The sequence below is a fragment of the Amblyomma maculatum genome, chromosome 10 (assembly GCF_055883805.1).
Source record: "Amblyomma maculatum isolate TAMU_Amacu chromosome 10, ASM5588380v1, whole genome shotgun sequence".
In the NCBI taxonomy this organism is placed as follows: domain Eukaryota; kingdom Metazoa; phylum Arthropoda; class Arachnida; order Ixodida; family Ixodidae; genus Amblyomma; species Amblyomma maculatum.
This window is the reverse complement of record NC_139353.1, coordinates 113,723,758-114,012,115: the sequence shown is the minus strand read 5'-3', so window position 1 is coordinate 114,012,115 and position 288,358 is coordinate 113,723,758. Positions and strand designations below refer to the sequence as shown.

Below are 288,358 nucleotides of genomic sequence, written 5' to 3'. Positions count from 1 at the left end.
CCAACGTTCCTTGTTCTTGGCGTAGGCGTCGCTCGATGCACAACCACACAGCATATGGTTTAAGTCTACACGGTCACTGCACCGTTCACACACATGTTGTCCGTCGTAGTCTGGGTCGATGTGCTTCATGCGCCAGGGGTTGGGGTATGAGTTCGTTTGGAGCAAGCGTAACGTGACTGATTGGCTGCGGGTTAATTTCTTATCCGGGAGGGGAAATGCTCGTCTGCCTAGATAAAAGTGCTTAGTGAGCTCGTTGTACGTGAATAATTGATCTCTGTACTCGATATGTGGAGTAGCAGGGGAAACCGGAGGGACGCGGTCGATGAGTCCTCGCGCCGCCTCGTGTGCGATCTCATTGAGATTCCGCAGGCCGCCCCCTAAGCTGCCCATGTGTGCCTGGAACCATACGATGGAGTGATCGGTGATGTTACTTCCGCCTAAGATCCGTAGCGTCGTCTTGTCTATCCCGCCCTTGGCGAAAGCTCGAGTGGCTGCTCTAGAGTCGCTGTATACAGTTGTGAAGTCCGAGTCTTTTAGAGCTAGCGCTATCGCTGCTTGTTCAGCTACCTCTGGCTTCTTGGTGTAAAGTGTGAGTGAGTTGCGCGTACGCCCGTGTCCGTCGACTACTGCTACCGAGTGGGCATGCTTTCCCGGTATGTACGCTGCATCCACGAAAGCTGTCTGGTCGGGGAACTGTGCCGCGTCCGCAGCAAGGGCTTTGGCGCGGGCGAGCCTTCTTCCTTGATTGTGGATCGGGTGTACGTTTCTTGGGAAGGGGGACACTTTGATTGCTTCTCGCACGACTTTAGGTAACTGCAAGACGTTGTCCTTTTCTAATATTGTGTTCAGGCCGAGCTTAACGAGAATCTCTCTGCCCGCTTTGGTGCTTGATAGGCGTGCAATCTGTGCCGTGTGCTGTGCCTCGATGATTTCGGCAAGGGTATTGTGCACTCCTAGCTGTAAGAGTAGTTCAGTGGAGGCATTATCGGGGAGCCCCAACGCTGTCTTGAAAGCTCGGCGTATGTGTACCTCAAGCCTTCTCTGATGTTCATTTTTCCAGTTGAGCATTGAAGCCACGTATGTGATGTGACAGAGTACAAAAGCATGGACCATTTGAATAGCGTTGTCCTCGCTCAGTCCCCTGTGCCTATTCATGATGCGCCGAAACATCCGGATCGCGTTTGCAATCTTGATCGTGATGCTGTCAAGCATTGCCCAGTTGGACCCGTTGCTTTGGATGATTAGTCCTAGAATTCGTATTTTATCGACCGTGGGTATGCGATTTCCATCCCTGTCGTGTAACTCTATGCATGGTGTGTGGTGTCGGCGCCAGTCGTTGGACGGGCGGCCTGGTCTTGGGGGTGGTAGATGAGTAGCTCGGATTTTTTTAGAAGAGCAGCGAAGTCCCATTGGGGCAAGATGGGCCTCGGTAACCGTGATGGCTTCTTGCATGCGCGCTTCTAATTCGGCATCGCTGCCAACGGTGCTCCAGATGGTAACATCGTCTGCGTAATGGTGTGCTCCACATCAGCAATTTCACCCAATGCGCGAGAAAGCTTTGTCATCGCCAAGTTAAATAAGAATGGTGAAAGCACTGAGCCTTGTGGTGTTCCCTTATCGCCCAGATTAAAGCTCTACGAGACGTGTTCGCCTATCCGGATAGTGGCCGTTCGATCCTGCAGAAACGCCTTGACGTAGTGGTAGAAGCGTGTTCCGAGATTGTGGTCAGATATGGCTTTGAGAATGGCTTGATGTTGGATTTTGTCAAAAGCTTGCTCCACGTCGAGTCCCAGTAGCGCCTTGGTGTCTCGTGTGGGGCGATCCAACAGACTTTTCTTGATGGGTAACATAGCGTCTTGCGTTGAGAGACCTGGCCTGAAGCCAATCATATTGTAAGGGAAGTACTCCTTTTCTTCTACGTATTCCGATTGTCTATTCAGGATGACGTGTTCGGCTAGCTTTCCTAGGCAGGACGTCAGTGAGATCGGCCTTAGGTTGGGTAGGCCCAGCGGCTTACCCGGTTTTGGGATGAGGATCGTATTGGCATGCTTCCAGTCTTCAGGCAGTTGGCCAGTTTTCCAGACTTCATTGATTTGTTGCGTTAGGAACGTGACCGAGTCGTCCTCTAAGTTTCGGAGAGCCCGATTTGTGATACCATCGGGGCCGGCTGCCGAGTTACTGTTGAGTTCGTGAATTGCGAAGCGTACTTCGCTTTCTGTGAAGTCCGTATCTAGCTCTGAGTTTGGCGCACCGTCATAGCTTTTCCTTTGTAAGGTACTGGGTAACCCTGATTTAAGCGGTAAGTATCGTTTGGCAAGGTCATCCAGAAGGCTTCGGCGGTACTGATTTGCTTCTCGCGATGTACTAATTTACTTAGCCTGATCCGTTGCATAGTTTTGGACTTTGTTCCGTGTTCGTCGAGGAGGTGTTTTATGAGTCTCCACCCACTTCATCTGCGTATTTGCCCATTGAGGGAGTTACAGACTTCATCCCATTGTTGTCGGGAGAGAACCATGCAGTATTGTTCAATTGTCTTGTTTAGTTCGGCAAGTTTCCTTCGTAGTCTTCTGTTAAGACGTTGACCCTTCCACCTGGCTAGAATGGAATGTTTGGCTTCGGCAAGATTCGCTAGCCGACTATCCATCCTCTCTACCTTAACGTCCGTGGTAATTGTCCGTTCCGAGGCTGCGATGTCTGCTTTGAGCTGCTCGGTCCAGCTCGTTATCGTGTGCTTTGTGGTTGCTCCTGATGAGTTGGATGGCTGCGCCCGTATTGCACGAAATTTGTCCCAATCGATAAGTTTGTATTCCCTTTGCCTCTTTCCCTGTATCTCTGCATCAATTCGGAGAATATAGTGGTCACTCCCAAGGTCTATTCCTGAGTTGTGCCAGGCACATTTTTCTAGGCCCCGGACAAAAGTAAGGTCCGGTGTAGTGTCTCGACATGTGGAAGTGCCACATCTGGTTGGGGTCTCCGGGTCTGTGATCAGCGTGAAGTCGAGATCGGAGGCTGTCGTGAGAAGACGATTTCCCTTGCTAGAGGGATACGCGTAACCCCAAGCCTGATGTGGGGCGTTAAAATCTCCACCTATAATCAGCGGACTGTCTTTGGCGATGTGCGCAATCTTGGCCAGAATGCCTCTAAACCCTTGCCTCGTATCCTTAGGGCTGCTGTACAGATTGGTGAGGAAGATGCTTTGCTTGTTCCCTACGTGGTCGTTCGGTATGATCTCAATCGTGAGGTGTTCTAGATAGCAGGCTGTGTGGCGGATCTCATGCCGAATGTACGGGATCTTCTTTCCAATCAGTAAAGCGACGCCTCTGCCCTGCTCTTTTCTGTGGGCTTCGGCCGTATATCCCGTAATGGCCAGTTCGGTTGTGAGTGTTTCTTGTAGCATGATGACGTGTGGTTTCTCGGTTTCTGATTTGACCATCTGCAGGAGGACCGCCTTTTTTGAGGCGATCCCCCTGCAGTTCCATTGCCAGACGCGGAGACTGCGTGTCTTATTCGGCACTGTCATGTTGGCCGTTGTAACCTCCTTCGCTTGCAGTGAGACCATCGCGAGGTGGACCTTGCGCACCAATGTGTTGTGAACTCATCCTTGCCATTGCCGCTACTACCGTATTGTGTAGATACATTTCCATTTTCTGTACTCGTGAGCTAAATATGTCCGTTTTCTCGTTCATTTGCACCATGCTCTCGTGCATTAGCCTCATATTCTCGCTCATGGCGTCCATAGCGTCATTCGTGGTTCGCGGTTGCGTTAAAGCGCGCTTCTTAGAAGGCGGGCACTCTTCGATTTGTTCTTCATGTCTCTTCGTCTCAACGAGTTGGGGAATTTCGATAGCGGTTGATGGCTCAGGTGTGAGCGTTTGTTTACGGCTGTTCGCTTTACCCATTGCAGTTAATTCGAGCGTTAGCTTAGTATAAGTGGCTTTTAGCTCTCTTAGTTCCTGTTCTAACATAGCTATTCGTTCTTTATCAGGATTGCGGGACTCACTTTTCTTTGGAGGCGTGATAGCGTCTCTGACCTTGTGCCATCGCCTCCGTTGTCCTTTCCACCGAAGCGCACCTGAGAACTACTTCCGTTTGTCCTCGCATGTGTGCGGCTGTTCGATTGAGAGCGGGAGCGGCTGCGTGTTGGCGTCTTGGACCTAGATCGGCTTCGTGCCGCGTGCTGCTTGTCTTCTTCAACTAGCTGTACTTCCTCTTGTTGCTCCAGTCGCGCTCGTTGTCGTCGTGCGCGTACTACGTATGGAATGAGATAGCGTTTCCTACACACCTTGTCCGCCGTCACGTGCAAGCCCCCGCACAGCTTGTATTTTGGATCGCACACATGGGATGAGGTGAGGTTAGGAAGTCCGCAACCCCTACATTCGGTTGAGTTTGGCTCGGGGCAAACGTCCGCACGATGTCCGAGTTTGCCGCATACGTAGCATATGTCTACTTGTCTGCGATATAGGTAGCAGGGTACCAGTGTGGGTCCTTACCTAACGAATTTTGGGACGCGAAGACCATCGAACACAATGATCACTGATCCTGAGTCCTTGATTCTTTTCGCCGCTAGTGCCAAGGGGTTGCGGTCATTCACAATGTTTCTTTCAATCGTCCTGTGATCGTCGGCACTATCGATGTGTCTGATTGCCCCTTTGCAGGTGTCGCTTGGGGCAGTTTCGTAAGCGCTGACTGCGTACTCTTTTTCTGCTATTCGGATAGCCCTTATTTGCGCATACTTGTCTGCATTTTCTCGAAAGGGCGTGCTCGCCACCATGATGTTCTGCGTAATATTGGGACATATTATGTCCTCCGTGGTCTGCTGTGGATCAAGATTAACTGCTGCCATTATGGCTTTGCTCACTAAGGTAGGTCCGATCTTTTGCAAGTTCAAGCCGCCCTTTGGGCGAAGCACTATCTTGGAGGCGACCACCTTAGGAAATTTCAAACGGGAGAGGTGCAAAGATGCAACGAAAATGAATGATTAGCAGCGGTGAATAAAAAGTTTGGTTGGACGATTCAGGGACCGTTCAGTGTGACTTCAAGCCTCGCAATCGCAAACAATGTTTGCATACTAAGACTAGGCTTGGAAACTGCAGACAAGGTCCACACTACGCTTCAGAATTTCCGGGAACTAGACGCCATCGGCATAAAAGATTCCCCAGAGACACACGACGAAAGAGCACTGAGCAAGGTAAAGTTGGAAAAGAAATGTCTGCGCTATGAAGTTGCCTTGCCATGGAAAGACGCATCCAACGAACTCAAGGACAACAAAAATATGGCAATTCGGCGACTCGCCAACCTGACAAAGCGACTATGCCGCTATCCAGAACTCGGTAAGCAATACGACGACGCCATCAGGAGTTATTTCGAGGCAGGGCATGCGGAGCGGGTGACCGAAGAAGTAGCGTCTGGGAAAGTTTATTACATGCCACATCAGCCAGTCGTACGTAGTGAGGCAACTACAACGAAGCTGCGTATCGTGTTCGACGCATCATCACACGCTCCGAAGAAACGATCACTCCGACCACTTGGAAAAAGGACCTAACCTCTTCAGTGATTTGGTGCAGATCCTCTTGCGGTTCCGCCTACACAAGGTCGCTCTCGTAGCAGACATCGAGAAAGCATTCATGCAGAGAAGCGTGCGGCCTGAGGATAGAGACGCCCTGCGGTTCTTCTGGTACAGTAGCCCGCCGCTTGACCCGTCAGCATTGCCGGATATCGAAGAATGGAGAATGACTCGGGTACCGTTCGGTACGACAGCCAGCCCGTATTTGCTGACCGGTACCCTCCTCCACCACCTTGAATGCACGACAAAGGAAGTTTCGAAAACGGCGAGCCTCATGAAGGACTCCTTTTACGTGGACGATCTGGTGACGGGGGCGGCTACAGTAAACGAGGCGTTGAAAATGGCCACTGAAGCCATCGACATAATGAGCGACGCCGGCATACGCTTAAGGAAATGGTCCTCGAATTCCGATGCAGTCCGCGGGGCGTTTGGGGACGACGAAACTACATCTTCGAACGGTGAACAGAAGATCCTGGGAATGAAATGGAACGCAGCTGACAAGATGACAATATCCCTGGCTAGTGTGATCAGCTCATTAACTAGCGGAGCTGCGTCGAAGCGCGTAGTGCTTGCAGACGTCGAGGCTACGAATAATTCTCGGCCACTAGCCTACGTCTCCTCAGCACCAGAAGAAACATCGGTTCTCACGTCTTCCCATCTGCTCACTGGGAAACGGTTGATTGCCTTGCCCGAAGTGAAAGCAGCCTCCGTTCCTTCGGCCAGTGCAACCGACTTAGGTCGAAGGTGTAAATACCGACAAACGGTCATGGACTCGTTATGGAAGCGATGGCTGAAGGAGTACCTGCTTCAATTACGCTCGGTCCACTCGTCCGCTTCCAGCCCTGCGAGTGCGATCACAGTAGACGACTTGGTTATCGTGCATCAAGAAAAGGCGCCGAAGCATATGTGGCACACTGCTCGCGTGGTAGAGGTCTTTAAGGGACGAGATGGACATGTGCGTTCGCGCACAGTTAAGATGCCATCCGGGGCCATCATAAGACGACCGGTTCAGCTCCTCTATCCCTTGGAGACGCGCATAAAATGAGTTGCACTCATTTTGGGTGGGGGGATGTAAAGAATTTATAAAGAAAGAGAAGAAATACCGAGTTCTTGCTCCCGAAAGAGCAGCCAGCAAAAGTCAACGCGTTCCTAGGTATAGGCATTGTCCACTTTCCCGGAACGACCGGGGAACGCGCGATTGGGAACAAGGGTCGGCGTGGCACCCCGCTGAGGAGAAGGAGGGGCCTGGGCCGGCGACGAGGAGGCTGTGCGCACGTGCGGGGTGCGAGTGCTGCTGGGAACGACTGGCGGAGAGAAGAGGGGACGAGACAGTGTGGAACGCACCCTTCGGCGGAGAAAGACGCGTGTAAACTTTGATGAATATATCCAGTGTTTTTGTTACCGTTAAAGAGTTTTTGTCCGCGTGTGATTTCTTCACTTTTATTCGAATCCCCTAAAATTCATTATTGTAGTAACAAAGTTGAGTTTAATATAAAATCATCAACTATTACAGGGCATTCGTGACGACATTGGAGCGCGAATCAGGATCCGGCCACAATACCTTCAAGGAGAAAAACCATTGAATGTTTCTACAATAAGCCTAAGCTGCATTTCACGCTTGCTATTCCTACGGGAGCACAATGTTTACCACAAAACGAATAATATACGAGAGAACAACAAAGCTTGATATATTTTTCTGTAAGTTTATTTATGTTAGGTGCTTCAATTCTAGCAGCCACAAGGCAATTTTGCTTTGAATGATTTTGCTCACCTAAAACTTCTTAGATGGATGTACTGCTTTTATGTACACCACGTTCAGTACAAGACTCTGCGAAAGACGCGGATCGTGAAGCGTCGTCTATGTGCTTCAAGAAACAGGTCAGCGACGAGTGCGTTCCAAATGGACTATACATGCTTCTGTATGAAGCTAGACATTACCTGCTCACATCGGCTCTTGTCTAAATATTGACTTAAGTAAGGACTAGCAGTTGTGCAGTACATCTTCTGTATAATGGAAGTCAAACGACACCGTGCGCCCACCACAATTTTGAAGGTCAGATTCACATGACAGATGTCGCTGTTCCACTGAAACTTCTTGCGTTTTTTCAATACGGATGAATTTCTTCCCTCATGAATGACATGGAAAACAGGGCATTGGTGGTCAGAGTGTATGCGCACGAACTGTCATTAATAAAAACCACTACCGACACTTGGTTTCGAACTCGCAACGAAACGAAAACACTTCTCTGGCCCAGGCACGAGACCTCAGTACTTCTCGCCATATTTTATTGGTCGAAATATATAATACTTACACAGAAACCGTAATCCTTATTTGACTAAGCTAAGAAGACTTCGAGTTATTTCATTCACTTTGGTGTTTTAATGTGCACAAGCAAGACAGGTGTTGGATTTACAAGTTCTATTGCTTTACAATACTTTACAATCACTTCCTTTAAATATTCTCCTTCTCCTTTACTAAGATATAAGTGACGCCCCGCCATCCTACTAATTTATATAATAATCACCATCTAATGACGGTGGTGCATCCACTATACCAACGCTGCAGCCGGTCACGCCTAACGTAAAACTGCAGCGCGATCTTGCGCTCTGAAGTAAACAAGGCCGCGTTCTACAAATTCCACTTTAACACTCGGCGAGCGCCATGAATATCGGCTCATGACGTTTAATGTGCACCTCTCATTTATCTAGCTTAAACATGCCATCAGCATACGCCATTTGGCTATGTTCGACCGAGGTTCACCGTGCTGTCGGGCGAGTTGACTAGGGGGTGTAACAGAGCTCGCAATACTGCCGCATTACGTCACCAAAACAGACTTAAGTACACCCCAGAATAACAGCCTGTAGGGTGAGTTGCTTCACAATACACAGACCTGCAGCGCAACGTAGACATACATGGAGAGAGGAACAACGCAGTGCGACCTTGTATTTTAGTGGTATATGTATCTGGAGTTTAGTGCAAGCTTCTAAGCCGTAATGATAACAGCGAAATATAATAACTGAAGATGCATCAAGAAACGAACATTCAGCAGCGGTTTACAACTTTATTGAAATATTATTCTATGCTACAACCTCATGAAGTAAAATCTCGAATCAAAATATTTCGTGACAGCCATAAGCCAGCAGATCTGAATGAGGCTTTCAACATGCTACGACATATCAAGGTTTTAAACGCCTTCCTCGTTGACAGTCTGTGGTTAAGACGCTTGACGGACGATTCCTTGGATGTAGGATCAAATTCCGGCTTCAGTGGCTGCTCCTCTTGGAAGGTGAAAGCTAGGCGCCAATGTATTATGGAATGTCACTGCAATGTAGGAAACGCCACCTGGTTGTAATTTCCAGAGTATACAACTGCGGCATCCATTATAGTGGTAGCGCTTTAGGAAGTTAACAGACAAAACAAAAGTTTTAAATTAATGCAATATTAAAACTAAGAAATAAGCTTTTCTTCGTTTGTCAGTGCCGTTCACAGGATCTTTCCGAAGCCAATTCAACGTAGGACAACATTGTTGGCAATGTGCTTTTTAGCGAAAAAATACCGTCCTCCACCGGAAATTAAACGCCTAAGGCTCCGAAAACCATCCGAGCGCGCTGACCAAGTATGCCACACCGCGCACATGAAAAACATATTGTTACTGAGTACATTATGCGGGATAGCGAGTCTTGTTCGTCGGTGCATATGGCCCATCCGCATAGTGGGGGATTGGCCAGAGTTCATTGCAGGTGTAAGAATATAATTCATAATGTCAATTTAGACTATGATATACAAATTACTAATTAGGAATTCATGCCGCTAAAATGATTTGGAGACTTTTGAGGTAATTGGAAAAGAATTCAGTGAAAAAAGAAAAATATATAAAAAAAACAAAGCATAATTCAGACAGGTCAGCGCTAGCACGCAAATCTTCCGGTAGCAATATTGTAGTTATGAATCTACTCACACACCGGCTTCAGGGCATACCATTCGACAGTTGCACCAAATGACATGACGAGAGGAACTGTAAACGGCAGTCCTAGGTGAGCAAGAGGTATTTCTAAATAATGTATTCTCTGAGTAGCATACCTTCAGCAGGAGAGGATGTAATGCTCAATTTTTTCTACCTCATCACATGACGCACAAAGATTCGACGCTGTGAAAAGATCGAGGCAGAGAATGTAACATCGCATGAGCACCCGACCCCGAGCAACACCACCATGACACCGACATTACCGACACCACGTCCAAGGCTCACCAGCTTCCACTGCTTCCTTTTATTTCCACTTCGTCCGCCTCCTATTTGCTTCCGAATCTTAGCGGTAACCCTTCCTCCCTCGCAGAGGAAGCACCCATGGCGAGTTAGACAGGCTGTCTGGGATCAAAAGTTTTGAGCCGTGCGAGATGGACAACATGGGTCTTCCGTGAGCATTGTCCTCTTTGAGTGCGGCCAGATATGAGATAGTTCAAATCACTCAGATGCTGCAATATAAAAAAGGGCCTGTATAGTGACGCAGAAGCTTCTGGGACAACCCACACGTGAGCAGAAGTGCTTGCTGAAGGGCTAGTTGTTCATGCCAACCAATGAAACGGCGCAAGGAGGCGAACATATGAAAATAAGTGGAATAAGTAGGCGCTCTTTCTATACCACTTATTTTTCTGTGTTCGCCTCCTTGCGCCGTTTCATTGGTTAACACTTGAGCAGCGACCTTCATACATCCACAATAAATCTCTTGGTACATAGTAGTCAAACGGCCGTCGATTGTCGTAATGGTCCTTGGAGCGAGCCTGTGTGTCAATAAGGCGGAGAGTAGAAAGGCGGCGAGCTTCTTCAGCTCGATAGATTAGCGGCGATAGAGGGTCGTCGTGGAAGGTGAAATGTAGGAGGTTCTTCAGACAGCTGCGGGGAAGGCAAGCGTAGAGGAGAAGTGGCACGGGCCGAGGCTCTTTATTTTTCTTTCCTTTTATGCCTCAACATAATATATGTAGCGACGATGGGAAGTTCCCCACAGCGAGGATCGACGCGACGAGGAAGGTGCAACCGTTGCTTGGGTGAGCGAGATTTCTTGCATCCGTTGGTTTGCGTGACTCGGGCACTTCGAGCGGGAGGTGCGTGATGTCGACGTGTAGTTAGATTTGTGAACATGAACACTAGAATGTCAGTGTTTTCCGGATGGACCAGTGTGTTTGTAAGAGTCCCCGTAGTTGCACTGAAGCGGGCGGATTACGTAGCAAAGACGAAAAATAAGGACTTAGTAAAGCTTCGAAAGACACCGGCTGAAAAAGAGGGTCACAGGCGAGAATCGAGAAACGAAGAGAAAAAAATAAAAGTAGAAATTAGAAAGATGGAGAAAGCAGCTGAGATAGAAATTAAAAAGATTAGACGCAGAATGGAGAAAGCACGAACTCGATACTCAAAAAGCGTTAGCTGTGGCGGAAATTTAATTATTAGAAATAAAACAAAGGCCTCGTGGGCAGCAAATTGAAACAGATGCTAAACAAAAAAACAAGAATGCGAAAGAGCGAACCCGAGCAGTGCTCTCAAGCTACGTGTCAGGTAACGAAGCAGCCGCGAGCACTGAGCCGGCGGAGACGACCTTCGTCGAGGAGAGCGATTCAGTCGGCGTGCGCGGCGCATTGCCGGCCAGCGAAGTAAACGACGTAAAAACAGCTGCAGAAGCCTCAGCAATAGAAGTGCCCACGCGTGCTCAAATTTTTTAGTGCGTCAGCGTTCCAACAGGTGCATCCGAAGGCGGGCAGAAGCAAGAGACCGAACTGGAGCTCCCTGTAGACGAGGACATCGTAGAGTCTAAACCAGCGACGTGTGAAAAAAAGGTCCTGACGCGTCAAATATACCCAACGCGGCCGTAACAGCGACATTAGGCGCAATCCGAAACGGCGAGCAAGACGCCGTGGCTGGCGGTTTACTGACCGAAACTGCGCAAGCTGATACCACCCTGCGAAACACAAAGTGTTAACTACAAAACATTCTATTGGCAGGACATGTATTTCAGTCACGATAGACAACAGCGAGGACAGCGCCGCGACTGTTGCTATTGTATGCGAACAGGAACTCGAGTCGCTCAGCGAGGCAACGAGCGCCCCAAACTAAGACGAGCGTTATACGTGCTGCATGCGTGCAAACTTACGCGAACCGCCCGATACAACACACCTTCCTACCTCTTGCGATTATATAGACTGAATGATTTCACTATCGTAGCCTAGCCGAGCCGCGTTGCGCCGGCAGGCATGAGCTGTCTCGCTCGCCTGTGCATGAAAGTGCGTGTGCATGTGCGCAGAGACTGACGTACGAAGTACGTCAAGGACACTTTCTGGACGTCTCGTGCTGTGTGCTGTGTGCAACACTCCATCGTTTAGCACCTATCGCGAAAGTTTTTCATGGTTTGCTTTGTGGGGTTTACCGTCCCAAAGCGACCCAGGTTATGAGAGACGCCATAATGGAGGACACCGGAGATTTCGAACACCTGAGGCTCTTTAACGTGCACAACGCACAGGCGCCTTGCTTTTCGCCTCCATCGAAAAGCAGGCCGGGATTCGATTCTGCATTCTTGGGAACAGTAGTTGAGCGCCGTAACCACTGCGCCACCACGGCGGGGGAGTTTTGAATGCAGTGCTGCTAATGGGCACGACAATGTTGTTTGTGAACTTTGGTTGACAAGAACTGTGACCTGCTCCGAATGTCATGCATGCCACGAAGGTACTGCGAGCAGAAATTGTGCATGTAGATTGTGTTCTAACTTGACAGAAAGTCGCGGTGTTTTGTACGTGTTCGGCTTGCCTGGGTAAAAAAGCACAGCAATCACATTATTTTGGGTCGTATAAGGCAGCGTTGGTGCGTTTTCTAATATTTCGGCCCGCCCGCCCAAGGAAGCGACGCAGGTAGAACAATCTAGCGGCTTCTAGACCGAGGCTCTGCCGATTACCCAATCCCGGCCACCGTGCTGCGCCTCCTCGCTCTCGTCGACATGGGCGAAGAGGCACCTGACTCACGCGTGCATCCCTCCGCACGCACCTGGCCCTCCTTCTCACTTTGCGTAATTGAGAAGGCCGCGCGCACAACCCACGGCTTCCACTTATTTCTGGGCTTCTGTGGCGAACCGAAGAGCGGGAGCATAACGTTGGCAGCGCTAAGCTGTTTCCGCTCCTACTCCGTGTCTCGAAAATTCGGTGCGGTTATTTTAGGGCGCGCCGCGCGGCCATCGGCGGTTCGGATTCTGGTCGTCGACGAAGCTAGCGGTAGCAGGCCGGCCCGGAATTAGAAGTCGTAAAAAAGAGCAATGAGCTCGTGTTTCTGTTAGCGTGTCAGATCATGGACCTGCGCGTAGTTTTAATTTAGTCAGCCTCTCTTGTAGTGTAGTCGCCTCTTTTTTGTAAATACGTTTTCGGTACCTTGTGTTTGTATCATAAAGTTAATTTTCGTCTTGTTACGTCAAGGTCGTCGTCCTACGTCTGATTGTGTGTGTCTGAACTACAAGTCGCCTGCCTAATCGACGAGCACCTTGAAGAGGTGCAGAGTAACCGAAAAACACAACGAAGTAGATCTTTACTAATATCTTACCTTTGACCTTTGACGGGTCTGGCCAAAACCCAAGTGTCCAGAAGTGGCCTCGTATTGCTCTGTTTCATGAACAAGAATGTGGAGATTTCCGGCAAAGATGAGCAGAAAGTGCGCACGTCGAAGGGCGAAATCAAGCTTGTTCTTTCATAATTTTTGTTCGTAAAACAAAATTGAAAAAAATTGTTCTTAAGCCATTACGAACGCAAAGACTCGCTTCCGGTAAATTACGAGCAGCTTCGAAGAACGTTTCTAAAGTCATGTTGATGCTCTATTCATTTCGGAAGTGGTGGAGGTCAGGAAACGGGGGTCATACAGGCGTGATGTAGACTTCTAACAGGAACGGACTAGGCGCGATGGCGTAGAGGTAGAATATCCGCCCGCATGCAAGAGGACCGCGGCCCGAATCTGGCGCCGCACAATTCTTCACCCGAATAAAAAAATTCCGCGTGTCGATGGAGTTGCATAAAGAGGTTTGGGGTGTGATCTGACACCGGTGAACATCCTCCGGCAACGCACTCATTCACCAGAACAGGAGTTGGGCACCATGGTGCAGCAATTGGTCGTTTCCTCTGATTAGTCTTATAAAATCCCAGCCACAACAGCTCCGGAGCAACTGATCCTGGCGGCTATCAGACTTGTGAGTGACGCAGCTGGAGGTGCTAAAAATTATTGGCTCCGCTGGACGCGCCGCCATTAGAAACTGACCTTGGCAACCTTTAAGCTAGAACCCTTGCTTGTGAGGCTAGTATAACAGTGCTGTTAGAGGAACTAGAGGGTATGAAACGGAATATTATAAGGCTCAGTGAAGATAGGAGGCCGAATGACACGTATATTGTACTGAAGGATGATCATGTGCGGTATAAAGGTTTACCGGAGAGTCTAGAACTAAGAGGAGGTTTCTTGGTCAATAAGTATATAGCTGGTAATATAGAGGATTTTTAAAACATTAACAAGAGGTGGCAGGCATGGTAATTAAGACTATGAAGCGATATAAACTGAAGGTTTACCTACATGCAGTCATAATGACCGGGCAGTTGAAGGCTTCTACGAATATTTATCAGCAATGCGAAAATGCAAGACAATATACTGTACTAATGGGCGACTTCATTACCAAATAGGGCAAAAGCAGGTAGTGGGTGACTATGTCATTGGCGTCGCGCACATTGTCACTCAGTGAACGAACCTACAGCCAGATAGAGCAGGAAGCTGTAGCCTTAGTCTTCGGAATTAAGAAATTCTATTATTACATGTATGGTCAATTATTTAGCTTGGTAACTGAATATAAGCCTTTAGAGACAATCTTTGGTCCAAAGGCAGGAAAACTAAGTATTGTTGCTACTCGGTTGCAGAGGTGAGCCATTATGCTATCGGCCTACCGTTACGACCTCGTCAGTCCTTCAGGGTCGACCAACGTGGAAGCACAATCCTGTATTAATGAACTGCTTACCAGGCAACCTCGGGAACCAGCCAACCCTGAAACTGAAGTGGAACCCCTCATTTCTGAAGACGTCAGTCGCGACTCCAGGCAACCTCCAAGTGCCAGGGACAACGAACCCGCAACAAAACACCGGTACCCGGTAAGGCAAAGACGTCCCACGGATCTTGATTGTGCCAAAGAACGTTTCGTCAATGTTGCGAAGTTATTAATGCGAAAGCATTACTTTATGTTCGCAGATTTCTGTCCACAGACCGTGTCCGTAGATCCTCTCCGCAGGCCGTGTCCGCAGACCATGTCCGCAAACTCGTGTCCGCAGCAGTTGTGAGTGATTGAGAAGTGGTTTAGGGCAATTAGTGGGGTCAATGAATAGTGGTGTCGTGAAGCTATTGACGAAAACATAGTTAGGCCAATAAGATAATTAGGTAATTAATTAGAATGACTGGCTCACAGCAAAGGAAAGCCGTAGTATCTGCCACATTTCTTCTGTGGACGTGAACCGAGCGTAAGGGAAGGGAGGAAGGTGGGAGTGAAAGCGAAAAGAGAGAAAGGGTTGCCGGTAGTGCATATGACGTCAAGGATGTGACGTCACGCAACCGTACGTAGAGCCGAAAAAAAGGCATAAGGGATTGGCGCAATTTGAAAGGAGTATGATCATGGAACACAGCTGGGCTAGTTGGTGTGTATTCGTTAATGACTCGACATTAAAACTAGCGTGGAAAAACACAGAGGACCTGAGCATGCGCCTAATGCGAGTGTATAAATTTTGTTCAGTTCAGTTTAGTCGTTCAGTCGTGTCCGACTCTTCGTGACCCTATGGACCATGTCACGCCACGCTTTCCGGTATCTCACTATCTTCCTAACATCACATAACTTCATCTGCAGTGCCTCGAGGATGCCATCTAACCAACGCGTTCGCTGCCTACCCCTTCTCCGGCGACCCTCAACCTTTCCCAACATCAAATCTTTCTCCAGCGACTCCTCTCTTCTCATCAGATGACCAAAGTATCTGAGCTTTAACTTTGAAATTTGACCCTCCAATGAGCAGTCAGGGTTTATGGTCGACAATATCGACTGATTTGATCTTCTGGCAGTCCAAGGAACTCTCAAGAGTCTTCGCCAACACCACAATTCAAACGCGTCAATTCTTCGGCGGTCAGCCTTTTTCACAGTCCAACTCTCGCATCCATACATCACAACTGGAAAGACCATAGCACGAGTTATACGGATCTTGGCTGGCAGACTAATGTCTCTGCTCTTTACTAGGCGGTCCAGGCTAACCATTGCTCTGTTTCCCAGAAGCAGGCGTCTCCTAATTTCATGGCTGCAGTCTCCTTCCGAGGTAATCTTGGAGCCCAAGAACAGAAAATCTGTCACAGCTTCCACTTCTTGTCCATTGATGCTCCAGGACTTGATAGGGCAAGACGGCATTATCTTTGTCTTTTTAATGTTCAGTTTAAGCCCCAACTTCTCACTCTCTTCTTGTACGCGGATCAGAAGCCTCTTGAGTTCCACTTCACTTTTTGCCATTAAAGTGGTATCATCCGCATATCTAAGGTTGTTGATACGTTTTCCAGCAATCTTCACTCCAGCTGAAGACTCGTCCCGACCGGCCTTCCTTATGATGCACTCTGCATATGGGTTAAATAGGCAGGGCGACAGTATGCAGCCTTGCCTCACTCCTTTCTCGATCGGAAACCAATCAGTAAGACCATGCCCAGTTCTGAATGTGGCCTCTTGCACTTCATACAGGTTCCTGAGGAGAAAGATGATGTGAATTGGAACTCCCATCTCTTGGAGAGCTTGCCACAATCTGCTGTGATCTACGCAGTCAAACGCTTTCGCATAATCAATAAAGCAGAAGTAGATGGGTCTCTGGAACTCTCTTGCTTTTTCCATGATCCAGCGAAGGTTAGCAATTTGGTCTCTAGTTCCTCTGCCCTTGCGAAACCCAGCCTGCACGTCCGGAAGCTCCCGATCCACATACTGCTGCAGCCTACCTTAGAGGATTTTCAACATCACCTTGCTAGCATGCGAAATAAGCGCGATCGTGCGGTAGTTGGAACAATCTTTGGCACTGCCTTTCTTTGGAATGGGGATATAAACTGACCTCCTCCAATCCTGTGGCCACTGCAGGGTAGTCCAAATCTTCTGAAATAATGTATGCAGAATGTTAACAGCGTCATGGTTGAGGTTTTGAAGCAACTCAGCTGGAATGCCATAAATTCCGCTAGCTTTGTTCTTAGCAAGGCTGGCTAAGGCCCATTCAACTTCACTCTTCAGGATATCCGGCTCGAGGTCAGTAATCACAACCGTCTTATGTTGGGTTTACACATTCGCGTCCTTCTTATACAGTTCTTCTGTGTATTCCTGCCACCTCTTCTTTATCTCTGAGGCTTCAGTGAGGTCCTTGCCTTGTTTGTCCTTTATCACGCCCAGCTTAGCACAGAAGCTTCCTTTGATATCTTTGATTGTCTTATACAGAGCTCCAGCGTTCCTTAATTGGCTGTTGTCCTCAACTGCTTGGCACTGTATGTTCAGGAAGGCATTCTTATCTCTCCTTGCTATTTTCTGAAAATCCGCATTGAGAACCTTGTATCTTTCTCCTTCCCCCATAACTTTTGCCATCCTCCTTTCCTCAGCTATTTGCAAAGCCTCTTCAGATAACCAGTTTGCTTTCTTGCATTTCTTTTGCTTTGGAACTACCTTAGTAGCAACTTCTTGTATTATATTACGAACATCAGTCCACATCTCTTCAGGATCTCTGTCTTCCAGATCTAATTCTTGAAATCGATTCCTCACTTCCACAGCATATTCTAATGGAATTTGATTCAGATCATACCTGAAATTCCTTCTAGTTTTCTGCGTTTTCCTCAATCGAAGCTTAATTTTGGCAACAAGAAGCTGATGATCGGTGCCACAATCGGCCCCAGGCCTTGTTTTTACTGCTTGTATAGCGCTTCTCCATCTCTGCCGGCAAAGAATATAATCGATATGATTCCTGTACAGACCGTCCGGTGAAGTCCATGTGTACAGGCGCCTCTTGGGCTGTTGAAAATGAGTATTCGCTATGGTCAGGTTGTTTTCTTGACAAAACTCTACTAGCCTCTGCCCAGCTTCATTTGGCTCGCCAAGACCGAACTTGCCTATAATTCCGGATATTTCTTCACTCCCGACCTTAGCATTCCAGTCTCCTATGAGAAAAACGACGTCTGATGATGGGGTCCGGTCTAAAAGGCATTGTAGGTCCGCATAAAATCTCTCTACGTCAGCTTCTTCAGCAGCAGTGGTCGGTGCATAGACTTGGATAACTGTTATGTTGAAAGGCTGACATTGGATCCGAAGTGAAATCATTCCATCGTTTTTGGGGTTGTACCCTAGCACTGCTTTGCCCATTCTTCTGCTTACTATGAGAGCGACCCCATTCCTTCTCTTGGATTCGTGCCCACAAAAAGACATAATGGTCGCCGGAGTTAAATTCTCCCATTCCGGTCCACTTGAGCTCGCTGATACCCAAGATATCAATGTTCAATCTGTCCATTTCTCGCTTGACGACATCCAGTTTACCTTGCGTCATAGACCTTACATTCCATGTTGCTATGTGATATACCTCATTGCAACATCGGACTTTCCGGTCGCTTCCCGACACATCCACAACTGAGCGTCCTTTGGCTTTAGCCTAGCCGCTTCATTCGTCCTGGAGCTACTAGGAATCGCCCTTTGTTCATCCCCAGTAACATGTGGGACGCCTTCCAACCTGGGGGGCTCATCTTCCGGCGCCATATCATTAATGGTATTGTGACTGGCCATAGGGTTTTCTTGGCAGGAAATACTGGAGTGGGTTGCCATTACCTTCTCCAGTGAATCACATTTTGTCAGAACTCCCTGCCGTGACCTGTCTATCTTGGATGGCCCTACACAGCAGAGCTCACGACTTCATCGAGGTTCGCAAGCCCCTCCGCCACGACAAGGCAGTGATTCATGAAGGGGATAAATTTTGTTAAGTGTGCATTAAACTTCAGTTGAAGTCTAACGGGCTATCCTGTCGGTACATTTTGTCGCGGTTCTTTCTGTTTTTCCACGCTAGTTGCAATGTCGCAGTCATTGACGAAGCAATTTGAAAGTACCAAAGAATAAAATAGGAAAACAAGAAGTGAATTAAGCAACTAGAAGCAACAAGAAGCAGCCAACAGCAGCATCCTTGATTCCACATTACTCCAATGCATATTCTGCAGTGCTCTTTAATTATTTGACTTCAGATATGTCTGTGTTAAGGCAGAATGTTTTTTTATTGTAGCCATCGTCTAGAGAGGAAGGAATGTAGTGTTTGTTCATTAGGCGAACGGCTAACAAATGTCAACGTGTGAACTTAAGCGCCACACTTTCCCCCTCACTTTGTATCCTAATATAAGCGCGCTGTAATATACATTTCGTGAGCATTTACTGGCCAGGGAAATGCGCAGCCGGGTCGCAATAAACTGGAGTCCCGATAATTGCTCGGCTGCTGTGTCGTTCCTGTTCCAAGCCACTACAGGTCTCTAGTCACTGAAACGATGCAACGAAGAACAGACACTCTTTGCGCAGGGAATTGCAGTATGTTCATCATCAGCGTGGAAAGTTTCGCATGAGTTTTAGACGATACAGTCGGGATGATTACAGCAGACATCGCAGGAACAACAGAATAATCGGCACCAGTGTCGAGTAACGCGGTGATATCTACTCCATCAATCGTTACACACAAATCGGAGGTAGTATGCCGGATGCTGTCGCTACCTGACACAAGTGAAATCTCGTCGGGTCGGCCTGACGATGACGGAGGATCTTCACATTTCCCGACATCAGCGACCCTGCCTCCGAAGGCCACTGGTATTAGTTTTCCCGGCCAGGGCTGGGAGAGCGGCGTCGGGAAGAGTGGGGACTTGTCGAACAGTTGCTCGTCGGGGACGTAGACCGACGCTCTTGGTAACCGGATGTGACGGGGTACTGTCGCGCTGCAAGGTCGCTTGCAATCTCAGTAGGCCGTTCTGCATTCCGAGGGTAGAGGCCTTCCGAGGCGAAACCCCGCATGTTAACGCGGCGGTACGGGCATGCCCGGCAAAGGTGACTGGCTTCACCGCAATGATAGCACAGAGGCCGACGATCCCGGGGCTGCCATACTTGACTTCTACAGGGTGGCTGGTAGATTGGCGGAGGGGAGTAGCGAGGCTGCATGCGGCTCCATGCGGGGTGCTCCATGCGGGGACCCTGCGGCTCCATTGCTGGAGCTGCGGCGTTGATACTATGGTCTGGCGGGGGAGCCTTACTCAGGACGGACGCGTAGGTGGGCCTCGCGTCAAACGTCTGGTGAGGAACGCGCGGCTGGGGAACAACGTCAGCAACTTGCTGAGCTGCCATACGCACCTCGTCCCGGACGACTTCAGCCAATGAAGGAAAAGATGCTGTGTTGCAAGGCATCCGGAGCGCTTGCAGTTCCTCCCGCACGACAGAACGGATGAGATTGCATAGTGGGTCCATGTCACTGCCGACATGTACAGGGGGTGCGTCGGACCTAATGATGTTCACGTCACGGTTGTACTGACGGGCTCGGTGTTGCAGCGTTGTCTCCATGGTCGCTGCCTCGCTGAGAAACTCCGCCACAGTGCGTGGTGGACTGCGCACCAGTCCCGCGAAAAGTTCTTGTTTAACGCCCCGCATCAGGTGACGCAGCTTCTTTTCTTCTGACATTTGTGGGTCTGCACGGTTGAAAAGGCGTGTCATGCCCTCAAAAGAACATACGCACGCTCTCGTTCTGGCGCTGAATGCGCGAGTGTAGCGCAGCTTCTGCTCGCTCCCGGCGGTCGGCGCTAGGAAACGTGGCTTTGAAATCACGACAGAAGGCTGCCCAGGATGGGAAGGAAGCCTCATGGTTTTCAAACCATGTCCGTGCAGACTCTTCAAGAGCGAAGAACGCGTTGTGGAGCTTACGCTCATCAGTCCACCCGTTGTAACGAGCAACTCGCTCGTAGTTCTCAAGCCAGTCCTCGGCGTCCTCGAACACGTCGCCATGAAAAGAGGGGGGTGTTCGCGGCTGATGACACAGGATGTGGGTGGGAAGCCTGCTCTCAGATGTCATTGCAGCAGGTTCTACGGCCGTCTGAGGGTGTGTCGTCCTGGTAGCGGCCGGAAGGGGTCCAAATTCAGGGGGCTCTCCACGTAGGCGGCGGCCGAGGCGTTGATGTACGGGGGTAAGCTCCGTATTGACAGGTTGATTATGCAGGACTGGATCGATACCTGGCTATTCCTCCACCAGATTTGTAACGTAACGTTACAGAGAAGGCGCTCTGCACTCTGGCACCGAAGAACACCAACAGCCAGTCAAGGCAGCACAAAAGCGCAGCACCGTTTCGCTTCGTCGTCTTCTCCGAATCGCCGGTCCAAATCTTCGTCGTCTATGAATAGTATGTGTCAATATGATGTATGAGCGAAAAGGTGTCCAGGCGTTACTTCGTCTCATGAAACATTCTTTAAAGAATCAACGAACTGTGCTAGGAATTCGTTTTTGAATGCGCAACAGCATTCGGCGGGGAAACACGCGCGCCCAAAAAGAGGTTACCATCGACACCACCAGGTCTGACCACCAAATTAATTTCCAAGTACCACGGACCCTACCTAGTGCTCGAACAGACTTCCCCCGTCAATTACCTAGTTGAACCGCTAGCCGCTTCCACTGACCTTCGCCGCCGTGGACGTGAGATTGTTCACGTCGACCGTTTGAAGCCTTACTACGATTCCGCATTTCTTTTGTCTCCTTGAGTCGCCAGGATGGCTCCTCTTTTCACCGGGGGCCAGATTGTTAAGAAGTAGTTCAGATTAGGTGGCATATCGCCGAGAAAGAGGAAGAGGAAGTGATTTTGCGAGCCAGCTGACTGCAAGCTAGGCCACCTCCGCTCCTGTCCTGCTCGCTACCAGTGCCCGCTACCAGTGCCTGGATCCCCGCTTAACAGTACATTTACTATCCCTGCTTCCAGAGAGGTAGTAAATGAGGTCGAAAAAGGTATTGCAGTCAAAAAACGTAGCAACAGCAGGAGGTACTACCATGTTACTACCTAAGAAGGTAGTACAAATGTAGTAACGGTTAAAAACGGTAGTAACGGCAGCCGTTACTACCTTTTTACTATCTTTTTTTTTAAGAGTGTGCGACATTAAAACTAGCGTGGAAAAACACAGAGGACCTGAGCATGCGCCTAACGCGAGTGTATAAATTTTGTTACGTGTGCATTAAACGTCAGTTGAAGTCTAACGGGCTATCCCGTCGGTACAATTTGTCGCGGGTCTTTCTGTTTCTCCACGCTAGTTGCAATGTCGCAGTCATTGACGAAGCAATTTGAAAGTACCAAAGAATAAAATGGGAAAACAAGAAGTGAATTAAGCAACTAGAAGCAACAAGAAGCAGCCAACAGCAGCATCCTTGCTTCCACATTATTCCAATGCATATTCTGCAGTGCTCTTTAATTATTTGACTTCAGATATGTCTGTGTTAAGGCAGAATGTTTTTTTATTGTAGCCATCGTCTAGAGAGGAAGGAATGTAGTGTTTGTTCATTAGGCGAACGGCTAACAAATGTCAACGTGTGAACTTAAGCGCCACACTTTCCCCTCACTTTGTATCCTAATATAAGCGCGCTGTAATATACATTTCGTGAGCATTTACTGGCCAGGGAAATGCGCAGCCGGGTCGCAATAAACTGGAGTCCCGATAATTGCTCGGCTGCTGTGTCGTTCCTGTTCCAAGCCACTACAGGTCTCTAGTCACTGAAACGATGCAACGAAGAACAGACACTCTTTGCGCAGGGAATTGCAGTATGTTCATCATCAGCGTGGAAAGTTTCGCATGAGTTTTAGACGATACAGTCGGGATGATTACAGCAGACATCGCAGGAACAACTGTGGCCTCCGGTATATAAAACACTCCCAAATCACCATTGAGAACTCCACAAGAGCTGATATCAACTTAATAGTTTAGTGAAATTTGTCTAGTTCGGCAGTTTGAAGTTTAAACACTGTTGCAAAGGTATATGCCAATATGCCAAGATATACCTCACATGCAAAACGAGACAACACTGTGGAGTCTTATCGAAACGCTTCACCACCTATAACAATATTTCCACATCACACAAAAGTGACATCAGGATACCCGCAAACACCACGAAATATGGCGGCTTGATATGGTTGCCCCAGTATCCACAAGCGCCATAGTGCGAGTGCCATCAATGAGTACTTAAAGTATGTACTTCAACATAAACACAGGCAGAGGTATTGACAAGTCTGACTCTACGGTGGCCTCAACTCCATCAACCGCGCAGTTTTTTCCCTAAGGTGGAGAACGGGGCTGAGGAGATAGTGAGCATCGCTTTCGTTGGGGTGATGGCGGCATACTGTGGTCAGAAGTAGGCGATGCGCAACGAAACAGTGCTGAGTTGCAGTCATAGCAAGTTGATGAATGCGTTGGGCGATTAATTTCAGTGTCGAGCGAATAAAAAGCGTAGGGCCACGGCCAGTATTTTTGCGGCCACCTGTCCCGCTGACGACATTTACGAAATATATTTCAGATCATTCCACAGCTACACCACACTACTAACTGGGACCACCGGTCAGAGGTAAAATGCGTACTAAATTAATCAGGGTGGGAATAGTAGTCAGGCTCGTGTTGCTGGAGAACGACTCCGCATATGCCAGTGTTCCTTTCTCCCAATCACTGCTGGGAAGAGAGAGTGCCATACTTTCAGTGTCTGTCGAAGTTAGGTGCAGTGCGAGATGGATTACAAGGCGTAGATTGGCCATAGGGTCCTGCTGAAGCGTGCAACCTTTATATTGGTGTTCACTTAGATAGTCCAGTTTTCAAAGCCGTTCTCGGACGATCAGGCGTTTCAAGTCAACAATCGACTCGTGAGCACCAACATCTACAGTTGCCATAGGAGTGACATTGGACTTTATGCCACATTTTGGGACAATACGACGATGCTTAAGAATTTCAAAATTGTGGCCGTGCCTTATCACGTCAGCTGTAGAGTTAAAATGATATTTGCTGATCAGGAACGCATACATGTCTTCAGCGATGCCTTCAGGAAATGTACACCGCTATCTTGTTCAGACATTCGTAGGTTCACCAATTTACAAAGCTTCGAACTTTCCTCAATATACGTGGTACTAGTCTCATCAGGTACTTGAACTCGCTGGGGCGACTTTTACTCTGTGCATTTCTTTGCAGCTCAATCGCCGAAGCACATTATTTTCTCTGTGAAAAAGTCCCAGCTAATCAGTGTGTCTTCATGATTGTCGTACCAGATTAGTGCGGTGGCTGCTAGAAAGAATGCAACATCAGCCAGTTTCATAGCACGGTATATCAATTTTACCAGCTCACCCGCTAGTAATTATGAGCCAGACTACGATATATTCGTCAGATGTTTCAGTGAACATCAGCAGCTGGCGTTGATGCTGCCAGTTGCTCACTGTTAGTGGTGTTCGCAGGACGTTGCCTTCTTGAGCCATTTTCTAGAGCAGCAGTGGTAAGCCAGACAGGCGGCTGCTGCGTCGAAGGTCAAAGATCCATCTATGGCTAACCCGCACGCTCCACCAAACTGTCACATATTTTGTACGTAACAAGGCCTTTATTTTCAGTTGTGGAAACGAAGTCCAAGGCTCACGAGCCTGACCTACTTTTTCCGTTAATCCCTTTCTCCTCGACTTCGCTTCCGAACCTTAGCACTTCACAATATCTCAATTCTCGTTGTCTAGGGTTCCTACTGTCTCAATCGCAACGTAGTTGACGTCATGACGATGACTTCATCCTGTCTTCAGGAGGGAGCGTGCTTGGCCGCAGTCGCGCGTATAGCACCACCGCAAGCCATCTGCGGGTAGCTCTCATTAACCAGTGGCGCTAAGAGAACGGGCTGTAACCGTTGAGTGAAACTACTCTCCAGGGAATGTGCACTGCCGGGGCGGCTCTCCTGCTTTTTTTCATCAGTGAGGTACTGTCAAATAAGCACTACGTTAGAACTGGCCCTTTCGGCTTTCGCCTTAGGGCTCTTGAGGCGTCTTAGGTGCCTCCTAGAAAAGTTTTCAATTCCTAAACACCAAGGAGAGGGTCTGAAGGCTCCCTATAACTCAAAATAGTATTAGCTCCTCCAGCTCTGCGGCACCGCTCCTACTCTTCTTTTCGACCGGGGCTTCTTCTAAGGAGTTCGGAACTTACGGATGGTACCCGTTGCAAGCGCTGGTGTTGGTTTCCACTCGAGACGAGCGCATCAGTCAGTTTTTGGTTTGGTTTGGTAAAACTTTATTTCCCACAGTCAGTTCAATTCAGTCGTTCCGTCGTGTCCGACTCTTCGTGACCCTATGGACCATATCACGCCATGCTTTCCGGTCTCTCAATATCTTCCTAATGTCATATAACTTCATCTGAAGTGCCTCGAGGATGCCATGTAGACATCGCGTTCGCTGCTTACCCCTTCGCCGGTGCCCCTCAACCTTTCCCAACATCAAAACTTTCTCCAGCGATTCCACTCTTCTCATCAAATGACCAATGTAGCTGAGCTTTAATTTTAGAATTTGACCCTCCGATGAGCAGTCAGGGTTTATGGTCGACAATATCGACTGATTTCATCTTCTGGATTTCCAAGGAATTCTCGAGAGTCTCCGCCAGCACCACAATTCAAACACGTCAACTCTTCGGCGGTCAGCCTTCTTCACAGTCCAACTCTCGCATCCATACATCATAACTGGAAAGACCATAGCACAAGTTATACGGATCTTGGTTGACAGACTAATGCCTCTGCTCTTTACTAGCGGTCAAGGCTAGCCATGGCTCGCTTTCCCAGAAGCAGGCGTCTCCTAATTTCATGGCTGCAGTATCCTTCCAGGGTAATCTTGGAGCCCAAGAAGAGAAAATCTGTCACAGCTTCCACTTCTTGTCCCTTGATGCTCCAGGACGTGATAGGGCAAGACGCCATGATCTTTGTCTTTTTAATGATCAGTTTAAGCTCAAACTTCTCACTCTCTTCTTGTACGCGCATCAGAAGTCTCTTGAGTTCCACCTCACTTTCTGCCATTAAAGTAGTAAGATCAGAGCGTATATCTTATAAAAAAGTGTTCACGCTACAGTATGATTGGCTGCTTCTAATCGGGAGGTAAATTACAGAAGGCTTAGAGAAACTCACGGCTTGAACAGATTCGTCATAAACTTTGAAAAACTGTGCCACGCCGCTCGCGATCTTTTTGGTGCCTCATCTACCGGGTTCACCTCAGTGCGTCAGTCGCACGTCGACTGCCAGCGCGGGTGCATAGAAGGCCTTTCACCTTATAAACATATATCCCTGTGAAACGTCCACGATTGCTCTCTACGTCGTCAATTTCTCTTTGAAGTAATGCCATTGTAAGACACTATAATGTGCTATACGACGCGCCTACTCAGAGCCCATAATGGTGTATTCCATAGTTCACCTTTTAAACTATTGCGACCTTTATGGGCGAGCTCGTTACGAGATTGCATGTATAGTTTAGTACATATTATTAAAACTGCAGCAGTCGTCTCCAAAGAATGTGCAGGTTTTTACTGCAGATCATGTCAATACGTTCATCTGTTGGTACTAGAAATCCAGAACTAGTAGAATTTGTGTTCGATGCCTTACCAAATACAAACCACAAGAAAATGACCGGAAAGCGTCCTGATTTAAACTATGACTTTAGACCAGACACGAAATCCTGCTAGTTGGGGTGTTGTTGCTTATCAACCGGAACCGGAGTATCACACCCGCTACGGATTAAAAAAAAAAAAAAGAAACTTCCTAGTAATTGCAGCAGGGTCGATAAGATGTTAATTCATTACTCTGCCTAGTTAAAAAAAGTGTTCAGCAGGGAACCAGTGCATATCGGAGTGCTTACTCGCTCATGCAGCACTACGCCTATTTGTGACGCGCGGGAATCTACAGCTTTTTAAACAGCATGCGAAGATAGGGCATAGTGCATAATACAAGAGTGTCTAATACATGGTATACTGTAACGCGTACTCAGCGTGGTGACACATCCCAAAACTCACAGACGCAGTATTTTTGCATACAAAAGTATCATCCATTTATCCGAACCATTCACAACAGTTAAGGGCGCTGGGAATGCCGCTGCCATTGCTAAATGTGTATGGAACAGTTTTGCCGTGAGTCTCAAATTCAATATCGAAGTTCTGACGAGTAGTCAGCCTCAAAAAGCGAAGTGCTATATACAGCTATGGCCGCCTCGTATGGTAGTAATGAGCTGTTGTTTCGCTACAGCGCATTACGATGGCGATGTTCAATTAATCTCCGTGTTCCGCACTTTAACACCGCCTTCCGAAACTCTAGCTGTTTAGCTGAAATAAATTTTAAATCATAAAGGTTTATGTCAGAGATGTTGTGATGATGCTCGATGCTGTGCGATGCGTCTACCTACCGAGGACAACCCTGGCGTGGCTACCTAGCTTCAGTCTTATAATATTCACCTGGTCACGCATAAAGACTAGACACTCACCGACGCTCAGTGCTAGAGCTAGTACAACGAACAACAGACTACAAGCCAGGGAGACCGCGTCTATATTTGGACGGCGAGATATGATATACATATGATATATGAGCGAAAATGTGTCCAGGCGTTACTTCGCCTCATGAAAGATTCTTTGAAGAATCAACAAACTGTGGTAAGAATTCGTTTTTGAAGGCGCAACAGCATTCGGCGGGGAAACACGCGCGGCCAAAAAGAGGGCTTGTCGCACGTCTTAAGCTGTATCATGTGCGCTAAAGTCCCTTGATTTCAAGAGAAAGATTCGCTGGGCTAGATAAGGGGCGTTTCACATCCGCTCCTGTTTGATCTTCAGCAGAGCTTCATCAGCGCGCCTAGCGGCGCGCGGCCGGATAGCCCCCAGCTTCTTCGCACGTGTGGTAGACGGAGAGGGGAGCATTCCATTATTTTTCTGCTTCGCTTCTCCTAAATCGGACACCTTCTCCTTCTTTACACACCTGGCAAATTTCATTCCTGCCGGTACATATCGCCATCTCCGCGAAGCGCCGCGCGTGACGTCATCACTTAGCTATGCGCCTCACTTCGCATGCGCGGTGCTCTTTAGCTGCTTCTTTAAAGCGGGGGATTAAAGTCGTGAAGCACCCACTCGCTTGCCAAGGCGTATATATATATATATATGTATATCGGCGCCATGCGGCGCAATTCCCAGCGTATATATACGCTTGGAATTGCGTCGATCTGTAGTGCTGACTTGGATGAGGCAACAACCACTCGATATGCTCGCCTACTCGTCGAATCTACTCATTCTGCCGAGATCGGTCGTCGCGGAGAAGCGGTACATAGGAAAAAATGAAGCTGATAGAGCTAAACAAGAAACTCCTGAAGAACAATAAGGGATATTTTCAAAGACGGAGAAGAATGTTCGATAACAACAACGACAAAGAAACGATTTCGTGTCAGCAAGGGTTACTGCTATACGATTGCTTTCAATTTATATATCCTCGCTTAGCTGAGCTGAGCAACTGACCATTTTTTAAATGACTAATTGTTACCTTTACTCTTCCCTGCAAATTTCCAGGAATGATGGCTTTGCTTCTAACGGAGATGTATTTATTTATACAAGCACCTCACAAATTGCAAACAGCGAGCATTGTGTTAGGGGGAGGTGTAACAGTATTTTGGAGGAAGAAACGGTACATATATTAAGAATTCAAACCTGAACTGTAATGTACAATTTCATCTGCAAACAATTATTTAAGCGTTCACGGAAAATAAGCAAATAATTACGGCAACGCATCCGCTTTTTCACAACATTTAATAATCAAAGCAAACCAGGTCTACTACTACAAGCTCGTACAGTACATTAACAACAATAAGTATATAAAGCTTCTGATTCAAACCCAAGTTCACAGTATTCTTTTCGCCGAGTACTCAGAAGGACACCTGCCAGAAGAACAAACTACGGCCGGCAACACACAGACTACCAGATACCGTTTCTGTTAAATCGTGAAGATACGCTCTTAAGCTTTAACAAACCTGTCACCAAAAAGTTTCTTAAAGCCCTATTACTCAAGCATGACATCGCAATTGCATAGTTTAATTTTTTGTTTTGTGTTTTTTGTATCAGAGGTTACATGTGCTTTTCTTTATTATTTTGCAAGTGTTCTATACTGTATCACTAAGTTCAACAAACGGTTTTATTGATATCGTCTACAGCGGTATGTTCCATCTGTTTCATTAATTGCAGTTGGTTTATTACATAGCAATCCGCAATAAAATGCCAATCTTTTGTATTTCTTTTTTCCTATCCACAGTTATTTGGAGTGTCTCAGTTTCATGCAATCAAATTTCTGTATTTGCGCGTTGTGTTTATGATTCGAAGTGCTCTTTTGTATGTTTTGTATACGTTTTTCAAACTGCACGCTGAACGTCATCCGGAGCGGAAGCCTTTGTCAGACTCTGTAGCCTTTAGCTTTCGCTCCGGCTTTCTGTAATAGAAATGAACAAATAAATAAATAAATAAAGAAATAAATAAATAAAAGAAGAAAGAAAGAAAGAAAGAAAGAAATGGCGGCATTGGGCGAAATCATCTTGTACGCAGTCAATGCAATATAAAAAAGATGTGAAGACTGCGAAAAAGAAAGAACTCAATTCATTTTTTATTCTTATAGAGTCAGATAAGGTATAGCGTAAGATAAGATGTATGCGCTCTGGAAAGCCATTCTAACTGTTTATAGCCTGCGGCAAGGCAGAAAAGTTAAATGGACGTGTTCAGCAAAATAGACGTTTAAAACACTCTTCTTCAGGCGGTTGAAATGCAAGCATGTCTTTTAAGTGGTACTGTTGATGCATAATGACTGTAGATTTCTTTGTGCACTTTGGTAATAACCGCGATATTCTTACGTGAGCGTAAACTTGTGAGAGATAAGGACATAATGTTATGCCTCGAACTAAAGTAATCGTTGTCTTCATGCAAATATGTTGCTGCCTACACCTGCTGGCTTTTGGTTTTGTCACATTTCTTGTCACATCCAGAATGATCTATGTTACGGCGCGAAGATTTTTCTCCCTTTCTTTAGGCTTACAGCAATGTTGACGAAACGCGGTATTGTCACTTTAGCCCTAACAGTAGAGAGATTTATCTTGTTTGATTGCACAAAGTGCGACGGTTTGCATATTTTTCCACACTGCTCTAGTTTATTTGCCAAAATAAAATTGAGTTCAGTAATCTAGCGGCGGTTCTTTTCTCCAAAGGTCGCCGACCACATTTTCAGCTATTGCCGCGCTTGTCGTAAATTTTTTTAAAGCGTTAGCTCTTCTGATGTTTGTATGTTCCTTTACCGTCCTAAATTCAAGATGGCTGGCGAGTATGTGATCAATTGCCGTAGCTATGCAGTCTAGTGTTGTGGCATTGCACACCCGTACCCACCCTGATGCAGACTAAGGTTGTTAACAAGATATGTTTAGCGTGGTGGTCAAGATGGCGTGCCATCGTAGCTGTGATGTCATTTACAATTGACCGTCAGGTCAACTGAATGCACTTATGCCGTAGCCCCATATAAACGAAAATAGCAACCACAATGCCTATGGCATTATTCAAATAATGGCCCCATCCTGGCAGACCAACATATGTAGGATGTTATCACATCACTGCACCACCAAACAAAAGAACTAGGTGGCGCACCAACTTAATGCTTAAGGGGATGATGCCATCACAGCTTCCTTTCTCGCGTGCGCACTGCCGCGCGGCCAGCAGTTTCACAAATGCTGTAATTTAGCTAAATGGAGGAGAGTGGAGTAAAACGGGACACAAATTTTTAAACCAGACGTTTTTATTTTTGAGAAGGACTAAAAATAGATATTAAAGCAACATTTTTCACCTTTCTGGCACCCCACACAGCAAATTTGAAAGGCTGAGCTGTGGAGGAAGATTGCAAAATTTTAAGTGTGTAAAATTGAAGATATCGTGTTACGCTTCAAGCTGTGGAGCAAGATGCGACAGGGTGTGCGGCAAAATCGAGACACCAAAATCCGAAAACAATCACTTCTTATTTGCTGTAGGCCTTCACGTTTCTTCAATTTTGTCACGGCGCTGCTCACTACGTCTTTCGGAACGCCAAAATGCTTTGCGGCAACGCAGATAGAAAGAACTAAGGGGCATTTTGTAGCACTACAATTCCATGAGGCGAAAGCGTCTATTGCGCGGTGGTTAAGCCATCCACTATGGCGCCTCTTTCTCTGTTTGCACTCCCACATTTCTCCTTTTTTTTTTAATGGCTCAGTTAAGGGGACGGCAAAGAATCGTGGAAGATACTGCGGCATTTCTTTCCTTTAAACCAGTTTGAAACGCCGCTGATGCCTGCTGTACTGTTTGTTCTTCTGTATGCTGTGTAGTGACGCATTCGAGGAAGTGAGAAATTAATGGTACCGCACGTACCCCTTGATTGGACAGGTGGCGGGGCCAGCTTTGCATATCAATAGGTGGATAAATAACAACTTTTATTGTCCGCCGGAAATAGAGGACCCCTACTCCCCATCCCCGGCACGCCGGCCGAGAGGATGAGGGCGAAGCCTACGCGACTAAAGGCTAACGGAGATTTTGTCTCCTCGCGGCCCCGGACCCTACAGGTGGACAGTTTGTTGCTGCCGAGCGGGGTCTTCGCTACGAAGCAGGGCTTCCCAGCACTCTCTGTGACTGATAATTTCGTCAACTCCAGGGGAGGCGACGCATTTTCATATATCTGGTCTAGGGTACGCCCCTTCCACATGCTTTGCAAATATTATTTACATGTTCCCCTGGTAAGGCGTCTAAGGCCGATATACTGGGTGCACGAAATTTCCGGCTTTCAATCGCAGCCTTGCGGTAGCCTCTCTATTTCTTAGTATCTTACTGGTGGAGACAGCAGTTTTCTGTTTACTCTAAACTCTCAATGATTGCAGTAACGATTTGTGCGCGTTCATCCAGGTTCTGGCAATCCGGCTGTTCTACGGTTACCTGGAAGTGGATAGCTCAGGCAAAGACGTGTGCCGCTTCATTGCGGGAAACCGACGCATGCGCTCGCAGCCGGGACTATTCGCAGCCGCAACATATAGAGACGGCCGAAGAAGTTGTTATAGCGCTCGTAGATGCGTGAATCGCCTGGTGAAGTGAAATTCGGTGATGACATCACGATATGGCGTCACAACTTCTCATTACATCACCAGGTGATGAAAAAATAGTCATCTCTACCGCCATAATTGCCACTATCACTAGGTATCTAAGTGCCACTATAATTATCGGTCACTATCTAACACTAACTAGCTGTGGCGGTCCCCACGGAAACTGCGCTGGAATGACGCTTGACAAAGACTAACGTTTTCCACTTGCCCCGCATGGCTGTCAGCATGACTGACGACGCCGGACGTGAGAATGGCGCATTAAAGACTTGCGCCTTAATATCTGCTCCTTGACACTCTCTAGCGCTGTCCTCATGTAGCGAGAACTATATTATGCGCAAGGCTCGCCATTTCTTGATAGCTTCAGTTTCGCCTTGGCCGCACCATAACCTCGAGCTGTTGTCTAGCAATCGCCACAGCAGGCGGCCGCCACTCGCCATGTCATCTGACATGACGTCATAGCAGGAGCCGATGCCGCAGTATTCCCGTGAAACCCAGTTGTAATAGCTGTACGCATGCTCCGCAGGAGGGAGTGGTGCAGCTGTTATATATATAGAAGGTGGCTCATTGAAGCAGTCGGTAGATATGGATAGTGAGTTCGAGAGACTGAAAGAAGCCACGCTTCGTCGTCGGAATAAAACCAAGAGGAGGCAGCGAGCACAGGAGATGGAAGAAGAAAGAGCCGTACGCCTCGGGAAGCGTCGTAAGGACGATGCGGCCAGGCGAGTGGCAGGTATGGACTCACAGGGTGCTTCGTCGTCTAGTTTGGTGTCTCGGGACGAAACGAACAGAAGAGGCAGCGGCGAGCCGTGGGGGCAGAAGAAGATCGTCCTCAGCGTCTCGAAAAGAGACCGAAGAGCGACATGGCTAGGAAAATCACTTAGCTAATGAAGTCGACTATGTTGAAGTGCATGACGATGGCAAGGCTCACCGTGCAACGGACCGTGTGATCCGCTTGGCGGAAACTTCAAGTGCGAAGCGCTTGTTTCAAACAGACTTTATGAACAACGCGTTCGGCTTTGCGCGTGACGTTTGCGAGACTTTAGTACAAGACGGCCATCCGCTGGTGAGTAGCGCAATTCTCAAAATGCTTTGTTTAGCCGTGCCCGAGTGGGGCGAGGAGGGACGAGCCATGGCGAGAGTTGACGCTACGCGTAAGAACTTTCTACAGAAGCAGAAAATCCAGCTTTACAACGAGCAATGGGATCAACGATCGACCTGGTTTACCACAGACAAACCTCAGCCTCAAAGAACGGCGTCGGAGGCATTGTGACGACTGCCTGCTACTTCACCAACCATCGGGCTGTTTTTGTGGCACTGCAGAAACAACAAGATGAGCAACTACAAGACCAAGAACAGGAAATATTGTAACGAGTAGAAGGCGGCAACCCCTGAACGGATCAGTTTCAAAGTCTCAGCTTCGTCCTCGTTTTCCTCGGTTCCGATAGGCACGCAGCATTACCCCCTCTCTTCGAAAGCGGCGACTCGACGCTGTGAGTGTCTTTAAACTAGACGCACAAGCGAAAAGCAGGGAACACAAAGCTGCACACGCGCGAAAGATCACTCACTCTCATAATACTGTTTCATTCGCACTACGTGAACAGTTTCAGCACTTAGGTGCCGCCGTATTAAGGGTCGTTGACCCCGAGCAACAACTTCGTATGTCACGTTACTAAGACGCCGAATGACCTCGTATGGCCCAAAGTAACGGCAAAGTAGCTTTTCGGATAGTCCTCGACGGTGCACTGGTGTCCACACCCATACAAGATCGCCAGCTTGGTAGTGATTGTCTCAGTGTCAGAGGTTGTATCGATTGGCATCGCGGTGTTGTTGATGTTGAATACGGCCCCTTGCGAGCTGGCGCACTTCTTCGGCCCGCTGCAGAAACATGTCGACGTCTGCATAGGCGTTGGTGACATCGCCGCCGTGACGTATGGGTAGCATATCGTCCAACTTTAGGTGACGGGACGACCGTAGACTAGCTGCAATGGCGCAAGACGCGTCGTCTCATGTTCAGCCGTACTGTATGCAAACGTTGCATACAGTACGGCATACAGGCCTTCGAGATGCTCAATAAGCGGGCGTAAATCGGGGTCAGCCCATTGGCGCTGGGCCATGTCGGTGGCCGTGACTACAGCAAGAAACAGGAAGGCGTGGTCTTCGTTTATCGGGAGGGGCAGCATCAACTGGTGCACGCGACAATCAATCGGCGTCTTGTGTGTACAGCCGCACTTGTATATAACCGTAATGTCGTACTCTTGGAGACGGAGGCTCCACCTTCCAAGCCGTCCAGAGGGATCATTGAAGTTGGCTAGAAAACATAAACAATAGTGGTCGCTCGCAGCCTTAAAAGGGCGTCCGTAAAGGTAGGGTAGGAACTTACCTATTGCTCAAACTACCAAGACACATTCCTTTTCCGTGGTTGAGTAGTTTGCCTCTGCTTTTGAAAGAGAGCGACCGGAGTAAGCGATAACTTTCTCAGTGACAGTTTGCCACTAAATCAGAACGGCACCGAGTCCAAAATTACTGGGATCGGTATGAATATCCGTAGCAGCGTTATCATCGCTGGCGTAACTCGTTCAAGGCATCCTCTTTATCTTCTTGCCACGCAAAATGAACATTGTCTCGGGTAAGAAGCTTAAGAAGCTCGGCAGTTGCTGCAAAATTCTCGACGAAACGCCGGTAATAGGCACAAAGCGCCAGAAACCTTCTGACGTTCTGAAGTTTTCCACAGCAGCAGTCTTGTCGGGATCTGGTTTCACGCCCTCAGCACTAATAACATGGCCAAGAAAGCGGAGCTTCTGGAATCCTAAATGGCATTTCAGCGGTTTTATCATCAGTTGGGTTGAACGCAGCGCCTGTAGTAGCATTCGAAGCCGGTCGAGGTACTTCTGAAAACTAGACGCGAAAATGACGATATCGTCTAGATATGCTAGGCACGCTTGCCACTTCCTTCAGGTTGCTGGCGCAGAAAAGCAACCGAAAGGAAGCACTCTAAATTCATAAAGGCCGTCGGGGGGGACGAACGCTGTTTTCTTTCTGTCCCTTTCGTCCACTTCTGCCAGAAGCCATTGTCGAGTTCAAGCGATGAGAAATATTTGGCAATGCCTAACCGGTCCAATGCGTCGTCGATACGCGGGAGCGGGTGTACGTCCCTTTTCGTTACCTGATTTAACTTACAACAATCGACGCAGAAACGCAAGGTATTGTCTTTGGTCTTCACCAACACTACAGGCGAAGCCCAGTGGCTGGTAGGCGGCTGCGTCACGCCGTCGGTAAGCATTTCATGCACCTGGCTTCGAATAGCCTCACGTTCTGTTGACACGCGGTATGGGCATTGGGAAATCGGCTTGGACTCCGTGTCAACCATAATGCGGTGTTTGGCTACTGGGGTGCGCCCAGCTTTCGAAGACGTTGCAAAACATCCAGCAAAATCCCAAAGGAGCTCTAGGAGTCGCCGCCGCTCAACCACCGACTGATTGTGATTAACGTCCACAGTTGATAGGATGTCGGGTGCATCGCATTCAGCTGGCGACGGCGGCGCCACAGCACAGATGTTCGCTGGCTCAAAAAAGTCGGCAACATACGGGATTGCCCTTCTTTAGGAATGTGCTGAAACTCGGCCCCGAAATTCGTAATCCAGAGCTTCGCACAACCATCCCGCAGGCGAACAAGTCCGCTTGCAGCGCAAACCCCTTTCTGAAGAAGCAGGCCCACGTTCCTGTCTGCCAGTACGTCGCGTTCGTATGGTGAGTTGTTTTCTACCAGGAACATAATGCTGCACCTTGGCGGGACCGTAACGTCAGCAGCTGTAATACGCAAGGCGGTTGATGAACTGCCGACGCTAGATCTCACAATGGCTTGGCTTGGCGAAAACGTCACACGTGAGTCTTGTAGATTAATTATCGCACCGTTAGTCTGTAAGAAGTCCTAGCCAAGTATGACGTCTCGCGAACAGTGGGTAAGAACAACGAAGTCGGAAACATAGATAAATCCGTAAATTGCAACTCTCGCAACGCATCTTCCAGCCGGGGTAATAAGGTATCCCCCTGCAGTGCGGATCTGAGGCCCAGTCCACTCGGTTAAAACTTTCTTCAATTTCCTGGCTAACCCATTGCTCAGAACTGAATAGTCCGCCCCCGTATCAACTAACGTGGTAAATAGAAAATCGTCGATAGAAACTGGTATGTCCGAAGCTGCGCGCTCAGGTTCATCGTTACATGACTCCGTCTGACAGCCGTTATCTTATAACAAACGTGATCAAGGATGTTTGGCAGCTCGCTCGTTAGCGGCATCACCAACGCAGGTTGCTGTTCGTAGTTTTCCCGACGGCTCGGGGAGCGGTGGTTCGGCGAGCGGCCAGTGCGACATGTAGAGGGACGTGGACTTTGGGAACGATAACGGGAAGAGGTAATGACGCAGAACCCGTATTGTGGGACGTCTGGGGGATCCGTATACGCCGACAGGTACTCCTTGGTTTCGGGTGGTCATTCACCATGATGGCAGTGAGCACCATGATGGTGCTTACTGCCCCACTACCTCCGCAACGTTATTAATCGCAAGTCTCTCCATGCTGTCGAAGACAATCAATCCGAACCTCATGCCGCACCAACGTCAAGAATTACTGCAATTGCTCCAAGCCCACCAAGCCATTTTTGATGCCACTTCCCTACCAATGGGACGGACCTTGCACATCACCGCATCCTTACCAAAGGTAACTCAATTGTACGCAGACGACCTTATCGGGTTTCTCTCTCGGAACGAAAAGTAATTGAAGACAATGTCAATGACATGCTCCGTCGCGATATTATTCGTCCATCAACAAGCCCATGGTCCTCCCCAGTATTATTAGTAAAAAACAAGCACGGATCGGTACGATTTTGTGTTGATTATCGCGCACTCAACAAAATTACCCGCAAACACGTCTACCCGATGCCGCGTATTGATGACGCCCTTGACTCTCTCCAAGGTGCCGAATATATCTCGAACTTGGACCTCCGCTCAGGCTATTTGCAAATAATTATGCACGAGGACGACAAAGAAAAAACCGCTTTCGCAACTCCCGACGGACTTTACGAGTTTAATGTTATCGCCTTCGGCCTTTAAAACGCACCCGCTACATTTGAAAGAATGCTCGATACTGTACTTCATGGCCTCAAATGGAGAACCTGTTTATGTTACTTGGATGACATTGTTATCTTTTTGTCAACTTTTACCCACCATCTCGCGCGCCTGAATGAAGTCCTCACGTGTCTTGCTTCAGCGGGCCTTCAGCTCAACAACAAGAAGTGCCACTTTTCAGAGAAGGAAATTAAAATATTGGGACATCTGGTTAGCCATGACGGCAAACGCCCAGACCCTGAAAAAATAATCGCAGTCTTGAACTTTCCTCGTCTGCAACAGACTACATATTTGCACAGTTTCCTCGGCGTGGCGTCCTATTTCCGGCGATATAAAAGACATTTTGCAACTATTGCTGCGCCACTTCATGAACTACTTAACGCGCGCAGCCCTTTCGTGTGGACTGAACAGTGCAACATTGCTTTTAATGACCTAAAACACGCCCTCACATAAGATCCAGTTCTTGGCCACTTCAGCGACAGCGCTCCTACTGATCCTGCACTCTGATGCCAGTGGTCACGGTCTTGGCGCTGTACTTCTGCAGCGAGAAGCAACTTCACGTGAGAAAGTGATTGCCTTCGCCAGTCGGACCATGACTCCAGCTGAGAAAAACTACACCATTACCGAACAGGTATGTCTCGCCGTCGTCTGGGCTGTTCAAAAATTTCGCCCTTACCTATATGGTCGACATTTCACAGTTGTGACCGATCACCATGCTCTTTGCTGGTAATCTTCACTGAAAACTTTGACAGGCAGACATGGCCGTTGGATTTTACGCCTGCAAGAATACCATTTCGACGTCGTTTATATATCGGGCCACCAACACTAAGACGCCGACGCTCTTTCTCGCTGCCCGGTTTCGGAATCAGCCTGCTGTTCTTCTTCACAATGCATTTCCACCTCTGACCACAGCCGATCATCGCTTCCACCGACGCATATCACTGCAGTTTCTTTTGACGGCTCTGAGAACAAGCACGCTCTCCACTCACAGCAATTAGCCGATGCCTACTGTCGGCCAGTCATCGACCGCCTAATCGGCGTTTCGAGCCCACCAACGCTAGACTTCACCGACAGCTTCGCAATTTCAAGCTTGAAGATGGCATAATAGGCCGCTACGTGTATTATCCTGATGGAACTCGCTGGCTCCCAGTCGTACCACGTGTGCTTCGCCCAAGTATACTAGCGGCTTTCCACGATGACGCTACTGCAGGTCACCTTGGTTTTAACAAAACATACGACCACGTGAAAAGACGATTCTTTTGGCCTGGCCTGTCTACCACCGTAGCTAAATATGTTTCTTCCTGCCACCTGTGCCAACGTCGCAAACGGGCGACTTCTTCCCCCGCTGGTCTCCTATAGCCCCTCCCTGTCCCGCCATACCATTCGACGTAGTCGGCATCGACTTATATGGTCCCCTACCTCTCTCCAATGGGGGTAACCATTGGATTATGAAAGCTGTCGACCACCTTACACGCTATGCTGAGACGGCCCACGTACCGACTGGTTCCGCTGAAGAGGTAGCTAATTTCTTTTTGCAGTCAATTGTATTGCGTCATGGCGCTTCTCGGGTGCTTCTAAGTGACCGCGGGACGGCCTTCTTATCGACAGTCGTATCCGAAGTTCTTCGTGCGTCATCCACCCTATATACGACAACCTCAAGCTACCATCACCAGACTAACGGTCTGATTGAGCGATTGCACCGCACCCTATCGGATATGATATCCGTGTACATCACACCGGATCATCGAAATTGGGATACTGTTCTACCATTCGTCGCCTATAATACTGCAGTACAGCGAATTACCGGTTACTCCCCATTTTTCCTCGTTTTCAGCCGTCCTCCCACTAAAACCCTCGACACTTCATTCTTCTCTACGCCCGACTACTCCCCATCATTACCAGCCCAGTTCTTATCCCGTGTGGCCAGATGCCGTCATCTTGCCCGCCTCAACACAGAAGCGTGCCAGCAAAACCGCTAGAGTCGCTACGATTCGAATCATCGCGTGATCTCTTTTCGTCCTGGTGACGAAGTACCGCTCTATACACCACTGCGCACCCCTGGCCTTAGTGATAAATTTCAGCGCCGCTATCTTGGTCCCTTCAAGGTAATCAACCAAACTTCCCCAGTGAACTACCAAGTCACACCTGTTGATCCCCCAGCTTACCGACTCCACCGTGGAACTGAAATTGTTCATGTATCTCGCTTGATGCCGTTTGTGCACCGCGGTACATGGGTTGGATAGGAGCGGCCAGGCTGGCTGCTTCCGACCCCCGGGCAGATTGTGTGAGCCCTCCACGGATCTTCTTTCATTTGTACATACCATGATCTTCTTCCTCTTGTACATACCATCATCCTCGTCCCGCGGCGCCAGCTCCGGGGCGCGCTTGGGTTTTCTCCGTCAGATTAAACGCTGACACGGCATACCTTGCCTTGCCTTCACGACCTTGCCGTCTGGACCTGGCCTTCTTTCACAATATTAATTTTTAAGCCTACCTTTCTGCTTTTCCTGTCTAGGTCATCATTCATTATTTGCAGTTATATCCCCCGATGTACTTAGCAAGGCAACGTCATCAGCAAATCGCAGATTACTGAGGTATTCTCCATCTACCCTTATCATTAACGGCTCTCATTCCAATTATCTGAATACTCCCTCTAAGCAAGCTGTGAATAATACTGGGGAGATCATCCTCCTTGCCTAACACCATTCATTATGGGAATTTTGTTACTTTCTTTATGCAGAACTATGGTTGCTGTGCACCCACTATATATATCTTCCAGCACGTATGGCTCGTCTACCCCTGATTTCGCAATGCCTGCATCACCGCCGTGGTTTCAACTGACTCAAATGCTTTTTCATATTTAATGAACGCTATGTATAAGGGCTGGTTATATTCTGAAAATGTTTCGATCACCTGGTTGATGGTATGGATATGATCGATAGTAGAGTACCGTTTTCAAAAACCTGCTTGATCCTTGGCTTGATTGCAGTCTAAGGTTGTCCTGGTTCTATTAGCGATTGCTTTAGTAAATACCTTATACGTAACAAACAGCACTCTGACTGGTCTGTAATAGTTAAGGTCCTCAGAGTCCCCTTTGTTATGAATGAGGGTAATATTTGAATTCTTCCATAGTTCCAGTACCGCCGATGACCACAGGCAATGCGTGTACAGGGTGGCCAGTTTTTCTAGTATGATATCCCGCCCCTGCTCCGTCCTTTAACACATCTGTAGTTATCTGATCCTCTCCAGCTGACTTCCCCCTATACATAGTTTCTGGTGCTTTCTTGACCTCGTCCTTCGTCACTAGTGGAATCTCTCACTGTTTTCCCCACCGCCAATCTCATTACAGTCCAGATTGCTTTGGCTACTGTAGAGATCTGTATAGAACTCCTCGGCTACTTCGACTATCTTGTCCATATTAGGGATGACGTTGCCTTCTTTGTCCCTAGTCGCATATATCTCGATTTTGCCTACGTCCAATTTCTTCTTTACAACTTTAAGGCCTCCCCAGTTCCTTGCAGCATGCTCAATTTTCTCCATGTTATACTTCTTTATATCGGCTACCTTGAGCTTCTTGAATAGCTTTGATATCTCGGCCAATTCTATCTGGTCTGTTGATTGTAAACGTTCATACTCTGGCGTTTTTTAATCAAATTTTTCGTCTCCTTAGACAGCTTACCGGTATCCTCTATAACCATCCTGCAGCCTACTTCAACAGCGCACTCAGTATTGATATCTCTGAATTTATTGTTCATTGCTTCCAGGGTAATGTCGCCATCCACGGTTAAAACTGAATATCTATTCTGCAGCGAGATCCTGAACTCTTCTTCCCTACTCCTCACCGCTAATTCATGGATTGGTTTCTTACTTACTAATCTGTTGCGTTCCTTCTTCAGATTTAGGCTTATTCGGGACCTCACCATCCCGTTGTCACTGCATCGCACTTTCCCGATTACCTCTACATCTTGCATAATGGCGGGTGATGAACACAGTATGAAGTCAATTTTAATTTTAGTGTCCACGTTAGGACTTCTTCATGTCCATTTCCGGTTCTTACGTTTGCTGAGGAAGGTTTTCATGATTCTTTAGTTATTGCGCTCTGCAAACTTAACTAGTACCCCCCCCCCCCCTCTGCTATTCCCAGAACTAATGCCATAGCCACCTAGTACCTGTTCTCCTGCCTGCCTTTTCCCTACCTCGACAGTGAAGCCGCCCATTAATACTAGGTCTTTATTTTTCGCACTGCCAATTCTACATCTTCATAGGAGCCTTCAACTGCCTGGTGATTATAACTACGTGTGGGTGCATAGGCCTTTGCAATTTTCATTTCTTGTTACCGCTTATTAGGCCTAAATACGATGCCTGCCACCCTTTCATTAGTACTATAGAATTCATCTATATTACACACTTGGGACAGGATTGGGACATGAAACGCTGAACACCACAATGAATGCGAAGATGGGCAGAATGCTTGCACCGGTGCATCCAGTCAAATCTTCACCGTTTGCCGAAAGCTAAGGGTCATGGAGACGCCGAACGGCTTGGGCGGGGGTGCTGTTTTCGCTCGAGTGGTCTAGGTCGCTTCGTCGTGGGGACGGTAGGGTCGGTAGGGTCGGCTTTGGGCTTTTCCTGGTCGTCGTGTCGTCGTGTGTTGTGGTCAGGGCTGGGGACGAAGCTGGGGCCAGCGGCTCGTCGGGTCTGAGCAAAAAGGGCTGGGGCAGAGCTCGGCGGCGATCTCTACGGGCTTTCGGCAGATGGACCCGGCGTACGGTTGGCTTCGACGGTGCAAGACGAGGATGGGGATGAACCGCACCTCCAACCAAATGTTACGTGGTTGCATGACAAGCGATGGAACACTGCGACACAACAGAAACAGAACGATGCGATGACATGAGGATGAAATGTGCTTTTAACGGCCAGCGGGCCTAGCGCGAGCGCTCCGCCCCGCGCTACTGCCCGCTTCGTCATTTTCGTAGCAATATATATACTTTTATACATAAACCCATTTCATGCCCTCTAGTTCCTCTAACAGCAATGCTAAACTAGCTTTACTAGCTAGGGTCCTAGCGTCAAGTGTTGCCAGGGTCAGTTTCCAATGGCAGCCTGTCCAGCGGAGCCTGGAATTCTTAGCACCCCCTGCTGCGTCACAGGTCTGACTGCCGCCGTGGTCAGTTGTTCCGCAGCCGCTGGTGACTGAGGGCCGGAGTTTTATGGATTTAATCATGGTTGCAGCCAATTACTGCACCAGGGTGGCCAACTCCTGTTCTGGTGAGGGTGTGCGTTGCCGGAGGTATTCACCTGCATCAGGTCGCACCCCTAACCAGTTTATGCAATTCCATCGACACGCGGATTTTTGTTTATTCGGTGGAGAATTGCGCGGCACCGGGATTTGAGCCCCGGTCCTCTTGCATGTGAGGAGGATGTTCTACCGCTACGCCCCCGCTGCACCTCTAAACGACAATGTGTACTCAAGTTTAACAGTACTCTCGCTCTGTATATTCTGGCCTAGTTGAGATAAGGCACTGCCGTTTTCATCGCTGACGGTTTCGGTCCATCGTGTATCTAGTCCCTCTCCATAGTCAAGAATCGCCTTGAATAGCCCCGAAGAAGAAGAACGCTCGGTCATCCGAAGCTAATGCTTTCAGTACATATTCAATTCAGCAGCGTAGAAAAATTTGGAGGACGCTTAAGCTTCGCCTTCAAGAGTGGAACGCGATAGCTTTACTGAACCTCGTCGAGAAAACTTACTAAACGCAGGGGTATTGGGGCATCCTCGCACCGGTACCCGCGCGGCCCGAAGGGGAGAAGCGGGTGAGCGAAAATAGTGATCTAAAGAAAGGAAAGACGCTTGATTCTACAACCTGTGAGGGTGCACGGCGAAACGTCAGGGGCGAGTGGCGCGCCACGTGTCGGGGCAGCCCCGCACATTGCGAGGAGGGGTTCTTCTGTTTGCCGCAAGATGGCTCTGCATGTGCGCAGAGCGCAGAAGAAATGTAGCGGAAACGTACTTCGCTACTCGTGTAACTGCGACTTCTGTAAGTAACATGCTCATAATTACCGATATACACTGCAGTATAACGTTCTACGGCATGTTTCTAAGGCAACACCGCATTCACTAGAAGCGCTTTTGTACCGCTTTCAAGCATCGAACTCGTGGCTGAGTGGAAACCCTTCACTATGTTCGCGCGTATTACTCAGAAGCTCAGCAAAATGTTTCAGAATCGCACACTTTATATCTTTAGCATCGTTTGTAATCTGCCCTTCATGTCTTATTTGCCTGATTTCCTTCTGGCAAGCATACATTTTTTCATCTGATAGCGCTCGCTTTGTCGGCGCCTCGCCAGCCCACAGTTTATCGCTTCTTGCACGTATAACCGCGGCTCTGTACTTCTCAGCGTCGATTCTTTCTAAATGAGATTTCACATCTCTTATTTGCTTCGTGAACTTTCCTGGCGCACAGCTTTCCATGCACAACAGGCACTCAAGTTGTCCATGAAGTTCCTTTTCTGTTTCTTTCTGTTTGTACCGAATAACACTGCTCTTTTCTATTGCTTTTATCTTCACCTGCTCTTTAAATATTTCCCATTTATCTGCATGGCTTTCTTCATGCACCTTAAGCAAACATTCCAAATCGTTCGTGATTGCCTTAACAAACTCTTCGTCCTCCAAAATTTTCTCGTTCAGTTTCCATAGATGCCAGTTGAAAACAGATTTCTTAACCTTCATTCGAAAAGTCGCACTAACAAGGCAATGATCACTAAACGAAATAGGTTTTACATTATAGTCGGTACAGATTGGAACGTGATCAATAGATACATACAGCCTGTCTAGTCTCGCATGACTATCGCGTTGAAAGTGCGTGTATTCCGGACGGGTTCCAGCAGAAAAAACATTTCCAATGTCTTCCAAGCAATAGTCATGCACCAATACATTCAACAGTTCAGCGCTCTTGTCTTTCACTGGTCTAATCTTAAAGAGAGAGCATTTGTGAATTGGTTAACGTTGTTGAAAAGTTTTGTGACCAGACTGGATGTCGGGTTAACTGGGAAAAAAGCTCCGGATTTTGGCACGGCTTATGGGATGCTGAACCGGCTTCTTTCTCCCAATTGCAATGGTCTTCCGTGCCAATGCAGTATCTGGGTGTGCCCCTACAATGTTATCGCGATCCTAGCTTACATTGGAAGGAAGAAACAAATAGAGTGCGAGAGAAAGCGGAAGCATGGCAAGGAAGGCAACTGTCAATCTTTTCACGCGCGTTCATCTGCAATGTTTTTTTGATTTCAAAGATATGGTATGTAATGAATGTTCTATGTGCGTCACGAACTGCCATTCAAAAAATTCATCGTGTGTTTGCGGTTTTTCTTTGGACTTCGACCTTTGAAAAGACGAGGCGAACGAATTTATTTTTTCTTTAAAAAGCGGAGGAGTCGTTTTGATTCATTTGTTTCTGCGCCAAGTGGTATCGCGCTTTTTTTTTCTTCGCGACCAAAATGATACCTTTTTAAGAACAGTCATGCAAGTGCGGCTGCAAAGGCTGTTACCCGGATTTGTTGTCTCCTCAAGTGAAAACATGCGTGGTGCTGTCACAGGATGTTTGCGCGAGGTAGTTCTCTTTTACAAGTTGTTAGAAGTGCGTTTTTCCCGTGAATATTTGTACAGTGTTGGCAAGAAAAAGCTGTATAAGGACCTAGTGGAAATAATGCTGCCGGCACCTTTGTATCGAGAGCCCTACCGTGGAGGCCCAGGGCAGGATATTTTAAAACGAGTGAAGAGGATGCCAGTTCGACCGGCTGCCAAAACGTTCTTTTTTAAGTTGCCCTCGAACACTCTACTCGTCAAAACCTTTCTTCACGAAAAAGGAATCTATGTCCCTTGGACGACAAACTGCCTGCTTTGCAAGAAGCCAGAGACAATTGAACACATATTATTAGACTGCTGGGATGCAGTATTTCATTGGGACGTGCTACAAAGAACAATTAAAAAAGTGCTACCACTAAACCCGTATGGCATCCGGTTTTTACCGGTGGAGAACGAAGACGTACCCTATGATTTAATAATGCTTCTGGGCCTCCACAGCTTGTGGAAAACATGGATGCAAGTAAGGCATGAAGATATTAACATTCGCAGTGTACGTGAAAATTTTGTTGAAAGTGCTGTTTATCTACGGGAATGTATCTGCGCGCTCCCCGACCCCCCACAGTGGGCAGAAGTTCTGGATGACCTGGTAAAATTGAAGAAATTTTAACCTCACACGCGTCAGCTCAAGGGCAGCTGAAGTGTTTTATTAAGTGTGACAATTTGTTGTTCATGTATACCTCGGAAATAAAGAAAAAAAACTCGTGGCTGAGTGGTAGCGTCTCCGTCTCACACTCCGGAGACCCTGGTTCGATTCCCATCTTGGAACTTGCTTTTTATTTATGAAGCGCATGTTTATTTATGAAGTGCATGCCAGGATTTATCGCTCACTGGATGCCGACGACACCGGCTTTTCTGCGACACGAGCTCCTTAACGCTACCGCGTTAATAAATAAACAATTTGTTCACAGGAAGGGACACCTTTCTCACTTTTGTTTCTGCCCACCAACTGACAATGCTTCTTTTGAAATGTTCAGTATGCCAAGCCATCGGAGCCGTCAGCGTCACGGAGGTTTTCACCTTCAAGTGAACTTCACAGATACTGCGCCTTTCCTTTTTATAAACCTATTTACAACGAAAGCAGAACTTTTACTACTGTAGGTATTGCAGGTAATCATGTGACACTAAATTTGCCCTTGAAATGACCTTAACCTAATTAAGTGTGGGTGTCCACGATTTCGTGGAATTCATCCAAAAATAATGCGCCTTCCGTTCACCAAACCCTAGCCTAATGCCGAGCCGTGGTGGCGCAGTGGTAAGACGCCCGACTACTGTGCCGGAGTACCCGGGCTCGAACCCGACCTCGGCGGCTACGTTTCGATGGAGACGAAACGAAGAGGCGTCCGTGTGCTGTGCGATGTCAGCGCACGTTAAAGATCCCCAGGTGGTCGAAATTACTCCTAAGCCCTCCACTACGGCTCCTCTTTCTCTCTCTCCACTTGCACGGTCACCTTAATCCCTTCCCTTACGGCGCGGTTGAGGTGTCCACGGAAAACAAGTGAGACAGTTACCGCGCCATTTTCTTCCTATTAATTAATTAATCAATCAAACCCTAGCATAAATGAAGAGGCAGCTCTGGGTTCAGCGGTGTCAGCTTGGACAATGTTGAAGGTCCAATACAGATACTGGCCATTACTTTCTTAAAAAGCAAGGTATTGTAGAGAGGGAGATGAGTTTCGAAGGCATGCGCACCGTGAGCGCGCAGCGCGAGATCGTGTTGTTGAAGAAGCTTGAGACTGATGCTTCAGCGAGATCTCTCTCTCGGATCCCCAGGTTAAGAAGCCTCGTTACAGCTTCGTGGAGTGTGCTGATTCCACCCTTCATCTACGATCCTAGAGCTACGCAGCCGCACCCTTGCACCTACAATGACAACCGATGTGAGCCAGCCCTCTGCTTCTTCGCCAACCCCCGTCGTTTGCCCAGGAGCGCTCCGACAGCGGGACCCGGCCATATTCAGCGGGACTGATGATCACGATGTGGAGGATTGGCTTGCCTCTTACGAGCGGGTAAGTGGCCACAACCGTTGGGAGGAAGCTCTGAAGCTCAGCAACGTCGTATTCTACCTGACGGACATTGCCAGTCTCTGGTACCACACAGACGAAGCAGAGTTCATCACCTGGTCAGCTTTTAAGCGTGCCTTGTCCGATATCTTTGGCCACCCTGCTGTCCCAAATCTACGCGCCGAACAGCGCCTGAAATCAAGACGCTAGCAACAGGGTGAATCCTTCACCAACTATATAGAACATGTGAGTCTAGTCACACGTATCGACCCGTCTATGCCGGAAACTGCTCGTAACGGGCATATTTTAAACGGCATCGAAACAGACGCCTTTCATATGCTTGTCGCTCACAACCCCAACACCGTTGCCGAAGTCTTCACGCTTTGCCAGACATACGATGAGCTCCGCAAGCAGCGCATTCCAGCCCCACAACCATCCGCTCAGCTCGATTAAGTGTCAAGCTTGGCTGTGTCGGCGACCAGCAGCTCGCTGCTCGATCAAATCAAGGACTTTGTGCGCGAGGAGGTCGCCCGTCAATTATCCCTTCTGCAAAGTGTTCAGGAACATCCTCCTAACCTAGCCCCAAGCCTTCAAGCTGTGATTCGGGATCAAGTGGCTGAGGTGCTACCAATCACTCCTCAGCAGGTTCCAGTCGCAGCGGCCGCTACGTACGCCGACATCCTCCTACTCCCCAGCACCACCTAATCGTACATCTTGTTCCGCCCTCCCCCCTCTTGCCCGCCCTCCACCGCTGCCAGCCCCTTTCAATCCTCCTCGGCCGACTTCTGTTCGTTCGAACCCTTGGAGTACTCGGGACAATCTACCAATTTGTTACGCGTGTGGTGCTGCTGGACAAATGCGTTATTGTCGTCGCCGCGTCATCCCGCCTACAGATTGCTCACGACCCTACGGTTACGGGCCTGCTGAATATACGCCACGTCCCTCTTCTGCCGACCTTGATACGGCTGCCGATCGACCACCTGCTCGCCGCCGCTCTCCTTCACCGAGGTGCTCGATTTCACCGATGCGTCGCTACGCCAACGAGCCTCGGAAAAACTAATTAGCGCAGTTCCGGAGGCTAAAACTGCGAGTGCGTCGAACAATATAAGACCTCGTCTCGTCCCTGCGAATGTGATTGACGTTCTTGTGGAGGATGTGACTATCTTAGCACTTCTGGATACTGGCGCTGCTGCGTCTGTGATGAGCCGAAAACTGGGCCGCAGGCTACGCAAAGTGACGACGCCTTTACCTGACCTTTCGCTTCACACCGCTAATGCTCAGCGTGTCTTGCCTTTGGCGGCTTGCACAGCCAGGGTTTTCCTTCAAAGCTTCCTATATACCATAGAATTTGTCATTCTGTCGTCGTGCTCACATGACCTTATTTTAGGGTGGGACTTTCTCCGCTACCATCACGCCATTATCAACTGCGCTCGCGCCGAAATCAAACTTCTCCCTTGCAACACCCCTTCGGATATCGATTTGTTTCCTGCGCCCAGCACCCTGATTGTGAATGCCGACATGGATCGTCCCTCCGCGCTCATCTATTACCATTCCTGTTCCCTGCCTCTCCGCATCTGATGGCGCCGTCAATTTCTCCCCGTCCGAGAGCTTCGCATCTCGCCACGCTCTGCTTCGACTCTACGGTGTGCTCAGTGTCCAAGACGGCTCCAGCCTAATTCAGGTTTCCAACCCTTTGCTCAGCCCCTGCTCTTTCCTCCATGGTGAGTGCCTTGGTATTGTACAGCTCATCGATGGCGTGATCATCCCGGACATTTGCACTGATTCCTCTCTTCCTGTCGTCTCACTTGCTTTTCCTGAGCCTACTTCTTCCGATGCAGCCGAAGTCTTTGGTGGTTCTATCGACGCCAGCCTCGACCCACAACAGCAATCCCAACTTCACTTACTGGAGAAGTATCGCTCTTCGTTCGATATTTCAAAAAGCCACCTCGGCCGCACGGCTACCGTTACCCACGAGATTGATACCGGTACCCGCAAGCCACTGCGTCAGCGCCCATACCATGTCTCGGCAGCTGAACGACAGATTATTGACGACCAAGTCGACGACATGCTTCAGCGGGGTGTCATTCAGGCGCCCAGTAGTCCGCGGGCCTCGCCTGTCGTCCTTTTCAAAAGAAGGATGGCACTATACGGTTTTGCGTCTATTAACGGCGCCTTAACAACATCACATGCCAAGACGTCTATCCGCTGCCTCGAATTGCTGACGCCATAGACTGTATACAAGGAGCTGAATTCTTTTCGTTGTTAGACCTGCGATCAGGATATTAGCAAGTACCTCTTGCGGATGCCGCACGCGCCAAGACTGCTTTTGTAACACCTGATGGCCTATATGAATTGAGCGTCATGCCCTTCGGACTTTGTAATGCACCGGCCACTTTTGAGCGCATGGCGGATTCAATACTCCAGGGCCTAAAGTGGAAAACTTGTCTCTGCTATTTAGGTACATTGTAGTCTTTTCTTCTGATTTCGAGAGCCATCTTCTGCTTTTGGAGTGCGTGGTAAACTGTTTGACCCAAGCTGAGCTCCAACGTAATCTTAAAAAGTGTCACTTTGACACTCTAAAACTCACGATTTTAGGCCAAGTTGTTTCCAACGACGCCGTATTTCCAGGTCCTGCCAAGCTTTGCGCCGTTGCTGAGTTCCCGAAGCCGTCCACTATGAAGGAGCTACGCAGCTTTATCGGCCTATGTTCTTAATTGCGACGTTTTGTCCGACATTTCGCCATTATTTTTCCCCTCTGACGAACCTCCTGCATGGCGACAACGACCTGACTGGTTGGTCAAACGCCTGTGACACCGCTTTCACAACACTGCGCCGTCTCCTCGTTTCACCTGCCATTTTACGGCCCTTTGATCCAACTGCTCCCACTGAAATTCATACCGATGCCAGTGGCGTTGGCCTCGGCGCTGTTCTTGCGCAACGAAAACCCGGTTTTGAAAAATACGTCATTGCCTACGCTAGCCTTTCGTTAACGAAACCGGAATCTTATTACTCCGCCACAGAAAAAGAATGTCTAGCCATCTGTCGGTTGTTTTCCTTGAAAGACCCTACAGGCCGGCTAGCCCAATGGGCCCTCCGTCTCCAAGAGTACGATGTCCGTGCCATCTATCGCTCCGGCTGGAGCCACAATGACGCCGACGCCTTGTCCCGCTCGCCCCTACCACCTCTCAGTGCCTGCTGTTCCCGCGTCGAGTGCTCTTCTTTGACGCATCCCTTGCGCAACATGGCATGTGAGCAACAACAGGATCCTTAGATAGCTCGCCTTATCAGTTTACTCTCGGATCCATCGTCTTCACCAGTACCTCGGGCTATCCGCCACCTGGCTGCTCACTTAGCCATTCGCGACGGCCTCCTGTACCGCCGTAACTACATATCTGACGGTTGGAAGTGGCTACTTGTCATCCCTGCTCACTTGAGATCGGACATTTGCGCACGCTTTCACGATGACCCACAATACGCTCATGCCGGCGCATTTAAAACATACTCACGACTTCTGCTTCGCTATTATTGGCGTGGTATGTTTACTTATGTCCGCAAGTAAGTCCGCTCGTGCGCTCACTGCCAGTGTCACGTCTCGCCCTCATACCTCAGTCGGCCCCATGCAGCCTCTTCCTTGCCGCTCGCGCCCTTTCGACCGTATCAGGATCGACCTTTATGGACCGCTTCCATACACAGCTGCCGGCAACCCCTGGTTTACCGTAGGCGTCGACCACCTGACTCGTCACGATGAAACCGCGGCTCTCCTTGAGGCCAGGGCATCCCATGTTGCATCCTTCATCTTGCACCATTTAATTCTGCGCCATGGTGCTCCCCGCGAAGTCTTTAGTGACAGAGGACGTGTCCTCGTTTCGGCGCTAGTGGAATCCTTATTGCAAGAATGCAACATCACTCACCGAACTACTACAGCATACCATCCACAAACAAATAGTTTGACGGAAAGGTTTAACCGCACCTTGGGCGATATGCTTTCCATGTACGTCGCACCAGACCATTCCGACTGGGACCGGCTCCTACCATTCGTAACTTATGCTTATAACACCGCCACACAGACCACTACTGGCTTCTAACCGTTTTTTCTCCTCTACGGACGTGAACCTTCCTCTCTGTTGGATACGATCCTGCCTTATCGGCAAGAGGAATCCGAACATACCACTGTTTCTGAAGCTTTCAAACCCACTGAAGAAAGCCGTCAGCTCACTCGGTCTTTGACATCGGGAGGGCAGGGACACCAAAAGTCGCGCTTCTATTCTGCTCACACTGCTGACATCTTCCAACCCGGCTCTCTCGTCTGGCTTCGCGTGCCATCTACGACTCTCGGTCTCTCCTACAAATGAGCTCAAATATCATGGACCCTATCTGGAGCCTTGACCGTACTTCACCAGTCTACTATATCGTGGAACTCGTGAAAACCAAACCATCCTCTGGTCTCCGCAGACATAACCGCGAAACTGTCCATGTGGGCCGCCTCCAACCATGCTATGACCCGTTTGTGTTGTCATCGCCATGATCCGCCAGGATGGCTCGTCTTTTCGCCGAGGGGTAATTGTAAAGAGGAAGATAAGTTTCGGAGGCATGCGCACCGCGAGCGCACGGCGTGAGATCGTGTTGTTGAAGAAGCCTCAGATTGATGCTTCAGCGAGATCTCTCTCTCGCAGATCCCCAGGTTAAGATTCCTCGTCACAGTATAATTAATATACAAGAAAATATATGAAAACATGATTTATACATGGTTATTTGCAGCTGCCCGTAATTCCGTAATGCAACATGTCCAGATACAGATCTGCCACTTGGCAGGTACTCTCCTGATGGGGCTGGGACAGGTAGGCCACCGCCGCTTGCGGTCGTCGCTAGCCTATCACCGAATTTTTATCTGTTGTAGGCCGTCATTGCACCCGCCACCGCTTCGGTGGTGGACGACGGCTGTTGTACCGGCGCGCGTCTTTCTCTCCCTCTTTCTTCTCTTCTGTCTGCACGAAGCAGCGGAGGTCGCTCAGCTGCAGAACCATAGCAGGCCCGTGCATTTTCGTTTCCTTCTTCGTACAGCCACAACAACAAATCAGCTTCGGAGAGGGTCAGTGTTGCACCACAGATATCGTTAAAACGTATTTGGTTTGGTTTTGGGTTTAACGTCCTAAAGCGACTCAGGCTATGAGAGATGCCGTAGTGGAGGACTCCGGAAATTTCGACCACCTGGGGTTCTTTAACAGGCACTGACATCGGACAGCACACGGGCGCCTTGCTTTTCGGCTGCACCAAAAAGCGGCCGCCGGGGCCGGGATTCGATCCCGCATCATTGGGAACAGTAGTCGAGCGCCGTAGCATCTGCGCCACCCCGACGGGGTTTTCAGTTCAAAGCCTCCTGACCATAGATGCAGTGCATTATACAAGGCCCCTTTCAGTGCTTTTGACTTCTGCAAGTAACGACAATGTCATGGCGTTGGGAGGCGTTGATGTATATGCAGTATTGTCACCTCGGAAAAAAGGCGTGTAAAGGTCGCATAGCCGGTAACACAAAGTGCCCGGTGTTGGCGAAGTGTAGGAACGGAAGGTACGAGCGCGAGAGGGTAACTTCGTCGCCTTCTGCTTCTCTTCCTTGTCTTCATCACACTGGCATCATTCTCCCTGTGAGGAAGCATCGACCCGATGCTCGAGGTAATTCACGGACTCCAAGGAGGGCGTCCTGCGTGATACGGTTTGAGTCGAATGACATGGACCATTTTTGGGCGTACGGCACGACGTGATCGTGGCGCCTCGTGAGGAAGAACTTCATCGTTGAGAGCACAAACGCGGCACAGAACTCAGTAAGGACCGAGGTAGCGACGCAAGAGCTTTTTGCTAAGTCCGCGTCATTAAGTGTCGAGGTGTCCGGTCTCGGCTGCGGTGCGTCGAAGAGGTGCGGTGTCGTAGAGAAGCAGCCGGGCTACGCAGTTGGTCGGGTTTCGTCTTGTCGTTAACTTGGAAGGCTTGGTAATCGTGGTCGTCTCTGGCTTGTTCGGCGTCGGCGAAATGGTTTGCGTCGTTGGAGGGTCTTGTACATTTTGTTGTCGAGCAGCCAGACCTCCAGAGGCTGCTGCGTCTAGTTTCCCCTACGGGAATTTTTAGACTCGTCTCGCGGCTCGGAGGAATCGTAACGGTGGGACGAAGGTGTTTGGCGGCGCTGGACTGATTCCGGGTTAGAAATGTAGTCGGCAATCTCTCGTGGGCGCTCTCCTGGCTGCAGACAGCGAACACCGAAGGGGAACCCGCGAAGACACATCTCATTGTACGCTCAGCGACGGCAGACATGCCCGGCTTCGCCACAATGGTAGCACAACGGCTGGTAGTCCGCGGTTCGCCATATTTCAATTCGGCGGCGCGTAGGTCCCTGCAGGAAAGTCGACAGGGAAGATGGTATTTTGGGAGCGGCCGGCACAGGCGCTTTGTAACGTGGTGTTGAAGGCGGCAGAGAACAGCTTGCGACGGTGGCCTAACTCATTGTAGGTGGTTGTGGAGGGCTTGCGAGAAGCGGCGCGGCATCCAAGGCTTGTTGCACTTCTTCGCGAACAACATAAGTGACCGATGCAACTTGCGGCAGCGCCGGCGTAGGCTAGCGTTTCGCCAGCTCTTGGCGCTCAATGGCTCGTATGGTCTACGCAGTGAGCTTCCTGATGACACGGTGGATATCTCAGTACATATGGACAGCATCGACACTGTTGTGCGCTCGTATTGCAGTGACCTCATGTCAAGCGCTCTCTCGATGGAAGTAACTTTCGTGACAAAAGCATCTACGGTCCCTGGCGGACTGCGAACGAGGCCGGCAAAGAGCTGTTCTTTCACACCCCTCCTCAATAGTCGCACTTTCAACTGTTTCTATATGTTTGGACCTGCGCGGTGGAGCAGGACCTTCATTTTCTTCGCGTACACCCTCACGCTTTTGTTCGGATGCTGGATGCGATTCTGAAGTAGAATATCGGTCTTTTCTTTACGGAATGTGTTATAAATGCCTACAAAAATTTTTTTTTGAACGCATCCCACGTTTGCAGGTGAGATTCATGATTGACGTACCAGGTTCTTGCCGAGTCCTCCAGGGCAAAGTAGACATGGCGCATCTTTGCGTTCGCATCCAAGGCATTAAAGTGGCCGCCCGGTCAAACTTGTTCCGCCCGTCCTCGGCGTCTTCATGAGGAAGACCATGAAAGAGAGGAGGGTCTAGCTGGTGAACCAGGACATTGGCAGCTATCTATTTAGTGTTCAGAGTCTATGTGCTTGTAGACCGTAGATCAGGAAGCCGACCGAATTCGGGAGCTAGGCCACGCCGTCGCCGGCTGCTCTGGTGAACAGGCGTTTCTACCCTGGGAGTGCGTCCTTGGTTGCAGTCGCGGCTTGAAATGGGCGTCCGTTACATGAAAGATCTGCCAAGCACCTCCACCAGATGTCACATCGGCCAAAAGGCGTGTGAAGGCCGCAGAGCCGGTAACACAAAGAGCCCGGTGTTGGCGAAATCGAGGATTGTACGGTTCGAGCGCGAGAGGGCAACTTCGTCGTTTTCTGCTTCTCTTCCTTGTCTTCATCACACTGGCATCAATATCAAACAAGCAATGTGAGTTGGTACCCGATATTAGTACAGTAACAAAATATTATGAAATAACATGCTTAAAATCCGGAAATAAATCACAGCTGCGATATATAGTGCACCAGATGGAGATATTTATTTGATTTTTTTTACAAGCTTTCTTAGATTTTTTCCTTAAAAACGTTTTTTCTTGCTTACGGCGCTTCTTCCAATCTTAACATTTGGGAAGACGAAATCTATGCAACCGATATTATCATCACGTTACAGGCGTTCGGATTTGTAAATTGAATGACATCACCGAAAAGAATTGCGCTACATCGTCAGCACCCGACGTAATTTTTACATATACTAAAACCATCGTTTAGAGTGCAAGCAGAATACCTTCTTACACAGCTGAACGTTTTCTAATTTTTATGGCATACTCAAATGCTTCACAGCCAAAAGATTACTGATGCCAAAGTAGAGTCATTTACAATCGAAATAATGGTACAAAACTGGTAACAGTCCTTGAAATAAGCAATGCAAATTATGCCCACAATGCAATCATTACATACTTTGCATCCATTAACATAAACATTCTTAATTTAAAACAGTCAAACGTACTAACAAAATAAGAATACCCTGGGTAAACTACGGCCATATGAAGATGCTAAAAGGTAAAAATCGCCTTTAGCATATTTTTTATCACACGCGCTGTGAGGAAACACTGCGACAATTTAAAAACGCAAGGTATTCAAAACTGAGATAAGAAGAGCTAAGGTTTCTTACCATGATCAGCTTTTCGACAACATTACAAAACAGCGTCTTGATACTATCTGAAAAGTTCTCAAGAACGCTTTTGTACGAGGTAGAAATAGCCTGGTTCCGCTGATTGCGGTAAATGGTTGTGAGTTCTCAGGAAAGGAAATGGCAAATCACTTTAGTCATCACTTTGAAACTGTTTTGACTGTTGAAAGTGTGTCCACAGAAACAGAAGCCGCGTAATGAAGTGTTCTTCGCAGTATATTTTGAAGCCAGCAGATGATCAAAATGTCTATGTCACATTTATGTCACTAAGAACAGCAAGTCGTCAGACATAATAATCTCCAAATAAACCCAGTTAAATATGTCTCACCTGTCATATCGTCAATGCTTGCCGCCATTTTTAACCTGTGTTTGCAAAGAGGAGTTTTTCCGACCTTATAAGACAGGCAAATATTTCTGTATTCTATAAAAGCGGTGAAAAAAACATGCCAATAAACTACAGGCCAATATCCGTACTTCAAGTATTTCCCAAAGGACTTGAAAACGTTATTGCATATTGCATAACAAAACTTTTTTGAATAGCAACTATAATAGGTCGCCAGTTCTGTTTCCAAAAAATATATAGACTGAATGCGTTAGAGCATAAAGGAGAATTCTTGGAAAATAATGAAAACTCTGTACTCTGAGGACATTTTCTGTGATTCTAGCTAAGCATTTCATTGGCTTAATCATAACATGCTCCTAAGTAAGCTGCTATCATATCCTATTCGTGGAATACCGTTGGTATTGCTGAAATACTACCTTGCGAATAGGCCACATTGTGTTTGTGTACGTAATCAAACATCATATTTTATCCAATTAAAATGCGGAATACCCCATAGAGGCGTGGTAAGACCCCTCTTGTTTTATACTTATATAAACGATATTGTAAAGAATTGATTTTTGTTTCTTTTAGGTATATATGCAGACGATAGTACACTTCTCTTGTCCGGTTAAATATAAAACAGGTGTTATTGAAATGTAATGAAATACTGCGATCACTGTCATGTTGTTCAAAAATAAACTGCATAAAATAATGCTGCCAAGAAAAAACAATCGTATTTCGAGCCAGGAACAAAGGTGTGCAAATGACTGGTAATCTGAGATTGGAATGCGACCAGATACCAGTGATAAGGAACATAAGATACGTACAGTGGTGTCCTTTCCTTCTCATTTACATTTGGACACTCACATTCATTACTCTTGTAAACCCCTTTATTCAGTTATTGGTGTTTTCTCCGGTGCCGGTTTTTCTATTGAAAAAAGCTTGAATGCAAATTTTTTCTCTGTTGTTATTTCTCAACAGACATAATGCAACCTAGTCTGGGCAATTACCATAAAGCACAACATACAGCAACCTTCTCGTCTTGCAGAAGAAGACGGTATGATATATAGCCAATCTTCAAAGCATGTCAACAACACAGGATGCATTTCTGTCTTACGGTATCATTTGAGCTAGGCGCCTTTGCGAGTTTCTTATAGTCCATAAATTCAATTTTTCATCCCCTGAAATCACTGCAACAACGCAGTAGCAATGTGCAAACCCGAGACACCCATTTGTGGGCAATACCACAGTTTTGCACAAACTAAAAGCAACAGTGTTTAACCCATATTTTCCCTCTACTTTGAAAAAAAAACACATAAAAATACTGTCGGTTGTAATATAAAACTGCGCAATCAATTTGTGAAATTATACCTTTCGCTTGGCCTGCATTTCAACCTGCCGCTTTAGCGATGTTTGCTTTGTATATTTAATATGCATATCCTTTACTCAAAAGTGATTCAGCTATCCGTTTGTATGGTCAGACATATGTGTTCACTATATGTTTGCTATCGCATCATGTCAGCTCTGTTCTACTGTTTTTAGCATATGTTTTGCCAGTTTCCATCTGCTGCCATGACATGGTTCCTGTGCCTTTGTCAAGCCATATGTCTGGATTTTAGCCCAGGAATTCATCCATTGTTACTACTGAAAAATTAAACCTGATTATGCAAACATTTCTTTGAATCTAATAACCAGCAACTCAAAGCTGGTATATCAGTAGAATGTTATTTGCGATGTCAGCAGCTATCGCTGGTCATGTGAACACAGATTTAAACAAAACGGAAAGGCTAGACAGATGTTTCTTTCGGCGCTCCTTATTTTGCGCGCCTCATTCCCTCATAACGTTGACAAAAGATTCAGACTGGATCACTCACTGGACTAAACTAGTTTGTTTTCATAGGCCTTTTGAAGTCATCTCAACCATCGAGTCTAGCAGGCTGGCAGATCGACGATATAGACACTTTTGCTGAGCACGCATAATACCATGGTGTCTGTCTGAAATGAAGCCGCTTTGGAACATAAATGTATATTGCAGATGGAGGACAGCACTTCAACGCAGGACGCAGATCTTCAGATGCAGAGTGATTAGCAGGCTCAGTTCTCGAATTGGCAGCAAGAAACTTTCAATAGGGTAGGGACACCAAGCAAAGTCGGCACGAAAACTCACAGGATAATCACGAATCTATTTTGCAGTTTTTAAAATGATCTACGCCACCACACCAATTTCAGGGTGTACTCTTGGGCAAAAATTTGCCACATGCTTCTATTTCGGCACCTGAGGCAATTGTAAGCAGTTCAGTGAATAGTATGACGGAAGGCTTTCAATGCACGATCAAATGCTCAAGGTCACTTAGTGTTAGCGATGAATAGCGGAACAACAGAGGTAGCGAAACTGCACATAAACATTCAGAAGGACAAACAGCGGATATAAAGAACATGGGCATATAAGTGGAAAATTGAAAATGCTGAACAATGTGGCTGTAGTTGAGCAAGGTCATTTTGCAACTACTGTAGCAAGAGAGCCTTGTTAACATACCTGCACATCACATAGCAATGCAGCAACAAGACTTTCACCCTGATCTCGGCAATAAAAGCTGCAAAAGATGAGACCTGCTCTTCTCTATAGACATTCGGTGCTTATTTTAGATGTACTACCGGGCCATAAAAAGCGTGATCTAGTTTCACTCTTTTAAATGATCCCTTCTCTTTTACGTGCACAACAGCAATGTATTAGCTAATTTCAGATGCAGCAGCACTTCTTAATCATCTTTATGGTAGCGGGCTGCAAGATGAACATCATATACACGTAGTATGAGTGGCTTGATGGCCAACAGATATCTATTTCTTGGTCAAGCCGCACTGTATCTCGATATTTTTCACAACATATGACAGCAGAGCAATACACTTTCTACTACCTTTTTGTTCAGTATTGGCTGACTCGTCAGTGTTAATGAGTGCGCCTCTGAGTACATTGTGGTCACACAGTGGGCAGAGCGAGACATTCTTGTTTAAGCTTTAGCTAGGGCATGGCACTGTGTGCAAGCTGTAAAACATTCCAGCAGGTCAATAAACTTTCCACCACCTTTTTGTTCAGCAATGGCTAACTCGTCAATGTTAACGAGGGCACCTTAGAGCGCATTGTGGTCACAGTGCGCAGAGCAAGACATTCTTGTTCATGCTTTACGAGGGGCATTGGACTGTGTGCAAGCTGTAAAACGTTCCAGCAGGTTCTCTACAAGGATAATGATCTTCCTCCGGGATAATAGTGAGGCACTTGGAGATGCACAACCTCTGCAAACAATGTAAATACATCTTCAAAAATTTCAGAAATAAATACAAAAAAATAGTCACAGTTGCACCTAGAACAAAGATAGGGAATGCTGCTCATTACATCAAGATGATGATAATTGGAATAATTAAGGGTATAAGCTAAGTTTTTCTTAAATGACAACCCCATAAAAATGACTGAAGTGATAGCTCATTGTTGTCATCAGCCAAGAATTTCAAAGGGGATGTCTCAATTGCTTATTGTGATAGCCCATTTGGCTTAGGGTCCAATAGTGCTAAGCACTTTTCCATGAAAAGCAAAGCAGCTAATAAACTTCTTTCAAAAGCTCTGGAAGGCTACAAAACACGATGTGCTAGAACAAAACGTCTCACAGACGTCGGTGGGAAAACGTTTCCTAGAAAACGTCTCTACCACGTCTATATTAAGGCTTTTTTTTAAGGACACCTCAGAGATTTTTTTTCAGAGACCTCCTTTAGGTGGTTTTTTAGAGATCTCTCAGAGATATTTATTCACAAATTCTTCAGAAATGCTAGTCTAGAAGCGGTTTTCAATCTTCTCAAGGTCAACATTAAAGTACTCCTTATTGTTTCATATATTCAGAATGTTAAAGCCCCATAAAGAATGTTCTGCCACGTGATTAATTGCAGCCACAAAATTGAATAGGTACTGCCCATAAATGGTTAGACAGCTTTGCATTACTGCAATGTTGCAAATTGGTCATTTGATAAGGAGGAAGAGAAGGTCAAAGACCGCATTTAACCTCGAACTCTGAAACCGTACTTCGTTCTTGCAGGATCCAAAATCCCGTTAATTACGGTAAAGCTAACCTACCGCTCGTAAGGACGCACTGAAGTTGCACGCGGGGCCTGAAAGACGAGGGGAGACACGTGAATGACAACAACTATTTCATGCTACGAAAGCCTCTTTATTCCACCTAGCCTGGCCAGCCCGAGTAAACCATCGTATTGCCGCTCGTAAGGCCGCTCAGGGGCTATGCATGGGTCTTGAAAGACGCTACGAACGGCTCGTTCAATCCGCTTGCCTGGACAGCACGAGAAAACCACTGTAATACCGGCAAATATTACAGCCAATGTGTAGCAGGTGTATGATTTTACTTTGTACCAGTTGATTGTTGCTTGGAGGCTTGGGCAGGTGAGCCGGTCGCGCACACAAGCATTATTCTGCACGCTGAAGCCTGCTGCTTAGTGGCACCACAATCGATGCCGATGCAATGTACACTTTGTCAACAATCTTTTATTTATTGAGCTTTTTCTAGCTTTTTAAAAATCGCAAGATTTAAATTGACGCAAAAATATAAATTAAACTCAGAATTTTTTATTACTTTTTTAGACAATTAGTGCTCTATCAGCATTTTGGCGCTGCTGTCGCCAGTGACTACTTGCTACCTGCGTGCACCAATCCTTCAAGTTGTAAAGAAGACGAAGAAGAAACAACGCTGCGGCATCGCCATCACCATCGCTGGTCTCCGACGCCCATCTCTCTCGCGCTGCAGCTGTGCCCTGCGGCTGGTATTCCGATCCTGCTGTGCCCGAATTACTGCCAGCGCTAGACGTTCCAATCGACTATTAAATCCACATTTCACTTGGTGGAGGTCAAGATGAGGTTCCCTGTACCCATCTCGCCCTGGAACTTCGCAGCAGAACGTTGACTACCCCAATGACGGAGCCTGCTTCATTGCACCTACATCCGCCAGTCACTTGCACAGGTGCCCTCCGTCAACGAGACCCCGCTACCTTCAGTGAAAGCAGCGATGACGACGTCGACGATTGGCTGTCCACTTACGAACGGGTGAGCCGTCACAATAACTGGGACGACAATCGTAAGCTCAATAATGTCATCTTTTACTTGAGCGACGTCGCTAATCTGTGGTTTCGAAACCACGAGTCGGACTTTACCACCTGGGCGCATTTCAAGACCAAATTTTCTGGTGTCTTTGGCCGCCCCACCGTCCGAAAACTCCGCGCGGAACAGCGTCTTCGATCGCGACTACAGCTGCCCGGTGAAACGTTCACCAGTTACATTAAGGACATTGTTGATTTGTGTCGCCGCGTTGACCCGACCATGACCGAGGCCGTTAAAATACGTCATGTCCTCAAAGGAGTTGATGACGGTGCTTTCAACATGCTCGTCGCCAAAGGCCCCACTACGGTCAAGGAAATATACGACCTTTGTCAAAGGGGAAATGTTTGGGCGTGTTGGTTCATCGTCAATACAGCGAACGCTCAAAATCCCAAAGGACGAGGACTATTGTCCTGTTCCCTCCTCGTCCTTTGTGATTTTCAGCGCTTCGCTGTATTGACGAATGCGCTATTGTCCTGTTTCCTCCTCGTCCTTTGTGATTTTGAGCGCTTCGCTGTATTGACGAAAGCGCTATTGTCCTGTTCCCTCCTCGTCCTTTGTGATTTTGAGCGCTTCGCTGTATTGACTCTGTCAAAGCTACGACGAACTCCGCAAGGAGCGTGTTTTGAGTCGCCAGTCTCAAGCATCACTTGCTGAACTAGCCGCGTAGAGGGAGTCATCTAGCCTATCTGAAGACATCAAGGCTTTTGTACGTCAGGAGGCCGCGCGACAACTGTTTCTGCAGCCATATATTAAGGAGTCGACACCAACTGGCCTTGTTCCGGAGCTTCGCCGCGCAATTCAGCAACATGTATCTGAAGTCGTCCCTAATCCTCCTCCTAAATCAGCTCCAGTCGCACCCTCAATGCCGTTCCTCACGCCCAACAATTTCATCGCCCGTGGTTGCGCCACTGAGCTACGCTCAAGCATTTGCGCCGGCTCCTCCTCAGGTATTGCGTCGCACGTATGCCGAAGTTACTTCAAGTCCACCTCCTGAGCCAGCATATGCCTATGCTTCGCCCCCTATCCGTTCGGCACCAACAGCTTTTTCTCCCTCCTTGCGTCAGACACCATCTACATGGCGCACTTCAGACAACAGGTCTATTTGCTACCACTGCGGCATCCCTGGACACACTACACGCTAATGCCGGTGCCGAATAAATATGGTCTTTGCTCAACAAAATTACTGACGTGATGTGTATCCCCTCCCACGAATCGACGATGCCCTAGACTGCTTGCAAGGCGCAGAATTCTTTTCCTCACTCGATTTGCGCTCTGGATATTGGCAGGTGCCAATAGCAGTCGAGCATCGCGCTAAGACCGCCTTTATTACTCTAGACGGACTATACGAATTTAATGTTATGCCGTTCGGACTTTGTAACGCCCTAGCCACACTTGAAAGAATGATGGACACTGTACTGCGTGGCCTGAAATGGAACTTCTGTTTATGCTACCTCGATGATATCGTCGTATTTTCAACCGACTTCCCGACTCACCTGACTCGACTTCGCCAGGCCTTCACCTGCCTAACCCGCGCCGGTCTTCAACTGAACCTCAAAAAGTGCCGCTTCGGTGCCCGCCAGCTAACAATACTCGGACATGTTGTGTGCAAAGATGGAGTTCTGCCTGATCCTGAGAAGCCCCGCGCCGTTGCTGAATAACGGCCTGTGGGCCGCGTTAGTTCATAGCTTTAAGACACTATGGCGCAAAAAGATATAAAGAATATCACATGACATGCCCATAACTACCAACCGTTTATAGGAAAAGGGGCAAACTAAATGTGTACTACTCGACCACGCATGTGTCCAATGCTTGATCATTCTCAATGCTGCTGGCTACAGTAAGCAGCAAATGATATGGCTAAACACTTATGACGAACGTTACAAAAACAACATAAATTAACCAAACAAATCATAGCAATTGCACAGCCAGTCAGTCGTAGCAAAAGCAGTGTCAAGTATTCCAAGCAATAACGATTAATGCCTAAAATGTGAGAGGAAAACAAAAACATAGTAAAAGACACAACATAGGTAGGTAACTAACAATAAAAGGCACCACGTCAGCACCACCCAGGATATGTCGTCAGGCACTAAAAAGAAACAATGCTCTTAACCCTGGCAAAATGACAACATTAAAGTGGTTAAGCATTAGATCGTATGTTGTCCAGAGGTATTTGCCTCTTTTCTTTGAATAAACAGTTGGTAGAGGTGTGTATATGGTGTTGTATTGTATTCTTTTTGCTGGTTTCATCTTTGCGCCGTAATGTTTCGAAATTAGTGGCCTCAGCTCATTTGAAGGTTTTTTGGGTATGTACAAGGTGAGTGAAAATTTCTTGTTTTAAAAGGGACTGGAAACTGAAATTCTAGAAGTTCATTGTAAGAGTCCCCGCAGCTTAAGAGACCACTGCCTTGACCTCGTTTCGTAGTGCAAGCTATCAGTGACATTTTTTTCATGCATGGCCTACTAGGTGAGTGGTTTCAATTGCGTCCATGGTAGAAAAGTGAATTTTGAACAGATGCTAGCAACATCATTTTATTTCGATATTAATATGTTGGGTATGTGTATTTGGGCCGATTTCAATTTTGTGTTTTTTGAGAAACCTCACAAAATAGTCTTTGAGTTTACAATAAGCCTTGAAGATAGCTTAACTGCCACTGACGCATTTTAATTGCTTTATTAATTTGAGCTTATTTGTGTCTGCAGGTTATTAGAATTTTGTCTGTCTTGAAGACCCCTGGAAAAGGCCAAACCTGCAGATTATGATAAGTCATTGGATTTAGTTCCTCAGCCAATATCTGCAGCATGGATCAGATTGTTCTTAATCTATTCAAGTTGGAAAAAAATTATTTTCATGCAGGACCTGCTCTTATAAAAGTTGTCTGTAGATATCCTATAGACGTTTTGTAGACACTATAGCTAACCTTTAGATCCTGACCTTCTGTCTATAGACTATCCATAGACTATGTATAGACAAAAGTCTATATCTAGGATATTTCCTATTGACTATAGACAATCTATATACTGTCTACAGTGAAAAGGAAAGTATGGTCATTATATACTTCTGGCTATAGAGTGTCTATAGACAATAATATAATAATGTCTAAATCGACATTAATTTCCATTGTATGGAAACTGCCTATAGCCAAAAGTCAATAATGGCTAATTTCCTTCAGGCTATGACTGTCTATAGATTAATGACTAGAGCGCCTTAATTTCCTTTTGTCTATAGACTATCTCTAAACTAAAGTCTATGATGGTCTTCATTTTTTTGTCTATAGACTATATATAGTTTAAAGTCTATAACAGCCCTAATTTTCTATTGGCTACAGACAGTCTGTAGACTATCTATAGAATAATGTTTAAGATAAGTCTCATTTCCTTTTGTCTAGTGACTATCTGTAGACTAAACTCTATGATGCTCCTAATTTTCTTTTAACAAATCTCCATCTATAGAGTGTCAATAGATTGTTGTCTAAAGCATCTAGGAGTCCCTCCTTGAAGCGCGCAAATGTACAAGTTGAGCACAGACCACTGCATGCAGAAAGCAACTCTGCAGCGAGAAACCGTTGCTGCAGCTTGAGGCTTCTCCCTGATTCTGTTGTTCGAAGTTTTATATTTTAGTCCAGCAAAAATTACGAGGGACTTGAGAGACTAAAGAGTGAAAGGCGAAAGCCTGAGTGCCGCATTGTGGTATGCTGCAGCTACTCGTTAATATTTATATTTAGTTAATTAACGAATTAATAAATAAATATGCAAACATATACTTCAGCAAATATACCTTAATTAGGTAAATAATGAATTACTCGATGAGTCATCACTTGGTAAATATTTAATCAGTAATTGATAATTTATTGACTTATGGACATATAAAGCATGTATTCGCGCATGATGTGGCGGTGCTCTGTGATTGATCGAGACCTCTATGACGCTATTCCGCCTCGGCCAATCATAACGCCGAAATAGCCGGACACATTTTGTCGACGACAGCAAGAGCCAATAAAGGCTTTCGTCTTAACAAGGAAACGTCCAATAGTGTAGGAACCTCTTAAAAGCTTTTTGGTTATATCATTGCAGGTGTCGAAAGCACTGAAAGCACAACTAAGCAATATTTATTTACAACACTTATGCGAAGTTAGTCATACCTATAACTAAGGTTCTCACATTCTCCACTGTATGAGACAAATGAGTGTTCTTAGAACAAATCACTGGAACCTTTTTCGTTGATACTTTAGATCGCTAAGACCCACTTTTAAAGACGTTTTTTATCAGCCAATAAACATCATGCCTATATCCCGAAATAAAGTCAAGTATGAGAATTTCGGAAAGTGAATCTATGTGAAGAACACTTAAAAACAATAGGGTGCACACTTACGCTCCGCCGTTAAGGCAAAACGGGGCCGCGTTTCGCACGCAGGGACGGTTTCTTTGCGGTTCATTATTTTAAATCGCTTTAGTTTTTATAGACAGTAGCATCGGCAGACATTGCCTTTTTATTCTGAGTACTTTTAAAACTGTGAATGCATATTTTTCATTTAATTACAACTATCATAATTCATTAAATGATCAATTACGCACTTCAAGTTTTTAATGAACATGATGAAGCATTGGCTGTTCATTCTGGGCAATTTGACATCTTTCAACCCCTTGTTTCCAAGTTTTTCTTTCTTCAATAATTTGAAATATTCCGAATTTTTATAAGGAGCATAATCGACCATTGGCGTTATAGTCTTAACATTTTCATACTTCTTCTTTACTTCTTTAGTACTTCTTTAGTATCGAATTTTAGGCCAATATCACTGACTAGCACTGCGTGTAAATTGTTGGAACATATAATTTCTAAACACCTAACTGAGTTCTTAGAACGCTTTAACTTATTACCACGTCATCAGCATGGGTTTCGCCGCGGCCTATCTACTATTACTCAATTAACGGAAGTTGTTCACGACCTCGCTTCAAATATTGATAACTGCAGCCAAACTGACATTATATTACTCGATTTCGCTAAAGCATTTGACTGCGTGTGTCATTCAAAACTAATCGCAAAGTTGCGAGGCTTCATTGGTGATAGCGAAATATTGGCTTGGATAGAGGACTTTTTGCATCAACGGTCACAATTCGTATTCTACCACCACGTGCAATCCAGATCGGTAGCAGTCACATCCGGAGTTCCTCAAGGCTCTGTTCTGGGACCCCTGTTATTTCTTATCTTAACGATATTACTGCCAATATTAACTGTAAGATCAAACTCTTTGCTGACGACTGCATAATATACAGAGAAATAAGAAGCCACGAAGATCATGTCATTCTCAACAGGTCATTAGAAAAAATCGCTGAATGGTGCAATAACTGGCAGATGTCAATCAACACAAAGAAATCCGTAGCAATGGCAGTAACCAGGAAAAAACAGCCTTCTAATTTCGTGTATAAAATGAGTGACATTCCACTTACCTTTGTTAACAAACACAAATATTTAGGTGTCACACTGACTTCAGACCTTAGATGGAACGAACACATTAGTAACATCACTGCTACAGCATTGCGCAAGTTATTTTTTCTTAGAAGATGTATTCGCCTAGCCCCTGCACAAACTAAACTTTTAGCTTATAAGACTTTTATTAGACCAGTACTAGAATATGCTAACACCGTTTGGTTTCCCCAGTCTCTTACTAACATTTCGAGGCTTGAAAGAATACAGCGTAAAGCACTAAGATTCATTCATAACAAATACAAGCGAACAGATTCACCAACCAAACTAGCTGTAATATCCGGGCTCGAAACGCTGTCAGCAAGAGCAAAGTTGGCGCGATTAAAATTTTTATATCAACTACTACATAACGCCTTTAACATCGACTTATCACAGTATGTTTCATTATCACATAAGCGAGAGTTGAGAAACCATCACGCGTTCACGCTAACCGAATTTTCATGTCACAGTGATGCATTTAAACATTCTTTCTTCCCGTTGGCAACAAGCGAATGGAATTGCCTACACTCATCTGTTACTAACGCTGACTCATTTTCAAGTTTTTGTTCCAAACTACAGGCCACGGTGTGAGCTGACATTATTCGATTACAAATTTCGCTTTCTTTTTTCTTTCGCTTGTTTAACGCATTCGACAGCCTGTTATCCCATTGCTTCGTTTTTGAACTTGTATGTGTTCTTTATTTTGTGAGCTGTTTGTGCGCATTTGATAACACATTTTCAGTTTTTTGTGCTTTAAGAATTGCCTAATACTGTATCTTTGTAGAGCTGCTTTATTTCTTGTCATCATCATTTTTTCGATATTATGAATACAATGCCCACCTGCTATGGTCTCAACTAGAGACTGGCAGTATTGTAAATAAATAAATAAATAAATTTAACCTCATTTTTGTTCTTGTATTTTTTTAATATATTATGGTTTCATTAACGTTGTATCTTTTTGTATTACGGCACTTGTGTTATATAGATTTGTCGCCATACATTCCACTTTTTTCTCTACTGCCTCCTCTGGTCCTGAAGGTATTCAAATAAATTATCACCAATCATCAATAACTAGAACCACAAATTACTATGATAATGTTTTCTCACGCTGCCCCCGATTATTCTGGACACACGTCTACAACACCGAATACAACGGTGAAAGCTTTTTTCATAATATATTTTATTTGCTACACACCTCTACCCTTTTAACTTACCCTTTTTTCGCTCGCGTGCAAGCTATAGCTGCGACTGACTAAAATCGTAACATGAAGATTGTACCCGCAAATATAATGGTACATGGTGGCAAGCGATGACAGCAAGAGAACAGAGGACAGAGAGAAGATGCTCGATGGTCGTGAGATGACGTTTAATGAATCTGTGTGCGGACATAGCGCGCGCGCTCCTGCCTGCGCCACTGTCCTCCTCTTCCTCCTTCGTCCGTAACAATATCATGCTTCTGAGCCAATGACCAATTGTTGCTGTTAATTCCAAAGGCCGAAACACTAATACTGAAAAATGAATCTGACAGCACACCATACCCATCAGTTGGGGAAAGCCAATGGGTATGGGGAAAATGGTCAGGTTTTGGTTTTACTAAAAATAAAACTTTTTTTTGTTAGCTATCCATTTAGGCATTAAAACAAATTTATCGTTGTGTTTTAGATACTTGAATATGTGAAGTGTGTGAATGGTAGAAAAACGTCTTTAAAGTCTCATTTAATTTTCGCGGTTCATCAGTTCAGTTCAGTTCAGGCGTTCAGTCGTGTCCGACTCTTCGTGACCCTATGGACCATGTCACGCCACGCTTTCCGGTCTCTCACTATCTTCTTAACATCACATAGCTTCACCTGCAATGCCTCGAGAATGCCATCTAACCATCGCGTTCGCTGCCTACCCCTTCTCCGGAGACCCTCAACCTTTCCCAACATCAAATCTTTCTCCAGCGACTCCTCTCTTCTCATCAGATGACCAAAGTAGCTGAGCTTTAACTTTAGAATTTAACCCTCCAATGAGCAGTCAGGGTTTATGGTCGACAATATCGACTGATTTGATCTTCTGGCAGTCCAAGGAACTCTTAAGAGTCTTCGCCAGCACCACAATTCAAACGCGTCAATTCTTCGGCGGTCAGCCTTTTTCACAGTCCAACTCTCGCATCCAAACATCACAACTGGAAAGACCATAGCACGGGTTATATGGATCTTGGTTGGCAGACTAATGTCTCTCCTCTTTACTAGGCGGTCAAGGCTAACCATTGCTCTCTTTCCCAGAAGCAGGCGTCTCCTAATTTCATGGCTGCAGTCTCCTTCCGAGGTAATCTTGGCGCCCAAGAACAGAAAATCTGTCACAGCTTCCACTTCTTGTCCATTGATGCTCCAGGACTTGATAGGGCAAGACGCCATGATCTTCGTCTTTTTAATGTTCAGTTTAAGCCCAAACTTCTCACTCTCTTCTTGTACGCGCATCAGAAGTCTCTTGAGTTCCACTTCACTTTCTGCCATTAAAGTGGTATCATCCGCATATCTAAGGTTGTTGATACGTTTTCCAGCAAACTTCACTCCAGCTGAAGACTCGTCCAGACCGGCCTTCCTCATGATGCACTCTGCATATAGGTTAAATAGGCAGGGCGACAGTATGCAGCCTTGCCTCACCCCTTTCTCAATCGGAAACCAATCAGTAAGACCATGCCCAGTTCTGACTGTGGCCTCTTGCCCTTCATCAAGGTTCCTGAGGAGACAGATGAGGTGAATTGGAACTCCCATCTCTTGGAGAGCTTGCCACAATCTGCTGTGATCTACGCAGTCAAACGCTTTCGCATAATCAATAAAGCAGAAGTAAATGGGTTTCTGGAACTCTCTTGCTTTTTCCATGATCCAGCGAAGGTTGGCAATTTGGTCTCTAGTTCCTCTGCCCTTGCGAAACCCAGCTTGCACGTCCGGAAGCTCCCGATCCACATACTGCTGCAGCCTACCTTGCAGGATTTTTAACATCACCTTGCTAGCATGCGAAATAAGCGCGATCGTGCGGTAGTTGGAACAATCTTTGGCACTGCCTTTCTTTGGAATGGGGATGTAAACTGACCTTCTCCAATCCTGTGGCCACTGCAGGGTTGTCCAAATCTTTTGACATAATGTATGCAGTGTGTTAACAGCGTCGTGGTTGAGGTTTTGAAGCAACTGAGCTGGAATACCATCAATTCCGCTAGCTTTGTTCTTAGCAAGGCTGGCTAAGGCCCATTCAACTTCACTCTTCAGGATGCCCGGCTCGAGATCAGTAATCACAACCGCCCTATGTTGTGTTTGCACATCCGGGTCCTTCTTTTACAGTTCTTCTGTGTATTCCTGCCACCTCTTCTTTATCTCTGAGGCTTCAGTGAGGTCCTTGCCTCGTTTGTCTTTTATCACGCCCAGCTTAGCACAGAAGCTTCCTTTGATATTTTTGATTGTCTTATACAGAGCTCTTGTGTTCCTTAATTGGCTGTTGTCCTCAACTGCTTGACACTGTATGTTCAGGAAGGCATTCTTATCTCTCCTTGCTATTTTCTGAAAATCCGCATTGAGAACCTTGTATCTTTCTCTTTCCCCCATACCTTTTGCCATCCTCCTTTCCTCAGCTATTTGCAAAGCCTCTTCAGATAACCAGTTTGCTTTTTTGCATTTCTTTTGCTTTGGAACTACCTTAGTAGCAACTTGTATTATATCACGAACATCAGTCCACATCTCTTCGGGCCCTTTGCCTTCTAGATCTAATTCTTGAAATCGATTGCTCACTTCCACAGCATATTCTAATGGAATCTGATCCAGATCATACCTGAAAGGCCTTCTAGTTTTCTGCGTTTTCCTCAATCGAAGCTTAATTTTGGCAACAAGAAGCTGATGGTCGGTGCCACAATCGGCCCCAGGCCTTGCGGCACCGAGAAAACACATCGACCGAGAAAACACATCGGGAATTTATTCGAGAAGCAGGAAACTATGTAGCAATATCGAGGAGCCGGCCGGCGCATAAGGCATGCAGCGCGTCGGTTACGTCGGTGTATTCTTCGTGCATTATGTTTCAAACGGATTCAAAGTTCAGCGCCCACTCAGTGTAAGTATATATCATGATGTTTTACTGAAATGGCCTCCTAATTCATTTAGTGCAGAGCAGCAGTTTCAATGCGAGCAACTGCTATCACCGTTCGTAAGCGGTATTATAAGCACCCTTCAGTGAGTTTGTTTGATAGATGTGGCGCAACCTATCGGCCGACGGGAACTAACAGTGAGGCGGCCCAGATGCAGACAGGGGCGTCCGGCGTGGATGTCGTAGCGGCTGTGTGCCTTTTGCGTGCGCATTTTTATTCGTGTTGGGCGTAGTTGTAATGGCTTTAATGTCTGCACTGGACTCGTGCGAAGCTTCGTCTTCAACCGATACGAGCAAGAAGAGGAATAAGCGCAGGCACTGCTTACGTGAAAGAATGTCGCAATCGCGAAGGGGACGCCAGCGTTAAGTTGTTCCGCTTCCCGGGGAGACCGTATGAACAAAACAGACGAGCGAAATGACTAGCGGTCGTGCGTCGAGTCAAGTAAGTGATTTTCATTGGCTGGTACCATTGGTGGCGTACAAACTCCAAGGGGCAGGTATAACACTGTTGTTTGTGCGGAGGAAATGCTATGCATTTCTCATTCGGGCCGTCACATATATCCAGTTGGAGCACTTAATCACTTGCAGACAGTGAACGAGCTCCGAGCTTTAAAATTTTGCGTCTAGTGATATGCACTGTGAGGAAGGGCATTGTCTGTCATTTTAAATGATGGAAACCGCGCAGCTGTTGTATTCAGTTTCCGGCCGCAGTTCATGGGAGGTATAATACAGAAATACCAGTGTGCTCTGCGATCCGGACTTCTCCTAAGGAGTCAATTCGGAAAGATAAAACAACATACGGTCAAAACATCGAAATTAGAGCATTGGAATAGTATGATATCGGTAAATATAGTTCTTAGTCCTGTGATGTTTCTATCGGCAAGAACCTTATTCCATATGGATCGAGTGGTAACTGTTTCTTAAGCGTGCGCTGTAAAACATCCCAGTGAAATTTTGGGTCCCAGCAGTCAAGAAAAACATGCTCTATTGTTTCAGGTTTTTTGCATAAAAAACAATTGGAAGTCCAGGGTACGAAGATGCCTTTGCTATGAAGCCATGTCTTAACGGTTAGCGTGTTAGTGTGCAATATAAAGAAAAAAGTTTTGACTGAAGATATTACCGGCATTCTTTTAGCTCTTTTAAGGACGTCTTGTCCGGGGCCTCCACGGCATGGTAAACGGTACAATGGCTGGGGAAGCATGATGTCAGTGAGGTATCTATAGAGTTTCTTCTTGGTGACATTGCACAGATATTCATGAGAGAAACGCACATTTAACAACCTATAAGCAAGCATAACTTCACGCAAATATCCAGTCACGGCACCGCACATATTTTGACATGACGACACCACGAACCCGGAAGGAGTCTGCTGAGCCTGACTTGAATCACTGTCCGGAGAAATGGATTGTTTTGGTCGCGTAGATAAATAAAGCGCGATACAACCTGGCGCATAAATAAATGCACAAGCCCTAGTCCTCCCTTTTTCGCAGGAAGGAAAAGATTGGTTCGACTTGTTCTCTCCCATGTCGAAGCCCAAATGAACACCGCAAAAACAAGATGAATTTTTTGTACACTGATCCTCATGGCACCCAACATATTCATTACATACCAGATCTTAGATACAAGGAAGAGATTGCAGATTGTGGCTCGGGAAAACATCGACAATTGCCTTCCTTGCCACGCGTCAGCCTTTTCTTTCGCAGCCAACGCTTGTAAATACGGGTCATGACATAAAATGCAGAGCCATATTGGACTCGGCAACGCCGAGAAGTGCAACTTTTGGAAACATTTCTGCATTTTATGTCATGACCCGTATTTATAAGATTGGGACTTCATGTTTCGCAGTCTACAGGCCCTCGCTACCGCTCTAACAATTACAACTTCTTGATCATTGGAGCTTGCTGTCTGCTCTCACGACTTGCAACTAACGTTCTGGGTGCCTATGCGCGCTATTTTGTGCACTGGAATCATTTTAACATGTGGAGCTTCACATCGCTGCAAATTTACCAACGCCGGCTCTACGGTGGTGCTTTGCTACCGTGGGCGTAATTTTCGCTGAACACGGAGCTTTAGTAGAAGCCTTCAAGGAAAAACGTGCGACCAAGCTTCATAACCGGCAAGCGCAGTAGCGATGACCCTATATTGCGTGTAACTAAAGCTTATTTGTATGTAAACATTTCGGGAAGCGTTGCGATGACTGAGGGCTCAGCTGCGTCATACGCAGAGTAAGAAGGAGAGCAAAAGCTTCAGAAACATTCCAAATATTATGCATTACAAGCGCTATATGTTGTTGTTTTTTCTCTCATGGGCCCATCGCTCGGTAAACTACTCTCCTCCTCGTTTTAGTTTTTCCTTATGCTGTTGATACTGGGCCCCGGTGCAGCGACGCTCCCCTGCGATTGAGCCCGCATTGACATTTTGGCCTTAATCATTGTGTTAGAGTCCTTAAGATCAGCCGTGAAGTTGGTTATGCATGGTAGCCCACATTATTCGATTCCAGCTTTAGTTTTGCGTTAATCGTCAGTGTGTCATGAGATATAGGCGCGGCGATCGTGGTCTCTCTCGAAACGCTCGAAACGACCTATCGAAACATGAAAACTCTAGAAAAAAGATACTGCCTTTGTTTTCTTACAAATTCGCAACGACTTCGCAGCAAAAAGCGCTTGCTTGAACCATATTTTTCGTATGCGCCCCGATGGTCGATTGCGAGTACGCTGTTGCCCTGTTGGCCCCTGAAGGATGCTACTCCGGCTGATGCCGCATGCCGCACCGGCAATACTGGGGCACTGGGACCAGTGCGGCCCCAGCGCACATACAGCGCTTCTCCCAGTGCATCGCGGATGCCAGCGACACTCCCAGCGTCAAAAGGCTAATCCCAGCGTTTTTCTCCCATCGCACCAGTGCAGCCAGTATCTTCACGTTACTGCTCCAGTGAATATCGCAGACCTCCAGTGTGCCCAGCAGATCCAGTGCAAAACCAGCGCGAAATTCTTACTGGTTTCGCACTGGAGACGCTGGTTTTTTCAATAGGGAGGCCCTGAATAACGGGCCAAAAGTTTTTCCGAGAGGCCAACGTGGCGAGCTGGGGTCTAAAGCAGCACGAGAGAGCCGCAAGAATACTGTGTGTTGCGATAACAGGAATCATAGCGCCGTTTCTGGAGTGCTGGGAGGCTGCGAGTCGGTTGCGAGCAACAACGCGGGCAGCATCAGCTCGGGCTATGGCGTCACGAGCATATGAGCTGACAATGGCGGCCGAAGGGAGCAGGCTGTCAAAAGGAAGCAGAGTATCACGGCCGTAGAGAAGGTAGAAGGGGGAGTAGCCGGTATTGTCCTGAGAATGTCACAAATGGCAGCGTTATGTCCCAGTTGCGGTGGTCATCAGAAACGTATATAAATAGCATGTCAGTTAATGTCCGGTTAAGCAGTTCAGTAAGCTTGTTCGTCTGTCTGTGGATGGTAGGCAGTCGTGAATGAATTACGAACGTTGCACAATCGTAGGATCTCGTTGACTATATGCGCACTAAAGGAACGGCTACGGTCGGTGAGCAGTTGGCGGGGAGCTCCGTGGACGAGTATAACGTCGTTGAGGAGGAAAGCAGCGACATCAGTTGCACAACTGGTTGGTATTGCTCGTGTGACCGCGTAGCCGTAGTGTGTGGTGTTATCAGTGGCCACCACAATCCATTTGTTCCCCGACGCGGACAGTGGAAAAGGCCCTATAAGATCCAGACCAACTCAAACAAATGGGTCTATGGGGACATCGATCGGCTGCAGGAGTCCAGCTGGTACAACTGATGGCTTTTTCCGGCGTTGACAGCGTTGACAGCGGTCATAAGCAGCCATGTAGCGGCGGACTGCGCAGTATAGGCCTGGTCAAAAGAACCGACGGCGCACACTGTCGTATGTGCGAGAGACGCCTAGTTGACGTGCTGTGGGAACGTCGTGACGCTGTTCAACAACGGCTGTGCGTAGTTTCTGAGGGACTACTAGTAGAAGGTCGGGCCATCAGGTCGCATATTGTGCTGGTATAAGGTGCCGTCGTGGAGAACAAACAAACGAAGGGAAGGGTCATGGCGATCGGCGCTGAGGCGATTGATAATTTCGCGAAGCTGAAGGTCCTGGCGTTGCTCCCTACGAATGTTGGAAAAGTCAGAAATAGAGAGCACGCAAGCGGCATTGTCACATTCAAGTTGACTTGGCAGGTCGACTGAATGAGGGGACAGGCAATCGGCGTCTCGACTGCCAGTCGACTGGCCAGACTTATAAACTACTGAAAATTTGTACTCCTGAAGGAGCAAGGCCCAACGTCCAAGGCGGCCAGCAGGGTCTTTGGGTGCGGAAAGCCAACAAAATGCGTGATGGTCAGTGACTACTGTGAATGGCCGCCCATACAAGTAAGGCGGAACTTCGTAATGACACAAACTAGGGCTAAGCACTCAGGTTAATTGATGGAAAAATTCTGTTCAGCAGCAGAGAGGGGTCGGCTGGCATAGGCGTTGACGCGAGGGGAACAGAGCTGGCGTTTGCGAGAACGGCACCAATACCATGGCCACTTGCATCGGTGCGTACTTCTGTGGGCGCTGACGGATTGAAGTGAGCCAACACTAGTGGCCCGGTGAGGTTGGCAATAAGAGCGACGAAGGCGGCCTATTGTTCATGGCCCCAGGAAAAGGAGACCACTTTTTTCAGAAGCTGCGTGAGAGGAGGGGCGATTTCCGCAAAGTTTGGTACAAATCGCCGGAAATATGAGTAAAGTACGAGGAAGCTACGCACGTCGCTGCTAGATTTCGGTATAGGAAAATCACTTACAGCGCGAATTTTGTCGGGGTCCGGCTGGATGCCATGGGTGTTGACCAAGTGTCCTAGGACCTTGAGTTCCCGGCGACCAAAGCTGCACTTCTTGGAGTTCAACTGAAGGCCAGCTCTTAGGAAGACGCCAAGAATAGCCGAAACGTGATGGGGGTGGCCCTCAAAGGTTGTTTAAAATATGATGACGTCATCGAGGTAGCACAAACATGCGGTTATTTTAATCCGCGTAGTAAAGACTCCATCATGCGCTCGAAGGTCGTAGGGGCATTACATAAGCCGAAAGGCATCACCTTGAATTGGTAGAGGCCATGTGGGGTGACAAAAGCCGTCTTTTCACGATCTCTTCCGTCAACAGAGATCTTCCAATATCCAGAACGTAGATTGATGGAGAAGTAGTTGGCACCATGCAGGCATTCAAGGGCGTCATCGATCCTTGGAAAAGGGTACACGTCTTTCTTAGTTATCTAATTGAGGTGTCGATGAACTACACAAAACATCCAGCTGTTGTGTTTCTTTTTAACGAGTACTACCGGAGACGCCCAGAGGCTGCTCGACGACTCAATAATGTTGCTGGCCAGCATTTTCTCCACTTTCTGAATGACCCGGCGTTCGGAAAGAGCAACTCTCTAAGACCGTCTGTGAATAGGGCGGGCATCTCCAGTATCGATTCGATGTGTGACGACGGACGTTTGGCGCAGGGATCCGTGACTGAAATCAAAAATGTCGCTGTATGACCGCAAAAGGGCCGGCAAGGGCGCTTGCATATTCGGGACGCAGGTCAGATGCAACCGTGGCTGAGATGCGGTCCTCCGGATTATGTGACGGGACAGGGTGCGCAGGTACCTGGGCGTGACAGTCGGACCATACTGCAAAAATAGTAAAGCTGCACAAATGTGACAGCTCGGCAGGGAAAATGCCCTCCGGGAGAGCTTGCGAAGATATGCTGAAGTTGAGTACGGGATTATAGGTGAGGTTATTCTCGACGTGTACAGTGTTATAAGGTAGGACGATGTTGCGCTGTAGAGTGACGTCGGTGATGTGGTTAACAACGTAGTCGCCGTCAGGAAGGGAGGGAAAAGGTGACATGGGCACGTATACTGCCGCCTCGGGAGGTAGGCGAGTAAATGTGCGGTAGGCGAGCGGAGGCTAGGCTAGAATTGGTAAGCACTAGGGTCGTGAACACAATGGGGCAGGTTTAGGCGCAGAAGTCCGGAGGCACAATCAATGAGAGCGGAATGGGCTGTTAAAAAGTCTAGGCCTAAAATGATGTCTTGAGGACAAGTAGTAAGGACGGCGAAGAGCACAGGGACGTGATGGCTGGCGATGCTGACGCGCGCAGGTCACGTTCCGATGATGGTAGCAGTGTTTTCATTAGCAACACGAACTGTAGAGGTGTTAGCGGGCGTAACAACTTTTTGAGGCGCTGGTGGAACAACGAACTAAGGACTGAAATATGGGCTCCAGTGTCAATAAGGGCAGAAACGGAGACTCCGTCCACAAGAATGTCAATGAGGTTACGTCTGGGTGTGGTGGTCAATTCCGAGTTGACAGTCCGGGTCGGTAATGCAGCGTCACTCCCGGGCGCTGCACTTGGTAGTTTCCCGAGTAGGTGCCAGCGTATGACCGGGAGGAGCTTCGAGGAGGCACTGGGAAGCGAGATCGACGAGCCAGTGGGGATGGAGATCGGCTGGGGCGACGGGCAGTGGGGACGGTTTCGTTGCTAGGCTGATCTGTTTGAGGAAGATAATGTCCAGGTCCATCATAGGATCTCCTCTGGGTGGGCAGGGGAGCGTCGAGGCCCATTGGAGTATCGACGGTCGGCGTTGTAATAAGAGCGAGGGGCGAATAAGGTACGGCTACGGCAATAACGAGATGTGTGGCCGGCGTGACAGAAAATGAAGCAAATTGGCCTGTCGTCTGAGGTGCGCCACTCTGCAAGATTGCGGCTAAGGTAGCGACGTGGGGAAGCCTGGCTCGCGGTAGCAGCAGCCACTACAGGAACAGGGTGCGTTCGTGACGGTGGCGGCACAGGGCTGGAGGAGATGCCGACGTTGGCGAGTTCTTAGCGAACAACGGCCTGTACCATGGCCATAGTGTCGGGCGGCGGAGACGTGAGTGGTACAGGATTCAAGGCCTCGAGTTCTCTCCGGATGATCCGAGTGATGTTCGCTGGATGAGAAGGCTGTTCCAAAGACAGCAGGCCACCGCATGATGATGTAGGCGCTGTGTTTGGAAGGCAGTCAAAGATATTGTTACGAAGCGGCAAGCCGATGAAGACAGGAGACAGAACATGACCGATGACGATGGTAGATGACTTTAATGAATGTTCGCGGCGGGCCTAGCGCGAGCGCTCCTGCCCGCGCCACTGCTCGCTTCTTCTTCCTTGTTGTCCGTAACATGACCCGGGGCCACCGAGCGATCGTCCCGATCGTGGACGAGGAAGTTTAGTGATGTAATGATTTTATGGCGTGATGATGGGCGTGTCTGGATGCTTGAAGAAGAAGAGGAAGAAGGAAGAATAGAACGGCTTGCCGGTACGATGTCTGATGCGTGGGTGATCGGCCTCCCTTGGAGCTGTCAACCATCCGTCACCAGAGTCCATGGGACCGATGGCTCGGTCACGTCCGCGGGCAGCTTGGGCGGGTGTTGCGTGTTCGTGTCCATCGGTTCCTTCGGGTCATTCGGGTCTTTCGGGTCATCTCGGTTCTGATTGGTCTGTTCTCCTTGTCTTCAGGTCCGGGCTGGGGGCTGGGCGGTGGTAGTTGTTCAGGTCTGGGCTTGAAGGGCTGGGGCGAAGCTGCTCGGCGATGTCCCTGGGCCCTCGGTGATGGTCCCGGCTTGAAGATGGCGTCGATGCTCCAAGGCGAGGATGGGGATGTCGTACCCCGCACCTCCAACCAAATGTTACGAAGCGGCAAGCCGATGAAGACAAGAGACAGAACATGACCGATGACGATGGCAGATGACGTTTAATGACTGTTCGCGGCGGGCCTAGCGCAAGCGCTCCTGCCCGCGCCACTGCCCGCTTCTTCTTCCTTGTCGTCCGTGACAATATGTACGATAGGCTGTTGTTTAGCCTGCTTGAAGTTTAGATAGACTTGAAGTACCGAGTCGACGGTAGCGCAATCCGTACAGAAGAGAATGTTGAATGCATCATCCGCTGTACCCTTGAGGATATGCCCTATCCTGTCACTTTCTGGCATGGAGCGGTTCACCTTGCGTCACAACGAAATGACGTCTTGAATATAGGCAATATAGGACTCCGTGGGGGATTGGGTGCGAGTGGAAAGTTCTGTTTTTGCTGCGCGAGCCCGCCCAATCGGCTTTTCGAACAAGTCCTGTAGCTTTTGTTTACAGATATCCCAGGTCACTAGCCCTTGGTCGTGATTTTGGAACCGCGTCCGAGCCGTTTGCGCCAAATAGAAGATTACGTTCGCCAGCATAATCGTCCCGTACCACTGGTTGTTTCTGCTGCAGCGCTCGTACTCATCTAGCCAGTCTTCAACGTCCGGCTGGTCTTCGCCATTAAAGATGAGAGCGTGGCGGGTCTTTGTGAGTACCACTGGCTGAGCCGATGTTGCTGCGATGGTAGGGGCTGCCTCGGAGGTCATAGTGGTTGTTGCTGACGTCGTTGTGAGCCCAGATAGGTGGTGGCCACTGCGCAAATCCAGCTTTTCTGTGCCATTTTGCTCTTATACTCTGTTCTGAGCGCACGTGCATCTTGAGTCACCTCCACCAAGATAATACGTGGCAGGGTAAGGCCAAGAGATTAGTCCAAGATGGCTCCGCACGCAGCACACAAAAAAACAGCAGCGTTAACCGGGCACAAACCGACACTGCTCGCCCGTCGTCTTCACAAAAACTCACGAGATTCTTCTTCTTCCGTCCCTATGCAGATATCAGTGCATGCACCGCCTAATGTAGCAATATGTTCATTTTCAACCTTACATACTGGCATGATGCTTTCTTTTGCTTGGAAAAAACCATATTCTGTTTATTGCGCAGGTTATAGTAACTCAAGGCAGAATTTGGAGATCTAAACCACTAGGTGTGCTCTACAAAGCGCCACAAAAACTCGGGCGTCAAAGCGATTCGCTTATGATAGTCATTTAAAGGGCACATTAAAAACCGTCTTCAAAATATTGTATTGGTAATTATTACCAAAATCGAGAAATCGAATAATATAATTACGAAACTGGATTGAATACTACCGCACCTCGCAATAAAAAAGAAGGCAGAATAGAGAGAAGAATCAGCATTCACTCGCATTCTGCCGTGAAATGTCCAGAAAAAGCAAATTTATACCATTTTAAGCTATATTCCCCCTTCATTGATCACTGCCTTGTCGTGGCGGAGGGGCTTGCGAAACTCGATGAAGTCGTGAGCTCTGCTGTGTAAGGCCACCCAAGATAGACTGTTCACGGCAGAGAGTTCTGACAAAATGTGATTCACTGGAGAAGGTAATGGCAACCAACTCCAGTATTTCCTGCCAAGAAACCCTATGACCAGTCACAATAGCAATTATGATATGACGCCGGAAGATGAGCCCCCCCAGGTTGGAAGACGTCCCACCTGTTACTGGGGATGAACAAAGGGTGATTCCTAGTAGCTCCAGGACAAATGAAGCGGCTGGGCTAAAGACAAAAGAAGGACACTCAGTTCTGGATGTGTCGGAAAGCGACCGGAAAGTCCGATGTTGCAAGGAGATATATCACATAGCAACATGGAATGTAAGATCTATGACGCAAGGTAAACTGGATGTCATCAAGCGAGATATGGACAGATTGAACATGGGTATCTTTGGTATAAGCGAGATCAAGTGGACCGGAATGGGAGAATTTAATTCCGGCAACCATTATGTCTTTTATTGTGAGCACGAATCCAGGAGCAGGAATGGGGTCACTCTCAGAGTAAACAGAAGAATGGGCAAAGCAGTGCTAGGGTACAGCCCCAAAAACCACCGAATGATTTCGCTTCGGATCCAAGGTCACACTTTCAACATAACAGTTATCCAAATCTATGCACCAACCACTTCTGCTGAAGGAGCTGACGTTGAGAGATTTTATGCTGACCTGCAATGCATTTTAGACCGCACCCCATCATCAGACGTCGTTTTTCTCATAGGAGACTGGAATGCTAAGGTGGAGAGTGAAGAAATATCCGGAATTACAGGCAACCCTTACGGAAATGCCATATCTGGACTAATAAAAAATCCAGATCAGGTATATGAGGAATTGGGCAGATATGGTATATTAGGACAGAGCTAGGCCAGGTAAGGCATATCTGCCCAATTCCTGATTTCGAGTACCATATAAGGCATATCTGGTTGTATATGCCTGATCTGCCCAATTCCTGATTTCGAGTAACAAATAAGGCATATCTGGTCAGATATGCCTTATCACCCCAATTCCTGATTTAAAGATCTAGCCCGCATGGCATGTGGCTTTTGAACTAGAGATCTATATATCTGCATATCAACATAACACTTTATTACAACACACACAAGACAATTTCAGTATTTCAGCTAAACGCACGCTCCATCAAGTTTGCCAAGGGAAACCTGAATTTCCCCTTTTATTTCAAACCTTACAGGAAAATAGCTTTGAAACCACAGGTTTTCTTTTTTACCTGCCTATATGGAATTGCTCAAAGACAAGTCTGAATTACGTGTGTATACCGAGGGTCAAAGATATGCTCATCCGTTAGTAAATATTGAGATTCTACTCATTTAGGCGCAATACTAATACAAACTAATGGGATATCTGAACAGAATAGTGTCTACACGAGAAGCTAAAGTGAAAGACATTAACCTATTAAGTTAGATATTACATTTTTATTCTACTCTTTTACACACAGAGCTTTAATCAGTAAATTTTTTTAGTTTGAGCTGGTTTACTTGCGAAGCTAAATAAAATAAACGGCTAATAATCGAACTAGGCTATTGAAAGGGAATTTAACGGTTTGTCGATACCCGGAAAAGGTACCGCTAAACCGCAGGGCGATAAAACACAAACTGCTGGGACTGCTGATAATACCTAAACCTTAGCAAAGTACATATAGACTGTCAGGAAGTACTGGTGTTACCTTAAGCAGTGACTGCAGTGCAAAACGAGCGAACGCGCCTAACTCGTGGTTGCTTTTGAAATTAAGAGAGAAAACAAAGAAAAAAGCATGTCCGATGGCATTTGTCATGACAGCGACAACTCTGCCCCTAAACCAAATCAAGCATGAAGCTACTTAGGTAGTGCAAATAATAATAAAAATAAACAACGAAGGACCCTATCCACCCACTGAAATTTGTTAAAATTGCTGGAGCGAAAGACAAATTAGCAGCGAAATGTACGGAAAAATATCACATACTGGCAATTACCATCCAATTTACTGATTGAAAAATTTTTCCATCAAAATAATAAAGTGAACAATATCCTGAGGCTGGCAAGTGCTAGTTCCCGACAAGAAGTCTCACGCTCACAGTTTTGGCGATCGGGCGTGAAGATGAGGCGGCACGATGAGGGTGCGATCCGACGCAATGGTGAAGATTTGGCCGGGCCACACAGGGCAGATTTAAGCCTCGAAAAGCTCAATCGACCATCAGGTTCGCTGCCAAGGCTGGGGAGGCAGCTTCCACCTGCAGTTGGACACAGTAATTTCCTCTGTGCCGACAGTCAGACTGAAGCTCTTGTAGGTTTGCTGTCGCATTTTTGTTACATGCACACAGCTAATAGCGAACAGGCGCTGGCACACACACACCAGCATACACAACATGCAGCACGCCCTCCGGCCGCTCCAAACTCCGATGTCTGCCACAGCGAAAGGAACGAGAAAAGTGCTTAGGCGCACGGAGTTGAAAGTGGGAGGGGAAAGAAGCAAGCGCACACAAAACGGAGAGCTCGCGGCCTACGCGGTATAGAGCGTGGCAGCGAGGAGGAGAGATGAAAAGCGAGCCCGCGACGCAGGGGCCGCCTCTGTTTGAGAGGGAAGAGGGGAACGCGGGAGAGGAGGAGTCACTGTCTAGCCAGTGCGGCCCCCCACGTAGCAAACCGCCAGCTGTCTCTGAGGGTGAGTCACCGTCTAGACAGCTCGGAGGGGGTCGTATACTGAACAGCCATCATTTTCTTGATATTTTGAATCCCTCAACTTAACCGACCATGCGTTTGTGCACCGGACTGCCGCCGCATTTTAAATGAAAATGCGAGTTAGTAGACAGAAAGAGGAGCATGTAGCCATAACCCAGCGCCCTCCTGGGTTAAGAAACACATGGTGTAATAATTATACTGCAGCGAAATCTGCAGAATATTTGAAATATTAGCAGTCGTAGCTATTTTCTAAATTGGATACAATTAACACTAAGCATGCAGGCCATGCTGAGTGTAGAATCGACCACATGATGCCAATATTGAATATTTGCAGAAGGTAGACGAACGCCATATATTGCTAATATACAATCACTATGGCGCGTACATAATTAAGGCCCCGATGAGGTTATATAAAGTCCTGTTGGTGCCACGCATATGGCCCTGGTCTGTCTATATAAGGTCATGGCAATGCCATATATGCCCTTTATCAGGCCACATAAGGTCGCGAGGATACCATATATGCCCCTGATCAAGCCATATAAGGTCCCGTCACCAGTTCAGATATGGATTATATGTTGCATGATATGGCCAAATCTTAGCCATATAAGGGCAACATTTTGCGCATATATGACTTTATCTGGCCCAGATAAGGTCTTATTTGCTGCCTTATATATCTGTATCTGGCAGCATATGTTCCATATCTGGAGCAGATATGGGATTTCCGTAAGGGAAGTTTTGTCTTGGTGAGGCAAATGAAGCTGTGCAGAGGCTTGTAGAGTTTTTTCAAGAAAATAACCTGACCATAGCATATACTCTTTTTCAATAGCACAAGAGACGCCTGTGCGCATGGACTTCACCGGACGGTCTGTGCAGGAATCAGATTGATTATATTCTTTGCCGGCAGAGATGGAGAAGCGCTATACAAGCAGTAAAACCAAGGCCTGGCGCCGATTGCGGCACCGATCATCAGCTTCTTGTTGCCAAATTTAAGCTTCGATTCAGGAAAACGCAGAAAACTGGAACGCCTTTCAGTTATGATGTGGATCAAATTCCATCAGAATAAGCTTTTGAAGTGAGGAATCGATTTCAAGAATTAGATCTAGAAGACAGAGCCTGAAGAGATGTGGACTGATGTTCGTGATATAATACAAGTTGCTACTAAGGTAGTTCCAAACGAAATGGAATGCAAGAAAGCAGGCTGTTTATATGAAGAGGCCTTGCAAATAGCTGAGGAAAGGAGAATGGCAAAAGTTATGGGGGAAAGAGAAAGATACAAGGTTCTAAATGCGGATTTTCAGAAAATAGCAAGAAGAGATAAGAATGCCTTCCTGAACACACAGTGCCAAGCAGTTGAGAACAACAGCCAATTCAGGAACACAAGAGCTCTGTATAAGACAATCAAAGATATCAAACGAAGCTTCTGTGCTAAGCTGAGTATGATAAATGACAAACGAGGCAGGGACCTCATGGAAGCCTCAGAGATAAAGAAGAGGGGGCAGGAATACACAGAACTGTACAAGAAGGTCCTAGATGTGCAAACCCAACATAAGACGGTGGTGATTACGGATCTCGAGCCGGGCATCCTGAAAAGTGAAGCTGAATTTGCCTTAGCCAGCCTTGCTAAGAACAAAGCCAGCGGAACTGATGGCCTTTCAGCTGAATTGCTTCAAAACCTCAACCATGACGACGCTGTTAAAGTTCTGTATATATTATGTCAGCAAATTTGGATAACCCTGAAGTAGCCACAAGATTGGAGGAGGTCAGTTTACATCCCCATTCCAAAGAAAGGCAGTGCCAAAGATTGATCCAACTACTGCACGAACGCGCTTATTTCGCATGCTAGCAAGGCGATGTTGAAAATCCTCCAAGGTAGGCTGCAGCAGTATGTGGATCGGGAGCTTCCGGACGTGAAAGCTGGGTTTCGCAAGGGCAGAGTAACTAGAGACCAGATTGCCAACCTTCTCTGGATCATGAAAAAGGCACGAGAGTTCCAGAAACCCACATACTTGAGCTTTATTGATTATGAGAAAGCGTCTAACTGCGTAGATCACAGAAGATTGTGGCAAGCTGTCCAAGAAATGGGAATTCCAATTCACCTCATCTATCACCTCAGGTACCTGTATGAAGGGCAAGAGGCCACAGTCAGAACTGGACATGGTCTTACTGATTGGTTTCCGATTTAGAAAGGAGTGAGACAAGGCTGCATTCTGTCGCCCTGCCTATTTAACCTATATACTGAGCGCATCATAAGGAAGGCTGGTCTGGATGAGTCTTCAGCTGGCGTAAAGAGTGCTGGGAAACGTATCAACAACCTTAGATATGTGGATGATACCACTTTAGCGTCAGATAGTGAAGTGGAAGTCAAGAGACGACTGATGCGCATACATGAAGAGAGTGAGAAGTTTTGGCTTAAACGGAACATTAAAAAGACAAAGATCATGGCGTCTTGCCCCATCAAGTCCTGGAGCATCAATGGACAAGAAGTGGAAGCTGTGACCGATTTTCTCTTCTTTGGCTGCAAGATTACCCCGGAAGGAGACTGCAGCCATGAAGTTAGGAGATGCCTATTTCTGGGAAAGAGAGCCATGGCGAGCCTTGACCACGTAGTAAAGAGCAGATACATTAGTCTGCCAACCAAGATCCGTATAACTCGTGCTGTGCTATGGTCTTTCCAGTTGTGATGTTTGGATGCGAGAGTTGGACTGTGAAAAACGCTGACCGCCGAAGAATTGACGCGTTTGAATTGTGGTGCTGGCGAAGAGTCTTGAGAGTTCCTTGGACTGCCAGAAGATCAAATCAGTCGATATTGTCGACCATAAACCCTGACTGCTCATTGGAGGGTCAAATTTTAAAGTTAAAGCTCAGCTACTTTGGTCATCTGAAGAGAAGAGAGTAGTCGCTATAGAACGATTTGATGTTAGGAAAGGTTGAGGGCCACCGGAGAAGGAGTAAGCAGCGAACGCGATGGTCAGAAGGCATCCTCGAGGCGCTGCAGATGAAGTTATGTGATGTTAGAAAGATAGTGAGAGACCGGAAAGCGTGGCTTGATATGGTCCATAGGGTCACGAAGCGTCGGACACGACTGAACGACTGAACTGAAGCTGTATTCAGCCCTTGCCAACAAGCAGAGAAAGACTGTATAAGAACTGACAAGGCTTTGATAATTACACAAAATAAAATGTAACTAAATGCAGCAAGTACTGAACCGAAGCTTTGATACCTACTCCATAAGGGGAAGCCATAAACACATCTATAAAATAAAATCATGCGTTTTTATATTTATATCGGTACTTTGCATATAGCAATATTTTTAGTGATTGATAAATCTAATGTTCTCGGCATTGTTTCCAGAAACTTCGATAAAGATCGAAATTGTGGTATTTTCTAAATTCAAATCAGCTTCCATTTTGTACTATTTAGAATTTCGGCCGAGTTAAAAAATATCTTAAAAAAACGAATCTTGATTTCCAAACTTCTCAAAGATTCAAGAATAAAACCTAGATAGTTTAGAGAAATAGTTTCAATTCCTACTTTTTATTGAATCGTGCCAGAGTGCAAGGCTGAATTTGGCAATTTTTAGGAGAATTACTCAGTCTTATATTTATAGTTATATTTTTTTAGTCGGTGATATTTCGAGGTACTGGGGATTCTTGAGAGAGAGATGAATAAAAATCGAAGATTTTTTTTATTAGATTCAAAATTGCCCCCCCTTTTCTGTTCTCAAATTTTGATAGATTTTGATACGTTTTGGAGAACGCACGTAGTGGTCTAGAGCTCCAAATGCTGCTTGAAATTAGGAACACAAGACGGGTAAGAAATAGAAAATGTTTTGTGCAAACAATGTAAACGCGGTATGAGAGTATATAAGGATAAAAATGAATATTTTTGTAGCGCGTTGCTCTGGAAACAAAGTTCGCTATTTTCACTAAATTAACTGCAACAACCCAACAATTATTAATAGTTCTTATAACAGTAAACGTTACGTAGAGTTAGCGACTAAGAATATTGGATGACAAAACGCTGTTTCGCTAGCAGCAGGTCTCCGAACTTGCAGTGTTCGAGGAGAAAAAAATGGCAATTTTCACCCCATTTTCACCCCGAGAAAACTACACTAGATAATTTATAACTAAGGATCATTTTTCATCTCGAGAGATTTTCCCCCACATATAAAAATTATATTGGAAACAATATAATGGTCATGGGCAATCGATTGCAATTATTTGGCACACCTTTATATATTAGCGGGTTTGTTTAGTTTATTAGTGCCTAGCTTGACCTAAGCACCATTGATGCTAAAGCCATTGTTCACTTGTTGAAACGGAAAAAGTGCGTGAGAAGGATATCACCGGCAAATACACTAGTGGGCAGTGGTGAATTTCATGTTCTCCATCCATATGCGCATGTTCAATTCAGTGTTATTGAGGAGGAAACGCAAATATAAGCGTAGGACTCCGTTCAGCTACTCATTTGGTCTGATGTGGCGTCCGCATTCAGTGGAGACAAAAAAAAGGCACCCGTCTGCAATGTAAACAACAGTCTCACCCTGAGTCGCTTTGAGGACGTTCAAGCCTGCATATGATGTCGTACACCATTAGGTCTTATCCTTAGCTGTTGCAGTATGCGCCTCGGATTAAAGAATAATTACTATTGACATCTTTCTTTCTGCACGCACATCGAAACGTCGTAGCTGAGCAGTTTGCTTCACGTATACATGATGCTTGCTGCTTTTGTTTCTTTAAGAAAATAACAGTTGGAAGGAATTGCTGCTCTAAACTTCTCTGCCAGAATTTGGCATGACCGGGTCATGAACGTGCTACTAATGTCAATGGCAGAACACGCAGAGCCAGTTTTCCTCGGCTCTCAGGAAATGCGTAGGCTGTGGAACTGCATTGATATTCGTCATATGGCTCATATTATTCAATTTTGCTGCTATACTTTCAGGGAGCACTAATTACGCCCTAACTAAGACCCAGAACGGCCGGACATCGACTTCTTCAAGTGCTACAAGCATATAGTATACTTCGTCACCCGTTGAGTCAGAATAAATATTTTGACAAATTGAAATGGAAGCAAGAGTCATAGATCAGTGCGCATGTTGCCTATACCCATTGCATACTTCCTCAATGCAGTGACGGTGGTATCGTGGCATATTTTGCAGTGGTCTGATGACCTGCTGCTAGGGTCAGCTGTGCGTGACAAAGTCATATCTACAGGATTTATTATATACAATATATATATTTTCATTTGTTATATCATATGGTTGGGATCTGTATTAGTGTACGATATGATTGATCTCTCACACAGATCAGGATATCATATGGATCATATAATATCATTGAATCACATGGATCACATTTGTCGGGTCTCATATAAATCATATAGGATCATAATGATCATTCCGGGTCATATGAACCATAAAGAATTATAGGGATCATATGTGTGTGATGCAATAATCTTGTACAACATGATTTGTGTGAGGTAATACCAAATATCATACACTTTTTTTCAATAGGGCATCTACTGATTTTTCTAACCACTACAGTTTCGTCTTGAAATACACGCTGAAAACGACATGGTCAGAATTTTTAGGGAACGAGGACTTTAATGTTATCACGTTAAAAAAATACTAACCTATGACACGCTGACAGAAATTTGCCTTTTAAACAAAATACGAATTGCACTGCGTACTTCAGGACTGAGCAGAATACTCCGAAAGATGGGCCAGAAATATATTATGCTTAAAAATATTTTAATTTCATAATCTGAGCAGCGAACAACACTTAGCGATGCGCAGCAGGACGCTTTAACTGGTAAGGAAAATAGTTAGATTCATGATGATATTTGTCACCACGCAAGCCCCAAGGTGCCTTAAAAGTGCACATAGGCGAGAACCTGAGATTCAGGCTGACTTCAAGCACTGATATAAGAGTTTAGCGCTCAGTGCGCCTCTTCAGCCAACGGTCGCTTTGTCATTGCTGTCCCCAAGTGCGACGGACGCGAGGTGCTAGGCAAGTGGTATTATTCCCCCTTAGCCGCCGCGAAAAGCAAACATCGCCTAGATAAAAATAGGGATAACTGTTCACCATTTGAATAATAATTGAAGCCACCGCATTGACAATACAAGCCTTGTCAAAGGCTACCTCATCCTCGAGAACGCCCTTCTACATCCATCGACCTAACTTTCGGCCCCTTCCTGCAGTAGCTCATTTTCTGGCTGCACGCACTATAACCTCTCGCGATCGGCTTCCTCTCTTTCCCATTACATGCTCTACCAATGCCCGTTTCTACACATTTCGTTTATAATGTCATTACATCGTGTTTATTTTTTGGTTCTGTCGGATTTCTTGCTCTCTATGTTGCACCTTTTTTGTTTTAGAGGCTGCTGTACTGTCTTTGTTATAGCTCTGCCCATGTCACTCGTGTCTGTTCTTATTTTCTGTCGTCCAGTGGTTTCGCGCTTTTTTATTCTAAATCATGAAATAACAAGCCCAACAATATTCCATTTCACTAGCCTCAGCGTTTGTTCAGCATAAATGAGTACTGATAATGTAGATATGCGATATATTTACTTATGAGCCACATTTAACAAGGGATAATTATAACTTTAGTGTGCATGCTCAATGCATCCCCATAGTATTTATAGGCGACTAATAAATTTACTATACCAGTAAGTCTACAGTCAATATATTGCCACGTGCCTAGCACCACGCGGCCGCCGTACTGGGGGACGACGTCTATGTAGCGGCCTTTGGCTCGTGAGGCGCGCTAGGTTATGAACTCTAATATCAGTACTGGAAGGAGACGTGATTCTCGGATTCTCGCCTACGCATACTTTCACGGCTACTTGGCGCTTGAGTCGTTAGACTAGTGGAGGTGCTATCGACGATCTATTCTTATGCAGACGACCCGATGTGGCCACTCATGATCATCGTGCAAGCCGGCGGCTCCAAGGCTTGCCCCCCGAGGCTTTTCCTCTTGACGTAGAGCCTCCGGCTTCCAGAATAGCTATGGCAATGACACCGCCCGCCCCTTGAATATGACACAGCCCGCCCACAGTAATGACAAGGTAGCAATGGCAATGCCCGCTAGCAACCACGTCCTAATATTTATTCTTTCACACCCAACGTACCCCTAAGCCATTTCACGGTGAGTAGTTCGAAATAGCAAGGATTGGCTAGCAGGCTACGAACGGGTCGCGACGTTCAAATGCTGGGACGAGGCTGAAAAAATGTGAAACGTCTACTTCAGCCTTGAAGGCGTTGCTCAGAGGCAGTTCGAGAACCACGAGGCCACATTGTCCAGATTGCTGGCCTTCCGAAACCAGCTCCTCAGTACGTACGAGAACAGTGACCGCCATTTGAGAGCAGCGTGCCCTAACCTCTCCAGTCCAGCATCGAAACTAGACGGTTGCAATTTACGTTGAAGACGTCGTGCGCCTTTGCCACTGCGTCGATCCGCCCATGAGGTGAAGACAGAAGGTGCGCACCTGATGTGCGGCGTCAAGGACCAGCTTTTTTCCGACCTTGGTCTGTAGCCGCCCACCACTGTCGGGGATTTTCTGGCTGATGCTGTACCTATGAAGAAGCTGGTACAGCAGCGATGCAGCCAGTATGCTCGGCCACTGAATTCCCTACCCGCACCTCCGCCGAGTGACCGCAATGACTACAATCCCGTAGCAGATCTGAACTCCCTTCACCATCTCGATCTACCGCGGTCCGCGAGGAGCTGCAGCAACATCACGGAACATGTGCCCCGGGCGTGGCTTCTCTGGCCAGCATCAACCTTTATATCATATGGTCCAGAAGACTCAGACTATCAATCCGTGAATTTGTTCAAACGCTGCTACCTGGACTCCTCCAGCCGATGACGTGTGCTGATGTCGCTCGCCATCTAGCCTGATTCCGGGCCCTTCGCCTAACACTCCACTTGAGTTCACTGTGCTCGCTGCGCAACCGTTGCCCCTCTGGGCAGATCGGCACCAAGCACCCCGGAAGGCTTATCTCTGGCGCACGCCAGGTCAACGTCGTATCTGCTACCGCTGTAGCGAGGCGGGACACGCCTACCGGCTGTGCCCTTATCGCCAGATGGGTCTGAGAGCATTTTAACCTGACAGCCCTGGTCCACGACCTGCTCAGCGGCCTCAGGAAATTGCCGAGGCAGCGTTGTCCCCCGAATTTTTTTCGTCGTGAGTAGGGCTCGGCTTTGCCCAAGGAGCAGTGAAAGTACGCGTAGGCGAGAACCTGAGAACCCGGTCGGCTTCCAGCTCTGATATCAGTGTGCCCTCGAACCAACAGCCGTTTTGTCGCCATTGTCTCAGAGCGCGGTGGCCGCTTGGCGCAAGAGACGTGGCGATGTATTTGCGGTAGACTGTGACTTGGAGAGTGGATTCATTAGATGGGTGGAAATACTATGACATGCGTTGAACACGTACACTTTAACGATATTGATCTATTTTTCAATGTACCTCTAAATAAATATATTACATCTACTTTACCAGTGCTCCTTTATATTGAAGAAATTTTGAGACTAGCAAAATGTGTAGAGCTATAACGAGGACTGTACAGCAGCCTCTAAAACGAAAATAAAGGTGCAAGATAAAGAGCAAGAAATCGGACATAACTCGAAAATAAACACATTGTAATCACAGTATAAACTAAATGTGAGCAAACGGGCATTGATGGAGCGTGCAATGCGAAAGAGGGGAATCCGATCGTTGAATGTAGCAGTGTGCCTTGCCAGAATACGAGACTGCAGCTAAATGTGGCCGAAAATTAGGTTCATCAATGATAATAGGCTGTTCTCGAGAATGAGGTGGCTTTCAAAGAGGCTTTTATTGTCAGTGGAGGTGTCTATGTTGATGATTGAAATGGCGAACCGCTCCCTCTTCTTAATCGCAAAAAACGTCAATGCCAGTATTTGACACCCTAGATTTAGTTCCAAGACTATGCCGCTACTCTAGCGATTAAGCCTGCCGGAGTGATGCAGAGCTCCCCTACCAGAAGCGCACTGAAGGACCTCAGGTAGACGAGCGAACTCGCATTGTTGGTGGCAATATCCCATTTGGTAAGCGCACCTGCTCAGCCTTTTTTTCTTTGTCCTGCATTCATCTTCCGTTTGCCATGAATTCTTCTGACACCACAAGTAGCTGAAACGCCGAGAAAACTCACAGGGCAGTAATGCTATGTTAATCCGACAGCTGCAGCAGGAAGATGAAAATTATGTTTGAGCACGGCAAGTGGCCGAAACCTAATTGAGAAGGAAACTGGTGATTTTCTAGAATTGTGAACATCATTAAAAGCATTGCGAAGCAGCACAAAGCCGAAACTCAAGCGAGAAGACGACAGCTCGTTGGAGCAGATGTGTCCGCTCACATGTTTGTAGCTTTGGCCATTGTTTTTCTAAATTCGTGGAAACCGAAAATATTTCCGCAGTCCTTGACTTCCTGTTTAAGGACATTATACCAACTATCCCTGTCTACATTAAGGACACAAATCATTTCCTGAGGGTAGTGTCCAACCTCGAAATTCCGACGGAAAGCTTTTTAGTCACAATGGACGTAACATCCCTGTACACGAATATCCCCCATTCAGTCGGCATACGTGCGGCAGTGGATGCATACCTTAATCACAATAACTTAAAATTTGAGGGAAGACACTACCTTCAGGTTAACGGTACGGCGATGGGAACTAAGGTGGCACCGGCCTATGCCAATATATTCATGGCGTCCCTCGAGAAGCAATTCCTGGACACTCAGTCTCTGAAACCCCTCCTCTATAAACGTTTTCTTGACGATATTTTCCTCATTTGGCCTCACGACGAAGCCAGCCTGTTAACATTTATACAAAATTACAATTCATTTCACCCATCCATATCGTTCACGCACAGCTTTTCTAAATCCTTAATTAACTTCTTGGACGTTACAATACAGAGAAAAGGCAACGTTCTTAAGACTACCCTATACCGGAAACCAACCGACCGCCAGCAGTACCTACATTTCAAAAGCAGCCACCCACACCGCTGTAAAACCAGCATACCCTACTCACAGGCATATAGATTCCGACGGATTTGCTCTGAGCTAGAGGACTTTGACCGCCATGCGGAGCAACTAAAAACAAATCTTCTGCAAAAGGAATACCCCCCCTTCATGGTTGATGATGCTATTGGGAAAGCTCGAGGCTTAGACAGAAATGAAATAATCAATTTGGAAAACTCACAGCAGAACGACAGGCCAACAAACCTCGTTCTTACACATTCCTAAAACATGCCCCGGGTTAATAATATCCTCTCGAAACATTTCAATATAATCCAGCAAAGCAGTCACTTGTCTTCCATTTTCAAACAGCCACCGAGAGCAGTGTATCGGCGCTCTAGAAACCTAAAGGACATGTTAGTAAATCTAAAACGACCGCCAATACTAACCCTAACCCCGGATGTAAACCGCGCGGAAAACCACGCTGTAAAGTTTGCAATCATGTGCAGGTGGCAAATATTGTAAAGGGCAACTTCTCTGATTTCACCTTTAAGATCAAAGAATCCTTGAACTGCGACAGTGCCAATGTGGTATACATGCTAAGCTGCGGTTTGTGCGGCATGGAATACGTCGGCCAGACCGAAACACCATTCAGGTTTCGTTTCAAAAACCACAAGGCCCACGTCCACACACTGCCAAATCTCCCTTTTTCAAAGCACCTATGCCTTCCAAACCACACTTTCGAAAACATTCGGGTCATTCTCCTTCAATCAGGCTTCCAAACAAATCGACAAAGAGAAGAAAGAGAATCGTACTTCATACACAAATTTCAGACTCTAACCCATAGAATTAATGAAACATTGGGCAACTTTGCCTTTCTGAAAAGCCTACATAACTAATAGACGAGGCCTTTATCTCCCCCCATTTGCCCGCTCCTAAGAATTTCCTACTTCTCACGCAAACTATACTGTTCGTTATTTACCTCCTTGGCCTCCCCCCTCTGGTCGGTTTTCTATCCCGCAACAAACGTCTTTACTTAGGACACGCTCGCGGGAACCACTTGACGCGAATGCCCGACTGCGGCATTGGGTTTCGGGTTTCGGGAGAGCGCGTCTGGCCGACGGCTCTTTCGTCGCCGCGGCGGCGCGCCGCCCTGGCTCCGATCGCTGGCGTGTCGCGGGGTGGAACAACTCCGTCTAGAACACATAACTCTTATCCCAACGGTTTCTTGAACACCTGCACCGCTGGGGAGCAGGCCGTCCTGGTGTGCATGCTCGCGTTGTCTGTTTTTCACTTTTTATTTTTTTTTTTTATTATTTTTTTTTATTATTATTATTTTTATGTTATTCTGAACCTTTGCTCAATTTCTGGCTTCCTTCGAGGGAGACTTGTCTTGCTTTTAGTGTCGTCTTCGTGGAAGCACGGCGCGTATGTAAGATTCGTCGGCTCTCCACTTTCTCTTTTTGCCCCTTTCTCTCTCTTCCCCCCTCCCCCCCCCCCTTTTTTTTCTTTTTTTTTTCTCTCTCCGTCTTTGTTGCATTACCAGCCAATAATCAACTGGAGCTTTTCGCCCTTTCTATCTATTCAGTAATGTTTGCTTCTCCAAAGATGGACGGCGAGAATTCCTTCTCCCTCTCCTAACAGTGGCGTAATGTGCGGACTTATTCTCCATTCTCAATTCTACCTTGAAGAAGGACGGTCCACCGTCCGAAACTGTTGGAATAAAATAGATAATCGGGAAAGTTGTGTGACATCATGTTTGAATATATATATATATATATATATATATATATATATATATATATATATATATATATATATATATATATATATATATATATATATATATATATATATATGAAGGAAAGAAGCCAACAGTCGACGAGGCCTAGGAAAGCGTTGGGGATGGTACTTTGTCTTTTTTTTTCTTTTTTTTTTTAAATGTTTACTTGGATAATCACAGAAATTAGTAATGTAATCTGTTAGGGGAAATATAATTAAACACAAAGTAGAAGAAAAAACAACGTGCCGATGGTGGGATCCGAACCCACGACCTCCGAATAACGCGTCCGATGCTCTACCAACTGAGCTACATCGGCCGCTGTCCCCCCTGCTACTTGCTTGGGTATTTATGTTGTCTGTATACGAATCTTGAGAGTGTTCACCAGCGCCACCCTCAACCATAGCGGCGGACGTAGAACGTCCTTTGTTACCGCCAGCGTCACGTAGAACGTGATCAAGAGCGAGGGCGAAAGCTGTGCTAGAACCCTCTTACGCTACCCATGGCTTCAAGACTGCCAGAACCGAGACCCCCGTGAGCTACAAGCAGATCAATTAAAGGGAAATGAGGGTGCTCGTTATAATACATGAAGGAAAGAAGCCAACAGTCGGCGAGGCCAAGGAAAGCGTTGGGGATGGTACTTTATGTTTTTTTTTTTTTTTAATGTTTACTTAATCCAAGTAAACATTAAAAAAAAAAACATAAAGTACCATCCCCAACGCTTTCCTTGGCCTCGCCGACTGTTGGCTTCTTTCCTTCATGTATTATAACGAGCACCCTCATTTCCCTTTAAAATATATATATATATATATATATATATATATATATATATATATATATATATATATATATATATATATATATATATATATATATATATATAAGATGAGGTAGGGGCGCACAAACGAAAACAAAGGTTTATTTCCGACGTTTCGGCCGGGGCCCGGCCTTCGTCAAGGAATGCGCAGAGCAGCCTATGCTTTCCGCTTAAATACATGCGCTATCGAAGAACATGTGACAAGCAGTGACAATGTAATGACAATAGAATAAAATGCGCGTAAAACCACAAATAATACATTGTCAAAGAGGTTATATCATTTCATAATGGCGCGCGCAGCGCTCATGCAGTACATTTTCGGCGTGGCATGCAGATACATAACAATTCGACACAAAATGTCCGCTCACATGCGCACAAGGTAATGATTAATGCGTATTGCATCTTTTAAGATATTACCAGGAATCATACGCAAGATATGTAATCATCTTTTGCACACAAAATAAACGCAAAATCCAACACACGAGGAGCAGTCGCTAGTGAAACATACAGAGAAAGATATTTTATATGCTGACATGTAGAAAGTTCACTTCAAGTTTACTAGAGCACTCTTTTGTATTAAAAGCAAATACATTTAAAAACATAAACATAGCATGTAATGCACCCAGCATGTAAGCGGAAAGCATAGGCTGCTCTGCGCATTCCTTGACGAAGGCCGGGCCCCGGCCGAAACGTCGGAAATAAACCTTTGTTTTCGTTTGTGCGCCCCTACCTCATCTTATACATATTTCTAGATCCTGGAAGACTTTTATGAAACATACATAACTATGGATCCTGAGCGGGCCACTACGAAAACCGTCGCTTGGAAGTTCCCAAAGACTCCAGTAACTACGGTGGTCATAGGAGACTCACAAACCAAGTACCTGTTCCAGCACTTCGATCCTCTTCGAGTTGGCCCACCAGCCTTCATTTCGCAGTGTGGCGCCACTATTGGTGATGTCCGCACCCTCGTCGATTTTGTGCCGTCATCTGCTACCACACTTATCCAGCACGTCGGGACCAATGATTTGACCCGCAGCACAGGACGCATCACCTTTGAGAAGTATCGAGACCTACTGACCTTCGTTGCTGAAGCACGTCCTACAGTACGTCGGATTTACGTCAGCCTTTTGCTTCCTCGATGCACAAACCACCGTCGTGGGAATCGCAACGCTGCCACTGTGCGACACTGCAACCGTGAGGTGTGCAGCTTTAACAGCCGTCTACGAAATTTCTGCCGGCGTTCACGACATGTTTTCTTCCTCGACCATGGTTTTGAGTGGTATCCATCGGTACTTGTTCTTGCAGCTTACGGCGTCCACCCAAGTTTCGAGGGCGTTGCACTGATCGCTAGCCACATACAGCAGCGGGGTTTCCGCTTTTCTACGAACGTTTCGTCTACATCTTGGAGCGATCATGCGCCCACTGGATCTACCGAGAAAGACGGCTTCTTGGACCAACCTGCCGCAAGCCAAATGTCCACAGCCCTGCCATCCACATCGGAACCTACTGCAAAAGAACTGTGCCCTACCGGGACAAATGGAAGCAAGTCCACAACGAAACAGCCCCCTAAGACATCTGGCAGCACCTGGCTGCCGCACAACTACCCTCAAAGGAGCAAGTCTGCGAACGGAGCGAAGGCCACGCAGAACTGACTAGGCATTGCTTCAAACGGTATGGTGACATCCTCGACCGGTTTTCTTAGGTTGAGAAAGTTGATTGACAAGCGCGTCCGATACCAACTTCATGCGTCCACTTTAAGTTCTTATGTCGCAGCGTCGATTCCTCCTAGAGGCCTTAGACTAGCTTTAAGGCCTGCTACATCTGAAATGTCGAGCCGAAACGCAAATATGTGGAAGGATACTCTAATGAAAGCATCCTTAGAACTCAAGCGAATTGTCATTGATCATTACCAGTCATCCGTTAAAGACTTAACGAACAGGGAACGACAAATGCGTGCTACTCTCGATTTAACACCCTTGCAGTACACTTTATTAGATGAATATCAAGCAAAAAGGACTGCACAAGTGGAAGTTACAAAATCTAACAAGCTGCTTCGTGATAACGTTCCTTCCGCATTCTCCCCAGAAGTGAACGCCAGTGCTAAAGCTTCGTCCCAAACAAACATCGTCAACATATCAAATTTTGGCTTATCTGAAAAAGAAATTACAGTGCTTTCGCGCGGCTTGAACATTTGTCCAACGACAGACGGGTATAACGAGTTCCAGCAAGTAAAATACTTGGAGAACTTCACACGCACTATGAGACTACGGGAGTTTTTTCATGAACGGCCCTCTTCTACGCATATGCCGTCACATTATCAATGGACCCCGCCTACTCAGCGAGATAAATACCTCGACCTATATATATCCGCTGTGCAACAAGACATTCTAAAGGTGTACGAAAAGCGCACTGTTTTCAAGCACAACTCTTCTGCAGATGAAAAGAAGGCAATTGATTCACTGCAGAACCGGCATGATATTGTTATCAAGCCCGCAGATAAAGGTGGAGCAGTGGTAGTCATGAATGAAAGTGATTATATTGCTGAAGCAGAAAGGCAACTTAATGATACCACGTTTTATAACCGTTTGGACGCTGATCCTACCTGTAGATATAAAGAAATTGTAATAGACAGCATAGCTGAACTTGTCAAAGACGGAAAACTATTCGAAAAGGCAAGCCACTCGCTAGTACCCCTCAGCCCAATCGAAGGGAGATTTTATCTCTTACCCAAGATTCACAAGCCTGGAAACCCCGGCCGTCCAATAGTGTCAGGCATTGGAACGGTTACTGAGCCTTTGTCCCGCTATGTCGACAGCATAATCAACATCATTCCGCCCACATTTTTGTCATACCTAAAAGCACCAACCCCTTCTTAACAGATATTATCGACATTGACGTTCCTCATGACTCCCTACTGGTGACGATGGATGTAGCTTCTTTGTACAATAATATTCCCCATGTAGATGGTATCCGTTCGGTGCTCGACGCATACGACGATTTATCATTTACAAAACCGGTCGACTCCTTCACTCTGGCAGTCCTGCTCAAGCTCATTCTAAAGTTTAATAATTTTGAATTCAATGGGAGTCATTTTGTACAGGTGAGCGGTACCTCGATGGGAACCAAGATAGGCCCAAATTACGCCAACATTTTCATGGGACTACTTGAGGACAAATTCATTGGTAGATGTAGCTTGAAACCCTTTTATTACAAGCGCTACATAGATGATATTTTTTTCATCTGGCACCACGGTGAATCAGAACTTATGTCCTTTAGAGCAGGATTCAACAGCGTGCACCCATCCATTTCTTTTACAGAATCATATTCGGTATCGTCGATAAATTTTTTGGACGTAACAGTGTCCTTGTCTGGCACTAAACTTGTGACTAAACTTTATAGGAAACCGACTGACAGGCATCAATACCTCCATTTCGAGAGCAGCCATGCAAGACACTGTAAGACAAGTATACCATACAGCCAAGCACTTCGTTTTAAAAGAATTTGTTCAAAAGATTCCGACTTCGATGACAACTGCGGGAAACTGCGTGATGCCCTAACAAGACAAAGGTATCCAACGCAAATTATTGACGACGCAATAAAACGCGCCGATGTAATGGACCGCAAAGATCTCCTTAGCTCACATGAACGTACTCGACAATCACCGAACCCCACTTTAGTGCTAACCCATTGCGCGTCAGCACCAAATGTTAATGGCATTCTCCGAAAACATCACAATATCCTTATGCAGAGCAGTCGCCTGACCCAAATCTTCCCACAACCACCTCGTGTGGCATACCGAAGGTCGCGACATTTGCACGACTTGCTAACTTCATCTAAAACGACTAACCCTCTTTCAACTGGCTGCCGCCCTTGCCAAAAGCCACGTTGTAAGGTGTGCGAACACATTACCACCACTACTGTAGTGAAAAGCACAGCATCAGACTTTTACTGTAAAATAAAAGGTGATTTCACTTGCGACAGTAGCAATGTCATCTATCTGCTCCAGTGTTCTGTGTGCGGACTCCAATACATTGGACAGACGGAACTGCCGTTCCGGTTACGATTCAACAACCACAGATCACATGCTAAAAGCTTGCCTAACCTTCCGCTTTCCAAACATGTCGCGATTCCGGGCCATTCTTTTGACAACATTACAGCCACAATACTGGAATCTGGTTTTATATCTCATCATGAAAGAGAGGTCCGAGAATCCTTTTTAATCTACAAATTCAATGCAGTTACTTCTGGTCTCAATGAAAACCAAGGGAAAGTATCTTTTTTTCCCAAGACGCGTGATTAGTATTGAAGTGAAGGTGCATTACATGCAATGTTTACGTTTTTAAATGTATTTGCTTTTAATACAAAAGAGTGCTCCAGTAAACTTGAATTGAACTTTCTACATGTCAGCATATAAAATATCTTTCTCTGTATGTTTCACTAGCGACTGCTTCTCGTGTGTTGGATTTTGCGTTTATTTTGTGTGCAAAAGATGATTGCATATCTTGCGTATGATTCCTGGTAATATCTTAAAAGGTGCAATACGCATTAATCATTACCTTGTGCGCATGTGAGCGGACATTTTGTGTCGAATTGTTATGTATCTGCATGCCACGCCGAAAATGTACTGCATAAGCGCCATACGCGCCATTATGAAATGATATAACCTCTTTGACAATGTATTATTGGTGGTTTTACGCGCGTTTTATTCTATTGTCATTACAGTGTCACTACTTGTCACATGTTCTTCGATAGCGCATGTATTTAAGTGGAAAGCATAGGCTGCTCTGCGCATTCATTGACGAAGGCAGGGCCCCGGCCGAAACGTCGGAAATAAACCTTTGTTTTCGTTTGTGGGCCCCTACCTCATCTTATATATATATATATATATATATATATATATATATATATATATATATATATATATATATATATATATATATATATATATATATATATATATATATATATGTATATATATATATATATATATATATATATGCCAACTTTTTCCAAGCATTATATCCCAGGAGAGCCGAGCACAATGTCCGAGGAAAGCTTGTACTCATTGAACACTGGTGGGTGCCCAGCGATATTAGGGATCGAGCCTGGTAGCTCTGAAATGGAAGGCGGATGCTGTACCACAAGGCCACAACAAGGCGACCCCTTTTCTCAAGCAATTCATTCCAGGTGAGCCGAGTACCAGGCCGGCATATATATGTATTGTTGCGTATATGCAACCGAAGAGGACGACGATGGAAAATAGTGTGATAGGATAAAGCTGAAGAAACTGTTGGGACTTGCCTGAACACTTGCTGTGTTCTGTTGTGTTGTGAACGCTTGCTCATCGCCGGCTGTGATTTCCTTTGCTAGCCTTCTGCCCCGAATCATCATGGTGAAGGTGAATCAAGATTCCCCTACTCACCGATTAGCCCATTTACGCTGCCAAAAGCTGGATTTGCGCAGTTGCCGCCACCTACCTGGGGTCCCACGACGTCACAAACAGCCACGATGACCTCTGAACCAGCCCCTGCCACCACGGCAACATCGCCTCAGCCAGTTGTACTCACGAAAATTCGCAACCCTCCTACCTTTAATGGCAACGACCACCCAGACTTTATTGATTGGCTAGATGAGTATGAGCGCTGCAGCCGGAACAACTACTGGAACGCAACCATCATGCTCGCTAATATCATTTTCTATTTGGCGGGGAGAGCTCGAACATGGTTCCAAAACCACGAATAAGAGCTTGTTACCTGGGACATCTCCAAGCATAAGCTTCAGGACTGGTTTGGGAAGCCTATTGGGCGGGCTCTTGCTACAAAAACGGAACTTTCTTCTCGTGTTCAATTCCCCGCCTTGCCTACATTCACGGCGTTATTTCGTTGTGTCGCAAGGTCAGCAGCTCCATGCCGAAAAGTGACAAGATAAGGCATATCCTCAAAGGTATCGCGGATGATGCATTCAACATTCTATTCTGCATGGATTGCTCTACTGTCGACTCGGCGATTGAAGTCTGCCGAAAATTTGAACAGTCAAAACAAAGGCCTCTCGTACATCAGTTTTACCGTCTTCCAAACACGGCGGCTGCATCATCCTTGCGATGACCTGGCCCGTTTGCACCAGCCCTCCCATCCAACGACCGTGACTCGGATCGTCCGGAGAGAACTTGAGGCCCTAACTCCTGCATCACTCCCGTCTCCGCTCCCCGACATCGTGGCCATGATAGAAGCCGTTGTCCGCCAGGAACCTGCAAATGTACGCCTCTCCTCCAGCCCCGTTTCACCCCAGCCATCATCGCACCCTGTTCCTTTAGTGGCTGCTGCAACCACCAGTCCTGCCTTCCCACGTCGCTATTTTGGTCACAGTCCGGCATAGTGGCGCACCTCAGACAACAGGCCAATCTGTTTTATTTGCTGTCGCACCGGCCAAACTTCGCATTATTGGCGTAGCCGTACCTTCCCCACCCCTCGCTCCTATTACAACACTGACCGTCGGTAATATTATGGACCTCGACGTTTTGCTGCCCAACCAGTCAAACCCCGCCCGCCTATGATGGACCTGGACACTTTTCTCCTCAACCGGATGAGCCTCGCACCGAAACCGATCGAACTGCTCGTCGCTCCAGTCGATCTCCACCTGCCCGTGATCGTCGATCCCGTTCACCAGTACCTCGTCGCCGCTCCTCCCCATCATATGCCGACATCTACCCAGGAAACTAGCGAATGCAGAGCCCGAGAGCGACGCTACACTACCGACCCGGACCGCCAACTCGGTACTGACCACCGCACCTAGACGTAACATCATTGATATTCTAGTAGATGGAGTCCCAACCTCTGCACTTAGACACTGGCACCCACATTTCTGTTATCGGTTCCTCGCTCCTCCGACGCCTCAAGAGAGGCCTCACACCCGCTACCTCATCTGCCATCCGTGTTTCGGATGGCAACACAGCTACTGTTATTGGTATGTGTACTGCACGAATTAGCATTGCCGGCCGCAACATCCCTGTGTTATTTACATTCCTCACCATTTGCCCTCAAGATGTTATATTATGCTTGGACTTTTTAACTACACACTCCGCTCTCATTGACTGTTCTTCTGGACCGCTTCATCTAGACCTGCAGCTCTGTCCTGACTAACATGCTCATGAAACTTCAACGCTTCGTCTTGGTTCCGCTGCATTTGCTCGTCTGCCACCAGAAGCCGCTGTGTATGTGCTCATGTCACCTTTTCCCTCCCTTCCTGATGGCGACTGCGTTGCTTCCCCCTTAACCGACATTACTCTGCAGCGTAGCATAGCTCTCCCTCATAATATCGTGCACGTAGCCAATAACCACACATATATTTCCGTCCTGAACTTCAGCTGCTCTGTACAAGTTTTTCCTGAGGGCATTTCTCTCGCCGAACTGACCCCACTGTCTGCCTTTAATGTGTCTGCACTTTTACCTGACATTACTGCTGAAGTGTCGACACAACCTGTAGAGTGCCCTCCTACGGAGGCCCGCATATCAGGAATGGTAGCACCTGACTTGTGTCCTGATCGTTCTCAAGCACTTACGCGCCTTCTGACATCGTACAGTGACATTTTTTATTTTGGTAACCGACCCTTGGGACAAACGTCCCTCGTTACGCATCGCATCGATACTGGAGACGCCAGACCAATTCACAGAAGACCTTACCGAGTCGCCATTTCTGAACGTCGCGTTATACAAGAAGTAGACAAGATGTTGGTAAGAAATATGATAGAACATTTGAGCAGCCCCTGGGCGTCACCTGTCGTGCATGTTAAAAATAAGGAGAATACCTGGAGGTTCTACGTTGATTATCGACATCTCAACAAAATTACAAAGAAGGACGTTTTCCCACTTCCCAGGATAGATGATGCCCTCGACTGCTTGCACGGTGCCAGTTATTTCCCTTCGAGTGATCTTCGTTCCGGTTATTGGCAGATCGCGGTCGACGAACGGGACCGAGAGACGACCGCCTTCTTCACACCCGATGGTCTTTAGCAATTCAAGGTGATGCCTTTTGGCCTGTGTAATGCGCCTGCTACATTCGAGCTTATGATGGACTCTCTTTTACGTGGTTTCAAATGGACGACGTGGTTATGTTATCTCGATGATGTCATTGTCTTTTCTTTGACCTTCGAGAGCCATCTTCAGAGCCTTTATGCCATTCTTGGAGTCTCCCGAACCCACGAAACACAAAAAGAGCTAATTGACATCTAGAATATGTCTAGGCCAAGAAATGGGCACTTCTAAAAGAAGACTCATTTGAGACGTTCTGTAGACCCAAGAGCTACAAGCCTTCCTGTAGCTCCGATTTAGCTCTGCTAACGCTACGCCAGTAGAAGTCTTGAAAACTTCTCACCTAGGAAATTTTTATGCTTGTTCTAGACATTGCTTCTAGCTGTAGCTCTGCTATAGATGTGCTAGTAGACATCTTTAAACCCTCTTGGCTAGAACGTTTCTATTCTTGTTTTAGATGTGTAACGATTTGCAGTTTGTGCTCATTGTCCTCAATTCTGCATGCGAGGTCACAGTGCTCTGCTTTGAGAGCATTTTTTTCTAAATTTAATGAAATGACACAGTTAACTGGGGAGAAGGCGAATTGATGAAGGCTTGCACTTTGTACAACACAATAAGACACAGCTAGAGATGGCGAAAAGTATTAAAATTTTAATTTTTTTTATAGAATTTTCAATTTTACTCTAACACCCCACCGATTATGTGCCATCTCTAGCTGTTTCTTATTGTGCTGTAGAAAATGCAAGCCTTCAACAATTCACCCTCTCCCCAGTTAACTGCAATTTAAAATTTAGAAAAAAATGCTCTCAAAGCAGACTATTGTGTGATCTCACATACAGAATTGAGGACAATGAGCACAAACTACAAATCGCTACACTCAATAGTGAATGCACATGCTGAATGTATAAAAAACACATGCTTCTCCAGTCCGAATTTTTATTGCACTCCATCTAGAAAAGTAAAAGCAATCAGCAAATAAACTTGTTGACAATATGGATTTGAGAAGCCTTTTTTGAAGGTTCTGCAAAAGTAAATTCCAAACAACCTGCACTGGCAAAAAAACAGTTAAGTTATAGGCATGCATGCATATGCACTGGTGTAAACTCACTGGAACCATCCGCCCAGAAAGTTCTGCATAAAAATATTTTTTTTGTAACTTGCATAGATGTATAAAATTAATGCACACTCAAGGCATTGGCTAAATTCAATGGCTTATCGTAAGCTCCAGGTTCTGCCTTTTCCAGGGGTCTTTAAGACAGACAAGATTCCAGCAACCTGCAAAGACACAAAAAAGCTCAAAATAATCAAAAGAGCCAAAGGCAGTCGCAGTTGAGCTACGTGCCTGAGTTTTGTGGGGTTTTTTAAAGAAAAATATGCACGGAGAAAGGAAACACCCAAATACGGTGATACCACTAGCATATATTCAAAATGCCCGGACCTACCATGAACGCCATTGAAATCATTCACCTAGTAGCCCCCCCCCATGCATGAAAAAAAAAAAAACAATTCCTCATAGCTCGCACCACAAAACGAGGTCGAGGCAGTGGCCTTATGCTTCGGGCATTGACCTACCGTGAACTGAAAGAACAGTCTTTTCTAGTGTGTTTTAAGCGAAGAAAGTTTTATTCACCCTGTACATACACAGAAAACCTTAAAGTGAGCTGAGGTTACTGATTTGAAAACGCTACGGTGCAAAGATGACAACAAAAACGAATAGGACACCATATGCGCACAACTACCAACTATTTATTGGAAGAAAACACGAATATTCTACATCTGATGCCAGTGAAGTGCCGGAATTTCTTCAAACAGACTCATATAGTTCCACATCTTCAACACGACCATTAGCAACAAAATAACTCAGATATTACTTCAGTTCTACATTTGCTATCGCACATACTTAGCACGCATCAGTGAAGTTAACAAAGCCAATACAATACAGCTAAGTTGCTTGTTGGGCGAGTTGGCTGGACAGTACGTTAAAACAGCGCTAGAAACATGGACAGATAGAAAGACAAACACGCATTGCTATCTACCCGTGTTTCTAGCGCGCTAGTCAGACGCATCTGCGGTTAAACATCGGCGCGCTGCATTCACCATACAAGAGAAGTGGAAAGTTACTTACTGTTGAGAAATATGAGCTCCATATCACAGCGCAGCAGTGGTTGTAAAATACAGCGCGGGAAAGCTGCAAAATCAGCGTAAATGTCCAAGCGCGGGAAACAAAGACAGCACACCGAACACACACCATCGAGAGCACGTTGAGCAACCGTTGAGCATGTCGAAAGACGAGAAAAGATGAGTTGAACGATCGGTGCGCGCGGGTAGCAAGCAGTCGCTAGCGACTGCAACGCCAAAATGCTAATAAAGCAATAACTGCCTACAAAACCCAACTATTACAAAAACAATTATGAGTTAAATTTTATTTTGTTTTTCAATTTAACCTTATGCTTTGCAAAGAAACAAGAAAAGAAAACTTGAAATAATAAAGCAATGTTGACAAATTGTAAATTGCATCGGCATCGAGCAGAGCGCCATCACGCAGCAGGCTTCAGCGCGCGGAACGATGTTTGAGCGTACGATCGGCTCTCCTGCTGACTGTTCTCTTGCCCAAGCAACAAATTTCCGGCAGTGCGGTGGTTTTCTCGTGCTCCCAAGCAAGCCGGAGTAGACGCATGTCATTCGCGTGCCTCCCGTCTTCTTTCAGGACCCGTATGCTACCCCAGTGCGGCCGTACGAGCGGCAATACGGTGGTTTTCTGGTGTTGGCCAGGCAAGCTGGAATGAAGAGGCATTCGTAGCATAAAAAAGTGTTGTCATTCGCGTGCACCCCTCGTCTTTCAGGACGGGTGTGCAATCCAGTGCAGCCTTACGAGCGGTAGGTTAGCTGTACCGTAAATGACGGGGCTTTGGTTCCCCCGCTAGAACGAACCGCAGTTTCAAAGTTCGAGGTTATTTTAAAGCGGTCTCTTACCTTCTGTTCCTGATTATCAAATAATCAAGTTGAGATTGCAAAGCTGTTTAACAATTTGTGCCGTAATTATTGCTTAATTCCGTGGCTGCAATAAACCATGCGTACAAAATGTTCGCTGCGATTCGTGAACATTCTTTGAATAGGGATTCAACATTCTGAACAGGGGAAACATGGAGTATTTTTTGTGGACTTTTAGAAGTTAGTAAACCCTTTTTACAATAGTATTTGTGAAACGTTTCTGAATAAAGAGGTGTTTGCAAAAATATCTAATTGATGTCTCTAAAAAACATATCTGAGACGTCTTTGAAAAGGCGTCTTAGTATAGACGTGCTAACGAAGTTTTCCAGGAAACTTCTTTCCGTCGACGCCTGTGAGAGGTTTTGTTCCAGAACAAGATGTTTGTAGCCTTCCAGAGCTGTTTAAAGAAGTTTATTAGACGTTATGTGTTTCGTGGGGAAGAGCTGGCCTTCAGCTGAATTCTAAGTGTAGCTTCGGCCGACGTGAACTCAAAGTGCTCGGACACCTGGTCGACGCCCGCAGCGTTCAACCCGACCCCGACAAAATTCGTGCTGTAAGTGCATTTTCTATGCCCCACTGTACCAGTGACGTTCGCAGTTTTCTTGGCCTCTACTCTTATTTTGGACGTTTTATCCCCAACTTTGCGGACAGCCTCGTCCGCTCACACTTGTTCTTGTGAAGAACGACGTTCCATTTTGCTGGGGCCAAGAACAATCTCAAGCCTTTTCTGCGCTCATCGCAGCCCTCACCAACCTGCCCGTCCTGGCACACTTCAACCCCTTAGCACGAACGGAGGTACGGACCGACTCCAGTGGCCACGGTTTTGGCGCCATTCTCGCCCAACAGCAGACGGGCCGAACTCGAGTCATTTCTTAAGGCAGTCGCCTCCTTTCAGCGAATGAGCGGAATTATTCAATCACAGAACGCGACTGTTTAGACCTCGTGTGGGCTATTACGAAGTTTCGCCCTTACTTGTTTGGCTGCCCGTTCTCCGTCATCACAGACGACCACGCCTTATGTTGGCTTTCTACACTGCAGGACCTTACTGGTCGTCTTGGACGTTGGGCGCTGCGTCTTCAGGAATACATTTTTTCTGTCGTTCACACATCCGGCCGGCTACACACTGATGTCAATTGCCTGTCCCGCAACCCGGTAGATCCGCCGCCAGAAAGCGAGTGTGACGATGACACCTGTGTGCTGTCCATCTCTGACCTCTTAAACATTCGTCATGAGCAGAGCTTAGATCCCAAGCTATGCGGCATTATCAGCCGCCTCAGCATTTATCACCCTGACGCCACTCTTGCTTTGTTTGGGCTCCACAATGGCACTTTATATTGGCGGAATATGCGACCAGACGGCGCTGAGCTTCTGCTCGTAGTACCTGAACACTGCGTGCCACCGTTCTTCAGCCGCTGCATGACGCGCCTTCTGCGGGTCAACGTGGCGTATCTCGTACGTACGACAGCGTTCGCCGGCGCTTCTTTTGAGCAGGCGTCTACCGCTCTGTTCGTCGTTACGTGGCTTCTTGTGACAGGTGTCAGCGACTGAAGAAGCCCTCGGTTGTGCCTGCTGGATCCCTACAGCCTATCGACATCCCAATAGACCCATGTTCCCGAGTTGGTCTTGATCTCCTTGGGCCTTTCCTCTGTCGGCTTCGAGGAGTGAATGGATTGCCATGGCCACTGATTACACCACACGCTACGCTGTCGCCCGAGCGATACCCACCAGGTGTAGTTACTCGACGTAGTACACACCGGGACGGTGCTTTTAGTGGAGGGGTATTGTTGCGTATATGCCACCGAAGAGGACGACGATGGAAAATAGGGTGAGAGACGACAAAGCTGAAGAAACAGTTGGGGCTTGCCTAACACTTGCTGTGTTCTGCTGTGATGTGCTGTGAACGTTTGCTCATGACCGGCTGTGGTTTCCTCTGCTAGCCTCCTGCCCCCCGTATCAATATATATATATATATATATATATATATATATATATATATATATATATATATATATATATATATATATATACACATGTATATATTGTCCCGTGGTGGTGACAAGGTCGATGACAAAATGAAGAGTCGGTGCTTGCACTGAAGAAACTCTCAATTGGGCTGACTTGCGCCCGCAAGTAAACTAAGCAGCCCAGCGGCGGCGATGGCAACAAACATGCTCGTCGGTCGTCGAACAAAGAATGCCCGTCGCACTCGTCAACGCTCAATTTAAAAGCTGCTCAGAACGATCTAGATAACGTCGCAAACTGCCACTAGCACAACCTGGAACATTGTAGGAACATACTCGAGTGATCGGAATCTTCGAGACAGAACTCGGTGCATCGTTCGCGACAAAGAAAATGATAGCGCGTCGTATCGCAACAACGAGCGCGAACAAATACGGGATACAGAATTTATAAGCGCGACAGAATCACAATGATAAGGCCGCATGCAAGCGGCTGTCAAACCGGAACATATAAAGATTAAAACAATTGGCGGCATTACTCCCCCCTTAAAAAACGCCGCCCCGATTTTTGAAAATAAACAGACACGAATTAACATAAACATTGCAAAGCAAACAAGAATAGCTTTTAGCGCGCATAATATGGCGTAAGGCGTACAACATGCACAGTTTCTGGGTGCTCTCGGCGCCGCTGCGATGCAGCCGCACCGTGGGGAACGATCTCGTAGTTTAATTGTGCTAGTTGGCGAAGCACCTTGTACGGGCAAAAGTATCGGCGTAAAAGCTTTTCGCTCAGTCCGCGGCGGCGAGTCGGAGTCCGAAACCACACTTTTGTACTCAGCACCGCGTCGTCGTAAGGTCTAATGTCGGGCGTCGGTTTTTTGCTGATCTTTAATGCGCACTTGGGCGAGTCTTGGGGCTTCCTCTGCACGTTCAAGGCAGGCGGCGACGTCCAGGTTCTCTTCATCAGTTACGTGTGCAAGCATTGCGTCAAGTGTCGCCATGGGATAGCTGCCGTACACAAGGCAGAACAGGGTCGACCAGGTAGGTCTCCTGGATAGCGGTATTATAAGCGAAGATAACATAGGGCAGAATGACGTCCCATTCTTGTGTTCGGCGTCGGCATACATTGCAATCATATCCGCAATAGGTTTGTTCATTTGTCTGGGAATGGTAGCAGTAGTTCGTCGATGGCTTGTATGCCTGTATTCCAGAATGGCTTGCGTCAGCTCTGCCGTAAATTCCGTTCCACTGTCTGTGATAAGCACTGCGGGGGCGTCGTGTCGCAAAATAATTTGTTCAACAAAAAACTTAGCGATTTCTGCCTCAGTACCATTGGTCAGTGCTTTTGCTTCGCGCAGCGAGTAAGGTAGTCGGTGGCCACGATGATAAACTTGTTACCCGCAGATGAAGATGAAAAGGGGCCGAGAAGATCCATCCCAATTTGTTGAAAGGGCAAGGTTGGGGGCGGTATCGGGTTCAGTAGCCCAGCTGGGCTGATCGGCGGCGTCCTTCGTCGCTGTCACTCACTGCACGTTTTCACGTAATGGACAACGTTGGCAGACAGTAGTGCTTCTCCTGGATTCGATGCAACATGCGCGCAAACCCGCGATGCCCTGCTGTTGGTTCGTCGTGTAACGCATAAAGAATTTGCTGCCTGAGGCTTTTAGGCATGACAAAAAGCTGCGCGGTCTTGTTAGGAGCGAAGTTCTTTACGAGGATGTCATTGCTTATGGCGAACGACGATACTGACGCCTAAACACAGCAGGAGGGGAAGCGGTCTTACCTTCCAAGTAATCGGCTAGGTCTTTCAGCTGAGGATCTTCTAGCGGCTGTTGTGCAAAACTGCTGGCGGTTACTGGCCCCAGAAAGGCACCGCCATCATCGTCCTTCGGGGGAGCGTCGCTAAGAGCGCGGGATAAACAGTCTGCGTCGGAATGCTTACGGCCCGACGTATAGACTACTACCACATCAAATTCTTGAAGTCGTAGGCTCCATCGGGCAAGGCGGCGGGAAGTGTCTTTAAAATTAGCCAGCCAGCCGAGCCCGTGACGGTCGCTTATCACCTTGAATGGTCGCCCATATAGGTATGGACGAAACTTTGAAATGACCCATATGATCGCGAGGCACTCCTTCACAGTCGTTGAGTAATTGACTTCGGCTTTTGTGAGGGACCTGCTAGTGTAGACGATTACTTTCTCCTGTCCGGCACTCTTCTGGACGAGAACGGCTCCTAGGCCCTCACTGCTCGCGTCAGTATGAATTTCGGTCTCGGCGTTTTCATCAAAGTGTCAAAGTACCGGAGGGCACTGCAGACGGCGCTTAAGTTCATCGAAGGCTTCTTTCTGCAGCGCTTCCTATTTAAAATGTACGTCAGCCTTTGTTAGTTGCGTCAACGGTTCGGCGATGCGCGAAATGTCCCTGATATATTGTCAATAATAAATGCACAGCCCAAGGATCCTGCGCACGGTTTTCTTGTCGGCGGGCGGCGGAAAGTGCGCGATCACAGACATTTTCTGACGGTCAGGGCGAACACCATCTTTGTTAAAGATATTTTTATTTATTTATTTGCAAGTACTGTTAGCCCTTCCGGGCTGTTACAGGGTGAGCAATGTACATTCAAGCAGCACAACGAATTTCCAACCCTTTCTTAAAAGTTTCTAAAGAACAAGTTTTTTCAAATACGCTTCGGTCAAGGTTGTTCCATTCAATGATTGTTTTAGGCAGAAACGAAAATTTAAATACATCAACTCTTGACACAAACGACATCACTGCAAAGGAATGATTAGTGCGAGATGACAGTCTCCCGGGCGGCCGCAAGTACAAGCCGGAATCCAAATTGAGTTTATTGTTATAAAGTTGATAAAGGAACTTGAGCCTAGCAATATTTCTACGAATAGCCAAGGTTTGTAGCTCAGCAAGTGAAATAAGTTCGGTTGCGGACTGTGTTCTTCGATAGCGAGAAAACACGAACCTCACTGCTAATCTCTGAATCCGTTCAAGCTTATCTATGAGATATTTCTGGTTTGGATCCCAAATTATGCTCGCGTATTCCAGACTTGGCCTTACCAATGATTTATAAGCTTTTAGTTTTACAGCCGGTGGCGCATCTCTTAACTTTCGCCGTAGAAATCCAAGCTTTCGTTGGGCTGCCCCACAAATATTCTGTACATGATCACTCCAGTTCAAATCATGAGAAATCGTAACATCTAAACATTTTAATCTATTGGAACGTTTTATTTCAATGTTATTAATTGTATACGGAAACACTAACGGGGTTTTCTTGTTCGACACAATCATATTAATTGACCTTTCAAAATTGATTTGCATGTCCCACTTAACACACCATTCATACACAAGTTTTAAAGAGTCATTCAAAAGGACTTGGTCTTGCAGGCTTTTTATGCGGCAGAATAATATGATGACATCAGCAAATAATCGAGCAAATAATGACCCAGGAACTGCAGTTCCTTGTAGGCAAAGTGGCAATTCTCTGCTTTCAAAGTTAGCCCTGATGACCTGATAGCTTCTAGCACTGTCTCAGGCCTTTTTAGGTGCTCTTCAAAGCTAGAGGAGAAGACAACGACATCATCTAATTATACCAGAAAAATCTGCCAGTTCAAGCCCGCCAGCACAATATCCATTGCTCTTTGAAACGTCACTGGTGCGAAGCAGAGGCCAAATGACATCACCTTGAACTCGAAAAGGCCGTCCGGTGTGATGAATGCGGTCTTCTCGTGATCTCTTTCGTCGACCTCAATTTGCCAATATCCGCTCTTAAGGTCCATCGATGAGAAGTACCCTGCATTGTAGAGCCGGTAGAGAGTGTTGTCGATGCGAGGAAGAGGGTAAATATCATTCTTCCTTACGCTGTTTAGACGGCGGTAATCAACGCAGAAGCGAAGTGTCCCGTCTTTCTTCTTTACCAGAACAACTGGTGCCGCCCAGGGGTCTTTGATGGTTGAATCCCGTCGTCACAGAGCATTTCATCGACTTGCTCGCGGATGGCTTGCCATTCTCACGGCGATACGCTGTAGGGGCTTAGGCGCAGAGGTCGAGCGTCTTCGTCCGTTATAATGCGGTGCTTGGCCAGTAGTGTTTGTCGTACCTTCGATGATGATGAGAAGCACTCACTGTAGCTTCGGAGAAGACTGCGAATTTAATATTTCCTGCAGTGGGTTGATGCCGGGTTGATGTCATATGCGCTGATGAAATCGGTCAGGTGCGTCTTTCAGGGGTTGGCCGTGGAGGGTGGATACATCTCGGAGGTCCGTTAATTTGTCGAGAAAGGCGATCGTCGTGTCCTTGTTGAGCTGCGGTATTCTTTGGTGGAGTTTGTTACCAGCACCTGAGCATGTCCTCTTCCCAATTTTGCGATGCCTCTTGCGACGCCGATACCTCGTTCCAAGAGCAATTGAATAATTCTTTCGACAATGCCTTGTCGGCGCTACCCACGCAGACTGCCACGCTTGATCGGGCGGCACGGTCAATTCTGCGTCGAGGACGTTTAGAGCGACGTCTTGCATCGAAGTTGTCGTAGCAGCTGTGGCTTGTCTGCAGAGAGCTTGATGAGCTTAGATCGCAGGTCCATGATAGCCCTATGTTCATTTAGAAAGCCCATACGTAAAATCACGTCGCAGGAACACTGCTGTAGGGCGATGAAACTGGTAGGGTAGGTACGTCCATTTACCGTAGCCCTTGCTGTGCACCGCCCCGATGGCGTAATAAGGTTACCACCAGCGGTGCGGATTAGCGGGCCATCCCAAGTGGTCGTCACTTTCTTGAGCTGGGCGGCGAAAGCTCCACTGATGACAGAGTAGTCGGCTTCGGTGTACACTAGGGCGGTAACCATGCGCCCAGTCGATAGCAACCTCAAGGTCGCTTGCTCGCCTCCTCGTATTGCACATTGGCTTCGGTGTTCGATCTGTGCTTCGTCTCGTGCTGAGGTCGCGGCCGGGGCACACCGTCGTCACTTCGCTGGGCGGCAGTGGTAGCTTGAAGTTTGGTCGTGTCGTCTTGGATGTTGACGTGGGGCTTAGCAGCGATGTCACCTTGAAGTCTGGGCATGTCGAGGGCGTCTTCACAAGTTGTGTCTGCGTCATAGCGGCGTCGTCGACGGCGGCGGAGGCTATTTGTTAGTTCGCCGTACAACAACCTCACCTCCAAAGTTTGCTACCTTTAGTTTCCCCTACGTGGGCTTGGGGACCTTCCTCGCACACTGTCATTGTATCTGTGGCCTGGCGACGAAAAGCGGGCCCTGTGCGGCCATGCGGACCTGAATCGATATGTTTGTGGTGCCAACGCATCGCTACGTAGGTAGTTCTCGATTTCTTGAGGTCGTTCACCGGGGCGGAGTCTTGGGGCGTCGACTCCAAATCCGCGGAAGCTGATTCGTCGGTACGGGTAGGGGCGTAGAATGGGGCTGGCCTCAACGCAGTGGAAGCATAATGGCTTGTTGTTCTCAGTCCTCCAGGTGTCACACTTTCTGGAGCTTGGGGGTGCTTGGTAGGCTTGCCGAGCGGTGGCCGAGGGGACGCTTTCAGGGATAGGATGGTAGCGGCGCGGGCTTGTGAAATCATCACGCCGGGGCGCAGGGTGGCGCATTGCAGCAGCGTAGTTCATCGCTGTTGCCTCTTGTGCTGGAACTGTCGCAGCTGTCGCTTGAGGAATGCCCAGTGCCTGCTGGACTTCTTCACGGACGACTTCCGCGAGCGTCACAACCAGGGGCTGTTGAATGATGGCAGTAAGCGACAAAGTTCCTCTCGAACGATCTCACGGATGAGGTCGCGAACGCTTTCTCCGTTTGCAGATGCGGTGGGTTAGTGGCTTCAGTAGTCCGGTTGAAGTAGTCGCTCGTAGTGGTGCATCTGAGTGTCCATCGTCTTCTCGATGGTGGATGCTTCACTTTCAAATTCCTCCACGGGTTTCAGCGGGGTCCGGACAAGTCCTGCAAAAAGCGACTCTAACGCCTCGCATTAAAAATTTCACTTTCTCACCTTCGGTCATGTTAGGGTAGGCGCGGCGAAAGAGGTGCTTCATCTCCTTCATTTAGACCCGGACGGGCTCATTTGGAAGTGAAAGTCTTGATTGAAGGATGACCTTGGCTCTTTCCTTCCGAACAATACTTGCAAAGGTAGTCAAAAACTCTTTCTTGAATATCTCGCAATCGCTCAAAGCTGCATCGTGATTTTCGAACCATATACGGGCAGATCCTTGAAGAGCAAATAGATTTGCCTTACCTTCGCTTCGTCGTTCCAGCCGTTGAATTCTGCCACACGGTCGAAGAGGTCCATCCAGCCCTCCGCATCTTCAGTTCGATGTCCTTGGAAGATGGGGGGCTACCGGGGCTGCACTAAGACAACCGGTGCTGTTGACTGGACCATTTTCAAAGTTGATGCCTTCCGGTGTCGAACGGGGTCAGGCAGCAGACCGTGTTCGGGTTGTAGCCCTTGAAGTCGGAGGCTATCTCGGTGATCTGTTGGCTGGTCTCCCAGGGCGACAGGAACAAGGCCTTCGCTTGAAGGATCAAGGGTAGCACCTCTACCAGATGTCACGTGGTGGTGACAAGATCGATGACACAATTGAAGAGTCGGTGATTGCACTGAAGAAACTCTTTATTGGGCTGACTTGCACCCGTAAAAGAACTAAGCAACTCGGCGGCGGCGATAGCAACAAACGTGCTCATCGATTGTCGAACAAAGAATGCCAGAACATTAGTCAACGCTCAATTTAAAGGCTGCTCAGAACTATCTAGATAACATCGCAAATGGGCACTAGCCCAACCTGGAACATTGTAGAAACACACGCGAGGGATCGGAATCTTCGAGACAGATCACGGTGCATCATTCGCGAGAAATAAAATGATAACGCGTCGTATCGCAACAACGAGCACGAACAAACACGGGATACAGAATTTATAAGCGCGCTAGGATCACAATGGTAAGGCCGCATGCAAGCGGCCGTCGAACAGGAACCGCTAAAGATTTAAACAATTCTCGGCAATATATATACAAACGATATAAAGCAGTACTCATGCTCTTCCTGCGCTAATACTGCCACTACTGCCGCTTTTTCGAAGCGCGCTTTCTTGGTCGCACCTCCAGTCTGTGGGCACCGGAGCAGCAGCTGAAGAGCGGGGACTCGACAACTCTCTTGCGGGTCCCAAAGGGGCTGCATTCGGCTTAAACGAGGGCTTTGACTTCGTCGGCCCAATATGTAACCCGACCAACTTGGCAGACGTTTCGCGGCCGCTTACGGATTTAAAACGGGCGCAGTGTATTTGCTGTGAGACAGAGCGGGATAGGGAGTGCAAAGCAGCCAGCTTCGTTCTCTTACTAGATGTGGGCAAACAAGGGGCGGCCAGGCCGCTGTGTTCTAATGTTCAACACCTTTTGGTGGTAAATACCAATCAGCATATTCGCATGACGCGCTGCGCATCAAAGTTAGTTCTACCAATTTTAATGACCTCTACGATTAGCCCTATTTAGTGAAGAGAAGTCTGTCGCTCAGTTTTAAATCTCAAACAAACCTGTTCAGAACTATCGCGGCAAATACTTCTGGAGATAACGCTTGCTAGACATAATTGCGGCCCCCTTGAAGCCGCAATTTTCAGAGGTTTGAGTTTCGCTTATCTGCATACATTTACACTGGCGGGTGTGGAAGGACACGGGGAGAAGACCCCACATACGGCATAATATCATAGATCTGATTTGCACATGAAAATACAAAAATAAAAAACACGCAACGCAGCTTTTATTGTTACATTCCACTTATTATCCCACCCTTTCTGACACACACGCCTAGAGCGGACGTCACATTTAGTAGTGTTGACTTGTTGCCGTCATGCAACAATTTTCTTTGGTGGTTCACAGGACGCGCATTTTCCGCAATATTAGAAGTAAACGTAGGCTTTCTAAGCCCTGTGGGCGATTCCTCTGCCCGAGGCATGCGCACGACAAACACACAGTGGGCCGTATAGCAAACATCATTTATCTCACGTTAAGCGCGGGCGTCGTCGATGCTGTCCGGGGTCGTCGTCCGGGTGGCTGCGGGTCGTTTCCGTGGAGAGAGCCGGGAGCGAAGCAGGAGCGACGAGCCAGAGACCAAGAAGAGCGAGACGGCGGCGCGTGCCTTCTTTTGTAGCCCCCTCGCGCGGGACCGGTTATCCCCGAGCGAGCGGGAAGAGGGAAGCGGGCACCGCGCAGGGAGCATTGGGAAGTGGCGCGGCCTTCGTATGCGTGGCGCGCCACGAGCCCTACATCTTCCCTCCCCTCAGCGTCCGACCCGGGCTCCGCCAACTGCCGGTCCATGTCCATGTTCGAGCCCGGGTCGGCGTAAAATATGAAGGCTTGTCGCCTGGCTCTGGCGGGATGCCATCTCAGCTGGTCCGTGGGACGGGAGAGGCAGCAGGCATGGCGGGACTGTTCCGGCTGGTCCCTCTCCGGCTGCGGCCACATCCACGGGGTCACCGCGCAGCTGGGCTCGGCCACGGATACGACTGGCAGCGGCCCTGAGCTGCTGCTCTACATCGTTGACTCCTTTCGACGTGGCACCGTGCTGGATGCACGTTGCAGCAGGCGTTTCCGCCACGGGCACACCTGGCTTCCTGAGGCCCGTACTCCAGGCCTGGGCAGCGGGCTTCAATCCAACTCGTTGAAGACGGCCAGAATGGCCGCGCTGGTCACAATAATGGGCCACAAACTAGGGGGGTACCCCCTGTTTAAGTGGCCCCTCGTTGAACCAAGCGCTGGGTGCGGTTTCCCGCCCCAGCGACGGTGGTTCATCTGGCTGCTGCAAAATCTTATCAGAATGCATTCTGAAAGAAGCACAGACGTTAGACAAAGTAGTGCACTACCTTGGCCTTAGGTTATAGCGTCGGTTGCGAACCGGGTTGCTACCTGCATCGTTTCGAGCTTCCCCCGCTTCGCAGTTATCGTCCTTGCGAAGGTGGTAAGCTTTCAAGTCTGCGACGTGCACCGGACCAGCGGTTTCACCGCTCGCCAAAAACCGCAGCTGGTAGGTGAGTGGCGTAGTCCGTGCGGTAAATTCGAACGGTCCAACCCACTTGTGCGCTAGCGACGCGGCGAAACCACGCGCTGCGTTACTAAGCGGGTGCGTTCTTTTCGGTACCAAGTCGCCCGTGTTGAAAACGACGTGACGACGACTTTGTTGTACTGATCTGCTTGCTCCATGCGCGCGACATTGAGGTTTTCACGAGCCGCGCGCTGCGCTGCCTCAAGGCGCTCGCGGAGCTTTGCCGCGTACTGTGTAAGCCGAGGGGGCGCGGGCCCCGCCGCGTCAAGTAGGGCGTTCTCTAGCGGAAAAGCGATCTCTTTCCCAAAATTCAAATAAGCAGGTGTCATACCCACCGACCTGTTCACGGTTGTTCTAGTGGCGAAAGCCAGTTCGGACAACCGTGAGTCCCAATCTCTGTGCTGCTCGGTCGTCGCAACCAGCATACTCTTAGCATTCCGATTCACTCTCTCTGTTATGTTGCTCTGAGCGTGGTAGGGACTCGTTTTCCTGTGGCGGATTTGAAGCGCCCGACAGGAATCAACAAAGACTTTGCTTGTGAAATACGAAGCATTGTCTGTAATGAGGTCGGAAGGGAAACCGAAACGAGTGAATGTCTCCAACAGTTTCTCCCAAATCCTTTCTGGCACAAGGTTCCTAAGGGGGAAAACCTCAACCCACTTAGAATAGTGGTCCGTTATTACCAGGATATATTGGTGTCCGCGCCCGGAGCGAGGGAGGGGTCCCATGATATCGCACGCGACCACTTGCCACGGATAGTTGCTAACTACCGGCTTCATCATGCCAGCGGGTTTCGCCGCCCGAGGCTTGGCTACCTGGCAAACAGGACATGTACGGGCGTAACCCAGCACATCCTTTCTCATACCTGGCCAGGTCGCGACACGGCATAACTTGTCGTAAGTCTTACTGTCGCTGCCATGGCCTGCCAGCACTGAGTCATGGAAGTACTGGAGGAATCGTTTCCGCAACTTCCTCGGGACCACGACTCGGAAGGGGGATGCAATCGCCTCTTCCTCGTCAAGTTGGGGGATGTAGCGGAGCAGTAAGCCATCATCGCCCAGCAGATACGCGTCGTACTTGCCCTCAGCGTTCCCGGTGCAAGCTGCACTACTCGCAAGCTCTGTCAGCACCCGCTGGCATAGACGTCTGCTTTCTGGGACTCAATTAGCCCTTCCCTACTGACCGCTACTCCCCAAGACAGATTTCTCTCTGCCTCGCTTCTTGGCAGGCGAGTAGTCGCCGCCACCAGCTGCTGCGCCTTCTCTCTCTCGCAGCACACCGCGGCAACTCTGTCCACCTCCTTTCTCTCTAACTACGCAGGGCGCGACACTCGTGTCCGCCCTCTCCTCCTCTCAACTAGCGGCGACGCCGCTTTCAGCAATGCTGGTTTGCGCCTTTTCTGCGCTTCTGCCAGCCTTCAACGGTGCGCGCGATAAAGCATCGGCCACCTTATTCATGCTGCCCCGGCGGTACTCAATGGCGTACGCGTAACGTTGCAACGTCAGCGCCCATCTCGCGAGTCTGCCTGCGGGGTTTTTCAGCCTCTTTAACCACGAAAGTGCCTGGTGATCTGTCTGCACGGTGAAAACCGCTCCGTCTAGGTACATGTCGAACTTTGACAATGCGAACATTATCGCCAGGCATTCCTTTTCGGTCACGGAGTAATTCCGCTCCGCCGATGTGAGCGTGCGGCTAGCGAACGCGACAGGGCGCAGCTTGCCCTCGTGTTCCTGCAACAAAACAGCTCCTACACCGGCATCACTAGCATCTGTCTGCAAGACGAACGGCTTGTTCAGGTCGGGGAGGCGCAAACTAGCGGTGTTCGCTATCGCGCGAGCCAAGGCAACAAAAGCGTCGTTCTGTTCCTTGCCCCAGACCAACTTCGAGCCTTTCCGCAACAGCTGGTTCAACGGCCTAGCGAGCTCTGAACAACTAGGGATGAATTGTCTGTAGAAGGCAACCATTCCCAAAAAACTCTGCAAGCTTTTCACGTCCGTCGGGCAGGGGTAGTTCAGAATTGCCTGCAGTTTGTCATCGTTCGGTATCAAAGTGCCATCATCAACCACAAATCCCAAGAGGTTCACTCTCTTCGATGCCAACTGCACTTTCTTTGTGTTGATCGTTATACCCGCACGTCTCATTCTTTCAAGAACGGAATTCAAGTGAATGAGATGCTCTTCGAACGACTGTGAGAATATCACGACGTCGTCGAGGTACGCCATCGCGTAGTTGAATCTTGCATCGCCCAGCACGATGTTCATCAATCGCATGAACGTGCTCGGTACATTAGACAAACTAAACGGGAGTCGAGTAAATTCGAAGAGCCCGCGGTGACTGGTGAATGCGGTTTTCTGAAAGTCACCTTCCGCCACCTCAATCTGCAGGTAACCTCTGCTTGCATCCAGGACTGTGAAGAACCTTGCGTTCCCTAACGCGTACATCACAGCCTCGATCGACTGGAAAGGGTACGCAACCATAGGCGTCAGTGAGTTGAGCTTTCGATAATCAACACACAGCATGACCGAACCATCTTTCTTTGGCGCTAGAACCACTGGGGACGCCCAGGGACTTTGTGAAGGTCTCACCGCGCCGGTATCTATCATCTCGTCAAGGGCGCTGTCGAGAAGCTGTCTCTTATGCGCGCTTAACGGCCGCGGGTTACATCTGAAAGGACGCGCATCACCCGTTTCGATCTCGTGCTGAAGCAAGTCGGTTCTGCCTGGTTTCTCTGTGAAGCAATCCGAAAACGGGAGTAAAGTTTCCACGAGCCTTCGGCGCTGACTACCGGTTCCTGAGAAGGACGCGATAATTGCTTCTAATGGGCTACCATTCAGTGTCGCGGGGGAGCTGTCTGCCACAAAAGCGTGGACGCTCGCTTGCTCAGCGACGCATTCCTGTTTGGGTGCGCTAACAAAGGGAATGAGGGGGGTGAAGGGGCTGTAGCGATAACCGTTCTCCCCCATGTCAAGCACAATGCCTTCGCTCGAAAGAAAATCTCTTCCTAGAATAACTGGTATGGTTAAGCCGGGCAGATAGACGAAGCGATGCCTCCGCTTCCTGCCGTCAAAACGCAGGACCAGACGTACCGCTCCTTCCGCTTTTGTCTTTCCTGCTGCTAAGCTCAAAGGGGTTTTGGCTGGCCTGACACGGATGTTACTTCTACGGCAGGCCTCGAAAACATCATCACCGACCAATGTCAGAGTTGAGCCCGTGTCAACGAGTGCTGAGTAGCTTTGACCAACTAACCGCACTAGCATAAAAGGGCTCGAGCGCGACAACATTCCTTGCGCTCTACAGGCGAGGGGGACAAAAGCCTCTGCGCCCCCGGGGCGGTCGCCCGGTGACGCGGCGTGGGAGTACATTTCCCCTTTTCCGCCGTGGCTACCACGAAATTCTCCCGCCGACGGCGACAGGCTGGTGTTACCAATTATGGCCGCCGGCGGTCCGCGTTTCCCTGCATACGCCTTGCTTGACACTCTCGTGCCACGTGGCCCGGCTGGTTGCAATTCCAGCAAAGCCGATCGTTCACCTGCCGCGCGGTCGGGGGATGCCGCGTTCCACAAAGCGGCTGGGGACGTCTTTCCCCTCTCTCCGCGCCTGTGCGGACGTCGCTGGCGAGCCCAGCTCGACGCCGCTGCTCGAACGCGTACGGGTCAAGAGCGCGAGGAATCGCGGAGCCTTCCGCTGGCCTTTCCTGCCCAACCAGCATTACGTCTGCGCCTCTGGCGCGCGGCACGGAGTCTTGGCCTCCGGCTCAGGCGCATCGCGGCTCTAGCAATTCGGTTGGCCTGGGGGGTGGCTGGTAGCGCAATTCAGCGAGTAAATCCGCCTGTACTACCTTCGCTTCCTGTGCTAGGGCCTCGATGTTTGCAAAACCACGTCCCCGCAAATACGGCTTGAAGCGCGGAAGGCATTGCCTCATCACACGCGTGACCTGTTCTAGATCGGTTGCCGTGGGATCTGCCCTCTTGTAGAGCTCCTGCATTGCGCGTACATACTCGAGAAGGCTCTCCTCTGGGTGCTGTGTCCGCAAAGCTAGCTCCTCAAGCATCCGGCGCTCGTAATCGGGCGGCAAGAACTCGGCGCGGAAGTGATCTGTGAAGTCTGCCATCGACTGGAAGGCGGGCTGGCAGCGTCTCCACCGCGCCGCGCTCTCAATAAGTGCCACGGGGATTACCTGCGCTAGCACCACGTCGTCTGGGGAACCCAGTGCCGTCTGATAATCCTCGAGTTCTTGCAAGAACTCGTGGACTGACTTCACGTCCGTGTAGCCGGAAAAGGAGGGAACCTCTACGTTTATCCGCGGACGCGAGACTGTCGCCGCAGCTGTGGCTTGGTTGGCGCTAGCCACCAAACCGAGCTGACGGGTGAACACCGACAACACTTCGTTCATCTGCCTCATCAGGGCGACCGCATCGGTAACCTGCGCAGACTCTACCGCGTCCTTTACCTCACTTCCGGACGCACTAGCGTCCGAAGCGGCGGACCTATCTGGCACGTCTTTTCTCGGAGGCATTGCACTCAACAACTAAGGCCGGCCGGGAGTCTAAACGCGCACGACTACCACCTAGCCCGCATCAAGAGGCTAGTCACAAAGACTAAACACTTCATAAAACTAACATATGCACAAAAAAAAATTAAAACACAAACCGCCCGACACTAACAAACACACACATAACCCAAAACAAAATAAAAAACTGTACAAACACTACTATACTACACTCCGTGTCATCTGCACACACGATAGCCCTAAACTCAAAATGGCGTCGCGCCTAACATAATCAGAATGCATTCTGAAAGAAGCAAGGACGTTAGACAAAGTAGTGCACTACCTTGGCCTTAGGTTATAGCGTCGGTTGCGAACCGGGTTGCTACCTGCATCGTTTCGAGCTTCCCCCGCTTCGCAGTTATCGTCCTTGCGAAGGTGGTAAGCTTTCAAGTCTGCGACGTGCACCGGACCAGCGGTTTCACCGCTCGCCAAAAACCGCAGCTGGTAGGTGAGTGGCGTAGTCCGTGCGGTAAATTCGAACGGTCCAACCCACTTGTGCGCTAGCGACGCGGCGAAACCACGCGCTGCGTTACTAAGCGGGTGCGTTCTTTTCGGTACCAAGTCGCCCGTGTTGAAAACGACGTGACGACGACTTTGTTGTACTGATCTGCTTGCTCCATGCGCGCGACATTGAGGTTTTCACGAGCCGCGCGCTGCGCTGCCTCAAGGCGCTCGCGGAGCTTTGCCGCGTACTGTGTAAGCCGAGGGGGCGCGGGCCCCGCCGCGTCAAGTAGGGCGTTCTCTAGCGGAAAAGCGATCTCTTTCCCAAAATTCAAATAAGCAGGTGTCATACCCACCGACCTGTTCACGGTTGTTCTAGTGGCGAAAGCCAGTTCGGACAACCGTGAGTCCCAATCTCTGTGCTGCTCGGTCGTCGCAACCAGCATACTCTTAACATTCCGATTCACTCTCTCGGTTATGTTGCTCTGAGCGTGGTAGGGACTCGTTTTCCTGTGGCGGATTTGAAGCGCCCGACAGGAATCAACAAAGACTGCTTGTGAAATACGAAGCATTGTCTGTAATGAGGTCAGAAGGGAAACGGAAACGAGTGAATGTCTCCAACAGTTTCTCCCAAATCCGTTCTGACACAAGCTTCCTAAGGGGGAAAACCTCAACCCACTTGGAATAGTGGTCCGTTATTACCAGGATATATTGGTGTCCGCGCGCGGAGCGAGGGAGGGGTCCCATGATATCGCACGCGACCACTTGCCATGGATAGTTGCTAACTACCGGCTTCATCATGCCAGCGGGTTTCCCCGCCCGAGGCTTGGCTACCTGGCAAACAGGACATGTACGGGCGTAACCCACGTTGGGCGCCAGTTGTGGGCGATTCCTCTGCCCGAGGCATGCGCACGACAAACACACAGTGGGCCGTATAGCAAACATCCTTTATCTCACGTTAAGCGTGGGCGTCGTCGAGGTTGTCCGGGGTCGTCGTCCGGGTGGCTGCGGGTAGTTTCCGTGGAGAGAGCCGGGAGCGAAGCAGGAGCGACGAGCCAGGGATGAAGAAGAGCGAGACGGCGGCGCGTGCCTTCTTTTATAGCCCCCTCGCGCGGGACCGGTTATCCCCGAGCGAGCGGGGAGAGTGAAACGGGCACCGCGCAGGGAGCATTGGGAAGTGGCGCGGCCTTCGAATGCGCGCGCGCCACGAGCCCTACAGCCCTTAAGTATATTCCCCCATTCAGTGTAGTGTAGTCAGCCACAGGTACTGTCTTGTGCGCGCATGGCATGGTGGTGCAGGGGTTAGGCGCATAACTGCTGTTATGGATGCGGTAATGAACCCGGCCGCTTGGGCCGCTTTTCGATGTGTCGAAAAGAAGTTGCCCGTGAGCTGTGCGATGCCACTTCAATTTAAAAAGCCCTGGGCAGTGGAAATTTCCGGAGCTCTCCACACGTCGTATCTCATAGTGTTGAGTCGCTTGGGGAAGTAAAACCCCAAAATCCAAACCATATCTTATGCACCTGTAAGAGATAGAGCCTAGCGCCATGCAACTGTACAGCCGTCTGACAAGCGTTGATAGCGAATTTAAGTCGCACAGTTTACATATCCTGTTGGGCCAAGGCGACTGCTGTGGACATCTCTGAAAGTGACAAGGCGAAGACTTTCTTCTGTATGCCTAAAGCAGCTTCGTGCAGATGCTGGCGAATTCTTTTATCACCGTAAGAACAGGAGGAATATTGCTCACCTGGTTTCGGTAAACGGTGAAAAGCACCCGTTGCATGAAAAGAAAAAGGGAATACACACTGACCGTGGGAATAATTATATCCCACTAGGCCGTGGTTCTCCGCTAATGTGTCAATCGTCTCAACCTTGTGATGTATGCCGCATTACAAACACTGTAGGCTTTCATAGTGTTTTCTTCAGCCATGTGACCACAAACGTACCCTGTGGTGTTCACTGTGCAGCAACAGACGCTCAAGTATTCTTCACCTAAAACCAGGTGCATTTCACATATTTCTGTTTCCACTATTTGGATGTCCTGACTAAATTGTTTTGGTGCGAAAGCATTAAGCTAATTTCTGCACGGCAGCCTTCACTGCTGTCGTTGATCTTAGCCGCTGTAATGCTATTGGGAATGTGAGGCAGTAAACGAAAAGCTAGGTTAGTAACGTATGAGAAACGTCCCTTGAGTACCCGGGCATTACTCTGCCTTACTCTAATGTAGCAGTTCTACCAAGTGCTCTTTTACTATTCTCTACTATTCTCTTCTAGAATCAGGCATCAATGACTCATGTAATGGACATAGGCCTTAAAAACTAACAATGTCCTTGGTGCGCCGTTTATGACGTTGGCATCTGTTAACTGAGGTTGGTCTCTACAGTCGCACAGCTCAACTTGCTTTCATCTTGATTCTGAGGACAGCAGCCCCAGAAATTATTTAGCAGCCTGCTGCTACCTTTGTGCAGTATATTGTTACGGGGAAGTTGAGCTTGTAGCAGAGGGCGGACACGGAAAACAAGGCTTTCAAAGAGCCTCTCAGCTTCTAAAAGCTGAGAGACTGCGAGTCGGTTGCGAGCAACAACGCGGGCAGCATCAGCTCGGGCTATGGCGTCACGAGCATATGAGCTGGCAGTGGTGACTGACGGGAGCAGGCTGTCACACGGAAGCAGAGGTTTACGGCCGTATAGAAGATAGAAGGGGGAGTAGCAGGTAGTGTCGTGACGCGACGAATTGTAAGCGAATGTCACAAATCGCAGCGTTATGTCCCAGTCACGGTGGTCATCAGAAACGTGCATAGACAACATGTCAGTTAGTGTCCGGTTAAGGCATTCGGTAAGCCCGTTCGTCTGTGGATGGTAGGCAGGCGTGAAAGAATGACGAACGTTGCACAGCCGTAGGATCTCGTCGACTATACGAGCCAGAAAGCAACGGCCACGGTCGGTGAGCAGTTGGCGGGGAGCTCCATGGACGAGTATAACGTCGTTGAGGAGGAAAGCAGCGACATCAGTTGCACAACTGGTTGGTATTGCTCGTGTGACCGCGTAGCGTGTAATGTAATCAGTGGCCACCGCAATCCATTTGTTCCCCGATGCGAACGCTGGAAAAGGCCCTAGAAGATCCAGACCCACTCGAGAAAATGGGTCTATGGGGATTTCGATTGGCTGCAAAAGTCCAGCTGGTAAAACTGATGGCTTTTTCCGGCGTTGACAGCGGTCACAAGCAGCTACGTAGCGGCGGACTGTGCAAAATAGGCCTGGCCAAAAGAACCGACGGCGCACACTGTCGTATGTGCGAGAGACGCCTAGATGACCCGCTGTAGGAACGTCGTGAAGCTGTTGAAGGACGGCTGAGCGTAGGTGCTGAGGGACTGCTAGTAGAAGGTCGGAGCCATCAGGTCGCATATTGTGCCGGTATAAGGTGCCGTCGTGGAGCACAAACAAACGAAGGGATGGGTCATGGCGATCGGCGCTGGGGCGATTGATAATTTCGCGAAGCTGAGGGTCCTGGCGTTGCTCACGGCGAATGCTGGAGAAATCAGAAATAGAGAGCACGCAAGCGTCATTGTCACATTCAGGTTGATTTGGTGGGTAGACTGGATGACGGGACAGGCAATCGGCGTCTCGATTCAACTGGCCAGACGTATAAACTACTGAAAAATTCTACTCCTGAAGGCGCAAGGCCCAACGTCCAAGGCGGCCAGCAGGGTCTTTGGGTGCGGAAAGCCAACAAAATGCGTGATGGTCAGTGACTACTGTGAATGGCCGCCCATACAAGTAAGGGCGGAACTTCGTAATGACACAAACTAGGGCTAAGCACTCAGGTTAATTGATGGAAAAATTCTGTTCAGCAGCAGAGAGGGGTCGGCTGGCATAGGCGATGACGTGAGGTAAACCGAGCTGACGTTGTGCGAGAACGGCACCAATTCCATGAACACTTGCATCGGTGCGTACTTCTGTGGGCGCTGACGGATTGAAGTGGGCCAAAACTGGTGGACCGGTGAGGTGGGCAATAAGAGCGACGAAGGCGGCGATTGTTCGTGGAGCCAGGTAAAGGAGACCTCTTTTTTCAGAAGCTGCGTGAGCGGATGGGCTATTTCTGCGAAGTTTGGTACAAATCGCCGGAAATATTAGCAAAGTCCGAGAAAGCTACGCATGTCGCTGCTAGATTTCGGTATAGGGAAATCCCTTACAGCGCGAATTTTGTCGGGGTCCGGCAGGATGCCATGGGTGTTGACTAAATGTCCTAGGACCTTGGGTTCCCGGCGACCAAAGGTACACTTCTTGGAGTTCAACTGAAGGCCAGCTCGTCGGAAGACGCCAAGAATAGCCGAAACACGATGGAGGTGGCCTTCAAAGGTTGGGGAAAATACGATGACGTCATCGAGGTAGCACAGACATGTGGTCCATTTGAGCCCGCGTAATAAGGAGTCCATCATAAGCTCGAATGTCACAGGGGCATTACATAAGCCGAAAGGCATCGCCTTGAATTGGTAGAGGCCATTTGGGGTGACAAAAGCCGTCTTTTCACGATCTCTTTCGTCAACAGAGATCTGCCAATATCCAGAACGGAGATCGATTGAGGAGAAGTAGTTGGCACCATGCAGGCAGTCGAGAGAGTCATCGATCCTTGGCAGAGGGTACACGTCTTTCTTGGTTATCTTGTTTAGGTGTCTATAATCAACGCAAAACCTCCAGCTGTTGTCTTTAATTTTAACGAGTACTACCGGAGACGCCCAGGGGCTACTCGACGGCTCAATAATGTTGCTTGCCAACATTTTTTCTTCTTCTTCCTGAATGATCCTGCGTTCGGAAAGAGCAACTCTGTAAGGCCGTCGATGAATAGGTCGGGCATCTCCAGTATCAATACGATATGTGACGACGGACGTTTGGCCCAGGGATCTGTGACCGAAATAAAAAATGTCGCTGTATGACCGCAAAAGGCCGACAAGGGCGCTGGCATATTCGGGACGCAGGTCAAAGGCAACCATGGCTGAGATGCGGTCCTCCGGACTATGTGATGGGACAGGTTGTGCAGGTACGTCGGCGTGACGGTCGGACAGCACTGCAGAAATAGTAAAGCTGCACAAGTGTGACAGCTCGGCAAGGAAAATGCCCACCGGGAGAACTTGCGAAGACATGCTGAAGGTGGCTACGGGAATGTAGGTGAGGTTATTCTCGACGTGTACAATCTTATGAGGTAGGACGATGTTGCGCTGTAGAGTGACGTCGGTGATGGGGTTGAAAACGTAGTCGCCGTCAGGAAGGGAGGGAAAGGTAACATGGGCACGTATACTGCCGCCTCGGGAGGTAGGCGAGTAAATTTACTGGAGCGGAGGCGAGGCTGGGAATGGTCAGCACTGGGGTCGTGAACACAATAGGGCAGGGCTAGGCGCAGAAGTTCGGAGGAACAGTCAATGAGAGCGGAATGAGCTGTTAAAAAGTCTAGGCCTAAAATCACGTCTTGAGGACAAGTAGTAAGGACGGCGAAGAGCACAGGGACGTGGTGGCCGGCGGTGCTAACGCGTGCAGTGCACATTCCGATGATGGCAGCAGTGTTTCCATCAGCAACACGAACTGTAGAAGTGTTAGCGGGCGTAAGAACTTTTTTGATGTGCTGGCGGAACGACGAACTAAGAACTGAAATATGGGCTCCAGTGTCAATGAGAGCGGGCACAGGGACTCGATCTACGAGGACATTGATCAGGTTGCGGCGTGGTGCGATGGTCGAAACACAGTTGGCTGTCCGGGTTGGTAACGCAGCGTCACGTCCGGGCGCTGCGTTGCCTAGTTTCCCGTGTAGGTGCCTTGGTACGTTGGGGACAAGCTGCGGCGATGAGTAGGTGATCGGGAATGGTGGGCTTGAGGCGATGGAGAACGGCTAGGACGACGGTCCTGCTATATGTTCTCAGTACGAAAATTATGCTGGGGTGACAGAAACGCGTCGTGGTGCATAACAGTTATGGCGGACAGGGCTGTAATTGGGTTGAGAGGGGGAGCCGGACGGCTGCGGCAAATAGCGGGACGTATGGCCAGCTCGACAGCAGACAAAGCAAATAGGCCTATCGTCAGATGTGCGCCACTCCGCAGGATTGCGGATAGGGTAGCGCGGTGTGTATGGCGGGGTTGTGGCAGCAGCAGCAACCACTGGGATTGGCTGTGATGCAGTGGGTGGTGGGTTAGGATTTGAAACGAGACCCACATTAGAGAATTCTTGGCGGACAACAGCCTGTATCATAGCTATTGTTGCCTGTGAAGGAGGTGACGTATGTGTAACAGGAGTCAAGGCCTCGATTTCCCTGCGGACGATGGTAGTGAGGTTATTCTGACTTGAAGGCTGCTGTAACGTGGGTAAGTCATCACATGAGGATGTAGTCGCCGTGTTGGGAAGGCGCTGAAACCGATGGACGATGCGGCGCTGCTTCGCCTGTTCGAAACGGCGACAGACTTGCAGGACTGAGTACACCGTAGAGCAGTCTTTGCAGAGAAGCATACTGAATGCGTCATCAGCGATACCCTTAAGTATATGGCCCACTTTATCATCTTCGGTCATGGAGGTATTCACCTTTCGACACAGTGCGAGACTGTCCTGTATGTAGGCCAGGTATAATTCGGTTGAAGATTGAGCCCGAGTAGCCAGGTCTTTTTTGGCTGCCAGAGCCAGCGCCCTCTAGAATATTATCAGGCCTGCTCACTTCTCTGGTCGTGGCCTCTGACGTCACTCAGTTTTGACCGACGCCTCCTCTCGCGCGGACGGGCCCACGCCGTTCGCGAGAGCAAGATTTGCTAAGCCTGACGCGGACTATCGCGGCATGCCGGTGCCTTTTTGAGCTGGTTCTGTTTGCGACTGGAGAAGACGTGTTTGTCTGCGTTTGTGAACTGGTGTGTGGTGATGTGAAACGTTTCGTTCGCTGAATATTCGCGTAGTGTACCCCTGCAAACTGTCGTAATGGGGCGATGCTGCGTGCCCAACTGTCGCGGCAATTACGACAATGGGTCGAAGGTTCGAGTGTCCTCGTTCCCAAAGGACGACCGAAGAGCAAAGTGGGAGCGTGCTGTTCGTCGAGATGACGTCGATATCCGTTCTCTCCGTGATCCGAAGGTATGTGTACGTCTATACTACTTTTGGGTCATATTAAAAGCACCACCTCCAACATGTCCGGTTCTTGCTCTACTATAACGATATAATAACGAGTGCGCTTTTGACTTGCCAGCCAGCATAAGCCTTCACATTGTAATGTCTGTTTATTTCTTTCCAGAAATGTTCGCTTCAACTGCGGCACTTTGCTGTAATGAGACACGATATCTTCATAATGCCGCATGCATGCCTTGAGAGATGTTTTTTCCTGAAGAGAATATAATGATTTCTTGTGCGCTTTTTACTTGCCAGTCACTAAGACTTGACATTGTCACGGGTGTTTACTTCTCTTCTGTAACGTTCGCTTTGACTGCGGCGCTTTATTGTGATGAGACGCGCTATCGCTATAAAATCGCACAAGTCTTGAGTGGTGTCGTTTTTTTCCAGGGGCGCCAGGACGTATTATCAGTTCACGCACACGCGCGAAGTAATTTGTAGATTGTTCTGGAATCTATTTGCTAGTCAGCGCGCTTCGTCGATAACGACCAGCGTGGGCTAAAAAAAAAAATAACCGACTGTCGAAGGATAAAAAGCGTCATAAAATACAGAGTGTCTTTTCATGTTTACACGGTCCCCTTCATTATTGCTTAGAGATATGTACATCAGCCGCATTTTTATCCATGTAGACACCTTAAATAGCCTCTTTTTTATAGCTTAGTAAGTGAGGTGGATGTGAAGAAAAAGGGCCTGTATTATACCGTTTATTTTTTTTTTAATGGTTTGCAGGTGTGCGAGCTCCATTTCAAGGCCGAGTACTTAAGGACGACTACTACGTACAGCGATCCAAGAACCGGCAGGGCAATAGAAGCTCCCATGGGCGCTACTCGGCTTACTCAGGACGCAGTGCCGACCATTTTTCCAAATGCCCCTGCTTATTTGAGCGAATGCGCACCAGTGCGCCAGGAGCCAGAGGCAAAGAGGAAACGCCGCGAGGCATCGCATCTAGAAGAAGCTATTCGGCAGTCCTTATCGCACGAAGTACAAGAGCGCCAAAATAAGCTTCAGTCATATGAAGACTTTGTATCGCCCCTACGGAGCCTCGATCTCTCCACCTACTGGATGTCAGCAAAAACAGAGCATGCTGTTCTCTTTGTTCACATAGAGGGTGAAGATCCACCAGACGTCGAACGATCTGTGATTGTTGGCAAGAACATGGAGGTAACGGCCTTCTGGAGGAAAGTGAAAGTGCCTGTAAAGGACCTGCTCATCTCGTGTAAGCTGGACGATCTGCGCTGCCTTCAGACTGCACTAGACAGTATGAGAAGTTACAAGGCTCCAGACATTTGCGACAAGGATGAAAAAGTCAAAGCGAGTTTCAGCTTGCTTTTCTCTTTGCTGGACAGCCTCAGGTGTGATGATCTTTTGCCGCAAGAAAAAACAGAAGCACTCGGCTTTATAAAAGAGAAACTTGACCTATTGCACAAGAAGGACCATTCAGCACGGTACTCTGCTGAGCTTTTAATATTCTCCAGTATTCTATACACTGTTTCCCCACACGCCTACCGATTCATTCGCAGTGCTGGCAAATTATGCACTGCCCCATCGATCTACACTCAAGCGTATCTGTTCGCAATACAACATCAACCCAGCGAATGAGCAGGACGACGAAGGGTTTTTACGTTATGTGAAGAAGCGATCAAGCCTCCTGAAACCGCATGAAAAGATTGTCACTATAATGATGGACGAGATCCATATTTAGCCGTACTTCGAGTACAAAGGTGGATCGGTGACGGGGGCAGCTTCAAATTCTTCCGAAGCAGCCAAAACTGCGCATGGTTTTATGACGCAGTCCTTGCTGTCATCACAAAAGGAGGTCGAACACATTGTGCCAGTATCGAACATTGAAGCGGTCCAATTGCACGCAGTCCTAAGAAAGACAATATTGGAGCTCGAGAATGCAGGGCTTACTGTCATAGCAGTAATAACAGATAACAATTCCATAAATAGAAAAGTGATGTCCTTGTTTTCTAAAACACGAACAGTTGACATCGTGTACCCTCACCCAGTGGACGATTCACGACCCCTTTTATATGTAGTAGACCCAGTCCACCTTCTGAAGTGCATACGAAACAACTGGTTGAACCAGATGAATTCAGGAACGTGCATCTTCTACCCTGAATTTCCTAGTGGATCTCCGTTAGTTCGGGTTAATAGAGCCTCTTTCAAAGCTCTTCGAGACTTGCACGCTTCGGAGCAACACAGCGTCGCAAAGTTTGGTTATGGATTGAGCTACAAATCACTGCATCCATCCAACATTGAGCGCCAGAATGTGAAGCTGGTTTGAAAAGTTTTCAGTTCATTTCTGTTGGAGGCTCTAAATATGCGCGGAAACGAGCTTAATTTGAACTACGCCGCAGGGACAGCGCATTTCATTGACCTAATACTGAAGTGGTGGCATGTCCCAGTCGAAAAAACTACAGAACTGTGTCAAAAATACGACAAAATATACTGTAGTTCTGTCGTAACTATCAGATTTGTCTGTAGTTCTGTAGTACTTTTCTGTAGTTCTGTAGTCTTTCTGTAGTATATTTCTGTTGTCTGTAGTTCTGTAGCACTTTTCTGTTGTAACTACAGAAATTTCTGACGTTACTACAAAATGTTCTTTTGTCACAACAGGTTTCCCGTCAAAAACCGCACAGAAATCCTGTCGTAACATCAGAAACTTTTCTGTAGTTTTTTTTTCGACTGGGATAGTCAACGTAAAAAGCCCCTCCAAGGGCCGGCCCCTAAGAGATCCGCTCCAGGATCCAGTAAGGAGTTTGACTGACAAGCACATAGAATTTCTTAATAAATTTGTGGATTAGTTGGACACATGGCGAGACATCCGGATGGATACAGGCGCACTAACCACTGAAACCCACGCAGCGCTGCGGCTGACTTGTTACTCGCTTGTCGAACTGTGCCGGTACTGCCTTGAAGAATTTAATTTCGACTATGTGTTGCTGGGCAAATTTCAGACCGTCAGTCTAGAGGAAAGGTTCGGACAGTACCGTCGGCTGTCTGGAACAATTTGTCACATTTCAGTACAGCAAGTCTTTGAGGCAGAGAAAAAACTGAGGCTACAAGACAGTTTGGTTTTGCCAGATATGCACGAACTGCAGAAGCCATGTGCTGAAACACTTGACGGAGCTAAGTTGACAGAGGAGTACGGTATAAAGGTGTCGGATCGTGATATAAGAAATAAAGAGTTCATTCTGCCCGCGATAACATACATCGCAGGCTTTTGCGCCCACGCCGCGTTAAAGAAGCTCCCCTGTCAGTATTGTGCCATGAATATTACGTCTGAGGACCGGGAAGTTCAACTTGAAAGGAATCTCCTAATCGAAAACCTCTCGAGAGGCGCTCTGAAGTTTCCGCAACCGGCTGTCATTAATGCGGTTTTACACGCCCACATTGTCTTAGAACAGCTTACCAGCAAAGCGAATGCTGCACGTATTCATGCAACACCTAAACAGAGGGAGCTGCTTGTGGCTGTCACGAGACATCTCTGTGAAACAGAGGATTTTGATGTCTGTAACAATGGTCACCATCCTGACACTGTGCTGACAAACATACTTGTGGCAGCAGCAAACACACTTCTGAAGAACTACGTTTCTATGAAGACTGATGTTGTGAAGAGTATAAAAACGCCGACTCAACAGAGGAAATTTGCAAAAGTTTGCAAAATGAGCAATAAATGTTTCCATATGCGTTCTCTGGACACAGTGTGTATGTGTGTGTATGTGGCAAGCGTGTGAGTTAATAGAGACTCATTAAATGTACCTTTTTATTTCGTTACTTTGTTGGGCCACATGTTCCATGGCGCACAATCTTATATTAGTGGAATAATAAATTGCCTTCCAGATAAATGAGCACGGATTTTAAAGCAATATGCACTCCTGACATCAGCGCCAATCAAAATGCAAAGGCAAAATAAAACTATTATACGTGTGGCACTCAACCGCGACCACTCCTTTCCGCAGAAGCGATGATTTGCGCTTCACGGCCTCCCGCTTCCGCGCGGCTCGGTCAAGACGCGTGACGTCACGGCGGCAGTGAGCAGGCCTGAAACTAGTTCTAGGTGGCACTGCCAGAGCTCGCCCATTTGGTTTGCCGAATAAGTCCTGCAGTTTTTGCTTGCAGATGTCCCACGTAGGCATCTCCTGTTCGTGATTGGTAAACCGGGTCTTCGCCGTTCCCGCCAGATAGAAGATTATGTTTGCAAGCATTATGCTAGCATCCCACCGGTTATTCTTGCTGCACCTTTCATATTCGTCGAGCCAATCTTCGACATCCTTGTAGTCTTCGCCGCTAAAGATAGGCGGATGACGGATTTTGGTTAAAACCATGGGGGCAGCTGGAGTTTCCGTAGCGGGTACTGCGTCCTGGGATGCGATGCTTACTGTGGTAGTCGGTGGTGTGAGCTCAGGGAGATGACGTCCACTGCGCAAATCCAGGTTTTTGGCGCGAAAGTACGAGGAGCTGTGGCAAGGGGAATCGAAAGTACCTCCACCAAGGTGTTACGGGGTAGTTCAGCTTGTAGCAGAGGGCGGACACGGAAGACAAGGCTTTCAAAAAGATGTTTTCTGCAGGCACCAGCCGACGCCGTTGAGCGTCGTCTTCTCTCAAACTCACGAGAGTCTTCTTCTTCTTTCCTTATGCGTATGCACCGCCTAATGTGACAATAATAAGCCTTTACAGTTACTTAAATAGGTAGAGCTTCATTTCGACAGCTTTAGAGGATAGCAGAATAGCTCCCATGTCACACATTAGAATGGACGCCTACAACGCAGCCCTGTATAAAATGCCTGAGCTTATGGGTGGCATTCAGACTGAGCCTCTGCAATGGTAGCAAAACGTTTAGGGTGCTCGCTTGCATAGTTGTGATACCGGGGCTCGAGTAACCGTGTCTGCATTCGTGTAGATAGAGGCAAAACGCAAGACCTCCGTATAATGAGCGATGTGAGCGATGCACAGTGTAGAGAATCACAAGAGATGGAAATTATCAGAAGCTGTTCACTATACAATATCCTTCATAGCCTGAGTTACTTTGGTGCGTCAGAGTCCGCAAAATCCTCACCGTACCATTGTGATAGAGTATTAGATATGTCGCGCAAAGAGGCCGTAACCTCGATGTATTCTTCTCGGGAATTATTGGTCTGAAGAAAGTATGTATTTGAAAGTTATGTACTAATTTCATTTTCATTCCACGATTTTTGGCTTTGATATTCGCTGTGGCAGGCCGACAATGCGTTCAAGCCCCGTCGAGCAATGGCGCCAATTACCAGCTGCTAATTTGCACATCTTGACCGTTTACAATGTGCATGTATCCTTTTTATTAACATAAACCACAAAATGACTGTGGTGCGGGTAGTCTACTCCAATTAGACTCAACTACACTCTGTCACATGCCACAGATGTGAAAACATCCGTGCGGTTGAGCTTATAATTTGCTTTCACCTTTTTGAATAAGCTGCCACGGCGGGGGAATATGAACCAATGGTTTACGGGTGGCGTTGACGTCTCTTTAGTTGCGACTACAGCACCTGGATGCAAAGCGGAATTGAATGTGTAACAGCCTGCTAAAATCATTAAGTGCGTCAATTTCACCGCAAAAGTGAACGGAAATCTCTTGCAAATAGGTGATACAGAAAACCGTGACGGCAACGGCACTAGCTCTCGAGACAGCCTTTACAGCCACCTCATGGAAGGATATCTCAAATTAAATGTGGTTAGAACGTTGCACCTGACATATCCCCCGCGCTGGAAAGCAGGGAGTCAAATAAAAAATTGTATTGAAGTGCCATTTTCTGCATCTGGTAAGAAAATGTCGCCGCGAACTTGAAAATTAAAGACTACAGGAAGCTAACGATGATATTAAGGCCTCTCAGACGTCAATCTTCACTCTTCATTTTCTTGCATGGATCAACACCCAAAAAACCGATATAAACGTAGAACTCTGGTGGAAAGTTTGGTGCTGTGCTTTTTCTGTACTACCTTTATTATAAGCTTTGTGGGGAAAGAGCGCGAGTTAGATTAGCTACCTTGTGTGTAGTTGGTATGAAATAATATAGCCGTATTTTGTATGTTCCCATTTTCATGCAGGGACGTAACGTCGGCATAAAAGAACAGCGAAACTATCACTACAGCAATTTCTAAACATTTCAGTGGCCATCCCATTAGCTGTTTGAAAAAGCTTCGCCGTTGCAATGTGTACCGTTAGAATGAAAATCCGACTTCTGTTTGCGGCACTTTTCGTCCTAAACAAATGTAAGTGATGCTTTTGCACTTCTTAGCTTAACTGCCTGTAGACTTCAGATATCTTCTCTTACCTTTAAAACGTCTGAACATTTTCGACTTCGCGAAATATATAGATGGACCCAAACAGTTTCAGTGACATATTTTAGGTGCACGCATATATAACCACGGCTGCCAACCATGAAAATATTTGCGGAATTGTTTTTCAACAAGAAGTACGCAAAACGCGGTGGCTCTGTATATTTATTAAGTGTTCAGCTGAGCAATGCCCTTAGGGCAGCTATAAACCTCGAATGAAATAAAAACCGTGAGTTCATTCTTTGCACATCTTTTGCTGCGGATGAGTTGATCATAAATTTCTGCGCCTAACTGCAATTTGCGGACGCTTGTCATGTTAAAAAAACAAATGATATACCGACTTTATTGTTAGAGCAAAATAATGTTAGATTGGAGTAAACACAATCATGACATAAAATCACTCGGTTAAATGTGAGAATAATGTTTTAGGCACAGTACTGCAAACATGTGTGCTTAAATAATGCTTCATTGAGACTTATAGGAACCACTGACGTTTTGCCTAACTACAAGTTTAGTAATTGAAAATACATTCAAGTAAGAAGAGTGAATTTGTTCGTAGCACTTTTTCTGCGAACATGCTTCTAACAAAGGTATATTCTTTAAAGTTGGATTGATTTCAATAGTTAGAAATTTTATAATTAGATGCAAAAACGGAAGCGTCCCTTTGCAGCCACAGCATCTGGTGTGCTGTATCTCTGCTCCTCGTGCTTCAGTTTGTACAGACATTTGCACTAACTTTCTTTCGCTATTCTTGTGTTTAGTGCATTGAGTGCACCATCGTACATATCATTTTGTCGTAACGACAGGAAAAAGCTAAACATTGCAAATTCAAACATGGCTGCCAATATTAATTCCTCCCTTTCGCAGACTTGTCATTATTAGAATAAGCTGTTCGCATCAATAACAAAAACTGACGAGAATTTTAAATTCGCGTTACCGAGCTTCTTGTCTCTGGAAGTTGAAACTTCTCGTATTTTTATTTTTGTCTTTATTGTGTACTGTGTTCCTTTTAACATTTTATGTTTTTGATGGAATATTTTTGATACCAAAACCGTCCACTAAAATTGCATCTGTACCTGGCTGTTCTTTGTTTTATCTTCTTGTGCGAAAATAAGCATGCACTGAACTTGCCTTCAGTTTTGTATACGGTTATCAACTGAACATTATTTTCTTTCTATTTTAAATGTCTCGTATCTGTCCCTCCCCTCTTTAACGTACACCTGTACCATGAGGGTGTTATAGAAAAATAAATAAGGCTACAGACGGTGTAAGGCTACGTGTAAAGCTAAGTGTAAGCCAACAGCCAGACGAGCGGTGTCCGCGTATGTGCAGTCAAGCTCCCAGCGGAACCCCACCAATGTCTGCCTTTTCTGGGAAACCAACATTTCTCATGTTACACGTCAGTCACAGAGGGACACAAAGAGCGAAAGAAAGAAGAAAGGAAAAAAGTCTGCCAAAACTGCCTAAGTGTTTGACTACGGATGCGGCAGTTTCAAGCAGCGCCATCTATTTTAATGACTTTGCACTGCTATCTAGAATTGCAATCGCCTTCACTATATCAGTTGTTAAAGTTCATATACATGTCAATAGAACATAACGAATCGTTTCACGCCAACCGGATCCTCTGCGGCAAACTTTTCGGCCGTAATGGCCGTCGGAAGCTCTGATGAATGCGCGATTGGGGTCATAAAGAATGTCGGAGCGAATCGCACACGTACATTGGGTTTCATCTGAATTAGTAATTTTATCCTGCGGAACATGCCAGGTCATTTAATACCCTTTCGAACATTCTACGGCAAACAGGAAACAATGCTTCCAATACACAAGCAGAACAATCTGCTATGTGGGCTGTGTACTAATGCGAACTACAAACAGATTTGCATTACCCGGAACATTTATTCGCTGTATTAAATATTACACCGTATTACATGTACATCTGAACGAGAAAAATTGTTTGCCACTATCCAGAATTCTCCGTGAAAAACATTTCGCCCACTATGGCCGCTAAAAGACCTGCCATAATCTAGGTTTCGAAGACGAATGTTCGACGGTGTGGCTGCCACACATACATTTGAGATCCTTCTATTTAGCAATTTTATTCTTTAGGAGGTGCCGAGTATGCGGTGCCAACTTCAATATTGTTCGCCAAGCGCCATTCCCGCAATTTTCGCCGAATTTTGGTCCGGGCGATGGACCACTTCGTAGGTAATGTACAGGTCCATATACAAGGAATCGAAAGTATACGGTTATCAGTCGAAGCGCTGTGCGCCTACGTTTGCTATGCGCCTTAGTGTGATATGATGCGTACTTTATTACCCTTCGTGTCAGTTTGACCTTCATATCAGACTTACGAATCATATCAGAAATAGAAGATATAGAGGTAATACTCTTGAAGGAACACTGCCACGTGTAAACGTGCAGGTCAAAACTGCTATGTAGAAAGGTCTGCATTGAAGGAGGCTCTCCAGGATGGAGACAGATTTCGTCAGATCATTAACAAAGCCATTCAATACCGCATTATAGTCCGGAAGGTTCTGTTTCGCTCTATGGAGAGTTTAGAACGCTGCCCAAATTGGCCACACAGCGGTGCTGGCGTCAATCCAGGAGCATGTTTTTGCGGGCGGCGGAGCGGGTTGTCATCTGTTTGGAAAACAATCGAAGTTCCGTGTTTGGCTGTAACATTTTCATTTCACGGTGTTTTTAGTAATGCACTATAAAGTATGCTATTGCGCTTGTTTTCATAAAATCATTGTGATCTGTGAGCGGTGTTCTGAGCTTGATATGTCAGGGGATGTTCTACGGGCAAAGGCTATGAAAGCAGCGAGGAACAGGTGTCGCTTTCTTGTTTCTCGTTAGATGCCGAACTACGACAGAAGTAGAGACGCACGCTATACGCCAAAAACACGTTATTGGCCTTTTAATTTAGCCCCCAAAATACGTGTTTAAGAAAATATTTCGGCGCAATATGAACATTGTTCGTTATGATAAGTTAGTAGTTAACGGGAAACGTGTGCCTTTGAAAATGTGCCCTTCCTGAGGTGCGTAGAAATTCTGAAAATATTCCATTATAGCTACCGAAGAAATAACCACGTCCTGGCCCTTCTAAAAAATGCCTGGTTTTATTCTCTTTAAGGGCAACTGCAGCATTTTCTTTTCACTTAAGTAAAAATCAGCCGTGATAACGACCTAGCATTCTAAACATCTCTATAGCGGAGGTGAAACGTCAACAGCCTATAAATTGTGACTCCAATTTGTGCCATTTATGGTTTTCTTGGTGCGCAGTTGCACTGTTATTTACCACTGAAATCCACGAGAGATGCGACCTCATTCCAGAGGTTTCTTTACTGAGCGAAGCAACGCCGCCCTGCTTACATATTGTTCCAGATTATTGTAGTTTAATTTGGCATCTTGTCTCAATCAGCCTTGCAAATTTTAAGGCATTCGACCACCGCGAAACACTTTGTTGTCGCCGATGCCACAAAGTGTATGTTTCCTTGCGGGCACAAGTCTGCCAAATAAAGTGTTGCTTTTAAAAAAACTTTCCGTGTTTTCTTTTTATCAATTCTAAACGACCACCGTCACTACGTACTATATCGCCCATAACCGCAGCTGCGACTTTCGAGAAAGTAACTTACATTACTACCAGAAAACCACGGTACAATGCTGTAATGCATTTCTAAGCCAATTGAAATTCAGAATGCTGTCATTCCATTGATGTTGAGGAAGTGAAAGAGACACCGTGTCATATAGAACATTTCACTTTGGAAATAGTAGAAGCATACTGTAAACATTATAAACCTATTCTTCCAAAATGCACAAAAGTAAACTCAAATCATGAAGAAGTGAAAATTCTCACTGCTGTGCAAGTACCGCGAGCGAGACCGAATGCGCTGGGCTTCCTATAGGTCAGCACCTGAATGTCGCGCACATCAGCAATCAGCGCGACATTTTGGCGCGTTCGTCGGCGTGGTGCATTTATTTATGCATTAAACCCTCATTAAATACTACACCAGCTAGTGTTCAGCGTGCTGCTCGATAAAGGAAGGCACTGCTAAACTTGTGGGCAGATCGGGCGATCACACGAGTAATCCGGGCAATCTACCCAAGTGCGTTACGTATCCAATAAGTGCTGTCTGCTAACGCCGAACAACGAGAGATATGGTCAAAACCGCCCCATTCAGCACCGCGGCAGCTTACCGCTCACGGACCCCCCAAACGGCGGTGGCGCTCCTCGCGGTCGCTTTTGTCTGTGAACCATACTTGAACTGGTAAATTATGACCATTAGGAGTATTGAAGGACTCTATGATTAGCAATACTTGCTTCGACATTATTACGGGGAATATTCTTGAAAGGGTCGCTTGCTCCGAGGCACCCATAACCCGAAGCGAGCGCACGTTTTCTCAAGCCTTATTTTGTGTAAAGACGGTGTGATATTGCGTGTTGCTGAACTGATAGGACAATATGTACTGTCCGAACTACAGATAGATTTGCTGCTCTGTAAGGGGGTGCTGCAAACTAATAGGGTAAACATGCATGTTCTGAACTGGGTAGTTAGTCACCGAGAAACGTTTACCAGGTATGTAGCGCAGTCTATCAGACTCAAAGAGTAAACCATTTCACAACCGCTGATCGAGTGCATCCTAACTGGTGATGTAAAGTCCAAACAAGCGAAGGGACATCCGGGTGTAGCAGAAAGCGACTTCTTAGAAACCTGCGGAATCATGGGTGCCCACACCTTGGTTAACGCTTCCAGTGACGGCCTTGTACGAGTGTGCACTACGCTTCACTAAATCCCATTGTCACACATAACTCGTAGCAGCGGAGGTAACGGAACACCTGATAGAAAGAACTGCTTACCGGAACGTTGACGCGAAAAGCCACAGAAGCAAATTGGGTTTGTTGAGCGGTGCCGTACCCAAGATGTCGAGATTTCCGCACCACATTTTCTGAATTAGTCAAGTTTTCTCAACTACCGGCACAGACACAGGTCACTATGAATTCGCAAAGCACAAAATACCTACCAATGATAAGGTCTCATGATATCGCGGTGCGTGCTGCCTCCGTGCTCAAAGCGAGAGGACATGGACCCACATGTGACTGAACTCCGCGAGAAAGTGATTATGAAACACCTGTCTGCACCACGACGGTGCCGGGGGGGAGGGGGAGGACATTTGTACAACTAGTCGACAAACAAGACGGTCCGTAGTGATTACTTCTCCATATGACTGACTGTAGCCGTATCATTCGCACTAATCGCTCCCCACTGGCGAACATCACTGAGAGGTTGCCAGAATTCTTTCAGAAGCTACAAAATCATCTACACTCGTTGATATAGTTTCTGTCCGTTGGTAGACAGATATGCACGAACGCGACAGGCACAATTCAGCATTTATATGCAGTTCCGCTTGTCTTCTTGACAGCAGCTCTCTCACCGTCCTGCACTGTAATGCCCAAAGCGCGCGAAACAAAGCTGATGAACTCGTAGTGTTCCTCAGTGGATTTCGTTTTAGTTTTCATTTTATTATGATCACTGAAACGTGGTACACATGTGAAAATGATGTGTTGAATCTGCCTGGATACAGAAAGTTTTATTTAAATAGGACAAATCGACGTTGCGGTGGTGTGCTACAGTTGGTATCGGAACAATTTTCGTGCTCCTTGCAAGAAGCATTTTCCGAGATTAATGACCATTATGAGGCTTTAACGCTGCAGTGTGAAAGAGAAAGAGAAAACCACCCCCCTCATGGAAACTTGAACAGTTGTTTAGGCTACTTAGAAAGCTTGCTCAGTTTTCCAACCCTAAATAAGATGCACTTAATTTTAGGTTGAGACTGCAACAATAACTTATTAGAAAACACTACATGCTCGTGAATTTCAGTTACCTCTTGACTCATATTTTTGTCACGCCGATATAACTGTGCCTACACAAATTGGTTATCACTCTGAAAGCCTTTTAGACTTGCTTGTAACAAATAACATTAATGACTGTGTAAAGTCGGGGAGAATTGTAACAAGCCTAAGTGATCATTTTCCTGTTTTTATGTTTTACAAAGCAACAGACTTTCTCAAAATGAAACAATTTTGTTCAGAGACTTTTACTGTGCGAGAAATAAATTCCAGGACTCTAGAAACGTTCAGAAACAAAATTTTGAACATATGTTGGTACCCAGCGGAAGAATACACATGTGCTGAAGAAGCCTATGAAAGGTTCATGACACTTTTCAAGGCATGTTACTATTCCTGTTTTAAGCTTAAAGTGGTAAAGAAATCTAAGAAACTGTGTAAACCGTGGATGACAGATGAATGTCTTAGAATGATAGAGCGAAAGGAAAAGTTCGTGAAAACAAAGAACCTTGATGACCTTGTAGCTTTCAAAAAATACATAAATAACGTTACAAACTTTTTACGTCGAACTAAACACACTTACTTTGCGAATTTATTTACTGGTTCTTGTACATAAAGTGATGTCATATGGCGCGAACTCAGCAAACTTTTAAACACAGGCACTCGCCACAACGATAAACTTCTTTTAACAGTAAATGGCAAACCACTGGAGAGCAAAGAGCTGGCAGAAAACTTTAATGAACATTTTGTAACTCTTTCCTCATGTTCACTCTCGGTCGGCAGGTGTCAAGTCAAAACATTTTTAAGCCCACGAAATTCTAAAACAGCATTTTTCGAGCCATCCAGGTGTGAAGAAATATATTTTAATTTCATGTTGCTGAAACATAGTAAGGCCAGAGACATAGATGACTTAGAGATTTGACCAGTAAAATATGTACTTGACATTTTAGTACCACGTCTTTGCTTTATCTTTAATGCTTGTTTGAACGCTGGTACTTTCCCGGAAAAAATGCAGTGTGTCATAGTAAGTATTGTGTACAAATCTGCTGACAAAAATAACTTATCAAATTATCGCCCAACTTCTGTGCTGCCTATTTTTCCCAAAGGATTAGAAAAGGTTATATGCAAGAGAATAACGTCTTTCTGTGATAAGCATATGATTATCTCGAAGCCGCAGTTTGGATTTAGTCAAGGCCGATCTACCGAGTTAGCCCTTTTTAAACAGAAAGAATTAATACTTAAAGGTTTGAGGATAATATACTTACATTGGGTATGTTTATCGATTTCTCAAAGGCGTTTGATAGAATCGACCATACCATCCTATTTACAAAATCAGAGCATTACGGTTTCCGTGGAATCTCTGGCACACTCCTTAAATCATACCTTAATCATCGCAAGCAGTGTGTTGTATTTAATGAATGGCGTTCTTCTGTCTTAAATATCACTGCAGGAGTACCAAACGGCAGCGTATTGGGACCAACATTTTTTAACATTTATATAAATGATATAATAAATATTAGCACCAATGCACATGATATTATTTATGCCAATGATACTAGCCTTTTCTTCGAGTTAAACAACATCTGTGATCTCGAACACTATGCAAATATAGCACTAATGAAACTGCTGCAGTGGACTGGAACAAACGGTTTGAAAATAAATGCTAGTAAAACAAAAGCTCTCTTGCACCTGTGCAAAAACATATTAGTCGGGATTTCAGCGTACCACTTGGTTCAGAGAAAATAAATCTAGTAAGTTGCGCTAAAAGCTTAGGGGTATTCTTTAACCTGCACTTAAGTTGGAATACGCATGTGGACCATATGGCCGGAAAGCTAGCAAAAGCTACTGGTTTGCTTTGTCGGTTCAGGCAGATGCTTCCTTTAAAAATTAAACTTCTGGTTTAGAATTCACTATTTCTCTCTCACATCAAATATTGTAGCCTTATCTGGACTGACACAACCCAAGGTTATATAAACAAATTGTGCGTATACTGCAGAAAAAAGCCATTCGTCACGTAGAAAATGTCCCCTATGACGCCCATACTAATGAACTATTTTCCTCTTTTAATGTGCTTCCTCTCCAGCACATCCAAAAATTCAACCTCATTATGAAATACAAAGAAGCTATCAGACACAACAATAACACTTGTATAAACCCATGTAATCTTAGAAGAGCACTAGAAACGTTTTACCTAATTAGAAGAAGGGAATTGTGGGTAATTCCCTTTTCACGTACAAATCATGGCCTACACAGACTACAGTACCACATGCCGAAATACCTTAATCTATTAGAAGAAAGCAGTATCGATACACATAACATCTCAAAGAAAAATGGAAAGAACACCTGATATTAGAAAGCAAGTAAACCTGCCATTTTTTAACATTTTTTTATAGTGGATACCAAACATCATTTTGTGCAAAGTGTGCATTTCAATGTCCTGCATTTTTTTCTTTTTTTTATTGCTTTTGATAATCTGATTTTTCTAGCAAGTGCATAATTACGTGATGTTGTGTTTGAGAGTGTGTGATCTGAAAGCATTGTGAGTTTTGTTTTGTGCATAAGTGCCTGTTTTTGTCTTCCACCTATGCCAAGACAGGGCCGAAACCCCGTCAAGCTAGTACAGTAGGTTTTTGTTCCTGCCCTAGTATTTTGTGTGCAAAATACTGAATAAAGGATTTGGATTTGGCTCTGGGCACTATCAGTTTCACGCACTCCTCTTGGCTCGGAGAACTGCGTCGTTGCATGCCAAAGCAGCACTAATGTCATTCTAAGCTTTCGAGGAAAGTCGGTCATGCTTATCTAAATATCATTGTTTTCTCTAATAGCACAATCAAAGAACAACTGACCTTAGCAACTTGCTCAAAACGGTTCAAACACAAACCCTTAAATTGAAGCAGTCAAATGGCCAATTTGTGGTTCCAGAAAAGAAATACCTCGGACAAATTGTTGTGAGTAGGAGGCCCATATGTGTCAAAGGTGCAGTGTATTCAAGACTACCCCTGACCAAGAACAGAGACTGCTTAGATGATTCGTCAGACCATTATTGTATAACCGATGACAGGCTCTTAACTCTGCAGAACACGCATGGCCTCTAACTGAGCTAACTACGAATCAGATATTTAGGAGGGCAAGAGACAGCAGGCCGCCTTCACAGCCATCAAAGGCAATTTGATCGAATTGGCACAGCTTCAGTTACCTACGATCCATCCTGAACTATATTCAGGAAGTCACGCATGATAATATAATTTCAGACAGTGCAGTTTTTATTTCATACATTTAACTTCTGGCCTGTTTTCTTCTTCAGGGACGCACGAATTATCTAATCATGTTTTGAAGAAAGATGCCTCAGTACTGACGTCCTTTCTTATCATATTTAAAACAACTGTTTGCATGACAATGAATTATTATCAGAATGTGAGTTCGCGAATGTAGTACCCGTTCCTCACACACTGCAAACAATTGGGTATCCACTATCGTTCCACCTTTTTTAACAAGCATATGTTGCAAAATTTTTCGAATACGTTCCGAGCCACAAAGAAGCACATACAAAATAATAACAGTTTTTTTTCAGTACCAACGCTGTTTTAGATTTAGCTATGCGTCAGCCAATCGTTCCAAGTTTAAATGGTATCAATAATATGTACGATAAAATTTCTAAGGTTGGTTCTCCATTTGTGGACTTCAGAAGATATTTAACACCTTTCCACGCATTTCAGTGTGCAAATTTTTTGTTCTTGAATTACCCGCCCCTGTTATAGAGAGGGCATAAGATTACGTATCGACCAGAACTATATCCGTTGTAGTGCTCCATGGTCTGCTGATATGTCGTCAGGTGCGCCACAAGGATTGCATGTAGCGCCGCTATTTTTAAAATATCGTCACGCAGCTGTTTAGGCCTGTAGCAAGAAGGTTGGGTTTTAATGGGGGGTTGACCTAGCAGGCGCAGAAGAGCAGGTCCGGAGCACCGAGAGACGGCAGCTAACTTCAGCTTCTTCTTCTCGAACGCCACGGGGCCACTTCTTCGAGTCCACGCACGAGACTCTCGATGAGCAGCCGCCAAGCGGTTGCTGTTGCACACGCTACATTATCCCCCTCTCTAAAAAAAATAAATGTGAGTTTTATGGATTCGGATGCAGAGAGAAAAAAAAATAAAGCAAGAAATATGCGGCAGGTGGTGCGCTAATTTCCTCGCGAAAAGTACGGCTTCATGCGCACGACATGGACAACCTCGGATTTCTGCTGGCGACGAGTAGAAGAAAAGCCGTCTGGAAGCACTTCGTACGTCACGTCGCTCAGCTGACGGAGCACTTTGTATAGGCCAAAGTACTGCTTCAGAAGTTTTTCGGATAGTCCCCGACGTCGAATCGGAGTCCAAAGCCACACTCTATCGCCCGGTTCGAAAGTCACTACACGGTGGCGGTGATCATAACGCTGGGCGTCTCGACCTTGCTGGTTCCGGATGCGTGCCCTCGCCAGCTGTCGCGCTTCTTCTGCGCGTTGAGTGAACTCCTCGGCGCCAACTTCGATGTCACGGCCGTCGTGGGGCAACATGGCTTCGAGCATTGTCGAAACTTCGCGGCCATACAATAAGGAGAACGGCGCCATTTGCGTTGTTTCCTGCTTTGCCGTGTTGTACGCGAACGTGACCTACGGGAGGACGTCATCTCAAGACCGATGTTCAACATCCACGTACGTGGACATCATGTCGGCGAGAGTTTTGCTTAGACGTTCTGTCAAGCCATTCTTTTGTGGATGGTAGGCGGATGACCTGCGATGGGTAGTGCCGCTTAGCTGCATGACAGATTCCAGTATTTTGGAAGTGAAAGCAGTGCCTCGGTCCGTTATTATAACTGTCGGGGTGCCGTGCCTCAGGACGATGCGTTCGATGAAAAATTTCGCTGCCTCGATTTTTGTACCACGCTGGAGGGCCTTCGTTTCAGCGTAACGCGTGAGGTAATCTGTAGCGACAATTATCCACCTGCTGCCCGAATCAAAAATTGGAAAAGGACCCAACAGATCCATGCGAACTTGTTCGAATGTGTATCTTGGCACTTGAACAGGATGCAGTAAACCGGCCGGTTTCACGGGCGATGGTTTCCGTCGCTGGCAATCAAGGCATGTTCTCACCTAATATCGTACTGCTGCCGCAAGGTTTGCCCAGCAATAACTCTTCTTAATTCGGGCCAGAGTTCTAGCATACCCCAGGTGACCCGCGGTTGGCTCGTCATGACATGCCTGTAAGATTTCTTCGCAAAGAGACTCTGGTACGACGAGGAGGTAATTTCTTCCCGTCAGAGCGAAGTTGATCTTGTGTAAAACATTGTTTCGCATGCAAAACGATGAATGCGTTCTGGCGAAGAGACGGGGAACTTCTGTAGTACGCGCTTCCAGAAAATCGATAAGTGGTGCGAGAGCCGGGTCGTCACGTTGCTGCTGCGAAAAAGTGAGCGCGTCGACGGCTGTGATAAGGGGGAGGTCTGGTTCTTCGTCTTCCTGCGCAGCCTCGACAGGCGAACGGTACAAGCAGTCGGCGTCATTGTGCTGACGTCCACACCTATACACGATGGTCATGTCGAACTCCTGTAGGCGCACTTCATCGTGCAAGGCGACCGGAGGTGTCTCGCAAGTTCGTTAATCAGCACAGAGAATGGTGGTCACTCACAACCCGAAAGTGCCGGCCATAAAGATAGGGTCGAAATTTCATCACCGTCCATACAACAGCCAGACATTCTTTTTCGGTGGCGGAGTACTTCGATTCGGCACGGGACAAAGTCCGGCTGGCATATGCGATAACTCGCTCGGCACCGACTTGCCACTCGACGAGTACAGCGCCCAGACTCACGTTGCTAGCACCTGTGTGGACCAGAGTTTCGGCATTCGCATCGAAATGGGCAAGCACAGGTGTTGCCTCCAAGCGGTGCCGTAAATCGTCGAATGCCTTTTGCTGTTCGTCCGTCCAGGTGAAGGTGACATCATCCCGGGTGAGACGTGTCAACGGAGCGGCAATGCGTGAAAAATTTTCAATAAACCTGCGGTATTAGGCGCAGAGGCTCAAGAAACGGCAAACTGTCTTCTTGTTACATGGAGTAGGGAATTTGGTGACGGCTGTTGTTTTAGCGGGATCGGGACGAACACCTCGATGGCTGACGACGTGGCCCGAAAACAGGAGCTCTTCTTAACCAAAATGACACTTTTGTGGTTTTAACGTGAGGCCGGCAGATCTGATAGCCCGTAGCACAGCGGAGAGACGTTGGAGGTGTTCCTCGAACGTTGGTGAAAACACAACAACGTCGTCGAGGTAGACTAGACACATCTGCCATTGAAGACCGGATAGAACTGGGTCCATCATTCGCTGAAATGTCGCTGGAGCGGAGCACAATTCGAAAGGTAGGACTTTGAATTCATAAAGTCCATCGGGCGTGACAAACGCTGTCTTCTCGCGATGGCGTTCATCGTCTTCGATCTGCCAGTAACCGCTCTTAAGATCAAGCGATGAAAAGTAGCGCACGTGGCGCAGCCGGTCTCATGAGTCATCAATGCATGGCAGCGGGTAGACGTCTTGTTTTGGGACCTGATTGAGCTTACGGTAGTCCACACAGAAACTTAATCTTCCGTCTTTCTTCTTAACGAGGACAACAGGCGAAGCCCAAGGACTCCTCGATGGCTCTATGACACCGTCCTTTAACATCTCGTCTACCTGCTGAGCAATGACTTCGCGTTCCCGCGGTGACACTCGATAGGGGTTCTGTCGGACTGGTCGGGTGCGGTCGTCGGTTATTATGCGGTGCTTGGTCAAGGGCGTCTGTTTAACTGCGGAGGCGGATGAGAATCAGTCTTGAAACTAATAGAGTAGCCCGACGAGTCTTTCCTTCTCTGCCGGTGATAGAGCGGGATTCACATCAGGTTCGAAGTTGGGCGTTTGGCTGGCAGACGTGTTGGTATCAAGAACAAAGCAGTCGTGGACTGCTTCTGCGACACCTTCAAAGTAGGCTACCGTGGTGCTTTTAGCGATGCGTTGCCGTTTGTTCCCGAAGTTCGTAATCAGCACGTGAGCTAGACCATTAGTCAGATGACCTATACCTCGTGCAACACAGATTCCATGATGTAACAGAAGCTCTGTGTTCTGTTCGGCAACGCCGGCAGCACAGGACTGGTCGTCGGACCTGACTGTGACGAGAGCAGACGAACGTGGCTGCATGGATAGGTCCGCGTCAACGATGCGTAAAGGTGCGTGGCGTCGTTCGGAGTCAGCGGTCATCGTTGCAGGTGTCGAAAACATGACAGTACGGCGAGGAACATTAATAATGGCCCCATGCTCACGTAAGAAGTCCATGCCGAGTATGAGATCCTTGCAGCAGTGCGGCAGGATAACAAAAACGGCTACAAAGGCTGAATCGGCGATGGTTACTCTGGCAGTACATCGTCCGATCGGCGTCATAAGGTGACCACCAGCAATACGAATTTGCGGCCCAAGCCATTCTGTTTTCAACTTTGAGAGCCGATCTGCGAAATTCTTGCTTATTATTAAGAAGTCTGCTCCGGTGTCTACCAAAGCGGTTACTGGGTGTCCGTCAACTAGAACGGAGGGAGTTTCGGGTTCATGCGGCGGCGGAGGCATCGTAGTCACAGCATCGAGCTGAGTCGTCACGGGAGGGTCTTCGGGACATCGATTCCGTTCGTCAGCAACCTGCCACCCGGAGGTCGCCGCCTTTAGCTTCCCCGGTGTGGGCTTGGCGACCGGTGCCTCGGCGCATCATTAAAATCACGGCTGCTAGGTGACGAGTAGCGCGCGGGAGAAGACTGTGTACGGTCGCTCGAAGAGGTTGCACGGGTTGCGAGGTATTCCTAGATTTCTGGAGGGCGTTCGCCGACCCGGGACCGCGGGGAATCACAAAAAAAAACCCGAAGACCGAGCTCACGGTATGGACAATGACGGTACAAGTGGCCGGATTCTCCGCAGTGGTAGCACAGCGGCCGTTGGCGAGGAGTGCGCCAGACGTCTGCTTTCCGAACCGGTAGCTGCATGACGAGGCTCTGCTGGGATGGCGGTTGGTAGGAATGTTGGTGGGATGGTGGCTGCAGAGGAGGCGGCGGCTGTAATTCGAAGCGAAGCTCTTGCGCTGGAGGCACGGCAGGCCGACGAAGAGCCGCTACGTAGTTCATAGAACGTGGCTCCGACACCGACTGGTGTAAATGTTTGACGGATTTCTTCACGTACGGCTTCGGTGACAGCAGCGGCAGTCGGGTTGGGCGATCCAAGATTAAGCTAAAGGAGCTCCTCGCGAACAACCTCGCGCATCAGCTCAGGCTTAGAGTGATTTTCAGCGGACCCATTCAATGTGGCCACACTGCTGAAGGTCTGACCACAGGCAGACTCGGTGCGCCGGAATCGTTGCTGCAGAGCTCGCTCAATGAGGGTAGCTTCATTGATGAAGTCCGCGACGGTTTGAGGTGGACTGCGAACCAGACCAGCGAAGAGAGGTCCTTTTACGCCCTGCATCAGGTGGCGCAACTTCGCTGATTTCGTCATGTCGGGATCAGCCCATCGGCAGAGACGGGTCACGTCCTCAGCGAACATTGCCACGCTCTCTTTAGGTAGTGGCACACAAGCTTCTAGGAGGCGGCATGCGCGATCACGGCTGTCGTGACTGGCAAAAGTGTCCCGCAGCTGCTGGCGAAAAGAATCCCAGCTTTGAAGACTGGCTTCCCTGTTCTCATACCACGTTTTTGCGCAGTCCTCAAGGGCGAAATATAAATTGCGCAGCTTCTGAGCAGGGCTCCACTGATTGAATTGTGCCACTCGCTCGAACTGGTCGATCCAGTCGTCGATATCTTCCCCAGTACAGCCATGGAAACTGGGAAGCATGCGAGGCTGCTGAAGCAGCAACTGATGCTGACTTGCCTGGGCCATTGCAGAAGTCTTGAACTTCTGGTCAGCTGGCGTCGGTTCAGGTAGAGGAACGAATTCCAGCGCCAGACCCCGGAGGCAACGGCTGCAGCGATAAACGGGTGTAGACAGGAGCGGAAGCCGGTTGGGACTCGATGAGCGGCTGCGAGAGGCCCGAGACATGTAGTTCAAGGCCTCACCTCCACCAGTGTCACGTAGCCGTTTAGGCCCGTAACCAAAAGGTTGGGTTTTAATGGGGAGTTGACCTAGCAGGCGGAGAAGAGCAGGTCCGGAGCACCGAGAGACGGCAGCTAACTTCAGTTTCTTCTTCTTGAACGCCACGGGGCCACTTCTTCGAGTTCGCGCACGAGACTCTCGATGCTGTTGCACACGCTACAATATCAGTAACCTTACGGAGGAAATCTCATCGGATATACGTTTTAAAGCTAATGAATGTATTATTTACAGATTTATTGACCACTGAGGCAAAGTTGGCGTTCAGCAAGGTGGTTGAATTGTGGCGTCAGGATGTGAAGTGTTGTTGCTTGCGGTTCTTACTAAAATGACAGCCCTTTCCATCCATACACCACAATAAATGCCATTCTTTTCGGCAAGTTGAATATTTCAAGTATTTAGGCACATACTTCTCATTCGACTGTTTTTGGTACATATATAGGCTACTTGGACAACAAAGCTAGTGCTGTGTCGGAATATGTTTACAGAAACATCTAAGTGTACCCTGACCCTCTAAGAAGCAATCTATCTGACTCATATATGCCTTATTCTAAAACGTGCATGCCCAATTTGGCACTCACATACGCGCTGCCGTATTAAAAAACTAGAACGTAATCAGAATCTTGCTGTGGGTCCAGTAATTAACAACTATAACTTTGGCCCTAGCATAACAAGCATTAGGGCCTCACTTGGGTAGGAAACGCCTAACCATAGGAAAAAATTCTTAACATTGAGAATATTTCTGCATTGAATTTAATAGTGACGACAAAACAAACAAAAGTATTTACCTGAAGACCCAGCACTATATATCGCCTATAACTGATCACAAGAAACACCCTTACAGAGGTTGTTTGAAGCAGAAATGCATTTACCAATTTAAGTTTTCCTTTTGCGGTAAACGAATGGAATCATATGCCCGAAAGGGTATGCAGTGTTTTTTGTGAGTGCGTTGGTATATTCGTTGAGTGTTCTCTTATTATTATTCTTACAGTGCTTAGGCCTTATTCTGGCTTCTATTCTTTTTAGATATGATATACAAAATTATTATTCGCACTGAAACATTGCTCCATGGGCACTGCACGTATATGGAAAAATAGATAAGCGAAAATATAAATAATATAAATAGGAAAGAACCGCGTGGCATACACTAGCCGGCGCTTAGCTCAGCCGAACGAAATACTGGGCTTCAAAACAAATGCCTCGCGGTAGTTTGGGTCGTTCGCCACTTTCGACATTTTCTGCACGGATGCCATTTCCACATTGTTAAAAATTGCCAACCCTTCAGGTGGTCTATGAATGCGCGCGATATGAGCTCAAGGCTGGCTAGGCGAAATCTTCTGTTAGAGCAATGTGACTTTGAAATTGAAACCTTCTTCTGCCGAAGTGTGAGTTGATTGGTTCACAGGGCAGGGAAGACAAACCAGAATGCCGAAGCGTTGAGCACAGCGATTACAATCTGGTTGAGATATCCACAATGAGAGCAGAGCAGGCACTAATCGAGCTGGAGCCGAAGCACGATCCAGGATTGCAGAACGCGACCAGCTCCCTTGACGCCAGGTGCGCCAGTTTACTGTACCATAAATAGACAATTATATATAAAGACAAAACAGACGACTCGACATGGAACTTATTGGTACTAGACGCATTGAGAGGCAGACTGCTACTATTGTATCGCAATGAGCCATGAGCAGGCCACCAAGGGGCTCGCAAAATACCCCAGATGCTGAGGAAAGTTGCTTCTGCTTTGAGAGGAGCGCAGATTTGCTATAGTACTGCCGCCGGTGCCGCTCTTCTGCGCTCCATACAACACGTAATATAGCGCTCCCTTGCAGATGTATGAGAAACGTTGCAGACCAGTGCAGCTCTCAGGAATGGACATATTAGACCTTTGCCAACTACCGCGCCTATCAACAAATATGTTATATCGTTTGTCGGCCACTTGTATCAAACAAGTTGTCCGTTTAGCAGACCAGAAAGCCTTCGTAGAGGGTATTTGCCAAGACACGGCGTACCTAAACAGCTTTTATCCAACTAGATCACCAATATATTATCTCTAGTCATGAAGTAGGTGTATGAATTTTCGGCCTGATGAAACTGCAGGTTATCGCGTACCAATCAGAGCGTAATGACACCGTAGAGGCATCGAACCATAGAGTGGTCATCATGTTGTATCATGACGTTTCCCACGAACAACGCGACTAGAACTTGTGGCTATCGTTTGCAGAGCTTGCTTACAATAAGCCCAACCAATGAAACCTCCTTTTCTTCCTCCACGGACATAACGTGATAATCCCGAGCATGACTAGCCAGACCCCAAAAACCTATTACAGCAATCTAGATTGTTATTATTCAGAGATTGCCTAGTGATTTCGCCTGCATCTTTAAATTGCAAAAGTGGTACTGAAAGTTATGCATGTAGAGCGATATCCGTTACGTCAGAGTCGTGACAATACACTCAGTGTGAGTGGCGTGGCACGCAGAGTGGAGTCGGTAATGCTAGCAGGTTAATGAACTAAAATTGAAGTATTTGTCAAAAATCATGACTTGGCGGGCACGAGAGGCATCAAGCGCACGAGTAAGGCAACCCTCATCCTCTTAGAACAGTAGCCCAATGACTAACCACGTCTGCAGACGTGATGTAGAGAACAATTCACTCTGAAGATATCTTTATTCCATCTTATTCTGAGGACACAGTCCATGTCGAGCCAAGTGAACCACTCTAAGCAGCCCTCGCATCGGTCAGCGCCTAAAATCAAGTGCGACGCAATGACCATTAATTCGTGATTGAGCGTCCATCCGCCTCAATACCTTTGAGAACTTTATCTAGATTGCAGAAATCGCCGCCTGATACGCACTTGGATTTCCTTTTTTATATTTAGTGTGTTTGCAAGGTTTGTACAAAAATGGTGCCTTTTCGACAAATCTTGCGTCAAGTGCCCTGTAGGGACAAATTGCATGGTTATAAAAAATTGTGCTGGGTGCAGCAAGAAGCTTGTGTTTTTCCTTCTACAAAGACACTTTCCAAGCAACAAAAATCTTCGCTGAAGAGCAGTGGTTATTACTGCTATCGCTTTTAATATATACTGTGATAACACGGCTGAAACAGCAGTATCCCCTGGTATATGCTCTTATACTCCTAGAAGAACCATATTCATCTCTTGGCTGTCATAGTAAACCGCCATGTCAGATGTTTCACACCAGCCAGATAGGGAGAGGGAACTGCCACGTCCAAACTTCCGCGTCAAAATTGCCATGTAAAAAGAAATGCTTTGGCTCTGACTAGAACGAGGAGGATGACTATCCTCGAAGAGAGGATAAAAGGCTCGGAGGTCTAAAAACAAACCAAGTGTATGTGCTCGGGACTCAATGTTGTCAATAACTTTCTCTTTAACAGCAAGTAAGGCTTGTTCGGTGGATCTATTTTTTAAGAAACCATACTGGGACGGGTTAATTATATCATGAGCACTGAATAATTTTTCCATTCTGCTGTGAATGGCTCCTTCGAATACCTTAGAAAATACAGATAATACGGAAATTGGTCGATAATTCGTAACATCATTTCTATTTCCTCCTTTATATACTGGGCACACCCGGGCTATCTTTAGTTCATCTGAGGACACACCGCTGGTGAAAGCTAGATTTATAAGATAAGCTAGAACGTCGCAAATTGATGCCGATACATACATTACCGGTATGGCTTTGATGCCGTCTTGGCTGGCGGAAACATTGTTTTTTTTTTACCAATATAAAGAGCTACTTCTTGTGGAACCACCGGTAACAGCCCAATAGAATTAGATAAAGGCTCAATGAGGTCAAGCATGGAGGGGTTTGATAAAGATTGATCAAAAGTGGGTTTACCAGCTTCAATGAAAAAGTGGTGTATGGTGTTTACTATATCAGTTCCACTGTCTTGGAACCAGATATAAGAAATTCTGCATTATCTCTGCACTTCTGCTTGTTTAGCAATTCGTTTATCTCATGGCAAACTTTCTTGCGGTCGTTTTATATTCTCGAGAAGCTATAGTAAGCTGTTTTTGCTGTCTTGAGGACTTTGTTTAATTTATTTCGGAATTTCTTGAACTCAGTAAAAAGGTTTGCATCACGAGTGCATACAGAGTTATGGTACATTTTATTTTTAACCTGTATTCGTTTATATAACTGCTTATTGACTCATGGCTTTCTGGACTTTCGGAAGCTCTGCTTAACTTGAATTCAAGGAAATGCGGCATTATAACATTCAGTGAGCTTTGCAATGAATGTAGTATATGACAAGTTGACAGCAGATATGTAATATATATTGTCCCAACTGGTGGTTTCGATAAGAGTTCGAAATTTAAAAAGGTTTGTCTTACTAATATCCCTGGTTACCTTCTCGGCGCTTTTGAATACTATTTTACTGTGCTTTATAGGAAGAAAACAAAAAATCGGGATGTGGTCGCTAATTTCAGAAGATAACAGGCCAGCCTCCGTTCGTGGAAACATCGTATTTGTGACACAAACATCCAAAAGAGAAGCTGTATCAACGGTAACTCTAGTTGGTATAGATATAGCATTTATGCAACCATAAGATACTATAATATTATTGAATTCATGTTTGTTACAATCATCATGCATTAGATTAATATTAACATCACCCATTATTACAAAAGGCACCGGAAATTGGCAAGATAGAGCAGTAAACTTTCAAAAAACTTTTAAAAATGCAGTTTTTTCCCAGCAGGAAGTCTGTATATCACAACCACAATGATATCGGACAATGATACAACTAAACACTCGACATTGGGATCTATCATCAAAATGACTTCTAGTACAGATTGCGGATAACAGTTTTTCACATACAAGGCAATACCACCACCTCTCATATTCGGGCGAATGAGCCCATGACGCCGGTAGTTCTTGAATAGCAAATAATCATCTTGAGATTTTAACCAAGTTTCGGTAAAGAAAAGCCCATCAAACTGCACATCCAATGACCCAAGGAACTCATCAACACTGTCACGTTTGTTCTTCATACTACGGACGTTAATATGTATGCCAGAGAATCTTCCCATGGAAGTGGCAAACTTGTTGTTAAAGCATCGTGTATCACAATGAATGCAATGGAATGGGCTGTCCATGTCAATAAGATATCAATTCAGCTATCAGATAAGTCAACACCTCATTAGTCATTTTAGCAAGATCAGATCCTACACAAATTGTGATTGTGTCAGATGATTCATCCTTGCGTGAGAAAATTTTGCAGCCATTCGTCCACAGAAATTTCCAGCCGAGTTCCTTCTTTCGAGCAATGGTCGCTCCTAGCAGTTTTTGTTGGCATAGGTCAAGTGTTCATTGTCGTAGATACGCCCGCTGTCTGTGTCTGTGAAGCCAAGCTCCTTATTAGACAGCCCATGCTTTCTGGCCTTGGAAAGAAATGCGTGGCACTTATCTCGGCTCACAATGTGGACTATGATGTTGGTTTCATTTTTGCGGCTAGTGGGGATTCTATGATACGTGTCAACGTCAATGGAAGAAACTTCTTCATAAATGACCTCGCCGATTTTTTCTACCACTTCGATTGGTTCAACATCTAACTTTACTCCCTTGATTTCTAGGTTGTTTAGGCGACCATACTGCTCAAGTTCTTCAACCTTTAGAGCCAAACGTTTGTTTTCGGCTCTCAAATTGTCATTGCAGCTTACCAGCTCGCTAAGCTCTTTTCTTAGTGCCTTTATTTCAGAGCTAATAACTTTCGTCTCGTCACAAGCGTCGCTGCAGAACTTTAGGCTATCCTTGACAAAACGCAGCTCTACTCTCATTTCACGTTTGAAATCGTCCAATGCTTTCGCTATTTCTTTATCTTTCGACATGGCACAAGAGTGACAAAACCCACTACGCAAGAATTAAAGTTTGGCAGCAGTGCGCAATGAAACTATGGGCTAAGCAACAAAAAGTTCAATCACTCACCTGAAAAACAGAATGGATAAAAGCTTTTCGTTCGCGCTGACCATAGAAAACTCTAAAGACTGCAATACATTATGACACCAGAATTAGTCCATAGGTTAAAGACATCTATAGCCAAATATTTAACCTCGACGATACACGGGATTTTCTATAGCTGACCATAAGCGTTTATACCTGATAATAGAAAATGCTAAAGACAGCAGTACATAGCGAGCCATAAGTAAAAGGTTAAAGATTTCTATAGAACAGACTTAACAAAATAAATTCTACCATATGAACGGCTATAGCTTTTTGGGCCAAATATCTATAGCCGGCCATACAAAGAATGTTCCATATGACCATAAACGTTTATACCTGTCAATAGAAAAGGCTACAGACTGCAGTATATAGGGAGTGATAAGTCCTTAGAACAGGTTAAAGACTTCTGAAGAACACACTATAGAAAAACCTAAAGACAGCCATAGAAGATATATTTGGACCAAATATCTATAGCGACCATACAAGGGATTTTCTATAGCTGACCATAGGAAATTTTTGTATGGGGCAAGACGGTCTTGTACAATCGGTGCTTCAGCCTAGGATACTATACGAGGCCCAGTTCCAAAGACTCAAGAGGCGACCGTGTGCACAGTTGGAAACAAGAAGCAGGACCGCTATGCGCACAATCACTGCAATACCAAACCTTGCCCCATTCCTATTCTTCAAGAATATGCGCAGCTCAGCATACTGACGGAAATCATTGAATAGCGAGAGGCAACAAGCATTATGAAGCGAAAATATGTTATACTCATGGTATCCTTGATCAATGCGGTGACAAGACAACCTTCATAAATGGTTGACCCTCCTCCATGGGAGTTCACGATTATTACGACGAACAAAACGACTAAGCTACACCATATAAATAAACAGGCGTCTTGCGCTCTGGTTGATGTACTCCCAAGAACCTGTATTGCATATACAGACGTGTCGGCTGTAGAAACTGGCGGCAGAAAAGCAGCTACCAGCCCAACTTTTGGTGTACTAAACGTGCATATTGGATAAGAAACAGAACATCCGAACCCACTTGTGATGGACCTTTATGCAATCAGCGAAGCAATGAAAGCCTTAAATAAAATAGAGTCCATAACAAAAACTGATATTATACAGACTCCTTAGCTGCCATAAAACAACTGAAAAGAGTGTCAAAGTCATGGCGTTCCTACTGAAAATACCTATATAAAATTCTAAATAAAATCATATACAGGTTTATCGTTTAGGATCCGGGATCAGGATTGTGGGCTATTGTAGGAAATTCCTGTACTACTATAGGAAAGTCCGTATTGAAACCGCGCGGAGCTCAGATACCAGAATTTCCTGTATGGTTGATGGCCCTCGTTTCTGGAGAAAAAAGAAAACGCGTCGCCAGATTGAAAAAAGCATACAATAATACAAAATAACACGACTACATTTAAAAATAATAAACATAACATAAACGGCGACAAGTACGAATTCGAACTTCGATCTTCATGCTTTTGAGACGGACGCTTTAACGTCTGCTCTAAGACTTTTTTTTAACCTTTTTATTGAGACAAGCATGATACATTGTCAAAAGCGCCCGGGCGGCTTCGGCAGGTCACAATTTAAAGTTGCTAGATTTGAATTATTTCAGCAACACACTCATTCTTGCGTCTGGGTCTTTCCGTGCCCGGTACATATCTCGTACCACTACTCCAAGGCTGATTTTTTTTTTTCAGCATGGTATTTATTACACGTGTTTACATAAAGAAGAGAGCTGTAGACATGACATTTGATTACCATGCACTCCACAGAGGGTTAAGGTTATAGTAGTTATATTTCTGTATATGTAGCTGATTTACTTTTTTCATCATTTATATATTTTCCTTGACTGTACAGCTGGCGGCCGTAATTCACCGATCGCTCTTTAAACACGCTGAATTTTTGTCCAGGCTATCACGAGGGCTCACCACTGTTTTAAATCTTTATAATGCGTTGATTTATTGCAGGCCAACCTCATGTTATCGTAATTTACTAATGCTGATGTCTTTTGACATCGTCTTTGAACGCTTGTAAGTTTTCCTACATACATTAATATCTGGTGCACTAATATTTGTATTACTGGGCGTTTTAGCTTCACGTGCTGTCAGATGAGCTGCGCCGTCAATGAATACACTTCCGACTGAGTGGTTTCATAATGTAAACATTCGAGAAAGAGTCGCCTGGTAGGCGGCTATCTGTGCATCTTTCGATGGTCAGCAATATTTCTTTATTTTTTACTGAGCACATATTTGTCCTCGCTAGCGAAACGATACAGTCGTGCTTGCAATGTCGCATTGAAGGCGACCGATCTTGAGTCGCGGATATGAAGATGCATCGCAAGATCGTACGAGCTGCAGCGACTGTTGCTGGCGCAAAAGCGACGCGATGCGGGTATATGCTTGGTAGCGCACACTTCGACGGCTTCATATTTTCGAGGTAATTGTGAAATGACACGGGCTCTTTATATACAAAATAGTTGTGTAATATGATTGGTTTCATGCTTATTTAGCGCGCTGGCTTGCTCCGGCATAGTCAATGTGGTTGACCTTCATCGATCGAATTGGCTTCTGCTGAGAACGCAAATTGACTGGTTCGTCCGGTTTCTGCTTAATTGATACAGGCTGAACCGACATGAAACCGCGCGGAGCTCTGATTCCGGAAATTCATGTAAGGTCCGTGGCCCTCGTTTCTAAAAAAAAACAACTCGACGCCAGGCTGGAAAAAGCATACAGAGCTATCAAATAACACGACTTTATTTGAAAAAGATATATGTATAAATATTACCTCTTAAAGCAAAAAAATATAAATTACAAGTCCTGATTCCAACTTCGGTCTTCACGATCAATATGCACGCACTCCAGGAACAACACTACGGCGGGATATGTTTATGATGGTTATAATTCTGTTTATGTAGTCAACTTTGCTCTTTCGTACTTTGTGTATTTATGTGAGGTGTAGAATTTGTGGTCGTAATTAACCGTTGTACCAACGGCAGAGATGTTGAAAAATAAACGACCACAAGTGATCCCTTATATACATAGAGTGGTACACTGCCTGAAAAAGACAGAGTTGCACACTGCCTGAAAAAGGTGGCAGGTAGGTTTGAGGTGCCAGTTGTGTTTTCTGCCCCCCCCCCCCCCAAAAAAAAAAAAAGACTGGGTGGGTTATGTGCATTAATAGAGAGGAGAAAGAAAGGGCAATGCAATAAGAAGCATGTAAAGAGCTTTATTGGATGTAGGGTGGGAGTGATTTATGAGATTTCATTGACGTGCGGCAAAGTATATATAGGGCAAACTGGAAGATGTATCAATGATAGAATGAGGGAACACGAGAAGTCCATAGAAAATGACAAGGGGTAAAATTTACCCCAGCACTGTCAGAAGTGCAAGTGTGAGCCGTTGTTTAGCAGGCTTAACATTTTAGGGAAGAGTCGGGATAAGATAGCGCTCGAAATTTTAGAGGCGTACTGGATACAGAAAAAAGAAGACAGATGTATTAGCGAAGCATCGTTGAGTTTACGTAGAAAAGAATTATGTGACTACGTGGTGATCTTTGTGACTGTACAGCGTCGTATGAGTTTCTGGGCAAAGCAGAGGTGTGGAGAAACAAAGTGTAGAATTGGTGACTGCCATGCTTGGACGATGTTTATGTTCAGCGAGAAAGAAAGTGGCAATATCCCCTTGGCAAGGAAGAGGAAGATGAGAAGATGTACTTGAGTGTAGAAGAAGAGGCGTGGTGAAGAGGAAGTGTTTTCAGATCCTTTTTACAGTTGGTAGTGTGCGCGTGTGTTGTGTCTCTTCTCTTGTGTTTGTGTTTGTTGCGCCACATTTCTGAAAACCTTTTAAACACACTGAATCTTTTTTCCTGACAGATACCGCGCCTTTCCCTTCCTATGAACGAATTAATATTATTATTATCCGTATTATCAAGAACGCATCTTTAAAATGCATTGCTTTCTTGCAGCAAACTTCAGAATGTCGCAATGGACTAGTGCTGATGTGTTTTGTCATCGTCTTCAAAGAAATATAATTTTTGCTACATACAGATATGCGGTGCACCAACACTTGTAAATTCTGCTTGTTTTAGCTTCACCTGTTGCCAGCGGAGCTGTGACGTCAATAATTCACTAACGACCAAGTATTTTGCATACTTGAACACTCTAGAACGAGACGCCCGATATCTGGCTAATCTGTTCACATTTTGATGGTCGGCGATGTTTTTCAATTATTCTCGAGGGTATATTTATCCTCGCTAACGGAACCGTACGTTCTTGCTAGTACTTTCGCGTTGAAGTTGGCAGATCGTAAGTCGCAGATATGAACGCGATGCGCGTATGTACTTGCTAGCGCACGCATCCACGGCTTCATATCTGCTAGGTATTTGTGAAACAACGCGTAACAATCCACATATACAGAAAAACTGTAACGTATAGTATATATAGTTTCATGCTTATTTAGTGCTCCGGCATGTTTCGATCTGGTCATTCTGGTCGAGCTTCACGATCCGCGCTTAATGTTTAAGAAGCGGAAATACTCTGTCACGTATTAATTCCATTCATGACTGGTTTGTCCGCTTTCAGTTAAACCGAGCATGACCTGTCCTGTATATGAGATCCATACAGAAAGGGTCCGCGCAGTTTTGTATCCATACCGGTTGGGATTTCCTATATCAGGTGAATTTGGAATTTGTCCGGTACTAGCTCGATACAAGACAGGGATGTCCTGTCTGAGATATATAATGGAAATAGTCTGTCTTGTATTAGCTCCATATCGGACCGGACCGTCCGGTTTGAGATTCATACCGGACATGACCTGCTGTGTATAAACCTGTTAAAGTTTCATATAGGACTGGTCACATCGGTATGAAATATTTATGGGATAATACATGACCGATTAAAACCCGTTTGGCGCGATACGAGATTTTTCACTAGGGGTGTAACCGAGGAGAGTCGTGCCCTAATAAGGAAAAAAGACGCTTTCAGATACACTGGACACAAGATAATGCTGAGAAAGCTGAGCAGAGAAAAGTTGACAACCTCACACACCAAATTCCAAATTGCAGCCCCCACCAAGCTTTCTTTTGATGCCTGCTATGTTGTCCCCATCCTAGCATCCTTTCTGCGAAAAGTACACGTGCCTTCATTCCGCCATGCACTTACCACCTATTAACCTAATGCCTATTAACTAACTAAAAATAATGCCTAATTACTTAATTAGAGTAGATAGGGGTTCCTTTTAAGGATAAGAGCTAGCAAGCTAGCTAAATAAAAACATATTGCAGTAAACACTATGTGTTCTAGTCAAGTTGGAGGTCGTGGTCAGAGGTCGTGCAAAAGAAGAAAACAGAGGTGACAAACTAGAAAAAAAAAGAGGAATAAAAAAAGGTTTTTCTATTTTCAGCTCCTAAGCAGTCTTAAGAACAATCCCATCCATTTTCTAACTGATTGTTTACTGTAATACCTATTGTTTAATTATTCTCTCGGTGTTTGAGATACCATGCATGGAAGCGAATGTTTCCAGACAACATGGATGGTACACTATTTTCTGACCTCCCTTACTTGGTCTATTCATAATCCTTTTCACGTTTTGACTAGACATAATCCATACCTTTGCATTATACTTATGGTGACGGCACGTATCTGCAATTAACGGCAAACATTTTGACCTTTTCGCATCAGAAACCACTGGTAATGTTGTGTGCAACAAAATCACAAACTAAAGGCACATCGTATTGTTTGTGAAGCGTTTTTCTAAAAGTGTTGAAATCATTCTATCTTTACTGAATGCCTTAAGTATTGTAAACGAAGCAGTGCAGGTATGGGGAAGCATAATATTAATATTAATAATTGGTTCACAGGTAGGGAAAGGGGCAGTATCTGTCTCAATTGCTCCGTGGAGACCTGAACCGCGCCGTAGGGGAAGGGGGAGGTGGAAGTGAAAGTGGAAAGAGAGAAATGGCAGCCATAGTGGAGGGCTATTGATTAATTTCGACCGCCTAGGGATCTTCAACGTGCGCTGACACCGCACAGCACACGGACGCCACTTTGTTTCGCCTCCATCGAAACGCAGCCGCCGCGGTTCGGATCGAACCTGGGAACTCCGGCACAGTAGTCAGGTGGCTCACCACTGCACCACCGCGGCGGGGCTGCAAGCATAGCAGGCATTAGTGAAAAACGTTAAATAGCTGGAGAAGTGAATATCACCATTGTCTATGCATATTCTCGCGGCCACATGCATGTCATAGAACAGTCCATTTTTTTCAGGCCGGTTGCTCACGTTATTTCGCTATTCTATCATTCCCTTATAATTCCTGCAGAGGCAAATATAGATGCGAAGGTTCTTTGACAATGCTAACGGTGTGGTGATTTCCTTCTTAGTCATACTTTGTTTAGTTATTCTTTTACTTTAGGTTTTCCAGTACAGGAGGGTTTATTATTAATTTCTTCGACTAATTTTAAAATCTTAATTCACTTTCAGGTACAGAAACCTCAGCTCAAGGTAAGCATACAACTTCACCGAAATGATTTCAGCGCAGGCCAAATAATGATGAACCAAAAGCACGGAGTTAATATGCGTAGTTTTTCATTAAATGCGCTGAAACAACGGCTTTAGTGGACTTTTATATCAGGCAGTGCAGTTATATTCAACCACATGTATTGACTGCGAAAATGTGATTTCGTAAGGATACAGTTTTCTCCTTTATTCCTTCTGTAGCCAACATGTCTTAATAATTTGCTTTATTTGGTTGTTCACGATGAGTACTAGTTACATGAGTCTCTTGTCAGCAAACTAGGTTTAAAATGGAAAAGCGAATAAAATCAAGCGAATGCTTTTTGCCACCTTAGCAACGATCCCGATTTCTATTTTCCAGAAAAGGTAGTTAAAAATATTGGGACTTATGAAAATTTCAAGTTTTACTCTGACATCATCACCCCTGTGGCCGATCAAAACCTGGAATGCTTTTTGACTGACATGATGCATTCGTCAGTCTCGGGTGAGGTTTGCAGATCTGTTTCAAAACGCCACGTAACGTGGTGGCGCCAAGAAACAGTTGAGAGGCAGAGTCCCAGTAGGAAGTGTTCGAGCGCAGAGCTTACCGTGTGGCGAGTCTTAGTTGCGCTTCTGGATGTGGTGCTGCTAAATGGCATTGATATAATAAGAATGAAACAATGTATAGTTGAAAGTTGATGGCGAAAAGCTTCTTCTTTCCACTTCGCAGCATGTAAGCAATTTGAACCATCCGTAGAATTTGATGGGAAGCGCTGAGAATATGCTAGACTTCTGCTGTCCCGTACTTGGACGTGTCTAGACAAATGTTCTTTGCTGTTATGTTGACTGCTGATTTCTGGGACTAACTTTGGCATATTTCCTTCTTTGCAGCTACAGAAACTACAACTGATGGTGAGTGAATAGTTTCAGCAAGTTATTTTTTTAATCGAATGCTCAAATTATTCATAAATTAACAGCGTAGCATTATTTTTGCTGAGTATCCAGAAAAATTATGAAAACCATACCTCTGATATTGTTTTCAGCTAAGCATCAGCGTTATGTGCGTATAGAGGTAACATTCAGTAAACATATATTATTATTATTATTATTATTATTACTATTATTCAGGAAACAGTGAATCTATTTCTGGTACTTTCCGTCTTCAAATGTTTGGTGCTGCAGATTTACACTGTTGTTTAGTTTCATTTTTCAAGATGAGCGACAGTTATACTAGCACCCTAAAAACTCAGGAAGGAATACACTGCTCAATATATAGACCGTTGTACCGAGAGTAAGCAGGAGAGGAGGAAAATACTCTCTAACCAGATTCCTTGCGCCGGCCCATTGTTGCCAGTACCGAGTGGGCTGTGCACTCGCATGCTTCATGCATAGCAGAGCGGCATTGCACCTCGGTATATTGTCGTTTGAGAGACTTAAATACATTTATTAGTGTCCGTTTTAGAGGTAATGTCATCGGGACAGCAATGTGTGATGGTGAACTGCACAAACAAAGAAATCACAAGATGATTGCCGAGAGCGTATGCGGGAAGCATGCATCGGCAGCCCGAGTTCGGCTGTGATATGTTTCTGCTTCACCGCTTTCCAGTCTATCCTGATTTAATTCGCCCATGAACGTTTTATGTAAGCCAGATAGACTTACTACCAATGACGGACTCACGAATATGATGCCCATTTCCCTTCCTCCGCCGTAGTAACCACACGCGCCGGGCAGGCTGTGCCTCCCGCAAGCCCTCCGCGCCAACGGTGTACTCGGTGGATCTCTTCCGCCTACGCAAGAAGAGCGTACCGAAATCTGTTCTTCACTTAAACAATAGGCCGACAGCAAAAAAAGAAAAGAAAGGAAAAGCTTTCTTGCGGATTTCTGGCCCATACCGTGTTATTGATAATTGCAATACAAATAAGTTACGTGGAGCGCGGCTCATCGTCTGCACGCTGGCTCCGCTGCTAATGCGTCACCGAAATTTACATCTTTCTTTTACTGATACAATAGGATCGGCAGTCAGGCAGTTCCATGAGAGATTATTTACTCAAGCGCTGAGCAATTACAAATTGCGCCGTCGGATGTGCCTGCGATGCGAAACAGTTTAGGCCTAGCGACAACTAGGAGTAACGCTCGAGGCCGAGTGCATGCCGTAATCCGCCGCGCCAGCGGGCAGCGCCGCTTTCGTAAGCGCTGCTGTATGTGCTGCGAATTTGTCGTCTTCGTTCATGCTGCAGCTGAGAGCGCACGTTTTTCGGCGGTTTGCTCAACAATACGTCGTGCAAACGATACTGCTATAAGCCGTACGGGACGGGGGTATACGATGTTGTGCCGCGGGACGAACACCAAGGCTGCATAAAAACGTCGACGGATGGTACTTTAGGCACTACTTCGTTTATATGCTGGTCTTGAACCCTGGTTTAACTTGGACGTAAACATGGTATGAGCAGGACAGCTCGATCGTATATCGAAATGGGTCGCACTTCACGTTAAATCAATGTTTTCGTGGTATCTGCATTCCGCGTCCTGTAGCTGCCCGTACGGTTAATTCGCTGTGTGTTTGTGCGTACAGTTACCATTGCGCGTATAAAATATAATTGAAAATACATGTATCGTGAAAGATCCAACCAATACATCTTCACTGTGGAAGTGGAGCGCAGTCCTTTGCAGTCACCCCGGCCGCTAGTGTTGTTTCCAACAGCTGCCGCCATGCCAAACGGATGGTATACGGATTGCTGGCGCTCTCAAACAAAGCACAGATAGCACCAAGGTGTCGGATAGCTTTCACGGGCACCGCGAAATAGCACTTTCACACTGCCGCACCGCAGCACCAACACGCACAGCACAGCCCAAGATGGCGTCAAGAGGAGCCGCAGCGGACTTTCCCAGTTTGGCTCATACGGGGCGCCACTATCAAACTAATATGGCTGCGCCCAGGCATCGAAACTAAAAAGGTCTATAGGAAGAGTAGACTGCGCTTTTTCTAATACTATTCCCTTAAAAATCCAGGAAGCTATATACTGAGCAATTTGCAGGAAGAGTAGACTGCGCTGTTATTTGGCTTTCCCGAACTTCTTCGGATGATGATAATGATAAACTCTTTACTCCGAGAATAGGGGAACCAGCTGAAAACTGGTTGCACTGCTTAGAGGAGATAAGCAGGGATCTCTTGGGACTATGCGGCCTCCGATGCTCGCTTGCGGCTTGAGCATGATAGGCTATTCATTGACAAAGAGGCATATGTCTGGGATGACGACAACCATTGCCGTGTGAGTGTGGAACGGACGATTGCTATTTATAATAAAAACATATGAGAGTTTGGGACGGAAAAAAGAAATTTCACATTGATAAACGTCCCCCCCCCCCCCCAATGCACGCAGTCTCTTGAATAAAACTGCTGAACTTGAACACATTATCATGCTTTATCAGCCAGACGTTCTTGCTGTCAGGGAAACTTGGTTGCGCCCTGAAATAACTGACAGCGAGATAATACCTCCTACATATCGAATGATACGAGATGATCGTGATACGTGGGGTAGTGGTGTTGCGCTTATTTTTAAAAACGGTATCAATTTTTTTCATATAAAGGATTGCCCTAACACAGAGAGCATCTGGTCACGAATAAAGCTTGGCATTTCATTTTGTGTTATTGCAGCAGTGTATAGACCCCCTAATGCTCCTATTACATTTTTCTTTCGAGTAATGTATCTCGCAAATCCGGTTTTGCAGGTGATTTCAATTTTTCCGAGTAAATCTTGAGAAACGCTTGATGTAGGCACAACTATGCTAAAAACTGTGAGGCCATGCTAGACATTGCCTTAATTAATGATCTCACACAAATTGGTAAATGTACAACAACGACCCGAGCAAGTACAGAACCAACATTGGACTTGGTTTTCGTAAGCAGTTAAATAACTGAATGTGATGTGTTCATTAAGGAAGGGCTTTCTGATCATAACCTTGTCTTAGTTTCATTTAAAGGGCTGAGGCCACCTGAAAGGGAAGCCAGGCAAACTATTTCTATTCATGCTTTTCGAGAGCCGACGATATCAGCATCATAGACTGCATGGACATGACCTTGAATTCATTTGATGGGGAAGATGACGTGAATACTTTGTGGGAGCGGTTTAAAAACGTAGTCTCATACTGCCTACAATAGTTTGTTCCACAACGTAATGAAACTATCAGAAAACGTAGCCCTTCGATAAATCGTGAAATATTCCAGAGAAAGCGAAAAATAAAGCGGAGAAAGCGCATGAGAGAAAGGAATCAAAATGAAATTTTACGCCTATCTTTAATTCTTAAACAGAAATTGCTGAAAGCAAAAGATCAGTACTTTTCAGAAAGCTTACGCATTTATGAAAACTTTCCCGCAGCGTTTTTGGCGTCACCTTTCGGCCTCAAATGAAAAAAAAGGGTTTATTACAGTGGATGGTTCTGTTATTACTGTTAAATCAGAAATTGCTAACAGGTGTAATGCTTATTTTGAATCTGTATTTAGCGTTTCAAACTCCTTGCCCCGGAATTCTAGAAGTGAACTGTGTTTCCCGCTGTCTGACATGCCAGATATTATCTTGTCCCAACAAGGTACTTTTTCCCTCCTCCTTAATTTAGATACAAAAAGTCTTCCGGTCCTGATGCTATTCCTAATGAGTACCTGAGGCTATACGCGGAATGGGTCGCTAAATATCAAATTATTATATTCAATCCATCTCTGAAGCAACATTCTTTACCAAACGACTGGCCGCAGACTAGGGTAGTACCAGTGCACAAATCTGAACGCAAGCACACTCCTGACAATTACAGACCAATTTCTATCGCTCGCGCTCGTTGCAATATACTTTAGTACGTTGTAGCCAACTGCTTATTCAAATGCCTTGAGGACACAAACAAGCTAAATCCCAATCAACATGGTTTCAGACGGAACCTGTCTACTGTTACTCAAGTTATGGAAACCCTGCATGATTTTTCAAAACCAATAAATGACAGGAATCAAGCGGCTGCAATTTGCTTAGACATGTCCAAAGTATTTTACCGTGTGCCCCATGACGAACTACTGAACAAACTGATTGGGCTTGGCGTAAACAGACATATAGTAGACTAGATAAAAGCTTATCTTACAACCAGAACCCTGTTAGTGGCGTTAGAAAGCCCGAAATCTGATATTCTGGGTGTGCCATCAGGTGTTCCTCAGGGGTCTGTGCTGGGGCCCATATTATTTTTATGTTGTGTTAATAACATTGCAGTCTCACTTCCTCCCCATATTACAGTCCGGCTGTTTGCGGATGATTGTTTAATTTACTCAGTCATTTGAAAGCCAGAAGACCAGCTGGCAATAAATTCGGCTTTGAACTCTATAATCAATGGTGCACAACTTCCCAAATGAAAATTAATTACACACGAACTTTATATATTACAGTGACTAACAAAACAAAGTATTTTTTCATTTGGTTGTGAAATAGAGGGACAACTTATAACACGCGTAAGCTCTTAAATATTTAGGTCTTACTGTATCCTCTAACCTAAGTTGGAATTCACACTTTAATAACATGTCTTCAAAAGCCGAAAATAAGTTGTGATTTATTAGGACACTGAAGCTTGCTTTCACAAAAGCAAACCTGACTGCCTATCGCGTGCTGGTACCTCCGACACTGGAATACGCGAGCGTCATATGGGATCCCTATCCGTCAAAACAAATTGATAAGAGTAAAAAGGTTCAAGGAAGGGCGGCCAGATTGATTCTATCAAAATATCGATACACAGATTCTGTGACTGACATGATACGTGAATTCGACGAAAGATCGCCAGGCTAAAATTTCTTTATGTGTTGTTAATAACCACTACAACATAAACGCAAGCCCCTATTTTCAACAGCGTGCCTGTCGTCCTGTACGAAGCTCTCACAGCTATCAATTTGAATCTATTAAAGCCCGTTTTAACTGCCTTAATTATTCTTTTTTCCCCAGAACAATAACAGAATGGAATTCCCTACCTCAGGGCTTTCTGCAAGCAGACAATATGCTTCAATTTGAAAATTGCTTATACAGTCACATACACGACTAGATATCCCTGTCAATTTTAGTTTTCATATTTTTCCCTTGTTGTTATTTTGGTGACTTGCAGGCTGAAATATTTATTGAATAATTTGCTCGCCAGTGTTTTACTAAAGTCCTCTATCTGCAGAGCAGGACGGTTTTGTCATTTTTGGAATTGATATTTTTAGGAATGTATAAGGTTGTACATTGCGGCTGTGTGTTCCTTAACTACACTGTAAAAACAAAAACACCTTTTTGGGCATTTGTCTGATTCAAAACACCCTTACACCCTGAGTCTAGGGTGTTCGTGCCATTGGAAATCACCTCTTGCATGCCAAAGGGGTGCTTTGGTTGGAGAATATGCCTTAGGGTGTTATGGGCAAGCAATATCACCTAACATGCTTGGGGTATATGGCTGCGTAACTTCGTAGCCTTTTATACACAAGCGGCGCTGCTAATATAACCCAACACCTAAATAAAGCACCAAAAGTAACGCTAAAATTAAAATTACACACGAGTGCTTTCTAAAAATGAAACAGAAACTGAAACAAAATTTCACCGCCAGGAGGCCGCCGGTAGCTACGAACGCTCTTTTCAAATTTCACAATATGGCCGTTAGCATTGTGGGGTGCGCTTCGACCACGTTTCGGCGAATGCTGAATGTGCTTCTTCGATTGTGTACCCTCGTGAAATGTGTTGCATTTCCCATGCATATGTGTTACAGAAGTGTGTACGCTTGTGAAGTGCCTTCTACATGTGGTGTTTAACGCAAACGGGCATTTATCGTGTCAGCAAGTGTTCGGGCTTCTTTTTGCTTCGCTCAGGCCTAACGACTGCTGCACCGCTTTATGTTTGAGATGTTCGAAAGAAGAAGGCATGGACGATTTTTTTTTTCTGCGTGATTAAGAGGTATATGCGCCGACTACATTGCACTCGCGCTGAAATCGCACTGGTTGGTTCGGTGCCGGTGATACGAAGGCGGACAGCGTACTTTGCGGCTGACGCAATCGTCTGCAAAGGTAAGCCTATTCTCACGCATATTGCGCTTTGTGGGAACAGTGTCCTACCCGATTGTTGCATTCTGTGTCTTTTTGTGCCGGAACGCTCCAGAATGTGCTGAAATGAAAACGTGAGACACGCGCTTGTTTTCACCTGGCTGCCAAAATGACATCGCACATGTGGTAGATGTCGCGGCGAGTTACGCAGATTTCGCGCAAGAACATCAGTCTCAACTTTCTTGAACAGAAATAATGCATGTGCTACGTTTCCTTGCATTTTGTACGCGCAGGAGGTTCACGAAACGATTTTCGTTTCTTGACAGTTTGATACTTGCGCTCAGTTCCCAACGACAAGGTTTTGTTCTACCGTTTCCGTTTGTGCGGCAAGGTCATGTTGGCGTACTACCTTAATTCTCCTAGCACTCTCGACTCCCCCCTCCCCCCTCCTCTCTTACACATCGCGCTCGCTTTCCTAAAACCTCTTTCATGCTTCGTCATCTTCTTTCACTCGGAGCGCCGCGACCCCCCCCCCCCCCTTTTTTTCTTTTTTATTTACTCGGAGCATAGGCGCGCACCGTCCTGCTGCTCGGGGAGCGTCCTCCCGCAGCCCTTCTGTTTAAGCTTTTTGTTCGAGGAGGCTATGTTCGTTCTCGGCGGCCGTTCAGCGCGGCACGCCTCTGCGCTCGTGCTCTCGACATCGAAGTGCGCTGGTCGGCCGGCCTGGTTGCATAATAGTTTATTCCAAACTGCGTAAACTATATGCCGCTATCATCAGCCTATGTTAACTTCCCCGCGTCTGGATTTGCCTTCTTTAATCACAATGGGAGCATTTTTCATTTTACGGGGACCATATTATGCGGTTGCATGGAGTGTGAATTTGCATTTTTATTATGCTGCTTTTGTTATGGCGTTTACTTTCGCTCTCGAAGAATCATTTAGGTACGTATTTTATTTTCAGCAAGACTTCAATTAAGGCACTTGTACACGTGCTAAGTCAGCTGATGTGGTTCAAACCATCCAGTTTTGATTATTTTTGTGGTCACATTTCAACATAACTGACCGCATTACTTGATTTTTGTAGTGTCTTTAGACTAGAATAAATGGATATTCGATACTGATGCCTCAGCATTCAGTTAGAGGTCGACAGCTTGAATTCTGTGGCCAAATATTGTACCGGATGTTGCTATTACAGAGTTTGATTCTGAAAAGATGTTTACTTTTTTTGGTCTTTTGCTTAAATGTACATATGAAGCGGTTATCATAGCCTTAGTCGCATATGTTTACCTTCTTTGCTCATCACAGTGCACATATTGCAGGCAAATTTGTGACTTAGTGTTATTAAAAAATTTGTAATGTATGTGTTGAAAGCAGTTTACTGATTTAAAGGGCGCAGAAAACAATTTGACTTTCATATGCTAACGATGCATGTCTGTAGATTGTCTCTAAGAATTGAAGCCTACTTTTTAAAGCTGAGCGGGAACCCTTAGTTTAGAGATATATTACATATTTTATTGCCATTCAGCCGTGTGCCCAGTTGAGGGAAGGAGGATCATAATTTTTGCTTTGTTATTTTTTATATTAGACTTTCCTTAATATTGCTTGCAGTTTGGCGATGAGTAGCAAAATACTGATGGTTTTTGCAGTTTTCTGACCTTAGTAAATATTTGTATTTGCTGTTTGCTAATGCCAGTTTTTTTTTTCAGATATGTACAAAGGCATCAATTGCCTTAACTTTTGTACTATGATTTTTAATATTAAGTTACTTGAAACATTGAGTAAAATGAATTCTTTATGGCTACCATTCACACAAACTTGCAGTTCTTACATGACGTCAACATGCTGATCAAGAAGGACGGCAAAGAGGCAGTTGAAATTGGCCTTAACAAGACACTTGTCTTGGTTTTGAAGGACACCATTCGTTCAAGAAAAAAGGACATTGCCCGGGTGCTCGAAGTATGTTCTGAGGGAATGCGTGAAAGGAAAAAGAAGCGTAAGTATTGAGCTGTTTCCTTCTGTTTGCTGCATGTGCTATTTAATTGGCAGTTTTTCGCTAAATGCCTACATTTTTGCCATTTTGCATTGCCTTATAGATATACTAAATACATGGCTGAGCCTCAGAAAGAATAATGAAACCATAACTAGCCTGTGCATTTCTTCATATGTAACAGTTTTCGCATTAGCTAAATTTAAATTACCTATTGTTCTCCATTGTAATGGTGCAGCCTTTTCGAATCTGTTCAACTAGTAGCAGAGAATTAGGTGATACCTAATTCAAATCTTCACAAGCTTTGCTAATTTTTGCTGTAAGATGTTTGGCTTTCAGTTTGCGTGCCTCTACATGTTTTCAATTTTGTTTATTTGCCTTCCTAAATTAGACAATAAATTATCGCCTCAAAACTCGGCAGTCTCTTTTTACCTGCAAGGAGGTACACCATTGTTGTGTTGCTTATTTCTATTGTAGATGTGCAGACAGTATGCATTCTGCAACTCTTGGCAAACATTGGGAACCAGCCGGGAGCTCTGGATGTTGTTTGTATCATTTGTAAGTTTTCTCTTTGTCATTTGAATATTCAGGAAGCCTACTTGAAACCTACATTATTAGCGAATTTTCTTTGTTTCTAAAATGGTTTACAGTCTAACTTGTAATATGTATTAGTGATTCATAATTCAAATAGAAATACTACACAAGTTTTCATCACAACTGTGAATTCTTTGCTGTGAAAGGATTATTTGCACTGTAAGTACAATCAAAAGCACTTTTAAGAGACTCCTGCCATCACCTGCTTACCACGTTGTATTGCATACAAGAGTCACCTGATGAAGCACTGGTAATGTCAAGATTGGTGCAGTGTGCCATTTGACTAAGCACTCTGCTGCAGTGGACCAGCAGTGCTTTATCAGATGGCTCTTGCAGGCAGCTTGGTGGGGTTTAGCATTTGCTGGAAAGGGGTCTCTCAACCTGCTCATGCATGCTAGTATCTAATATGTTCCTAATGTCTGGAATATATAATCTGAGACTGCTTCAAAAGAAATATTTGCCACATTGTCTTATCCTACAGGCTTCTGAAGGTGGATAATGCAGTTTAATAGTTGTTTGAAAAAAAAATGCTGTAATTTACTAGCCAAGTTTGAAATGATGTAATGATTTTAATTCTTCTCAGATTAGGTTTACCACATTGGTTGGGAGAAAATACTGCTGTGTTTCAAGGTTCATGCTGTATAAATATAATGCCTTCAACTACAGATGCTAACATTTCATGCATTAACCATGTGGCACTGTCATAGACATTCTCATTTATAGTAAACATTCTCAATAAATCCAAATTGTTATTTTTGCATTTCAAGTTAGTCAACATATTTTTAGTATTCGAACCTTTAATATTTCAAAGTGCTCAGACTGCCTGCCGCTATAACGATTACAACTTCTTGAACACTTGAGCTTCCTGCCGCCTCTTGAGGCTCACCACTGATGTTCTGGATGTCTATGCATACAATGTGCTACGCGTGGAAAATGTTTTAACATGCCATGCTTCAGTGTTGATATTTTTTAGAGCTGCTGCTGTTTGGTTGTTTGGTAATGCTCTGATGTTGCACATGTAATTGTCGCTTAACTCGAAGCTCCAGTGTACACTTTCAATGAATAATGTGTGATGAAGTTTCAGAACTGCCACATAGAGCAGCGAGAACACTTTTTCCTTGTTACTTAACCTTGAATGTAAACACTTCAGGAAGCATTGCGATGACCTAGGGCTTGGCTGGTTCATACTTAGCACAAGAAGACGTGCAAAAGTTCAGAAATGCCTTATGTGTTATGTATTACATGCACTTTTTTTTTTTGCAGTGCCCCATCACTAAGTATGCTCTTTCCACGTTTTTTTTTTTGTTTGGTTCTGCAGTATCTACTTGGCCAGTGCAAGGTATGCTGTAGGCCTTGTGTGAAGCCTTCAATTGAGCCAGCTGTTAATATTTTAGTAGTAAACACCGTGCTCCAGTGCTGTTTATTGTTTATTTACATTTTTAACTATCATAATAAGCATTCCAGTTCATGTGAAATGAAAAGTTCGTGGGGCAGCATTGAAGTTCTCCAACCCAGGTGCTTTTGATGAGTGTAGCCATTTTTGTTTGATAAAATAACTTGCATAATCTAAAATTACCATGCAACAGCACGCTGCATGAATAAAAATGGGTTCACCTTATATGCTCTCATTTATGACTTGATCAGACTGCTGGCTTTGTGCCTCCTGAACCAACCATAACAGTATACTCTGCATTGTTAATTGTGAGATAACCACCAGTGGTTTCCGATAGGGCCCTTTTCCAGCACACTGCTGTACACTAAAGGGGCATTGGCGTATTCTAAATATAGAGTAGAAAATATGTTGAATTTGCTTTTTGCCAGGTGCAGTGCATATTTATACAGCTGCTCTGTTATGCACTTATTTCACAATTTTATCAAGGAACAGGAAGAAAAGCCTGCCACGCCGTGCGTCGGATATACTGGGAGCAGCATCAAAGAAGCTGAAGAGCATTTCCCCTTCATTCAGCAGCGGAAGCTTCTTCAAGTCATCGACTCTACTTAGGGTATTGTTCCAATAATGGGTCGATTTTGGCTGTTCAGTCTGACATATGACAAGGGGTCCGACAATTTGTGCTGCTTTATAGAGCACCTCTTTTTGGGCGTCTGCGTGTCAAAGCCAAGATGCGCTGCACGACGCTTTATTTCATCGCTTAAGGCCGAATTTTATGCAAGCGCACGCGTTGACACTGACAAAGCATAGGATTAATATTGTGTACTGCGATTATTGTTGCATACGACTAAAAGTTTTGTTGTTGTTTTTTAAGAAATGTCACCATGCTGTTGTGTTCATTGTTCGGTTCTGTTTTTGAAAAAAAATTGTATACTTTGTTGTCTGCATTTGTTGGAACTGTTTTGCTTCTTTCAGTTTTTTAGGTATTTACGTACATACCATCTATGTTTTTGCCCGTCTGCTAGGCTCTCGGTAGAGAGTGGCAGTATTGTTAAATAAATGAGGTTCATAGCGTGCATCAATGAAGAAACAGAACACAAGTGCCCCCCTGCCCCGCCCTCCACCAGCACCCGAGCACCCACTAGCCCGAACCCTGACCCTTCTATGCCGAATAAAAGACTTCCAGTTTCCTTCTGCGTGACATTTTTTGGTAATATGCTCTGTGAATTTGAAAAAACAATCATACTGGCATGGGCCATTCGAGATGTCAAATTAATGGCATGCAGCATCTCTTTACATGCTCATTTGGCATTACAGGTGGTTAAAAGGAATACCATTAAGCTTGATTGCAAATGTGCACATAGGAAAAGAATTAAGGAACGTGTAATGGCAAAAGTAATTCCTAATTAGGGAATGCAATATATGGACGTTATCCGCACTGATTTTTATCAAGGGGTGTAAGGGTGCAATGCCACTGCTTCCACCCTGCAATAGGGTGCAAAGGTGATGAAAACGCCCCAGTGCATTGGCCCCATAGAAGGGTGTTATGACCAACCGAAGCACCATCTTTGAGGGTGTACTGGCACTCTGAAGCCCCTTTTTTTCAAGGGTGCATGGGTGTTAGTTATAGACATGCGAAAACGCCTAATAAGGTGTTTTTGTTTTTGCAGTGTACATGTATTTTATTCACACTGTATCGGCCTTATGGCTGACAGTGTCAATAAATAAATAAAGTGAGCTGGCGCTGTTGTTGGTGGTGGTGGTGACAAATATTTATTTACTCTTTGTACAAGGAGGTGTTTGAATCGAGGCTCTATTGGCCCAGGCCTTACAAACTAGGTGGGACTCCTATTCCGGAGCCCCTATGGCGTCTAACGCCGCTCGCGCCCTGGCGACCAAGGTCCGCTGGGACTGTAGGTCATGGCAGCTGAGCAGCGCCGCCTCCCAGGCCTCCCTAGAAGGGTGGGTAATGAAGGATTGGGAACGGTGGGAATTGTATGGACAGGCCCAGACCATGTGGAAAACGTCGGAGAAGGTCGTTTCACACAGGCTGCAGCTCACATCAAAGTCTGTATTGCGCTTCAAGACTGCCGGGCATAGCATTATGTTTGTAAACATTTTGAGAAAGAGCCTTTCGTCCGCTCTCCGGAGACCTTTACAAGGTTCCGGAAAGCGGCGGTGGCTGTCATTATAATATGTGGTAAGTTCTTTGAATGTATTAAGACATTGTGTGGGCTTGGAGTAGACTTCTCAAGTTGAGCGAGCTCGGTGGTACGCAGGAGGAACTTCCATGCATCTACTGTAGCTGAATTGTCTGCGTTGTGCTGTGCACAAGTCCACACTATGTGGATGAATGCGGCTGGTTGTGAGGAGCGTTTGCACGTAGATGCAATAAGATTTGGGAAAAGTTTGCTATAAAGTCATGGCTTTGGAAAGATTCCTTTTCCTATTTTGCGGCAGTGGACGGCCTCGCGCCGGGATAGTTCGCGGTGTGCTGGGGGTATAGACACCGTTCGAGCCGATAATTCTGGAGGATGTTCTGTACGTAACGAGTCCCTTGAAAATATTGTGAGCCTTCCACGGATCTTCTTTCATTTGTACATACCATAATCTTCTTCTTTCTTTTGTACATATCATCGTCATCGTCCCGCGGCGCCGGCTCCAGCACCAGGCTGGGTGCTCCATCAGATTAAAACGCTGACACGGCGTACCTTGCCTTGCCGTCACGATTTTGGCGTCTCGACCTGGCCTTCTTTCACAATATTCATTTTCGCAAGATGTGCTCGTGTTTGACACAATGGATACGTTAGTGGCACATAGATGATGAAAAAATGGAGATGTGAGATTTTAAACGAACGTTTTTTAGTTGCAAATGAATACAATCTTAACACATAAGTGCACGTACCAAGCCGGGCACGTGCCTGCCTCGGCTATAAAAGCGCTATGCAATCTCAATAAACGCCTTTCGTTCACTGGCCCCTCTCGACTGATGCATGGTGTCAGAAGTGGACTGAGCCCGCGTTGGTAGGCTGCCAGTGCAGAAGACTGAAACGCATGGCGAAACGCGCGGTTCGCAATGGAGAAACTGCTGAAGCTTCCGGAGCCAATGCTATTCTAGAAACTTGAGCTCTTTGTGAAAGCAACGGAATCTTCAAAAGAGCCCAGATCCGAAACGCCAAAACAACACTGCTACTCAACACTGCCGGAGTAGAACACAGCGCGACGCATTGGAGGCATTTAACTACTTTATTTTCCTCGAGAGCGAGAGCAAGCAAGACTATGCAACCGTTGTTAAAAACTTATGGAGCACTGCCAAGGGCAGCAGAAGGACGTTTACGAGAAGTACATGTTCCGTTCAAGAGTACAAGGCGAATGGAACTCGTTCGAGTATTTAATGCGGGACCTCAGGGAACAAGCAATGAGCTGCAATTTTTTAGAACTTACCGACTCTTTAATCCGTGACTAAATAGTGTTTGGTACTAACAGCCCGAGACTGCGTGAATTGTTGCTTAAGGAGAAAGACTTGACCCGTGGGAAGTCTGAGCATATCTGCAAAGCAGAAGCTACTTATGCAAAACGCGGCCTGGCCACAGCCCGATAACAATGTGGCGCTAGTCAAAATGCATGCGAAGCAGGGTTGCAAAGCGAAACAAGCAGCTTTGCAACGCTTCGCAACGAAACGCCACATGAGCGCAGCCGGATAACGAAGTACCGCTAGTCAAGAAGCAGTCGTGAAAATGCACCAGATGCAACCTTTTCCACTCTTTAAGCGGCAGTGGTCCAGCGTTCGCAAAAAGGGGCTTCGTGTGCCAGACGGCCCACCATTTCACCGCCTGTTGCAAAAAGGTCTTGCAAATCAGTGAAGTTGAGAAAGAACAAGAAAGCTTCGATATTCTTGATTTGACAGTCTCGAGCCTCGACCTAGTGTGAACTGGGCAGTGAATGGGAAAGATGCTGACCAGATAGTTTTTTGCAAGGTAGACACTGGATCCCAAGCCAGTCTGCTGCTATCGACCGGCAGTGCAAGTCGGGTGGAGAAAAAAACCGAGCTCTTCGGTGCTAAGATCATACAGGGGGGGGAGGGGGCGTTGTCATCCGACATTTCCGTATAGCAAAGCTACCAGTGGTCGTGAACGGTCTGTCTAAAGACATCAACTTCTACATCATCAAAAAAGGCAACCAAGCTCTACTGGGATTACTAGCACGCGAGTCCCTCAAAGTAGTTCCACGTGCAGTGGACGCTGTGAAGGCAGGAAACATAACAGCCGGCAGCAGGGAAAATGTTCTCAAGAATTTTCGCCAGATTCTCAGGGAACGGGCTGCGTTAAACGCAAGTACAAAATGGTCCTATGGAAGGATGCGATGTCAGTTGTCCAGCAAGCACGACGTGTGCCACTGGCGCTGAGGGAGTCTTTGAAGGAGGAACTGGAGCGCATAGAGCGAAGCGGCATCATTGAGAAGGTCCAGCAACCGACAGGTTGGGTAAGCCCCTTGGTTATTGTGTAGAAAAAAGACGGGAAGCTACGCGTTTGAATGGATCCTAGAAGCCTCTACCAGTGCATAAAGCGCGAGCACTATCAGAGGCCAAGGAGCGAGGACATATAAGCTGAGCTAGCCGGCGCTGGGTACAGTCGCGGACAAAAGTGGTATACTCCACATGAATTTGCAACGATTGCATTTCTCAGTATAAAAAAAAATGTGCCACACAAAAATACTTGGACTAGATGGAAAGTATATCAAGCAGGGTACGTTATGCATATCTCAGAAATAACTGCTTCTCTGTCGGAAAAATCTGGTGGGCAGTTTTCTCGCAGCGCGTGGAATATACCACTTTTGTCCGCGGGGTACTTCTCGCTCCTTGATGCAATGTCGGGTTTCCATCAGATGCCTTTGGATGACACCCCAGCCATTATAGGCACATTTGGTACGCCATTCGGACGCTACCGATTTTTGAGGGTCCCGTTCGGAATTGCATCGGCCCCGGAAGTATTCCAGAAAATTTTGAATAAAATATTTGGCCACTGTGAGGGTACGAGAGTATGCGTAGATAACATTCCATGGGGTGCGTCTAAGGAAGAACAAGATTCGCGCCTGCGAAGAGTTCTGCAGGTTGCAGAGAAAGCAGGTTTAACCTTCAACGCCGACAAGTGCAAGATTGGCGAGACTGAAATTGCATTCTTGGGTGATGTAATTACACAGGATGGGATAAGACTCAATTCAGTGCTGCCTCAATAATTCAGGGAGACTCCATATCAAACAGATAAAGCAGCAGCTCACAGGATGCTAGTTGTAGAAAATTATTGCAGCAAGTACTTGCCCAGTCTCTCGCAACGCACTACCCTTCATTGAAGCCTCATCAAAAAGGACGCTGTCTTCGAATGGACTGACGGTCACACTAGTGAATGGAAAACTATCTGCAACATGCTTAGCAGTACGCCTCTGTTAGCTATTTTTAACCCAACGAAAGACATCAAAATTGCGGCAGATGCATCAAAAAATGGGTTGGGGGCAGAACTCTTAGAGCGTCATGGTCCCTCTCATCGGTACTCTTTGGACAAGTGGGATCATCCGCTGTGTGACCGCATTGGCAAAGGCAGCAGTTAATAGTCTCAGATGTGCAGTGATCTGAAGAATGAGCACCGCTTCAAACGCGGCTTTGCACGCTTTGGCACTGTGCCCAAAACGCCAGCAATTTTTGCATTGTAATGGCCGAGTATGCAAAAGATCAACACGGTATATAACTGGCCAAACCTTAATTTCACTTGGACAAGAGGACCCTGCAAATGTGACAATTACTGACTCCGTTGGTACGCGTGAGGCTCAAGCCTGTCTGCTACAACAGTACACTGACATGATACCAACACCGGCCTCATGAAGGTCCTCAAGAATCTCTGCTGGCATAGCGAAGGAATCAACCCGCAGATTATTCCCTTCACGCATGCAAGGTGTTCTGGAATAAATGCCTTCACAGGCAATGAGGCAAATGTAGTGCAATGCAGTCAGTCAGCAGCGCAGTCCAAGTAATAAGATTTGCATAATAAACCTCTTCTACAAAATGCTCGCTCCTCCGAAATCTGCAGGTATCGGATAGTTGCAGTTTTTAGTTGACCTTGGATTAGACGAGGATTTTTTTATTTTAATTATACCATCTCCAACAAGAATAAGTGCCACAGGGATATGTTTGACACCATTTGCAGAAAAGCATTTTATAGGTAGGTTGCCTGCCGGCAAACTGGCGAACCAGTTTGCCGGACCTGAGCCCGGCGAAGACAATGTCATAACCGTAGCCCTAGCTAGGCATGGGACCTAAACCATAAAGGGGAAACCTGCAATATCCCCCACTCGCGGAACGGCCTCACCAGTTCACAATCAGAAGAGTCCAAGACAGACAGAGGACCAAGTCGCAGTGGGTTAGGCAACAGGAAAACAGGCGGCAAGGCAGAACAAGGCACCGGGCACAGCCTACGGGCGCCTTGCGGGATGGTCTCTTCTTTATCATTTGTATGTTCACGTAGTCGTAATGTTCCACATGTTCACACTTGCGAAACACTGCCAGAGAAAAAGAAAATAAGATTTGTTCCCTACATGCATAATGTTTCTACTACCTGAAAAAGACGGTAGAAAAAGCAGGCATTAGGTTGGTTTTTTCGTCCAGGAACAAACTAAGCGGTTTGTGCAAACAGCTGAACGAGGATTCAAAGAAGAAAAGAGGCTGCTAGAGATAGAATTTTGAAAAAATTCTATCTCTAGAAAAAGAATTTTGTTCCCGGTTGCATTGGCGTTGTTTATAAGGTTCCGACGTCATGCGGTCGTTTTTACATAGGTGACACTGGACGCTGCATTAAGACCGACTACGTGAACATGCAAAGAATATGAGAACAGGTCACGCAGACAACATTTGGCCATGCATTGTACAGAATGTGAAGATTATGAAGCTGATTTCATTCGGAATGTTATTATCGCCCGGTAAAATGACGAGACCACGAGACTCATTTTCGAGGCCCACAGTATCAAAAATCTAGGTCACTTGTGCATCAGCAGCACGTCGATAGCTCTCTCTGCAAAACAATGCGTGTATCTTGATCTGTGTTGATGGGTTTTTCAATGGCGTGTGTGGATGTCAGATTTCCTTTTTTTACTCGTCTTGTTTTTCCATATACGCCGCCTGACTTGTAGCAATAAATCATTTGGTTGCTAGTCAGCGCATGTGTTTTTTTGCTCTCCTGTCTCGTTTTAGTAGCGCTGTCACGAGGCCAATCACATGAGTTTCCCGCAATCCTACGTACTACGCAGTGCAGTTAGTGAACAATTCAAATGAAAAAAAAAAACAAACACATGGTCACGTGGCATAGTACTCTTCAAGCAGCTACACCATTCCAGTGTGCTATTTGATGAGCAATGCACATTCATTTACCTTCAGATGTGGCGTTAGTGTTATACCGTAAGTACAACTACTACGAGAGTCTCTCCAAACCCATTTGAAGTTTCCAAGCACACTTTACAACAGCACGCACACACCAACGTCCACACACCCCTCCATCATCACTGAATGTGTGCCTGTGTAAGGGTGAACAGCAGTTTGCTCCCTAGTTTTTGGTAAAGCTCAATACAATTCATATAGTTTTTTACTTATAATGCCTAATTAACCCGTGTACGTGTGCTGCGATGAGAGGCAGATGCATGCAGTACAGTGCTAAAACAGCAACCTGACTTTCAGAGGGGGTTAAACAGGAAATAGAGGCTGAGGCCAGCCGGCAAGACAGCAGGCTCGATTATTGATGTGACAGGTGAACTAGTCTCAATTTCGATCCATGTTGCTGCTCTTTGAAAGTCGCTCCTAATATTTTTCGGGATGTTTTGCAGGACGACAAAGGGGTAATTTACATGTGTTGTCTCACTGAGCTGCAAACGAACTTGAACAAATACCATAAACCAACACGCCCTGCTTAAAATTTTTATATGGCGCCATCAACTGAAATGCAGCAACGTCACAAAAAAGACATAAACGCAGCTCATTTTTCACAAGCACTCATAATGCGGAAAGATTTCAGAGGAGTTGTTTACAATTTGATAGCAATGCAGACAGCTTTCCAATCAGTCAAAATGAGGTAGTGTCTGCAGGTAATAATCTAAATTTCTGGCTAATCCTACTATTCCCACTGCAAGTTTCTTTAAAGCATTATTCACACAGACAGCTGCACCCCTCTCTAAGCGAAGGCAGTGGGACAGAGCTCATGTCACCTCTTCGAGAGGCTGCGCGACGTCGCAGCTGCCAGTAGCTGGTGGCAAAGTCCGTCTATGGGCAGCGGCACATTTTGGCCAAAAGGCATCTAAGCTCCCAAAGTCCCCGAGAGAGAAAAAAATGCAGCAGGGTCTGAGCAGATATCTGCCCCCACCCCAGTCTATTGCACTCTACCTTTATTTTGTGCACCTCTTCTCTTTCGGAATAGGTTACTTAATTTGCGTTTTATTGCTCTTGTCTACTTTGCTGTTCATGCGCTCCGTACGGCTGAAAACAGCGGCATCACTCTTGGCAAATCTCCGTCGCCCGAGTGAATGTGCGAGTTTGGGAGCAGGGGCGAGTTTGCCTACCGGCTAGTGACGTATGCCGACTACCTTTTCACATCATTCCCCCCTGTAATTCCTCATGGTAATACCGCTTAAGTTTCAAATGTGTACTGAAGACACAGTGAACCTTACAAACTTGTGGTGCTCCTAGCTATTAGTGACCTGTCACGGTGGTATAAAGGTATACTGCACTTAAGGTGCAGGATCAAATCCGGGGTGCGGCAGGTACTTTTAAATGAAGGCAAATTAAAAAAAAATAAAACTGAAGAGCGCAAAATATATAGCGCAAGACGAAAAATGTATGTGATAAATGAACATCAATCATGCTCCTTACAATGACACCCCCAGTGCTCACCGCTTAGCCTGTGGCATCTTCACTATTCTTTGTAGGTGTTGTTCTGTATAGCACCAAGGCCACATCCAAACCGCACTGGCGTTGGAACACTTCCTAACTTTCACTGTGTCTCTGTCTTCTTCCACTGCAAAAAAACATTCTCAAGAGGCTTCCCCTCCAACTCACTCACTTAGCTTACTGAAATGAAGAAAATAAAATTATTTTGAGAACAAACATACCATTCTAATAGTATTTGCAGGCAATAATTTAAACTGCCAACATTCACAAGCAGTTCGTTAAGGACGGTCACCTTCAGTTATTAAAAACCCAATGCATTAACACAGCAGCATGCTGTACAAATCCATTTATACAGGCAAAATTGCAAACACTGGTTGACCTTCCCGCATTGTTAGCAATAAGTGAGCATTCATTATAACTAAAGCAGATGTAAGTAGGCATGACTGCACTTGACTTCACAAGTTTTGCACACATACATTTATATAATGAATATTTGATAGTATTCACACTAAAGGATGTTTGTAATTGAGATAGGGCACATGATTGTACCGAGCCAAGCTTTGCAGGCCATATTAGGATTTAGTTTTATCCCAAAGTGAAGTCAGTCAATCGAATGAGTACTTTAAGTACAAAATAAAAAGTGTTTGTTCTAGCATGTTTTCCGGAATGGCCCGATCACATATGAATTCAACAAATTGCCCTTAAGGAATCATGCATCTGCTCTCCTCTTTTATATACAGAAAACTTCAAAAAGGTGCCAAGCAAGCAGGAAGAAAAAAATACGGTCTAATCAAGCGCAATATTTGATCACGGTACTCTGCGTACCTTATTAGCAATATCTATCACACTGTCTTAAAGAATTTCCTTCTTATACCAATTCTAATTAGCAAGTTACAAACAACAAACTTTAGATGTTTTAAAATGATCCCCGCAATACGCATAGGCTTCTTGAAATAAAGGCCCATTTAGGGGAACACATGATAACGGTTTCCGACTTCATTCCAGTAACAAAAGCACGCACCTTTGATAACCACGAAATCTCACCAGCGTTCAGTTTCCTTTGTATTCGTAGTTTTATTCTCATATTTATAACACGTATTGGCAGAGTTAGTGGGTATCATGTTCAGCATGATTTGAAAGCAAGGACTAGCTGCGTACGAGTACAAAGTCTACAAAGAAGAGTACAAAAAGAAAGGCGCAGTACCTATGTCTTTCCCTTCGTGTGAACCAATTAATAATAGTAATAATAATGTACAGTATCGTGCTGGCACTGTTGAGAAAACACGTCTGAAAATTTTTGTTGTCTACGCTTTGAAAGCAAGCGGATTAAAAAGTAAGAATTTCAATTTTTGTGTTTCGCCTTCAACACTTTCAGTTGGTACTTCTATCAAAGAAGCACTTCCTCTGCCATATACGTGTTTATGCAGAATATTTCAATGCACCTTATTATAGAGCTGAAAGTGATGTCCACTTATTATTTTTAGTCAACAATGTTTAAGCTAACAGTGCCGTAGTAAACTACATTATTGTAGAAAACCTTTGGCAAGCAATTCGATCTGCAACTGTCTTATATATATATATATATATATATATATATATATATATATATATATATATATATATATATATATATATATATATATATATATATTATCACGCACTTCCCGCGGTCCTTATTGAAGGAAGATGAGGTTTGGCGGAATAAGGAGAAGAGGACGAGGAAGCTGGGTCTGTCCGCTGTGGTGTGCTAATCTCCAGCGTATCCTACCATCTGTGTAAATAAACGTCGTAACAAGTGTGGTGGAGTTTGCGGGCTACAGATCACCACGGAACCTCTCCTACTTCGCCGTAGCAGAAGAATTGCTGGGCTACCCCCCCTTCGGACAGAGATGGCGCAAGCAGATGGTTCAACGCAGCACACGCCAGCAGCTCATCCGACCACCGCACATCCTTATCGGGAACCCCGGCACTTCTATGGCAAGCACGGGGAAGACGTGGATGACTGGCTCAACCACTACAATCGGGTGAGCAAATACAACCGCTGGGATGCGACTACCAAGTTGGCGAATGCGGTATTTTTTCTTAATGAAACTGCGCTAACATGGTTTGACAATCATGAAGCATCTCTTACCACCTGGGATTGCTTCATGGAAGAAATGAGAGCGGAATTTGGTGATGCCGATGCTCGAAAAAAAAAGCGCCGAGCAGACTCTGGCTCAACGAGCGCAAGTACCGGGGGAGACCTGCACAACTTACATAGAAGTCCTCAAGCTGTGCAGAAGAGTTGATGTTCGGATGACTGAGGAAGACAGAGTGGGTAATCTCCTGAAAGGAATAGCGCAAGACGTGTACAACTTTCTTATCTGCAAGGACGATTTGAATACCACCGCTGATGTAAGACGACACTGCCGCACGTTTGAATCTTTGAAGCGACGCCGTATCATTCCGAAGTTTGGTCGGCTGCCTAATGTGACAACTGTCGCTAGTGTGGATGTGTCTGAAACGACAAGCCTGGCAGATACAATTCGCCAGATCGTCCGCGAAGAGCTTCGAAGGCATCAAGGTATTGGGGGCCACGTCACACTCGTCTACAGGAGCACCTCTTCGTCTGACAGCCCATCTTCTACCTGTTATGATCCCTCTGCTACGTCTCTTTCGGACACCCGATGCTCTGCTGCTCATCGCCCGAACACCCAGCCTCTCAATATCAACGCCTACAACAGCGAGCACTCTCGTCCTCCTCGTCGACCCCATCCAGAGCATGAAACGTTTAATACAAGCGACGACGAACCTTATTCATCGAATGAACGTGAGCCGCCAGTGTGTTGTGCCTGTGGGATGATCGGCCACATTTCCCGCTTTTGCCGCAACCGTCGTCCGTACCAGCAGTATCGCCGACAGTGGGTGAACTCCCGTACAAGGCTTCCTGCTGAAAATGATGATTCATATAGAAGAACACCTGGCCGGAATGAGTACAGATCAACAGCTAGCCGACAAGAACGCAGAATGGTGCTGAACCGAAACGAATCACCGGCCTCTGACCGTAGCCTGACACCACCATCTCGGCGCCTACGACAATCCCCTTCTCCCCGACGACGTTCGCCACCTCCGGGAAACTAGTGAGTGCGGCCGATGGAGGTGAGGTCGCAAATGATTCTAGCTTACCCATACCTCTGCCCGTTTCGATGTTAAAGAACCGAATTGAAGTGTTTGTGGACGGTGTACGTGCTATGGCGTTGTTGGACACAGGTGCAACTATTTCTATTATAAGTCTCGCTTTTAAAAACTGCCTTGGTCGTAAAATTATGTTTGCTTGGGATAGTACGACAACATTATGTGGTGTTGGTGGCGAACCGCTTAACCCACTTGGAGTCTGTTGCGTGAATCTTGTTATCGCCGGCCACACATTCCGAACTGAATTCGCAGTACTTACTCGATCAACGCATGACGCAATTCTTGGACTCGATTTTCTGGAGCAATGTGGGGCCACTCTCGACTTTCGCAATGGAGACATTTCTGTGAGCACGCGAATTGAATCTGCTTTGCGTGAAAATTCGCGGACCCATCCTAGCACGCTTTCGGTTTCGGAAGACATAGTCATTCCTGCAATGTCAGCAGAGTTTATACGAGTTGTTAGTTCCAGCTGTGCCAGTGATGCGTTCGACGCTGTGGTTGAACTACTCACCCTCAACTGCGCGAAGAAAAGTATTCTGATTCCCCGCTGCATCATCTCAGTCATGAATGGCCATTCTTCTTTGCGGACGACTAACTGCTCTAACGAACCTGTTGTATTACCACGTGGTCTAAAACTTGCCAACTTTGACGAAGACACTTTTAAATCAGTGGCTGTGCTCAGCACAGACAATTCCCAGCCTACCGCATGCTCAGAAGAAGATGAGACAAAATTTCTTGCCACGATTAACAAATCCCTGCCAACAAGTGACCGTCACAGTTTAGTGGAAGTTCTGGCGAAACATACTGCGGCTTTCGATTTCTTTCGAGACTCGCCACCACGGATTCCCATGTCCCGTACTCAGCACCGAATCAATACAGGAACTGCTGATCCAATCCGCCAGAAGCCTTATCGTGTATCCCCATCAGAGCGCCAAACAATCGAAGAACAAGTTCGTGACATGCTGCATAAGGGCATCATTCAGGAATCGTCTAGTCCGGGGGCTGATCCTGTGATTCTAGTCAAAAAGAAAGATTGCACATGGCGATTTTGTGTTGATTATCGACGTTTGAATACTGTTACCAAGAAGGACGTGTATCCCCTGCCACGTATTGATGACGCCATTGATTGCTTACATTCCACCTCCTATTTTTCCTCAGTTGACCTGCGATCAGGCTATTGGCAGATCCCCATGCACCCGGAAGATAAAGAAAAGACGGCATTCATCACCCCAGACGGGCTGTATGAATTTAATGTGATGCCGTTTGGATTATGTAACGCTCCAGCCACGTTCGAAAGATTCATGGATACAGTTTTGCGCGGGCTGAAGTGGCACATTTGTATGTGTTATTTGGTGATGTAGTGATATTCGGGACAACTTTTCATGAACACAACAGTCGATTAGAGATTGTCTTGGAGTGTATCGAGAAAGCTGGTCTGGTACTCAATTTCAAGAAATGTCGTTTTGGAGAACGCCAGACTGTGGTACTTGGACATCTTATAGACAAGGATGCAATCAGGCCTGATCCGAAAAAGATCGAAGCTGTCACTTGTTTTAAACCGCCGAAATCGTTAAAACAGCTCAGGAGTTTTTTGGGGCTTTGCTCCTATTTTCGGCGTTTTGTTCCGAAGTTTGCTGATCTAGCATATCCCCTTACTTGTCTTCTGCAAAACGATGTGCCTTTCAAGTGGACTGCCGATTGTGGCTCCACCTTTCGTCAGTTATAGTTTATTTTGACATCAGGACCAGTACTACGCCACTTCTGTCCATCAGCTCCAACAGAACTTCACACTGACGCCAGCGCAGTTGGAATTGGTGCTGTGCTCATACAGCGCCACAATGGCGATGAACATGTTGTTCCGTATGCAAGCCGTTCTTTGAGCAAGGCTGAGCGTAATTACACTGTAACTGAACAGGAATGCTTAGCTGTTGTATTCGGTGTGCAACGGTTTAGGTCATATCTTTATGGATGTGCATTTAAAATTGTGACGGACCATCATTCCTTATGTTGGCTTGTAAACCTTCGTGACCCCTGTGGACGCCTTGCGCGGTGGGCTTTGCCAAGAATTCAATTTTACTGTGTCTTTTAAGAGTGGTCGTAAGCACGGTGATGCTGACTGCTTGTCACGGTTGCCACTTGAAACTACTGATTGCGACAATGAGGCCTTGGATGAATATATAGCTGCTATCTCTACAAGTTTCCCTGATGTTGGTGAATTCAAGATTGCGCAGCGGCACGACAACGAGTTGGCGCCGCTTTTTGAGGCAGCAAGTTCCCGGAACCCTGCGACCTCATTCTGCATTCGTGACGGTGTACTATACAGGAAGAACTATTCGTCAGTAGGTGCGCGGCTTCTTCTGGTAGTTCCTACAAGTCTTAGGTGTCAGGTTCTTCGGGTAATGCACGACGATGCCACAGCTGGACACTTTGGTTTCGCAAGAAAATTGCACAGGACTAAGGAACGTTTTTGTTGGCCGAAGATGCGTCAAACTACTCAACGTTATGTGGCCAGCTGCCTACAGTGCCAGCGTTTCAAGCACCCAACCTGCTCACCGCCGGGTCATCTTCAGCCTATAACGCCACCACGAACCCCATTCGAACAGGCGGGAATTGATCTTCTAGGACCGTTTCCCCGTTCCTCCAACGGAAACCGCTGGGTCATAGTGTGCGTAGACTATCGTACGCGGTACTCTGAAACTGCTGCTATACCGTGAGCCACTGCTTCTGATGTCTCGGCGTTCCTCCTACGGTCCATCATTCTTCGACATGGGCCTCCTCGTGTGTTAATAAGCGACCGTGGCAGACAGTTTACGGCAGAAGTTGTAGAAGAACTTCTTCGCCTCTGCTCATCCCATTTTCGCCATTCAACTCCTCACCACCCACAAACAAACGGTCTTACCGAACGCACCAATCGGACGCTTAGCAACATGCTCGCAATGTATGTCGACTCCCGCCACAAAAACTGGGATGAACTCCTTCCGTTCATAACATATGCATTTAACACTGCTAAGCACGAAACGACAGGCTACAGTCCGTTTTTTTCTTCTCTATGCACGACCTCCACGAAGCACTTTGGACACGTTTCTGCCTTTCTCACTCCCTGCTGAAAATTCACTAGCGGCATACTCTCTCTTTGGCTGAAGAAGCTCGTCGACTCGGTAGACTTCGCACTCTAGCCTCCCAGGAACGCTACAAGCAACGCTACGAAAAGCGTCATCAAGATGTTAATTATGTCCCTGGTGACTTGGTGCGGCTTTGGACGCCGTTGCATAAGCGCGGCTTGTGCCAGAAACTATTGCACCACTATACTGGCCCTTTCGTTGTTTTGGAACGCCTCAGCGCAGTAAACTTTGTAGTCTCTCGCGTGACCACCCAAGGACGTCGTTCTCGGAAGACTCAAGTAGTCCACGTGGCCCGCATGAAGCCCTTCTATCAACGTGACGAACCTTGACTCGCCCGGCGGGCATAGTCTGCGAAGGGGGCAGTGTCACGCACTTCCCGCGGTCCTTATTGAAGGAAGATGAGGTTTGGCGGAATAAGGAGAAGAGGACGAGGAAGCTGGGTCTGTCCGCTGTGGTGTGCTAATCTCCAGCGTATCCTACCATCTGTGTAAATAAACGTCGTAACAATATATATATATATATATATATATATATATATATATATATATATATATATATATATATATATATATATATATATATATTATTTCATGTCACTAGTGAAAGCGCTGTTCTCCCTCTTCAATTTGGCAGTAGGTGATGCACTTCGTAGGTACTTGTTTATCAGTTAGCAGACGAAATGCGGTTCTGCATCTCGCGCTGCCCTCTACTTGTGCCAACGCACATAACACCGAGGAGCAGCTGTTCACGCCGTTGAAAAAAAAAGGAAAACCCCTAGTTCAGCCATAAAGTGATAAAATCACTGCAGCTGATTACTTAGGGAACTATTATAAAAGATATTTTGCAATGAAAGCTCCCGAAACTGCGTTGCTCCATTCACTTATACTTTCTAGATTTCTTCTCAACTGTGCCAGCACGATACTGTACATGAACAACCGCGCAGAATTCGCCTACGCTGGTTAAATAAGTTACGATATGTTAGACAAAAAAAAAGGTGGAAAATGGGAAAGGAAATACTGAACGCACATTAAGATAAAAGAACGTATAAAGGTTATATTCAAAACGTTGGCGAAGATAACTTGATTACTAATTCTTCGTCCCGCACTTACGCACATTTGCTTCAAGCATCCGCTTCAGTTGACGCTGCACTGCGTTGTCGTTTACACATTTCTTCAGGCGTGCGCGTTCGTTCCCGGCGCAATAACTCAGCTGTGAGCAGATAGAATTGTTCTCCTCCAGCTTCGGTTTTGGTCTCAGCCGCTGAGTGATAGTTATGTTGTCTAACACGCATTTTGTTCATGTGAGAGATAGAGAAAGCTGAAGTATAACCGTTTTATTCATTTTTTGAGGAGCGGCCGACTCGGGCTTGTGTTTATCTTCAATGGCTGAAACCTGCGGGGATTCAGGGCTGCGGGAGCCCTGAATCCCTATCCAGACTTTTCACGTGAATAATGTAGTAATAGTTTACACTTCAGTTAACGTAGGACTGTATTCTGATAGGCATCTGCGAAATAATATAGCCACAAATTAAAGAATTCGCAGATTTGGTGAGCGCGTATACTAGAACGAGGATCTACAAGGGAACCCCGCAGACGGAAGCATTAACGCTGTCATAAGCCTTATTAGTTATAGGCTCAGTGCCCTCCCTCCCCGTTTTTCTCTACTTTTTGATGCTATTTTGCTGATCTTTATATTTTTCAACAATGGAAATGTAGGCATTTATCTTGTAGCTTCTTTAGGTGCGGAAAAGGATCCCTAAGCTAGCAAAAACGCAAATCGCTGGTCTGTTACCTCAACAGCTAGGGCACTCACACGACTGTAACGGATAGAGAACGCCTTTCCACTGCACGCCGCTAATGTTTACTCTTTCGGGCTTTTGTCTACCGGCCACTATTGTTGAACAAAACTTGAAAAATAAAAACAGTACTTGCTATATAGTTATATGGGCCTGTGTATTAATAACTCCTCGAAACAGTAAAACAAAACGGCGTCAGATATTTGGCTCTGCTGAAGAAGCAGAGGCATCGAAGTTTTTGAGCTGCGCGGTAATCGCGACTGATGCATATCATTATATTTAGGCTGTTTCACATCATCCTGGCTTAACTAAAAAATGCTTGCAAAGGATTTGTGTGGCGGGGGTTACCGCATGCAGAAGAGTTGTATCCGACTATAGGTCGCAGGACATTAACTCGCTCAGGGCGGCCTCCTTACGATGAAGCTGAAATTCAGAAACTCCCGTGTAAATTTTGCGACGCTAGGATAGGTTAAAAAATAAGAGGTTCTCTAAATTATTCCTAAGCTTTCCAGTCGTGCGTCCTTGACAAATGGCAGCTCACCGAAAGCCCACGCGTGCAGCTCAAAGCCAACTTCAGTGGAAAGACTGAGACGTACGGCTCTTCGTGTGAGCACATTCGTCCTTTTCGACACCGTTCGTGCTCTTGTTTTGAACAAAGTCCGCTAGAAGTCTCGCTTCCGACGTCCTTTGATACTTGCTGAAGTTGAAATAATAAATAAACATGCAACGTCTAATAACTCGAAACATTAGGCAAAATAAGTTTGCTTCTCTGCCAATGTAAACAAACAGGTCTGCAACCTACACCTACCACAGCTAAGCCTCGCGACAGTGATCTGTGCGACAAACAAGGAGAAGATCAAGTATAGCCATTGAACATTAATGCACGCCGCCATGCAGACGTTTGTAGCTGCTGCTGCGTCTTTACAGTCCGCAGTATGTCTTAGAAATAAAAAAACGGATATCAAAACGAGTGCTAAGAATAATAATGGAAACACGTCCTCGGCGGCTGCGTTTCGATGGAGGCGAAACGAAGTGGCGTCCGTGTGCTGTGCGATTTCAGCGCACGTTAAAGATCCCCAGGTGGTCGAAATTACTCCGTAGCCCTCCACTACGGCCCCCCTTTCTCTCTATCCACTTTCACTCCCACCTTCATCCCTTCCCTTACGGCGCGGTTCAGGTGTCCACAGAGCAAGTGTGACAGATACTGCGCCTTTCCCTTCCTATGAACGAACCAACCAACCAACCACATGTCGAAAAGTTGCCGCAAGTGCATTCCGTATGTGTATCTAGAACGTGGGCTTAATTTGTTCTCCGCCTGGCTTGAAGGCACGATGATTCCTTCCGTTGCACAACATATTTGTCGCCTCTGGATGAATCCTTCAGCATACCCCGTCTTATTCGTTAGGAAAGCTTGCGCATCGCAGCACATCTTATTCCACCTAATATTCGAGGAGCAAGCTGACTATAAATACTGTTGAAGTTGTATACCAGCCGGCCGAAGGACTCTAAGAGGATTTGTGCAAGAGGGAAAATTTGAACCACTCCATCCTCTTCGATACAACTTAAATATCGCTCATGTGATAGCTGACATCTGACGTGGATGTATGTCGATATTGTCACGTAGTGGCGACAAGGCCTTTGACACCGAAGAAGACACAGGCTTGATGGTACTGAAGTTAAATCTTTATTGGGGCTTACTTGCGCCCGCAAGTGTACTAAGCAACTCGGCGGCGGCGATAGCAACAAACGTTCTCGTCGATCACCGAACAAAGATTGCCCGTCACACTCGTCACCGCTCAATTTGAAGGCTGCTCAGTACAATCTAGATAACGTCGCCAACTGCTATTAGCAAAACCTGGAACATTGTAGAAACCTACGCAAGTTATCGGAATCTTCGAGACAGATCTCGGCGAATCTTTCGCGGCAAAGAAATTGATAACATGTCGTACGTAACGCGACAACGAGCATGAACAAACAAGGGACACAAAATTGATACGCATGACAGGATCACAGTGATAAGCCCGCATGCCGGCGGCTGTTAAAAGACAACTAGAGTTTTGAAAGTTTCGCGGCAATATATCCGGTATCCGGTGGCTGATTATTAGAACGGCTGAATTGCGAAACACTGTTTGCACCACGCACAGGGTGGCGGCCAGCGCAGCAGCTCGTCAGACCGAAAAATAAATGAAAACTGTGGTACTCGTATTAATCCTTGGGGCAGCTATTTTTGCGTGTGTTGCATCATGACACCACACCGTAAGAGTTTTACAATTGTTCGTAACTTTTCTGAAAATGCAAAAATGAATCTGGATTTGAAAAACGCCGTAGTGGAAGAGAGTGAAAAGTTTTGCCATATGGGACGCTCCGTCGAACAGTAGGAGGGCTCCTTAACACGTCCCCCGCCAAAAAGCGGCCTCCGCTGCCTCGATTCAGCCCTCGTACTTGCATTCTGCACTGGCGCTTGGTGTAACCACTGAGCCATCACGCCTTCTACGCTTCAGATTCGAATATCAATTTTGTAGTCAAGTCGCAGAATCCTTGTGGATTGTTGGCGAATGTTCTACTTATGATGGGACCCGAAAGCTATAGCGCGCATGCCTATGCTAAATTTCTCGCCGTTCTTCCTAAGGCTCAATAGGCCTCACTCTGAAAGCGACGGAACTATATCCTTGTCCACTGAGTATAGGCAATAAAAAAAAAGTTTGGCAGAGGCAATTTACGTCACTTCTCTGGTCACAGGGACACGACAACGACCTTCCTTTTGAGACGTGTGTTAGGGAAGTACGCGCACCTGCGAACAAAAGTGGAGAGACCACGCGCTTTGACAACTCTGCACGTCCGCTTGTTCTGGCGGTGAAGCGGTTCTTTCTGTAGAGGGTACCCTGCTAAATATATTTGCTGCCTTGCCCAAACAATTTTGTCTGACTCATCGTTTTGTATTAAAAAAATCAGTCGTAGCGGTTGGCATGGTCTCTTCACTTTTGCCCGAAAATGTACGTATTGGTTTAATGTTGCGTACTAAAGCTGGAATATGAAACCAAAGGAGGTTCTTGCTGCTATCAGAATCTCTCGCCTCCCTGTCATTCGCCGGCCGTCTGCGTACAGCGTGTGCAAGCCAACAGCGCATGTGAGAAGCGCCAGTACAGTTGGTGGGAAACAGGCGAAGGACGAGGGTGGACATTTCCTCTGCCGACGCGTTGGGGCCGAATTACAGGCCCTGAGGAGTGCGTTTCATCGTACTGGGCCTGCCGCATTCGAGCTCGCACGATGTCGGCGATCACCGAACCTTTCGCCGTGGTCCCTGTATGTTGACTCTCCGCGTGCGCTTCATTTTGGTTTTGTTGTCTAGATATATTATCTTTCGTAATACTGCCTGCAATATATAGATTTTTATGCTTATTCGCTTAATTTATCGAGTTTGTAATTTTCCTCCTCTTAGATTGCCTGAGTTTGAGCTGTTGTGAAATTACTATATGGAATTTTCGCCTTGTGTTTCCTCTTGAAAGCAATTACATTCATAATCTTACCCTCGCTGAGTTTTTTCTCACTGGCCAACGCACCGCCACACGTGAAACTTGCACAGGCTGATCGACCATAATGAAGTGAATGCTGTCTAACGCTGACTAAGGCCAGTTGGAAGGATAAAACGGCCCCTATGCCTCCATGATTTGCTCCTGGCAGCTCTTCGACGAGCAATTTGTGAGATGCCCACAGGCTATTAAGCCGGAGGCTACCCTACGCGTTTTAAGAGACCGACAGTTTACTCAGCCGGAGACGAACCTACGCGCTCTATGTTGCGAAGTGTACAGCTTAGCCCATTTATTTGGGGTAAAGCATACAGTCAGGCTGCATGTTTTGTTGGAATGTCACTGATCCTTTCTTTGCTCGGGACATGGCACCAAAGCAGGCTTTGTTAACCAGCCTAATTATTGTTCGGTTCATGCTTAACGATTTTCTGGCTCAGACCTGAGCCCTCTGTGCGGGGAATTGTGGGTTAGACACGGGCATACTAATTTTGTCCGCACTTAGCTGCTGTGGGTCCGCGCAGGGCAATAGAAGGACCGGTAGGAGGGGAGTGCCCATGATTCGTCACTGTGGAGCCCAGAGCTGAGCCCCGATGAATCCTTCGCAGTGCATTCTGGGCTAGACGCGGGCATACTAGCTGTGTGCCTGTGCAAATCTGCTGGGGGTCCGCTCAGAACCGCATGCGGATAGCTGACTGGGGTTGCTCACACATCGCCGACTGCAATGCTCCCGGCTAAGCCCTAGTACTCCCTGCGTGGGACATCTGTGGGCTTGATGCGGGTATGCCAGCTTTTTGCACACACTGATCTCCGGTGGGTCCGTTCTGGTTTCTATACGGCCAGTTTGCTGTGGAGATGCCCACGTCTCGCAACTGAATTGCCCAGTGCTCAGCCCATTCATATACTACGCGGGACCTTTGTAGGCTAGATACAGGCACGATAGCTGTTTCCCCACGCATTTCCGCAATCAGTCTCCGCAGGGCGCTACGTAGTGGGGATGCCTAACCTTCGCCATCGTGTAGCCCTCCACATAGCCCGCAGGTATCTGTTAATGGACCCATATAGGTTGCCCCCTCCTATGAAGCCCATGGAAAGCCTACAAGGGGCCAGTATAGGCATGGTGTGGGTAGCCAAAGTGCCTTTTGTCCTCCCTATCCCTAAAAGAGGCCAGTACAGGTTTGATAGAGGCAGCGCCTTGCCCCCATTGCCTATCTGGAAGCCGCATCGACTCATCACTTTGAGCTACTGGGGTACAACTAAGAATTACTACAAATAAATCTGTAGACAAAAATATTACAGAACTGCAGAAATGTGTGGCGTTATAACATAACTACAAAATGTTTACCGTATTTTTGTCAGCTTTGCATTTGGTTTTGGGTGGCAACCATTTGGCGCACCTGATGCTCTTGTCCTTTCGCTCGTTCGAACTGCTGAAATATAGCACAATTTACTAAAAGCCCCTAAGCCTTAGGTTAGCCTTTCTCCTACGATCGGAGGCACTATATCATCTTTCCTCTGCACATTTCGCGATAATGATAATAGTACAAAAATGAACTGTGCCCGAGGTGTTTCCAGGCGTTTTTGCACACTTTGTATTTTTTTTTTTTGTACGCAAGCTTGCCACAAGGCATATTATATAAACTCATGGAAATGGTTTTCCGCGAGGAACCGGAGCAGACTCCCGCTCTTAGCGTGGTCGGTGAGCCATTTAGAAAAGTCCTCTTCTCTTGTTGTGGTTAGTCCCACTTCGCGCAGAATCTGTCCTTGCTGCCCTTGTCCCTGCACAAGTCCATAGCAGGTGGCCAACATCCACTTCTGTAGCTGGTGTGGAACACTTCAGGCATGTGGTTGGTCCGATGTCTGCTTGCGATTCCCATCGGCTTTTTACCGACGGGGTAAGGGCCGCCCCAGATCTTATCCTTCTAAGGGAAACCTCCTCCAATCTCGTTAAGTTACGAGGGAGTGGAATGTACACGGGGGAATGAGGGCACGTGTACGAATTCCTTAAAGAGGATGCTAAGATGGGAACAGCGGAGCGGGCATCGAAAGGGAGCCTGGTGGGGGGCGCATTGGTGTTTTGAACTTCGTGTGTGAGGTGGTCAACTTTTCTCTGCTCAGTGTTCTAAGCATTGTCTTGTGTCCAATGTATCTGGATGCTTATCTTTGTTTTTTTATTCAGTGCGTGGATTTCCTGGGTACTACATAGCGTCTTCGTCACATTCTTCAGTTGTTTTAGGGCAGCTAAGGAGTCTGTATAGATGTGGGCTTCTGTTATCGAATCTATTTAATTTATGGCCTCCATAGCATCGCGGATTGTATAGAGTTCCATAACAAGCGGCTCCGGGTATTCTAAAACATATTCGTTATGTACCTTTAGTTCGCTGTGTGTTGGACTAGTAGCTGCTGTTCTACCGCCATTTTCTATAATTGATGCGTCCGTATATGCAATGCAGGTACCTGGAAGTGCATCAACCAGAGGTCGAGATGCCAGCTTTTCATTGCGACGAATCCGAGTGGTCTTGTTTGTCGTAATAGTCGTGAATTCCCACGGAGGGGGGGTCAGCCATTGGTGGTGTTCGAACTGCCACTTCGTTGTACAATGATGCTATGGGCATAACGTACTTTGCTTCATATCCATTGTTGCCTCTCGTTGTTCAATTAATTCTGTCAACGTATTTATCACTGCAAACTCTTGGAGAATAGGGATAGGGGTAAGTTTTGGTAAGGCCGTGATAGTGCGCATTGCGTTTCTATTTATTATTTCCAATTTCGCCCATTGCCGCCTCTTGAATCTTTGGAATTGGGTCTGGTATAGTATCCTCGGCTGTAACACTGATTGTACAAGACGTCTTGCCATGTCCGCTCGAGCTCCTCCTCCCCTAGACGAAATGCGTTTTATCAAGTTAAAGGAAGTTGCAGCTACTTTTTTCACCTTATTAAGCCATTGTGTTCCTTTGCCGGATTTGTGAATTTCTAGGCCAAGAACTCTCAACTCGTCCACCTCTTCCAATGCCTGATTTCCAGTCTTTAGGGTGACTCTTTGCGTGGCCAATTGTTTTCTTCCATTCTTGTCGGCAACATGAATGTAACTGGACTTTTGAGGTGATAATTCCAGACCTGCATCTTGCATGTACTCATCTATGGTATTTAGAGCCTCTTGCAGATACCGATTCTGTCTTCCAAGTTGTTTATGAACAGACCAAATCGTGACATCATCTGCGTATATCATGAACCACACTTCTGGTATTTTAGCTAATTTCCACGCCAATGGGATCAGTGTTATATTAAATAATAAAGGTGCTAACACTGACCCTTGTGGCACGCCTCTGTTTGAGGTGTATATGCCAATTTGTTTTTCGTTTATTCGGATAGAAAACGTCCTGTCCTTAAGCAGATTATGTACTGCTTTTATGACCTGGAAAGGAATGCCCGTACATTCCATGTTGCTAAGAATCTTGGCTTGTAACACGTTGTCGTATGCATTCGCCATGTCGGTAGCCACTACAGTGTGCACTAGGTGGCTATAAGGCGACACGTGTATGACCTCTTCAGCGAGCACAGCCAGTCCATTTTCTGCCCCAAGGTTTGTTCGGAACCCAATTTGTCGAGCATGGTATTTTTTATTACTTTCCAACCACCATGACAGGCGGGTGGCTATCATCTTTTCATAGATCTTGCAAATTGTGGGTGTTAGCGAGATAGGCCACAAAGATTCTAGACTTGTGGGAGGTTTCCCAGCCTTTGGTATTGTTACCACCGCCGAGAGTGTTTCCAGCCGAGTGGAATGTCTCCTCCTTGCCATACCTCATTTACCAAATCCAACAAGCCGTCAACTGCGGCTCCTTCTAAATTCTTGAATACTTCATAAGGAATATTGTCATGTCCAGGCGCAGTTTTACCATTCGCTTCTTCTATAGCAGCCAATAACTCCAATTTGGTAAATGGTAATGTTATTCCTGTTTTATCAACCGCATCCACTGTCGGTGAAGGCGCCGGATAATGTGCGCGGTTGGGGAAGAAAAGGGCAGCAGCCTGATCTGCAAACTCTTCTGGTGTAAGCTGTAATGCGAGTCTAATACTTTCTGCGTGATCTTTAACCTGCCGCCTCTTTTCCATGCCATGTAAAGTCCTCCAGAGGGCCTTGTTAGTCGTTCCTGAGCCCAAACGACTGCATTACTCATCCCATCTCCTATGAGCCAGCTGTTTTACATATCGGCGTGCCTGTGCCGTCACTCTGTTTACCTCAATTTTTCTTTGCACGTCTTCAGGATGGCGACCAGCCTGTATCTCGGCCCGTTTTCGGCGTTCCCAAAGTTTTAGTAGATGCAGGTCGGGAGTTGGCTGATCTTCGTTCACTGCGGTTGTAATAGTGTAATCCTTGAGTACCGTTTGAAGGGTGGTAACGAGAGTATTCGGGCTAACTGAATGCGTTCGAGTATCCTGCCGTATACCATCCCAATGTGTAACAGAAGCTTTATTTCGAATTTTCTTCATATGTCCCAAATTAAGACCAATACTAATGGGGACATGGTCACTACCCCACGCATCTAATTCCGCCTGCCATTGTGGTGCATCAAAGGCCCTTCCACCCCGTCAAATCTGGTGAGCGTGTTTATGTTGCAGGTAGTGTTGCGCCTCCTGGATGATTTAGCAGTGTATATTCCATTTCTGTGAAGGCAGTATGAACTTGATTACTCCTTTTAGAATCATAATCATATCCCCATACGGTGTGCGGAGCGTTAAAGTCTCCACCGATTAGTATCGCAATTCCAGGGTATGAATGGCGAATATGCTTAACCCATCCAAGATTGAGTACTGTGTTTCTTGGCCGAGCGTACACGGCCACTAATATAAGGGGCGTTTTGTTCGGACGCGTGTACAGCAACTACTTCCTGCTGATTGTTGCACAGCTTGCTCAAGTCAAGTTGCGTTTGCGGAATGCTGGCCCTAATATAGACGGCAGCTTTTCCTGGTGTTTCGGCCTCTGCTCGTGCTCGGTTATCAGGGATAGAAGGACACTGGTACCCTATATATCCTGTTATTGAATATAACCTATTGTGCTCCTGTATCAAGAACGCCCATGAATGCAGCACCGTACAATAATTTTGTATTTATTTCCCCAACTTTATTAGAGAGCCCTCTGCAGTTCCGTTGTGTAATCTGTTGCCACTTGTTTCGGCTACTTTTATCCATTATGTAAGCTGCTCTGAATGAGGTGTGTCAGTTGCGTGTGTCCAGTACCGCCTTCCAAATAGGTATGTTATCGGCAGGTTTACAATTTGGAGCATCCACTAACCTTGCGGTCGTACTGCCTGCAAGCGTTTCTTTCTGTTTTTCTGAGCCCTCCTTTCGTCGTTGGGCTATATGTGCTTTTTTTTTGTCGCAGCTGTGCAATGTGTGCTGAAAGCATCGCAATTTCTTTTTCTATTGCATCCTGCTGGCTTGTGCAGTCTTTAAGGTCGGGAAAATCATCAGCAGTGAATGCCACTGTGCTCCCTTTTGTGCGTCGTCCATTTTTTAGCGTAGAAGCAAAAGATGCACTGTTCTGTGCAACCACCTCAACAGGCTCTTCTTCTTCTAGCGGGTCATCAAACAGCTCTTCGGCCAGAGCTGCAAATCTGTTTTTAACCATTAACGGTGCACATTGTTTATGTCGTCCAGCCCTTGCTAACTCGAGCTTTCGCTTTTTTTGTCGGACACTGAGATGAAGTGATATCGCGATCATCAGATTTGCATAGGCCGCATTTGAATTTCGCTTCTCCAGATTCAGTTATGTATTCGGGGTTAACTCCATATGGACAAAATTTCTGCATATGGCCTTCTCTGTAGCACCTGTAACAGTGCACCGGTCTAGATTTGTACGTTTTGGGTCGCACTATGCGGCCGTTGTAGTGAAATCTGTCCGGAAGAGTATCTGGTTCCTGTAATGTGATGAGAAAAGTGCCTCTGTTCCCCATACGACGTGCGGCTAACACAGTATGTGTTCCTGATATGAGGTCTCTGGCCACCGTCTCCGGGGAATCTTGTAGGTCTAGGTCATAGAGAACACATCGCTGAGTGTTTGGACGTGACGCAAAATACGTCTGGACAGGAAGATACTCCTCTTCCGTGATTGGAATCTGTGTTACTGTGGTCATTTTGCGTGCATTCGCGATGGTGGTTAAATGTACTGTGACAGTAATAGAGGCCCTGTGGCTTACAAACCCCGGGTAACCTGTGGTACCAAGCGCTGCGTCTATTACTCTCTGCATTGCTCTGGTGGGTATCTTAGTGATATCAAACTGCACTGTTGGTCTGATATGCACTCTGAAGGATTTCTGCAAGGCTGGTGTTGAATGAGCAGATGCTAGCTTATCAGGGGCGGCCCTTACCTTCTTTGCCGGTGGTGTGTTGACTGGTGGCCCAGGTAGTTTCACCAGCCGGGGTGTCCGTTGAGAAGCGTTAGTGACGACTAACTGTTGCACATCCACAGCCTGATATGTATCGTTTAGCTCGGGTAGCGGCCCGAGCGTTGTCCCCGTATTCGAAGTAATGTCTACGTTGCTCTCTGACCAAGTGCTAGCTCCAGGTAAAGGCTCGTTACCGCAGCCTGCCGTTGTGCTTGCAGAAGTCACAGCGACTACCAGATGGTCCATTGGCGTCCCCATTCTTGCCATATTATCAGAGCTGAGGCTCCGCGGAGCCCCAGTAGGCCTAGCAGCAAGGCCTACTGCTTTGCACACACTCTGAGTTTCAGCTTCAACTGTTACAGATAATTCGTTCTTTAGCGATTCATAGCCGCTGCACCCATTCAGAAAGTTACGGCGAAAATACCCAGCGATTTCAATCATTGCCTCCGCTTAGGGGATTATTCAAGTTACCGTGTTAAAAGCATAATTTTCGAGTGAAAACGTTGCAAAGCACGCAAGTGAATTGTGTTCACTTTGCTAGGAATGCATTGTTTAAATTTTTGTTATACCACTGACTGACTTGCACTAATTCGCTTTCTAGTATAAAATTTACTATTTTAATCAAGCTATGGTGGCAGAATTGCGCAAAACATGAGCGGTCTCGTACTTAAGAAGAAAATATTGAGTTGTAACCAAGCACTCTGTATTTTAACCTACCTTTCTACCTAACCATTTCCTTAGGATACTTGTTGCGCTGAGGAATGTTGACTGAGACAAATTTGAAGTATTTGACAATATACCTATAACGTCGTCGATTGGTCATTGCCACAAAATATTTTAAATGACTGCGCAAAATGTTCTCTTTCTTATTTGCAGATTCATGGTTAGACTTTACTATGTATCCCCCGGAGCCAGAAGAGTGGCAGAAAATATGCAATGGTAACGAAACTTCCCCTGCCTGCAGAGGTAGAGTGCAACATTTACGCTTAATAAAACGTCGCATATGAATTAGCTTGCATGAATTAGAACTCACTAAACAGAGTTCGGCTAATGCGTACATATTGGAGCGATACGCATAATTAGAAGTATGCAGAAGAAAGCATGGCCCTCGTGGAGCGTTTTTCCGAGTGTTTGACGGCTACGATGGCAGAGGAGTGTTTTTCCGCGGCCGGAGAGGATGTTTTCGCCAAAACGCCGGTTTCTGGTGGAAGAGAAGAAACGCCGAGACCGCCAGGAGGGGGCAGCGGCTGAGGGCCAGAGAGAGTCCCAGCGGCTATCACTTCATTCTGGGCGGAGCCACGCCGTTAGAGGGATAGCGTACGCGACTCGCAAGAAACTGTTCGGCTGAGAAGTGCGTGCTGTATTGCGAAATGCCTATCAAAGGTGGCTCCTGAAGAATAGTAGAAATGGTGATGGCACGAAAGGAGTTTTCGTGGAAGGAACACGTCTCTGACCCCGTGGGAGTGAATTCGTCGACGCCGGCATTTGGCCTCAGCGCAATTTAGCTGAAAAAAAAAAACGCCACACACGAGGGACCACGCTTAACGGCCTAGTGATTCCTAAATGATATTTATCTTCACAACAGCGGCAGTGAAACGATTTCGCTTGTCAAGATTGTTCGGTAGTTGAACATGATGATGTAAATTTTAGTTTTTGTCAACTGTATGAGTTCCAAGGAGTGTACTTCAAAGCCATGTAACGGGAATCCTTGAAGGACTTCTGGAATATTTAAGATAGAGGATAATAATGTGGACATCGCTCCTCATTAGCTAGATTGCGAAAGCTGAAAGCACGCAACCAGCCCCGTGAATGATTTAAAATAAACGACTTCGACTGTAAATATTTCACGAATATTGTACCTGAATGCTTTGTATTGCTTGGCGGAAATAATTAAAGAGGCCACATAATAGCAACGTAAACACTGAAATAATAATCACTGAACAACTAATACAATATGAACAAGGGCGGAGGTAGAACATCAGTCCTGTAGTCGCTGTTTGACAGGAGATGATTTCCTCGTATGAACTGCATCTATTGGCTGGGTTTTAAAGCGTCCTTATTCCGATGGTGAAGAAAGATCAGTTACTACGACAAGCTGCAAGCGTTTATTCTAACTACCGCCTCCACTTCATACTTTACCTAATTGTGAAATGGTTAATAGAAATTATTTTGTGTTTGCCATGTTCCACAGGTTATTGATTGCTAATCCGCATTTCCTATTCCCTGAAAGGAATATGTAGTTTACGAGAGGATCCAGGACCCTGTCGAGCCTTCATCTACCGCTGGTACTTTAATGGATCATCCTGTGTGCGTTTTGTTTATGGAGGCTGCCCGGGCAACGCAAATAACTTCGAACAGCAATCAGATTGTACAAGTATATGTGGTATGTCATCATCATCATTTATTAACTCTTAAAGGTCCCGTTCGGGATATTACATAAGGGGGGGGGGGGGTACAGGGTTGGTCAGCAGTCATACATGATCATAAATATAAAAGCAATATAGAAGTATAGAAAAAAATATAGAAAATAAGAAGATAAAAACACAAAATAGAATGAGCAGGTAAAACAAGGTGAAAAAAGACAAGAGTAACAAATTCAGATAATCAAGTCATGGCAAAGTGGCAAAAATGTAAAACAAAATCAAATACAGCTATGGGAGTAAAACTGGCTGGTCAGTCTGCAGAGCTTGATAGCTGACATAAGGTACAGGAAGATTATTTTTCATTGAGACAGTCGATTAGGAGCTGTCTGAATCTAGAAGCATTAGCCTCAATGAGAATGTGTTCGGGGTGTTAATCCAGCTTTCTATCGCACTGGGCAGGAAGGATTTATTGAAAGAATTAGTGGAGCCGTGCAAACGCTGTATGCTTAAAGAGTTAAATAAACAGCGAGATGATCGTACCGGAGCTCGTAGAAGGCTCTCTCGAAGTACTGGAAAATTAAATTACAGTTTGTGAAAAAGACAAAGAATAGAAATTTTCCTGCGAAAAGCTAATGATTTGAGACCGAGAGAAGATTTCAAGACTGTGATGCTGTGCTGCAATTTGTACTGCGGGGTGATGAAGCGTGCTGTCCGATTCTGGATGGCTTCGAGTGAATCTACCAAGTAGGTCCGGTGAGGATTCCATATTGTTGAGGCGTATTGTAGTTTAGTCCGAATGTACGTTTCATATGCTAGTTGTCTGATGGCTGCGGTGGACGTGGAAAGTGATCTCCTGATGAATCCGAGTGATTTGGAAGCACTAGCACATAGTTTGGTGATGTGGCCAGCCCGAGTTAGGGTGATTGTTATCTCGATGCCGAGGTACCTGTATGAATTTCTTTGAGAGAGCGCTAAGGAGCTCAGGGAGTACGAGAAATGAACAATGCAACGTTTACGTGAGATGTACATGAATATACATTACGAGACATTCAGCTGCATTAGCCAGTTGGAACACCACTTTTGAATTCTGGTTAGGTCATCCTGTAATATTTCCTGATCTCTGCTATTGATGATGCGGCGATAAATGACGCAGTCGTCCGCAAAGAGACGGACAGATGATAAAATATCAGATGGCAAATCGTTAATGAAAATTAGAATAACGGAGCAAGAACCGATCCTTGGGGGACCCCGCAGATCACTCTAGTAGTTTCAGATGCATGATTGGCGATGACGTTGAATTGCGAACGGTTAGTTAAGAAACAGTGGATCCAGGATAAGACAAGAGGGTCAAGTGACAGACCTGAAAGATTGGAAAATAGACGCTGGAGAGGAACCCGGTCGAATGCCCAGGCGAAGTCTAAGTAAATGATATCTGTTTGGAAAGAAGCGTCTAGATTTAGGTGAAGATCAGTTGTAAGTTCGAATAGTTGAGTTTCGCAAGAAAAACCTGTCCTGAAACCACGCTGATTGTGAAAGAAAAAACAGTTGTATTCAAGGTGAGATGCGATATGCGAGTATATTATCTGTTCGAAAAGTTTACAAGAGATACATGTCAGTGAAATTGGTCGATAATTTGAGAGGTCGGAGCGATCTGCAGCTTTGAAGACTGGCATAACCTAGCTTAGTTTCCAGTCGTCTGAATAGTATTAAAAAACTGGGTGAAAATGAGTTGCAAGATTTGGCTCGTGAAATATTTAGTGGCTTTGAAAACTTTAGCAGGGATGTTGTCTGGTCCAGGGGAAGTGGATGTCTTTAGAGTATCAATGAGGTTTGAAATTCCCTCTCTGGAGATTGTGATAGGTGGCATAGGTGCATAATTTAGACTTGGCACGGAAAAACCGCTTACTGTTGGTTCATTGGTAAACACGGAGGTGAAATAGGTGTTCATTACATCGGAGCGCTCGGATATTGGAACGTCGGAGCCGTCTTGTGTCTGCAAGGAAATAATGTGCGAACTATTTTTATTGGGCGTGAGTAAGTTCCAAACTTTTTCAGGGTTTACCCGCAATATCTCTATGAGATCGTTATAGTGCAATGTTCGTTTCTAAGATCGTAAGAACTGCGTGTATTCGTGCAGGCTTGCAATGTATTTGTCCCACTTCGCAGCGCATCCTGACTTCTTGGCATTACGAAATAGGCGTTTCTTTCGCGACAACTTCCTCAGCGCATTTGAGTACCAAGGTTTATTTGCATCCCCTCGAATGCAGATAAGCGGGACGTAAGCTTCTATAAGCTATAAAATGGTCTCTCTAAACAGACACCAGTTGTCATTCACGGATCTGGCATGTATAGAAATTTGAAAAATATAGAAAATTCTTCAAGGTGGGTGTTAATGCTCGTAAAATCGGCCTTGGAATAATTACGGATGTACTTAACAGACGGTCGGCGTACAGAAATTTCAATTGACAGGTTGAAAGTGATGATACAGTGATCACTTAGACCGCTTGTAAACGAAAGCGATTGGACTAATTCTGGGTCGGATACAAGGGCTCGGTCTAGCATGTTTGAGCCTCCAGATGGGCCACACACTGAGTAAAGATTGGGCACGAGAGCAACGTCGACAGCATGTCTTACGTACCACGCTTCTGTGTTCCGCAGACATTCCTGGGTTTCCTGTTGTGCATGTAAGCATCGGCCCATTCCTTACCACTCGGCCCGGCTCTGCCACGGACACCACAAGAGGATAGCTTCAACGGGGCGTATTCTAACGACCAACTACGGGTGATTTTCCTTCTATCATCGCGCATGACCTACTGCGCACCAACTTCATCCACGATATCGTGTTCTCCTGGCGCCTATTTAAACGACAGGCAACACGAGAGCATCTTTAGTGGGCATGAGAGCACTGTCGACAGCATGTCTTACCTACCACGCTTCTGTGTTCCGCAGCTATTTAAGCCTCTTTCTCTCTATGCTACGAAAAGCAGTATTAGATGCTTGTTGTTATTCTCGTGCCCAGGAGTGTTCCATGATATTGTTTGTGAATGCTTCTCAACATTCTTCCTGCTATTACGTTCCGGTGACGTGAAAATAAATCCGGTACCCAACACTCGCTCTGAAACCGCGTTCGAAAGCCTGTCTTTACCGGACGAGCCTTCCCAACAAATGGGTGCTGTGTTCAACCTTCTTAAAGATGTGCATGCGCGATCTGCCCAACCTACAAATATTCAAGCTGAAATATTCAGCCAGAAAAACGTAGATAACCAAATTGGCCGCTATTAGAAAGGTTGGACGTGCTTGAAGAAAACATTGCACGCTTGACTAGTTTGCTGAAAAGGCGACTGGTATCCAGAAGCCTTGTCAACGCAGCACGATTCTATGCAATCTCGCCTCGATGAACTGGAGGACAGTGTGATGTTATATATGGGCCCAGGTCCGTTCAGGAGCTCTGGGCAGGTAGCAGAGCAGGTTCACAGACACACGGACGCTTTTCTTTTCTTGACCAATTAACGTAACTGGCACAGACATGCATACAGCCTAGCTTATCCCAATAGGATATGTCCCAACACAAAACCGTCCTACTTCTGGTTTGGGACTTCCAGTCGCCCGAGGACTCGGTAGCGCGGCAGGCCACGCTCCGGCGTCTGTATCCGGCGTCTGCTTCACAGTCCGGGGTACTGCGGTGTACCGCGGGGTACCGCGTCACGCCCGGGTACTGCAAAGTGCGGCACCAGTGCGGCAGCACAAGTGCGGCGGCCAGGCACGCTGGAGCGGTTGAGCTGTCTCCGCAAGCTGTTCGCCGGATGGTGAAGCGCTGGGCAGTACCAGACCTCGGACCAGGTGCCCGACAGGTGCTGGCGAGCCGGCCTTGAACGCCAGGCCCAAGACGATGAACTCCGCCGCGAGCGACGCCCAGGAGCGTCCGACCCGTTCGCTTGCCGGAACAAACTCACGCGCACTGGCACGCCCCGCACGCGGCCACACTTCGCTTCCTTTCGAGCCACCCGCACGTTCGCCACAATCACCATCATCACAACCTCCCCCCGTTTCAAGACAGTTTCTTGCAACTGTTCTGGCGCCGGGGAGGGGGAAAACGTGGCGGGGAGAGAACAAACTACAACAATAATAAACCCAAATCAGAAGCACACATAACTTCACAATGCAACACACGAGTTCGTTTTTTTTAAATTTTTGTTCGGACACCAGAAACACACTCCCACACCTTTCACACGCTGCTCATGTAACATAGACACAGGACTTAAACACTAACACAAGAAATACAAGGCTGCAGAATGCAGGCTCAAGTTCACACACGGCTTACGTAGTCAGCGCCCACATTGTCAGTTTCCTTGACATACTCTTTCGCACTTCATATGGAAGCAAGTTCCCATAGTTTGCGACACCTAAGCATCAATGGTAGTCCTTGCGTGGCACAAGCTTAATAGCGGGATACAGTCACTGTAGTCACATTTCTTGCGACAGATGGGATGTGTGTTTGACATGTTTCCTTCTACAGCGGCGACAGCCACGGTGGGGAAACTGGTACGCAGTTTCTCATATTTTTTCAGCATGTTGATGTGGAATTGTTCCTTTGCACCTCCCAAGTCAGTGAGGTAGTTAACCTCGTTTCTCACGCCCACAACTTCAAATGGACCTCGCCATTACATGAATAGTTTATTTGAATAGGCCAGCAGGAAGATGAGCACTTTCTCTCCAGGCTGTAGCTTCCCCGGCCGACTCTTGCGGTCGTAGTATGTCTTGTTTTGTGCGAGCCCTTTCTAGGTGGTGGTGGTGTTTTGATGCCAAAAGGCATATATCGAAAGTGGTACAGTCCAGAAATACTGGAAAAATCCGTTTTTTTTTTGTCCTGCTTCCAGCAACCATAGTGACCTTCCAATGACGTACCCTTCGTAAGATTGAACTTGGAGAAAAACGTTTTCTGTCCTGCAAGGATGAAGACGGCATCAATGCGCGGAATGAACCCACAGTCAGACTTCAGGACGTTATTGAACTCCCGGAAGTTACTGTACAATCGTATGCGTTGTCTGACATCTTAACAAACACAATTGGCGCATGGTAGAGAGATTTCGACTTCTCGATAATTCTAAGACGCAACATCCTCCGTTATTTCACAAGCTGCCTTTTTCCGGCAGTGAGTACGATGCCACTGTTTTATGGCATGTGGTTTCATTTCCGTCCTTGGCTTAAACCGAATGTGCTTGCGGAAATGAGCTTTGCACGTCGAGGTTCTTCGCGCACTTCTGCACTTTCTCGCACAGCTTGCTTCTCGTAGGGGGTGTTCTTTCCGGCCACCAACATTCTTCTTGAGATGAACCATCACTGATTTTACGGCTTTGGGAACATGGAAGATCTGCGGCCAGTCTTTCGCCTCCGCCTGTTCTCCAGATAGTCTGTAAAATCAGAATATGTACTTTTCTTGGTATGCCTCGGTCGCCCACCTTTCCGGCGGCGATCCTCACCAGGCGTGTGAGTCGCTGCAGCTGTATCTAAAGTAAGATAGCCATCTCGACGTTCCGGAGAATTTCCAGTGCTGCTCAACAGTCCATTTGCGAGCTTCTCACGCTCAACATTTCGTAGCAGCCTTATATAACCTAGGCCAGCCACAGTCTTGACTCTTAAACTCTCGTTATGCATTTTCTCCTCTTCACGCATGCTCACATTTCTGCTCACAACGACTTTATTCTCAACCTTCTCATGGATGCATAGTCCTTCCCTGTGATCCTTTATCAAGGTGCTTACGTTTTCAGTATTACTGTGACAGTCAGTAAGGCACCTTTCCATGCAGACATATGTCCTTATGGAGCTCTTAACCTCGTTAAGAACAGAGGTGAACATATTAGGACGGTGTCCAACTGTATCTATGTCAAAACAGAGCACATGTAGCGCTGAAGGCTTCGTAAGGTCTTTCACAGCTTTGTACTCATGCTCTAGATGTGGTCTTACACTACTAGCAGGTGCTGCGGCCTGTAATGCCCCATGTGCTTCATTAAACAGTAGGGTCACTTTGTCAGGGCTGCTCTGATCCAACCCAGTAGCTCTATCTATGTAACGTCCAACACCATGAAACGAGGCGTTTTTCTCCTCCGCTGTTACGCGTTTTCGAAGCTCTAATAGTGTTTTTTTCGGTCGCCTTCAACCACTGTTCTCTTTCACGGAGTTCTGTAACCTCATGCAAATGCTTGGGTTCGGCATTAGGCGTAAGCCGCCCATCCATTCGCGTTTCTGCCCAGTCCGATTCTTATTCCTCTTTGTCAATGCTAAGCTGTTCTTCGTACCAGCCGAGGAATTCTTTAAGCGTCATACCTAGCTGCTCGCTCATCAGCACCAACGCCTCGAGCTCCATCTTTGCTCAAACGTCGCGATGCGTGTGAACCCGTCCTCGACTCTCTGCCCTCTCTCTGAATGATTAGTTCCTTGAATCTACTAATTTCTAGGATCCTGGCAGGCTCGCCAAATTGTGATGTTATATATGGGCCCAGGTCCGTTCAGGAGCTCTGGGCAGGTAGCAGAGCAGGTTCACAGACACACGGACGCTTTTCTTTTCTTGACCAATTAACGTAACTGGCACAGACATGCATACAGCCTAGCTTATCCCAATAGGATATGTCCCAACACAAAACCGTCCTACTTCTGGTTTGGGACTTCCAGTCGCCCGAGGACTCGGTAGCGCGGCAGGCCACGCTCCGGCGTCTGTATCCGGCGTCTGCTTCACAGTCCGGGGTACTGCGGTGTACCGCGGGGTACCGCGTCACGCCCGGGTACTGCAAAGTGCGGCACCAGTGCGGCAGCACAAGTGCGGCGGCCAGGCACGCTGGAGCGGTTGAGCTGTCTCCGCAAGCTGTTCGCCGGATGGCGAAGCGCTGGGCAGTACCAGACTTCGGACCAGGTGCCCGACAGGTGCTGGCGAGCCGGCCTTGAACGCCAGGCCCAGGACGATGAACTCCGCCGCCAGCGACGCCCAGGAGCGTCCGACCCGTTCGCTTGCCGGAACAAACTCACGCGCACTGGCACGCCCCGCACGCGGCCACACCTCACTTTCTTTCGAGCCACCCGCACGCTCGCCACAATCACCATCATCACAGACAGATCACGCCGCAATAACCTACTTTTTAGAGGGATTCCTGACTCGCGCGAGTCTTGGCAGCAAACTGAAGAAAGGGTGACAGAAGCGCTAACAGGCATTGTCGATAATTTATCCGAATTATCGATAGAACGTGCGCATCGCCTTGGCCATTATTCTCCTTCCAGATGTCGTCCCATCATTGTAAAATTGAACAACTTCAAGCTTAAAGAACGCGTAATTTCAGCGCGCAGCAAACTGAAAGATAAGAAGATAACTGTTTTTCAGGATTACTCCCCTGCCACTCGCACTGCCAGAACCAAGCTAGTTGCATTCGCGAAAAGCTTATCAGACGCACCGAGTTTCCAGTTGCGTTACAACAAAGTAACAGTGAACGATAAACCGTATTTATACGATGCTTCCACTGACTGCATCACCGAAATAACGACGCCACAGAAAACTAATACCTGCAACGGGGAAGCATGGTTACACGACGAAAGTTATGAAAGCGAGAGGGAAAGTGGAGCACGCCTAACACACAAGTTCTCACTTGCAACATCCGTAGCATCCTCAACAAACGTAAGGAATTAGCCTTCGCCATTGATACTATTAACGCCGACATTATTGTATTAACAGAGACTTGGACCTGGAATACAAAAACATCAAGGGCAAGCTGGTTTGGCGCCTGGGCTATATAAAGAAAATGAGAAACGCCGAAGCCTTGGATCCTGTTTGACCTTTTCAGACTGAAACGCGAGAAGTGGCGATGGCCTCGGATGGACTACAGCAAACATCAAGCAGAAAATTTGCATTGACGCTCACCAAGTACACCCCCTCACACCCCTAGTCTTTGGAGGACAGACTTTGGTTATAATCCTTGGAAGGCCTCCGCTGTGTAATGAGTACAGCCGAGTTGGCCACGTACGGCGCCAATGCCGCAAGCCTCGGCGCATCGACTGCTGACGCCTTGGACCTACAATCATGGGCGTCGTACAGAGCTGTGCTGGCAGGTTTCGTTAGGGCCAAGGGACAATTGGTGACAACGTGGCGTCCGAAAATATTATAGGAGTGACGTACGTAGCGAAGATACTAGTGAGCTGAATCATGATTTTCCAACAGAACAAGGAAGTCCACTCCGCCGGAATGTATCGGACAATCTGGAACCGCGGCCTCCTTGGTCCAGCGTCCGAGGTGATAAAGCTACCAGACCCAGCACTAGTCGAGATATCAGCTCGCCGTCCATTGCCTGCCCAGAACCTTCTGCAGAGGAAAAATGTACAGTCACCCCGTAAAGCCAGACGATAAAGGCAGCATTTTCGTCTGTGGTGACCTTAATCACTGGAGTGTGGCAGTGTGCGAATTGCAGTACCGTCCTCTGGTACGTTCTGCGCTTCGTCGGCGGCTGTCGTGGTTTCTAGCGACTTGAATCACTTGGTTTCGTGGGCTGATGCCTTCGTAGTATCGAAAGAGGTAGATGTCGAGAATAACACCACACCAATCAAGCTTTCTGCAGATGAGGAGGTGTGTGTCGGTGATGTTAAAAAGATATCTGGTTTGGTGACCACGGGGCGAGTAAATTCAAAACGGCAGGCCCTGTCTGCCCTACAGGCCGCAGATTTGCAGAAGGGCCACCCTATCGCAGTGGATGGCGTACATTAAAAAAGGCACTGAAATCGGTGAGCGTCGTAGCATTTCAAGTTGCAATCCTTAACGCTGGGGATTTGCGGAACCGCCGAAAGCAAATTTGTTTAAAACATTTAAAGAAATGGAGTGTAAGCGTGGCAGCCATCCAGGAAGTTTAGCTGTCCTTTGACGAGGAAATGGAAGCAGCTCTTCATCTATCCATTACGTTGCACATGCTCTAAGTGTGTAATTTTTACTCGAATATGTGCAGCGTTTGTGAATAAAATCAGTTGTCACCGCTCGTCCCGTAATTCTAGCGCGCGGTTTTTTTTGCGCAAAATTCATGTCTCAAATATATCGCTCCTAGCTTTATTATTAATCCTAATCTCTTCACTAGCGATATATTGTCACGCTACTGACGACGATGAAGAATTGCGATGGTGTGGCAGAAGAGGAAGAAGCGTTAGTTTCTGGGGGCTAGTAGGCTTCATCTTGTCCCACTACATTAGCACTGTAAATAAACACCCCTTCTTATTACACCGTATTAACATGGTATGGCAAGGCTGCATACTGTCGCCCTGCCTATTAACCCTTTTGCAGAGTGCATCATGAGGAAGGCCGGTCGGGACGAGTCTTCAGCTGGAGTGAAGATTGCTGGAAAACGTATCAACAACCTTAGATATGCGGATGATACCACTTTAATGGCAGAAAGTGAAGTGGAACTCAAGAGACTTCTGATCCGCGTATAAGAAGAGAGTGAGAAGTTTGGGCTTAAACTGAACATTAAAAAGACAAAGATCATGGCGTCTTGCCCTATCAAGTCGTGGAGCATCAATGGACAAGAAGGGGAAGCTGTGACAGATTTTCTGTTCTTGGGCTCCAAGATTACCTCGGAAGGAGACTGCAGCCATGAAATTAGGAGACGCCTGCATCTGGGAAAGAGAGCAATGGTTAGTCTTGACTGCCTACTAATGAGCAGAGACATTAGTCTGTCAACCAAGATCCGTATAACTCGTGCTATGGTCTTTCCAGTTGTGATGTATGGATGCGAGAGTTGGACTGTGAAAAAGGCTGACCGCCGAAGAATTGACGCGTTTGAATTCTGGTGCTGGCGAAGACTCCTGAGAGTTCCTTGGATTGCCAGAAGATCAAATCAGTCGATATTGTCGGCCATAAACCCTTAACTGCTCATTGGGGGGTCAAATTTTAAAGTTAAAGCTCAGCTACTTTGGTCATCTGATGAGAAGAGAGGAGTCGCTGGAGAAAGATTTGATGTTGGGAAAGGTTGAGGGTCGCCGGAGAAGGGGTAGGCAGCGAACGCGTTGGTTAGATGGCATCCTCGAGGCACTGCAGATGAAGTTATGTGATGTTAGGAAGATAGTGAGAGACCGGAAAGCGTGGCGTGACATGGTCCATAGGGTCACGAAGAGTCGGACACGACTGAACGACTAAACTGAACTGAACATGGTGGAAAGTGCTCCGTACGATCCCTACCCCAGCGCTGCAAAACCAACTGGGGCTTCGACGTAGTCGCCGCATCGCTGGACTGCCACCGCTCCCGACCATCATGAACCACACCGGCTGAAACCGTGCAAGCCGCGACGCTGCAAGCCAGGCTGGCGGCCTGCCTGCCCACTCCAGCCCTATTCCTTCCAAGTCTTACCGGGAATCATGATCTTTTGCTGGAGAAGAAGGTGAGGACGTTGAGAAGTGGCTACTTGATTATCAACGAGTTAAAATAGCGGCTTGAGGGGCTAGTTGGTGCTGCATCTTATTCAGAAATGTGGCGCACCAAACACAAACACAATAGAAGATACACAACACACGTGCACACTACCAACTGTAATAGGAGCTGAAAACACTTCCTGCTGCGTTTCGATGGAGGCGAAACGAAGAGGCGTCGTGTGCTGTGCGATGTCAGCGCACGTTAAAGATCCCCAGGTGGTCGAAATTACTCCGTAGCCCTCCACTACGGCTCCTCTTTCTCTCTTTCCACTTTCATTCCCACCCTCCTCCCTTCCCTTACGGCGCGGTCCGGGTGTCCACAGAGCAAGTGTGACAGTTACTGCGCCTTTCCCTTCCTGTGAACCAATTTAACTTAACTTCACCACTCCTCCTCTTCTACACTCAGGCACATCTCATCTTCCTCTTCTCATCTTCCTCTTTTTTGCCAAGGGAATAGAGGCACTTTCTTCCTCGCAGACGATAAACATCGTCCAAACATGGCAGTCAACAATCTCAACTTCCTCTTCTTCTCTTCTTCCTCTTCTTTGCCAAGAGGATAGTGGCACTTTCTTCCTCGCAGACATAAACATCGTCTAAACATGGCAGTCACAAATTCTACACTGTCTTGTTACTCCACACCTCTGCTTTGCCCAGTAACTCATACCACGCTGGACAAGCAAATATCACCACATAGTCACATAGTCATACACTAAAACCCACCGCCACACATATACAGTAGGACATGTCCATCCACACCACATAACTTGTGTAGTCCCTATGTATTCTTGGCCTAAAGCTGTTATTCTTGGATCCTCGTACGTTTTGGGGCCAAGGTAGTTTAAAGAGTCTTTTCCCTCTAGAACACGGGCTTCGTGGCTTCGTAGACGTTGGCAGGTTAAAGTTTTTCAATACCTAGGGACTACACAAGTTATGTAGTGTGGATGGACATGTCCTACTGTATATGTGTGGCGGTGGTTTTTAGTGTATGACTATGTGACTATGTGGTGATATTTACTTGTTTAGCGTGGTATGAGTTACTGGGCAAAGCAGAGGTGTGGAGTAACAAGACAGTGTAAAATTTGTGACTGCCATGTTTGGACGATGTTTATGTCTGCGAGGAAGAAAGTGCCACTATCCTCTTGGCAAAGAAGAGGAAGAAGAGAAGAAGAGGAAGATGAGATTGGTGACTGCCATGTTTGGACGATGTTTATCGTCTGCGAGGAAGAAAGTGCCACTATCCCCTTGGCAAAGAAGAGGAAGATGAGAAGAAGATGAAGGTGAGATGTGCCTGAGTGTAGAAGCGCGACTCGCTCGTCTAGCTGCATCTCCTTGACGATCGGCTAAGTATTGGGTTGCTAGTCCCGGTTTTGTCTTTCTCCTGTGCTTCTTTTGTTCTCTGTTGACTAACGCACGCGGTGACATTGTCAATTTAAGGTAATGTCGACGCAGTCCCCCGGCCAAGGGCGCTCCCCTTGGTCGGCTTCCCTCCTGACCGATGATCTGCCCTTGGAAGCTTTTCAGAGCTCCGGTGTCCGTAACATCCCTGTGGCACTCGTACCTAAGGATGGGGGCACCATTAAAATGAACAACCCAGGAGCTGTTCGAGCTGCCCTTCAGGAAATCACTTCCTTCTACGAAGGAATAGCCGAGGTGCGCCAATTTGGTCGCGGCGGGATTCTTTGCCGTTCGCAAGAACTATCATGCATAAAGGACCTGCTAAAATGCTCCTCTTTCGCCTCTCATCAGGTAAGCAGTTTTATCCCTTCACACCTGGCTTGCACAAGAGGTTTAGTCCGAGGTGTAGATTCCTCATTAAGTCCACAAGAAACACTTGACCTTCTTTCCGCGGCAGGCGTTGTTGCGGTCTATCGCTGTAGCCGGGAGCTAAATAATGTTCGTGTGCCGACAGAATCGGTTATTGCTACATTTGCAGGCACAGTCTGTCCATCGGAGATTAAAGCGTGGCCTTTAATATTCAGAGTTGATCACCTACCATCAAAGCCTCTGCAGTGCAACAACTGTTGGCGTTATGGCCATACTGCAGGCGGTTGCAAATCCACTTTGCGGTGTTGCAAATGCGGTGAAGCACATAAAACACACTTATGCTCTGATCAAATTCTCAAATGTTGTCTTTGCGGCGAACTTCACTCAGCAAATTCTTTGGAATGTCCCTCTAGAGCGCATGAAATGAAAATTCTGGAGATTATTGACCGTAAACGTTGCTCGAGGCGTGAGGCAATTCAGGAAATTAAAGACAGAGCTCATGGGTATGCAGGTGTGTCGGCCCGTTCAGGAGCTCCATTAGATTCCACGATGTCTAAAACCATAATAACTGCTATGGAAGCAACCATGACCAAAATGGTGGATAGGATTGTGACAATAGTCACAGAATGCATATCCAATGTTCTAGCAGCTAATAATACTCAGACTGTGCAACCTGCTATGGTTTCTTCTACGGCACCTGGACATTCACTATCAGTGCAGCACTCATTAGCTGCAATGTCTTGTTCGCAAAATGAGTCTCTTTCCGCATTACCTATGCTTAATTCCAACAAGTCAGACGAGGCTCACGATGCAGATATGGATGAGACAGATACGCGAATTCTAAAACGCAGTGGATCCCCGTTGTCAAACCCGTCATCACCTCGCCCACAAGCAAAATCAAAAAAGCAACAGCTAGGATCTAAACCAAAGGAAAACATTTTGGGGCAGGCTGTTGCTGCTGCCCGGATTACATAAACATAGGAAAGTTAAAAGTTCTTCAGTGGAATTGTAGATCTCTTCTTTCAGCTACTACAGATTTAGTTTATCTTTCTTTAAAACATAATCCAGAAATAATTGTTTTACAAGAGACTTGGCTTACAACTGAAAAACATTTTCACTTACAAAATTATCTATCATTTCGACAAGATCGCCAGTCAAGAGGTGGTGGGTTACTAATTCTAGTTTCTTCAAAATTTCGTCATAGGGCTAAGATTTCCTTTCAATATTCTAGTTTAGATTCAGAATTATTGGCTCTAGATTTTGAAATTCCAGGGTTCAGTCCGTTTACATTAGCGAATATTTATTTCCCTCATGGTGTTCACGACACCAGATCTCTAGACCACCTACTAGTTAATTGTCAAAATTCGGTTATTTTGGCTGGAGATTTTAATTCGCACCATGTATCGTGGGGTTACAAGACGGATCCCTGCGGCAAGCGTCTGTGGGATTGGCTTTCAGACAATAACCTTCACTGCATGAATTCTGGCTTACCAACTTTTGTACGTGCTCACAGTCAATCTGTGATAGATTTAACTTTTTCAAACACTAGTGTTTCTATACTAAATTGGTCGACAATTGATGGTGGCACCTCTAGCGACCATATACCTATTGTTTTTGAGGTTAACTGCCGCTTAACTCTGCCGACATCTCAGTTGAGATCATACGTAAATTATAACCAGTTTCACTCATTTTTGATTTCGTCTCTTGAGTCTGTGGTTGAGTCTACGGAAGAGTTAAAATCGCAAACATTATGCCAGGCTATTGCATCCTGTCGTAAGAAGTGTGAATTTTTAGTACGTACATCTAAAGGCAATGGATCACCAAAATGGTGGAATGCAGATTGTTCGCGCGATTATAGAAGAAGAAAGGCTGCATGGAAGAAGCTCCTTCACAACCAGTGCCCCAAAAATTGGCATGATTATAAATTTTTTGCAGCTGCATTTAAACGCACAGTCGCACAAGCGAAAGATAATTATGATAATGAGTATTTCAATTACCTTTCACAATCTAATAACAGACGTGCACTTTTCAGGTTTTTAAAATCGCGGAAAAAGATTCCTGTCTCAGAAAATTTACCCTCATGTGTTTCGACTCCTCAAGAAGCTCTTAGAACAGTAGAAAACATCGCTAAAGGTTTAGAAAAGTGTTTTTTGTCAACACTTCCCAAATACCCTACGTTAGTAGGCCCAGTATATACGGTTAAGGATGTTCCTAAAATTACTTTTTCTCAGCTTTCTTCGATTATAATGACGTTGCCAACTGCTGCGCCTGGCCCTGACGGAGTAACGTCAAAAATGTTAAAAATCCTCTTTGAAGTGTCTCCAAATTCCTTGTTAGAATTGGTAAATTATTCAATTATTCATTCTTGGATACCTGGTGACTGGAAACTAGCCAAAGTGATTCCTTTACGGAAACACAATGGCGGTGGCTATACTTTGGAAAATATCAGACCAATATCTTTAACATCAAACTTGGTAAAATTAATTGAAAGGGTCGTACTCAAACGTGTTACCGAGTTTGTCGAACAAAAACATATTCTTAGTCCCTGTCAAATCGGATTTCGAGCAAAATTTTCAATATGGAATGCACATACCGACCTTGAGAGTCGAATTCTTCTTGCGCGGCGCAAAAAAATGCATGCTGCATTGGTGACTCTAGATATAGAGAAGGCTTATGATAGTGTAGAGCCCCGAATTTTATTGCACAGATTAGAATCGCTATGCTTTCCACAATACTTAATTGATTGGATATCTACATTCCTACAAAACAGACAATTTTACTGTTCATTGAATGGAGTACATTCTAGCAAATATCAACAAACCAGAGGTGTCCCTCAAGGGGCAGTTCTCTCGCCCGTGCTCTTTAACATTTTAATGAGTTCAATTCCCACTCATCAGGAGATCCGCACGTATGTCTATGCGGATGACATCGCATTCTTTACGGCTGCACCTGACATTCAATCCCTCAACAGGCGCCTGCAATCGTACCTAAGCTTCCTTCAAAATTGGTTAGATGACTTAAAATTTAAATTAAATGTTAAAAAGTGCGCGTTCCTTGTTTTCCAAATTCAGGATCCGGTAACTCTTGCTCTAACATTTAAGCAGGAAATGATTCCTCAAGTTAAGTCTTTGAAATATCTAGGCGTGATTTACGATGACCATCTGGCATGGAGGGATCACATTGAACATGTTGCAGCGAAGGGGGCACGTGCTGTGGGTATGTTGCGCAGGTTAAGCAGTCCAAGGTCTGGGATGCGGCGAGACGCACTATTAATGATTTATGTTATATATGTCCGCCCAATTATAGAATTTGGATCTGTGTTATTTTCTGGTTCACCTGCTTACAAAATTCGTCCGCTTGTTCTTTTAGAGCGGGAAGCGCTTAGATTATGCCTTGGGCTCCCCAAATTCGTGGCTAATAATGTATTATACCTTGAAGCCCGAATACCACCGTTAATAACTAGATTACAATTCTTGACTGTCCAGACGTATCTGAAAATATATGAATCACAATTCCACCGCTCCATATCAATTTTTTGTTGCGAGCCAGACTCCTTTTTTGGAGTCGTATGGCCTCGGTTTCATACCCCGCAGGTAATTCTAGGGCAAAATCTCTTACAACCTTTGCACGTAGTCCTTTCTAACATCTTTCCAACAAAAGTAAGTGCATCGTCGGTTCAAATTATCTTTGATGACATTTTCCCAAATAATGCGAAACACTTAGCACCTCACATTTTAAATGGATTATTAGAAGATCATTTACAAAGTCTTCCCGTTAGCATAACAATAGCAACGGATGCTTCTCAATTTAATGAAAAAGCCGGCGTTGGAATATACTGTCCGCTTTTAGACTGGGCTTTTTCAGTCCGTCTTCCGGATTTTACTCCAATTTTCCAGGCGGAGTTGCTGGCGGTGGTGCTTGCTCTGCGCAAACTAGACACAACATACTCAACAGTGGCTGTAATTACAGACTCTTATTCTTTGTGTAGTCGCTTTCTTCGAATATGGATTCGCAAATTTTAAACACCTTTCTTTCATTGCTCCCCTCACATTTGAGGCTCATACATATAGTGTGGGTACCAGGACACAGCAATGTGACAGCCAATGAGATTGCAGACAGACTAGCCAAAGATTCTCTGAACGGCCCTGTATTGCCCATCCTCCCGGCAACAGCGTACATAACAGCAGCAAGATTTCGGCGGCGTGCCTTATTAAGCACGCAGTCTGGATCTATATAATCCTCGGATGACTACCTGCACCTCAAGTATTCGTGGAATAGGAAGTCATGTCAATCAAGGCAGACTGAGGTCTCTCTAACAAGGCTACGCTGTCGTATTCCGCCCCTAAATTTCTATATGCACAGGTCTGGTTTGGCGCTTTCTCCTGTCTGCGCATTCTGCGGGGAACCGGAAACAATAGACCATTTCTTGATATTTTGCCGCCGTTTTACCATGATGAGAAAACGGTACTTAGAGAAGCCGTTACAACAGCTGGGTCTTAATTTGAGCAGCCAAATTTTATTATCGTTCGGTGCCACCATGCTTGGGTACAGCCACAGGTATGTTTTCAACGCCATTCAAAACTTCTTAATAGAAACAAAACGTCTACCTGACTAATATGCTTCGAAGTTTTATTCTGTACATATAAATCTTACTATTCTCTTACTGCGTGCGTTAGTATTTACTATTATATATTTTGGTTTATCATATCTACATTTCCTTTTCTATTCCCTAGCATTTATTATTATTTTTTTTTTCACGATGTAGTTATACATCTCAAAATCTAATATCTCTGCACCCCAATTCTTGGCCGATCCCCCTGTGTGGGTATGTGCCATCACATTAGAGGAGAACAACAACAACAACAGAAGAGGAGGAGTGGTGAAGAGGATGTGTTTTCAGTTCCTATTACAGTTGGTAGTGTGCGCGTGTGTTGTGTATCTTCTCTTGTGTTTGTGTTTGTTGCGCCACATTTCTGAATAAGATGAACGAGTTAGTCGGTACAACCGGTTGGACCCTCTTACCATGCTAACAAACGTCGTTTTCTTTCTCACTAACACGGCTATGACCGGGTTTGAGAATAACGAGGACAACTTGACGACTTGAGAACGGTTCGCCACCGAGTTAAAACTGCGTTTTGGCGACTCTGTTTCCTGCAAAAAGCGGGCTAAGCAGACCCTTGCTCAAAGAGCTCAATTGCCCTAAGAAACTTGTACAACTTATACAGAAGAGATACTCAGGTTATGCAAATGTGTCAGTTCCAACATGTCCAAGGAAGACAGAGTCGGTAACATTTTGAAGGGTATCGCGGCGGACGTGTACAACTTCTTATTCGCCAAGGACAACCGTGGAACTGTCTCCGATGTCATAAGATACATCCGCGCGTTTCAAGCTTTTAAAACACGTCGTATAGCGCCGAAATTTGGGTGGCTGGCCAACGTGCCTACCGTGGCCAGTCTTGATGACCATGCCTAACTAGATCTTCCGTCAACTATCCGGCAAATTGTGCGCGAATAACTTCTACGGATCAACAGGCTTCCTCTGCATGAATGTTTTGAGATCTCTGTCCAGATGGTCTCTAGACGACCGCCTTCACCACCACAAGCGATTCAAGTGCAGCCTTTCTCTCAAGCTCCTGAAATTGCAGCTTCTGTTGACTACCCGCCAATGCATTTTGCCAACCCGACTGCGTCGATGCTTGAAGCCCCCAGGTACGGCGTCACCTCAAGTGCACCTAGATCTTCAATTCAATCTACCAGGATTCCTGTGCAGTATGAGCATGCTGCCAGACCTACGACGCGCCCTGTTGTGCCTGGCTCTTATCCACAACAGCATTTTCTGCCTTCCTTACCGATATGCTACTACTGCGGCGTCTAAGGTCGCATCGCCAGGTACTGCCGCAGTAGGTTCCCGCCACGCTATAACCGCCCAGTGCCTCCAACCCAACAATCGACAATACAGTCCCGTTTTTCAGCAATTCAATACTCCCCGTGGGTACTACCGCAATATCCAGAACGAGAATCTCCGCGACCATTCCCGTGCATCTGATCAAATTGTTACTACTCCACCCGCCTTCCGTACGCGTCGTTCTTTCATCATCGCGGCGGCGCTCCATGTCGCCCCGTCAGGAAAACTAACCAGCGCGACCAATGGGGGTGAGGCCGCTGGAAATGTGCTGTGTGTCAACATCCCTCCAACTACAATGCTCAAAAACAAAATTCGTGTGTTCATTGATGGTGCGTGTACACTAGCTTTAGTGGATACGGGTGCGACTGTGTCTGTGATGAGTAATCAGTTTCGGCGCTTGTTGGGACGCAAAGTGATGTTTGAATATGACCGTGATTCAACATTTGGTGGTGTCAGTGAAGAGGTGTTGCGGCCTCTGGGTGTGTGTAGTGCGGAAGTGTCTGTGGGTGGTGCAATTCTTCAAGCCGAACTCGTCGTCTTACCCCACTCTACGCATGACATCATCTTAGGAATGGACATTTTGAAGTCTTGTGGCGTTACAGTGGACTGCCGAAGTAAAGAGGTTCACTTTGACGGCTCGTATCTGCCGACTCGTTTTGAAAGCGGCCGTAATGAAGAAACAGTTTTTAGTATTACCGAAGACACAGTAGTTCCACCCTTGTCTGCCATGTCCGTTGCCGTGTCCGTTCCACTTCTTGAGCAGGTTTCATTTTAGGCCGTTGTGCACCCAGTTCACTCAGCATGCCTGAAGAAAAATGTTATTATTCCTCATTGGATGATCTCCGCTCATCACGGTAATGCCTCGTTATGGACAACACATCAATCGTCCGAGCCCGCAGTTTTACCCACCGGATTGAAGCTTGCCTTCTGTGGATCCGGTGCGCCCACGTTGCTGTTGCTTTGGTCACAGATGCTACGAGTACCACCATACCTCCCTCCAGCTGCTGATGAAACTTCGATCTGACACATGATCAGCGCCTATCTAAGCTCACCTCAACGCCGTACTCTCGTGGATATTCTTCTACCCTTTTAGCTTATGTTTGACTTTTCTCAAACAGATGGACCAACAACCTCTTGCCCTGCACCTCGGACACATCGTACCATCGACACTGGTTCAGCTCGTCCCATCCGTCAAAAGCCATATCGCGTGTGCCCTTCTGAGCGCAGAGTCATTCATGAGCAAGTGGAGGACATGCTGCGGAAGAAGGTGATACAGGAGCCATCTGCCCTTGAGCAGCCCCTGTTATTCTCGTACGCAAGAAAGACGATCCGTGATGATTCTGCTTCGATTACCGGCATCTGCATTCTGTTACGAAAAAGGATGTCTATCCTCTTCCTCGCATAGACGACACCCTCGACTGCCTCTTTGGTGCGTCTTATTTTTTGTGTCGATCTCAGATCCGGCTACTGGCAAATTCCAATGGATCCTGCGGATAAGAAAAAAAAACAGCCTTTGGACGCCAGACAGCCTTTATTAATTTAATGCTATGCCATTCCGGCTGTGCAATGCGCATGCCACATTTGAACGATTTATGGAGTCAGTTTTGCATGCCTTAAAATGGGACATTTATCTTTGCTATCGGGCCGATGTCGTCATATTTGGGAAATCCTTCCAAGAACACAATGACCGTCTAGTGCGTGTCTTGAATTGTCTACACAAAAACTGCCGCTGTTGAGTCTTTTAAACTTCGCGGACAGTGAAGTGGTTGCGCAGTTTTCTAGGGTTGTTTTCTTATTTTAGACTCTTTATGCATTGCTTTGCTGACGTTGCTTACCCACTGACGTGCTTTCTGCACAAAAACTCTACTTTTGACGGGCACCAGACTGCGACGCGTCATTCCGTCAACTGAAGTTTATTTTAATATCGAAACCCATCTTACGTCACTTCGATCCTGCTGCAGTGACAGAAGTACACACGGATGCTAGTGGAATCGGTCTCGGTGCAGTCCTTGTCCAACGGCACGATGGAGGAGAGCATGTTATCGCGTACGCAAGTCGTACCCTGAGCAAGCCGGAGCGAAACTATACAGTCACCGAACAGGAATGCCTGGTAGTCGTTTTCGCTGTGCAGCATTTCCGTTCATATTTGTACGGATGGTCCTTTACTATCGTAACTGACCATCATTCTGTTGGCTGCGGAATTTTCGAGACCCATGTGGTCGCCTCGCACACTGGGCCCTCCGGTTACAGGAATATGACAGCCTTGGTGTACAAAAGAGGGAGGCGTCATGCAGACGCAGTTTGTCTTTTTAGGATGCCAATGGCCACGACCGGATCTGACAGCGACGATTTCGACAATTACTTATCTTCCCTCTAGGCAGCGTTCCAAGACACGAATGTTTTCAAATAGAACAGCAACGGGATAGCAGTCTGTAGCCTCTCTTTGCCGCCTCCCAAGCCAGCGCAGCTACAAGCGGTTTTTGTGTGCGTGATGGCCTCCTATGGAAAAAGAGTTATTCGCCTGTCGGCCAGCGATACCTATTCGTAGTTCCCAAGACACTTTGCATGGACGTATTGCGTGTAATGCATGATGATCCACATTTCGGCCATTTGGGATCAGTTCGAACACTCCACCGTGCTCAAGGAAGATTTTACTGGCCCAGAATGCGCTCGACTATTGAACAATACGTTGTCAGTTGCAAGCACTGTGAACGCCACAAACATCCCACTGCAGCTACATCTGGCTTGCTGCATCCTGTGAAGACCCCGACAGCTCTGGTTGATCAAGTAGGCATTGACCTCGTAGGTCCGTTTCCGAAGTCTTTGGATGGAAATCGCTGCATTGTAATCTGCGGGGACTACCTCACATGTTACTGTGAAACCGCCGCTATTCCGTCTGCTAGGGCGCATCAAGGGTGGCTTTTTCTGCTGCACTCAGTCATCTTACGACATGGGTCGCCACGGATTGTCATCACTGATCGCGGCCGACAATTCACCGCTGATGTTGTTGAAGAGCTCATGCGTTTATGCGCCGTAACTTCCAGACACTCGACGCTATAATATCCCCAGACAAATGGCTTCACTGAGCGTGTAAACAGAACGCTATGTAAACAGAACATGCTAGCTATGTATGTTGATGCAGGGCATAAGAACTGGGACACTATACTACCCTTCATCACGTATGCGTTTAATACCGCCACGCATGAGACGACTGGGTACAGTCCATTCTTCCTGCTGTATGTCAGACCGCCACGCTACTCCCTGAATACTATCCTGCCCTTCTCAAGCCGTGAAGATCCCTGCCTGGTTGAGACCCTCTGTCTCGCCGAAGAAGCTCCGAGAATCGCCCGCTTACGGTCTGGTGCGTCACAAGAACGTTCAAAAGCACGGTACGATGCCAGTCAACGGCGTGTAACGTACTCCATAAATGATTTAGTCTGGCTGTGGCATCCAATTCGGCGCCGCGGTCTACATCAAAAACTCTTGCCCCACTATGACGGCCCATATGTGATTGTCAAACGCATCAGTGACTTAAAGTATGCAATAGCCCGCATGACAGCGTCGGGTCGTCGGTCTGCCAAAACCGAACTATGTCATGTTGCCCGCTTGAAGCCGTATCAGCCTCGCACGACTCACGAACACGCCCTGAGGGATTCGTCTGAGTAGGGAGAAATGTCACGCTACTGACGACGATGAAGGATTGTGATGGTGTGGGAGAAGAGTAGGAAGAAGCGTTGGTTTCTGGGGGCTAGTAGGCTTCATCTTGTCCCGCTATATCAGCACGGTGAATAAACACTCCTTCTTATTACACCGTAACAATATGATACGCGAGGCTTTAAATCTTCCTATAGCGTCAGATTCCTGGCTGTGGTACGGTAGGAATGATAGAGCAGACGTGCTTTCATATGCTTGAGCTGCTGAAGTGGCTGCCAACCTGTTCATGGCTCCCACATGTCCCTTACAGTCCAAGCGATCATGATCATGTGGAGCGACGTAGTCGGCTCAGCGGCTCTTACATTGAGCGGCTGCAGCTCGGAAGTGAAAGGTTCCAGCGGTAGAGAGCTCCGTCAATATTTCGGTCTGTGAGCGTCCGGGTAACAAGTTGATTTGGTGGCGGCCACCTTTCACTTTATTTGTTAAGCATGCTTTGCCTACGTTTGTCCTACTATTTGGTTATTTGCTAGATCCATTTTGCCGTTTAGCTATTACGTGTTATTTTTTTCTTTCGCTCTTCCTGTTCATGTTGAAATTTCATAATTCATGCTTATCTGTAAACAGTTTTTGTAGCTCGCATTCTAAAACGTTTTTAAACTACCTATAACTATTACGTCTATGCCTTTTTTGCTGTAATCAACCATGATACTTGCTGTATTATTAAAAAATTGTGGGTAACAAACAGAAAGCGGAATACGTACCGAATATGCAGCAGGTGCAATGCCGCTTTGATGTGGGTAACGTGGGAATTGTCCTCATGCTAGCATTCGTTGGGCTAGATGACAAGACAGACACGATCCAGTTTTACTCAATACAGAGGCAGAAGCCAAACGGCGGAATAACAAGGATGAACAGCTCCTAGGAGAGCTGTAATGTCCCGTAGAGGGAGAAGAAATTCCGGATGTCTTGGACAAAGTCATTCCTGTAGAATCATTCTATAGAAAATGCGGAGGAAGTTTCAGCGCAAAGCCGTCGTCGGCTGATTTCAATTGTATGACTACACCATTCCCTTGATTCGCCATTTTTATCAACTGTGGTCACTATGACCCAATCAAATTGGGAACTTTTCTCAGTGGCTATATTTTTAATTGATAGAGGCTTAATCACCAATAAAGTTATTGTGAGTTTTTCCTACGAGCGATCATCTTGCGCCATGGTTCTCCCTGTATCTCGATTAGAAACCGTGGGAAGACATTCCTTTCCCAAGTCCTGGCTGAAGTACTCCACGCTGCCAACACCGTCCACAGGACATCTTCTAGTTATCATCCTTAGACCAATGGCCTCATCGAACACTTTCACCGTACCTTGTCCGACATGATATCCATCTACGTCAGTCCTGGCCATAAGAACTGGGACACCATTTTGCCTTTCGTTACCTATGCCTATATTTCCGCCGTCCAACGCACCACTGGCTATAGCCCATTCTTCTTAGTGGCTTTATTTTTAATTGATAGAGGCTTAATAACCAATAAAGATATAGTGAGGTTTTCCTACGAGCGATCATCTTGCGTCATGTTTCTCCGTGTATCTCGATTAGAAACCGTGGGAAGACATTTCTTTCCCATGTCCTGGCGGAAGTACTCCACGCTGCCAACACCGTCCCCAAGACATCTTCTAGTTATCATCCTTAGACCAATGGCCTCATCGAACACTTTCACCGTACCTTGTCCGACATGATATCCATCTACGTCAGTCCTGGCCATAAGAACTGGGACACCATTTTGCCTTTCGTTACCTATGCCTATATTTCCGCCGTCCAACGCACCACTGGCTATAGCCCATTCTTCTTAGTTTATGGCCGTCAACCAACAACCCTATTCGACACCACCTTCTCTCCTCCTGCCTCCCCATCTGCATCATTGGGCGACCAGTTTTCCACACGTATGGCTAATTACCGGTAAATTGCTCGCCGCAACACTGAAGCCGCCCAGCAAGAACAGAAGCCCCGCTATGACCAGTACCACCGCACTGCCGCCTCACAACCGGTGATGAAGTGCTATTCTGGACGCTGATCCGCCCGCCTGGGTTGTGCGAGTTCCTCCATCTCTATATCGGTCCTTACACCGTGCTCCAAGAAACATCTCCCGCGAACTACCGGGTTATATGATCGCATACCGTCGCCGATCGGCGTCGGCGCTCGCATGTTTTTCATGTTTCGCACATGAAGCCGTACACCCGTCGACCCGCTTTCATTTAAACAGCGACCAGGGTGGCTGCTTCCTTGCTGGGGGATTTGTGTGAGCGCGGTGCCAGAACGTTCACTTCTTTCATCTGTACATAAGCAGCATCATAATCCTTCACCGGTGTTCGCAAGACCACGCGAAAGATCACGCGGAAATAAAGATGTTTGTTCGAGTGGACGCTCATAATGTTAAATTTTCTTGAGTAGAGTATTATATATTTTATTGGGATTGTACTGCGTTTTCCAAAAAGAAAACGTTTAGTGCTTCTTGAATTTAAACTGATATCGGGTGTGGACACATTGCCTCTACAACAATAGCAAGAATGAGAGTTGGAATGTCATTTTGAGTTTTATCAATGTCTGTTTTCAGGAAAAGCATCTTAAGCTACGGAAATTACAGCGGCAGCATGATGACCAAGAAACTAACGTGGCTACGCAAGACAGATGAGAATCTAGATGAAGCGAGTTGAAAAATAAATGCATGATTAAAATACCAGCATGATTTCAGCGTTCTTCTTAATTTCATAATACTGTATGCGTCCGTAACATAGCAAAGAGGAGGGCCAGTTTATACCATGGTTTGCTAGAACCGAGAATAAGAAAATGCGGAAAAAGAGTCAGAAAAAGCGAATGCTACAAAGCTTCTAATTAGCTTTTTTGTAGCGGATTTGAGTCTCTGTGAATTTAAAAAGGTACCTAAATTCACATTAGCTGCGGTAGGCAATTACTCCTGGGCAACCTCTTGTGACCCTACAGTAAAGGCTTGGCAGGAAATAATAAATGCGAGAATTTGTCCTCGCATGGCGTATGTTTGGAAATGGGATGCTGTGCGGTGAATTGGGAGTTGCAGAGACAGTGTGGGGCCCATGGAGCTGAGGTGTCCCATTCTCTAAACGAGAGGAAAAACGCCCGTCACCTTCACTATTTTTCCAAGCCCTTGCCATGGTCCATAGAAAGTTTAGCTGCTAGTATAGTTTTATTTCCGTTTACATAGCTAAAAATTCAGAGCATTTTTTTATGTTTGGCCTTAGCATAGCGTAAGTACAAATTTGGCCCTTTATAAATCTTTAGCAGCCATCATGAGGGCAATTACGTTCAATCTATATTATAGTCGGCATCACGGGACGTCAATGATGAATTTGATTTCAAGAAAAAGTGTTCGCTTTCCTTTTTTCTCAAGGCAGAAGTGATAAGACCAAATTTGGCAAGTGTCTCCTAAGTAGTTTTCAAAGTTCTTCAGCTATCAAAGAAGGCATCTTTCAGAGTCCACTGAAAAAAACCTATGGGGTACTTTGGCAGCCTAATTTCACTAGACGGAGGCCTTTGCCTCGCTACGTCGACTGCCAATGACTGCCAATTGCGACTTAATAACACAAAATTATTTCATTCTTCGTGAATGTTTCTATGAATGTTTGTGAATGTAATTCGCTCCGCGCGTCTGCGTTCCAAGTCCCTGGCTTTGGTACCAGATGATGTGGCCAGTCGCTGTTGGCGCCTCCTTTGTGCTTCCTTTGCTTTCGTCTCAGGCGAAGCATTGCGCCATCGCATACGCTTCCGTTCCGTATCTCCCGCCTTATTCCTAGGAGAAGTCTGGAGCTCCCGTTCATGCATTAATTCATTGATCTTTCGTCATTTGGTGTTGGATGTAGCCGCCTTCCTGCGTTATCCGAACCTCTATTTACGGAATCATTGGGCACCTTGGGAGCTATCCGACTTACTCCCTCGGTCGCAAAGATACGTATGGCGAAGAAGCACCGTCGCAGCGCGTACAAGCTCCGCCTGCGGTGCAGGTGACGTCACTGTTGCTATGCTCTGCTGCGTATACGCCTCGGCGGCGCCACCTGCCACCGAGGAGCGAGAAGGGTGTGCGCCGGCGCCCTCGTCCGCTGGCACGGTTCCAAACACCACGTATGAGAGCTTGAAGATGTTTTCTTTGAACAGTCCATCTATCACCCGAGGTTTATTGAATTGCATTGCATAAAAATGGAGAGAAAGTGATTTAAAGGAAAATCTTATAAAGCACTTGTTTCGCCCAATAATAATTATGAGGTATTACCGATGGGCCACTAATTGTGCACACACTCCCAGACACTCGCGTGAGGGAGGGTAGCTGTACTGGTCTCAAAGGAGATGCCCTCGACTTAGGTGGCAAGCTTAGTCGGAAGTCAACCACATTGTAGTGACAGAAGGGGGTGGCCGTTGGTGCCTAGCTTTCGCCAGTTCAAGGTAAGCGTCAGAGTCAGAAGTAATAAAAAGAAACTTTATACACAGCATGACACAATAAAGAAAAATTCACACTGCACTTTAAAATACACACACGAGAAGTACACAAAAAAATAGTGCTAAGCATGCAACTAAAGAGGCATTCAGTAACAGATAGGCTTTACAACACTGAACAATACACGAGAGAGTCAAGTAAACAAACACAATTGTTCACCGCGCATTGTCACAGACCGACGCCTGGAGAGTCATGATGTGGCCGCCATGTAAGACGAGCGCCACTCCCTCGCAGATCTGTTGGTTTGCCAGCAGAGTGTGAACCATGGGAGCCAAGCATTGACACTTGCTAACTCGCCCGCAATACTAGCTCACTCTCTACAAGCACAAGCAACGCGACCTTAAAAAATAGTACGCGCGAAGTCTGGCGAGCACATACACTTAACTTCGCTCATTTGAATGTCCCCTTTCCGCCGAGCGGCGCGTCGTCATTGATTCGGCATGGCCGAAACTTCTGGAGAGGGCGAGTACGTTGCGGCTGGGTGAGTTACTGGTTATCCCCATCATCGCCGAGTGATGAGAAGGAGGGTGAAGCTGAAGCCGGTACGTACAAGGCCACGCGCTCTCCTCGCGTGCGGAAGGACGTTTCTGGGATGTGGTGGAATGTTCGACCCAGAGGCTGCGCCGGCTTCCTTCGCGCCGCCAATTTCGCCATGTGCGCCAATTTCGTGACAACTAGGCCAATTAATTCATTCACGGCAATAGCTACCACACAATCGGAGGTTTTCTTAAGTACTCTAGGCCTATCAAACGATAAACTCACAAAGGAACACCCGAAGTAGACTCGGCTTTGTCGCTATGCAATGAGGTTGATTGTCAGCCTCAGCGTTACGATCCATACATATGCCCAAACAATCTGTAATATTAGAAGGGGTATATTAGTTGAATTCATTTTATTTAATACTACATGCAAGACCAGGAGGAACTGAGAATGAGGGTGAAAAAAGAAAAAATGAAAATGATCTTCCACAAGGTAGGTACATCACAAATAAAACATTTATCATAAATATGACAATGAAATTCTTGAGAAAAATATATCGCCTCGTAAAAACTGTGGCATGTATTGATCAATATCTTGGTTGAGAAGCGTCGGAAATCTCACCATAGAATCACCATAACACGCCATAAAGGCACCAACGTTTTGTGGTAGGTTTATGGTGGTTATAGTGGAACAATGGTATCCATGGTCGTTTATGGTGTACATGCTGGGCATACATCATAGTGGTCATTCTTGACCACTATACTGCATGCACCATGAACAAAAAGAAACAACCATGCCCAACATTTCCCACTCTAACCACCATAAATCCGACTTGGTGGTGCCATGTTGGCGATGTAGCAAAATGGTGTGCCTGATGTTGATTCTGTGGTGCATGCGCATCATAATAGAGTTTTGTTATGGTGTTTATAGATTCCTATGTTGAGGCCATGATGGAGCAGTCTTTTGGTGGAAGGGGGCCAACTTGAGTGGCTCATCTTGTGCGTAGCGCACAATGGCGGTGTGGTAAATGATGTATATAGATATGACCGACATATCGGGTCACTTCCTGAGCATTAAAGTGCATGTGGCTGAATGTCCTAAAGACGCTTATGTTCGACAAATATACCAGCTATGCTGCTCGCCTTATTCCCGCAAGCGAGCATGCATGCTACTTTTGCACATCGGATGCTACATCGGTAGTCGCGATCGCGACAAGGACCTCACTGGTTTTTTATGCCTGCTCTGCCTTCCCACAAACTAAGCAGGTTAGCGTCTGCATTCACCGGTTGTACGTGGTGGGTGCGCACCCCTGCCTGCATGCAAACGACAGCGACAGTACCTGCGATTAGCACGTCGCCGTATACAGCACGCTTGTATAATCGCGTGCAGCCCGTATTCAATGACCATTCATCCGCGAGGATTGTCCTAGGAAGATGTTTTTATCTACTAAGAGAACAAATGACTTCATTTAAAAAAGATTATACAGCATAGCTAAGCCAACAGGTATGCCGCCGCCGCCGCGATGTGTACGTATACTGATCAGAGCTGGTGAGTGAAGCTGTATACAGCCGCGGAAAGCCGGAAACATGAAATAGCCATTTCCAGGTAACCTTCATTTGTAAACTTGGGAAACTTTGGCGAGGCCCCAGCCCATAGTGTTGCTTTCTCGCAAAATCTCTTATATAGAGCTTAATTCAGCTAGGTTGAGGTGAAAGTAAGTCGAGGAGCCTTCGCACACGCAGCCGTTGCCGCAGGTTTCATTTGTACGCGTTGCACAATTTCCACCCATTTCGCACCTATCAAGCTGCTATGCTGGAGCACCATGACGTGGTGGTGCTTATGTGTATTATCACAAAAATCAAGGGGTCTGCGCTCGATCGTGCTAGGAAATGATGGCAGTGCCATGATGAGAAAACTGGGGCATCGCGATCGAAAGAAAATGAAATCCCAGCTATTAAGCTCGTGCTTTGCTTGTGTATGCAGACATAATATTCGCTTCTAGGGAGAGTAGTAGTCAGGCTCTGCTATGAAAATGAATGGAATGCATATTTTGTCAGAGGTACCTAATACGGCTGGAAAAGAAATTTTCTAGCACATGTGCAGTAGCAGTAGTATGAATTGGTTTATTATATATCCTAAAGGAAGGAAAAGGGGTTTGCCAGCACCGGTATCTGCTGATATCTGAAGCACCTGAATTGGGGCGGCAGAAATAAAGGTGTAGGGAGGAACCGGTAGACAAAATCAGAGGTGAGCGGTAGGGAGAAAGGACAGGGTAGGTAAACAAAAGTGAAGATATATACACTATGACACAATGTACAGTATCGGCGGGCCTCAGCAATAGCTACAAGTGCAGAGGCTGAAAGGTATGTTCAGTAGCGGCGTTTCCACATCATGAAACAAGCTCCATGCTTGAGCTAGCTGCATAAAGTGCAAGTGGTACATAATGTAAAATCAGTGGAAAGCAACGCCACGTGTAATGTCGTTCTCTTTCTCCTTGTGAATGTTATGCTGACCGTCATCAGAAGTCTCAAAAACAGTACAATTCACACAGAGGCTCTCTGAGATGCACCTAATTTGAGCACTACATTCTAGCAAAATCGTGTAACACCTTTCATAGGGACATTTTAAATGATGAAACAGCCACATAAAATCTTTTGTAGTCATAGAATTTATTTTGGGGTTAGCTGCAAGGAGAAGGCTGACGCATGCGCCATATGAGCTGATAAAAGACAAAGCAAGCAAATAAGCTCGTCCGAAGAAACTTCGCAGCGCCCAGAGTAATATATCAAAGGTAAATAAGTAAAGAACAGAGACATTAGTCTGCCAACCAAGATCCGTATAACTCGTGGTATGGTCTTTCCAGTTGTGATGTATGGATGCTAGAGTTGGACTGTGAAAAAGGCTGACCGCCGAAGAATTGAGGCATTTGAATTGTGGTGCTGGCGAAGACTCTTGAGAGTTCCTTGGACTGCCAGAAGATCAAATCAGTCGATATTGTCGACCGTAAACCCTGACTGCTCATTGGAGGGTCAAATTCTAAAGTTAAAGCTCAGCTACTTTGGTCATCTGATGAGAAGAGAGGAGTCGCTGGAGAAAGATTTGATGTTGGGAAAGGTCGCCGGAGAAGGAGTAGGCAGCGAACGCGATGGTTAGATGGCATCCTCGAGGCACTGCAGATGAAGTTATGTGATGTTAGGAAGATGGTGAAAGACCGGAAAGCGTGGCGTGACATGGTCCATAGGGTCACGAAGAGTCGGACACGACTGAACGACTGAACTGAACTGAAATAATGGTTGGCATATGCAATATGAAAGCAAAAAATCCCCCAGGCCATATGCTGAGTATGTAAAGAGTAACAGCATTTTTCAAAGCTGATTTATGCTGTCTTCAAACAAGGCAAAGACACTGTAGCGTGCGGTTCTACTTGCCGGTTTTAAAAGAGGTATGTATACGAATATGGTAAAAAAAAAAATATGTTCCGGAATTTTAGAACAGAAAGAAACATGGTTGTCAGAAACAAGTATTTCCCAAAAAATCCCAGGGTACTGAAAATATGTAACCAGAATAACTTTTGAAATGTTGTTTTCTTGTAACATTGGCAATTGGTCATTGGTTTATTCAGTAAGCACTATGGCAGGCAGCGTAAAATGCTAAACGCTATTTTCATATTCACAAGGTCTAGATGTAGACATTAAAAAAAAAATGCATTTTCAATCTTATACTATTCAGACTACAATTAATGCTGATGCTCATGATGAGAACCTTACCACAACAATTTATCCTTGGGGCACACTGCATAGTTTTCGTCAGTTTACAACTATACAAGTTGCTCAATAATTTTGAAAAATGAGCGATGCACATGCCTAATTTGCTTTGTCTGCAATTTAACACATGACAGATAAAAGTAAATAGAAAGTAATGTATTGTTACGTTTCTCCACCGAGAAGTGGGACAGCTGACGCTGCCACCGCATAGCAACAGGCAGAACCGCGAGCGGATCGGCCATTTCGACGCCGTTTATCGGTTGCGCAACGTTTCCTCCCGTCGACAAGTCTCAGCGTGTTCCTGCCACGCGCCAAAGGTGTGTGCGTGTGTGTGCAAAAGCTGGCCAAGCCTGGAGCTCGAGGGAAAGTGCGTCGCCCTCTCCTGTCTGCAGGAGGTGGAGGAGATGAGGTCGGAACACCTGCGATTGAGTCATTCGTCGTGAACCAACATGTCTGGCTCTCCCTTTCCTGTGAGGGTTTACCTTTTCCCTGTGAACTGGCATGCCAATATAAAGCAGCGGCAGACTCCGCTGAGAAAGAGACTACATTGACGCGCCGTTGGCACGACGCAAGACACCAGCTGTGTGAGAGTGTCTGTATTCTCTCCGGGTCAGCTTCTCTGCCCGTTCCTTCATGATGTTTTAGTAAAGGTTGTTTCGTTAAAAGACGCCTCGTCTTTGCTGGCACCTTTGATGCCGTCCGCCGTCCACGGAGCCGCCAGGCCAACGCTACCGAGGGGCCGCGCGCCAATCTTAACAATTGGTGAACAGCGGTGGGATGACGACGACCAAGCCGTAACCGTGGTTGGAGGGACGAGCCAGGCGATACCGTCGTCCAACAACTGGTGAACAGCGGAAAGCGGAGGAACGAGGACGACCAAGCAGTGACCGTGGTCGGTGAAACGAGCCAGGCCTGACCGAGGTGCAACATCTGGTGGGAAGAGCGGAGATGTCCGAGGCGTGACCCGTGTATCAAAGCAGCTCAACGGAAAGGCGGGAGCAGTGCAACGAGCCCTGTGTGATGACTGGTTGCCTGCAGCGGAACGACTGCGTTGGATTCTTGGCTGCGAAGTTTGGTGACTGCGGGACCTTCTTCTACTGAATTTTGCCAGGGTTTTGTTAAGTAGAGAACAGAGCTGGTAATTGTGTTGTCGTTGTTGCTGGGTAATTGCAGCAAGGCAATAGTGGGCAGTAGAGAAGGCAGCACTCTGAACAGCCATGAATTTGGATTTGAAGTCGTTGCGCAAACCAAAATTGCTGGAGCTTGCGAAGGAGTTGGGTCTGAATTTGTCAGACAAACTCAGAAAACCAGAAGTGCTAAAGGCTATTCTTGCGTTGGAAGCTGAAGATGACGAGCTTTTGCAATGCCTTGAGATCATTGACGAACGTCACGAGAAAGAGGAACGTGAACGTAGAGAACGTCACGAGAAAGAGGAACGTGAACGTAGAGAACGTCACGAGAAAGAGGAACGTGAACATAGAGAACGTCACGAGAAAGAGGATGCCCGCGTAAGGAAACTGATGCAGCTGGAGATATTAGCACATAGAATGTGCGCGGAAAGTATTAAAGCTCGCAATGCCATTCAGTGTAACGCTTCAATACCGCGAGATGGTCCGCCACCGTTCCTCATTGCCGAGTATATGGCCGAGTATATGGCAGACTTTGAGAATGTCTGTAGAAGTAAACGCTTCGAGCGAGATAGTTGGGCGCAGAAGTTGGTAGCTCTTCTCTCCGCTGAAGCGTCGGAAGAAATCAAGCGATTGGTTGGCGACCGCTTGAAAAATTACGATGCACTAAAAGAGTCATTGCTGATACGATATCGGATAACGCCTCAGGATCTTCGGAAAAGATATGAGAGCGAGAAACATTGTATCACGGCGTACTTTGATTTGGCGTATCAGTTTAAAGCCGCTGTAAGCGAATGGCTAGACAGTGCGGAAGTTCCGGAGCAAATCGAACTTGCACCGGAGTGTGAGAAACAGCTTGGGGAAGCGGCCGAGCAACGTGACCGCAGTGGCGAGCCGACCGAGCCTCTAACAGAAGAGCATCGTGTTACCTTGGTCGAGCCGCCAGCTGAGACGGTTAGCACAGGCTTAATCGGCGAGAAGTCCGAAGGGACGCCGTTAAGCGAGGTGAACTGCCGACCCAAGTAGCAGTAGGAGATACAGTTCCATCAAATGAGTGTGGGGAACTGGTAGTAACTGAACCGCCTCTCGAGTCGAAAGCAGAAGCTTGTGTAGAGCGCGACGGAGCTAAAAACGAGCTAGGAGAGGAGAAACTTTCGGTTTCCGAAATCAGCTGTGTCGTAGAGCAGGGCACGCAGAAAAACGAAGTGCCGATCAAGGAAGCTGCGCAGCCCGCGAGTTGTGATCAGCCAGGGCAGACCGACGAGGAGTGCGCGTACGCTGAAAAGAGCGAGACTTGCGAAGGCGACAGCGAGCGACCAGAGCAGAGTCAGAATCGTTCGAGCCCCGATACCACGTTAAGTTGTATTCGCGAAAGCAACCCCAGTGCGAACGCGGACGAGGCACACATGGCCCTTACACAATCCGAAGCGCCCCAGCTGTCGAAGGAGCTTGATGCTGCGCCGGTTAGCGCTGAGCAATGCGGCTCATCGGAGGACCCGTGTAACGTGAGTGGCGAGCCGCCAGATGAAATGCCTAGCTTGAGGGCTGGCATGAGCGGTTGTTGTTCGGACTTGACTGAAAGTGAGTCATGCGCTGCTGGCCACGATGCAGACGCGGCGCCGCACTTTGACCACTTCGACGACACCGGTGTCCTACTAGCTTCGGTTACCACTAGCACGTTGACCGCTAGCTTGCTGGAGCTTGCGCCGAAAGAAAGTGGGACTAGAGGATTCAAGTACTGCCACCGAAAACGCGGAAAGGCAGGCGCGAGAAAGATTGCTGCCGTCGTAAGGAGAGCAAGCTCAAACGGTTGCAAAAAGAAAGCCGAAGGCTAGTATTCCAGCGCTGCCGACGAAAAACACGAAAGGGCAGGCGCGAGAAAGAATGCTGCCATCGTAAGGGGAGCAAACTCCAAAGATTGCGAAAAGAAAGCAGAAAGCATGGGTTTCAGTGCTGCCGTAGAAAAAAACGGAAAGGCAGGCGCGAGAAAGAATGGAGAAAGTGTAAGCTATCGCGAAAAAGAAAGCGACTATCCCAAAGGCACAAATGCGCCCGTGCCGAGAAATTGCGTGACTGGTGGGCCACACGTAAGGAGAGGGATAGGTTGTTCAGAAAAGCGAGTGATTCATCCTCGTATGTTTCTTTGCACAGAAACAGGAAGGTACGGTTGTTTCGTGAAACGGACAGCCGAAGCTTCAGTGAAAAGGGTGATCTCAACGGTAACGCCGATGGCTTAAATCGGAGCCCCTAACGTGAGAAGCCTCAGTTTTCACTTCTTGGTGTTTTTCTTCCTGCCATAGGATTTGCAACATATTGTATTGCATTATTTTTGTTTGAGAATGACGTTTTTGAAAGCGCGATTTTCAAATTTGTGGACGCGTTCCAAGTGCTGCTAAGCTGCCCTTTAATGTAGATGGGGGCATCAGAGGGAAATAGTCTGGCATAACTTAGTGAAGATTGTGCCGTGCTTGCTGGCTGACCAGTTGAGTTTTTAGCATGGTTGTGATGCTGTAGGTTGTCAGAAATCTCTCCTGAAGACAAGTTGCAGAGTGTCTTGGAAACCCGGACTTGCCAAGGACTTCTTCAGGCTGACTGGCTCAAGAGAAACAGAGTCGGACGACCCCGGTTAGCAGCCACATCCCGATCCCTCCGGACAGCGGATGCAGTCCCCTGCCCTTCGGGATCTCCCTTCCCCGGCGGGGCAGTCTGTTACGTTTTTCCACCGAGAAGTGGGACAGCTGACGCGGCCACCGCATAGCAACAGGCAGAACCGCGAGCGGATCGGCCATTTCGACGCCGTTCATCGGCCGCGCAACGTTTCCTCCCGTCGACAAGTCTCAGCGTGTTCCTGCCACGCGCCAAATGTGTGTGCGTGTGTGTGCAAAAGCTGGCCAAGCCTGGAGCTCGAGGGAAAGTGCGTCGCCCTCTCCTGTCTGCAGGAGGTGGAGGAGATGAGGTCGAACACCTGCGATTGAGTCATTCGTCGTGAACCAACATGTTTGGCTCTCCCTTTCCTGTGAGGGTTTACCCTTTCCCTGTGAACTGGCATGCCTATATAAAGCAGCGGCAGACTCCGCTGAGAGACTACATTGATGCGCCGTTGGCACGACGCAAGACACCAGCTGTGTGAGAGTGTCTGTATTCTCTCCGGGTCAGCTTCTCTGCCCGTTCCTTCATGACGTTTTAGTAAAGGTTGTTTCGTTAAAAGACGCCTCGTCTTTGCTGGCACCTTTGATGCCGTCCGCCGTCCACGGAGCCGCCAGGCCAACACTACCGAGGGGCGCGCGACCCCCAAACTTAACAGTATGTAAGCTAGCTCAAAACCATCTGATTAGGAATGACTGGTGAAACGTGGATGCATCATGGCCACTACACGCATGAGAATCATGCCAAATAAATTCTTGGAGGTACTGAAGAAGACCTAATATCCCATACAAAATTTTACTGCTGGAACATCTTCATTTCACTTGCTTGCACAAACATGAGTGTTCTAACACGGCCGCTCAATGGAGGCGCACTTGGGTGCGGCCCGTCGCGTCTCCCGAAAGAGCCGTATTGCGCCTAGTTCTCATCGCCACCGCTCCGGGACAAGTCCAGGTGGAGAGCTGCGCGCAGCGGCCGTGCCTGTGCTTTCGTTTAGGCGTCCGCGCGAGCGGCGCTGGATCATTTTAGGATTTATGAGCTGCGTTTCACACATTATGGTGATGCCACGTGCAAATTTGTTATTGATAAGGTGATAGCGGCATGTCACCATGAAAGCGCTTTTCCAAGTTAGACATGGACCCGTTTACAACGAGAATCGAAGAAGCAGTGCGCCTCGCCGAGTGGGCACCCATTTAGTTACGGGCGTTTAAACCGCTGTAATAAAATATAACATATTACAATCTTGAACTCATGACAAAGTTTGGGGCCATTTATTCAGCGTGCACTTTGTGGAAACTCACAATTCAGGACGTAGCGTTCAGCATTATTGTTCAGCGTGTTCCTCCATTTTCGCTGGAAATAATATTGAAGTGAGAAGCACCACCTGAATATACTAGCTAACACAAACTTACAAAAGAAACAACACGAGACAACCAGTTCAACCAGACGCCCGAAGGTTAGGCAATTTTTTCTTTTTATTTTGAAGTCACATGACGCACAGAGGACACCCAAGCCTATTATAAACGAAGAACTTTCCTAGAAAGAGGTTTATGTGCAAGTATTATTTTTTCCACTGTCAGGTTTATATTTCCTGCCCAGTTGGTCAGCAGGGGTCGCATTAGTTTCGTTAAAAATGTTTTGCAGAGGTTCTTGGTGTGACTGTGGTCTCCTCTCTCGCAAATCAACTCCGGACATTGCACAAAATAGGGGAGAAGGGATAAAACCAACATTTTGCATAACTTGCTGCTTCTTCTCACCTCTGGGCACTTCATCACTTTGCTAACAAAGGTGCATGTAAGCTTGCACAAGGCAACTACCTCCATTTTTGGATACCTTAGGTGTCCATTGTCAAGATTCTTGATACTTCCATAAATTGCTTCAGTTGGCTTTGCTACCTGCAGCAGGGTTTTGCAGGAATCACAAGGCACCTGAAAACGAGCACAGACCTTTATCAAAGGATTGGGACAAATAAAAAAATAATGACACTCTAAAGTAAGCACTCGAATACTTTTAAACTTTTGTTAAATATAAATAATAAAGACCCCCCTCCCCCCAGGGCAAGCACTGAAAACAACAACCAAATTAAAAAAAAAAGAATGTTTCATGCAATTTTGTAAAAATGTTCATACCTTCCCTTCACATGCACGTGCAAGGTAGCCAGCCAAGTATGCGATCGGTGCCGACTCTATGTCTGCTGCTGGTTCACACCACACATGAATGTATCCAAGCTCTCTCGAAAACTCTCTCGCAGCAGAGGTGATGGCAGCGGGCAAGGTACGACTTTCGTAATCTTTAATGCCAAATTTTATAGCTGCCTTCGCCTCAGAGTTAATAGGTGCATTTGCGGACTTTGATGCTTGCAAGATGCCAACCTGCACAAAGCATGGCAAAATTTGTATTATCTTCGTTGATTTTCGTTTGTCGCTAATGGTACCTTCAGTATTTTCTCTGAAGTGAAAACTGCAGCCCTTGCGTCAACTCTGTTGTTCCCGCCATTGAATTGCCTTAGGCTGCGAAAAAGCGATTCTACAGGATCGCTGTTCAGGGCCTGCGTTAGGACGTATCGGAAGCTGAAAATAGGAGATTCGGTCAGATGCAATGCACTAGTGAGGCGCACAGAAGACATTATTGTAAAGATACTTACTTGACGTGATCAAGCAGGCACGCAATTAGCGCCACTGTTGATCTAGTTGTCATGATTGTTGCTTCGTACGTTTCCTTGGTTAGTCTTTGCTTCGACGTGCCTCCTTGGACCTGAATGTCTTCGATATAGCAAACAAAGTCCAACTCTAACCAAGAGAGCCGCTCGTCATCTGACAGATAGAATGGCTCCTCTTGGTGCTTCCATGCCTTCACTCATGCAATGTTGTGCAAGGCATACCATTTCGATATCATTTGCATAAACGTGATTGTGGCGGAACTATCTTGAAACTCACACGCTTCAGGGTCGCACTGAGGGTTGCTCTGGAGGAACTGAAGTGTGGCTATCACAGGTGGGGAAAATATATCTACTGCCCTGCGCACCTTCATTTTTTCAAGGTTGCTTGGCTCAACATGAGCCCGCGTGAGGAACTTTACAGGTTTAACTAGAAGTTGGGATTGTATGTCAAAAATCTTCTTCAAGTAATATCCACCTCGAATGGCCTGCCCCTCATCCATCATTTCTCTTTCCAGAAAGTTCGTGCGGAGATTTTTTATCAAGTGGTTTGGGTCAAACGCCAAAAAAAAGGGGGTGACTTCTGAAAGGGTGAGGCACCGCATGTACAAGTGCACCTTCCTCTGAAAGGCTCTTGAAAAAGGCAACGTTAGTTTGATGGTTGTCCGCAACAATTCTTGCGATGTGAAAGCCAACCTCTTCGACTGACTGCATGACTTCCATGGCCATTGAATGAAGCTTATCATTCTTAAGGCAGCGGGTGAAAAAATAACCCACTGGTATAATGTAAGATGTTGATAAGCCTCTCAAAACAAAACACAACAGACGGTTTGCCACCTGAGGGATTGTTATTGAGAGCTCTGCAGAGCCGATGTCTACGAGGCCGAACACTTTGTCGACTTGCCGGTCATATATGACCTTTTGAGCTCTAGACATCTCATCAAGAATTAATGAACAGTAGGCCTCTTGCGGCACACTCAAGTTTTCGTATTCCACACGAAGGCGTTCTTTGATGAGAGATGTCACACCAACTTCTCCTGTTGACTGACCAACATATTTCTGCAGAGTGGTACGGCACGACAGCTTAAAAAGACCTCTTGATCGGACGTGCTCGTAGCCTTTGCTTGAGCATGCTTTCCAAAGTATGCACTCTCTGAGAACATGCTCACTGTACACAGTTTTTTTCATGCAACAGTTGGTCACTTGATTTCTGATGAAGAGAGCTGTTTTTTCACCTGCTTCGGCTGATTTTAGTAACTTCATGAAGTCCTGAACCGCCTTGTTTTCTTCATAACCTTGCAAGCGCTCTTTCAATTTGTCGTGCTCGGCTTGCAGTTTTTGCAGCGCTTTTGCTTGGCGAGCGATTTTTGATTTCAGCCTGTTCTCGGCCTTCTTTGCATCGTCCAACACGCTCGCGAGATCGAATGCAGTCTGACAAGCCTCATCAACCAGCAGAGCATTTTTGCTACAGATTTCCAACTCAGACTGGCATGCATCCTCCACCAACACGTTATTTTTGATGTTCACTTGCGTGCTTACTTCAGGAGCAACATCGTGGTAGCAATCAGAAAGACGAGACCCACTCACATTTGGATCCTCTCTGGAACCATCACGCTCAGCTGGAGTTCTCCGAACTGTGCCATCAGCAGACCGGTCAACTCGAGGTCTCTTTGTTCTTTGCGAACTTGTTGGTTGCATGTAATGTGGGTAGTTCGCGAATACGGAGGGGACGGCTGATGGAAGCAGGATCTTCAGTTTTGTGTTCTTCCTGTAGTCGTCGTCTGTGAAGTGCAGTGAGCATACCAGTGACCTCTCATTCGGCTCCCACTGGCTTCCTTTTCCGGCCGAGCCCTCCCGAGATATGTTTTTCAGCCATGCTGCTCGACGTTGTAAATCGCACGGGAACTCGTGGTAACCGATCTTCGGATCTTTCCTTGAGTTCGTGGTGCATAGCAGCACACAGCAGTTGCGTGGCATAGTGACGCATGCGTTTAGGACGCTGTTGACACAGGCACCGATGACATGCACGCAGAACTAGCAGAACCACGCAGGCATGCTGAGCAGCAACAACTAAAACACGCGCCAAAACAGCGAGCGAAGTCCTTTCCGCGTCGTCTGGCCGTCCGTGCCGGCGGTAGCCGGCGGCGCCTCGTCCCGGAGTGGTGGCGCCCCCGCAGAGAATGACGGCGGAAACTGTAACTTCTCCCAATACGCGCTTCCCCAGCCATTGCGGCGCGACGCGACGGGCCGCACCAAGTGCGCCTCCCCATTGAGCGGCCGTGGTTCTAACCAATGTTATCAAAACAAATATGATGAGCGGCCCATGTCACAGTTTCGTGAGCATCAAAAATAAACTCAGCTATATGGAGGAGGTGTAAAAACAAAAGGAGTGGCTTCAGCCTATGAGTGGGGTATTCATTCTAGAGCTTCACAGACATGACCTAATGAAATGATGGCAATCTAAGAAAATAGCACAACTCATTTCTGTTCCTTCAATGATATTTTACATTTACTCTCGGCTGTCTAGGAGTTACTGAAAAAATAAAACGTCCACAAAAAAGACTACCTATGAAGGCAAAATGCAACTTGGAAAGGAGGGACCTGAAATATTCTCACACTTTTAAAGCTTTCATATAAATCGACATCATATGAGCTATGCATTATGCTAGCAATCCGTTAGGTCTATTCTGGCTGTTTGGATCGGATGTTTCATAATGGCTGCAGCTGTGCATTAAAATATTGATTTAAAAATTTTGTAATGCATTACCTAGGCCCTCTAAACTGCATTGAACGCAAGTGCTCTTTGCAAAAAATGAAAATTACCTGATCGACATGAGGTTGATAAATATATTAAAAATGCAATAATTCAAACTATAATGAAATAACTATGTATCATGAAAAGAGTCAGAGCTAAAAAACAGGGCACAGAAAAGAACAAAAAAATAAAATGAGCACTGCCAAGCTCAAGAATTGTGCTATGGCACATCTTTTGTGCTTCACAAGACGATGACCAACTATCGAGAAAATACCGTCTCAGGAAGAATTCCATCAGAAATAAATAATAGTGCTTAATAATTTAGGGTAAATTAGCTAAAATGTCCTACATTTCAGCCTACTGATATAAGGCACAGTACAAAATGCAGATGCATGCGGTTGTACTCGACATTTGCTGAAAGCATTATAGCCTTCTGCCACTGACTTGTTCTCATCTGTATATATAAACAAAATGAGAGTGAGAATGCAGCCATTTGCTGAAATAAAATATGTGCTTGAAAGCTAATCAAATATTCGCGCCGGACAATTTGAATTGCAATAAATAGTGCCCTTGTCAAAAAGACAACACACCAGGCAGTCAAGTTATTATCTAAATACAGAGAGAGCTATGGTGTAGCAAAGAGGAACTCACTTCAGTTCGAAACCCTGCAAGCATGTCTTGTATCTGAGAATTAATACAATCCTTCACTTTATACTGCGCACATCACCGATCATAGTAATCACATGGAGCAAAGGAGATCAAAAAAGAAAGGTGAGCATGCCAGCAGGTGTTCATTATATTTTTGTCCTGTCCTTTACATTCAGGTTAGCATAACTGCAGACCAATATTTTACTTCTATGAAGTAGACTTCCTGCTTTTGCCTCGGTAGTGTGAACAGCATGCCCATGCAAATAATATAGCGACCTAATAAAGTAGTAACAATAATAAGAATGATATAATGACTGTGAAGGAAAAAAATGGTCAACCAGTATGTGAAGTGATTGAGTTTGATCAGGCCATATTTCAAGATTGGAGCACAGATTTGCGATTTCAACACTCTAGAGGCATCATCTACATGTATAGCAGAATTACGAGGTAATTTAAAGCAGACAATAATGTGGTATTATAAAGATCAAGCCAACCTAATGAGACGCCTGTGGTAACAAGCGGACAATTGTTTTTCTAAACTGAACTTCAAGGAATATGAGAAACAGTGCAAGAGGGAATTGTATAAGAAAGCATAAGATCAATGAGGTAACTAATAGCATACTACGGTTTCTAAATTCCTTCTTGCACTCATAACCATGTGCTTGCTTTTTCATCCTGCACCGCAAGTTAACAGATAGCTCCACTTTTGAAACATTGTGAAATCGGTAAGCTTGGGTAACTACAAGTGGGTAATATTAGCAGCTGTCAGTAGTTTGGCACAACTTAGTTTTCCACTGATATTCTCGCCATGTACCATGCACTGCGATTTTTTTGCCTTTCCTAAAGCTGCCCCCAAGCAGGCAGTCGATTGCAGACTTGTCAAGTATGATTGCAGCCATGCAATACTGCTTTCACAATGCTTCAGATTTTAGTAAGCGCTTGAGGCTCAATTTCTAAGTTGGATCCACACGTATACATGTATTTTATTCACACTGTATCGGCCTTATGGCTGACAGTGTCAATAAATAAATAAAGTGAGCTGGCGCTGTTGTTGGTGGTGGTGGTGACAAATATTTATTTACTCTTTGTACAAGGAGGTGTTTGAATCGAGGCTCTATTGGCCCAGGCCTTACAAACTAGGTGGGACTCCTATTCCGGAGCCCCTATGGCGTCTAACGCCGCTCGCGCCCTGGCGACCAAGGTCCGCTGGGACTGTAGGTCATGGCAGCTGAGCAGCGCCGCCTCCCAGGCCTCCCTAGAAGGGTGGGTAATGAAGGATTGGGAACGGTGGGAATTGTATGGACAGGCCCAGACCATGTGGAAAACGTCGGAGAAGGTCGTTTCACACAGGCTGCAGCTCACATCAAAGTCTGTATTGCGCTTCAAGACTGCCGGGCATAGCATTATGTGTGTAAACATTTTGAGAAAGAGCCTTTCGTCCGCTCTCCGGAGACCTTTACAAGGTTCCGGAAAGCGGCGGTGGCTGTCATTATAATATGTGGTAAGTTCTTTGAATGTATTAAGACATTGTGTGGGCTTGGAGTAGACTTCTCAAGTTGAGCGAGCTCGGTGGTACGCAGGAGGAACTTCCATGCATCTACTGTAGCTGAATTGTCTGCGTTGTGCTGTGCACAAGTCCACACTATGTGGATGAATGCGGCTGGTTGTGAGGAGCGTTTGTACGTAGATGCAATAAGATTTGGGAAAAGTTTGCTATAAAGTCATGGCTTTGGAAAGATTCCTTTTCCTATTTTGCGGCAGTGGACGGCCTCGCGCCGGGATAGTTCGCGGTGTGCTGGGGGTATAGACACCGTTCGAGCCGATAATTCTGGAGGATGTTCTGTACGTAACGAGTCCCTTGAAAATATTGTGAGCCTTCCACGGATCTTCTTTCATTTGTACATACCATAATCTTCTTCTTTCTTTTGTACATATCATCGTCATCGTCCCGCGGCGCCGGCTCCAGCACCAGGCTGGGTGCTCCATCAGATTAAAACGCTGACACGGCGTACCTTGCCTTGCCGTCACGATTTTGGCGTCTCGACCTGGCCTTCTTTCACAATATTCATTTTCGCAAGATGTGCTCGTGTTTGACACAATGGATACGTTAGTGGCACATAGATGATGAAAAAATGGAGATGTGAGATTTTAAACGAACGTTTTTTAGTTGCAAATGAATACAATCTTAACACATAAGTGCACGTACCAAGCCGGGCACGTGCCTGCCTCGGCTATAAAAGCGCTATGCAATCTCAATAAACGCCTTTCGTTCACTGGCCCCTCTCGACTGATGCCTGGTGTCAGAAGTGGACTGAGCCCGCGTTGGTAGGCTGCCAGTGCAGAAGACTGAAACGCATGGCGAAACGCGCGGTTCGCAATGGAGAAACTGCTGAAGCTTCCGGAGCCAATGCTATTCTAGAAACTTGAGCTCTTTGTGAAAGCAACGGAATCTTCAAAAGAGCCCAGATCCGAAACGCCAAAACAACACTGCTACTCAACACTGCCGGAGTAGAACACAGCGCGACGCATTGGAGGCATTTAACTACTTTATTTTCCTCGAGAGCGAGAGCAAGCAAGACTATGCAACCGTTGTTAAAAACTTATGGAGCACTGCCAAGGGCAGCAGAAGGACGTTTACGAGAAGTACATGTTCCGTTCAAGAGTACAAGGCGAATGGAACTCGTTCGAGTATTTAATGCGGGACCTCAGGGAACAAGCAATGAGCTGCAATTTTTTAGAACTTACCGACTCTTTAATCCGTGACTAAATAGTGTTTGGTACTAACAGCCCGAGACTGCGTGAATTGTTGCTTAAGGAGAAAGACTTGACCCGTGGGAAGTCTGAGCATATCTGCAAAGCAGAAGCTACTTATGCAAAACGCGGCCTGGCCACAGCCCGATAACAATGTGGCGCTAGTCAAAATGCATGCGAAGCAGGGTTGCAAAGCGAAACAAGCAGCTTTGCAACGCTTCGCAACGAAACGCCACATGAGCGCAGCCGGATAACGAAGTACCGCTAGTCAAGAAGCAGTCGTGAAAATGCACCAGATGCAACCTTTTCCACTCTTTAAGCGGCAGTGGTCCAGCGTTCGCAAAAAGGGGCTTCGTGTGCCAGACGGCCCACCATTTCACCGCCTGTTGCAAAAAGGTCTTGCAAATCAGTGAAGTTGAGAAAGAACAAGAAAGCTTCGATATTCTTGATTTGACAGTCTCGAGCCTCGACCTAGTGTGAACTGGGCAGTGAATGGGAAAGATGCTGACCAGATAGTTTTTTGCAAGGTAGACACTGGATCCCAAGCCAGTCTGCTGCTATCGACCGGCAGTGCAAGTCGGGTGGAGAAAAAAACCGAGCTCTTCGGTGCTAAGATCATACAGGGGGGGGAGGGGGCGTTGTCATCCGACATTTCCGTATAGCAAAGCTACCAGTGGTCGTGAACGGTCTGTCTAAAGACATCAACTTCTACATCATCAAAAAAGGCAACCAAGCTCTACTGGGATTACTAGCACGCGAGTCCCTCAAAGTAGTTCCACGTGCAGTGGACGCTGTGAAGGCAGGAAACATAACAGCCGGCAGCAGGGAAAATGTTCTCAAGAATTTTCGCCAGATTCTCAGGGAACGGGCTGCGTTAAACGCAAGTACAAAATGGTCCTATGGAAGGATGCGATGTCAGTTGTCCAGCAAGCACGACGTGTGCCACTGGCGCTGAGGGAGTCTTTGAAGGAGGAACTGGAGCGCATAGAGCGAAGCGGCATCATTGAGAAGGTCCAGCAACCGACAGGTTGGGTAAGCCCCTTGGTTATTGTGTAGAAAAAAGACGGGAAGCTACGCGTTTGAATGGATCCTAGAAGCCTCTACCAGTGCATAAAGCGCGAGCACTATCAGAGGCCAAGGAGCGAGGACATATAAGCTGAGCTAGCCGGCGCTGGGTACAGTCGCGGACAAAAGTGGTATACTCCACATGAATTTGCAACGATTGCATTTCTCAGTATAAAAAAAAATGTGCCACACAAAAATACTTGGACTAGATGGAAAGTATATCAAGCAGGGTACGTTATGCATATCTCAGAAATAACTGCTTCTCTGTCGGAAAAATCTGGTGGGCAGTTTTCTCGCAGCGCGTGGAATATACCACTTTTGTCCGCGGGGTACTTCTCGCTCCTTGATGCAATGTCGGGTTTCCATCAGATGCCTTTGGATGACACCCCAGCCATTATAGGCACATTTGGTACGCCATTCGGACGCTACCGATTTTTGAGGGTCCCGTTCGGAATTGCATCGGCCCCGGAAGTATTCCAGAAAATTTTGAATAAAATATTTGGCCACTGTGAGGGTACGAGAGTATGCGTAGATAACATTCCATGGGGTGCGTCTAAGGAAGAACAAGATTCGCGCCTGCGAAGAGTTCTGCAGGTTGCAGAGAAAGCAGGTTTAACCTTCAACGCCGACAAGTGCAAGATTGGCGAGACTGAAATTGCATTCTTGGGTGATGTAATTACACAGGATGGGATAAGACTCAATTCAGTGCTGCCTCAATAATTCAGGGAGACTCCATATCAAACAGATAAAGCAGCAGCTCACAGGATGCTAGTTGTAGAAAATTATTGCAGCAAGTACTTGCCCAGTCTCTCGCAACGCACTACCCTTCATTGAAGCCTCATCAAAAAGGACGCTGTCTTCGAATGGACTGACGGTCACACTAGTGAATGGAAAACTATCTGCAACATGCTTAGCAGTACGCCTCTGTTAGCTATTTTTAACCCAACGAAAGACATCAAAATTGCGGCATATGCATCAAAAAATGGGTTGGGGGCAGAACTCTTAGAGCGTCATGGTCCCTCTCATCGGTACTCTTTGGACAAGTGGGATCATCCGCTGTGTGACCGCATTGGCAAAGGCAGCAGTTAATAGTCTCAGATGTGCAGTGATCTGAAGAATGAGCACCGCTTCAAACGCGGCTTTGCACGCTTTGGCACTGTGCCCAAAACGCCAGCAATTTTTGCATTGTAATGGCCGAGTATGCAAAAGATCAACACGGTATATAACTGGCCAAAACTTAATTTCACTTGGACAAGAGGACCCTGCAAATGTGACAATTACTGACTCCGTTGGTACGCGTGAGGCTCAAGCCTGTCTGCTACAACAGTACACTGACATGATACCAACACCGGCCTCATGAAGGTCCTCAAGAATCTCTGCTGGCATAGCGAAGGAATCAACCCGCAGATTATTCCCTTCACGCATGCAAGGTGTTCTGGAATAAATGCCTTCACAGGCAATGAGGCAAATGTAGTGCAATGCAGTCAGTCAGCAGCGCAGTCCAAGTAATAAGATTTGCATAATAAACCTCTTCTACAAAATGCTCGCTCCTCCGAAATCTGCAGGTATCGGATAGTTGCAGTTTTTAGTTGACCTTGGATTAGACGAGGATTTTTTTATTTTAATTATACCATCTCCAACAAGAATAAGTGCCACAGGGATATGTTTGACACCATTTGCAGAAAAGCATTTTATAGGTAGGTTGCCTGCCGGCAAACTGGCGAACCAGTTTGCCGGACCTGAGCCCGGCGAAGACAATGTCATAACCGTAGCCCTAGCTAGGCATGGGACCTAAACCATAAAGGGGAAACCTGCAATATCCCCCACTCGCGGAACGGCCTCACCAGTTCACAATCAGAAGAGTCCAAGACAGACAGAGGACCAAGTCGCAGTGGGTTAGGCAACAGGAAAACAGGCGGCAAGGCAGAACAAGGCACCGGGCACAACCTACGGGCGCCTTGCGGGATGGTCTCTTCTTTATCATTTGTATGTTCACGTAGTCGTAATGTTCCACATGTTCACACTTGCGAAACACTGCCAGAGAAAAAGAAAATAAGATTTGTTCCCTACATGCATAATGTTTCTACTACCTGAAAAAGACGGTAGAAAAAGCAGGCATTAGGTTGGTTTTTTCGTCCAGGAACAAACTAAGCGGTTTGTGCAAACAGCTGAACGAGGATTCAAAGAAGAAAAGAGGCTGCTAGAGATAGAATTTTGAAAAAATTCTATCTCTAGAAAAAGAATTTTGTTCCCGGTTGCATTGGCGTTGTTTATAAGGTTCCGACGTCATGCGGTCGTTTTTACATAGGTGACACTGGACGCTGCATTAAGACCGACTACGTGAACATGCAAAGAATATGAGAACAGGTCACGCAGACAACATTTGGCCATGCATTGTACAGAATGTGAAGATTATGAAGCTGATTTCATTCGGAATGTTATTATCGCCCGGTAAAATGACGAGACCACGAGACTCATTTTCGAGGCCCACAGTATCAAAAATCTAGGTCACTTGTGCATCAGCAGCACGTCGATAGCTCTCTCTGCAAAACAATGCGTGTATCTTGATCTGTGTTGATGGGTTTTTCAATGGCGTGTGTGGATGTCAGATTTCCTTTTTTTACTCGTCTTGTTTTTCCATATACGCCGCCTGACTTGTAGCAATAAATCATTTGGTTGCTAGTCAGCGCATGTGTTTTTTTGCTCTCCTGTCTCGTTTTAGTAGCGCTGTCACGAGGCCAATCACATGAGTTTCCCGCAATCCTACGTACTACGCAGTGCAGTTAGTGAACAATTCAAATGAAAAAAAAAAACAAACACATGGTCACGTGGCATAGTACTCTTCAAGCAGCTACACCATTCCAGTGTGCTATTTGATGAGCAATGCACATTCATTTACCTTCAGATGTGGCGTTAGTGTTATACCGTAAGTACAACTACTACGAGAGTCTCTCCAAACCCATTTGAAGTTTCCAAGCACACTTTACAACAGCACGCACACACCAACGTCCACACACCCCTCCATCATCACTGAATGTGTGCCTGTGTAAGGGTGAACAGCAGTTTGCTCCCTAGTTTTTGGTAAAGCTCAATACAATTCATATAGTTTTTTACTTATAATGCCTAATTAACCCGTGTACGTGTGCTGCGATGAGAGGCAGATGCATGCAGTACAGTGCTAAAACAGCAACCTGACTTTCAGAGGGGGTTAAACAGGAAATAGAGGCTGAGGCCAGCCGGCAAGACAGCAGGCTCGATTATTGATGTGACAGGTGAACTAGTCTCAATTTCGATCCATGTTGCTGCTCTTTGAAAGTCGCTCCTAATATTTTTCGGGATGTTTTGCAGGACGACAAAGGGGTAATTTACATGTGTTGTCTCACTGAGCTGCAAACGAACTTGAACAAATACCATAAACCAACACGCCCTGCTTAAAATTTTTATATGGCGCCATCAACTGAAATGCAGCAACGTCACAAAAAAGACATAAACGCAGCTCATTTTTCACAAGCACTCATAATGCGGAAAGATTTCAGAGGAGTTGTTTACAATTTGATAGCAATGCAGACAGCTTTCCAATCAGTCAAAATGAGGTAGTGTCTGCAGGTAATAATCTATATTTCTGGCTAATCCTACTATTCCCACTGCAAGTTTCTTTAAAGCATTATTCACACAGACAGCTGCACCCCTCTCTAAGCGAAGGCAGTGGGACAGAGCTCATGTCACCTCTTCGAGAGGCTGCGCGACGTCGCAGCTGCCAGTAGCTGGTGGCAAAGTCCGTCTATGGGCAGCGGCACATTTTGGCCAAAAGGCATCTAAGCTCCCAAAGTCCCCGAGAGAGAAAAAAATGCAGCAGGGTCTGAGCAGATATCTGCCCCCACCCCAGTCTATTGCACTCTACCTTTATTTTGTGCACCTCTTCTCTTTCGGAATAGGTTACTTAATTTGCGTTTTATTGCTCTTGTCTACTTTGCTGTTCATGCGCTCCGTACGGCTGAAAACAGCGGCATCACTCTTGGCAAATCTCCGTCGCCCGAGTGAATGTGCGAGTTTGGGAGCAGGGGCGAGTTTGCCTACCGGCTAGTGACGTATGCCGACTACCTTTTCACATCATTCCCCCCTGTAATTCCTCATGGTAATACCGCTTAAGTTTCAAATGTGTACTGAAGACACAGTGAACCTTACAAACTTGTGGTGCTCCTAGCTATTAGTGACCTGTCACGGTGGTATAAAGGTATACTGCACTTAAGGTGCAGGATCAAATCCGGGGTGCGGCAGGTACTTTTAAATGAAGGCAAATTAAAAAAAAATAAAACTGAAGAGCGCAAAATATATAGCGCAAGACGAAAAATGTATGTGATAAATGAACATCAATCATGCTCCTTACAATGACACCCCCAGTGCTCACCGCTTAGCCTGTGGCATCTTCACTATTCTTTGTAGGTGTTGTTCTGTATAGCACCAAGGCCACATCCAAACCGCACTGGCGTTGGAACACTTCCTAACTTTCACTGTGTCTCTGTCTTCTTCCACTGCAAAAAAACATTCTCAAGAGGCTTCCCCTCCAACTCACTCACTTAGCTTACTGAAATGAAGAAAATAAAATTATTTTGAGAACAAACATACCATTCTAATAGTATTTGCAGGCAATAATTTAAACTGCCAACATTCACAAGCAGTTCGTTAAGGACGGTCACCTTCAGTTATTAAAAACCCAATGCATTAACACAGCAGCATGCTGTACAAATCCATTTATACAGGCAAAATTGCAAACACTGGTTGACCTTCCCGCATTGTTAGCAATAAGTGAGCATTCATTATAACTAAAGCAGATGTAAGTAGGCATGACTGCACTTGACTTCACAAGTTTTGCACACATACATTTATATAATGAATATTTGATAGTATTCACACTAAAGGATGTTTGTAATTGAGATAGGGCACATGATTGTACCGAGCCAAGCTTTGCAGGCCATATTAGGATTTAGTTTTATCCCAAAGTGAAGTCAGTCAATCGAATGAGTACTTTAAGTACAAAATAAAAAGTGTTTGTTCTAGCATGTTTTCCGGAATGGCCCGATCACATATGAATTCAACAAATTGCCCTTAAGGAATCATGCATCTGCTCTCCTCTTTTATATACAGAAAACTTCAAAAAGGTGCCAAGCAAGCAGGAAGAAAAAAATACGGTCTAATCAAGCGCAATATTTGATCACGGTACTCTGCGTACCTTATTAGCAATATCTATCACACTGTCTTAAAGAATTTCCTTCTTATACCAATTCTAATTAGCAAGTTACAAACAACAAACTTTAGATGTTTTAAAATGATCCCCGCAATACGCATAGGCTTCTTGAAATAAAGGCCCATTTAGGGGAACACATGATAACGGTTTCCGACTTCATTCCAGTAACAAAAGCACGCACCTTTGATAACCACGAAATCTCACCAGCGTTCAGTTTCCTTTGTATTCGTAGTTTTATTCTCATATTTATAACACGTATTGGCAGAGTTAGTGGGTATCATGTTCAGCATGATTTGAAAGCAAGGACTAGCTGCGTACGAGTACAAAGTCTACAAAGAAGAGTACAAAAAGAAAGGCGCAGTACCTATGTCTTTCCCTTCGTGTGAACCAATTAATAATAGTAATAATAATGTACAGTATCGTGCTGGCACTGTTGAGAAAACACGTCTGAAAATTTTTGTTGTCTACGCTTTGAAAGCAAGCGGATTAAAAAGTAAGAATTTCAATTTTTGTGTTTCGCCTTCAACACTTTCAGTTGGCACTTCTATCAAAGAAGCACTTCCTCTGCCATATACGTGTTTATGCAGAATGTTTCAATGCACCTTATTATAGAGCTGAAAGTGATGTCCACTTATTATTTTTAGTCAACAATGTTTAAGCTAACAGTGCCGTAGTAAACTACATTATTGTAGAAAACCTTTGGCAAGCAATTCGATCTGCAACTGTCTTATATATATATATATATATATATATATATATATATATATATATATATATATATATATATATATATATATATATATATTATCACGCACTTCCCGCGGTCCTTATTGAAGGAAGATGAGGTTTGGCGGAATAAGGAGAAGAGGACGAGGAAGCTGGGTCTGTCCGCTGTGGTGTGCTAATCTCCAGCGTATCCTACCATCTGTGTAAATAAACGTCGTAACAAGTGTGGTGGAGTTTGCGGGCTACAGATCACCACGGAACCTCTCCTACTTCGCCGTAGCAGAAGAATTGCTGGGCTACCCCCCCTTCGGACAGAGATGGCGCAAGCAGATGGTTCAACGCAGCACACGCCAGCAGCTCATCCGACCACCGCACATCCTTATCGGGAACCCCGGCACTTCTATGGCAAGCACGGGGAAGACGTGGATGACTGGCTCAACCACTACAATCGGGTGAGCAAATACAACCGCTGGGATGCGACTACCAAGTTGGCGAATGCGGTATTTTTTCTTAATGAAACTGCGCTAACATGGTTTGACAATCATGAAGCATCTCTTACCACCTGGGATTGCTTCATGGAAGAAATGAGAGCGGAATTTGGTGATGCCGATGCTCGAAAAAAAAAGCGCCGAGCAGACTCTGGCTCAACGAGCGCAAGTACCGGGGGAGACCTGCACAACTTACATAGAAGTCCTCAAGCTGTGCAGAAGAGTTGATGTTCGGATGACTGAGGAAGACAGAGTGGGTAATCTCCTGAAAGGAATAGCGCAAGACGTGTACAACTTTCTTATCTGCAAGGACGATTTGAATACCACCGCTGATGTAAGACGACACTGCCGCACGTTTGAATCTTTGAAGCGACGCCGTATCATTCCGAAGTTTGGTCGGCTGCCTAATGTGACAACTGTCGCTAGTGTGGATGTGTCTGAAACGACAAGCCTGGCAGATACAATTCGCCAGATCGTCCGCGAAGAGCTTCGAAGGCATCAAGGTATTGGGGGCCACGTCACACTCGTCTACAGGAGCACCTCTTCGTCTGACAGCCCATCTTCTACCTGTTATGATCCCTCTGCTACGTCTCTTTCGGACACCCGATGCTCTGCTGCTCATCGCCCGAACACCCAGCCTCTCAATATCAACGCCTACAACAGCGAGCACTCTCGTCCTCCTCGTCGACCCCATCCAGAGCATGAAACGTTTAATACAAGCGACGACGAACCTTATTCATCGAATGAACGTGAGCCGCCAGTGTGTTGTGCCTGTGGGATGATCGGCCACATTTCCCGCTTTTGCCGCAACCGTCGTCCGTACCAGCAGTATCGCCGACAGTGGGTGAACTCCCGTACAAGGCTTCCTGCTGAAAATGATGATTCATATAGAAGAACACCTGGCCGGAATGAGTACAGATCAACAGCTAGCCGACAAGAACGCAGAATGGTGCTGAACCGAAACGAATCACCGGCCTCTGACCGTAGCCTGACACCACCATCTCGGCGCCTACGACAATCCCCTTCTCCCCGACGACGTTCGCCACCTCCGGGAAACTAGTGAGTGCGGCCGATGGAGGTGAGGTCGCAAATGATTCTAGCTTACCCATACCTCTGCCCGTTTCGATGTTAAAGAACCGAATTGAAGTGTTTGTGGACGGTGTACGTGCTATGGCGTTGTTGGACACAGGTGCAACTATTTCTATTATAAGTCTCGCTTTTAAAAACTGCCTTGGTCGTAAAATTATGTTTGCTTGGGATAGTACGACAACATTATGTGGTGTTGGTGGCGAACCGCTTAACCCACTTGGAGTCTGTTGCGTGAATCTTGTTATCGCCGGCCACACATTCCGAACTGAATTCGCAGTACTTACTCGATCAACGCATGACGCAATTCTTGGACTCGATTTTCTGGAGCAATGTGGGGCCACTCTCGACTTTCGCAATGGAGACATTTCTGTGAGCACGCGAATTGAATCTGCTTTGCGTGAAAATTCGCGGACCCATCCTAGCACGCTTTCGGTTTCGGAAGACATAGTCATTCCTGCAATGTCAGCAGAGTTTATACGAGTTGTTAGTTCCAGCTGTGCCAGTGATGCGTTCGACGCTGTGGTTGAACTACTCACCCTCAACTGCGCGAAGAAAAGTATTCTGATTCCCCGCTGCATCATCTCAGTCATGAATGGCCATTCTTCTTTGCGGACGACTAACTGCTCTAACGAACCTGTTGTATTACCACGTGGGCTAAAACTTGCCAACTTTGACGAAGACACTTTTAAATCAGTGGCTGTGCTCAGCACAGACAATTCCCAGCCTACCGCATGCTCAGAAGAAGATGAGACAAAATTTCTTGCCACGATTAACAAATCCCTGCCAACAAGTGACCGTCACAGTTTAGTGGAAGTTCTGGCGAAACATACTGCGGCTTTCGATTTCTTTCGAGACTCGCCACCACGGATTCCCATGTCCCGTACTCAGCACCGAATCAATACAGGAACTGCTGATCCAATCCGCCAGAAGCCTTATCGTGTATCCCCATCAGAGCGCCAAACAATCGAAGAACAAGTTCGTGACATGCTGCATAAGGGCATCATTCAGGAATCGTCTAGTCCGGGGGCTGATCCTGTGATTCTAGTCAAAAAGAAAGATTGCACATGGCGATTTTGTGTTGATTATCGACGTTTGAATACTGTTACCAAGAAGGACGTGTATCCCCTGCCACGTATTGATGACGCCATTGATTGCTTACATTCCACCTCCTATTTTTCCTCAGTTGACCTGCGATCAGGCTATTGGCAGATCCCCATGCACCCGGAAGATAAAGAAAAGACGGCATTCATCACCCCAGACGGGCTGTATGAATTTAATGTGATGCCGTTTGGATTATGTAACGCTCCAGCCACGTTCGAAAGATTCATGGATACAGTTTTGCGCGGGCTGAAGTGGCACATTTGTATGTGTTATTTGGTGATGTAGTGATATTCGGGACAACTTTTCATGAACACAACAGTCGATTAGAGATTGTTTTGGAGTGTATCGAGAAAGCTGGTCTGGTACTCAATTTCAAGAAATGTCGTTTTGGAGAACGCCAGACTGTGGTACTTGGACATCTTATAGACAAGGATGCAATCAGGCCTGATCCGAAAAAGATCGAAGCTGTCACTTGTTTTAAACCGCCGAAATCGTTAAAACAGCTCAGGAGTTTTTTGGGGCTTTGCTCCTATTTTCGGCGTTTTGTTCCGAAGTTTGCTGATCTAGCATATCCCCTTACTTGTCTTCTGCAAAACGATGTGCCTTTCAAGTGGACTGCCGATTGTGGCTCCACCTTTCGTCAGTTATAGTTTATTTTGACATCAGGACCAGTACTACGCCACTTCTGTCCATCAGCTCCAACAGAACTTCACACTGACGCCAGCGCAGTTGGAATTGGTGCTGTGCTCATACAGCGCCACAATGGCGATGAACATGTTGTTCCGTATGCAAGCCGTTCTTTGAGCAAGGCTGAGCGTAATTACACTGTAACTGAACAGGAATGCTTAGCTGTTGTATTCGGTGTGCAACGGTTTAGGTCATATCTTTATGGATGTGCATTTAAAATTGTGACGGACCATCATTCCTTATGTTGGCTTGTAAACCTTCGTGACCCCTGTGGACGCCTTGCGCGGTGGGCTTTGCGCCTTCAAGAATTCAATTTTACTGTGTCTTTTAAGAGTGGTCGTAAGCACGGTGATGCTGACTGCTTGTCACGGTTGCCACTTGAAACTACTGATTGCGACAATGAGGCCTTGGATGAATATATAGCTGCTATCTCTACAAGTTTCCCTGATGTTGGTGAATTCAAGATTGCGCAGCGGCACGACAACGAGTTGGCGCCGCTTTTTGAGGCAGCAAGTTCCCGGAACCCTGCGACCTCATTCTGCATTCGTGACGGTGTACTATACAGGAAGAACTATTCGTCAGTAGGTGCGCGGCTTCTTCTGGTAGTTCCTACAAGTCTTAGGTGTCAGGTTCTTCGGGTAATGCACGACGATGCCACAGCTGGACACTTTGGTTTCGCAAGAACATTGCACAGGACTAAGGAACGTTTTTGTTGGCCGAAGATGCGTCAAACTACTCAACGTTATGTGGCCAGCTGCCTACAGTGCCAGCGTTTCAAGCACCCAACCTGCTCACCGCCGGGTCATCTTCAGCCTATAACGCCACCACGAACCCCATTCGAACAGGCGGGAATTGATCTTCTAGGACCGTTTCCCCGTTCCTCCAACGGAAACCGCTGGGTCATAGTGTGCGTAGACTATCGTACGCGGTACTCTGAAACTGCTGCTATACCGTGAGCCACTGCTTCTGATGTCTCGGCGTTCCTCCTACGGTCCATCATTCTTCGACATGGGCCTCCTCGTGTGTTAATAAGCGACCGTGGCAGACAGTTTACGGCAGAAGTTGTAGAAGAACTTCTTCGCCTCTGCTCATCCCATTTTCGCCATTCAACTCCTCACCACCCACAAACAAACGGTCTTACCGAACGCACCAATCGGACGCTTAGCAACATGCTCGCAATGTATGTCGACTCCCGCCACAAAAACTGGGATGAACTCCTTCCGTTCATAACATATGCATTTAACACTGCTAAGCACGAAACGACAGGCTACAGTCCGTTTTTTTCTTCTCTATGCACGACCTCCACGAAGCACTTTGGACACGTTTCTGCCTTTCTCACTCCCTGCTGAAAATTCACTAGCGGCATACTCTCTCTTTGGCTGAAGAAGCTCGTCGACTCGGTAGACTTCGCACTCTAGCCTCCCAGGAACGCTACAAGCAACGCTACGAAAAGCGTCATCAAGATGTTAATTATGTCCCTGGTGACTTGGTGCGGCTTTGGACGCCGTTGCATAAGCGCGGCTTGTGCCAGAAACTATTGCACCACTATACTGGCCCTTTCGTTGTTTTGGAACGCCTCAGCGCAGTAAACTTTGTAGTCTCTCGCGTGACCACCCAAGGACGTCGTTCTCGGAAGACTCAAGTAGTCCACGTGGCCCGCATGAAGCCCTTCTATCAACGTGACGAACCTTGACTCGCCCGGCGGGCATAGTCTGCGAAGGGGGCAGTGTCACGCACTTCCCGCGGTCCTTATTGAAGGAAGATGAGGTTTGGCGGAATAAGGAGAAGAGGACGAGGAAGCTGGGTCTGTCCGCTGTGGTGTGCTAATCTCCAGCGTATCCTACCATCTGTGTAAATAAACGTCGTAACAATATATATATATATATATATATATATATATATATATATATATATATATATATATATATATATATATATATATTATTTCATGTCACTAGTGAAAGCGCTGTTCTCCCTCTTCAATTTGGCAGTAGGTGATGCACTTCGTAGGTACTTGTTTATCAGTTAGCAGACGAAATGCGGTTCTGCATCTCGCGCTGCCCTCTACTTGTGCCAACGCACATAACACCGAGGAGCAGCTGTTCACGCCGTTGAAAAAAAAAGGAAAACCCCTAGTTCAGCCATAAAGTGATAAAATCACTGCAGCTGATTACTTAGGGAACTATTATAAAAGATATTTTGCAATGAAAGCTCCCGAAACTGCGTTGCTCCATTCACTTATACTTTCTAGATTTCTTCTCAACTGTGCCAGCACGATACTGTACATGAACAACCGCGCAGAATTCGCCTACGCTGGTTAAATAAGTTACGATATGTTAGACAAAAAAAAAGGTGGAAAATGGGAAAGGAAATACTGAACGCACATTAAGATAAAAGAACGTATAAAGGTTATATTCAAAACGTTGGCGAAGATAACTTGATTACTAATTCTTCGTCCCGCACTTACGCACATTTGCTTCAAGCATCCGCTTCAGTTGACGCTGCACTGCGTTGTCGTTTACACATTTCTTCAGGCGTGCGCGTTCGTTCCCGGCGCAATAACTCAGCTGTGAGCAGATAGAATTGTTCTCCTCCAGCTTCGGTTTTGGTCTCAGCCGCTGAGTGATAGTTATGTTGTCTAACACGCATTTTGTTCATGTGAGAGATAGAGAAAGCTGAAGTATAACCGTTTTATTCATTTTTTGAGGAGCGGCCGACTCGGGCTTGTGTTTATCTTCAATGGCTGAAACCTGCGGGGATTCAGGGCTGCGGGAGCCCTGAATCCCTATCCAGACTTTTCACGTGAATAATGTAGTAATAGTTTACACTTCAGTTAACGTAGGACTGTATTCTGATAGGCATCTGCGAAATAATATAGCCACAAATTAAAGAATTCGCAGATTTGGTGAGCGCGTATACTAGAACGAGGATCTACAAGGGAACCCCGCAGACGGAAGCATTAACGCTGTCATAAGCCTTATTAGTTATAGGCTCAGTGCCCTCCCTCCCCGTTTTTCTCTACTTTTTGATGCTATTTTGCTGATCTTTATATTTTTCAACAATGGAAATGTAGGCATTTATCTTGTAGCTTCTTTAGGTGCGGAAAAGGATCCCTAAGCTAGCAAAAACGCAAATCGCTGGTCTGTTACCTCAACAGCTAGGGCACTCACACGACTGTAACGGATAGAGAACGCCTTTCCACTGCACGCCGCTAATGTTTACTCTTTCGGGCTTTTGTCTACCGGCCACTATTGTTGAACAAAACTTGAAAAATAAAAACAGTACTTGCTATATAGTTATATGGGCCTGTGTATTAATAACTCCTCGAAACAGTAAAACAAAACGGCGTCAGATATTTGGCTCTGCTGAAGAAGCAGAGGCATCGAAGTTTTTGAGCTGCGCGGTAATCGCGACTGATGCATATCTTTATATTTAGGCTGTTTCACATCATCCTGGCTTAACTAAAAAATGCTTGCAAAGGATTTGTGTGGCGGGGGTTACCGCATGCAGAAGAGTTGTATCCGACTATAGGTCGCAGGACATTAACTCGCTCAGGGCGGCCTCCTTACGATGAAGCTGAAATTCAGAAACTCCCGTGTAAATTTTGCGACGCTAGGATAGGTTAAAAAATAAGAGGTTCTCTAAATTATTCCTAAGCTTTCCAGTCGTGCGTCCTTGACAAATGGCAGCTCACCGAAAGCCCACGCGTGCAGCTCAAAGCCAACTTCAGTGGAAAGACTGAGACGTACGGCTCTTCGTGTGAGCACATTCGTCCTTTTCGACACCGTTCGTGCTCTTGTTTTGAACAAAGTCCGCTAGAAGTCTCGCTTCCGACGTCCTTTGATACTTGCTGAAGTTGAAATAATAAATAAACATGCAACGTCTAATAACTCGAAACATTAGGCAAAATAAGTTTGCTTCTCTGCCAATGTAAACAAACAGGTCTGCAACCTACACCTACCACAGCTAAGCCTCGCGACAGTGATCTGTGCGACAAACAAGGAGAAGATCAAGTATAGCCATTGAACATTAATGCACGCCGCCATGCAGACGTTTGTAGCTGCTGCTGCGTCTTTACAGTCCGCAGTATGTCTTAGAAATAAAAAAACGGATATCAAAACGAGTGCTAAGAATAATAATGGAAACACGTCCTCGGCGGCTGCGTTTCGATGGAGGCGAAACGAAGTGGCGTCCGTGTGCTGTGCGATTTCAGCGCACGTTAAAGATCCCCAGGTGGTCGAAATTACTCCGTAGCCCTCCACTACGGCCCCCCTTTCTCTCTATCCACTTTCACTCCCACCTTCATCCCTTCCCTTACGGCGCGGTTCAGGTGTCCACAGAGCAAGTGTGACAGATACTGCGCCTTTCCCTTCCTATGAACGAACCAACCAACCAACCACATGTCGAAAAGTTGCCGCAAGTGCATTCCGTATGTGTATCTAGAACGTGGGCTTAATTTGTTCTCCGCCTGGCTTGAAGGCACGATGATTCCTTCCGTTGCACAACATATTTGTCGCCTCTGGATGAATCCTTCAGCATACCCCGTCTTATTCGTTAGGAAAGCTTGCGCATCGCAGCACATCTTATTCCACCTAATATTCGAGGAGCAAGCTGACTATAAATACTGTTGAAGTTGTATACCAGCCGGCCGAAGGACTCTAAGAGGATTTGTGCAAGAGGGAAAATTTGAACCACTCCATCCTCTTCGATACAACTTAAATATCGCTCATGTGATAGCTGACATCTGACGTGGATGTATGTCGATATTGTCACGTAGTGGCGACAAGGCCTTTGACACCGAAGAAGACACAGGCTTGATGGTACTGAAGTTAAATCTTTATTGGGGCTTACTTGCGCCCGCAAGTGTACTAAGCAACTCGGCGGCGGCGATAGCAACAAACGTTCTCGTCGATCACCGAACAAAGATTGCCCGTCACACTCGTCACCGCTCAATTTGAAGGCTGCTCAGTACAATCTAGATAACGTCGCCAACTGCTATTAGCAAAACCTGGAACATTGTAGAAACCTACGCAAGTTATCGGAATCTTCGAGACAGATCTCGGCGAATCTTTCGCGGCAAAGAAATTGATAACATGTCGTACGTAACGCGACAACGAGCATGAACAAACAAGGGACACAAAATTGATACGCATGACAGGATCACAGTGATAAGCCCGCATGCCGGCGGCTGTTAAAAGACAACTAGAGTTTTGAAAGTTTCGCGGCAATATATCCGGTATCCGGTGGCTGATTATTAGAACGGCTGAATTGCGAAACACTGTTTGCACCACGCACAGGGTGGCGGCCAGCGCAGCAGCTCGTCAGACCGAAAAATAAATGAAAACTGTGGTACTCGTATTAATCCTTGGGGCAGCTATTTTTGCGTGTGTTGCATCATGACACCACACCGTAAGAGTTTTACAATTGTTCGTAACTTTTCTGAAAATGCAAAAATGAATCTGGATTTGAAAAACGCCGTAGTGGAAGAGAGTGAAAAGTTTTGCCATATGGGACGCTCCGTCGAACAGTAGGAGGGCTCCTTAACACGTCCCCCGCCAAAAAGCGGCCTCCGCTGCCTCGATTCAGCCCTCGTACTTGCATTCTGCACTGGCGCTTGGTGTAACCACTGAGCCATCACGCCTTCTACGCTTCAGATTCGAATATCAATTTTGTAGTCAAGTCGCAGAATCCTTGTGGATTGTTGGCGAATGTTCTACTTATGATGGGACCCGAAAGCTATAGCGCGCATGCCTATGCTAAATTTCTCGCCGTTCTTCCTAAGGCTCAATAGGCCTCACTCTGAAAGCGACGGAACTATATCCTTGTCCACTGAGTATAGGCAATAAAAAAAAAGTTTGGCAGAGGCAATTTACGTCACTTCTCTGGTCACAGGGACACGACAACGACCTTCCTTTTGAGACGTGTGTTAGGGAAGTACGCGCACCTGCGAACAAAAGTGGAGAGACCACGCGCTTTGACAACTCTGCACGTCCGCTTGTTCTGGCGGTGAAGCGGTTCTTTCTGTAGAGGGTACCCTGCTAAATATATTTGCTGCCTTGCCCAAACAATTTTGTCTGACTCATCGTTTTGTATTAAAAAAATCAGTCGTAGCGGTTGGCATGGTCTCTTCACTTTTGCCCGAAAATGTACGTATTGGTTTAATGTTGCGTACTAAAGCTGGAATATGAAACCAAAGGAGGTTCTTGCTGCTATCAGAATCTCTCGCCTCCCTGTCATTCGCCGGCCGTCTGCGTACAGCGTGTGCAAGCCAACAGCGCATGTGAGAAGCGCCAGTACAGTTGGTGGGAAACAGGCGAAGGACGAGGGTGGACATTTCCTCTGCCGACGCGTTGGGGCCGAATTACAGGCCCTGAGGAGTGCGTTTCATCGTACTGGGCCTGCCGCATTCGAGCTCGCACGATGTCGGCGATCACCGAACCTTTCGCCGTGGTCCCTGTATGTTGACTCTCCGCGTGCGCTTCATTTTGGTTTTGTTGTCTAGATATATTATCTTTCGTAATACTGCCTGCAATATATAGATTTTTATGCTTATTCGCTTAATTTATCGAGTTTGTAATTTTCCTCCTCTTAGATTGCCTGAGTTTGAGCTGTTGTGAAATTACTATATGGAATTTTCGCCTTGTGTTTCCTCTTGAAAGCAATTACATTCATAATCTTACCCTCGCTGAGTTTTTTCTCACTGGCCAACGCACCGCCACACGTGAAACTTGCACAGGCTGATCGACCATAATGAAGTGAATGCTGTCTAACGCTGACTAAGGCCAGTTGGAAGGATAAAACGGCCCCTATGCCTCCATGATTTGCTCCTGGCAGCTCTTCGACGAGCAATTTGTGAGATGCCCACAGGCTATTAAGCCGGAGGCTACCCTACGCGTTTTAAGAGACCGACAGTTTACTCAGCCGGAGACGAACCTACGCGCTCTATGTTGCGAAGTGTACAGCTTAGCCCATTTATTTGGGGTAAAGCATACAGTCAGGCTGCATGTTTTGTTGGAATGTCACTGATCCTTTCTTTGCTCGGGACATGGCACCAAAGCAGGCATTGTTAACCAGCCTAATTATTGTTCGGTTCATGCTTAACGATTTTCTGGCTCAGACCTGAGCCCTCTGTGCGGGGAATTGTGGGTTAGACACGGGCATACTAATTTTGTCCGCACTTAGCTGCTGTGGGTCCGCGCAGGGCAATAGAAGGACCGGTAGGAGGGGAGTGCCCATGATTCGTCACTGTGGAGCCCAGAGCTGAGCCCCGATGAATCCTTCGCAGTGCATTCTGGGCTAGACGCGGGCATACTAGCTGTGTGCCTGTGCAAATCTGCTGGGGGTCCGCTCAGAACCGCATGCGGATAGCTGACTGGGGTTGCTCACACATCGCCGACTGCAATGCTCCCGGCTAAGCCCTAGTACTCCCTGCGTGGGACATCTGTGGGCTTGATGCGGGTATGCCAGCTTTTTGCACACACTGATCTCCGGTGGGTCCGTTCTGGTTTCTATACGGCCAGTTTGCTGTGGAGATGCCCACGTCTCGCAACTGAATTGCCCAGTGCTCAGCCCATTCATATACTACGCGGGACCTTTGTAGGCTAGATACAGGCACGATAGCTGTTTCCCCACGCATTTCCGCAATCAGTCTCCGCAGGGCGCTACGTAGTGGGGATGCCTAACCTTCGCCATCGTGTAGCCCTCCACATAGCCCGCAGGTATCTGTTAATGGACCCATATAGGTTGCCCCCTCCTATGAAGCCCATGGAAAGCCTACAAGGGGCCAGTATAGGCATGGTGTGGGTAGCCAAAGTGCCTTTTGTCCTCCCTATCCCTAAAAGAGGCCAGTACAGGTTTGATAGAGGCAGCGCCTTGCCCCCATTGCCTATCTGGAAGCCGCATCGACTCATCACTTTGAGCTACTGGGGTACAACTAAGAATTACTACAAATAAATCTGTAGACAAAAATATTACAGAACTGCAGAAATGTGTGGCGTTATAACATAACTACAAAATGTTTACCGTATTTTTGTCAGCTTTGCATTTGGTTTTGGGTGGCAACCATTTGGCGCACCTGATGCTCTTGTCCTTTCGCTCGTTCGAACTGCTGAAATATAGCACAATTTACTAAAAGCCCCTAAGCCTTAGGTTAGCCTTTCTCCTACGATCGGAGGCACTATATCATCTTTCCTCTGCACATTTCGCGATAATGATAATAGTACAAAAATGAACTGTGCCCGAGGTGTTTCCAGGCGTTTTTGCACACTTTGTATTTTTTTTTTTGTACGCAAGCTTGCCACAAGGCATATTATATAAACTCATGGAAATGGTTTTCCGCGAGGAACCGGAGCAGACTCCCGCTCTTAGCGTGGTCGGTGAGCCATTTAGAAAAGTCCTCTTCTCTTGTTGTGGTTAGTCCCACTTCGCGCAGAATCTGTCCTTGCTGCCCTTGTCCCTGCACAAGTCCATAGCAGGTGGCCAACATCCACTTCTGTAGCTGGTGTGGAACACTTCAGGCATGTGGTTGGTCCGATGTCTGCTTGCGATTCCCATCGGCTTTTTACCGACGGGGTAAGGGCCGCCCCAGATCTTATCCTTCTAAGGGAAACCTCCTCCAATCTCGTTAAGTTACGAGGGAGTGGAATGTACACGGGGGAATGAGGGCACGTGTACGAATTCCTTAAAGAGGATGCTAAGATGGGAACAGCGGAGCGGGCATCGAAAGGGAGCCTGGTGGGGGGCGCATTGGTGTTTTGAACTTCGTGTGTGAGGTGGTCAACTTTTCTCTGCTCAGTGTTCTAAGCATTGTCTTGTGTCCAATGTATCTGGATGCTTATCTTTGTTTTTTTATTCAGTGCGTGGATTTCCTGGGTACTACATAGCGTCTTCGTCACATTCTTCAGTTGTTTTAGGGCAGCTAAGGAGTCTGTATAGATGTGGGCTTCTGTTATCGAATCTATTTAATTTATGGCCTCCATAGCATCGCGGATTGTATAGAGTTCCATAACAAGCGGCTCCGGGTATTCTAAAACATATTCGTTATGTACCTTTAGTTCGCTGTGTGTTGGACTAGTAGCTGCTGTTCTACCGCCATTTTCTATAATTGATGCGTCCGTATATGCAATGCAGGTACCTGGAAGTGCATCAACCAGAGGTCGAGATGCCAGCTTTTCTTTGCGACGAATCCGAGTGGTCTTGTTTGTCGTAATAGTCGTGAATTCCCACGGAGGGGGGGTCAGCCATTGGTGGTGTTCGAACTGCCACTTCGTTGTACAATGATGCTATGGGCATAACGTACTTTGCTTCATATCCATTGTTGCCTCTCGTTGTTCAATTAATTCTGTCAACGTATTTATCACTGCAAACTCTTGGAGAATAGGGATAGGGGTAAGTTTTGGTAAGGCCGTGATAGTGCGCATTGCGTTTCTATTTATTATTTCCAATTTCGCCCATTGCCGCCTCTTGAATCTTTGGAATTGGGTCTGGTATAGTATCCTCGGCTGTAACACTGATTGTACAAGACGTCTTGCCATGTCCGCTCGAGCTCCTCCTCCCCTAGACGAAATGCGTTTTATCAAGTTAAAGGAAGTTGCAGCTACTTTTTTCACCTTATTAAGCCATTGTGTTCCTTTGCCGGATTTGTGAATTTCTAGGCCAAGAACTCTCAACTCGTCCACCTCTTCCAATGCCTGATTTCCAGTCTTTAGGGTGACTCTTTGCGTGGCCAATTGTTTTCTTCCATTCTTGTCGGCAACATGAATGTAACTGGACTTTTGAGGTGATAATTCCAGACCTGCATCTTGCATGTACTCATCTATGGTATTTAGAGCCTCTTGCAGATACCGATTCTGTCTTCCAAGTTGTTTATGAACAGACCAAATCGTGACATCATCTGCGTATATCATGAACCACACTTCTGGTATTTTAGCTAATTTCCACGCCAATGGGATCAGTGTTATATTAAATAATAAAGGTGCTAACACTGACCCTTGTGGCACGCCTCTGTTTGAGGTGTATATGCCAATTTGTTTTTCGTTTATTCGGATAGAAAACGTCCTGTCCTTAAGCAGATTATGTACTGCTTTTATGACCTGGAAAGGAATGCCCGTACATTCCATGTTGCTAAGAATCTTGGCTTGTAACACGTTGTCGTATGCATTCGCCATGTCGGTAGCCACTACAGTGTGCACTAGGTGGCTATAAGGCGACACGTGTATGACCTCTTCAGCGAGCACAGCCAGTCCATTTTCTGCCCCAAGGTTTGTTCGGAACCCAATTTGTCGAGCATGGTATTTTTTATTACTTTCCAACCACCATGACAGGCGGGTGGCTATCATCTTTTCATAGATCTTGCAAATTGTGGGTGTTAGCGAGATAGGCCACAAAGATTCTAGACTTGTGGGAGGTTTCCCAGCCTTTGGTATTGTTACCACCGCCGAGAGTGTTTCCAGCCGAGTGGAATGTCTCCTCCTTGCCATACCTCATTTACCAAATCCAACAAGCCGTCAACTGCGGCTCCTTCTAAATTCTTGAATACTTCATAAGGAATATTGTCATGTCCAGGCGCAGTTTTACCATTCGCTTCTTCTATAGCAGCCAATAACTCCAATTTGGTAAATGGTAATGTTATTCCTGTTTTATCAACCGCATCCACTGTCGGTGAAGGCGCCGGATAATGTGCGCGGTTGGGGAAGAAAAGGGCAGCAGCCTGATCTGCAAACTCTTCTGGTGTAAGCTGTAATGCGAGTCTAATACTTTCTGCGTGATCTTTAACCTGCCGCCTCTTTTCCATGCCATGTAAAGTCCTCCAGAGGGCCTTGTTAGTCGTTCCTGAGCCCAAACGACTGCATTACTCATCCCATCTCCTATGAGCCAGCTGTTTTACATATCGGCGTGCCTGTGCCGTCACTCTGTTTACCTCAATTTTTCTTTGCACGTCTTCAGGATGGCGACCAGCCTGTATCTCGGCCCGTTTTCGGCGTTCCCAAAGTTTTAGTAGATGCAGGTCGGGAGTTGGCTGATCTTCGTTCACTGCGGTTGTAATAGTGTAATCCTTGAGTACCGTTTGAAGGGTGGTAACGAGAGTATTCGGGCTAACTGAATGCGTTCGAGTATCCTGCCGTATACCATCCCAATGTGTAACAGAAGCTTTATTTCGAATTTTCTTCATATGTCCCAAATTAAGACCAATACTAATGGGGACATGGTCACTACCCCACGCATCTAATTCCGCCTGCCATTGTGGTGCATCAAAGGCCCTTCCACCCCGTCAAATCTGGTGAGCGTGTTTATGTTGCAGGTAGTGTTGCGCCTCCTGGATGATTTAGCAGTGTATATTCCATTTCTGTGAAGGCAGTATGAACTTGATTACTCCTTTTAGAATCATAATCATATCCCCATACGGTGTGCGGAGCGTTAAAGTCTCCACCGATTAGTATCGCAATTCCAGGGTATGAATGGCGAATATGCTTAACCCATCCAAGATTGAGTACTGTGTTTCTTGGCCGAGCGTACACGGCCACTAATATAAGGGGCGTTTTGTTCGGACGCGTGTACAGCAACTACTTCCTGCTGATTGTTGCACAGCTTGCTCAAGTCAAGTTGCGTTTGCGGAATGCTGGCCCTAATATAGACGGCAGCTTTTCCTGGTGTTTCGGCCTCTCCTCGTGCTCGGTTATCAGGGATAGAAGGACACTGGTACCCTATATATCCTGTTATTGAATATAACCTATTGTGCTCCTGTATCAAGAACGCCCATGAATGCAGCACCGTACAATAATTTTGTATTTATTTCCCCAACTTTATTAGAGAGCCCTCTGCAGTTCCGTTGTGTAATCTGTTGCCACTTGTTTCGGCTACTTTTATCCATTATGTAAGCTGCTCTGAATGAGGTGTGTCAGTTGCGTGTGTCCAGTACCGCCTTCCAAATAGGTATGTTATCGGCAGGTTTACAATTTGGAGCATCCACTAACCTTGCGGTCGTACTGCCTGCAAGCGTTTCTTTCTGTTTTTCTGAGCCCTCCTTTCGTCGTTGGGCTATATGTGCTTTTTTTTTGTCGCAGCTGTGCAATGTGTGCTGAAAGCATCGCAATTTCTTTTTCTATTGCATCCTGCTGGCTTGTGCAGTCTTTAAGGTCGGGAAAATCATCAGCAGTGAATGCCACTGTGCTCCCTTTTGTGCGTCGTCCATTTTTTAGCGTAGAAGCAAAAGATGCACTGTTCTGTGCAACCACCTCAACAGGCTCTTCTTCTTCTAGCGGGTCATCAAACAGCTCTTCGGCCAGAGCTGCAAATCTGTTTTTAACCATTAACGGTGCACATTGTTTATGTCGTCCAGCCCTTGCTAACTCGAGCTTTCGCTTTTTTTGTCGGACACTGAGATGAAGTGATATCGCGATCATCAGATTTGCATAGGCCGCATTTGAATTTCGCTTCTCCAGATTCAGTTATGTATTCGGGGTTAACTCCATATGGACAAAATTTCTGCATATGGCCTTCTCTGTAGCACCTGTAACAGTGCACCGGTCTAGATTTGTACGTTTTGGGTCGCACTATGCGGCCGTTGTAGTGAAATCTGTCCGGAAGAGTATCTGGTTCCTGTAATGTGATGAGAAAAGTGCCTCTGTTCCCCATACGACGTGCGGCTAACACAGTATGTGTTCCTGATATGAGGTCTCTGGCCACCGTCTCCGGGGAATCTTGTAGGTCTAGGTCATAGAGAACACATCGCTGAGTGTTTGGACGTGACGCAAAATACGTCTGGACAGGAAGATACTCCTCTTCCGTGATTGGAATCTGTGTTACTGTGGTCATTTTGCGTGCATTCGCGATGGTGGTTAAATGTACTGTGACAGTAATAGAGGCCCTGTGGCTTACAAACCCCGGGTAACCTGTGGTACCAAGCGCTGCGTCTATTACTCTCTGCATTGCTCTGGTGGGTATCTTAGTGATATCAAACTGCACTGTTGGTCTGATATGCACTCTGAAGGATTTCTGCAAGGCTGGTGTTGAATAAGCAGATGCTAGCTTATCAGGGGCGGCCCTTACCTTCTTTGCCGGTGGTGTGTTGACTGGTGGCCCAGGTAGTTTCACCAGCCGGGGTGTCCGTTGAGAAGCGTTAGTGACGACTAACTGTTGCACATCCACAGCCTGATATGTATCGTTTAGCTCGGGTAGCGGCCCGAGCGTTGTCCCCGTATTCGAAGTAATGTCTACGTTGCTCTCTGACCAAGTGCTAGCTCCAGGTAAAGGCTCGTTACCGCAGCCTGCCGTTGTGCTTGCAGAAGTCACAGCGACTACCAGATGGTCCATTGGCGTCCCCATTCTTGCCATATTATCAGAGCTGAGGCTCCGCGGAGCCCCAGTAGGCCTAGCAGCAAGGCCTACTGCTTTGCACACACTCTGAGTTTCAGCTTCAACTGTTACAGATAATTCGTTCTTTAGCGATTCATAGCCGCTGCACCCATTCAGAAAGTTACGGCGAAAATACCCAGCGATTTCAATCATTGCCTCCGCTTAGGGGATTATTCAAGTTACCGTGTTAAAAGCATAATTTTCGAGTGAAAACGTTGCAAAGCACGCAAGTGAATTGTGTTCACTTTGCTAGGAATGCATTGTTTAAATTTTTGTTATACCACTGACTGACTTGCACTAATTCGCTTTCTAGTATAAAATTTACTATTTTAATCAAGCTATGGTGGCAGAATTGCGCAAAACATGAGCGGTCTCGTACTTAAGAAGAAAATATTGAGTTGTAACCAAGCACTCTGTATTTTAACCTACCTTTCTACCTAACCATTTCCTTAGGATACTTGTTGCGCTGAGGAATGTTGACTGAGACAAATTTGAAGTATTTGACAATATACCTATAACGTCGTCGATTGGTCATTGCCACAAAATATTTTAAATGACTGCGCAAAATGTTCTCTTTCTTATTTGCAGATTCATGGTTAGACTTTACTATGTATCCCCCGGAGCCAGAAGAGTGGCAGAAAATATGCAATGGTAACGAAACTTCCCCTGCCTGCAGAGGTAGAGTGCAACATTTACGCTTAATAAAACGTCGCATATGAATTAGCTTGCATGAATTAGAACTCACTAAACAGAGTTCGGCTAATGCGTACATATTGGAGCGATACGCATAATTAGAAGTATGCAGAAGAAAGCATGGCCCTCGTGGAGCGTTTTTCCGAGTGTTTGACGGCTACGATGGCAGAGGAGTGTTTTTCCGCGGCCGGAGAGGATGTTTTCGCCAAAACGCCGGTTTCTGGTGGAAGAGAAGAAACGCCGAGACCGCCAGGAGGGGGCAGCGGCTGAGGGCCAGAGAGAGTCCCAGCGGCTATCACTTCATTCTGGGCGGAGCCACGCCGTTAGAGGGATAGCGTACGCGACTCGCAAGAAACTGTTCGGCTGAGAAGTGCGTGCTGTATTGCGAAATGCCTATCAAAGGTGGCTCCTGAAGAATAGTAGAAATGGTGATGGCACGAAAGGAGTTTTCGTGGAAGGAACACGTCTCTGACCCCGTGGGAGTGAATTCGTCGACGCCGGCATTTGGCCTCAGCGCAATTTAGCTGAAAAAAAAAAACGCCACACACGAGGGACCACGCTTAACGGCCTAGTGATTCCTAAATGATATTTATCTTCACAACAGCGGCAGTGAAACGATTTCGCTTGTCAAGATTGTTCGGTAGTTGAACATGATGATGTAAATTTTAGTTTTTGTCAACTGTATGAGTTCCAAGGAGTGTACTTCAAAGCCATGTAACGGGAATCCTTGAAGGACTTCTGGAATATTTAAGATAGAGGATAATAATGTGGACATCGCTCCTCATTAGCTAGATTGCGAAAGCTGAAAGCACGCAACCAGCCCCGTGAATGATTTAAAATAAACGACTTCGACTGTAAATATTTCACGAATATTGTACCTGAATGCTTTGTATTGCTTGGCGGAAATAATTAAAGAGGCCACATAATAGCAACGTAAACACTGAAATAATAATCACTGAACAACTAATACAATATGAACAAGGGCGGAGGTAGAACATCAGTCCTGTAGTCGCTGTTTGACAGGAGATGATTTCCTCGTATGAACTGCATCTATTGGCTGGGTTTTAAAGCGTCCTTATTCCGATGGTGAAGAAAGATCAGTTACTACGACAAGCTGCAAGCGTTTATTCTAACTACCGCCTCCACTTCATACTTTACCTAATTGTGAAATGGTTAATAGAAATTATTTTGTGTTTGCCATGTTCCACAGGTTATTGATTGCTAATCCGCATTTCCTATTCCCTGAAAGGAATATGTAGTTTACGAGAGGATCCAGGACCCTGTCGAGCCTTCATCTACCGCTGGTACTTTAATGGATCATCCTGTGTGCGTTTTGTTTATGGAGGCTGCCCGGGCAACGCAAATAACTTCGAACAGCAATCAGATTGTACAAGTATATGTGGTATGTCATCATCATCATTTATTAACTCTTAAAGGTCCCGTTCGGGATATTACATAAGGGGGGGGGGGGGGGTACAGGGTTGGTCAGCAGTCATACATGATCATAAATATAAAAGCAATATAGAAGTATAGAAAAAAATATAGAAAATAAGAAGATAAAAACACAAAATAGAATGAGCAGGTAAAACAAGGTGAAAAAAGACAAGAGTAACAAATTCAGATAATCAAGTCATGGCAAAGTGGCAAAAATGTAAAACAAAATCAAATACAGCTATGGGAGTAAAACTGGCTGGTCAGTCTGCAGAGCTTGATAGCTGACATAAGGTACAGGAAGATTATTTTTCATTGAGACAGTCGATTAGGAGCTGTCTGAATCTAGAAGCATTAGCCTCAATGAGAATGTGTTCGGGGTGTTAATCCAGCTTTCTATCGCACTGGGCAGGAAGGATTTATTGAAAGAATTAGTGGAGCCGTGCAAACGCTGTATGCTTAAAGAGTTAAATAAACAGCGAGATGATCGTACCGGAGCTCGTAGAAGGCTCTCTCGAAGTACTGGAAAATTAAATTACAGTTTGTGAAAAAGACAAAGAATAGAAATTTTCCTGCGAAAAGCTAATGATTTGAGACCGAGAGAAGATTTCAAGACTGTGATGCTGTGCTGCAATTTGTACTGCGGGGTGATGAAGCGTGCTGTCCGATTCTGGATGGCTTCGAGTGAATCTACCAAGTAGGTCCGGTGAGGATTCCATATTGTTGAGGCGTATTGTAGTTTAGTCCGAATGTACGTTTCATATGCTAGTTGTCTGATGGCTGCGGTGGACGTGGAAAGTGATCTCCTGATGAATCCGAGTGATTTGGAAGCACTAGCACATAGTTTGGTGATGTGGCCAGCCCGAGTTAGGGTGATTGTTATCTCGATGCCGAGGTACCTGTATGAATTTCTTTGAGAGAGCGCTAAGGAGCTCAGGGAGTACGAGAAATGAACAATGCAACGTTTACGTGAGATGTACATGAATATACATTACGAGACATTCAGCTGCATTAGCCAGTTGGAACACCACTTTTGAATTCTGGTTAGGTCATCCTGTAATATTTCCTGATCTCTGCTATTGATGATGCGGCGATAAATGACGCAGTCGTCCGCAAAGAGACGGACAGATGATAAAATATCAGATGGCAAATCGTTAATGAAAATTAGAATAACGGAGCAAGAACCGATCCTTGGGGGACCCCGCAGATCACTCTAGTAGTTTCAGATGCATGATTGGCGATGACGTTGAATTGCGAACGGTTAGTTAAGAAACAGTGGATCCAGGATAAGACAAGAGGGTCAAGTGACAGACCTGAAAGATTGGAAAATAGACGCTGGAGAGGAACCCGGTCGAATGCCCAGGCGAAGTCTAAGTAAATGATATCTGTTTGGAAAGAAGCGTCTAGATTTAGGTGAAGATCAGTTGTAAGTTCGAATAGTTGAGTTTCGCAAGAAAAACCTGTCCTGAAACCACGCTGATTGTGAAAGAAAAAACAGTTGTATTCAAGGTGAGATGCGATATGCGAGTATATTATCTGTTCGAAAAGTTTACAAGAGATACATGTCAGTGAAATTGGTCGATAATTTGAGAGGTCGGAGCGATCTGCAGCTTTGAAGACTGGCATAACCTAGCTTAGTTTCCAGTCGTCTGAATAGTATTAAAAAACTGGGTGAAAATGAGTTGCAAGATTTGGCTCGTGAAATATTTAGTGGCTTTGAAAACTTTAGCAGGGATGTTGTCTGGTCCAGGGGAAGTGGATGTCTTTAGAGTATCAATGAGGTTTGAAATTCCCTCTCTGGAGATTGTGATAGGTGGCATAGGTGCATAATTTAGACTTGGCACGGAAAAACCGCTTACTGTTGGTTCATTGGTAAACACGGAGGTGAAATAGGTGTTCATTACATCGGAGCGCTCGGATATTGGAACGTCGGAGCCGTCTTGTGTCTGCAAGGAAATAATGTGCGAACTATTTTTATTGGGCGTGAGTAAGTTCCAAACTTTTTCAGGGTTTACCCGCAATATCTCTATGAGATCGTTATAGTGCAATGTTCGTTTCTAAGATCGTAAGAACTGCGTGTATTCGTGCAGGCTTGCAATGTATTTGTCCCACTTCGCAGCGCATCCTGACTTCTTGGCATTACGAAATAGGCGTTTCTTTCGCGACAACTTCCTCAGCGCATTTGAGTACCAAGGTTTATTTGCATCCCCTCGAATGCAGATAAGCGGGACGTAAGCTTCTATAAGCTATAAAATGGTCTCTCTAAACAGACACCAGTTGTCATTCACGGATCTGGCATGTATAGAAATTTGAAAAATATAGAAAATTCTTCAAGGTGGGTGTTAATGCTCGTAAAATCGGCCTTGGAATAATTACGGATGTACTTAACAGACGGTCGGCGTACAGAAATTTCAATTGACAGGTTGAAAGTGATGATACAGTGATCACTTAGACCGCTTGTAAACGAAAGCGATTGGACTAATTCTGGGTCGGATACAAGGGCTCGGTCTAGCATGTTTGAGCCTCCAGATGGGCCACACACTGAGTAAAGATTGGGCACGAGAGCAACGTCGACAGCATGTCTTACGTACCACGCTTCTGTGTTCCGCAGACATTCCTGGGATTCCTGTTGTGCATGTAAGCATCGGCCCATTCCTTACCACTCGGCCCGGCTCTGCCACGGACACCACAAGAGGATAGCTTCAACGGGGCGTATTCTAACGACCAACTACGGGTGATTTTCCTTCTATCATCGCGCATGACCTACTGCGCACCAACTTCATCCACGATATCGTGTTCTCCTGGCGCCTATTTAAACGACAGGCAACACGAGAGCATCTTTAGTGGGCATGAGAGCACTGTCGACAGCATGTCTTACCTACCACGCTTCTGTGTTCCGCAGCTATTTAAGCCTCTTTCTCTCTATGCTACGAAAAGCAGTATTAGATGCTTGTTGTTATTCTCGTGCCCAGGAGTGTTCCATGATATTGTTTGTGAATGCTTCTCAACATTCTTCCTGCTATTACGTTCCGGTGACGTGAAAATAAATCCGGTACCCAACACTCGCTCTGAAACCGCGTTCGAAAGCCTGTCTTTTCCGGACGAGCCTTCCCAACAAATGGGTGCTGTGTTCAACCTTCTTAAAGATGTGCATGCGCGATCTGCCCAACCTACAAATATTCAAGCTGAAATATTCAGCCAGAAAAACGTAGATAACCAAATTGGCCGCTATTAGAAAGGTTGGACGTGCTTGAAGAAAACATTGCACGCTTGACTAGTTTGCTGAAAAGGCGACTGGTATCCAGAAGCCTTGTCAACGCAGCACGATTCTATGCAATCTCGCCTCGATGAACTGGAGGACAGTGTGATGTTATATATGGGCCCAGGTCCGTTCAGGAGCTCTGGGCAGGTAGCAGAGCAGGTTCACAGACACACGGACGCTTTTCTTTTCTTGACCAATTAACGTAACTGGCACAGACATGCATACAGCCTAGCTTATCCCAATAGGATATGTCCCAACACAAAACCGTCCTACTTCTGGTTTGGGACTTCCAGTCGCCCGAGGACTCGGTAGCGCGGCAGGCCACGCTCCGGCGTCTGTATCCGGCGTCTGCTTCACAGTCCGGGGTACTGCGGTGTACCGCGGGGTACCGCGTCACGCCCGGGTACTGCAAAGTGCGGCACCAGTGCGGCAGCACAAGTGCGGCGGCCAGGCACGCTGGAGCGGTTGAGCTGTCTCCGCAAGCTGTTCGCCGGATGGTGAAGCGCTGGGCAGTACCAGACCTCGGACCAGGTGCCCGACAGGTGCTGGCGAGCCGGCCTTGAACGCCAGGCCCAAGACGATGAACTCCGCCGCGAGCGACGCCCAGGAGCGTCCGACCCGTTCGCTTGCCGGAACAAACTCACGCGCACTGGCACGCCCCGCACGCGGCCACACTTCGCTTCCTTTCGAGCCACCCGCACGTTCGCCACAATCACCATCATCACAACCTCCCCCCGTTTCAAGACAGTTTCTTGCAACTGTTCTGGCGCCGGGGAGGGGGAAAACGTGGCGGGGAGAGAACAAACTACAACAATAATAAACCCAAATCAGAAGCACACATAACTTCACAATGCAACACACGAGTTCGTTTTTTTTAAATTTTTGTTCGGACACCAGAAACACACTCCCACACCTTTCACACGCTGCTCATGTAACATAGACACAGGACTTAAACACTAACACAAGAAATACAAGGCTGCAGAATGCAGGCTCAAGTTCACACACGGCTTACGTAGTCAGCGCCCACATTGTCAGTTTCCTTGACATACTCTTTCGCACTTCATATGGAAGCAAGTTCCCATAGTTTGCGACACCTAAGCATCAATGGTAGTCCTTGCGTGGCACAAACTTAATAGCGGGATACAGTCACTGTAGTCACATTTCTTGCGACAGATGGGATGTGTGTTTGACATGTTTCCTTCTACAGCGGCGACAGCCACGGTGGGGAAACTGGTACGCAGTTTCTCATATTTTTTCAGCATGTTGATGTGGAATTGTTCCTTTGCACCTCCCAAGTCAGTGAGGTAGTTAACCTCGTTTCTCACGCCCACAACTTCAAATGGACCTCGCCATTACATGAATAGTTTATTTGAATAGGCCAGCAGGAAGATGAGCACTTTCTCTCCAGGCTGTAGCTTCCCCGGCCGACTCTTGCGGTCGTAGTATGTCTTGTTTTGTGCGAGCCCTTTCTAGGTGGTGGTGGTGTTTTGATGCCAAAAGGCATATATCGAAAGTGGTACAGTCCAGAAATACTGGAAAAATCCGTTTTTTTTTTTGTCCTGCTTCCAGCAACCATAGTGACCTTCCAATGACGTACCCTTCGTAAGATTGAACTTGGAGAAAAACGTTTTCTGTCCTGCAAGGATGAAGACGGCATCAATGCGCGGAATGAACCCACAGTCAGACTTCAGGACGTTATTGAACTCCCGGAAGTTACTGTACAATCGTATGCGTTGTCTGACATCTTAACAAACACAATTGGCGCATGGTAGAGAGATTTCGACTTCTCGATAATTCTAAGACGCAACATCCTCCGTTATTTCACAAGCTGCCTTTTTCCGGCAGTGAGTACGATGCCACTGTTTTATGGCATGTGGTTTCATTTCCGTCCTTGGCTTAAACCGAATGTGCTTGCGGAAATGAGCTTTGCACGTCGAGGTTCTTCGCGCACTTCTGCACTTTCTCGCACAGCTTGCTTCTCGTAGGGGGTGTTCTTTCCGGCCACCAACATTCTTCTTGAGATGAACCATCACTGATTTTACGGCTTTGGGAACATGGAAGATCTGCGGCCAGTCTTTCGCCTCCGCCTGTTCTCCAGATAGTCTGTAAAATCAGAATATGTACTTTTCTTGGTATGCCTCGGTCGCCCACCTTTCCGGCGGCGATCCTCACCAGGCGTGTGAGTCGCTGCAGCTGTATCTAAAGTAAGATAGCCATCTCGACGTTCCGGAGAATTTCCAGTGCTGCTCAACAGTCCATTTGCGAGCTTCTCACGCTCAACATTTCGTAGCAGCCTTATATAACCTAGGCCAGCCACAGTCTTGACTCTTAAACTCTCGTTATGCATTTTCTCCTCTTCACGCATGCTCACATTTCTGCTCACAACGACTTTATTCTCAACCTTCTCATGGATGCATAGTCCTTCCCTGTGATCCTTTATCAAGGTGCTTACGTTTTCAGTATTACTGTGACAGTCAGTAAGGCACCTTTCCATGCAGACATATGTCCTTATGGAGCTCTTAACCTCGTTAAGAACAGAGGTGAACATATTAGGACGGTGTCCAACTGTATCTATGTCAAAACAGAGCACATGTAGCGCTGAAGGCTTCGTAAGGTCTTTCACAGCTTTGTACTCATGCTCTAGATGTGGTCTTACACTACTAGCAGGTGCTGCGGCCTGTAATGCCCCATGTGCTTCATTAAACAGTAGGGTCACTTTGTCAGGGCTGCTCTGATCCAACCCAGTAGCTCTATCTATGTAACGTCCAACACCATGAAACGAGGCGTTTTTCTCCTCCGCTGTTACGCGTTTTCGAAGCTCTAATAGTGTTTTTTTCGGTCGCCTTCAACCACTGTTCTCTTTCACGGAGTTCTGTAACCTCATGCAAATGCTTGGGTTCGGCATTAGGCGTAAGCCGCCCATCCATTCGCGTTTCTGCCCAGTCCGATTCTTATTCCTCTTTGTCAATGCTAAGCTGTTCTTCGTACCAGCCGAGGAATTCTTTAAGCGTCATACCTAGCTGCTCGCTCATCAGCACCAACGCCTCGAGCTCCATCTTTGCTCAAACGTCGCGATGCGTGTGAACCCGTCCTCGACTCTCTGCCCTCTCTCTGAATGATTAGTTCCTTGAATCTACTAATTTCTAGGATCCTGGCAGGCTCGCCAAATTGTGATGTTATATATGGGCCCAGGTCCGTTCAGGAGCTCTGGGCAGGTAGCAGAGCAGGTTCACAGACACACGGACGCTTTTCTTTTCTTGACCAATTAACGTAACTGGCACAGACATGCATACAGCCTAGCTTATCCCAATAGGATATGTCCCAACACAAAACCGTCCTACTTCTGGTTTGGGACTTCCAGTCGCCCGAGGACTCGGTAGCGCGGCAGGCCACGCTCCGGCGTCTGTATCCGGCGTCTGCTTCACAGTCCGGGGTACTGCGGTGTACCGCGGGGTACCGCGTCACGCCCGGGTACTGCAAAGTGCGGCACCAGTGCGGCAGCACAAGTGCGGCGGCCAGGCACGCTGGAGCGGTTGAGCTGTCTCCGCAAGCTGTTCGCCGGATGGCGAAGCGCTGGGCAGTACCAGACTTCGGACCAGGTGCCCGACAGGTGCTGGCGAGCCGGCCTTGAACGCCAGGCCCAGGACGATGAACTCCGCCGCCAGCGACGCCCAGGAGCGTCCGACCCGTTCGCTTGCCGGAACAAACTCACGCGCACTGGCACGCCCCGCACGCGGCCACACCTCACTTTCTTTCGAGCCACCCGCACGCTCGCCACAATCACCATCATCACAGACAGATCACGCCGCAATAACCTACTTTTTAGAGGGATTCCTGACTCGCGCGAGTCTTGGCAGCAAACTGAAGAAAGGGTGCCAGAAGCGCTAACAGGCATTGTCGATAATTTATCCGAATTATCGATAGAACGTGCGCATCGCCTTGGCCATTATTCTCCTTCCAGATGTCGTCCCATCATTGTAAAATTGAACAACTTCAAGCTTAAAGAACGCGTAATTTCAGCGCGCAGCAAACTGAAAGATAAGAAGATAACTGTTTTTCAGGATTACTCCCCTGCCACTCGCACTGCCAGAACCAAGCTAGTTGCATTCGCGAAAAGCTTATCAGACGCACCGAGTTTCCAGTTGCGTTACAACAAAGTAACAGTGAACGATAAACCGTATTTATACGATGCTTCCACTGACTGCATCACCGAAATAACGACGCCACAGAAAACTAATACCTGCAACGGGGAAGCATGGTTACACGACGAAAGTTATGAAAGCGAGAGGGAAAGTGGAGCACGCCTAACACACAAGTTCTCACTTGCAACATCCGTAGCATCCTCAACAAACGTAAGGAATTAGCCTTCGCCATTGATACTATTAACGCCGACATTATTGTATTAACAGAGACCTGGACCTGGAATACAAAAACATCAAGGGCAAGCTGGTTTGGCGCCTGGGCTATATAAAGAAAATGAGAAACGCCGAAGCCTTGGATCCTGTTTGACCTTTTCAGACTGAAACGCGAGAAGTGGCGATGGCCTCGGATGGACTACAGCAAACATCAAGCAGAAAATTTGCATTGACGCTCACCAAGTACACCCCCTCACACCCCTAGTCTTTGGAGGACAGACTTTGGTTATAATCCTTGGAAGGCCTCCGCTGTGTAATGAGTACAGCCGAGTTGGCCACGTACGGCGCCAATGCCGCAAGCCTCGGCGCATCGACTGCTGACGCCTTGGACCTACAATCATGGGCGTCGTACAGAGCTGTGCTGGCAGGTTTCGTTAGGGCCAAGGGACAATTGGTGACAACGTGGCGTCCGAAAATATTATAGGAGTGACGTACGTAGCGAAGATACTAGTGAGCTGAATCATGATTTTCCAACAGAACAAGGAAGTCCACTCCGCCGGAATGTATCGGACAATCTGGAACCGCGGCCTCCTTGGTCCAGCGTCCGAGGTGATAAAGCTACCAGACCCAGCACTAGTCGAGATATCAGCTCGCCGTCCATTGCCTGCCCAGAACCTTCTGCAGAGGAAAAATGTACAGTCACCCCGTAAAGCCAGACGATAAAGGCAGCATTTTCGTCTGTGGTGACCTTAATCACTGGAGTGTGGCAGTGTGCGAATTGCAGTACCGTCCTCTGGTACGTTCTGCGCTTCGTCGGCGGCTGTCGTGGTTTCTAGCGACTTGAATCACTTGGTTTCGTGGGCTGATGCCTTCGTAGTATCGAAAGAGGTAGATGTCGAGAATAACACCACACCAATCAAGCTTTCTGCAGATGAGGAGGTGTGTGTCGGTGATGTTAAAAAGATATCTGGTTTGGTGACCACGGGGCGAGTAAATTCAAAACGGCAGGCCCTGTCTGCCCTACAGGCCGCAGATTTGCAGAAGGGCCACCCTATCGCAGTGGATGGCGTACATTAAAAAAGGCACTGAAATCGGTGAGCGTCGTAGCATTTCAAGTTGCAATCCTTAACGCTGGGGATTTGCGGAACCGCCGAAAGCAAATTTGTTTAAAACATTTAAAGAAATGGAGTGTAAGCGTGGCAGCCATCCAGGAAGTTTAGCTGTCCTTTGACGAGGAAATGGAAGCAGCTCTTCATCTATCCATTACGTTGCACATGCTCTAAGTGTGTAATTTTTACTCGAATATGTGCAGCGTTTGTGAATAAAATCAGTTGTCACCGCTCGTCCCGTAATTCTAGCGCGCGGTTTTTTTTGCGCAAAATTCATGTCTCAAATATATCGCTCCTAGCTTTATTATTAATCCTAATCTCTTCACTAGCGATATATTGTCACGCTACTGACGACGATGAAGAATTGCGATGGTGTGGCAGAAGAGGAAGAAGCGTTAGTTTCTGGGGGCTAGTAGGCTTCATCTTGTCCCACTACATTAGCACTGTAAATAAACACCCCTTCTTATTACACCGTATTAACATGGTATGGCAAGGCTGCATACTGTCGCCCTGCCTATTAACCCTTTTGCAGAGTGCATCATGAGGAAGGCCGGTCGGGACGAGTCTTCAGCTGGAGTGAAGATTGCTGGAAAACGTATCAACAACCTTAGATATGCGGATGATACCACTTTAATGGCAGAAAGTGAAGTGGAACTCAAGAGACTTCTGATCCGCGTATAAGAAGAGAGTGAGAAGTTTGGGCTTAAACTGAACATTAAAAAGACAAAGATCATGGCGTCTTGCCCTATCAAGTCGTGGAGCATCAATGGACAAGAAGTGGAAGCTGTGACAGATTTTCTGTTCTTGGGCTCCAAGATTACCTCGGAAGGAGACTGCAGCCATGAAATTAGGAGACGCCTGCATCTGGGAAAGAGAGCAATGGTTAGTCTTGACTGCCTACTAATGAGCAGAGACATTAGTCTGTCAACCAAGATCCGTATAACTCGTGCTATGGTCTTTCCAGTTGTGATGTATGGATGCGAGAGTTGGACTGTGAAAAAGGCTGACCGCCGAAGAATTGACGCGTTTGAATTCTGGTGCTGGCGAAGACTCCTGAGAGTTCCTTGGATTGCCAGAAGATCAAATCAGTCGATATTGTCGGCCATAAACCCTTAACTGCTCATTGGGGGGTCAAATTTTAAAGTTAAAGCTCAGCTACTTTGGTCATCTGATGAGAAGAGAGGAGTCGCTGGAGAAAGATTTGATGTTGGGAAAGGTTGAGGGTCGCCGGAGAAGGGGTAGGCAGCGAACGCGTTGGTTAGATGGCATCCTCGAGGCACTGCAGATGAAGTTATGTGATGTTAGGAAGATAGTGAGAGACCGGAAAGCGTGGCGTGACATGGTCCATAGGGTCACGAAGAGTCGGACACGACTGAACGACTAAACTGAACTGAACATGGTGGAAAGTGCTCCGTACGATCCCTACCCCAGCGCTGCAAAACCAACTGGGGCTTCGACGTAGTCGCCGCATCGCTGGACTGCCACCGCTCCCGACCATCATGAACCACACCGGCTGAAACCGTGCAAGCCGCGACGCTGCAAGCCAGGCTGGCGGCCTGCCTGCCCACTCCAGCCCTATTCCTTCCAAGTCTTACCGGGAATCATGATCTTTTGCTGGAGAAGAAGGTGAGGACGTTGAGAAGTGGCTACTTGATTATCAACGAGTTAAAATAGCGGCTTGAGGGGCTAGTTGGTGCTGCATCTTATTCAGAAATGTGGCGCACCAAACACAAACACAATAGAAGATACACAACACACGTGCACACTACCAACTGTAATAGGAGCTGAAAACACTTCCTGCTGCGTTTCGATGGAGGCGAAACGAAGAGGCGTCGTGTGCTGTGCGATGTCAGCGCACGTTAAAGATCCCCAGGTGGTCGAAATTACTCCGTAGCCCTCCACTACGGCTCCTCTTTCTCTCTTTCCACTTTCATTCCCACCCTCCTCCCTTCCCTTACGGCGCGGTCCGGGTGTCCACAGAGCAAGTGTGACAGTTACTGCGCCTTTCCCTTCCTGTGAACCAATTTAACTTAACTTCACCACTCCTCCTCTTCTACACTCAGGCACATCTCATCTTCCTCTTCTCATCTTCCTCTTTTTTGCCAAGGGAATAGAGGCACTTTCTTCCTCGCAGACGATAAACATCGTCCAAACATGGCAGTCAACAATCTCAACTTCCTCTTCTTCTCTTCTTCCTCTTCTTTGCCAAGAGGATAGTGGCACTTTCTTCCTCGCAGACATAAACATCGTCTAAACATGGCAGTCACAAATTCTACACTGTCTTGTTACTCCACACCTCTGCTTTGCCCAGTAACTCATACCACGCTGGACAAGCAAATATCACCACATAGTCACATAGTCATACACTAAAACCCACCGCCACACATATACAGTAGGACATGTCCATCCACACCACATAACTTGTGTAGTCCCTATGTATTCTTGGCCTAAAGCTGTTATTCTTGGATCCTCGTACGTTTTGGGGCCAAGGTAGTTTAAAGAGTCTTTTCCCTCTAGAACACGGGCTTCGTGGCTTCGTAGACGTTGGCAGGTTAAAGTTTTTCAATACCTAGGGACTACACAAGTTATGTAGTGTGGATGGACATGTCCTACTGTATATGTGTGGCGGTGGTTTTTAGTGTATGACTATGTGACTATGTGGTGATATTTACTTGTTTAGCGTGGTATGAGTTACTGGGCAAAGCAGAGGTGTGGAGTAACAAGACAGTGTAAAATTTGTGACTGCCATGTTTGGACGATGTTTATGTCTGCGAGGAAGAAAGTGCCACTATCCTCTTGGCAAAGAAGAGGAAGAAGAGAAGAAGAGGAAGATGAGATTGGTGACTGCCATGTTTGGACGATGTTTATCGTCTGCGAGGAAGAAAGTGCCACTATCCCCTTGGCAAAGAAGAGGAAGATGAGAAGAAGATGAAGGTGAGATGTGCCTGAGTGTAGAAGCGCGACTCGCTCGTCTAGCTGCATCTCCTTGACGATCGGCTAAGTATTGGGTTGCTAGTCCCGGTTTTGTCTTTCTCCTGTGCTTCTTTTGTTCTCTGTTGACTAACGCACGCGGTGACATTGTCAATTTAAGGTAATGTCGACGCAGTCCCCCGGCCAAGGGCGCTCCCCTTGGTCGGCTTCCCTCCTGACCGATGATCTGCCCTTGGAAGCTTTTCAGAGCTCCGGTGTCCGTAACATCCCTGTGGCACTCGTACCTAAGGATGGGGGCACCATTAAAATGAACAACCCAGGAGCTGTTCGAGCTGCCCTTCAGGAAATCACTTCCTTCTACGAAGGAATAGCCGAGGTGCGCCAATTTGGTCGCGGCGGGATTCTTTGCCGTTCGCAAGAACTATCATGCATAAAGGACCTGCTAAAATGCTCCTCTTTCGCCTCTCATCAGGTAAGCAGTTTTATCCCTTCACACCTGGCTTGCACAAGAGGTTTAGTCCGAGGTGTAGATTCCTCATTAAGTCCACAAGAAACACTTGACCTTCTTTCCGCGGCAGGCGTTGTTGCGGTCTATCGCTGTAGCCGGGAGCTAAATAATGTTCGTGTGCCGACAGAATCGGTTATTGCTACATTTGCAGGCACAGTCTGTCCATCGGAGATTAAAGCGTGGCCTTTAATATTCAGAGTTGATCACCTACCATCAAAGCCTCTGCAGTGCAACAACTGTTGGCGTTATGGCCATACTGCAGGCGGTTGCAAATCCACTTTGCGGTGTTGCAAATGCGGTGAAGCACATAAAACACACTTATGCTCTGATCAAATTCTCAAATGTTGTCTTTGCGGCGAACTTCACTCAGCAAATTCTTTGGAATGTCCCTCTAGAGCGCATGAAATGAAAATTCTGGAGATTATTGACCGTAAACGTTGCTCGAGGCGTGAGGCAATTCAGGAAATTAAAGACAGAGCTCATGGGTATGCAGGTGTGTCGGCCCGTTCAGGAGCTCCATTAGATTCCACGATGTCTAAAACCATAATAACTGCTATGGAAGCAACCATGACCAAAATGGTGGATAGGATTGTGACAATAGTCACAGAATGCATATCCAATGTTCTAGCAGCTAATAATACTCAGACTGTGCAACCTGCTATGGTTTCTTCTACGGCACCTGGACATTCACTATCAGTGCAGCACTCATTAGCTGCAATGTCTTGTTCGCAAAATGAGTCTCTTTCCGCATTACCTATGCTTAATTCCAACAAGTCAGACGAGGCTCACGATGCAGATATGGATGAGACAGATACGCGAATTCTAAAACGCAGTGGATCCCCGTTGTCAAACCCGTCATCACCTCGCCCACAAGCAAAATCAAAAAAGCAACAGCTAGGATCTAAACCAAAGGAAAACATTTTGGGGCAGGCTGTTGCTGCTGCCCGGATTACATAAACATAGGAAAGTTAAAAGTTCTTCAGTGGAATTGTAGATCTCTTCTTTCAGCTACTACAGATTTAGTTTATCTTTCTTTAAAACATAATCCAGAAATAATTGTTTTACAAGAGACTTGGCTTACAACTGAAAAACATTTTCACTTACAAAATTATCTATCATTTCGACAAGATCGCCAGTCAAGAGGTGGTGGGTTACTAATTCTAGTTTCTTCAAAATTTCGTCATAGGGCTAAGATTTCCTTTCAATATTCTAGTTTAGATTCAGAATTATTGGCTCTAGATTTTGAAATTCCAGGGTTCAGTCCGTTTACATTAGCGAATATTTATTTCCCTCATGGTGTTCACGACACCAGATCTCTAGACCACCTACTAGTTAATTGTCAAAATTCGGTTATTTTGGCTGGAGATTTTAATTCGCACCATGTATCGTGGGGTTACAAGACGGATCCCTGCGGCAAGCGTCTGTGGGATTGGCTTTCAGACAATAACCTTCACTGCATGAATTCTGGCTTACCAACTTTTGTACGTGCTCACAGTCAATCTGTGATAGATTTAACTTTTTCAAACACTAGTGTTTCTATACTAAATTGGTCGACAATTGATGGTGGCACCTCTAGCGACCATATACCTATTGTTTTTGAGGTTAACTGCCGCTTAACTCTGCCGACATCTCAGTTGAGATCATACGTAAATTATAACCAGTTTCACTCATTTTTGATTTCGTCTCTTGAGTCTGTGGTTGAGTCTACGGAAGAGTTAAAATCGCAAACATTATGCCAGGCTATTGCATCCTGTCGTAAGAAGTGTGAATTTTTAGTACGTACATCTAAAGGCAATGGATCACCAAAATGGTGGAATGCAGATTGTTCGCGCGATTATAGAAGAAGAAAGGCTGCATGGAAGAAGCTCCTTCACAACCAGTGCCCCAAAAATTGGCATGATTATAAATTTTTTGCAGCTGCATTTAAACGCACAGTCGCACAAGCGAAAGATAATTATGATAATGAGTATTTCAATTACCTTTCACAATCTAATAACAGACGTGCACTTTTCAGGTTTTTAAAATCGCGGAAAAAGATTCCTGTCTCAGAAAATTTACCCTCATGTGTTTCGACTCCTCAAGAAGCTCTTAGAACAGTAGAAAACATCGCTAAAGGTTTAGAAAAGCGTTTTTTGTCAACACTTCCCAAATACCCTACGTTAGTAGGCCCAGTATATACGGTTAAGGATGTTCCTAAAATTACTTTTTCTCAGCTTTCTTCGATTATAATGACGTTGCCAACTGCTGCGCCTGGCCCTGACGGAGTAACGTCAAAAATGTTAAAAATCCTCTTTGAAGTGTCTCCAAATTCCTTGTTAGAATTGGTAAATTATTCAATTATTCATTCTTGGATACCTGGTGACTGGAAACTAGCCAAAGTGATTCCTTTACGGAAACACAATGGCGGTGGCTATACTTTGGAAAATATCAGACCAATATCTTTAACATCAAACTTGGTAAAATTAATTGAAAGGGTCGTACTCAAACGTGTTACCGAGTTTGTCGAACAAAAACATATTCTTAGTCCCTGTCAAATCGGATTTCGAGCAAAATTTTCAATATGGAATGCACATACCGACCTTGAGAGTCGAATTCTTCTTGCGCGGCGCAAAAAAATGCATGCTGCATTGGTGACTCTAGATATAGAGAAGGCTTATGATAGTGTAGAGCCCCGAATTTTATTGCACAGATTAGAATCGCTATGCTTTCCACAATACTTAATTGATTGGATATCTACATTCCTACAAAACAGACAATTTTACTGTTCATTGAATGGAGTACATTCTAGCAAATATCAACAAACCAGAGGTGTCCCTCAAGGGGCAGTTCTCTCGCCCGTGCTCTTTAACATTTTAATGAGTTCAATTCCCACTCATCAGGAGATCCGCACGTATGTCTATGCGGATGACATCGCATTCTTTACGGCTGCACCTGACATTCAATCCCTCAACAGGCGCCTGCAATCGTACCTAAGCTTCCTTCAAAATTGGTTAGATGACTTAAAATTTAAATTAAATGTTAAAAAGTGCGCGTTCCTTGTTTTCCAAATTCAGGATCCGGTAACTCTTGCTCTAACATTTAAGCAGGAAATGATTCCTCAAGTTAAGTCTTTGAAATATCTAGGCGTGATTTACGATGACCATCTGGCATGGAGGGATCACATTGAACATGTTGCAGCGAAGGGGGCACGTGCTGTGGGTATGTTGCGCAGGTTAAGCAGTCCAAGGTCTGGGATGCGGCGAGACGCACTATTAATGATTTATGTTATATATGTCCGCCCAATTATAGAATTTGGATCTGTGTTATTTTCTGGTTCACCTGCTTACAAAATTCGTCCGCTTGTTCTTTTAGAGCGGGAAGCGCTTAGATTATGCCTTGGGCTCCCCAAATTCGTGGCTAATAATGTATTATACCTTGAAGCCCGAATACCACCGTTAATAACTAGATTACAATTCTTGACTGTCCAGACGTATCTGAAAATATATGAATCACAATTCCACCGCTCCATATCAATTTTTTGTTGCGAGCCAGACTCCTTTTTTGGAGTCGTATGGCCTCGGTTTCATACCCCGCAGGTAATTCTAGGGCAAAATCTCTTACAACCTTTGCACGTAGTCCTTTCTAACATCTTTCCAACAAAAGTAAGTGCATCGTCGGTTCAAATTATCTTTGATGACATTTTCCCAAATAATGCGAAACACTTAGCACCTCACATTTTAAATGGATTATTAGAAGATCATTTACAAAGTCTTCCCGTTAGCATAACAATAGCAACGGATGCTTCTCAATTTAATGAAAAAGCCGGCGTTGGAATATACTGTCCGCTTTTAGACTGGGCTTTTTCAGTCCGTCTTCCGGATTTTACTCCAATTTTCCAGGCGGAGTTGCTGGCGGTGGTGCTTGCTCTGCGCAAACTAGACACAACATACTCAACAGTGGCTGTAATTACAGACTCTTATTCTTTGTGTAGTCGCTTTCTTCGAATATGGATTCGCAAATTTTAAACACCTTTCTTTCATTGCTCCCCTCACATTTGAGGCTCATACATATAGTGTGGGTACCAGGACACAGCAATGTGACAGCCAATGAGATTGCAGACAGACTAGCCAAAGATTCTCTGAACGGCCCTGTATTGCCCATCCTCCCGGCAACAGCGTACATAACAGCAGCAAGATTTCGGCGGCGTGCCTTATTAAGCACGCAGTCTGGATCTATATAATCCTCGGATGACTACCTGCACCTCAAGTATTCGTGGAATAGGAAGTCATGTCAATCAAGGCAGACTGAGGTCTCTCTAACAAGGCTACGCTGTCGTATTCCGCCCCTAAATTTCTATATGCACAGGTCTGGTTTGGCGCTTTCTCCTGTCTGCGCATTCTGCGGGGAACCGGAAACAATAGACCATTTCTTGATATTTTGCCGCCGTTTTACCATGATGAGAAAACGGTACTTAGAGAAGCCGTTACAACAGCTGGGTCTTAATTTGAGCAGCCAAATTTTATTATCGTTCGGTGCCACCATGCTTGGGTACAGCCACAGGTATGTTTTCAACGCCATTCAAAACTTCTTAATAGAAACAAAACGTCTACCTGACTAATATGCTTTGAAGTTTTATTCTGTACATATAAATCTTACTATTCTCTTACTGCGTGCGTTAGTATTTACTATTATATATTTTGGTTTATCA

General features: G+C 46.5%; 3 protein-coding genes, 1 long non-coding RNA gene and 2 pseudogenes across 7 annotated transcripts; 5 read left to right on the top strand and 1 right to left on the bottom strand.

The window, feature by feature from the left end:
- The first annotated feature begins 95,149 nt into the window (after nucleotides 1-95,149).
- On the top strand, nucleotides 95,150-98,664 carry LOC146177279 (uncharacterized). Its single transcript, XM_084581504.1, has 2 exons — nucleotides 95,150-95,558; nucleotides 97,682-98,664. Exons 1-2 carry the CDS (start codon nucleotides 95,150-95,152, stop codon nucleotides 98,662-98,664), a joined length of 1,392 nt encoding a protein of 463 aa, XP_084437630.1.
- A 29,642-nt stretch (nucleotides 98,665-128,306) lies between these two features.
- Nucleotides 128,307-130,194, top strand: LOC146177278 (uncharacterized; annotated as a pseudogene).
- Nucleotides 130,195-131,308: 1,114 nt separating this feature from the next.
- On the top strand, nucleotides 131,309-134,587 carry LOC146177277 (uncharacterized). The gene is made up of 2 exons (XM_084581503.1): nucleotides 131,309-132,113; nucleotides 134,580-134,587. Exons 1-2 carry the CDS (start codon nucleotides 131,324-131,326, stop codon nucleotides 134,585-134,587), a joined length of 798 nt encoding a protein of 265 aa, XP_084437629.1. The 5' UTR covers nucleotides 131,309-131,323.
- LOC146177275 (amyloid beta precursor like protein 2-like) lies at nucleotides 134,431-227,019 on the top strand. 4 transcript variants are annotated; one of them, XM_084580414.1, is made up of 7 exons: nucleotides 134,431-134,744; nucleotides 162,232-162,252; nucleotides 163,135-163,155; nucleotides 201,046-201,108; nucleotides 202,400-202,552; nucleotides 205,191-205,313; nucleotides 226,897-227,019. In XM_084580414.1, the coding sequence occupies exons 1-6, from the start codon at nucleotides 134,684-134,686 to the stop codon at nucleotides 205,277-205,279; spliced, it is 408 nt and encodes a 135-aa protein (XP_084436540.1). In that variant the 5' UTR covers nucleotides 134,431-134,683; the 3' UTR covers nucleotides 205,280-205,313; nucleotides 226,897-227,019. The 4 variants fall into 4 exon arrangements, with proteins under 4 accessions (XP_084436540.1, XP_084436543.1, XP_084436541.1 ...); XM_084580417.1 differs by having other exon boundaries at nucleotides 134,432-134,744; nucleotides 201,046-201,135; XM_084580415.1 differs by lacking the exon at nucleotides 205,191-205,313 and having other exon boundaries at nucleotides 134,433-134,744; nucleotides 201,046-201,135.
- On the top strand, nucleotides 171,053-174,147 carry LOC146177276 (uncharacterized). Its single transcript, XR_014701296.1, has 3 exons — nucleotides 171,053-171,267; nucleotides 171,739-171,819; nucleotides 173,735-174,147. It is a non-coding gene; the product is annotated as an uncharacterized LOC146177276 (long non-coding RNA).
- A 1,193-nt stretch (nucleotides 227,020-228,212) lies between the features above and the next one.
- On the bottom strand, nucleotides 228,213-240,410 carry LOC146177274 (uncharacterized; annotated as a pseudogene).
- Between the last annotated feature and the right edge of the window lie 47,948 nt (nucleotides 240,411-288,358).

Bases quoted from the DNA above. Each gene is read 5' to 3' on its own strand.
- LOC146177279 (XM_084581504.1), top strand. From the start codon at position 95,150: ATGGATCCTGAGCGGGCCACTACGAAAACCGTCGCTTGGAAGTTCCCA. The intron at 95,559-97,681 runs GTGAGGTGTGCA...TTTCTTTTACAG, and splicing joins CACTGTGCGACACTGCAACC to AATCATATTCGGTATCGTCG.
- LOC146177277 (XM_084581503.1), top strand. From the start codon at position 131,324: ATGGATACAGGCGCACTAACCACTGAAACCCACGCAGCGCTGCGGCTG.
- LOC146177275 (XM_084580417.1), top strand. From the start codon at position 134,684: ATGTGTACCGTTAGAATGAAAATCCGACTTCTGTTTGCGGCACTTTTC. The intron at 201,136-202,399 runs GTAGAGTGCAAC...ATTCCCTGAAAG, and splicing joins AACTTCCCCTGCCTGCAGAG to GAATATGTAGTTTACGAGAG. The intron at 202,553-205,190 runs GTATGTCATCAT...TGTGTTCCGCAG, and splicing joins AGATTGTACAAGTATATGTG to ACATTCCTGGGTTTCCTGTT.